The sequence below is a fragment of the Fusarium pseudograminearum genome, chromosome 1, assembly GCF_000303195.2.
Source record: "Fusarium pseudograminearum CS3096 chromosome 1, whole genome shotgun sequence".
NCBI classification, from domain to species: Eukaryota; Fungi; Ascomycota; class Sordariomycetes; order Hypocreales; family Nectriaceae; genus Fusarium; species Fusarium pseudograminearum.
In genome coordinates, this window is record NC_031951.1 from 6,169,112 (window position 1) to 6,440,634 (window position 271,523).

Genomic DNA, 271,523 nt, shown 5'->3' on the forward strand with positions numbered 1-271,523 from the left:
TTCGAGCAAATCGGCGCTACTCCGACGATGCCGTTTGGAACAAATTCGCATACCGCTTGTGAATGGTACTCTGGATAATCTGCCCAACGAAGATGAGCTGCTTCGCCAAGACCCAGATGCCATGGATATCGACGAAGATGACGAGGAGATGATGGATATGGCTCTCAATGATCACGGTATTGCGATAGATTTCGATGGCCTTGACGATGATCTCAAAGCCGTAAGTTCTACCATTATTCACAAAGAGAAGTTGCTAACAAGAATGTAGTCTGATGACCCGAGTGTCGAAGATGGTCTGTCAGAGAAGATCACGAGCCTAACATCCGAGTTGGAAAAGCTCAACCCCAACATGCGAGCAATGGAGAGGCTGGAGAGTGTTGAAACCAGACTGAGAGTCACGGATCAAGAATACGAAGACTCAAAGACTGCAGCACAAGAGGCCAAAGAGGCTTTCAGCGAGGTCAAGCAAAAGCGATATGACCTTTTTAACAAAGCTTTCAGCCATATCCAGGAGCAAATTTCACATGTATACAAGGATCTCACTCGATCAGAAGCGTACCCCCTTGGTGGTCAAGCCTATCTGGATATCGAGGAGGATACAGACATGCCTTACCTGTCTGGTATCAAGTACCACGCCATGCCTCCGCTCAAACGCTTCAGAGATATGGAGCATTTGTCAGGTGGTGAAAAGACTATGGCAGCGCTTGCCCTTTTGTTCGCCATCCACAGCTATCAGCCTAGCCCTTTCTTTGTTCTTGACGAGGTGGATGCAGCCTTGGACAACGCCAACGTCGACAAGATCAAGAAGTATATCAAGGATCACCGAGGTCCGGGCATGCAATTCATCGTTATCAGTCTCAAGGCAGGCCTGTTCCAGGACAGTGATAGCTTGGTAGGCGTCTACCGAGACCAGGAAGTTAACAGTTCAAGAACCCTTACTCTAGATGTAAGTCTCCATACACGCGCTCCGACATGTTTCGGTCACTAACATCAAACAGTTGCGCCAATACGCGTGAGAAGGTATATAAACTAGTCAACCCTTTTGTTCTGTTTCTTTTTGCAGCGTATAGGAAGATGCATGTTTGGCCCAAGCCAACATGGAGGAGGCATGGATGGTTTTATGTGATTTAACATAATTAATCGCGTTAGTCAGTAAGAAACATTGCAGTGAACGTGTAAACGTTGCAGACCGTCACGAACTGGTATCGGACCACAACTGAAGTACACACTTGGAGGTGAACATATCCAATTTAGGAGTAAGGCTTTTATTTTTGTTCTTCATTTATTATAAAGGCTATTGTGCTACTGCATCATATAACACATCTGTCTCTGTCTTCTCGCCCTGTTGATACCATAGCGTACATTGTATTGAAGAAGTAGGAACTTGTAGTCGTGCGATTGTCTTACTGTTGTCCGCTGGCAGGTCGATTGGGATTCGCCCCCAAGAGCCAGCCCACACCAGATACCAGTGTACCAGTTGCAGCTTCTCTAAGCTGATCCCTCTTCCTTGTTCTGTTTTGCTCATTCAACTCAGATTCAGAGGGTTCCGATTCCGGATTCGTTTTGTCGGATGTGAAGGAACTTTGTAGCGAACCCTGCAAGCTGGACAAGACGGTCAGGTTTTTTGATGCAACGCGAGCTGTGGCCCTTGAAAGGTCGAACAGAGACATTGGTGCTTCCTCAGTTTGGCGAGCGGTTGCACTAGCAGTAATGTTGCGTGGTGGATATGCCTTGTCGGCATTTGGTGCGTCGAACGAGCCAGGGAGACCAGAGAGATCTCCAGCAGCATCCCAAGCGGCCTCCCGGGCAGCTTCCTCCTTAATTGCAGCATCCAATTGTTCTTCGCAGCGACGGAAAGTCTTCAATACTTCCTGAAGTTGAGAGGGTGGCGCAATGCGTAGAGAAGTTGCTAAGCACTCGATACGCTGTTCGAGATGACGAATCTCTGGGTTTCCACTCGCTGTTCCAAGATGTGTTGGTTTCTGAGACCTCTCTGTGCGCACGTATTTTCCGGCGTCCAGCGCTGCCTTCCATGACCATTCGTCGCAAATTTTGGTTTGTTGTTTCCTACGCTCAGTCTCGTCAACACCCAGACGACTGACTACGAAGGAGTACGCTGTTTCAAAGTCGTCTTCACGTAAGGCCGCTCCAACACAAATTGAAACAATGCGCTTCTCAACCATTGATCGGACAGAGTTCACGTCGGTTGTTGTTGGCTGACGACTGCCCGGCCTTGCTTGAGTTGGTAGATCTGCATCTACCATGCTGCTCCCCAATTCGATGAACTCCTGCAGACGAGTGTAAGCTTTTGGATTCTGTTCCAAAACCTTCTCAATGATGGATACAGGGTCAGAGTGCACTCTAAGGACCACTGGACTAAAGGGTTCGCCCTGTTTAAGAACAAGACGATAGTCGCTTAGGGCATGGGTAGCCTTTAATAACGCCTCAACACGTCGTCTGATGGGGTGGGTGCTGTTCATTATTGTGGGAAATGCTTTGATACTGGTGTCCTGTTAGCAAACATACACTTAGAAGGACATCAGAAGTCAGCTTACATCTCGTCACATTTCTTCAAGCCTCCCCTAGTTCGGTTGGGGTTCGAGGCATTATCGAACGCACTCAAAGCCGAGTTTTGAACTGTGTTGAGTACAGCCTGCGCAGAGAGGGGGGCGTCAGATCCTTCTTGGTCGTAGAGAGACCTCGCCAGAGAATAACCTGAAAATTGTCAGATGTTGATTATAAAAAGGTATGCTAATCAAACTTACGTGATCGCGACAGCATGGACTTTAAGAGCTCTGTCTCAACGAACTCGAGTGTCACATTGCCTAGAACGCCTTGAAACGTTCCATCCTGAGCAGGACCCGGCTTGTTTCCCCAACTATGTAGCCATAGAATTTCTTGTCGTGCCCGAACCCAGAAATCATCGTTATCGGATGCGCGGGTGGGAAGATTTCGTATAAATCGACCAAGCTGGGACTTTTGCTCTTGTTGATCTTGAATAAAGGCTAAATCTCCCGCTTTGCGGACTGTACAGGGGACGCCTGAGCAAGTAAGGAGGTAGGCACTTTGTATTAGAGTGGGCAGCAAATCAAGGGATTGTTCCTTTGGGGTCGTAAGAGGATTTGTGCTTTGTAGCAGGTCGTTGCGCAAATATGTTGTAGCTTTTGCACCACCAGAGGCGTCCATATCAAAGGGGGGCACAGGTGCAAGTAACGCAACTGCTGATTGGAGTGTTGTACCGGCATCATCGTCTAAGAGGGATCGAATATTGTTGCACATTCTAAACGCAGCCTCTAGTGCCTCTGCTTCGGCATCGGGAATGAGGTAGGCTGCTGCCAGCACAGCCCTGGTATAGGACCTGTCTAAATACTGCTGCTGGTTCTCCTGAAGCCAGGAGCTAGTATCACCTCCTAGGTCAATATCGCCGTCCCAGGACTCAATAGCGTTCAAGGCAACTCGCCAGGAGGTTGACGCTTTGGATGCGAGCCACTCCATGGCCTGCTCCCATCCGGGACATGAAAGATCAGGCTCTGTGCCGGAATCACTTGACACCTCTTCATTGAAAGCATCGCGCTTCCACCTCGAGTCGTTATGCAGCCAAGGTCCTACCATTCCACTCAGATCGCGACCAGCCAGGTTATACTCGTCCTCAATAACGCCAGTCTCGGCGAGTAGATAGTCAATGGCCATTCTGTCGGGCAGATTCTGAAACTCGAGTAGTGACAAACGTGCAGTTCTTTGAGGATAGTACTCATGATTTCTACGGATCAGAGGAAGTACTGTCGAGATTGCCCACGTGTGGAGCTCTTTTGAGTGGTGAAGGAAGGGGGAGAGCAGGTCGGGAACCTGGGCTAACATGCCGGCCTCCTCGTCCATCCTGTAGGCCCTCAGAAGCAGGAAACAGGTGAGTGAGTCGGCTTCATGAGTAAAGTGAACATCGTCATTTCTGAGCGGGATTAGGTGAAGCTTCTTGACTTTTCTTGAAGCCTGTTGGTCTGTAATATTGTGAACATGAGAAGTGTCAAGTTGGTGGTCCGAAGTTGGTTGCGACAGGGACTCGTTGGCGATTATGGCCTGCAAAAGAGGGACGTAAGTTGACGGGCTGAGGGTTTCGGGTAGATATGTGAGAATGATTCGAAGCGCCAGCTCTGGGCGCAAGATTGTAGCATGTTGGGATATAAGATAGGCCAAGCTGTCAATGTCGGCGACAGTCGCAAAGTGCACAGCTAGGAGCACCACTTTGGCAGGGCCAAGGGGCGTATGAGACGCCATAGTGAGTGAGATTGCCGATCTGTATGCCTGTTGATAGATCGAGTAGGTAGATGATGTTGAGTAAGATGGCCTTGAAATGAATACAATCTTGTTGCTGCCGATGCCGTCGTCATATGCACTGGATATAGACAGTACAAGTCAACTAACAAAGTGGCCAGTGAGGTAAGTAGACCCAAGGCAGGTACTGGTTGGTAGCAGCTGTCCTTGGAAGCTGTCCTACTAAGCCACAGCCACTCTTGTCTTGCCTGCGCCACATGTTGGGCCAGCGGTATTTTCCACTGTCAAGACAAAAGGCCCACCCCGTCAACGTTAACCAATCCACTTGCTCTGGTTAGACTTACTAAGGTAATTCCATTCGGCCAAGGTACGGGTGAACTCATCGGCTCGACTTGACGACTGATTGTTTAACGACCAACGAAGCGCAATTCAACTACAACTCCTCGTCCGACCCGCGCAAAGCCCCGACACATACCCAATTGGCTCAAGATGGCGTCGGGATATGGCATGAACGGCGGTAAGTCTGCTGCCATAGCTCTAATACCAACTTACGACAACTGACGACACCAACCTGGACTCTAGGCGTCGGCCGCTGCTTTCCCTTCTGGCAAGAGGTTATGGGATGCTATGTTGTCAACACCTCTGCCGCTGACGATTCCGGCAAGAAGAAGTGTGGTCTCGTTCTCGAGGATTACTACGAGTGCCTTCACCACAAGAAGGAGGTACGCCAACATATCTATTCCCTATATCGTGGAATACCCGGCAGACTGACAAAACCTGGCAGCACGCTCGAGCTCTTGCCATGCAAGCCGCCTATGCTCGCTCCGAGTCCGCTACAGCACGCGACGATGCGCCCAGTGTGAAGCAAATAAGGAGTTTGGGACTTATCGACAAGGAGGAAGACACAAAGAAGGTCTTGGGACGAAGCTAGATGGTGGAATATTCGATGAATGTTATTCGAGCGACCTTAGTATGCTCGCCGGATTCCTTGTATCGATCGACTGTATACAAAGGAACGGAATTGATTTGCTCAACTGCTCTCGATTACGTTTTGTGATTAGCCGGGCAATATTGTGTCTATGGAATTCTCGGCAACTTATTTGTGAGCTTGCTTGCACTGCATTGGTGTGCATACGATGCATCGGTTTGCATTGTGCGGATATTTGGGTAATTTTGACGACATTCCCTCAAGTATGCGACCTCTGGCCTTTATGGGCGCAGCAGTAATGGGGGTGCTTTGGTGCAAATAACAAAAGATAGCCTACGTGAAAATCTAACCTGAAATTAACAGAGAGTCCAGTGCAGATGCTGTAGTCGTTGAAATTCTGGCGCGACCCATACTGATCAGCCCACAGCAGCTGGCTGCCAGATCCTCCTTTCAGCACATATTCAGCTTCTAGTGCCCTGTAAATCGCACGCATTTATTCGGATACTCCCTTTCCATAGCATCATCCTTATCATTACCTACAGCAACGACTTGTGCAATCTGACTGGCGCGTCATGCCTTCTTTTCAGGGCATCGAAGTTGCTATTGTGACTGAGCCCGGATCCAAAACCCTTCCCGAATTTCCCCTATCGAATTCGCAGCAGATTCAGAATTCTAGCCCTCGGATCTCTGTCTATATTCCTTCTGAGCCAGGTACCTCGTCAGCAAAATAAATATACCACGCACCGATGTCTAACACTCAGACTTAGGTACTCATTTCGGTGTTCATTACACACTCACTAAAGTGGTGAAGCCGCCGCCTTACTTTTATTTCAAAATATTCATGAATGGCAGAAACGTCGCGAACTGTGGCGCGAATTCCCTTACTCATGCTTCGGGCTCTATCGTGCGTTCACTCTGTGCACCGAGTGACCGCTGGAAGTACAAGGAAGACGGCGTATTGTACATCAGGGAGGGCATAGAAGCACGTTGCTTCGGCTTTCTGCCCACTGGGCACAAATCAATCGCAGAGGAGGGTGGGTTTATCGAAGTCCAAGTCTTTCGTGCCAAAGGGAGAATTCGAAGACTCCCCGTCTTGGAGAAGCATCGTGGTCAGGAGACTTATGGCATCGGGTTAGTCAATCTCTGTCTATCCCAGGATGACAAATTGTTTAACTGAAAGCAGGTCACCTTCGGGTGGGTTGCTGGATTCACCGGACGAAGCCCGTTACTATGACTGGATTCTCATCGACCCCAAGGAAAACCCCTTTGTCACTTTCCGCTTTCACTACCGCACTTGGTCGAATCTGTATCAGCTGAGTCTAGCACCTCGCCCAGACAAACTGGAAGAAGAGTCGACACGCACCGAAAGGGGCTCTGTGGGGAGCGCAAAAGCCGGAGAGTCGAGCGGTAGATCATCCTACTACAAAACGGGCAGCACATCACTTCCGAAATTGAGCTCAGACACAGACCGCGTCAAATCAAATCAGGGTCTCCCATCCGAATCCTCAGATTTATCTACACGACTTCGCGGGATAATCAAGAATGCTCCTGTGATACTGCCACCGAGCCATACTACTCGCCCTCTACCAGAAATCCCAATCAAGAAACCGATTGCTCACAACGACGTTGATCGTCCTGTGCTGGCTTACACACCTTCTTCATTGTCCGATATTTCGGAGAAGACAGAAGGCTCTGACGAGAGCACCACGGTCATCTTACCGGTGCGATCAGATTTTCGCAGCACCGAGCACAGAATATCAGGGTCCCACACAACCGACAACCTCCCCGACTCATCACTTCTCGGTGACCCTACCAACTCTAGGGCTGAGGAATCATCTAGCGAGGCGGCGGAGGATCATCATGTGACAGAGCTGAAGGACACAAGTGCGAAACCAGAAATTGAGGGTACTGAACCCATTTCTGATACGACTTCCAAGGTTAGCAAAGCGGAAGATTAAATCAAGGATGGATGTGCGAGAAGGGATAGATTATTACCCAAGCCAGAAAATTTGTAACGATTCCAGAGCATGTTATCCAGACAATGCATGACAAATTGTTCCATATGGAAGGATGTACACGCGGGTTGAGCGTGCCAACATCAGGGGGGTCAGGGGGGCTATCTGGAACGTCGATACCTTGGCATTCGGGCATAGAAAGAGGTGATCTAAGAACTAGTCTAAATGGCATAAATCAGTTTAATTTCATGCCCTTGGCAGTCAAGTCTTTGGGCGTCCATAATTTGTTGTAACAACAACGCAGACACAGAAAGCCCACGAAGTGAACAACCCGTCATCAAGCAAAGCCGACCGCAACCAAGGGTTCAAATATAGTATTAACTCACCATAGTTATATTATCCTAGTAATTGGGCATGAATATGGCTTGATAGTAGACGTATGTCGATGAAGCCGCTCCGTCGTCTTCAACAATTGACTCGATTCATGTAACGACCACCTTGACGTGCCTGATCAAAAGTAACTATTTAATTGCCGTGATAACTACTGCGGCAGTATTTCAGTATCTAAAGCAATAGGCATCACTGCACAGACATCTCTCCTGTCGGAAGGCTTTATGGACGTCATCTTGACTCAATGATGGGAGAAGGCCAGTGCCAGTATTTCGTGACAAACAGAATATTCTATAAACACAGAGTGTCAGGCATCTTAATGTTGTAGAAAGCCAGAGGCTGTGAATCACTGACAATGCCTGCCTATTTTGAACTTCCTCGACGCATAGTCACTGCCAACTGTTCGCCAGTGCCAGAGCAGCTGGCAAGCAAACGCGTTACCCTTATATCAAACATCACCAAAAAAACCCGTTTTTACAAACCCCCTACACAAACGTGGTAAACACCAAAACAAACATCACAATGGCCGACGCAGGCTGGTTGCGTTTTTTCGGTGCCAACAGAGCACGCCAACATGGCCTGAGGTACCGTGCCTCCGAAGCTGCCCTTCATGATATCCTCAAGGATGCACCCGGAAACCAAGAAACGCAAATTCAACACAAGAGAGAAACCATGCCACGACTTCCAAGCTGGCAAGGCGTATCTTGGGCCGACCGAGGTGCCGCCCCGTTAACTGGCGCAGACGCAGCTCTCGACCAAGCAGACAAGCTGTTTATCAACGCAAGCCAAAAAGTTTGGCACAGCCCGTCGGTTGACCAACTGGCAGAATCTCTACGTGCTGCGTTGATGACAACCGAAGGAAACCAGCCACTTTCTGCCGAGTATCGTCCGCATGTTTTGCTTCTATGCGAGTTTTATGGCACTCGGCACCACAAAATCGCCAAACTCGAATCGCAACTGGCGGAAGCAAAAGACCAGTTGGAGAAGGAGAGAGAGCGGTACAGATCCATAGAAGAACATTGGATGGTTCAGGATGCACGGTACAAAGCTGAAGTCAAACGTCTCGAAATGTTTATTCATGAGACATCCGACAAAGGCATGGAAGCTGTGATACTGGCTAGAGCAGGAAGCTTGATCAGAAACAGGCCAGGTGATACTACAAATGGGCGAACATCTACAGAGGCAAGCCCCAACAATGCTTCCATGGGTACGTGACATACATAGATAGCAATGCTCAACAAACAACCTAACAAGTGATGCAAATAGCCTCTGGTGCTACTCCCCAGAAAGTCAATACAGAAGCAGCACCCAACTCGGCTTTGCCAACACGACAGAACACAGTGTGTATGTATTGGATTCAAGCAAACGTGAACCACAATCTCATGCTGACTTGGCAACAGTATCGCGTACACGAACCTTTGACACTAGCAACGAGGTCAGGCTGAGCAACGCCTTTCGAAAGATGGAGAAAACGAAAAACGCCAACAGCGGCGGCGGTCGCCGAACTGAGGCTCAACATATCGGCCACGGAAAGGCACACCCTGAACACCACCGAGAAAGTCAGCGTTCCCAGAGTGATTCTGTGCCTCAGATTGGTCAGACTCCCCGTGACGCAGTCGATGAACCGCCACACGAAGGCAGTCCCGAGAGGAAGCGCAATTCGACCGAGAAGGCAGCGGTATTGCAAGAGGCTGGTGTTGTCGGCCAACTCTGCACTGCGACAGAAAGCGCACATGGGCATGAGAAAGTGAAGCAGGATAGAGTTTCGGAGAGCAAGCCCAGTCAAAGCACTCCGCATCGTCGCCAGTTCTCGTTTGTACCTGGAGACGATACAACAGGCCATGCCAAGGCGCCCGGAAACCAGCCGGTAGCTCAAAACGAGAACAGTCAGGAACAGTCAACTGGTCGGCAAACGGTTCGACTCCGTCAAGAAGCCAGGAGGTCGAGATCATCAGAGTGGATATAGATGGTGAAGCCTTCACGTCCAGATGCAAGCGATATTCCCGGAGCAGCAAAGCTAAAAAGGACCCTATTGGCACGTATCGTCTGGTTCAGTGATTAGATAGGCACTTTTGTATGTAGAGTAGCAGCAACAAGCAAGGAAGCAAGCGAGCGAGGTCTGGTTGAGTCTGGCCACTGAGCAGTTAAAGTTTTCTATTATATCAACGGCTAAAGTTTATAAGAGTGTAAGTTTGACGTGAGTACTTCCGAACACAGCACGGGGGGTGTTGCCGGGAGACATATCAAATCCGCTCGGGGTTTCAGTGATAGGCTCGGGTTGGATGATAGCTGTGATGACCGAGAGGCTTTCCATAGGTGAGGCTCGAAGCTCGACGGAAGGAGAATAGTATAGAATGGGGTACGGGTGAGGCTGCCTCGACGGCAGGACGGGATCTAGCTACAGAGGACAAAGTCCGACTGCTGGTCTGGTCTGGTCTGGTCTGGTCAAACCTGGAGAGGACTACATGTAGCCAAGCTGTCAGTGTCAGTGTCAGTGGCCTGTCAATTCGGACAAAAGCGCCGGTGCAGAACCTTAAAGTACTTAAAGTTCGGGCAATACACGAATTAAGGTTGAAGTATTGAGACGGCGCACGAGTAGCGTCTATGACTGGAATGCTGCTCCATTGAGTGCTGGATCGAGCAACACTTCTGCGTCGGCAGCGGGTAGGGAGGAATGTGATTGTCGTTAGTCTAGGAACCATCAACGGGACGGGTAAGGCAGCAAAGTGTGTCTATCACCTCTCCTCATCAACGACGGCATGGCATGGCATGGCGCGGCATGGCAACTAGATTAGGCACAGACAGTACTGTCTGTAGGTAGACTAGGCCAGGGCATACCGTTTGTCGACCGATAGCCCAACAAAGTCTACGGTTGTGCCTGGACTGGAGAGGAATGCGTGGTTCGCTCTCGATGTTGTCCGTTGTATTTGTCAAGGCTTCGTTTTGGGCAGTGGTGATTGGAGTCTTGGTTTTTGTGTGCTGGCAGGCTGGTGATAGCCATTGAGACATTGCCATAGCTGAGCATTGGACGCAGCCCCGATGATCTTGAACTGGACGGTTGGAGAATGCGTGAGATGACAACTTGTGCATACGTCAGTCAGAACGAATGAATGTGTAACTGAACCGTTGGTGATGACTTTACTTTGTCCGTTCTCAGAGGGATCATCGGCCAACGTTGATAGGAAATGGATAAGGTTTCTTGATGCATATCCTGCCCAGTATTAGCTGGGCGTGAAGTGTGATTGAAGTGTGTGATGGATGTGATGTGATGTGACGAGATGGCCCAAAGTGTTAGGGGGTGCCTCTGTAGGCCGTAGAGACAGTGAGATGACTAAGACAGGACTAGCGGTGGCGGATCGAGAGTCGCCCTGCACTTTCGGGCACCTTTCTGAACCCTCCACCCCCGATCCCCCGAGACGATAAGCGAGAGCGCTGAAACCAGATCTCTGGGTCCGCCCGATCTCCCTAAGGTCGAGCTATGGCTGGTGACTGGCTGATGAGGTTGCCTTCGTTGAGTCTTGCGCCAGCCCGTCCCTCCAGTTCAACCCGTTTCGGGCACCCCTCTCTCTTCTTGGTTAGAGAGTCGGGTAGACAGAGAGAGAAAGAAACACTTCAATTCAACCGTCGAGACTCCCAAATCCATTTGTGTAGGTTTCTCTCTTTGTTTGCTCGCCCTCATTCAATTGGATGCCTTCTCCCTGCCGTCCTCATTTCGGCGTCGAGGCGCCTACCTCTGCACGACTTCCCGACTGCATAGTTGGTTCCCGTCTGTCCTTTGGGATAGCCCGCGATACATACCCGACACAGAGGGCCGGTTTTGCAGCGTGGCACATAGATAGTCTATCCGTGCTGGTTAATCGCTAATTACTGCAGACTATACTATACCTATCCTGTAGCAACGGCAAAAGACCAACAAGAAAATTCGTCATGGTGAGTGCAGGGCTTCGAGTGGAAAACCTACAGCGCGCCGTCGACCGGCTATCTCTGAATGGAGGCAGGTAAGCTCATCTGGACGGTTCTAGTCGTAAAAGCCAATTGAAGGATTTGTCACATATGCAAAAAGCAGGCAGGTTCTCACTTTCCGTAGCATTTATTAGCATCGCGAATTCAGGTTAGAAATACCAACAGAATCTACTGTCTTGGGAATAAACCGCAGTAGTAGTTCTTGAGATGACACATGTGCTGACCGAGTAGTGAAAAACGATCCCCTACTGCGGTAGTCTATTTCCACGTCTGTTGGGGACAAATACCTACCTGAGAATATCGTTGTTGATCCAGGGCGTTGCATCTCGTAGTCTGTCAGATAGAGTTTACCCTTTGCTTAATCGTCCGTCGTATGATAATTAATATTGATCCACCATCCTGTCATCATCACTACCAAAACAGGAATGATGCAAGGAGAACAAAGAAACATGGAATGAGAGTCGAATACTATGTGTAAGGATTTTTGAACACGTAGATGCTGTGCGATGGGGATTTTCGTATGCAGCTTAATGCAAGGCTCTAGCTTGCCAGCACACCTTAGGTCTGTAATGTGTACGATCGTTCTCCGTTGATGGGCGACGGAGAGATCGTAGACGGTCGACCTATCTATCATACGGAAATGATCGCCATGACGCACCCAGAGAGCCACAGTATTAAGGTTACGATGCCGCAATTACAGCAACGGCCGATGGCAACGATGAATCGCCGCAACTTGGGGGCAAAATGTGCGAGAGATCGTACATTACTCGGAAGGATCTGTGTATGCATGCATCATGCAGTAGGTTCCTTTTTTCGTCGTACCAGGGAGATGAGATGGGATGAGATGAGGTGCGGTGCAATGGAACCTACCCACCATCCGGGTTGAGACCATCGCAACGGCCCTTGTTGATTACAATCAGTACAGTTCAGTTCAGTACGGCGGCGGCAGCGGCAGTGGTAGGGAGTGTTGGTTGTAGGGCGGGTAGAGCAGAGAGCCTAAATTGGGGCAGCCGGGGTAGGAACGGACAAGGAGCACGACACAGACAAGTCTTGGAGAGGGCCCAGTTCTGACTCTTGACTCTTGAGTGAGGGCTACAGTGAGCCTGTGAGGGCCAACGCCAGCGCCAGCGCCAGCGCCAGCGCCAGGTCAGGCTCAAGCTCAGGATCAAGGGTCAAGGGTCAGGGTCAGGGACCTCTCAGCAAGAGTCATCTCTGATCCGCTAAAACAAAGCAAGTTAGGGGGGAAACCAGACCTAAGGGAGGGGAGTCGATATAGCCAACGGTGAGCGGGAGCGGTAGTGGAACCTCTTAAGCCGGATTCATGACCCTTGCGCCTTGGTCCAAATCGAGCCAAGATATTTGGCATCATGGGTCATTGTCATTGTCATTGATGAGCATCCATCTGTGGCTGACTCGATGTCAGTCAAATAGTGGCACGCCCTAAGCCGCAAGCAGTGGTCGATGTGTCGATAGAACGACGATAGCCTCAACCGTTTTATGATGAAGCCCGAAGCGTCAAGGGGAAGAAAAGCCAATTTCCAAGGTTGTTGCGAGAGTCTGAGTCGCGCAAACGGCCAAGTGAAGGGGTGCTAATGATGAACTTGGCCGACCAAAGGAATGGTTCTGGCTCCAGGTACAGGCAACCGACGGTACGGTATAGGATAGGACCAACGGATCAGGACAGGACAGATCGTATAGACTACTCTGTGATGATTAGTGTTTTTGCCAGAAATGAACCCTTGCTTTGTTTTGACACCTGACTGGATAATATGGAAACAATGGGCCCGATCGGCAACGGTCTGATCGTCCATCTACAGCAAAGCCACTCCGCTACGAACAGCAGAGTGCCAAAGCGTGCATGTCTCAGTGACAGGAGACCAGAACGGTGGAAGCACCAGGGAAGGGGAAGGAAAGGCATCAGCTTGACAGGGGATACGGACGTGGACATGAACGACAACGACATGGACATGGGCAGGGCTACAAGGGCAAGGACAGGGACCCAGATGGTAATCAAGGAAGATCATTCTCTCTACAAGGTACTGGGGTGCAGTATGATTGGCGACGGTCCACTTGATGGCAGATCAGAGTCAGACAAGCCAATGACCCTCCAACCCTCCCCAGGACCGAAGCGCAACGGGCGCCCGAAATTCTTCGGGAGAAGGCCCAAGCTTCTTCCGAGCACAAGAAACATTCACGAACGAAGACACTGAGACTGAGACTGAGACTTCTGTGACGTGACACGCACTGGTAGACCTCCCCCAGGGCTACAGGCTACAGGCTACAGGCAGGCAAGTCGCCCAAGACCCCTGGCGATCACTAATCGCAAAGAAAGAAACCGTTGAGACTGTCGTTTTGCTGTAGTTAAAAATGTAAATCCCGGGCAGTACGTACCTTTACCACCGATATATATGGATCATCTAGCCCTGTCTCAGATACCCAGACCATGATGGGCGATGGGTATTATTGATTGTTCTATCCTGTTCCGAAAATTGAACTGAATTCAATTGAACCGAGTTACATCGCTCCACAGGCAGGAGTTATGAATCATGAGAGAATCTTTGTTTAGTAGGGGTGTGCAGTGCAGTGCAGTGCAGTGCCAATGTGATCTGCCCGACCAAGGATATCAAGTCATCTTTTTAATTAGGCGGTTGAAGATCGCAATCCATCTAGGTAGGTAGGTTCAGCCAGGATGAGGGTATTTTGAAAAGTCCATGTTGCTGAGGCATGCAATTTTCAAAAGAGGGCCAGACCTAGAGACGACCATCATTGATTGACCTGCTAGTTACAGCACATACCTGCTAATAACCAACTAACTAACCACGGGGCTAGCTACGGGCCCCCTACCTTAGTACCTCCATACTTCAGTCGGGATACAACGGCGGTTAATAGACATGACCAAGCAAGCAAGTAAAGCATAATAATTACTGTTGCACGACCTACCTACGCAAGGTAGGTGGTATTGCTGCGCGTTACACATTCACAAGCTGCTGGGTCGTTTCGTATTCAACCTAGATTGCGAGATACTGCAGGGTGAGGTAACATTCTACTATCCGGCAATACAGTTAGAGTTATCGTCAGGCATGTAGGTACTCACTCTGATGGCATGAATGTGTGTCTTTTTACTTTTTGCTTTTGCTTTCGTAAACCCATGGATGGATCTTCATTTATTCTAGCTTGACCTGAATTTTGGGTTTGGAGTATTCTATTCTTTATGCGTTTCGTAATCGTCATTGACAGAATGTAACGTCCTGGTTTCATGTGAGCCACCCCGAATGTCATCGGCGGTCCGCCAAGAACCCTGCCTCCAGCTCTCAGCTGGCTGGGTTCGAAATGTATGGAAACGGCCAGCCCGCCTCATCGGTGACACTACTACCCTGTAACAGTAGCATCGTATTTGCTGTACACCCACCCGAATATCGGGGACAGGGTCCCCTGAGACGGTACGTTGGTACGCTGTAGGGTCCATAGTTTATTTGCTTCCTTGGGTAAATGTGCTGCATGCAGAACCCTGTGGCATGGATTGAGGTTGCTTTTTTGCCTGGGGCTTGGTTTCGTCTTTCGTTCTTTTCTTTTGCTTCTGATTTTCGGTAATGGCGAGTCCGATGGTGAGGCTGAAAATATTGACCCAAATATCACGTACAGAAGCATCCATGGTAATTAATTTGAATGATGGCGGCGACCTTGTCCATGTGTGTTGTGTGCATGTGCATGTATGGGCGGTAATTACTAGGATATGTCAGCTTGTTCTCATACCCAATCAGTCAATGGTGTTTATATATCCCGAGCAAGGGTATGCAGTTCAGCCAGCTGGGTACAGTATGTGCGACCAGCACCACCACCTTCTTCATGTGTGCCTAGTAAGTTCGGTTTTGCACCTCCCGGTGGCCGTTGGGGCTACTGTACGGCAGCGACGTTGGTTGACAGACAACTGCGTTGCGTTACCCGTAGATGAACGAGGGTTTCACACATACTGTACCATGGTCATGGAACCAGCCAGTGCCCTGGAATAGTTCAGATCAGATCAGAAAATAGAAACATTGGTTACACCGAGATTACACGGGCCCCAAGATGCGGCAAATAAATAAATAAACAGCACTCGGGGGGATGCAACACCAGATAATTGTGTGACGTGATACCCAGGATACTGACATGACTGCTCAGGCTCATGCTCATGCTCATGCTCAGTGCCGACACAGATCTTCCTCCCCCGAAGCCATTCGGACTGTTGGTCGGCGGGGCACGTCATACTGGAGTCGGAGGGAGATTGAGATTGGGGATTGGGAGATCTTTCCCATGGCAATCGCATCAAACCCCTATCCGCCGTGTTCTATGAGATGCGCATATATGACAAAGACATGGATTGCTGCATTGTCGGGTCCAAGTTCCCTCCCAAGTGATTGGTCCAAGGGTCCGGAAAATTTGCTACGGAACTTGCATGTCGGCCGCTGCCACGACCCTTGCCTGCTCTGCCCTGCTCGCCTGCGTGCGGGATCGACACCAAGGCGATGGACAAGCAGGCAAAGGTGCAAGGGCAGCGAGCAAGACCAAGATTGGCTCCCGTCCTTGTGGACACTTGCAATTCGAGTGCCGACCCTGACATCAGCTGGCCCCAGGATTCTCAAACTAACCCTAACATAACGGTAACGTACAGAGTATCCGTAAAGAACACCGTGATGGAAACTGTCCGACCCGGCCTTTTTTTTAGATTGCGATGTACCTACCCAGACATACGGGTATTCTTTAGTGAATTATTCTCTTCAATTGATTGTATTCGTTCTTTTCCCCTCTACTAGCATCAATCAGTCCACAATAATCCCATCCACCCTGTGTCAAGTGAGACTCAAGACCCCATCCCATCCCAGCCCAGCCCAACCCGACCGCGTGGGTAATCAAAGTGATGTGCAGTACCATCCTTTTAGGGTCGATGTGACGTGACAGGTGACGGACTCCAGCACAAGATGCAATGTGCGACTGGATGATGAACGAAAATACGGTTAAGATTGCGAACAAGGCTTAACTCACGGTTGCTATTGTCGCGTGGACCAGGGCCCAAGCCTGCCCCTGGCCTGCCTGGTCGTTTTGTTGTCTGCTGTTGACCTGATCTGATCTGACCCGACCTGACCTGACCAGGCCAGGTCTTGGCTTGCCTCGAACTTGAGTCAGGCAGGCAAGACGAGGGGGGGGTTTGAGCGCGTCTACATGGAAAGAAGACCAAACCAAACCCATGTCTGAGTCGAAACAAAAATGGACATTAGGCTAATGATAGAAAAAAAATAAAGTCCGAAGACCAGTAACAGGGCGAGCGAGTGCGGGAATAACAAACTAGGTAGGCCTCATCACCATGACTCTTATGCATCACTACGTAAGGGCCGGCAATAAGAAACAGCACAAAATAACGGCACGGGGACTAGAAAAAGGGCGAAAAAAGACGGGACAAGTCAAACTCGAGACAAGACAAGGCAAGACAGGTCAGATCAATAATACGTATTTCTTCACTACAGCACACGGCCCGGGGCTGCTGGCGGCTCCCCGATCTCTCCACCAATACCCATGACCAATGCCCCTCCATCTTTTCTGTCCAGATACCCGTGTCCTTGGAGAGGAGAGGAGGAGAAAGCGTTGCGCGTTGACAGAAAACAATCACACCCACGGCACACGATGCAACCCTGTCTTGGGTCAAACTTCCCGGTTGGGCCATGCTGTGTTGCCAACTCTGGACTAGTCCTCTCGCAAGCTCCATGGTCCCTTGATTCGGGACACCGTCGAGCCGGTTCTCTAGTCTGCCTGCAATCAGATGCCTCCATCAATCATCGATCAGCATTGGTCGACCTGACGATTCGAATCAGGTAAAGTACCACCCATGCATGGCAGGCTAATCTGGATATGTATGGGTAGCTGGCTAGTGGATCGACGGATCGATACCAGTATTCCAGGAATAAGAAACAGAATCAAAGCGCCATCCCCGAAGGAAGGGTTCCCTATTGGGCCTGAGCCGCCCGGGCGCCAGCCAAACGGTGGTGGTATTGCGCTATGCTAATGGCATGTTTAGGTTTCTTGGTCTGTTACCTCGTTTCCGATTCCTGCAACAGCTAAAACAGAAACAAGCTCAACAACGGGCTCAGTGAACGGGCAATGGGGGGGGATGAAGCATCCAACTTGATGTCCGGAGCTGAATTGGAGCTGAATTGGAGCTGAGCTGTGTCATGCTGCGCTGCGTTGCGTTGCGTCGCGCCGAGTTTAGCTTGGCTTGGCCCAGGCCAGACCAGGCAGGCTTCAAAAGATGCGTTCAGCCATTTGTTGACAGTGGACCAGGGGGGCCAAATCGAGATTTTGCATTTGGATCTTGCTACCTGTAGGGAGCAAGTAAAAAAGAACTCACGACAATGCAGTCACTCCCCCCCACAGAATTGATCACCGTAGATCCCCTGTGCCGTCTCTCTTGTTCTAGCGCAGTCGCTCTCCCTCTACGGTTTTCAATGCATGCTACCAAAATAGAGAGAGAGAGAGACAGACGTAAGTGACTGCGTGGACCGCTGATACAGATTTCAGTCCGGATATGATAACAAACATGAACAATGTTCTGTCGCCCAGTCATGTTGCTGGGGCTCTTGTTGGACAATGCTTGCCAACCTAACCAACTCTATTTCAAATGTTTCAGTACAAACTCTGTTATCATCTGCCTTGTATCCGTAAATTTGTGTCCAAGCGTTGCTACATTCCAGCGTCACTTCCTGCCAGTCATTTCAGTTGGATTGTGCGTTTGTCAAGGCTTTTGGACAATGCGCCCATTGCACGGTCGTATCCGAACGGGTAACCAGTTCGGTGCTTAGATAAACGTCGTACGTTCGTGGTACCTTGTACTGTGAACTTCATAAACGGAAAGGTCGATTATTCGACGACGCATCTCAGTCACAGGTCACAGTGATAGCCAAGCAGCAAATGGATCAAATTTGAGTTCATTAGATAATATTGATTCTGGAAAAAAGCGCTAAAAGCATAAACTCATGGCTCGGCCCTTTGCCATATTGTGATGCATACGATACACAATATACAGCCATGTTTGCACCTGACTCCGTACCCGTACCTGGAAACGCCTGGTATCTTTCCTTGATCAAATTCAAAAACCTTGTTTGCCTGCCAATGCTTCCGCCGTGTACAGCTCAGTACGTAGTGTAGCTGTCATGCCCGTTTGAGTCAAACACCTAGTCCAACAGAGAATGCAATCGCATGCGTGAGTCCTGTTGTGAGCGAGGTTGTGTTTGAGACTGCGGCTGGGACTGATGCTGCACCGGCGAGTTCGGGGCAGTGGGCAACTGTCTTTGTCCTGGGATGCCGTATGGTGAAGGCAGTGCCGGCTTGTACTCGCTTCGTTCCGTAGGCTGTCTATCCTCGTAGGAGGAGAGAGTGGTGGTGCTGATGCTTGGGAGTCTGGAATCAGCCCTTGGAAGTCTGGGATCAACACGGCTGGAGAAGTGACCGCGGAGAGGCGGCAACTCAACAGGCCTGTAGAGATTGACAGAGTGGTGAGCTGGTGATGTAGTGTAGTTGGATCCAGTTTCGGACTCGGCGGACTCGGATGAACAAGGCGAAGGAAGAGGAGCTTCAACCCATGATCCAACAGGGTGGCGCGTGATAGGGCCCGAGATGGGCGACAGGTGTGGTCCTGGGATCTGGTGGCATGGTGTTGTCGAGATAGTAAGTCCATGTCGGTTTGCAGAATAGAAGTCATCATGGCCCTGGGTGGCACGGCGACGGTCGGATCGCAGGCGTCTGTTTTGGCTTCCATTCCACCAATTCTTGACAGCATTGTCACTTCGTCCATGGAGGCGGCGGGCAATCTCGGCCCAACGCTTTCCAATCTGTGCTACAAGTTGTTCGATGAGGGCACCCTCCTCAGCTGAGATGGGTTCGTGGTTGAGGCTTGGCTTCAAGTTTTGGTGGTAACGCTCGCGGCATTGCTTTGGTGTTCTGGAAGACAGGTTCTGGGCGATGCGAACCCAGTTAAGAGGGCCATGGTCTTGAACGAGGGCCATTAGGTAATGATCCTCTTGCTGGGACCAAGGGCCTCTTCGGTGAGGGGGAGAATTCGTGTTCATGTTGGCTGTGTGTGATGAAGACGAAGTGGTTGTGTTGTGAGAGTCTTTGGGGGTGGGGATCTTGTCCAATATATAGGACAAGCAAAGGTAAAAAAAAAAAAAAAATATAAGTTTGCACGCTGGTTGGTTTGTGTTTTGTTGATTAAGATTAGAGTTAAGTCTTGCTTGATAAGGGCAAGATGAAGAGCAAAGGTTTGAATATAGAGTTGTGAAGTTGAGTTAAGTTGTGTTGAGATGAGATGAGATGAGGCTCAGGGGAAGAGATCTTGATTCAGAAGGAGGGAGGTAGGGTGATAAAATATCCGTGAGAAGAGGAAGGATGATGGATCGATGGATCGATTGGGATAGGATAAGATGGGGCGGAAGGAAAGTATGAAGCGTGTGCAATGTATGGGGAAAAGGAACGTCGTGACACCCGGTGTGAGGAAGAGAAAGAGAAAGGGAAGGGGTGTACGATGTGAGATGCGAAGGGGGTGGCCGACCGAGCTTCTGGCTAGTTTCCATGGCTTCTGGTAGCTTTGGCTTTCTGGCACCTCGGTCAACAAAGTTTCTTGATCTGCCACCAGGATGCCTCTGCCTCTGCCTCTGTCCGCTGTCGAGTTTACTGCATTGCATTGCACTGAAGTGACCTGAAATGAACTGAACCTGAACTGGTTTGCGCTAGGCACGCTGCATAGTGGCGCTCTTGACCAGGGGGGGCGTGAATCTGGGTTATGTCAAATCAATCGGGGTGTGTGGAAGATGGTGTGTGGGTGAGGGCATGCTAAAGTCTGTAGATCCCCACAGGGCGTGAAGCTAAAAAGCAATCGACCTGAACTGCCCGAACCCGGTCCTTACGTATCCATCGCTGAAGCCAGTGGATACTTTAACCTTCAGTGGAGGGGTGAACCCTACCATCACTCAACGACAAGGTCTCATCTCGTGACGGGATTGGTTAAGCGCCTCGACCCGCTGTTGTCAAAGCGATATGGAAGGTAATGAATGAATGAGTGAGTGGTTGATTAACTGGTATAGATAGAGTAGGTAGAAAAGATGATGATGATGACGTTGTTGTTGTTATTGCTGGATGTCACTCTAATTACCACTCTTACTGGTACTGTTGCTGTTACTGTCAACTGTCGCCATTAATCTCGTTGTGGCTATCGCCATTGCTGTTGGTTGGTTGGTTCAAAGCGTTGGCCGGATGCGATGAATACCCTCCTTCCTTCGTCCGTACTCTCCATTGCGGATACCCGTCTCGACTCGATTCGACTCGACTCGACTCGGCTCGACTATCTATAGACCCTGCCACTATCGCTATCACTATCGCAACCAATGTCATGGAAGAAAACCTGGTCTCTCTACGGGTCCATCGCGTCGCAATACCTTGCGTGGAATGCCAACAAACTCCAGAGTCTCGTCCAAAGGCAAACGCAAACGCAGTACACACTGTACTGTACACTTACAAACATCTGTGAACGGCCCTTACCCGGCAATATCGACTCACATGACCATCAGTCGGCATAACAATACACTTGACTTTGGCCTCGTCAAGGGAGGCTTTGCCAATGAACCAACAATCACTCATAAAACAAACTCAATACCTGGGCAGGTGAACAACAGTGCATGCTAACGTAACCGGATCCTGTTGAGCGTGCACGTTGAGCTTCATGGGTTGCAATGCTGTTGGCTCTCCTGCCCTCCTGTTTTCTCCTCATCGTCCAACGCACCCGGTACCAGACAAGCCCTCTCCTTCCTATTGATGGAGAGATCATGTAGACGGGTATAGCGTTGCCCGGTAGTAACTGGTCAACCTACTTGATGGCCAAAGTGACAGTTCACATAACCATAGCCATGGCTGTCAGTCATCGGCCCAACTCTCTCGGACTTTGCCGTCAAGCCAAGCCACCGAAACCACTCTTCCAATTCCTGCCTCTGCTTTCCTGGTTGCCTAGAATCATCTGTCGCATTAGGAAAGTATCTTGTCCACCAAACAGAGTCGATTGCAGGTTTCACCTTTTCATCTTGTAGGTTCTGGCCCTCTAGGTTTGCTCTGACTCCTTCTGCCTTAATAGGACTTTCACCATCATACCCTCACTCTTTTCACTTTGCAATGGCCAGGAAACAACGACAAGGCCCATTTCTTTCTTGATACGTCCATGTACGTAAGTTTTCCTGCCTACATTCGCACCACTGCTTGGCCTAGACGGATGCACTCAGGTGCTTGTTTCACACGACACATCACAAACCTCTTCTGCGATCTTCACGCTGGATAGAGCCGGTGAGAACTTTTGTCGCTCTAGCTGTGCTTATAGTGCTTTATACAGACTTGGCGTGCAAGACTCGGCATGACATGGCATTCCTCATACCGGGTACAGATACATTGGACCTGTTTCCAACCACCACCGGCGCACAAACAAATGCTTCCGATCGTAAGTAGTGTTATATAATCCAGTATATGGATTGCACGGAGCACATAGCAATTAAAGTGACTGTTAGTTAGCTGATCAAACTGAGTCGTTTCGTTTCAACGCCAATGACCCATGCTACCACGGTTCCAGGCCTCACCGTCGCCATCGCTGCCAGCGCGTGTGCTGTGGACCTTTTCAGTCTGCGCATAGGCACTCTAGCGGAGAGAATGGAACGGTTAGGACCAGGGTCAAAGGTAGGGCGATCATCGACAACGGGTGGCTGCTGTCTTGAGCCACCAGCTTGGGATCTTCGGGCTTCAAGGACGCTACGGCATTCGCTGCGCTGTTCTGTTCTGTTCTCCTCTGGTCTGCTCCCACAAGCATGGGTTGCCGTACAGTCAATACGTTCAACTTGGGCTTGCGGCAACTTGGGCGTCCCGGCAGATCGGTGGAGTTCATTGCAACGCTTCTGTCATTTACTAATACTACATACCACGTCAGAACTCTTGACAGTAAACCTCCGAAGCTGTTCGGCTTGAGCTTGGCTTGGCTCAGGGAGTTTACGATGAGGGTGATGGTGATGGTGATATTTATGGTGCGCCCGTGCTTTTGTGTCCCAGTTGAGGCAGATGCATTCATTCATATGCAAATCGGGAACAGGTGAGTACATCGACAACGACTAACTGGCTGGCTGGCTGATTGCCATAGTCGGTCGACCCTCACCTTACTTTGATTGAGAAATAGGACAGCACATGAGCTACCTGCTACCAAGCATAAATATATCTAAGGGTATCCCTACTTGTGCTAATCCCTGGTAACGGTGACCTTCCAACACCTGACTCGTCTGATCACCCACCGTTGCCCTGTCACGGCAAAATAAGATTGCTGTCATCCCCCATCTAGAAGATCTGAGGGCAAATGTCGTATTCCGTCTAATTGTAAATCTCAACAGCGAGAACCCTGAGACCCTATCGCTTCCTACCCTTTCTTTTCCCCCCTAGAGTACATGCTAACGTTGGCTATTATAGCCCGCCCCCGTCAAGGTCTCTCCAAGATGCGGAGAATAACAACATGGCCATGGCCAGGATCAGGATCAAGAGCGAGCAAGGGTCATGGTTTAGTAGGGAACCACTACCAAAGAACGAAACGAAACAAAACAAAAACGGGCGCGGCTAGGCTCGAACTGGGAAGGCCCTGCAAGTCGACAAGGCAAGATTGACAATTGGCGTCCGTTGAGCTCGGATCAGCCCACGCATTCGGGATCACAGCGCAGAACGCTCAGGCATAAGGGAGGACCACCCAATTCATCATCTCAACCAACTGAATCCCTCCATCTGCCTTGAGTGACGACATCTGACTCGCTCCCCTGGTCGTGGATGCACTGCTGTGAATAGGGGAGGGAGAGAGAGAGAGAGAGAGAGAGAGAGAGAGAGAGAGAAGGCTGTGTTCCCAGACGATCTTCCATCATTCCCCAATTGCCGGGTAGTTCCTCTCCTCTCTCGGGTGTTGGCCGTTTCAGCGGGTTTCTGTCGTCATAAGGGCTCTCTGTCTATCCTCTCTCCATACCTCCTATATACGACTCTAGAAAATACTGCTCAGATCAGGGGATAGATTACTGGTGGGCAGGGCAGATGACGATATTGCCAATAGTCCCTCCCCGCTCAGACCGTTGATGGAGCCCCTAATCCAACCTGGCACTCTACCGACTCCAGGTGAACCTCGGCCACTAAACACCAAACACAAGAGGGAAAAGACGTTGTGGCGTCCGGCCTCCCTTGGAAGTACCAAGCCTTTTTGGGATTGCGCCAAGAGAAACGGACAACGGCTTTCAGCTCAGCTCAGCTGCTTTCTCAGTTGACATCTCGCTTGTCCAATAGCACGTCGTCTTCCCCTGTCGTGTTGCACAGTTTCCTCGCTAGATACCCTGATTCAGCTCAGATGTGGTCACATCATTTTCCTTTTACAGTTTCTCCTCTTCTCTGACCCAGCTGTTTCTGTAACCTCTACCGAATGTGTGTGTGTCGTGCTTTATCAATAGGAGGCCACTCACCCACCCTATACCTTTGTACGTACCTGAAACTTCACCACCAGATTTGATGGTTGATTCTGACCCCCTTTCGTTACACTGCCGAGTCCATTTCTTGATCATCGACCCTCCTTGCGTACAAGCGTGATTACTACAAACACTTACGTCTTACCTGGCTGCTTTAGTTAGTAGTTTGATAGCATGGATGGGTACACGGAGCTGCAATTGACACAAAAACGCCAACATATGCAGGCATTATCGGTTGCAAGTGGCAGGGTAGTTATGCTTTTGTCCACCCAGACTTCTGGGTCGTCCCAAATAAAGTGGATTAGTCGGCATCGGCCTTGATGGTTGTTCGCTTCCATAACCGGGCAACGCAGCGGGTGGCGATGAACTGGGACTTTCAGATACACACACAAGAACCCATCCCTCAGCTTGCCACGAGCGACAATGCCCAACCATACCTTGGAATCTTGAAATATGAAAATATGCTCCAAACGCCAGTCCTAGCCAGACCCATCGTGACATGCCGTGGCTGACCCATGCATCCCCTTGCTTGTTCAAAACGCCAGACCGGCTTCTCGCCATGTCCCCTGATCTGACGACCATTCGTTACATGCCATTATCAAGTAAAATCACGCCCGTCGACCTTGTTCATAGATGGATATCACCACCTTCGCCAGCGACCCATCGCCGCCATGCTTCCTCATACGCCGTCTCGACATCGTCAACCCATCTTCTGGTGTTGAATAGTCCGCAGTGCCACTTGCTCTCCCACAACAACTTGCGAATCTCGGCCAGACGACCCTCCCCCTGACCATAGCCGCTCGCTGATATGGTGTAACTGAGCTGGTTGGCAAGCTTGACTGCACGCTGCTCGTATTCTTTTTCATCGCCGGCAATCAGTTCGGCTGCGGCCTGTCGACCTTCGTCCGATTTTGGCAGGGCACCTTTGAGGATTGATGCTGCCATTCGAGAGCACATCTTGTATGGATAACGAGGAAGCGTGAGTAAAGGCGTACTTGACCAGAGAACATCCGCCGCTGTTGTATGAGCATTGCACTCTGGGGTGTCGAGAAACAAATCGCACACTCGAGCCCTTGAGATGTGCTGACTTTTTGGCGCAACGTCAGTAAACAACAAGCGGCTGGCAACTTCCTCCCCGGCCCATTCCTTTGCTGTCCGCCGCAGGTTCGCTTCTCCTAATTCGGGAAATCGAAGAAGCCATATCACCGCCTTCGGAACCTGCGCCAGTATTCGTAACCATGTTCTGAATGTAGTAGGTTCGATCTTGACGAGTTAGTAACAAATTCAAGGAATACGTTGGGTTTTGGTAACCTACCTTGTACAACTGGTTGAAGTTGCCCATGATTATAGTGTCATCGGCCAACGCAGGGAATATTTCCTTTCGCATCTTCCAGCGACGTTGCTGTTCTTGTTCCCAGGTGATCGACCGTTCACCTGCGTCGCAAGATTGGGCATGATCACAGCAGAAAAACGTATCTCGGCAGAATATGATGTTCTCCGAGTACATCCAATCCTCTCCTTCACCCTCCGTCTCATCCTGGAACACGTCGGTAACCTTTGAGTTTCCACGCCAGTGTCGCAGGGTCTCGGGAGGAATGGCTGTGCTATCTGCTAATATGTAATCGCACCATTCAGCACCTAATGTACCGGCAAAGCCCATGAATGACATTTGGACTGGCGCAGGTCGTGCGGCAAAGACCTCGTTACGAGCTCCTCGTGTATAACCGTTGAGATTTACAAGAACGTGAATCTTATCACTAACGATCTGTTCGACTAGTCTGTCTGCAGGCCAACTGCTGGCGTCGCGAAAGACAGGAGCCTCGCGTTCAATCTGCTGTCGATGGACAGACCGATCACTTGCCGTTGTAGCATAGCAAAATGCACGCACACGTTGGGGATCATGAAATCCAAATACCGATTGCATTCTGGAAAGATCCAAAGGCGATTAGTATTTCTGTATACATGCGCATGATATTGAGAAGACTTACAGGTGAGCGAGAGGGTGATTGTTAAAGTCTGATGATACATATCCAATGTTTAGATGAGGGTTTGGGGGAGGAGGCGGAGGATAAACTGTCGAAGGTAGCCATGGCAATCGCAGCGTGGAGCAGGATATTCGGATTCCATTGCGCTGGGAAATGAGTCGTATGTCTTTTGCAGATAGGGGACACGTGAATGTGTGGAAGGGCAGGACCGTAGGCGCTGAAGGTACTGCGAGTCCGTTGGGCAAACGAAGCCGAGTATACCGAGCGGGTGCTTGGCTACCAGATATGTAACGATCACGATACCACTTCCATTGAGTTGCACGAGTCGCACGCTCTATCAAGCGAACCACGCGCGCACCCTCCCATCGCTGGTTTTTCCACTTCCTCAGGCCTTGCTGAACCTCATGTGATGTGCCCAAGCCAAGATCTTGAATCTGTTGCGCCAAAGCAGCGATACGGTTATCATCGAGAATACCACGCCCCCAATGCGATCCCTCGCTTAGCTGACGATTAATGGTGCGAATAACACGGCTGACGAGACCATCATCATGCCCAGTAGCTCGAGCATCGATAAGCTGACCATCGTCATCAACATGCCATCGATCGTACTTCCCACCTTTGAGTATGACCCCACCTCGGCCCCTCCAGTCGCAAACCGAATTGAGAGCGGTAGAGAGACCGCAAACAGCCTCGGCGAAGTCGGGATTTGAGTTGACTGCCCGTTTATAGTACGAGATTGCATCGTTGATGCGCCCCCTGTCCTTGACAGCGTTGGCGAGGTTAGTCAGGGCAATATCGAAGGTCCCGTCACATGACACCGCCTGTTCGTACATTTGGATAGCCAGATCCAGTTGTCCGATGTCTTTGAGTAAGCTTCCCAGATTGGTATGTAAATGTACGTGTTTGGGATCAAGACGCAGGCCGTAGTGGTAATATGCCAGAGCCAACGCCAGGCCGCTTCCTGGCACAATTCCAGGGATGCCTGGATGAGAGAGAGCATCCACACTTGGCCTTGGGGGGTTGGATGCAGCTTGTTGCACGCCAGCAAGGAGGATACCGACATTGTTGGCTGTAGAAGGACTTTCCTGGAGGGACAAAGATAGATAGTAGAGAGCTAGAATATCTTCAACCCCCGAAGGGCGTCGCAGGATATTTGGTGCCCCTTGCCCAGTCGATAAGGAGTCCTGAAATATCTTTGCCAGTGACAATAGCGAGTTGCTTGTGGTCTGTACGGCCGCTCTCTTAGTTGAGCCTTCAGGCACATGCTGTAGTCCTGGTAGAGCTCCAGTGCCACCGAAAACTAGTTGTGCAGTGTGACGAGCACGCTCAGGGGGAAGTAACAAGGGCCGCGTGTTGTACCCGACTTGCCCGTTCGATGCGAAACCCTCATTTGGCGACAATGCTGTCTGAATTTGACGAACAAGATCCTGTATGCCAGTCATTCGACGACCAACACTGATCAACACGGCCTCCTCGAATGCTTCTGACGCCCTGTTGATTTCTTTAAGACTGTAGAGCATGGTTCCCTTTGCATGTATCAGAGCCAGTATACGCCCATTTTCTTTTGCGGGCAGTGCGTAACCACTTGATGCAAAGCCAGGAGTCTTTGCTACTTGGTCCTGAGGCCCATGTCGTTGATCTTGTACCTGTGTTGTATTAGTTATTTGGTGACCGCAAACCGGAACAGTCTGCATGGGGTCATTTCTGGAAGCTGGCCGGTCGATACCGGCTTTGTGTTGCGAGCTACATACCGAGGAGATTCTTAGAGCGCGCTGGACATGGTCGATAATATCAACGGCTTCCTTACTGCGTTTCTTGTATAGCAAACCAACCAGGTGCTCAACAGCTTCTAAATAACTGGGTTGCACCTCGACAGCTCGAATCCAATGTTTTTCGGCCTCATCTTGACGATTAAGGCAATAAAGAGTGGCGGCTTTGTTCGTAATTGCCTCGACATCGCTGCGAAAGAGTTAGACTAATGAACAGCCACTTGACAGTTCACGTAGGAGAAGAGGTTTACCTCGAGTCAAGAGCAAGAATTCTCGAGAACCATTCCAGTGCCTCTTGATATTGTTCCAGACCATAGTGCAGACATCCTCCCAACATCATTCCATCAATCCAACCCCAGCTGCTCTGTTCGCAGAGATTACTGAGCACTTCCAACGTGGACTTGGCTGCAGTGAATGGAGTCGTATTTCCCATGGGTAAGTAGCTGTTGGAGGACCCATAGAAGTTATGTGCTGAGTGTCTCCTGCTGCTGTATCCCTGGTAGTGTTCATTTTCTTGAGACGGCCTGAAAGGTGCAAAATCGTATCCAAGAGCTGCCTCTGAGATCCTCAAAGATGGCTTCGGAGGCTTGGGGTAAACGAGAAGCCTTGGCGATGTATTATTTCCTGCTGCACTTTTGGTCGGATTTGGTTTTCGGATGGCCTGAGTGCATGCTAGGAGGTCAATATAAACCTTGTGGGCCTGCAAGACCACCTTCTCTCTGAACCCTTGCGGGTTACTCATATGAGTAGTTCCGGTATATGATTGAATGGGCATCCCCAAGTCATTGCCGGCGTGGCCATGGGGTTCCGCTTCAACAACATGAGAAAACGAAGATGGACGTGCGATCCCGTGAACGGCATGATGCTGGAAATGGCGAGGACCTTGCTGTTGGACATGTCTGGGAAGAGCGCCGGACTGGGCGTGGAAATTCCAGGGCATATGAATGGCTGGTTGACCAAAAGGCAACGATTCGTTCATGACAACTGGGGGCGGACAGAATGCCCTGACGTTATATTCGTGAGCTCTTATGACTGGCTGGTAAAGGTTTGGGAACCCAGACGCCTCGGGTTGACCATATGGATTAAACTGCGCTTCAGGTTGAGGAAAGGCATAATAGTTGCCAGGAAATGCGCCGTGGTGCGGTGCGGCATCACCCGCGTAAGCCCAAGTAGAGGACCTGGAACGGGCTTGTAGATGGTCGTCAAACCCTTTGTTACCGGCTGAGGGTGAATGGTGATGGTCTAGATCAGTGGTGAATCGAGGGTGGTGTATTGACGGGCTGGCAAGAGGGAACGCTGTAGAAATTGCCGAACGAGGCTGAAATAGATGTTTTGGAGGTGGAGGACCATGAGAGAAGGGCGATGGTGATCCGTCATAACCGGCATCGATGGTCCCGTTGGGAGTCTTTCGCCTAAGGTGATATTCTTGGCGTTGCGGGTAAAAAGCAGAGCCAAATGAGTTGTTGAGCCATTGGGGTCGAGACGTGCGAATCGCAAATGACTGCTGATACGGCGATGCGACATTATGGAGATGGTGGTCACTGAATGAGGAGGCGTCGTGATTCGGAAATATGGTGGCATCGAAGTTGGACTGCGGCGGCGTCATCGCAGGAGGGGGATTTTGAAGGAGAGGCAACATGACAACGGGGTATATTGGCGAAGAAACAAAACTGACTGAAAATGCAGGACGAAGGGCACTGGTAAATGGCGGCTGAGCATGGCCTGTTGGTCAAATGGCATGGCTGGCGGCTACGCTGGGTATCAAAGTATTGAGTTGATTTGATTGCTGACAAGCATCTGAGCAAGTTAGAAAGGCGAGAGGGCTGCGCCAGCGCAAGACTGGTGGTTTCAAGAATCCGTGAGGAAAGCCTTATTCCGCCTTTTGAGAGCTCTGGTAGGTCGCGCCCGTTGCTCTGGAGAAGGCCTATTGAGTCTATCGCAAATGAAACCGAGATCAAGTCGCACAGTAAGGAACAGTCGCGTTCATGGCCGCAATGATGGGTTTCGAGTCGCAGTGACAGGGCATGAGAGCTTGCTAGTAGGCCCAAAGCGTCAAAGCTGAATCAAGTGGAAATTATGCACCCGTGAATGAAAGGTCGAAGTACGATATTCACAGAAAATACAAGCAAACAAGCTCTTGTATAGGTAATATCGGCAAGTTCGTTTGCCCGACAGGTAGAGGTAGCGCCAGATTGAATCAAGTAAAGTGAGGTACGAGGTACTCGATGTGACTGACCTACGGCCAGGCCAGGTGCCTGCGCCTGCGTCTGCCCGCTGCGGTCCACTTCGAAGCGGGAGAAACGGAGACCCAGAGCTGAGCTTGAAGAGGGGTACCACCATAACTAGCTACTAAGCCAGCCAACAGACTTGGCCTAGCAGGCTTCTGCCACACAGCCCTTGCTTTGTGCTGCCCACCTTTTTCGCCAGACCCACGGCAATCCTAACCGACGATAAGCCAAAAGTCCATTTCGACTCCTCCATGTTTCATGGGATGCGAATCCTGGCAGGAATAAATAGCTGGTTGTCTTTCAAGAGGATTATACTTTGTTTTTATTCGGTGACTCCAAGTCACACGGATATTGATTTGCAGGAATCCTCGACATCTGAACCGCTAGAGCATGCTTGCCAAAGTTATTAGACATGAGCAATCCAATCATGGGGAATGGGTCGGTCAATCATGAAATGTCACATAATGTACCCCGGTCTAGACAAATAAAAGAGAAATTACACCGGGGAACAACCAACAGCTTAAAAGACGGATGGGTTTAGAGCCAATTAAACATGATCATCTTGGATTTAAATCAATGTTCGCTTACTTTGTACCTAGTAGTTTGTCACATGTATAGATGGCTGTTGCAAGGTCTCTAATTTGACTTTGGTAAGTAGGCACTTCACATGACCTCTCGAGACACACATATGATACCCGTCGAGAATGTACATATTGGCGCTTTATGTCTGTACTGGCATATATAATATAGTCGCTCTTGAAGTCATTGCAAGGCATTATAGTGTTCTCTCTACCGTTACTTTTCTGGGGAAATACCACTGAGGTCAGTGCTCTCTTCTCTGCCAAGACTGATAGTGTGTCCCGAGATGTATATATAGCATTCTCTCGGCGTACACATGTGTTATACATATAGATAACAAGGTATGTAAATGTATATCCATGAGGCGGTCATGTAAAAACCTTAAAAGACACAATGCAAGCAAAGTTCGGAATAATGATTGGTTGAACAGTGATTTATTGAACAATTGACTCCTAACACTACTTTCATGCATTGTTGAGTGGAACTGGGTGATCAATTAATGTGGCTTACACGGTCAACACAAGATGCCACGAAAACAGTTTAACGAACATCAAAAACTACACATGGCAAGTCGTCAGACTTCCACATGTTATGTGGCCATGATGATGGACCGCTGCATCCACAAGAGCTTGATAGCTAGTATGCCGCGGTGAGTATTGGGCTTCCATTCCTCTTCCTTGAACAAAAATAGAAATAAACCACAGAGCGTCATGGTAGATTTCAGAGTGAGTCAAGGGTCTGTCACGCATTCACAGAGCATTACTTTCACGATGATTGGAAGACAAATGTGGTTGATGAGGAGACCATCAGACAATGGATCTATTGTTCTTGTTTTGTGGTATTTGGATTCGTGAGAGATCAAATTTACTCCTCGGGGACTGCAAAACATGTTAGTATAAATTATCAAACAAGTGCTTTCTTTTCAGACTTACTGTCGATGTCGCCGCTGTCAATGGCCTCAATGACAGACTGGGGAGGCTTGCCATCAACCTGGCAGCCAACACTGTAGGCGGTTCCGAGAATCTCCTTGACGGTACCAGCGAGGTCCTTGGCGAAAGACTTGTATCGCATGGTGCGGGCGATATCGATGATCTCGTCGAGGGCGACAGACTTGTTGTGCTTGATGTTCTTCTCCTTCTTTCGGTCTCTTGGGGGCTCCTTGAGGGCCTTGATGATGAGAGAAGAAGCAGTAGGGACAACAGAGACGGCAGCCTGACGGTTCTGGATGGTGAGCTTGACAGTTACGCGCAGGCCTTTCTGTAAAAAATTGTAAGCATCTTCCTAGCACGTCGCAACACGTTGGGAAATCATACCCAGTCGCCAGTAGCCTTGGCAATGTCTTCTCCGACCTTCTTGGGAGAGAGACCCAGAGGACCAATCTTGGGAGCAAGAGCAGAGGAGGCACCGACCTCACCACCAGTGGCGCGGAGGTGGCTACAATATGTCAGTTTCAAGTCGACCAAATATTCCATTCACAGAATCAACCTACATCACCTTAACCTCATTGGGGTCGAACTTGGGAGCTGTTCCTCGCGTTAGCAAATAGCCCGTCGAAAAATCGTCCGGCAAGAAAACGTACGCATCTTGGCTGTATTGGTCGTTGAAGTCGGCAGAGGCTCGTGGTTTGCGTGCCGGATGTGAAGGCGAATGAAGGTTGCTCGAAAAAAAGAGAAAAGTTGCAATCATCAGAATCACTAAATGTGTGCCCCACCAAACGAACTTGCCCTAACGATTTGGAAGCGAGTGGGGCCATGTGTACTTAGTCATCACGATCTGGACAGATGTACGCCCTCTGGGATGTAGGTATCGATTATAGAGCTCACAATGTCAAATGCATACTAATCTATTGCTCTTTCCATTGGGATTATGGCCTCGTCGTGGCTCACTATTATCTTTACTAATTCCTACAAAGGTTAAATATCTTCGCGACGTCCATCTGCAAATGCATCCGTGACTTTCACGAAGCTGCCTATTCAGGAGCCACTTTAATTGGCACCACTCACGGCAAGCCTAGATAAATGGTTAGATATATGTAATTTTGATCCATGGCTGGGTGTTGGAATAAAACTTACTTCATCAAATGGTCCATGAAGGTCTGGAGGGACACGTCGTCTGTGAAGATTGTCTGAGCAGTCGTGGCTCCTACACCACCGTACGGGCCAGTCGTATGCGTGGTAGATGGGTTAAGCTTGGACAGAAGGAATCGAGCTTGAGAGCCACCTGCATCACAAACGATGAATCGAGGGAGAGGGAATCGATCAGTGATGAGATCCTAAAAGTTGTGAGTTGAACAGCAGCGAAGAAAAAGGAGCAGGGATTAGACTTACGCGAGCGTCTTCCTTTGGTTGCTCGAGCAAACCAGCAAAGTTCTCATATCCTTCCTGCTCTTGGTATCCAGCCTTCCTCCATTCGGCAATTGTCTCGCCGTGGAAAATCAAGATGTGGAAGAAGGTATCGAGAAGAAGAATATGTGTGGGCTGGATGGAAGCAGAGTCGAGCAAAACAGGCTGGCCGCCGTCCTGGTCAAAGGTGTAGGAGTCCAGAGTGGGCTGAATCATAACAAGTGAATTGCTAACATCCTCATGGTTGAGCACATGTCGGTAAAATGCTGTCTCGTCAGGAGAATTGTTGAACACCTGGAGGAACTGACTTCGTCGGAGGTGGAACATGAACTGCGGGTATAGAGTGAAGTTCTTTTCCAACCGGAAGGATGAAGGGTCGTCCTTTCGGTAATCCGCGAAGCGAGAGCACAACCGAATCAACATCCTGTCGACCCATCGCAAGACATCAGGCCCATCATCGACCTCGGCCTTGAAAACAGCGATGCGCGACATAAGGACAGCTGCAGCCTCTTGGTCGAATGATTGCGCAATTGCTGGGTCTCCGGCAGGGCTGCTGAGGTTCCTGGCAACCGTCGTAACACGGAGATGGAACTGGCCAGAAGAGTGCTGGTAGTATGTCAGGAACTGCATCATACCCTTCTGCGGTGCTTGCTGATGCGTGGCTGGTCCCTGGCCGGCAATTTCGAAGTAAATTCCGTAGCTGGACTTGGGATCAATACCGCACATCTTCCAGGAGCATGTGTTGCCGATACCGCATTCGGATTCGCCAACAGAAATGGATTTTTTGTTAAGGGAGACTGCATGGCCAATGAGGCCTGTAACCTTGAGCTCCTTTGTGGTTAAAACCTCCAGCACGGCGTTGAAACCCATGAGGAGGTTATCGTCTCCATCCTTTTCAAAGATTCTCACAAACGACTGCTTGAACATGGAGGATGTGAAGCTGTCGGTGAGAATCATGTGGCCACCAGTCGAGTTGCATAGCCCCTTCATTTCGAGTAAACCAACTTGGTCTAGACAACCGGCGAAGATGTCGATGATGTGACCATTGTGAGCAGTGCGTTTAGCAAGGTTCTCGTAAAACTGTGTCCCGCATTAGTGATGCATCGAAAGAGCGAACCCAATATGCAGACATACTTTCAGGGCCTTCTTGTAGTACTTGACGTTATCTCGGTCAATGTCATGATGAGATCGAATAGGCTCCCTCAGCTCAGGTCCAACAACCATTCCAGGTCCCTCTGTAGCAGGGCCACCAGCAAACAACATAATGCGACCACCGGCATTCTGGAAAGATGATTCAAGAAGGCCAACAGCAACACTGAGCGCAACTCCAGTGCAGCGGAGGTTACGTCTGTCGTTGGCAACGGGCCAGGGGTCTTTCTGAAGAGACTCGAGGGCCTTGGTCAACTGGAATTCGGCCTGCTGGACAGGCAGAAGGAAGCGAGATGCTGGGCCTGCGGGGAATGGCCGACCAGGCTGGGGTTGCATGCCGGGTCGCACACCAGAGGTAGACAAACCAAGCATCTCCTGGACCTGCTTAGCAGCGTACTCCTTGCTACCTCGGAAGACGTAGGACTTGGCGCATTCCTCGTAGCCGATCTCGTGGACGTGTGCCTATTGAATTGTGAGCGAAACGAGCATGCATGCAGTGGTGCAAGTGAGCCATACCATTGTGCCATATGTGATGAGACCAACAAGAGCATTCTCTGGGAGCAGGCTCAGACTCATGACGAGCGACTCCTTCAAGGAGGCAAGGCTGTCTGCCTCCTGACACATATCAACAACATATAGAAAGATTGGTGGTGCAGGAGCCGGTCGCGACAGGCGGTATTCTATCGTAGTGTTGGCTGGGTGAAGCTCGGGGGGGATAGCGTTGGCGGTGATGTCTTTGTAGTGAGGAGGCAGTTGGTTCCTGGACAGACAGAAGGGGCAGATCCAGACTCTTGCGCGAACATCGACTTGGCTTGGGAGTCAAGTTAGCAAAGAGAGAATCAATCTACCAGACAACCAAGACGGGGTCATACCAGAATGGGTTCAACACTGAACGACAAGGTTGTTTACAAGTGACGGGCTCGAAGTGTAGCAAAGGAGTATCGGGCTTCTCCTTCAAGGGTGTGTAGAGTGCTCCAATGGGCACAACGAGTCTTGAAGCTTCCTGAACAATGTAAGTCTAGGGAAATAAATCAATGAGCAGCCTACGCACCATGCGGGAGCTGGGAAAAACATTCCAACTCAAACGGACACCATCGCGATCCTCAACCTCACTCCATTGCTCCTTTATCGCTTCGTAGTCCATGATGGCGGCAGCGGCAGATAATGTGCGCCAGCAAGCAAGTATACGTTTATGTTGTTTCGAAGAGCGCCTGGCTATGTATCGGGTGTAGAAGCTGGACGGTTGAAGGGATGTCGAAATATTATGGATTGGTCTCAAGAGCGATGGTAGCTACCCAAGGCCAAGGTATGAAGCTATGTGTTCACAAGGAAACTGAGCAGGAGGTAATTGGCTAGTAGCGTTAAAGTGGGGTTAACCTACTGATAGTGTAGATAACTGTGCTACTGCTACTGCTACTGCTGGTTCAGCCCATGGAGGGGTCAAAAACTACCCTGGACTCTGACTCCAAGGCAAGCAAGGACCGTGCAAGAGGCAAAGTAGGCCTATGGATCTACTCGTATAGATGGATATGTTATAGTATTGCTTGAGTCATACCGTAGAATTATTTAACGAAAGCAGCTAGCAATCTTGAGCATAGCCTTGCTGTATGCATTGTGCAAATAATATAGCTGCATTTATGAGTCAACATATGACAACTACCGTAACATCAAGTTTCAGCTTTGCAGGGGAATAAACCATAAAAGACTGGAGTGCTGGACCTCAAGAAACTGTCAGCTCATAAACGATTGTGTTCAACATCTATCTCAACGTACAAAAAGCTGTTGGCCGTTTAATTTTAGGCATTCTCAGCGTGCTTGTTTTTATCCAACGATACCCGTTTCCCCGATTAACAACGATTGTCTTGTTAAAATGGAGAATACTGAACCTACTTCCCTCTTTACCTTCGAGTCTCATGACACTGCATTATGCGCCATCCCACCGCGAGAACTATGGTCATCAGTAGACCGTCTGAGATGCCTTTACGACAAGGCTTATACTGCCTGGCCTCCTCATGTAAACATCATATATCCATTTGTGCGACCTGAAGTTTTGGAGCATGCATCTCAGGTCCTTCGAGGGAATGCGATAGAACATCAGCCTCAAGTGGCCCTCGACAACGCCGACTTCTTCAAACACAAGCATCACAACACTATATACTTGGGCCAAAGCTCAAAAGACAATGTCAATCAGCTTGTAAAGCTCAAGAATTACATTTCAAATGTCCTCGGCCAGCCTCATGATTCAACGGACGAAAACTTCACCCCTCATATGACAATTGGTCAGAGCGAAGATTCTGAAGCTGCGCCGCATTGTTTTCTTCTGGAAAAGGCTCGCCGTTTGGCACCTATATCATGGCAAGTGAGAGAGGTTGCTATTCTTGTTCGTGAAACTCTCACACAGAGCGGCAGCCCTCGGCCTATGAAGCTCTGGGGGACACTGAACCTCGAATCAGGCACGCTCACTCAGACAACACAAACCCAAGATTTCACTGATCGCCTGGAAGAGACATCACGAATTGCCTTCCAACCATCCCACTGCTTTTCAGAGTCCCCAAAACTTCTGGAAAAGGATGCCTCCCCTGCCTATGCTACTGAAATTGTGCTGGATCGATTAGTTGTTGCTTCTTACAATGTTTTGGCCGAGTTTGAATGGCCCCCTCAGTCACATCGACATACGCCTTTGGTGCAAAACCTACTCTCCGCTCAAGCTGCCGCCGACGTAGTTGTTCTTCAAGAGGTTACAGACCACTTTCTCCCTGATCTTCTTGGTAGCGAAGAACTGCGGGGTCGCTATCCCTACGTCTCTCATGGGCCCCCTGACATCAAAGGTACTGAGCCACTCCCCAGTCTTTTAAACATCATTGTCCTGAGTAAGTTTCCGTTCGAGTGGCATCATCTACCATTCCAAAAAAAACACAAAGGATGTACTGTCGTCCGCTTCTCTACTATCGGCACAAGTGATGCTCCAGACGGGAAGTTCAACCCTTGGATTCTTGTGGCATGTCACCTCAGTCAAGGCCTCACTGATGGAGCTATTGCTACTAAGAAGAACGAGATTCAAAAGATGCTCGATTATCTATCGGGAACATTCCCACAGAACCCATGGATCCTGGCAGGCGACTTCAATATTGTGACTTCTTCTCATACTGTCGAAGCTGCTCGAAAAAAGCAGGATATATCACTGCAGACAGTCCATCGGCTGCAAGATATTGACCGGGCATTACTGGACGCTGGCTTTCTCGACACCTGGCTGGCCACCCGACTCGAGTCAGGCGAGTCTTCAGACATGAACAACGAAAGAAGAAGTGTGCTTGATTCTTTCCAGGGAGAGCAAGGAGCTACCTTTGACCCGTTGACCAACACCCTGACCGCTGAACTTGTCGGAAGTGGACTCAACAACCGGCCACAGAGGTACGACAAGATACTCATCAGGACAGGACACTACCACCCGCATGGTTTTAACATGTTTGGACAAACACCGTTTCAGTCAACTCAAGGAGGCCACTCCACATACGCTAGTGATCACTGGGGCATAAGATGCCTTCTGTTGAAATCATCGACGAGGGAGATGTCCAAGGCAGCTGTTCCGGAAATGAATATCAAACTACAGCGTCCCGTGCCAAGCTTGGTTGAAGGTGAGGGCTTGGAGCACTTCTTGGAAAACTATGGTTGTCTGCCAACAGAGCAAGAGAGAGCGAATCGGGCCCAAGCGGTTAGAGCTCTAGAGGTTGCTCTGAAGGATGTCGACTTGTCAGCATCAGAGGACGATGCACGATCTGGGCCTCCTTTTGTCGTGGTTCCAGTTGGTTCATACGGCTTGGGCGTCTGGACCAGCTCGTCTGACATTGACTGTCTTTGTATCGGCCCATTTAGCTCCAAGACATTCTTTGCTTTGGCAGTCCAGAGATTGAAGCGAGCGGCGGATATCAGGATCATACGACGGGTCAAAGCCAACTCTGGTTACATGCTCGAACTAGAAGTACATGGCATCAAGGTAGATCTCCAGTACTGTGCAGCGGCGTCAATCGCTGAAAGGTATGCATCACTCCTATATCTTGCCTGGCTCGCACCATAGAGTGGCATTGCTAATAGACTATTCCAGGTGGCCTGAAGTTATGAAGCGCCCAGCTAATGACTCGGCATTTGCTTTGCCTTTCCAGACCCTTGCGAAGCTCAAGCCTGTTCGCGATCTCTTTTACCTGCGTCGATCGCTTCCAGACATGGTCCAATACCGGATGGCACATTTGTTCATCAAGTCCTGGGCCCAGGCACGAGGTATCTATTCGGCAAAATTCGGGTTCCTTGGTGGCATCCATATCAGTGTCCTTCTTGTTCCTATCTGCAAAGCATTGGCTTCCGGGAGTGAAATAGTATCTCCAACAGATATTGTGGTTACATTCTTCAGACATTACTCCAATTTTGACTGGAAAACCTCGATGGTGTTCGATCCGTTCTTTCACAAAGACTTGAGGTACAACCGTACATTCAGAGAGCCTCTCTGTCTGATCGGCTGGCATGCCCCAGCGCTCAACACCGCTCCGATAGCATCCAACCCAACTGTGATGGCTATTGCAGCTGAGATAGAGCGTGCCAATAGATTGCTTTCTGAGGATGGATGTACATGGAATAGTGTACTAGGTCTTCAGTCCGCCCAGGAAGCAGGAAAAAGCAGAGGAGCTACGGAATTCTTGAAAGAGTTCAAAACTTACGTCAAGATCGATGCGCATTATTGGGGACCGTCACAGGAAAAAAGTGGCCGGTTCATTGGCTGGCTCGAATCTCGTTGTGTCATGTTGTTAGTTGGTAAGACTCTTCTTCGATCCTGAAACATCCGTTATACTAACAAAGATAAAAGATGTAAACAGAAAGCTTCAGCACTTGGTCGCGCGAATCTGGCCGTCTCGGTTCATAGATGTATTTTCTGGAGGAGCGGGGGGCCCAGGTGAGGAGTACCATGGTTGCTACCTTATCGGGCTTGCCTGGGACGGCAACATGAGCAAAGACGATGTCAAGGAGATGCGCACGAGCATTCAAACTGTCCTACAAGATTTTGAGACAAGGATCCGCCGCGACGAGAAGTATTACGATGCTCAATCCTGTTGGATGAGTGCAACACTTGCTCGTGGCTCTGATCTTGGTGACATGGAAGTTGATCAAAGTTTATGGGGAGAATTTGCTGGAGACACAGACGACGAGGATTCAGATGAAGAGCTTGAAGAGGAAGAAGAACTTGACAATGACGAGGAAGAATCGAAAGGCAAGGGCAGCACCCACGGGTCTCGAGCTGCAGTGGTGGGCAAGGCGCCCGGTCTGGGCAAGTTTCGCACGGCTGCCGATGTACTCAACCGGCTACGATGGGACACCAATTTTGACCCAAGCGACTACATTGTTGGGTATGAGGACCGTTTCCTAGGCGCCCGCGAAAGAGCAGTGGAGCACTGGAAGAGCGAGCAGACCGATGAGGAGTTTATCCCACAACACCGCATACTGTACTTCAAGCGCAGGGCTGACAATGTCATTGTATGGGAGCGCCGGACGCGGACTGACGATATCTTTGGTAGCGGCATCAAGAAGCAGACAACCGATGTCTGAGGCCAGATAGTTTGAAAATACAAGGGTATTGCAATTTACAAACCTTGACTGCCGCCCATTGATAAGCCAGGGACCGATCTGATGGATAAGCACAGGACCTAATTTGTTTCAAATATAGTCGGTGTGCTGTCAACCAAATGAGATAATTCTTGTGACGATACCGAGGCTATGCGCCGTTTATATGCCGATGAGGAGGATGAAAATAGCATTTTAGCTTCTGAAAAGACAGCTGGCTGCATTCTACCGAGGAGCCTCAATGTGCTGTCTCCCTGCTGGGCAAAACGACAAGGTCTATAGGACCTCATAAAAGGATTATACGACGTCGTCCTGTCCAATACACCTGGCTACAGATATTATTTTCGTGGGCGCGAGGCCATACAGCTCCGTAAGATCAAGCCATTCCGAGGCTCAAATGGAAACACATCGCACATCATGCGACATTGCAGGAACGGGATTCCATGCAATTTCCAACCAATACATTGTACAACGAGTCAATGACAGCTGCCACCTACCTGGTCCCAGGGGGGTCAGAAACGTTGGTTGGTGGAAGCATGAGAGACGCAATTATCGAGTCAATTTGAGTTATTTTTAAGTAGATCGTAGATCATTTATTTTGGCATCTTGTAACTCATGTGTCAGCTTTTCTGTCACCTCGTAACAGACTGGGATCTGGGATCTACAGTGTTCTACAGTAGCTTCCGTTTTGCCATGCGCGAAATTCCAGAAGCTTGGGCTGGGCTTACATGCACGATGACGATGTCCGCTGTGGTTGGCTTAGACAATGCTGCCATTCTTAGTACGAGACATGGCAATTCCGTAGGAAGACGTTAAATCTGTACATCATAACGAGCTACGTGGCGTGCGAGATTGTTTCACGTTTCGCCCATCCCGTAGGAGGAAGGCCGCAAAGCCCTTGTCCAGGAAGCGCGGATCCTACCATCAATCACTGTTACTCTCAAACTGGCATCCTGTTTGACTTTTCAGGCCCGGAGGATAAGGAGATTGTGGCACATCTGGTTGCGCCCCTTCATAGGACCAAGTATAAAGCATCCAAGATCCCCTCCGACTGCTCATGAGAAGTACAAACACTTTCTCACCAGTCCGATACCACCATTCCTGCCCTTCAAAAGCCAAGCGGTTGACACAGCGCTTCATTGAAATTTCTCTCTCACATTATTCACCATGGCCAACTCCGAGATTCAGATCCCTACCAATAGCTGCTGCACAGCATGCTGCAAAGCCAACGATCTTGGGACGCATGACTACTGCGGTACCTGCCCTAGATGTCCTTCCTGATTATTGCGCACTTCGCCGAATCAAGAAGTGTAGAACCGACAAAAGAACAAACCGGACAGGACGCCCAAATGAAGCATCCGACGATTTCAGGTGTTTATTAATTATTGCGATCAGGTTTCGGCTGATTGACACATCATATACTCCCTGTGCTCATTCGCGAGGATGTGACGGGAGGGGCCCGCGGTTCCGAAGACTGGAAGCTGAGCAGACATTTGTAGTCTGCAGGTCGGACCATCACATGTCGCGAGTTCTGTGGAAAATCGGGAAAGTCGTTGAAACGTCTTGGAATGAGATCAGGAAACTTGTGGCCAGTGCGACCATTAGCCCAAGAAAAGGAATAACGTTTGTTTGCCATCTTGATCTTCCTAATGTGAATGAAATTCTGTTGCAAGATCTTTCGATGATAATTAATAGTTGGGGTATACGCAATATCTGTTATTAAAACCGCCCTCATGATGCCAGGCTAGCAAAAACTGCAGCAATGGATGTCTTATCATATTTGACATACTTGCCTTTGCCCTTGTCGATCTCGTGGTATCGGTCCCAAAATCGTTCGTAGAGAGGCTGTAGTTTCTGACGAATATCCTCTCCAAATATTCGCCGGACCTCACGCTCCATACTGTAAGATTTGTGGCGGGACACCATATCATCAAACGCGCCATTGAACTGCGTGAACTTCTCCTTGATCTTGTCCTTGTCTTTGCTGCCCAGCCCCTTGACGATGGATGTCGAGTCGACAGGCCCGGACGTAGGTCGATTGGTTCGATTAGTATGAACAGTATCGAAAAGGTGTACAGAAAGGTCCTTGCAAATATCCGTGTAGGATGCCGTTGCCTTTTTACGCCACTGCTCAAGAAGATCAAGTTTGTTTTCTAGGAGGTCATTTAGTTCTGACGTTTGAACCATTCGCCCGATAATGACAACGCTGTTGGCCATGAATACTCCGGCAACAGCTCTGCTCTTCATGAGCACTCGCGATTTCTGGTCCAGCCCGGACAGAAGCGTCTCGATGGTGTCAAGACAATAATGCGAGAATATCTCTTTGCCATCTGCTCCAATATCAAATGATGCTAGGCTGGGAATAGCATCTGTAGAGCGCCCATTCGTTGCTGCGTTTGCCTTCCAACCACCATCCCCAATGGATATCATGATGCTCGAGATTGGGCGCAGGAAATGCACCATGGTCTGAAGGCGTTGCATGGTCTCCGATACCAAGGGTATTGGTGCACCGTCAGAAGGCAGTATTTGTAACATTCCAACCTTGCGCCTTGTTTCTTCGAGGAGTTCTGCCAGAGACGATTTTGCAGTCTCTCTAACAGGTTTCAAAGCAGCGGCAAGTGCTCCCTTTAATTCGCCGGTTCGTGTTTCGAGCTTTCCAGAAAGTGCAGAGATTATTTCGGTGATCTCGTAAGCCAAATAGCAATCTGTGTTGAGGTGACTCTTGATGTGAGCATTAAGCTCGCGCAGGCATCGTGCCTGTTCTGCTAAAGCTGTTTGGCAAGTCGATAGGAAGATAACACCCCAATCCTCGCGAGAGAAAACGCTACAGACGTTGTCGTACTCTGATATGAACAAGCCTTCCATCGCTTGTGCATAAGTCCCCATGCCGTTGGTGCCCGCCCGGTAAACAGCATCCGGGCTTTTCTTCTTAGCAGTATTGACACTTGCTGCGGCAAGGTTGGCTAGAGATGCTGAGAGGTACGGACCGCGTACTTCTGCGTATATGTGAGCAAGCTCTGAGGCGCCATTGTGGTGGCTCTCGACAACATAGGAATAGATAAGACCAAGACGGGCGATCTTGTCTTGAGGAAGTGTTGGAAAGGGCTTGTCTTTCGTGATGTAGTGCAGTGGCTCGACAGATCGGGGCGTCTCGCCGCGAAGCACAGTTTCGAAGTGATGTTCAAGCTGACTGTTACCCGATTTGATGAGACGTGACAAGTCGGCCATAGTTTGCTGGTTCGCACGCAGATTCGATGCCTGCATCTCAGTCAAGGCTTTGCCTAGACGCTTTATAGAGGCCAAGTAGGTAGATAGGCCAGCCTTCTCAGGACCGACCCGGATTATTTGCTCCTCGTCATTCTTGCTATCTGCAGGTTGGCGCAAGCGATCGATCGCAGCAAGGACAGAGTCGACGTCTGATGCGCGGTTAGCCGTAGCCATTGACCACAGACAGATTGATTCACTTACTGTTTCCCAGTATTTGCAGTCGCCTAGTCTCTCCATTCAGAGGCCCTGCAACATCCTGGACACTCTTTCCTGTTGTCTCGAGTCGATTAAGACAGGATTGAATCTTCTTGGTCAATTGCGTTGTCTTCTCCAGTCGCGAGTTGAGGACATCAACCTCGGCCCTTGCCTCTTCGTCCAAGGCAGTATGCGCGCCCCCAGCGAGTCCGACTGACATCGTTTAGGAAAGCTGTCTGTTTCTATCATGTACTAGGTAGGTAATTGAAGATAACGAAGTGGGAGGGGAAGAGAGACAGGTTATTAGGTTTGGTTGAATGGTCGAAACGGGGGGTCCTTGTCTAGGGATGAGTACCAATGCGGGTGGTATGCAACTTCCATGGTCCCTTGCTGCTAACCTGACGTTGATAGGCCATTACTGCAATAGGCATGGGCGGATTTACAGGCCGGGGAGACATCTTATAGCGGTCCTTCATAGCCACACTTGAGCCACTGTCGCACTGTAATCGATAGAGCACTTTACGCGAAAGGCCAGCGGAGGTTGGACGCGTTAATGCAGGGGCGCGACAGGGATTTCGAGCAGCCCCAGCAACGCCCCGCCTGGGTTTACTTCACCCCTCGATTCTCATATTCGTAAATATCGTCTTTGACCAACCCGATTGTTGGTAAAGACATCACAAATTAGATCGCCGTCATGGATTCTTTTATGCTTCAGGATGAAGGCGTGCGTGATCGCATTCGCCAAGCCGAAGAGTTTCTCGATCCTAGTATGTACACCGCTTCCTCTACCGAATATTGTTGTCGTTACCATCTGCTACTAACACTTGATATCAAGATGACCCCCAAGTTCGGAGCTATCGATCAGACATCATTCTCATGCTCCAGAAGAACCAGCGCCGCCTGGTAGTCAACCTCGATCATGTACGCAATCATAACCAAGAGCTCGCACAGGGCCTGCTGCAGCAACCTTTCGACTTCACCCTGGCATTTGATCAGGCCTTAAAGAACATCGTCCAAACGATCCCGCAAGCACGACCGGACCAGACTGCGAAAGATACAATCTATTACTGTGCGTGGGCAGGCAGTTTTGGCTTGAATTCTTGCAATCCGCGTACACTGTCGTCCCATCTTCTCAACTACATGGTATCCATCGAGGGAATCGTGACACGTACCTCCCTGATCCGACCCAAGGTTGTGAAGAGTGTGCACTACAACGAAAAGAAAGACATGTTCCATTTCCGCGAGTACCAAGATCAAACAATGACGAACGGAGTCACCACTTCGAGTGTGTACCCTCGCGAGGACGACGACGGCAACCCCCTTATTACCGAGTACGGCTTTTGTACGTACCGCGATCATCAGACAATTTCCATCCAGGAAATGCCGGAGCGCGCACCTGCAGGCCAGCTTCCTCGTGGAGTGGACGCTATTCTTGATGACGATCTTGTAGACAGCGTGAAACCTGGTGATCGAGTTCAACTAGTAGGCATTTATCGAACCCTGGGTAACCGAAATACCAATCACAACAGTGCTTTGTTCAAAACAATGATTCTGACCAACAACGTTGTCTTGTTGTCATCAAAGTCTGGTGGTGGTGTTGCGACTGCTACCATCACAGATACCGATATCCGTAACATCAACAAGGTTTCCAAGAAAAAGAACCTGCTCGAGTTGTTGTCACAGTCTCTTGCACCTAGTATTTACGGCCATGACTATGTCAAGAAGGCCATCTTACTCATGCTTTTGGGAGGTATCGAGAAAAACCTCGAGAACGGAACACATTTGCGTGGAGATATCAATATTTTGATGGTCGGTGATCCGTCTACCGCCAAATCTCAGCTATTGCGCTTCGTTCTGAACACAGCGCCACTGGCCATTGCAACAACAGGTCGCGGTTCTTCAGGTGTCGGTCTGACTGCGGCTGTGACATCGGACAAAGAGACGGGCGAACGCCGACTTGAAGCTGGTGCAATGGTTATGGCTGATCGTGGTGTTGTTTGTATCGATGAATTTGACAAAATGTCCGACGTGGACAGAGTTGCGATTCACGAAGTCATGGAACAGCAGACTGTCACTATCGCAAAGGCAGGAATTCACACATCCTTGAATGCTCGTTGCAGTGTAGTCGCCGCTGCTAATCCTGTCTTTGGCCAATACGACCCTCACAAGGACCCGCACAAGAACATCGCGCTTCCAGATTCTCTTCTCTCACGTTTTGATTTGCTCTTCGTTGTTACAGATGACATCGAAGACACGCGCGATCGACACGTCTCGGAGCATGTCCTTCGTATGCATAGATACCGTCAGCCAGGAACGGAAGAGGGCGCCCCTGTACGAGAGCAGGGAACACAGTCTTTAGGTGTATCAGCTTCCAATCAGAATGAATCTCAGGGGCCAACTGAGGTATACCAGAAATTCGATGCAATGCTTCATTCCGGTGTTACCATTACATCTGGTCGAGGTGCAAACAAGAAGCCAGAAATTCTGAGCATCCCTTTCATGAAGAAGTACATACAATACGCCAAGACAAGAATCAAGCCTGTACTCACCCAGGAAGTCTCTGACCGCATCACCGATATCTACGTTGGCTTGCGAAACGACGAGATGGAGGGTAACCAGCGAAGAACAAGTCCCTTGACTGTGCGTACTCTTGAGACCATCATTCGTCTTGCTACGGCGCATGCCAAGTCTCGTTTGTCGAGCAGAGTTGAGGAGCGCGATGCGATTGCTGCAGAGGGAATTCTGAGATTCGCTTTATTCAAAGAAGTTGTGGAGGAATCACGGAAGAAACGGAGAAAGACTCAAACAGTTGACTTCGCATCGTCGAGCGATGAGAGCTCGAGTGACGACGAGGATGGAGATCAAGCGAATGGCACACAGGCGAGCAGGTCTGCTTCTAGGGCGACTCGCAACAGCAACCGTAATCAAACGAGAGGAACCAGCGATAGTAGAGAACCTGAAGCGCCTGAAAACGATTCCCAGGCCACACCGCGTCGCTCTGGTAGGAGGGTGCAAGACTCGTCGCAAACTTCCTTTGCCTCATCGATGCCTTCTTCACAACTACCATCTGAGAGTCAACTTGAGTCTCAAGAAGGTGAGGACGATCTTGCCAGCGGAACTGCGGCGCTCGCTATCGACGACACTCCTATTTCCACTCAGCGCCTGACAACTTTCCGTACGACCCTTGGCCAACTGCTCAACACTGATCTCTTCGACGATGACACAGCCGAGGTAGACGCAGTCATTGACGCCGTCAACAGCAAGGTTGGAAGACGCAACGCGTTCGACAAGGGAGAGGCGGTCAAGGCGCTACAGAAGATGAATGAAGCGAACCAGATCATGTAAGTTTTTTTCTCTCCGACATCCGTTTTTGGGTATGCGCGTTGACTAACATTAACTCCAGGCTCACGAATGATGATCAGCAAGTTATCAAGATCTAGCGATAGCGACCAGGAGAAATACCAAGAGCTCAGCAGGAGATAGAGTTGGGTTAACATATGTTAGTTTATGTAATTGTACCTCTTTTGGGCCTGCCAGAGAGAGAGTTTATGATGTTAGTAATAGAGCTTGAGCGACTTGCATGACTGATGAATGATGGAAGCTCCGTATAGCAAAGACTTCTATATGCTTGCTATTCTAGTACTGCATTACGTATTGTAAGAAGACAAAAATTGTTCATAGACGCTCGCGAAATTCCTTCAGACGAGCCTCCACATTCTGCCCATTCCAAGTTTCGCAGCCCTCTGCATCTCTACCAAGAGTCGGAACACCAACCTGTTCGATCGCGAAGCTTGCAGCGACAGCACCCCAGGCTACAGCTTCTTCAATGCTTTCGCCTCGTGCCAATGCAACTCCAAGACCGCCTAAGAAAGTGTTTCCACCTCCAGTAGGGTCAACAACCTTGGACGGCTCTGTGTGATATGCTGGGACCCATTTCTCAATGCCTGGATCGACTTCGATCTCTTCACGTGCGACAAACCCATCGGCGTCCTGGAGTAGACCAGCAAACAGAGCTTCCATATCCGTATCATGCTGTAGACCGCCTCTCACGTAGTCCTTCTTTCGTCGCTTGGTGGTCTTTTGATCACGCCCTCGTTTCCTTCCTCCGTTCTTTGCGATGTAACACCCCTTTTCACCAGCACGAACGACAAGGGAAAAGGACTGCAAAGGCATACTGGCAAGGAGCTGCTCGCAGGCACGCTCCACGGCAACTGTTGAAATTTCACCTGTCTCCGGGTCGAGTCCGCTGTCGCCCATGAAACCAGCTAGCTCGGCATGGTTTGGACTGCAAATGTCCACAAGGGGCAAGCAGTTGGTGCAGTTGAGTAGCTCGTCGGGGGTACACAAATCAGGTACCGGTTCCCAGATAAAGATAGGCTTGGTGTACGACTCGGCGGGCATAACCTTCTTACGAAGTGAGGTGATCTCAGCAACAAGATCTCTGCATCGGTTCGGGGAGCATATCATGTGGAATGAGCGTGATTGCAATAAGGTCGGGGTAAGATCCTCGGCAGTCAGACGTTTCTTGGGAGTCAGATACTTGAAAGCGCGCTTCTCGGTAGTACCCTCGTAGCCGTTCCAGCCTCGTGTGGTTAGCCTCAGCCCATCGTGACGAAACAGAGCCGAGGTGGACCAGCTATCGATGAGTGTTGAGAGAGAAGGGGGGAAGTCGGAGCCTTGGTCAACAATCCAGCCAACAGAAGTAGATTTGGGTGGAGGAGAGAGAAGACGAGCTCCTAGAGCCGAGTAGGTGCCAGCGCCACCAAGGATGTCTTTGACAGGCTCAGTCGGTGGGATAAAGTCGATGTCGTCTTGAAATGAAGTTAGTCATATGCTATAAGCAAGGTGATGATATGATAAAAGGTCTCAGATATGATAACGCTTGAAGTGTCAGAAATATACTGACCGATAATAAACATGCCCATGGTGACGAAATCGATAGGGACATTTTGTTGAGTTTCTTCCTCGCCCGTGGTGTTTTCAGCTACAGCTGGGTCTAGCTGTCCTGGAGCATCATCTTGTTTTGATTCTCCTTCTGGTTCAGCCTCTGTTTTTGGCTTTGGCTCTGGTTCAGCATCAGCACTAGCGTCAGCATCATTGCCCTGAACGAGGTCTTCGGTTTTGTCTAAAGCTATGTTGTCCTCATTCGGCAGAACAGATTTTTCATTATCGACTTGCAGCTCAGGCACATGTTGCTCGGCGAGATCGGCCATGGTGTCAAGGGGGTCGATTTCTCACTCAGTGACTGTGTATGGCGAGATGTACAAAATACGTAGCAAGTGTCCAGAAGCCGGGCGGTTGTAAGTAAGAACCGAAACTGAAAAGATGTCTCTGCAAACTAAACAGCCGTTTGTTTATCTGTCGTTGCACAGGAGATTGGGAAATCTTTAATGGCCGGTGGAGTCTGTGTTTTGGCGAGACGGGGAAAGAAGGGTCCAAATGATTAAAGTTGACAAAGAAAGTATAGATAGGTGAAGAAATGGTTATTTGTAAGTTCAGCTCACAATTCGATGGTTACAGCAAGCATGAACTGAGCTTTAAAGTGTGTAAAGTATATAAAGAAATATTGCAAGAAATCGGGAAGATAAAAGTATAAGAAGCTAAAAAAGAGTGCACTCAACGCATGAATGAATGATTGTTGTTGTAGGCGGTGTCTGCGCTGGTGTTGAGTTTGTGTTTTGTGACAGGCTAAATAAGGGACCTAACTTTAGTCAGGCACCTACCTAGACTGCTTGTCCTTGTAGCAAAACAACTCGTCTTTCTCGGTCCAACCAGTCGAGAAAAGATTTAAACGGATGCCAGTAATAGACACCGTATCCAGATAAATGGTCTGATATTGAGAATATCAAACAGACTGGAATATGCACCTTGCCTCTCTCATCAACTAACTAGGTATCTGCCCCCTACTAATGTATGTCACCATTGTCTTATCGCTTAAAACCTTCTCGAAAACCTGAATGCTTCGATTGATAAACGACCACGTGGCTCTGATCCATACAGTTAATGCAAAAATTCTGACCTATCTTGAAATCCTTACGAAAACAGCCCTATTTCTTTTTTAAGAAACACTTGGAAAATCATTTTTATTACCATTTTAGGTAATTTATAAGTTACTGAGATACCTAGCTTGTGCTTTACGAGCTTGATAGGCTTTCATAAAGTAAACGTAAACACGGTCGTGCTGCCTCCAGTCTACATTCATCAATATGTAAGCCAATACTGTTGCATGCTTCGTAGGCCTCAGAAGCTTGATGACAGGCTTGTACCACCCTCTGGTAGTGTCAGATAGTAGTGACGTGCAGCCATATTTGCCCCAGGAGTTGACCTCAGCTTGATGAATTTTTTACTATTCCTGCCGAAGTTCTCAAAGCTCGGTTGGCAACTTTGTCGCAAGTCTTTATACTATTACTTTTGGTTCGTAGCAGCTTCTCATAAGAAGACTGGGCCACTTAGACATTGCGATGACGGATGTTGTGATCCAGACATTAGTCTTAGAATCTGGCCATGCAGTAGAAGCTAAAAGAAGTTCGTTCGGAATACGCAGCATCTTTCGCAAAAAGACGTCGTGTGACCAGCCTCCTGGACCATGGTTCTACAAGCACGAGCAACCAAAAGCCTCGACCTATACCGATTGAGTAGGACCCTTAGTCACACAGAAGATCATCGAGTACAATCAGACGTAACATCTAGCTTACCAGTAACCCCAAAGCTGATGCCGGCTTGCATGTGGTTCTCTCATTCAGACGCGTTCCACCCGTCCCGGAAACTCTTGCTTTCAAGGCTACCATCGAGGGCGCTCATCTCATCCTCGAGCTCCAAAGGCGAACAGTTTTTTTTCGCCGTTTCGAAGTCTACGAGAACCACATCATGCCCATCCCGCATAAGAAAATTATATTTGTTGATATCACCAAGCTTTATACCGAGCTCATGCAACCGACCCAAAGCCTTCTTGCAGTCGTCGATATCCATTGACTTGGCTGCTCTCGCGCCTTCCACCCATTCAGTGACGAAGCCAACCACGCGTCCATCGTTGCCCTCAGTGAGATGACCCAAAAACTTGGGACCGATTCCACTGTCACTGATCCATTGATAGGCGGCTGTCTCAGTCTCAATGGAGGAGATTTCCCAGGGCCAGACCGCGAGTTTGATTAGCACAGGTTTGCCGCCTTGAACTTTGGGATGCGTTGAGACGTGGACTCGTTGCCTCAATCGCTCTTTACGAGTGAATTCCAACTCATTGAGTTTTACGGGATGCCAGCAGTTCTTGACTCCGGCAAGCTGCACTGTCTCGGTCCTGGAGAAGACAGCCTTCTCCGTTTCAGGGTCCCTAACTGCGTAGCCGTTGTTCCAATCTCCAGTTGGGAATGATGGAAGGAGCTCGCCAAGTAGGATGGGCTCGAAAGTACGGTCGTCCTCGGCCCCGCGAAACGTGCCTGGAGCTGTGGATACGTACTTCACATGTTGCCCGTCGACGAGGAAGCGGTAATCGCTATCGTCCGTGTCGTCTGGGTCGACGAGACATGCGAGAAGTTTGACGTTGGTGTTCCTTTCTTGAGGGGCAGTCATTGCGGAGATGTGGTGTTCAGGCGACAGGAGATGGCTGTAGACCAGTAAGAATGTGCTCTGGGTGCAGATGGTGACTGTACAGTACGACTGCTTGAGAAGGCATGATATGATAGGAGCTGTTGAAAGGTGAATGGTGCGCCGAGCTGGAAAATCAGAGCCTGGAAGGAGATAATAGAACTGCCCAAGGGCCTTGGTGATGCCGTGCTCTGGCAGAATAATATGTAAACTTTGGGATAGTAAACTGTGAGTATGAGCGTTGTTGAAGTTGGTCGTTAATAACGAGCCAAAATCACAAAGGAATTATAGCCAATCAACTTATCATATATGCCAGTGCTGAGACGATTCAACGCTTTGGTTCTACTGCCCGGTTCCGGCGTAACTTACAAGACTGGAATGCCTCAAAACGCCATGGCAAGAGCCCGAATAAGTCGTAATAGTTCAAGTAAGAACCCAGCATGAGTTAATAGCAAAATCGACATCATACAGGTTGGCAAGGTAGGGCCACTAACACAGCAGTCTCAACACAGTTTCTCTTGCTTGGGTACCAGCTCCAAAGTGCAGGATACAGGTACACAAGAAATCCATCTTTCGAACAAAGCTTAATAAGAGTCATCATTAAAAACTTAGACACGGATCAAACGTCTTTTTTGTCCTCCATCATGGCCAGTTCTAGCCGTACGCAACCTTACCCACTTGGGCAGTTACAGCTGGACAGGTACCTTGCTAGTACCTGTGCCCACACCCCTAAAGCAATGACCACAGGGTACTCCTCCAGTATCGTCCAGCTTCCCCTGTCTGCTGTCAGGTCCTCTTTATTTGGATCTTGAACCTCCTCAACCAAGCTCCAATCACTTCACCCATCTTCATTCCCCGTTCTTTGCTTCTTTAGCCTTATCCTAGTATTGGGGTAATATTCAAAGTATAACAAAGGTATGAGCTTCGCCCGTCTCTATATCAATCTTTTTAATTGACACCAAACCAAGGCAACTCTTCGTCACCCCATTTTGCGCAACTGCCTACCTACTCTAGGTAGAAACCGAAACAATCGTCCGTTGCCTAAACGCGTCGTTGCCCATCGACCAACTCTCGTTTATATAGAGTCAAGGATCATCGCTAGTTTTGCGCGCACGTTCGACGAGACAACCCAGTTCCAACTTCCCCAAACTACAGCACATACACCCACCCTCGACCAAAGCAATTCGCAATCGGCACCATGGCGGTTAATAGTCAGATGCACAACTTGACTACGCTGATCAAGCGGTAAGCTCACTGCGCCCGACCTCTTGGTCTCGCAAGCTGCGCAGGAACTGATTTGACTTAGACTCGAGGCTGCAACTTCTCGCCTTGAAGACATCGCTTCCGCAACCGATCCGCCCGCCGATACCAATGTTCTGAACCAGGCCATCCCCTCTCCTCTCAACCCCTCCTCGGCCGCTCCCCCTCCGGCTCCCACGTCTAATGCCGCAAAGCCCGAACCTGAAGCTGAAGCTGAGCCGCTTCCTGAATCTATTGAGGAATTCGATGCTTTCCTAAACACCTCCGTCGAGAACTATGTTAAGCTCAGTCACCAGATCGGCGGGCTCGTTGCTGAACAGGTATATATGGCTACTCCACGTCAATGGTGGTTGCGATAATCATGTCATGACCAATGCTAATTTTCTCCCCTATTTTAGGCCTCCCTTGTCAAGACTGGTTTCCAGGAACAGCGCAAGTTTCTTTTGATATCTACCAAGGCAAAGAAGCCTGATCTATCTGGTGCCGGTATGCCCGTCTTCCAGGATCTTATTAAGCCAATCAACGAGGCACTTATGGCTGTCACCGAGCTCAAGGATAGCAACCGCCCCAGCCCCTTGATCACACAACTGAGCACTGTTTCTGAGGGTATCATGGTTCTCGCTTGGGTCACTGTTGACGCTCGTCCCTTTAAGCATGTGGACGAGTGCCTAGGCGCGGCTCAGTTCTTCGGTAACAGGGTCCTCAAGGAGTACAAGGAGAAGTAAGTCATGTCCATGGGAAAACGCCAACGTATCTAACCAGGTTTTCAGAGACCCTAAGCAGATCGAGTGGGTCCAGAGCTTCTACCAGGTGTTCCGTGATCTCTCCGATTATGTTAAGCAATATTTCTCAACGGGTATCCCATGGAACCCTCAGGGACAATCTGTCCAGGAAGTCTTACAGTCGCTGTCTGGCGACTCCGCGCCTTCTCCTGCTCCTGCTCCTCCTGCTGGGGGAGCACCCCCACCCCCACCTCCCCCTGGACCTCCTCCTGTTTTGGATATCAAGACACAGGAAGCCCCCGCGGCTGCGCCGTCTGGCGGTCTGGGTGCCGTCTTCTCCGAACTCAACAAGGGCGACGCTGTTACCAAGGGCTTGCGCAAGGTGGACAAGTCTGAAATGACTCACAAGAACCCATCCCTTCGAAGTGGTTCCACGGTTTCTACTGGCCAGAGGGGCAAGAGCCCTGCTCCTGGCAAGAAGCCCAAGCCCGAGAGCATGCGTATCAAGAAGCCTTCAAAGAAGGAGCTTGAGGGCAACAAGTGGACTATTGTATGTGGTGTCTCATATAACGTAAAGCGACTACAGCTAACTCGATCTAGGAAAACTTTGAGAAGGAAGCCGAGCCTATCGAAATCGAAGCTTCCTTGACACAGTCGGTTCTCATCAGTCGTTGCAACAACACCACTGTCATCGTCAGGGGCAAGGCCAACCAGGTGACTGTCGAGAACTCCACTCGATTATCATTGATTGTTGACACCCTTGTGTCAACCGTCGACGTTGTCAAGGCTCAGAACTTCGCTCTTCAGGTCATGGGCACCATCCCTACCGTTATGCTGGACCAGATCGACAGCGCACAAATCTACTTCAGCAAGGAGAGCATAGGAACCAAGGTCTTTACAAGCAAGTCGGCGGGCATCAACCTCAACGTCATCTCTGGCGAGGACGAAGACTACAAGGAGGTGCCTCTACCCTCGCAAATCTGCTCTTACTACGACGAGACCAAGGGAGACTTGGTCAACGAAATTGTGGCTCACGCCGGTTAATGTAGAAGGCACTTTGGATCTGACAATGTATGATTGGGATACTACCACAACCTTTCTGCCCAGGCTCTGGAGATGTACTTAGACATGCAATGGCAACACAAGTAAATAGTGACCCTTTGGATTTGATAACCTTTTATTTATTTTTTTGGTTCTCATTTGTTATGCATGTCTAATCTATGTTTAATTTGCCAAAACGAAATTTCGCTGAATATCCAATGTGACCTATATGCATTCCGTGTCTCTCTATCCTCTTATTGAAAGGTAGAAACACAATTACAGCTTGGCCTTGGGAGGCTCGAGAGTAGGTGTGAGCAACTCGCGCATATCGTTGGCAGCTTCGTTCAAGTAGTAACTCATACGGTCACTGCCGAGACCCTTGGATACAATGTTGAAGTTGAGGCTGTAACAGTTGTTAGCAAAGTCAGTTTACGTTGGAATTGCTGTATTTACCTGTTCTCGTTAATCATGTATGCGATGCCGAAACCAGCGTCGATGACCTGGCTCCAGCCGTAACCGTTAAAGAACTCGGAGCTGAGTTGCGAAGTGGACAAGTGCCAGGAGCTGGAGTATGCGAAGGCAGGGTCCTTGTAGATGGCGGGGACTTCTTGGCCAGCTTCAAGGAGCTTCTTGAGTCCAAAGAGATGTCTGTCAACACCCTTGCCATCAGATGCAGCGGTGATGTACTCGATATGGGCGTTGATCGCCTTGCGGAAAAGCTCTACACGTGTCTTGTCATCGACGGAGGAATCAGCCATGGCCTTAACCCAAGCAGTAGAATCGTCAGAAACAGTACGGCATGTCTCGGTGCGACCAAGCTGGAAACGACGTGTAGCAGCAGACTCGTAAGTAGGACGGCTCTTGCCGTACATCTTGAAGTAGGCAAGCTGGATGATCATCTGAACATAAGCGTCTGGCGAGCACTTGAACTTCTTGATGAGACCCTTTCCGTAGCCTTGGTAGGCCTGTACGGCAAGCTGGTGCTTGCTAATGACATCGTTAAAGTCCTTTGTAGCACGATCAATTTCGCTCTGGACTTCCTGAGTGATCTCAAACTTGACGAGCTGAGGGTCGGGCAGGTTTGAGCGGATGCTGGGGTCAGAGAAGTCAAGCTTGTTTCCAAAGATGAGATCGTTAACGTAGTCATTGAGGCGATGAGTGGGGGTGCCGTCCATCATGGAGTGCTCGCCCATAAATCCAGAAGTGCCGTTGTCGTTGATGATGAACTGCAGAGGCTTGTCATACCAGCGGTTGGCACCGTCGCCGTGCCAGTACTGATGAGCACGCTCCTCAAGAGTGACAGGCGCTGCGTCGTCAAGGCAAACCACGAAAGAGGCTGACTCGATAGCCTGAAGAGCATCCTTGTTTTTCGGGCTGGCCTTGAGCAGGATATCACGAGCGTCCGTCCAGATGTCTCGGTTCTCTGAGGTGAGTGCACCAACAGCAGGGACACGCTGTGCGACCTCATAGATGTGCTTGAACTGTTTCTCAAGCTCTGATGTGTTGAGCTGCTTTCCGTCGATCTCATGCTGAATCTTGAAGAACTGGTTCTTGCGAATAACAATAATGTGCTTATTCTCCTCGGCTGAGAACTTGACAGGGTGATCGGCGGGCTTGGCTGCGACTCGGGAGGTATTGAACATCCACTGGTAGCTGTCCATACAAATGGGCAGCTTCTTCATGTACTCTGGCTCAAGAGTGCCGGCGTCGACCTGCTTCTTGAACTCGAGGACTGATGTTGTAATCGCAGCGGCGCGCTTGGCTGGGTCTCGTCTTCGGCGATCGTCTCGGTGGGAATAGAAGTAGCTAACGTAAGGAACAACTGGATCGCGGTAGGAGAGGTAGGCGGCATCATTCCACCACTCATAGATCCAGTTCTTCGTCTTCGGGTCCTCACGCTTGGCCACGAGCTTTTCTTGCAGCTTAGATCCGACGCCGCCGGGGCGCACAAACTCGTCGACAGCTTTCTTGCTGGCCTCATACTCGCTAGCAGAGAGGAGAGGGTGAAGCGTCTTTAGATAACGGCTGGCTGTCTCCTCGAGTGTCGGCACGGGCAATCGTGGAAGAGAGTCTTGCCATCGCAGCATTGGTCCCTTTGAGTGGTTCTCAACATAGCCTGTTCGCGATCGCGTTAGTATGCCAAATCGACTGCCAAGAATCGCATAGATGCTGCTCTTACTTGAAGAGGATGAGGAGCTGTTGGCTCGCTTGGGGGGAGCCATGCTGAGAGTCTGCGCCTAAATTCGATGTGTTAGAAATTTGATGGGCTAGAAGAAAAGTCTCGTTGATATATGGAATAGACCGAGGTAAAGTAGCGATCCAGATTTTAAGTAAACGACCCATGCTCGTCTGGGAAACAAGACGGAGAAGTCGATCACAAGCGAATAATGGACCCCAGTCCCTGTCGCCCGCAAACCACTCACTCATGACTCGTCATCTGTCCCTCATGACAAGACAGGACAGGACATCCAGCCAAGTGTGCTTGATTTCAACCAAGGCCCATGGACATGTGAAGATGACTGTAACAAGGACAAAGGCGCAATGCAAAGGAAAAGACGGTGCTCACTTACGGCGCGTATCTTGGTAAACTGACGGAAGCTGTTCCTGAAGGCGGGCGAGCGAGCTGAAGCTAACATGACGAGAAAAGAGATGCGAAGGCGACAGCCGGAAGGGTTGCGGTAGATATGTAGTATCAAGATATGACGATACCGTCGGCTTTCTATATGAGAAGAGCAAGGGGGCCGGTTTCGCGCTTATTACTCTGGCCTCGGCTGAAGACGCGGCAATCTTTAGTTATAAAATGGAGACAATATTTACCAGACCAGTTAGTCTTAGTAGTATTGTACCTTGGAGTTGGTTGTAGTACGATGCCAATCAAGGGTCTGGATGCGTGTTAGTTAGTAGGCTATCAAGTCGGAGATTTGCTTGTGACTGGGCGTGGAGACGTCATGGTCATGAGTTCCCCTCAAAAGCCTTGGGCCGAGGTACGAATATCTCCAGGGCCGACGGGACGGATGACAGGGGGAAGGAGGGTCCAGGGGGGCCTGCGACAAGGTTGGTATCCAATCATATGCTGTAGATGCTCTCCAACGCCCACTATCACCGAGGCAATCGTCAAGTTGAGCCTCGTCTAGGCTGGGCTGGGGTTTGGGGAAGGCACTAGGAAACTCGTACTTTCTACGGAGTACAACGCCATATATATATGAAGACAAGATTATACAACAATAGACTTCTCCTTGTTTAATATCATGTCTACCTAGTACTGCACAATATAGACAAGTCCTGCTAATGAGGTAATAGCTTAGATGCTTAACTAACAAGTACTTGTAGTCTTGGCTTTTCAGGTTACTCATACCCCAGCTTCTGGCATAGCTTGCTCGTGGGGAAGTGGAGAGCTTCACTTTGCCTCTGTTCTTGGTTCTCCTTTAAACCACATGAGTCTATTTTGGTTATCCTATCTAAAATTAGGTATATGCTAGTTGCTTTAACAGTTTGTACTATACTAGTCTCAGAGCTCGAGAGTATCTCCCTGTGACATAGCATCTTGCCGGGCTAGAGCACCGACACTTCACTGCAACAACACCTAGAACTAGGAGACATGGCCATATATAACTCTACAGACCACTCGAGGTAGGGTATGACATTATTCCTTCAAATGTCCATAATAGGCGTGTCCAAAATCTCCTGATTACGTATAGGTGAATGGGTGATAAATACCCGAGCTTATAGCTACTTGTTCCGATAACCGCTGGCCCGAGACGGTTGTCCGAACTCTAATCAGAACACCAACAAACGGTGTTATATTCTACCGGGTGGCATATGCAACAAACTTCCCATTGTAATCACATCTGCTAGATAAGATCAAGATGTCAAATAAGTGGTGTGAACTAATGTAAATATTCCAATTCGCCAATATCACAAACCATTGACTAATAAGTAAGATACAGCCAAGCAACAAGAACAAAACCAAGGCATCTATACCACGTAATAGTACACCCTTCCACAGCCGATTACATCGAATAGCATGTCTGTGTCGATGGCCAATTAACCACCTAAATGACCTTCATAGTCCCCAGCTCCAGCCACATTGGCGACCGAGACTGCTGCTATCGCTTCCTTATTCATATCATTTGTGCCAATCACTAGTATGAGGCGCAAACCGTTGGAGAAGCATCAAGTCGTAGGGTGGTACCACTCGAAAGATGTCTATTCCTCGCACCCACCAGGCGCCGTAACTTTGAACCCAGATATTCCCCATGCTTCATTATCCTCAAGACAATCTTATTTTGTTGACCCTCAGTTTAAACGTTTATGCTTCGTAGCTCTTGATCTGACCATCACTGCTGGGTGGGGGGACTGCTGATGCACCAGGAGCAGCCTGGAAGCTTAATCGATCACCGTCATTCATGGCATCCTGAGCAAGTCGCATGCCCTGTTCGCCCCCAACAGCTGCCGCGTTTTTTAGACCCTCCTGGACCTCTCGGACTCTTCGTCGGAACGTCAATCGATCCAAGAAGAGTTCCTGTCTGGCCCGTTCAAGCTCTCGTCGCTCTGCACGGAGAACCTCCTCCATCTCGTCAAAGTACTTGAGCTTGAGTTCTAGCTTTTGCAGTGTTACGTTCGAGGCTGCAGAGACCAAGCGTGTCATTTCACGCTCCTCATGTGATGCAAATCCTGCCGCCCGAGCGCCTATCGAAGCCAGGGGAATGGAAGCCAGTGCATTGGTCTTCGTCGTTGTGGTTGTCGTGGTGGTTGTCGTGGTGGTTTCTTGTCGAAGGTCGATGTCCATGGAGTCGCTCTTGGCCTTGCTGTCGCCGTTGGACTGAGACTCATCATCAGCCTTGTCACCATCCAGCTGCTTACGAAGCTTGCGCTTGAGCTCATCGGCGGACTTGTTGGCGGCGGCCGCCGTGCTGGCAGGGTCTGCTAGGCTAGCAAGGAAACCAACAACAGACATAACCGGGTTATCGACTTGGCTGAAGGGAAGCTGTCCTTGTTGTGGGCCGAGCATGGACAAGCCAGTAGGTGCGTTGATAGGAGCTTCGGAATCCAGATACTTCTCTTCAATATCCAGTTGCAGGAATTGAAGCACGCACTCTTCTCGAGTACGCGTACCAACGTGCTCAGCAATCTCACCCCAGTCATCATCAAATCGTTCGAGACCCTCAAGAAGTCGAAGAATCTCGGCATCTGTCCAGGGCGCGTCGCGATCAAGAGTTGATGTGTAAGTCGGGTTTTCCATCTTTACATACATGCTGCTGTTGTGGTTTGCAGGCAGACGGCCTTCGGTGAAGCAGTTGGGACAGAGATCGTACTTGGCCTTTGGGTTGGCATCGGTGTGGTTACTGTGGTAGTATATACGAGTGCAGTCATTGCCGCACTGGTGACAATGCACCTTGGCAATAGGGGCCTTGATGGCATCCTCGGCACCAGGAACGCCGTTGGTGGTTGGGGTTTCGCCGTTTGTCTTGCCCTCGGTTTTGCTGATGAGAGAGCTTTTGGCATTGGCCTCGTAGATGTTTCGTCCAATTTCGAGATTCTGCTCTGCTTTGGCCGGAGTGGCCGCAGCAGCCTTTTGGTCAGTGTCTTGGCTCTTCTTGCCCTCCAGAACTACAGGGTCAGCTGAAGGCTGCCACGCCTGGAGACCTCGAGGGGTGTCGCAAATGATCTTGAAGTGGCCAGTAAAAGGCGGCCCAACATGCGAGGGGCGCTGGTCGGCGTCGACCTGTACAGTGTTAATAAGTGCAAACAATGTTAAAACAAGCAACTTACCTGATAGTTGATCAAGCCCCATTGTTCCAAAAAGGCGTGAACACGCATGATGGCACAGACATCACCAGCCAAGTTTCTTCGGCAGGCTGTGACTGTCAAGTACTCAACGGGGTTGAGACGATATGTGTTGATCATGAAGTCACGGTAGTCCTTGTAGACAGCTGGCGTTTTGCTTCGGTTTCGGTTGTTGAAGAATTCAGCCATGGCCTTGCGTTCGATTTCGTGAATGGCGTTCATATCGAACCAGGTGCTGTAGCTCGGTAGGACAATCGCGTGGGTTTGCGTCATGAGATGTTCACGAGCAGCGGACTCGACCACCTCCTTCGTCTTGGTTTCTTGACCGTCGGTACCAGCAGCGCCATCTTCCTTGGGCTTGGTTTCATCAGACGGCGCATCGTTCATTTCTTCATCGCCGCGAGCTAAAGGTATCAGCAAAGCGAGCACAAATTCTCAAAAAAGGTTCAATTACCAGGCGCAGGAGTTGTGCTGTCCTGCTTAATGGTTGCATCAAGACCTAGCCCCTCGGACATCTGGATATCTATATCCCATGAGCATTTTGTTTAAATCAAAAGATAATTCACATTCCGCACATACCTTCATTATCACCAGCGCCCGAGTCGGCTTGCAGAGGAGGCTGGGCGAGAATTGGGTTACTGTTGGGCGATGCGCCGTTGCCTGGCGATCCATAGGTCGCACTGTCATCCATCTTGATGATGGCCGCGGGCGATGGTTTACAGAAAGCGACAAGTCAATCAGAGGCGCGCGACGGAGACAATGCGCGACTGAGTGGAAGGAGTTATCGCGGTTTCAACGGATGATTGTTCGGATGTCGTCGTAGATTCAATGCCGCTAGCGTCGTGATGTTGATGGAGTCTGGCGATGAAATGGGTCGCGTCTTGGAGAAATTTTGGCGCGAACTGACTGGCTTCAGCTTCGTGACCATCTCGACGCGCAGGTCCAGGGGGAAGGTGTAGCATCACGTGATGTAGTATTAGCTAATCAAATTGGCTGGTCCTGGTGTGCATACAAAGCTCAGATATCACATTCGTTGATTGGGAGCTATTAAAAGACTGATAGTAACTACTTTGATACAGAAACCAATTCGAATAAGATCTATCAGTCTTCAGGTTTCATTCACCATTGCTAAAAAGTAAATATAAGAACAAAAACCGACGGCGCATCACAATCACTAGCCAAGGAATACATGCAGGCCCAAACATGGAGACATGCAATATGGGAGAGAGAATAAGAAGATCCAAGATTGGAACATTAATTTATTGCAAACATTTGCAGGAAAATAAACGATGCTCCCCTTGCTCAGGTAGCAGTCGAAGCAATAGAGTACAAGTCTAAGCCGTCATGTGATGCAACTTGAGCCGGTTCGGCACTCGAATCCACATGCCGCCAGTTCCCGGTCAATGACCGATGGCGGCGTTGAATTACTCGGCCACGACCTCGGCCCGCTAACAACCGTCGCCGACTTCACCTGGGCTACATCATCCTCCTACTCCTCGAGCGGACTGTTGGTTCGTCAACCTACAAATCAATCACGACTCCACGATGCTCCCGAACGCGAAGCGAGTTTTGGCAAAGCAGGCCACTGGCCTCATGGCGCGCGCGCACGCCTACAGCTTGGGCGCACAACGGCAGCGTTTGGTATCAACCTTGGCAGTTCTTGAGCAAAAGGATGGTGTGCTCAACCACAGCTCTCTAAGCGCCTTTGCGGCTGCGAAGAAGCTGGGTGGAACAGTACACGGCTTCATCGCAGGTACTGGTGTCAAGTCTGTCGCTCAAGAAATTGCCAAGGCTGAGGGCGTTGAAAAGATTATCGCTGTCGAAAATGCTGCATACGAAAAGGTCCGTTCTGGATTGATTGGCCTCGATAACATCAACTCAATACTAACTTCCAACAAAGGGTTTGCCCGAGACTTTTGCCCCTCTTTTGGTTGAGAACATCAAGAAGGGCGGTTATACACATGTTATTGCCGGTCACACTGCGTTCGGCAAGAATGTCATGCCTCGAGTTGCTGCACTCCTCGATTCCCAGCAGATCTCCGATATCACAGCTATTGAGAGCGAGAATGTTTTCGTCCGACCGATCTATGCTGGAAACGCAATCGCCACAGTTGAGTCATCAGACTCTGTTAAGATTGTTACAATTCGAGGAACTGCCTTTGCTTCTGTTCCACTTGAAGGAGGCTCTGCTGCCGTTGAGGATGGCGTTGATTCTAAGCCAGAGTCACCTACCGAGTGGGTGTCAGAGGACCTAGCCAAGTCCGACCGCCCTGATCTCTCCACGGCTTCCCGAGTTGTGTCGGGTGGCCGTGGTCTCAAGTCCAAGGAGGACTTTGACAAGATCATGCTGCCTCTTGCTGACGCCCTCGGTGCCGCCGTTGGTGCGTCGCGCGCTGCCGTTGACAGTGGATATGCCGACAACAGTCTACAGGTGGGTCAAACAGGCAAGGTGATTGCTCCTGAGCTATACATGGCCGTAGGTATTTCGGGCGCTATCCAACATCTTGCGGGTATGAAGGACAGCAAGGTCATCGCCGCCATTAACAAGGACGCCGATGCCCCCATTTTCCAAGTTGCCGATGTCGGTCTGGTTGGTGATTTGTTTGAAAAGGTGCCAGAGCTCACTGAGAAGGTCAAGAGCTCATAGGTGTCTATAATGTACATAGTATAGAGTACAAAACGATGTAATATACAAACAGTTAAAGATTCCTCTATGCGTTAGTCAAGGACCGCTAGCATGTCCTCTGTTCTTGTGAACTTTTCTCTCTCTTTCCCGATCTTTTGCCCACGCTCTCGCTCTGCGCGGTCAATCTTTCGCCAATCATCCCACCCAACAGCTCGACATGTCGTTGGCCCGGCGTCCTGTCGTAAGCCCTCCCATCCAGTCACGTTACCATTGCCCGAGGTGTTGAGGAATTGACCTCCTGAGAGCCAGTCATGAACGATCGCATCACCTGTCGTAAATGCATCTTGCATCGTGGATGCAATAACTCCAGTGGGACCATTCTTAACCCAGCCGGCGCAGTAGACTCCGGGGACCTTTTCGTTGTGAGCGCCGCCTGCATGCGCATCTGAAACCATCCTTGTCACTCTACCAAGGCCATCGTTGTCGACAATTCCTCGCCGGTCATCAAATTGGATACCAATCTCAGAAAATCCAGGCAGGGCGATTGACTTGTATCCCACGGAGCGGAAAACAACATCAGATGGCAATAGTGCAGTCTCCCCTGTGGCTTTGACTGATGACTTCGGGTCAAAGGGCGATGCGAGTTCTGTAATGTCGAACTCGGTACTTGCAACTTTGGACGGATCGTTCTGGTTCCCGAGGAAATGTTTCGGTGAAAGGCAGCTATCAAGAGACCATGTTTTAGAAGCAGCGTCATGAGGGGTTGGTGAACCCTTGACCAGCACTTCCATCAGTCTCTTTGAGGCACGTGGTAAAGTCTTGATATTCTCGGGAATCAAAGACCGATTCAGGGGCAAGAACGCAACTTCTTTGAGATTCATCAGTTCTCGCACTTCCTTGATGGTGAATGAAGCCTAAGTAATTATTATCAATATCGTACACGGGCCTATTGGCGATGAAAGACCATACCTGCATTGGCCCCCTTCTCCCAACGACATGAACTCTCTTGATCCGGCTTTTAGACAGGGCTTCCAGTGCCTTTTCCGTAATGTCCGTTTTCTTCAGCACATCAACGTCTTCTAAGAGCATTCTTGCGACGTCGAGCGCAACATTTCCTTGGCCGATAACAACGGCTTCTTCAGCTTGCGTTAAATCGATATTAAGACCAGAACATCCAGGTAGACCATTGTACCAGCCCACGACCTCTCGTGCTGAGTGAATATTGCTGAGGGTTGACTCGCCAGGGATTCCCAGCTTTTTGTCCTCAGAAGCGCCATATGCGAAAAGAACAGCATCATAGTGTCTCATCAAGTTTTGAAGCTCTATCGTGCAGTGCTCGGAAGAATGGCCAGGAAGACCAATAGATACATTTCCGACAAACGAGAAGTTGGGCTGTGATGCAATCTCATCGAACTTGTCCTGACAATTCTGCGTGGTGGTGTAAGTCACTTGGAGGCGTATGGTATATCATTTTCTATAGGGTAACCACCAACCTTGACCTCAGGATGATCGGGAGCAACACCGTGACGAACTAAACCGAATGGCACTGGAAGACTCTCATACATGTCTACTTTCACTCCCGGCACTTTCCCCATCACTCGATAGGCGGTATAGAATCCGGCCGGACCAGAGCCTACTACAGCCATCCGAAATGGTGCATCCGGAGATCTCGGATTGAATCGAGCCGTTGACGAGGAGAATTGTCGCCGGGAAGAGACCAGCCGGAATGAGTAGCGGAGCGCTTCAAGGCGACCCGAGCGTCGCACTATTGAGGGAACCATTTCCAATGAGGATGTGACGAGATAGAGGCAGAGATACCATGTAAGAGACAAACCAATGAGTGACTGAGAAGTGACTCTTAAACTCGGAGTTGGTAAGTTAGTACTAAACAGACACTAAAACACTGAGAAGACTGGGTCTGCCTATCGCAGCTGAACAGACATTGGCCGTTACAGGGCTTGGCCTCTGAAGCGCCAGGATGCAGTGGCCCTGTTGCTGTGTCAACACGGCCCGCCCCCAGCATTCCTGAATGTACACATTTCGTCAGAGACACTGGACCCGATAAAGGTGCCCAGGCCTGGATGCAAGCGACGATATTGGGTGATTACTCTCGTTCTAGTTCTCAGACATAGACTAGACCCTCCCTCCTTCTCAGCTGTAAATATCTCGGGTAACAATCGCATTCTTTTTTTGACGACTCGTCTATCGCAGTCCACTCTGCGAAACCCTGCCTTTCCTTCATTCCAACAACCAAACGAGCAATTGGATCGTCATTCTCATTCATTTCACTTCAATTTGCTTTTGCTTTTGCTTTCGCGCAACCCTCAGCGCAACGCGCTGCGACAATTCGCACAAATGCCTCCGTCGCAAGCGCCTTTTCTTTACAGCGCAGTCCACAGCGACTCGCGCTTCCCAGAGCCCAAGTTTGATCCCAAAGCTGTTACGAGAGCAAGCTGGACACCTCCCTCGCCGCGAAAGAAGCAGAATGGACCTCTTGTCTCATTCAACACGCATCCTGAGTAAGTGCAGGCGCAATGCCGAAGAAATGGCGACCAATGCTGACCTTTTATCTCTCAGTATGCATGAGGTTCTCACCTACAGAACCAATGAATATGCTTCTATGAGTCCACGCAGCAAGAGCTTCATCAAGTGGCTTCGACATGGACAGCTCGGACTGCGTGTCCTGCAACTTGTTGCAGCTCTTGGTCTGCTCGCTTTGATGATTCTCATCGACAAGGTGCCTACGTTGGAGGGCTGGGTCATGAGGATTACGGTAAGACCTTTCCATCTGTCGCTTGGCATAACTAACATGTACAAACAGCCCGGTGTTGTGGCGGCGCACTGCATCTATGGCATCTACCATCTTTCTCGCGATGCTGCAGGACGCTCCCCTGCCTCTTCTGCGTCTTATCAACTCTTTAGCGGTGTCACTGACATTGGTGTTGCGCCTCTCTACGCCTTTGGAGCCATGACAGTGCGTACCAAGAGTGAAGTATGGATTACTCGACTCTCGGACCAAGCTCTGATGGACACCTTCAAGCCTGTCCTCTTCTACACTTTTGTCTCGGCAGGTGGCCTTCATCTCATCAGCTTGGCCATTGCAGGCTGGCTGGGCTTTATGTTCCGCAAGATCAGCCTGATGCCTCCGGACATGAATCCTCTTGAGAGTCATTTGACCGCTCGACCCAAGCACAAGAGAAACAAGTCGTCCGTCATGACCGCCAGCACTTTTGACAGTGACCACCGTCTTTCATCGCCTCGCAGCGCACGCCGAGAATCTCTTGTTCCACAAGAAGGCATTCACGAGGGCATTGAAGCACCACGTGTAATTCCATTCAGCCACACCCGCAATGGATCTAGTACAACAGTCGGTACCAGAGACTCTCGAAGCAGATACCCACCGAGCCCCCAGCAGCAAAGACCTCCCACGACTCCTCGCCGTGAGCGTCGCGATTCTGCCACATCAAGGACCACGCGCACTTCAGCTACCCGTTCGGTCTACTACGATGCGTACAGTGAGATCCCACTTGATGAGCAGTCCACATCTCGTCCATCAAGCAGCTACAACAAATACAACCAGCCTCGCCCAGCCAAGTTCACGGAGACTTGGAAGCCTACTGACTCGCTCATCTCCCGAACAAACCAGCGTAATCGAGAAATGGAAGCAGCCAAGACGAGTGCAGCTAACCGCCAGAACAAGTCGTATGAAGCCTTGACTCAACGGTACATTCACGATGACTCTGATTCCGAATATGGTGACGAGAACAACCCGCATTATGACCTGGGTGTTGATGGAGAAGACCTTCGACCTCATCCTCTTCGTCTGAACCCCCCATCCGAGAAACGAGAACGTGCCTCCCCTCCTCGAAGCAAGACGCCCTACTTCCCTTTCAAGGATTCCTTGACGGACATCAGCTCCAACGCAAGACGCGTGAGCGCGAGCAGGGATATTGCCGATGAGAAGCCAGCTTTCACCCCCCAAAACCGACAAAGCTCCATTCAACCCGAGTCTGCCTTCTATGCCAGGTCATACGGTGAACTCACGACAGGAAACTCTCCTGTCATGGTTGGTTCCGACAGCCGCAAGGTTTCGACAGGCAATGATTACAACCAACACGCTTCGCCAGCATACGGGCGTCGTAATGTCAGTGGAAAGATGGCGGAGGAGGGAAGGGCGGCGGGAAACAAGTTCTCATTTCTTGATGGACGCAATCCGCTCGCAGAGAGAAGATGAGAGTTTTTGAGTTTTCATGTTTTCATGTTTGGGAATGCATTGTTGAATGTGTAATTGTTGAACGATCTTGATGGGATAGGGTATACCAATTGGGAGGAACGGCGTGATTAAGGATCTTATGTAGTTTAGGTAATTCCGATGTTTTGATAATACAAAAGTCTCTAATTGTACGCAACCAGTCTATCTTGTGCTATTATTTACCGTCCATGTATGCCTTCCAGGAGACCGAAGAGCTCTGCAGGCCGTCGTCCCCCCATCCCTTCGAATCCCACGAGTCTAGTCGACACAAATGTCTCATTGTAGGACGGCCGTGAGGGCAATTCCAAGGCTTGTCCAACTCTGCCATGTGTCGTACCAACGTCTCCATCTGTCCGTGTGTTAAAGCCTTACCAATCATTACACTACTCCGGCATGCTCTTGACGCAAACATCTTCCTGACCTTGGATGGGCGAGGGATGTGTTTCGACTCTGACGATTCTTCACCAAGCAATGCTATGAGCTCCTCAAAGTCTGCGAGCGAGAAGGTGACCTCGCGGCTCATGGGAAGTGCCAGCACTTCGCAACGTGAGCCCACGGGTTCATCTCCACTCATGTCAACATGTACTTTGAACCCGTTGGCTTCGATTGCCGGTATGTTTTGTAGAATGATCTCTTCCTCGAGAGCTGTCAACTCGAGCCTCTTCGGGTGAACTAGTCGCTGAGACTGTACTGTTTGAACCTCCTGTAATCTCTCAAAGTTGTACTTCTCGTCCGTTGCATGCTGGTCAATGATAAACAGCTCATCGTTGTCAGCGGCCTCGAGCTCTTCGCCCGATCTCATACTCGCTGGACGGCTTGCAATGATAAAGCCCATATTAAACTGGCCCGCTATTCTCATTCTCAAAAAGTCTTTGCGAGCTATGGCGAGAGACAGCTTATCTTCCGCATTGGCAGCAGCAAGATCTGTTACCTCATCCTCACCAGCCTGGATGTCTCTATCCGAGGGAAGACCATCTGCCCATAAGCTCAACTCTGATTTTATGAGGCTCTCGCTCGTCTGCAAGGTCTGGAGGAGCTGAGCGGTAGATTCCTTCTTTCGTACACTAGACTTGGAAGCCCGAACCCTGTTCTCCATCAGGGTAGTCTCGCCTGGTGTTGGGGAAGGAGAACTGTCCGATGAAACATCTTGTGTCATTGGTTCTTCCGTTGCCTGATCGTCAGGTCGTGGCACAGTTACTTCGGAGTCAATGTTTTTATCCTTTTCTGCATCGCTGACAGAAATGTCACTGCCTGATTCTTCGCCATCGGATTCAGAGGCTATCGGGTCATCAGGCACCTCGGCGCCCGGTTCCTTGAAGGGTGACTTCTCCGTGTTTGCCGTTCTACGCCCAGCGGCAAATCTTTGCGTCAAGCTACTCGCGAAAGAAGGCTTTGGATCGTCAACCTCCATATCGTCGTCAGTGGCGAGACCTGATTGTCCGTCTTCGTCGTCAGTAGAATTTGCAACCTTTTCTACTATTTCATCTCCTATGATGACAGTCGTCTCTGGTATAGTCGTGGCTCGAGACGTTTTACTCGGACTAGTATGTGTAATCTCGGGTTGCCCTCGTCTCAAAGGTGTCGTGGCAGGAATCTGGGGTTCTCTCTCAGCCAAAATAGAAGGAATAATTGGTACAGCAGAAGAACTATCTTTAATGACAGAATTCGCTTTGAGTTGTTTGTTGAAATCTCGGACAGGTAGTGACTTTTTAACATTATTTTCATCGGGTTCCGATGATGGCGAGGGACTCCTGACAAATAGGCTCGGCTCCCCTCGTACAGCAGAAGGGGTTGCATCTTCTGCATCCGACACTTTGTAGCCTCGGTTTTCTGTTCGCTTGGTTGACCCCCTCTCAACCCAGCCACTTATCAGATTTTGACTGCTGGCGTTTATTTCCAACGATCTTGAACTGCCAACTCTTCTTGCAGCACCAGAAATTATCCTTGACGGCGGCGTGTCTTCATTGCTGGCCTCGCCATCCGATCCTCGATTGGAATGGGAATTATCAGGGGCCTTTTTAGGAGTGACATGTAGGGGTTTGAAAGGTGTATTGGCACTTGGTGTCGTCTCAGTGCGACTCTTAAATGGCATTAGTTGAGATGTAGGGACTTGGTAGTCTTGCGAATCGAATAGATCCGTGAGTGCAGTACGCAGATTATCGAGCAGTTGGTTTTGGTCATGTAACAATATACTTCTTTTGTCAGGACTGACATTGACATCGTACATGTGTGTATCGAGCTGAATATCAGCTAGAATGAAAGGAGTTTGTGTATTGTTGTAAGATTTATACACTTCGTTGAAAGCTTTTGCAAACTGGGGTAAGCCACAAGGCCTGCCGTTCACGAAGAACATTTGGCGATCTGGGGTTTGGCGCCCATCTCCATGAGAAGGTCGGGAAACATGACCCACAACACGGACTTCTTTGGATGTAGAATCTTTGTCAGATTCAACTCGTAGAGCTGGACTGACAGTAGAAGGTTGCATCTCGAGACATAATTCGAGCGGTACCAGGACCGTCATGGTTTTTGCCCCAAAGATATTGATGATGTTTTCCCTCGTTGTAGGGTTACCCTTGGTTGAGAACATCTGTATTCTCTTTCCCTTTGAGGGTTGCTGAGAAACAGAGAACTTCATTTTGGTTTGAATGCAAGCATACTGGCCAAGGAGAGCGATTACCTTGTTCCATTCTCGTTTGATGTTACGTTCAAGCTCACGACGTCGTACAGGTAAGTTGTGAAACAGGCGTTCAACAGAGACGGTGGTGCCTTTTGAGGCTGCAACAATAGCTGTCCCGCTTAGCTTCCCAGATGGCTCGAAGCTGAGCTTGCTCCCCTTAGGAGCCTCGCCTTGCTGACAAGTCGTGATGCTAACAGTGGACAGAGCACATAAAGAAGCAAGAGCTTCACCGCGGAATCCAAACGTCTCCAATGTGGCTATATCGGAGTATGATGAGAGCTTTGACGTGTGGTGCTTGAGAGCCACAGAAGGGTAGTTGTCAGGGGCAATACCAGATCCATTGTCAGCGACCTCGATGAGATCAAGTCCTTGATTCTTGAAGCGAACATCTGAATAAGAAATATTTAGTATAGTTCGATAGTAGTTTCCGGTGGTTGATCGAGTCAAGTCTTTGCATGCCTACCTATGCTCGTCGCGCCAGAATCAACGCTATTCTCAACCAGTTCTTTAACAACAGAGCAAAGATCAACGATGACTTGCCCGGACTGTATTTGATGAACCTGTCCAAGTTAGTTGTGGGATGCGATCAGGGTTTGATGGGAAGACTTACTGTGCGTCCATCAATCTGCTTTATAGTAGCCATACTTGTCGATTCACTTTTGGGACCGTGAATCAGTTACAGCACTGTGATTGAGAGCATCGAGACGTTGAAGACGTAGTAATCCCAATATCATCTGAAAGTCGACGGGCGATAAGAGACGGATGCCTGCATTAGTTCCTGTAGGTTCGTAGTCGATTCATAAATAGGTAGCGATCTGCCATATGCAGTGTGTACTTTTATTTGCTGTTCAATGTAAGTTGCTATCCATGCTGCGCTGCACGCTGGGAAGCTACTGCCGTAATACAAGGGTTGGGGGTGGACCAGAGCTACTAAGGTACTAGGTAGATATGCACCTACAAAAGCTGGAAGGTTAGAATTTACAAACTGAGGTGATGCAGTTATTGAATATGCGTTTAGCGGTTTTAGAAGGAACTCTCATGCTGGACATGGAATCAACTGCCTGCACCTACCAGGTACCTAGGTGAGTGAGTACCTTGAACATGGAAATAAATTAGTAGTACTCTCTAAACTATAATTGTTAATATCACTGAAATTGTCATGAGATTCATGGGCCTCAATAACGAGTTTCATATATATTACTTGGCAGAATATAAGTACCTAGGTATCCATGAATGCCGTCTTTATCTCGTCATTTCTAGAGGTTGAAGGGAAAGGGCTGTCAGATAGAATTCGACCAACAAATGAGATGAAAGTAAAGCCGACCTATGAAAGCTGTTGCTTGTACAGCGTGCGTGCATCGGAACGAACTTCATGGGCGGATCGCTGTTCAGCCCGAGCCTGCAGATCAAGGTCGACACAGTGGACCAAAGCCCGATACTTCTACTTCTGCGATCTGCTGAGCAATCGTCTGAAACTCTCTTGACCATGCATATGCATGCCTTGACCATCAAAGTCCGAGAGTCAACCGTTGATGGATCAATGTCTCACGAAAACATCGGACGTTATGTGGACTTGACCACTAATACTGCTGCACCTACTTTAACTACCTCCATAATAGCACACACTGACTTCACCAAGAGATCAGCGTCGATTGTTGGTCATATATCCGATACACAAAGCATATCAAGAGTTTTAGCTTTCGTTTCCAAGCTGTCGTCAGGCCAAGACGGAAGACACGCTTGAGGAGGCGCTACTCGTGCCCTAACAGGGAGCTAAGAAGGGAGAGGCGTGCGTTGACAACACAAGGCTGCTACGGTATTGTAAGCCAGAACGCGTGAGCTGTCATGTATCTCAGTAAGGTGACGCGGCTGGGTCTTGGATATGGCTAAACGCAGATCAATAAATTGGTGGCTGCTAAAATCTGCAGCACATGGCGTTGCACTAGAGACACCGTATGTATTATCGATGAGGTTGTTTGTTGTAGGAGGTACTTTTCTGCACATAGCAGTTCAGCCACTTGCTAATGCCCTTTGCATCTATAGGTTACCAGTAGCCAAGATGCTGCCCGGCAGCCCAGCCCGAGAACATGGATTGCAAACGAACGTTGGTCCATCCAAAACGTTTTTCGTCTTTCTGCAATGAAATTAGTCTATGATATGGCTGCATGACATCCCTGCAACAATGGACGAAAAAGAGGATGCGCGATGGTGTAATCCCTGACAGTTTGGTTCTCTAGTCCAATTGTTGGGGATGTCCTGTTGTAAAAGCCTGGATAAAATCAAGTTTAATCGCTGAATTGGGTGCCAGCAAATGGAGTCGAGATTTCTCCAATTCCATGGTAGCCCAGTAAAGAGATGCAGCATGTGGCGCTTATCTGAAGCCAAGCCAGCCAGCCGCCCGCCTGCTTTTACAAGTTTAACAGCCTACCAGCCTCATGGAAGGCCTAGCAAAAAAAAGGGGAGTCACTACCAACGCTAAAAGTGGCTCCGACTCGGCTGACAACCTAATGGGAGAAGCCATCGACATCCAATTTCCCACCCACATTCGTTGAATTCAAGTCAAGCGACCGACGTGACTGGGGAGTCGATTCGACATGCTGCATACATAGATTGTTGTTGTTGCGAATATCCATCGTTGGTCTAGTCACCCTCGCTCACTTTCGTTACTTATCGGTGCCGTTCGTTCGCTGAGGAGCGCCTCCGACGTATCCCAGCTGTTAAAACTACGGACAGTTACAACCCCCGGTTGCATCCGTCCCCATATTGTCTGTCGCAAACGGGTCTGTTCCTGCTACCGCCCGAGAGCCTCTTAATTACGTTGCGTTGCGTTGCGTTGTGTCGAGTCGTTGTCGCCGCGTTGCGCTGCGTCTTCGCAAACCCTGGCCAAATCAAATCCCTGCTGGCATTTTCGTCTTGGTGGTCTCCAGAAGTCGTCCCAGTCCAGGCTAGTAGTATCGCACGCAGACAACGTCTGTTCTTGACCTCAATCTTAGCTTCAACCTCTTTCTCCGCCGTGATCTGACCTCGCTCTCTCGATTCTGTCGCCCAGCTCGAAAATCGCCCTGATTCCAACTCGAGCTTGTCACCATTCCCATCTCCCTTGGCGTAGGCTCGCGGCGAGTCTGAACGTGCCTTCTCCATGAAGAGGCGCTCCTCCGGATCAGCCGATGATGGTGACGAATCCTCCCTCGAGTCTGATATTCCCGACCCCGATCCTAGATTGACGACGCGCACATCTCCCATACGAATTCGACGACCCAGCAGCCTCAATTGGAAACCCTCGAATGATCGCAATGGTAGAAACGGCCAAGCCAGAGATGACATTCAAACAGCGGCCGGCTTGAAACCAACTTCCCTTGCTGCGCCTTCAACCCCCGACATGGCCCTCGCCAGAACACCAACGCAGTCTCCTTCTCCGAACCGGCACACGCGTCGTCCACGATTCTCAATTGTCGTCTTGCTCGTTTCTGCGTTAGGGATTGCGCTCCTACTCGGCATTCTTCGGTCACTCGTGACCAGTCAACTGGATCCAAAGGGGTGCCGGATGTCCTATATGCGCCCATCGTACGTGCGCTTCACAGAATTCGATACCGAGCATACTCGCTTTGCAACCAAATATTCCTTATACCTTTACCGCGAACAAGGTATCGAGCCGGCAGACAAGGTTTGTGTCACCATTTCCCAGGCTGTAACGTGGATGTTAAATGCTGAACTCCTATGGTGATAGCTCCTCGGAATTCCTGTACTCTTCATCCCTGGAAACGCGGGAAGCTACAAGCAGGTCCGCCCCATAGCTGCAGAAGCAGCCAATTACTTCCACAACAGTCTTCGGGACGACCATGGCGCTCTCGATGCCGGCATCCGGAGCCTCGACTTCTTTACTGTGGATTTCAACGAAGACATTACGGCGTTTCACGGCCAGACCCTACTCGACCAAGCCGAATACCTGAACGAAGCTGTTCGCTACATCCTTTCGCTCTACTCCGATCCTCAGCGCGCCACGAGAGAAGATAATCTACCTGATCCTACATCTGTTATTGTTCTGGGGCACTCAATGGGTGGTGTCGTTGCGAGAGCTATGCTTGTGCAGCCCAACTACCAGACAAACTCGATCAACACCATCATCACCATGTCAGCACCGCATGCTCGCCCTCCCGTCACTTTTGATGGGCAGATAGTCCAAATCTACGACGAGATAAACGATTATTGGCGCCAGGCATACTCACAAAAATGGGCTAACAATAACCCTTTGTGGCACGTTACCTTGGTCTCAATTGCAGGTGGTAACCTGGACACGATTGTTCCATCAGATTATGCAAGTCTGGAGTCTCTGGTTCCGCCAACACATGGGTTTACCGTCTTCTCAACTGGTATACCAACTGTTTGGACGAGCATGGATCACCAGGCTATTCTTTGGTGTGACCAGTTCCGAAAAGTAATCACAAAAACACTCTACGACATTGTCGACGTTCATCGCGGATCACAGACCAAACCACGGGCCGAACGAATGAAGACTTTTAAGAAACGCTTTTTGACAGGAATGGAACCAACGATGGAGAAGGACTTGCCTCTGAAAGAAGCAACAACTTTACTTACACTTAGCGACGATTCTGACTCCATTCTTCCGGCTGGACAGAGACTTGTCCTGAGTCAAACCGGCAAGCAGTCAAAACCTCAAGCTCATCTACTTCCCATTCCACCACAAGTTTCACCCGAGGCCAGGCGTTTCACCGTTCTTACGGATGCACCTCTGGACGACGCTGGTGAAAATGGCAAATTGGAGGTCCTTTTCTGCAGTGTGTACCCCTTTCAATCTGGACAGGCCACTGCGCTTTACCCTTTCCAAATCGACCTCTCAGGAGATGGCAGTGGTTCGACAAGGCTTGCCTGTAAGAATGCAGCATCGGACCGTATTTTGCTTCCTGCGTCCACGTCATCGTCCAAATATCCATTTTATCTCGACCGCGAACGGGAAATCATTCCATTTTCTTACCTCCAATATGATCTGGGGCAACTCTCTGACCATCAATTCGTGGCCATTGTGGAAAAGTCTGCCCCAAACTCTCCGAGCTTCCTGATTGCAGAGTTCAGTGATAAGTCTGCATATTCAAAACAGGAGAATCCTGGTCTCATGAAGCTGCTCGTTTCTGGAATTTCAATGGAACTTCCTCCTGGTCGCCCGATGTCTGTGGAAGTCAACATTCCTTCATTACAGTCAGCTCTTCTCGCTTACAAGCTCGACATTGCGTACCCTCAGTGCGAAGCAGACAAGGCTCTCTTCAGCCCTTTGGTTCGACAATACCTTGATCAACCGTATGAGTCCAAATACTTCGTCAATGCTCAATCTGCCGATATCAGTCTTCATGGTGTTGCCCCTTACTTGCCGCCTGTCTTGGGGTCTGGGGCCGAGAAGGGCCTCACCTTTCAATTCTGGACTGATCCTTCCTGCGACTCTAACCTCATTATCAACATCAAGCCTGACTTCTGGGGTAGCCTTGGAAAATTGTACATGAGGTATCGAACTGTCTTCGCCGCCTTTCCTATGTTAACTGTGGCGCTTGTGTTGCGCAAGCAGTTCCGTGTCTATGATAATTCAGGGGTTTTCATTTCATTCTCACAGAGCTTAGACCTATGCTTGCGGCAATCGATACCTTTGCTTCTACTGTCGTTGACACTCCTCTCAATGTCATTAGAAGGCGTGCCAGTAACCTGGCTTGGCAGATTCTTCAACCAGGCCCACACGGATCCTTTGAGTGTTGACTTCCACCGCCATGATATACTCATTGGAACGGATGATCCCTTCTTCTGGTTTCTCGTACCCCTCATTGGAATTGTTTGCATTGGAGTTTGTGCTGTGGTTCACTACATGACAAAGGCACTTACGCATGTTCTCGGCTTCATCTATTGGGCAGTTACCTCATTTTCTCTGCTGGGGTCAACAGATGATGAAAGGTTGATCAGCTCATCTGCACTTGTACCATGGACCAACAAGAGACGCATGATCACCATAGCCGTCCTCTTATTTCTTGTGTGGACGTTTATTCCTTACCAGTTTGCGTATCTGGTGGCATGCTTGGTACAGCTCTTCACCGTGGTCCGGGCCCTGCGCATCAACGCCACAGCCCCTTCGGACACTAATTCGAACTACTACCATTACGCGCACTCTGTTTTGCTGCTAATGCTTTGGATCCTTCCCATTAATTTACCTATTCTGGCGGTTTGGATCCGAAACTTGGCAGTGCATTGGCTCACGCCATTCTCCTCACATCACAATGTTCTGTCAATAACGCCGTTCATTCTACTCGTGGGGAACCTGACAACTGGCAAGATGGTACCTCGTGTCGGCCGGGTCTTGGGCTATGTCACCAGCCTGCTTCTGTTTGCCACTGCTCTTTATGCCGCCATGTATGGCATTTCTCATGCGTATATGCTTCACCATTTGGTGAACATCATCGCTGCTTGGCTGGTTGTGTTGCATTCAACCGACGACCACTTCTTGAGTGGACTGAGTGCGATGTTACACGACAGTAGCACAAGTGACGATGCAACAAAGACGAAGGCTTCAATGTGAGGGGCCCCAAAATCAAAGTGTTGTCATGGATACTCCTTTTTATTGTTTACTGGCTTTTGTGCCTATGGCAACGCAGTCATACACGATTGGCACGACAGTGCGCATTCATCTGGCGAACAAAGACTTTGTTACGAACTTGGGAGTGGTTATTTTTCTAGACTTTCAGCGCGGGCTTGCCCAGTAATACCTATTTATTTTTGCATGGCTCTGGAACCAACGTATTTTAGCATCTGAAACCGGATCACGTTGCTCGCCTCTTGAAGGCGCCAGTCCACGACTTTAGCATTTCTCGGCGTTTTATGGGCAGATGGCATGATGAGGGGATCCTGTAGAAGCCTGGCTTATCTGTATAGAGTTCAAATGTTTGTGTTTTACATTGAACTTGGCCGTTCTAGCAATGGTATACTATACGGCTGGATGGATATTCTCATGTCGCACTTTGTTATTTGGCGATTATGCCATCCGGGTTTGGTTATGAAACGAGAGACGGGACAGCAATTAATTGGCATATAATAACAAATTAGACCTTCTTTATGATAATTACTTAACCATACTGAGTGCCCATTGTAAAATACTAGTTCGTATTTGTCTTGTCTATGACCCCAATTCTAAGTTGAACACCAAAATATCTATACAAAACGCCATCAATGGAGGTCAATGCCGTGCCCGGCTCGTCTTCAAACATATTCTAAGTTTCTAGTTTTATGGCTTCAGTGCCAGTGTGCTCTTAGTCCTCCTCATGTCCCTTGTTCATTGCCCTTTGGTGCTTCGCATGTCGGTGGCGAATCGCCCAGAGGGTGATGCCTGTTCCAGCGCAGCATGACAATAATGTGACCCAATAGGCGGAGCGGTAGCATTGAAGACCGTCCAAGCAGGAGAGCTCGCCGTCTTTACCAACGACACTATGTGCGTCGTAGATTTTACCATAAAATATGTTGAAGATGTTGGACGAGAAAACTGGAGCCATGGTGATGAAGCCCCAATTCTGGCTCAGTCCCCCAACACCAAAGGTCTCGGCGACAAGAGAGGGAGAGACGCCAAAGAGGAAACCATAGGCCAAGCCGGATGGGCCTGAGACCAGCCCAAGCCAATGTGGGTTTTCGACGTTCAACGCGCACACTTGGGCAAAGATGAAGATGATGCAGGCGGCAACAAGACACCAGAGCCTGCTGGCGTGAAGTTTGTTGACCAAAAAATCGGAGCCAACACCTAAAAGGACTGTAAGACACTTGTGTAGTAAGCAGATACCATGATTCGACTCACCACTTGACAGTCGGCCGAGGAAACTACAAATAGACAATGCTGAAACATGCATTTGCTGACGATGGACAAGAGTATCGTCGGTCACATTCTTGTCGTAATGCTTCCAAAGAGCCTTGGCGTCGTTTCCAATATTGCTTGAGACATCGTCAGCTGAGTGTTCTCCAAAGGCTAGATAGGTTAGAGGCCAATCATACTTGATGGTCATGAGACCCACGCCAGCCAAAATACCCATGATGATAAAGAGGTGCCAAAAGCTGGCGCTGCGCAAGAGGGCGAGACCTCGAATGTCTAGAGGACGAGATCCATCGCTATTAATATAATTATTTCCAAGAAGGGGTTGATCGGTTCGTGATGAGGGACGAGAAATCAGGGGTGACCTCTCGCCAACCTCTAGGTCTTCAGGATTCTCGGGGGCGACCACAAGGCCGAATTCAGGCGCAAGTGGAGTTCCAAGAGAGCCCGTCGAATCCGGGGCGGCGGCAGATGAGGATGCTACAGCAGGAGTGTACGAGTTCCTACTGGCGCAGGTGCTATCACTACTGGAATTAGTTAACATACCGGGTTCATTGTCCACTCGAGAGGAGCGGAAGGGCTTCGGCTCCTCTGAAGATCCAGGTCGGAATTGCTGAGATGACGATGATGATGGGTCGCTCTGTGTGTCGTCCGATGCTGGTACGGCCTCATAGTCGGGCTGGTCGTGGTATACTTTTAGGAAGAAGAAGCTGCCAAAGGTAAGGCCAGATGTGCCCCAGGCGAGAAGCTCAAGGAAGGCGCTGGGATTGCCGGGGAAGAAGACAGCACCGACGAAAGAGAAGAAGAAGGCACTTAAGCCAAATGCAGCCAAAGGGAAAGCTGTGGCCGTTCCACGGGTCTTGGGCCAGTTGAGGGCAGACGTCTTGACCGAAGCAGCGAATGCCATACAACTGCCCAGGCCAGTCATGTAGGAGAAGACACACATCAGAATCACGGATCCAGAGCCACGATGGTAGGCTTGGTGCAGCGGAAAGTAACCAAGGAGCATGAGGACAGCGCCGGCAAGGACGGCAGGCCGCGGGCCTCGAGAGTCGATGAAGGCACCTATGGGCATACCCAGGGTGTACATGCCCAGGTTACCACATAGACCGATCAAGTTGCTCTCTGTGGAGGATAACTTTAGTCGTTCCGCGAACTGCGGAGCCCAAGCCGAGTAGACATACTTGTTGGTGTTAGAACAGTTGTGACGCATGTATATGAAGCTCAAGGAAGACCAACATTGGTACCGCAAGCCAGGGACATCACAGTTGCAGCGATACTAGCGACGATTCGCGCCTGAAAAAGGCGATTTTGCTGGTCTTGATGCATGGTGATTGTTGCATGCAAAGCAATAAGGAGGAGTTTGAGAAAAGCTGAACAAGTATCAACGGGAGGGGATACGCTTCTGTAAAGTCAAAGTCAACATTTAACTAGTGAGGGCAATGCTAACGCAATAGGACAAGATTGACAAGAGTCAAGGGAGATAGATAAGTAAGTTGATAGGGACGAGATAGGAGAGGTCTGGGGCGAGCTATAAGATAAAGAATAGTTGGAACAAGTGTGGCAGGCGGTAGGCGATACAAAAGTACAGACAAAGGGGACAGGAGACTGGGTTCCAATTAGCTATCGGATACGAAATGACTGATACTGATGAGAAGGGGATCTCGTGGAGGTTGATAGTGATACATTCTCCAAGGGAATGCATAAGCCGAACGCGGAGAATGTCCCGAGACTGGGGGACTAGGCCTTGTGATTAGTGCACTGTCCAGGTCATCCTTCAGGGCCTAGCATGCTGAGACGGACGGACAGACAGCCACATACCTACCTATCTCGTCGGCTCCGCTCTTCGGGCCTAGGCGGTTCCTGTTGGCGACGTAATCTCACGTGGCCAGGCCTGATCGTCAGTAGCCTCATTCTTCCATCTTCAAACAACGCCCCCCAGGATAATTATCCATTTATCATTCAAGGCAACTGCATTGTCAGTCGGTCTTCGACTCAACCTGCGCTGGAATACGCAGAGAAACTCCTCATAACACCACAACCCCCATCCGATAAAAACACAACGCGAACGATCTTCGTAACGCGCCGTCGCAATGGGCGCTCTTTTGTCTCTACCGCTTCTTGCGGTACCAAGCGTCGGTACTGTACGTCAGCAAGTCTCTTTTAACTTCGATTAACGAAGCTGACCCTGGTCTTGTTTAGATTGTATCCTTCGCTGCTAGCTGCTGCGGTGCTGCGACCTGTTCCATGGTCTGCAGTGCCTGTGGCAAATGCGGCAATAGTGTCGCAACCCGTATCGCATATGCGCTCCTTCTCCTCGTGAACTCGATCATAGCATGGATAATGCTCACGCCATGGGCAATCAAAAAGCTTCAGAAACTCACCCTCGACTACGTTACGATCAATTGTCCAACTGGACAATGTCACGGCTGGTTCGCAGTCCACCGAATCAACTTCGCCCTCGGTCTCTTCCATCTCGTCCTAGCTGGTCTGCTTTTCGGTGTCGCGACCTCCAAGAATCCTCGTGCGTCTATTCAGAATGGCTACTGGGGTCCCAAGATTATCGCCTGGCTCGCCTTTGTTGTTCTTTCGTTTCTGATTCCCGACGAGTTCTTTTTATTCTGGGGCAACTATATCGCATTTGCTGCAGCTATGCTGTTCCTCTTCCTCGGCCTTATACTTCTTGTCGATCTTGCTCATAACTGGGCCGAATACTGCCTCGCCCAAATCGAGGATACCGACTCGAGAGTTTGGCGATTCATCTTGATTGGCTCCACTTTGGGCATGTACATCGGTTCTCTTGCCATGACCATTGTGCAGTATATCTTTTTTGCGCGCCATTCGTGCTCGATGAATCAGGCCGTAATCACCATCAACCTCATCCTCTGGCTTGGTATCTCTGTCATCTCTGTCAATCCCACCGTTCAGGAGTTCAACCCCAAGGCAGGACTTGCTCAGGCCGCCATGGTGGCGGTTTACTGCACATATTTAACCATGTCCGCTGTGTCCATGGAGCCTGATAGCAAGTGCAACCCTCTTATCATGGGCCAAGGAACGCGAACGACATCCATCGTTATCGGTGCTATTGTTACTCTCCTCACGATTGCTTACACTACCACTCGAGCTGCCACCCAGAGTCTTGGCCTCGGTAACTCTAACGGTATTCAGTTGCCCGATGATGATGAACATGGTCTTGTAACCCAACAGCCCAGTGCTCGTCGTGAAATGCGAGCCGAGGCTCTGCGCCGAGCTGTTGAGGAGGGAAGTCTGCCTGCCGATGCTCTGCTGTCCGACGATGAGAGTGAAGCTGGCGACACTCCCGTTGGCGATGACGAGCGAAACAGGACCCAGTACAGTTACACTGTCTTCCATATCATCTTCTTTCTGGCAACTGCCTGGGTAGCTACCCTTCTTACCATGAACTTCGACGAGTCTACTAAGGATGGTGACTTTGCGACTGTCGGACGTACCTACGCAGCAAGTTGGGTCAAAATTGTTAGTGCTTGGGTCTGCTACGGCATGTACACATGGACACTGGTGGCCCCCGTTGTCCTTCCTGACCGTTTCGACTTTTCTTAAGCTTGCATATGCATCTGGGCGGGAGTTTGTGTGGAAGCGTTGAATATTATCGTTAGCTAGACTGTGAATAGTTTGTAGTTACTTATGTTTGCTATGTGAATAGGTACCACTGTTTTCAGATTTCAAATTCCATCGACACCATGTTCCAAAACTTAACAACGGGCTTGACATTTGCTCAGCTGATCAAGGGTGAACCACATTTTCCATTACTGCACACATATTTCTGCGTCTTCAAGCAACGAGACAAGACGAGTGCCATTTTAGCACTGATAAGCTATTGCGAGTGAGGCATGTATCTTTGAATCTTTTATTTTCCGTATATTTGACGTGTCTCAAACCTATCCCGGCTGCACTAAGTAAACAACTCCAACTCCATAATTCCCACCTGCCAACTCCAGCGTAAGCTCATGATAAGGGGCCGTCTTTTTTGCTCTTTCTGCCGTCTTCTGAATAGCATCGCCTGTATGGCGGTATATGTTTGTGAGGCATCTTCTTTTCACCACTCCGTCTATGGTTAGAGAACCATGGCATGCCCGATATTGAAATGGTATTCTGCAGAAGTATCGAATTCGCTCATAAAATAAAAACATCCCCATTTGATCCACTGGTATGGATCATGTCTTGTTGTGTTCCAATCTTGCTGTGTCGTCACAAGTTATTGGAAAACGAGGGGGGTCTCTCCAAGCTCCTTGGCAGCTCCAGTTGCGTGGAAGCCATCCATAGTGACAGTGACAGCACCGGCTTGAACCAACTGCAAACAATGTTAGCTTCGTCTCATAATATCAGCGCATTGAGACTTACGGCGCGGGAAAGATCCTCAATCAAGTCAGTCGGGTCTTCGATACCAACACACAGTCGAATAATGTCCTCGGGCATTTGTCGTTCTGCTCGTGTCTTGGCGTCAATACTGGCATGGCTCATTTGACAAGGCATGCTGATCAAACTGTTCACGCAGCCAAAGCTGACGCTGATAGCCCATAGCCGGGCGGCCTCAACGATACGCTCAGAAACAGAGGGGTCGCCGGTCTCGAAAGAGAGAACAGCACCAGCACCACGAGCCATAGACCAATGCAGATCGTATTGAGGATGAGACTTGAGGCCTGGGTAACGGACACGGAAGCCACGAGACTCAAGGAACTCTGCAATGGCTTGGGCGTTGGCTTGTTGCTTCTCCATTCGGATGGCGAGGGTCTTGACACCACGCATGAGGAGGAATGAGTCGTTGGGAGACAGTCCACATCCCGTGGAGTTGATAACAAAGAAGAGCTTGTCTCCAATCTGAGAGTCGTTTACGGCAATAACACCAGCCATGATGTCGTGGTGACCGGACAAGTACTTGGTTCCTGACTCGTACACAATGTCACAGCCCACATCCAGAGGGTTGAACAGCATGGGCGAGAGCATTGTGTTGTCAACGACGACCAGAGCCTTGGGGTTGACGTCGTGAGCCAGGCGAGCAATGGAAGGAATATCAACGACCTTAATCAAAGGATTGGTAGGAGTCTCAAGCAGAACCATGGCGGTCTTTTCCGAAAGGCGTGCCCGTACGCTATCAACAGTCGTGGTATCGACGTGGTGGACGACAATACCTTGGTTTGCGGCCAAGTAAGTAAGCAGACGATGGCTGCCGCCGTAAAGATCATCGCCGGTGATGACTTCGTCGCCAGGTCGAAGCAATCTAGTAATGACATCGAGAGCACCCATTCCAGAGCTGATGGCCAATGCTCGCTGAGCGTTCATAATCTTGGCAATGTGTCGTTCAAGATGGGTTCGGGTAGGGTTTCCTGAGCGTGTGTAATCGTATTCTTGCTGGCCACCGCTGGCCGATGTCTGCTTAAAGGTGGCAGACTGGTAGATAGGAACGCTGGAGGCGCCATATTGATCTTTGCTGTCTGTGTATACAAGTTCGGTGGCGAGGGCATAACGCTTGCGACCAGTGCGCGGGCTCGATGGAGCAGGAGACGGAGGAAGGTCGTGTCCCTCGCTGTCGAGTCGTGTCAATGGGTTGGCAGACTTGCCAGACTCGGTGGGTGAAGGGGAGGCCATTTTCAGTTCAGTAGAAAATTGGGTGTTGCGAAGGTTTGAAGTGGTAGAGAAAGGTGTAGCGGCGATGGCGGCAGATATATTGGATGCAGGATGGAGTAGCGCCAGGCAGGAATTCGACGCACTAGGGTGTACAGGACGAAACTCAAACTCGAATTAAAACGAAGATGTTTGAGGGAAGAATAATTGATATTCAAGGTATAAGAAAAAGGAGGACGGTCGCATTAGCTACGTAGGTAGAGATAGAGATAGCTTGAAGGACGACGGTCGTTCGGGAGTCGGGGAGTCATTCCCGCTGTCGGCGGTCTGTTCTAAGGATTTTTTCCATACCTACCTCTACTACCCTACGCCATCACCCCGCAAAAAAGAGTAATTTAATGGGTTGCCCATGTTCGATGGAGTAGCTTTGGAACGTAAAGCGCTGTGCACTTGTTGCCTACAGGGCATTTGTTCAATGTAGATGAGGTGCCTGACCCATCGCTTTCCAGCGCTTTGAGCCTCCAAAGCACTGCAGCAACAGTGCTGGATAACGGCAGTTTCATGGGCCTTGTCCACCGCTTCTGAATCATCCGACCGATAAACGGAGGACAGCTGATATTGAAATACTTGTTTAACCCCCGACAGCGCACTCATCTCAAGGTAGCCCGCTATTAGGACCCAGACACTTTGGTGGGGTTGCTAAATGACGTGATCCAACACTATCATGGCCCATCGAGTGCTGTGCGTTCCGTGTGGGGACGCACGCGGGGCGACACTGTATGTGGGAAACCCGGAGGGCGGTACCGGGCCCCGGCCTCAGGGTATTAGAAAACTTCCATGGCTGTTGGCAGCTTGAGAGACGAAATCAGCAAGTCAGTTTGTGTTATTTTATAGCAGATTCTCAGCTTGTTGATTGTTGCGCTCTCAAGCTTAGAGGTCAACTTTTCTGTTACCCAATCACTAGCCTGGGTCGCATGTCGCAGATTGTCAATTTGCCATATACCATACTGGCAAACAGATTACCTCTGCGGAAACATATTACAGTGCGAGTGCTACGGTATAGAATTGACAGCCAGAAAGAGATACTACGATGCTGCTGATTGGGCACTGACAGGTAGTGGGATGAGATCCAAAGATGGTTGTTTCTATTCAAAAACACTGGCTGCTCTGACAGCCTATACATGTCTACTATTAACTAATCCTGATCCTCTGCAATCAATTCTTCAACGCCGCTTGTTTGCCGTGTTGACTGCATCTTGATCTGTCCACCCTCACGGCCGAGGAAGTCGTCAGACCTGATACCACGGAACTGCTTAGGGTCCACGGTCGACATGGCCTTTCCGCTTTCGCGGTGCTGTCGCATGTATTCTCGCACAGGCACCATGGCCGCATCTCGGCACGCTTCCTTGATGTCGCTACCTGAAAGTCCAGCAGTGATTCTCGAAACGTAGTCCAGGTTGAAGTGTTCAGGGTCTGTCTTGGTGTCTTGCAACACAAGCTGCAAGATTCTGCGGCGCTGCTCAGTTCCTGGCAATGTGACGGGGAACTTCTTGGGCATTCTTCGGAGAATAGCCTCGTCGATATCGTTAATGCGGTTGGTTGCGCCTAGTACCATAATGCGAGCAGGCATTCCTGACGAGTTTGAAGATGTCAGACCATCCCAGAGAGTCATAAACCTGCGATATGTTAGACCCAAACTGAACAACTAGCTACCAAAAGTAAGGACTTACTCGGCTTTAACCATGCCACTGGCCTCATGCTCGCCACTCCTTCGAGTACCGAGTACAGCATCAATCTCGTCGATAAAGATAATTGCGGGTTGCATCTTTCGAGCCAACGAAAAGACGGCCCGAACAATTTTGTTCGAATCGCCGTACCACTTCTCAGTCAAGGTTGAAATATGTAGGTTGATGAAAGAAGCACCGCTTTCGTGGGCAACAGCTTTTGCGAGCATCGTCTTTCCACAGCCTGGGGGACCGTACAAGAGGACTCCAGAGGGAGCAGACAGTAGTGGTGCGGCGTGAGAGTAGAGATGTGGCATCGTTAGAGGGTAAATGATGGACTCCTTTAGTTCTTCGATGATCGTGTCGAGGCCGCCAATATCTATATTTGTTAGTAACTGTTACAGCACGATAGAAGATGCCTGGACGTGCACAGTTTACTCACCGTCGAATCCAACAGAAATGTCTTCAGGGGGTACCATCTCAAGCGCAACCAGGTTTTCATATTCGTTCAGAACCAACTCTTCAGGCCGAGGTCCTCTCCTAGAGTCGCTGCTATCGTCGCCATAGTCAAGTCCATCTCTTTTGTTCCGATTCATTCGCTCGAGGTGTGCTTTCGCCTGGCGCCTGGCTTGCTCATGCTTCTCTTTATCGGGGTCGGCTATGTTGCTTAGGATAGGATTCAAGAAATTTCGAGCGACGTAGAGGCCAGCAGTCATCTACTCATAAATATCAGTGCCTTGTCCATCAACGTACTTTGATCTTCACCAAGTGGGTACTCACCATGCCCGCGAAGAGCAAAATGTCCATGGCGACATCGCCGAGCTTACGTCGTTCCCCCATGCCGAGGACCCAGCGCAGCCAAGGGGTTGACTCGGATGGCATGAGATAGTAAAAAGAGAGAGGGGACGAATGTGACAATTGTCGACCGATGATCGAGCTATGTGCGTTGCTTGTGTCCTGCGATCATGACATTTCCAGTTGCCGATTGCGAAGCAGAAAACAAAAGGGTCGAGGACGATTAAGGTTGGAAAGGTGGTATGAAGAATAAAAGATTGATATGCGCGATTCGGCAAGAATCTAATGGCACACAGGCACAGGCACATGCCCGACATCTCAGTGGCAGCCCGGGCGGTAAGTGGCGGGCGGTTAGCGCTAGACAAGCACGGGCCCTACCCGGGTGCCCACCCAATCTGTTTACTTAGATGAACATCTCGGCGGGATTCTAAACATTGAAGATCCCCTCCAACTTACTACTATATCCACGACAATTGTCATCCACGCGTGCGCTACGCATGCGATTGAAACACCACTTCTGCCGTTCTGTTGCGACTTTACAACTTAGAATACTGTACTCTGTGCGCTTTATATACCTCTCGAACGACTATTATCCACGATAAAAGATACGATGCCACCACGCGCACGCGCAAAGCCTGTCGCAGAGCCTGCAGCATCCGATTCAGAGCCCGACCTCGATATGTTCGACAAATCCGATCTTCAAGCAGCTGCGCGCACAATGAGTACGACCAAGAAACCCCGCGGACGACCACCCGGTACTGCTAGTAAGATTACTAAACCTGCACAACGAGCGACGCGTCGAGCTGGGAAGGAGAAGCTTCCAGCAGTACCCGAAGCGGTTGCGCAACCAGATACTGCGGGTAAAGCAACCGGTAGTGGCACGAATGCGATGCGCAAGGCCCAACAGATGGCCCCAGACGAAACAGTTACATTTGAGGACATCGATGGTCCTTCAAGTGCTCCGGCTACTGATGTAAAAAAGGGGACGCGCGGGCGTCCAAAGAAGAGCAATGGCGATACTTCTGTTCTTGTGCCTGAAAGTGCTGTGAAGCGACGTGGCCGACCTCCGCGACAGCCCGCAACACCGATCGCAGAAGTTCCGGAAACACAGCAAGAAGACCCAATGGAGCTGGATCCTGTGTTGGAAGAGAGCGAAGACGATAATGCTAGCGCAGAACCTGATGTTGAAACTATTGTGCCATGGTCAAGTTATGACACAACCGACGACTCCACACGCCGGCGACTAGAAGATCTCACCAAGAAATATGCAGCGCTCGAATCTAGTCACCGAGACTTGCGGGAAGTAGGGGTGCGAGAAGCTGAGCGGAACTTTGAGCGACTGAAAAAGCAGGCCGAAGAGCGTACTGCCGGTAAGTGCTGTTTTAGGAGCTGTCAATGGCCATCGTATACTGATCTCAAAAGCCGCTACTAAACTGATAGCTGAGCTCAAGGCCGAACTTGCTGCTCAAACTACGCTTGCAAATGAAAGTGAAGAGCTCCGAAAACAACTTCAAGCAAACAAAACTGAGAAGGAAAGTTTGGGAAATACTATCAAGACCTTGAATGGTTCTTTGTCTGAGGCCAAGTCCGAAATCAAGTCGCTTTCTACCAAACTAGCTGCTGCGAGGTCAAATGAAACCAACTCCCGAGTGCCAGGAAGTGCTATCAAAACCACTGGGCTGATGAACCGCACTGCTCAGGCAGGAGCTGCTCACGCTCACGCTGCGCAGGTTACTGCACAGGCTAAAGAAAGACTCTATGCGGATTTGACCGATTTGATTCTACGCGGCGTGAAGCAAGACGAGGCCGAAGATATCTTTGACTGCATCCAAACTGGGCGCAATGGTAGTAAGTTTGATCAATGGCTTCCAGCCTTTTGCTGCCGTATACTAACACAGTGGTCAGCTCTTCATTTCAAACTTGCTGTTGAGAACGATGCTTCAGATAATTACGAGGATGTGTCATTTACCTACCAGCCGCAACTGAATCCTGGGCGTGACCAGGAGTTGATAGATGTGCTCCCAGGATATCTCACCGAGGAGATCACATTCCCACGATCTCAAGCGCCCAAGTTTTACTCCAGAGTTAACAAATCCTTGACAGAAGATTTGACAAGGCAGTGAAATGCGCTGATTGCCGTCGAATATGTTTTTTGTTAATGATACCCAATTTCTTTTTACCCTGCGTGTATAGACCACTGAAAAACATTGGCGTGATGAGACTAGAGAGTAATGAATGGCTGACTTATAATGAGAACCTTGTTGGTAATTAAAAGTCTACTTCAAACCCGTTTATCAAGGTTGTAGAACTCTCCGTTAGGGTGTTTGGTGAAGAATGATGGACCATCTCACATGGATAGCAAGCAAACGCCAATTGTAATAAAAGGCTAAATTGAAAGATTGTATTTCCGTCTATGAGATGATGTGAGTGCCTTTAACATGCATTGAACATCAGGTCTCAAATAAATAAGAATATGTATATGGATGTTGACAGGTAGCTTGACACCAATGAGACTTTGACTCAGCCAACCACGTGTGACTGGCGTCAACGGGAATCGGGACGTGGATATAAGGGTTGTAGCAATGCCACTAGCGAGTCTCCCCCTGCAGATTAGGTCCATCCAACGCGTCCCTCATTCAGCGTCATTCTAATTCTGGCCACGGTTTATGTCTTGGCCTCTTGCAACTCACCTAGACTACTATACAGGAGGTTGTCTTTCGTTTGTCTTTTTACCTGACAAAACAAGGCTCAAAATTACTGAGTTTTCTCTCCTTATTCTGAATTATTTCAATTGTTCCTGTTTCATCATTCATGGAATCCTTGTTTTTTGTCTGGTGTGGTTAGATCTTGAGCATTTCCTTCCCCTGACTTACACTAAGATCATCGCCAAATATTCGAACCATTTACATCGACGATCAAGTGTTTAGAACTTGCCATTGCTTCGCCATGGCTGGCTCTAGTCGCATTGGCTTCATGGCCATTGCGGTCGCTTTCCATTTGGTATATATCCTGTCAATTTTCGACATTTACTTCGTCAGCCCAATTGTCACGGGCATGAAGCTCTTTGGTGTCGAGCGCCCACATGAGTCTCCCAAAGCCCCCGCGGATAGGCTTGTGCTCTTCGTTGGTAAGTGATCATGACCCCAATGTCCCAGAAGCTCCTGGCTAACATACCTTTTTTCTAGGTGACGGGCTTCGTGCAGACAAAGCCTTCCAAGCCCACCCCGAACCTTACCCTGAATCCGATCAAGACCTTGTTCCACGACATCTAGCTCCGTACCTTCGTTCTCGAGTCCTGGAGCATGGAACCTTTGGTGTTTCCCATACACGTGTCCCAACAGAATCTCGACCAGGCCATGTGGCCCTCATTGCTGGGTTGTACGAAGATGTATCAGCCGTTGCGACAGGATGGAAGATGAACCCAGTCAACTTTGACAGTGTTTTCAACCGCAGCCGACACACATGGAGTTGGGGAAGCCCTGATATTCTGCCCATGTTCCAACATGGTGCTGTTCCAGGCAGAGTCGATGCATTTGCGTACGGAGCCGAGCTTGAGGATTTCTCCAAGGACGCAACCGAGCTTGATTACTGGGTTTTCGATCACGTTAAAGACTTCTTCGCTGCGGCTGCTACGAATGAGACCCTCAACACGGCGCTTCGTGAAGACAAAGTGGTCTTCTTCCTCCATCTTCTGGGTCTTGACACTACTGGACATTCGTACCGACCGTATTCTAAAGAATACCTCCACAATATCAAGGTGGTAGATCAAGGTGTCAAGGAAATCGTCGAGCTTATCGAAAGCTTTTATGGGGACGACCGAACTGCCTTCGTGTTTACGGCTGATCATGGTATGTCGGACTGGGGCAGCCACGGTGATGGGCACCCTAACAACACTAGAACCCCTCTCATTTCCTGGGGATCTGGAGTTGCCGCTCCCGAATTGCACCCCAATAGTATCGCGCCTGGTCATGATGAACTTTCTTCAGACTGGAATCTTGACCATGTGCGCAGACACGATGTTGCCCAAGCTGACGTGGCTGCCCTGATGTCGTATCTCATCGGTACTGAGTTTCCTGCAAACGGCGTTGGCCAACTTCCCCTTAACTTTCTGTCCGCGAGTATCAAGGAAAAAGCAGAAGCTTCTCTGGCCAACGCTCAGGTCATCCTCGAGCAGTACCGGGTGAAAGAAGAGAACAAGAGAAACGTAGAGCTCCGCTACCAGCCATACGGACAGCTGAGTGACGACAACCTTGACCCAGAGTCACGCATAGCTTACATTCGCTCATTGGTCGAAGCTGGCTCGTTTGAGGAGGCCATCGAAGAATCCGATGCTCTGATGGCTATTGGACTCCAAGGCTTGCGTTACCTTCAGACCTACGACTGGCTATTCCTTCGTGCTTTGATCACTATCGGCTATCTGGGCTGGATGGCTTATGCTACCACAACTGTCCTGTCTCTGTACGTGGTGAAGGAGAGTATGTCTCCTCAGCGCACACTATTGGGATCTGCCTTTTTCTTGTCAGTCCTGGTTGCACTCTATTCATCCTTCATCATCTCCAAGTCTCCTCCTGCATACTACCTTTATGCGTTTTTCCCTGTCCTGTTTTGGGAAGAGGTGTATGCGCGCAGAGCCAACGTCGCCAAAGGTTTCCAGGCTCTGTTTGGCCATGTCAAGTCTGGCGGGGCTGTAGTTGCACTTGTTTTCAATGTTGTTCTTTATCTTGGTGTTATCCAATCTTTAGTATGTTCTCTGACCCCTTCATGTTCTATGACTTACAACTCCCAGGCTTTGGCATATATTCACCGCGAAATTCTCACTGGGCTCTTTGTTTTGGGCTCTTTCTGGCCCATGACACAGGGCATCTCATTCTTGCGGTCCCATCTATTCTTGAGCATGTTGTGGTTCTTTTCCTGCTTGGCTATGAGCACCTTTACCCTGCTCCCTGCCATGAAGGTTGAAGATATCCCACTTATGTAAGTCACACTCCATGTTCGTTGAAAAATGTCAGCTGCTGATACAAATCGAAACAAAAGTATGGCCGGTGGTGGATTGATGACTTTCGTCGGTTTGGCTTACCTGGTCCTCGAGGATTTCATCCTATCGGACGTCACGTCTTCGAAGACTAAATCGAAACGTCTTCACACAAGCCGAACGCTTCTTGGCATCCAGGTAAATAACCCAGAATTTCAACGAGAATTGGGCAACTTACATTCCAATACAGATTGGGCTCATCATTCTCGCAATGCTTGTCACACACTCGAGCGCGACTTCACTGCAGGCCAAACTTGGCCTTCCCAAGGGGAATCAAATCGTGGGTTGGTTTGTTCTAGGTAAGTTAAACACCTGGAATTCCAATATGCTTTGCTAATAGAAGAAGTTACGTCGCTCCTCATGCCATTGGCATATCGATTACAACCCAACAGCCATTATATGCATCGCCTCGCCATCATCTTTCTTACGTGTGCCCCCACGTTTGTCATTTTGACAATATCATACGAGGGTCTCTTCTATGTGGCTTTCAGCATCACTCTCTTGGCTTGGGTGCGCCTTGAGTATGCTGTCGATGCCTTTACACAAGAGAAGGCCAAGAAGCAGACGACTGTCGCAGGTAGCCAGCAACATACACCTGGTACTTTCCGACCTTTGAGTCTGTCAGATGCACGGATTGCACTGTTTTTCATGGTCCTGCTCCAGTCTGCCTTTTTTAGCACAGGCAATATTGCCTCTATCTCATCATTCAGCCTGGAAAGTGTATCCCGGCTGATCCCTGTTTTCGACCCCTTTTCACAAGGAGCGCTACTGATCCTGAAGATCATTATTCCGTTCTTTCTTATATCAGCTAACCTAGGAGTGCTTAACAAGCGGCTGGGTGTAGCGCCATCCGCCATTTTCATGGTTGTCCTTACCGCGAGCGATGTCCTGACACTCTACTTCTTTTGGGTTGTCAAGGACGAAGGATCATGGCTAGAGATTGGCTCGACTATCACCCACTTCGCCATTGCAAGTTTCTTGTGTGTCTTTGTTGCAGCACTCGAATTCGTGAGTGCAGCTTTCATTGCTGGCATTGAGGTTGAGGATACGAAGTCAGCTGCATTGACCAGTGCAAGCACCAAGCCAGATGAGAAAGTGCCGTTAGTGGCGGGGGCAGAGTAACATCCGCAATACCTACTATAGAAGAAATCAAAACGTGCACTACATGATGGTCTCTCAGCCAAGATTTTCCAAATGTACATAGGCCAATCAACTAACCCAATAACACGGATACGAACCATGTGACCGACCATAGGGGAGGTACCACAGCATCGAGCTGGATAGGGCTGAAAGCAAGCTCTAACGGAAGATGACCGCAGGTCACAGCGCCTCGATTTGAAGAGGGTGCGCGTTGCGACCTTGTTCATGTCTTGGCAAGATGCACACATCCTACCTTGCCGCGCATCATTCGAGTCACTAACAAGGGCAGCCATGCAATTAGGATCCGGGGGATAGATTCGGAAGCCCGGAGGTATGGGTATTGTTTTATGGAGCCATTCTCCATTACATGTAAGACTAACATTTGCAGACTTGCATGTGAAAGGCTCAGGCCAAGGGCAGTAGGCCTCATCAAATAAAGCAGTCATAGACATGTGTGCAAAGAGGCTCAGACGAAGTCATGCCATCAACTTGACAGGCCTGACCAGAGCTCTCACTCATATCAATAGGATGCTCTCATGGACGGGTAGGTTATGAATGTCAGTTTCAGTTGTAGACAAATTAAGCAAAGAGGTTCTTCAAGTTTCATTTCCCCAGCTTTTTACATACGACATGTTTTGACTAAAGTATTGAACCAAACTCAATCTGGAACTTGGGCCGCCGCCATCACGCCTCGAAGCATTCACATGTCACGAGCTAGGGAGGTAATACGTACACACACAATAATGTCGATCAGTTCGACAGGATTTCCTCTCATGCACAAGCTCATTTTAGGCACGAAAAAATTAGCAAACGGGCCTCCATAATCTTCAAGACAGTCACATGGTTATGTCGTCGTGTCACGCGCCTGCGCCGCAGTTCTTCACGATGTAAGCCTTCAGGGGCCAAGTCATGATGGCTTTCGCCAACGACCCTTCATACTCTGAGTGCTGTGCCCTTTGTGTGTGTGACAACTCCGAGCCTTGGGCAGACGTCGACACACGCCCAAGTCTCACAGTGCCTCATGTAAGTGACAGAACCTTTGGAAACTTGACAAATATCGTCAAGCTGTGCTTAGTCAAACGATTTCATCATGCCTCTCGGGGATGGAACTTGATGCGGCATCAATCAGCAATTGACGCGGTCCGCGGAGCAAATTCCATACGTCTTGTGGAGCCTGCTCAACTGAAGTGAGCGCCGAATGCCTTTTTGTGTTCCTTACATATTTGCCTGGATGATACGACGGGATTACAGTGGAGGTCTGTCGTCCACCATCTCCGACGTCGACAGGGTCACCCATGAGCCACATTGTGACTGAGAATCCGGAGTCCACAGGGTACTGTACACACTCCTAATGATCCCCTTATTCTGTGTAGTTCACATCTGTGTCTTTGGTCAGTTGATTGCTTGTGATTCGTTCACATATGTAGTAACAGAGTCTGTCCGACTAGAACCTCCAACCATCTTTATTTAAACATGACCAATTACTGGTCTATAATTGTGAATGCAAATACAGGTACGGAGTAATACCGAGCTGTCCTCGAGACCTGGCAGATCTTTAATGTATGTAGGTATGGTTCTCCGCTCCCGCCGCTAGCTAGAACCATCTCGGCCGGTTCCATCTGGGTAGCGCAAAGTCAGAATCAGTTAATACGTCCCTTGCTAGGTAGTGGAGGTTCGCTGTAGCTTGATTTGCCTTATGCAGCAGAACCGCCTACCGACCTATCCGCTTACTTACAATTGTCTTCGTTTGGTGTTCTCCCCGCCACTATTTGTCTTTAACTGACGCGAAACAAAGCCAAGACTCAAGTTGTCTTTCGAGGTATCAAGGGGTCTCAAAAGGCACTTTGTTCATACAAGTACTGTCTTAGTAAACTTTCTATACAAAGCTGCTGCACAACCTGTTGGAGGGTTTTGTTTCCTTCTCTCAGATCGAAGGATCTTCAGACCTGCCGTTTTGGTGGCTCGCTCCTACTGTACCTGTACCTACTACCTAGTGGTGTCAGTGCTTCCTTTTACTTGCCCTGGCCACACTGGGGACACAGACAAGCCTCCGGGCCATCGCAACCTGGGCACCTACCTAATACCTACCTACCTGCCAATCTACGTTACCTTTTTTCCTACCTTGCTCGCTTTCAACTCCTGTCGTCCTCCCCCTCCTCGATACTACCGACCTCGCCGTTTCTCGATCGCTCTCGCTTCCGTATCGATATATTGCCGACTTCCCGGTGCCATGGACGTGGATATGTCGTCGGGCAGCGGCACGCCGCAGGTGCAACCTCAAGCTCAGCAGCAGCAAGGAGAGTCGCAGATCTCGTCGACGCCAGGTCCGCCCGGTTCTATTACTTCGACCTCGACATCCGCTGGCGGAGTGAGTTTTAGGAGGTTGGTTCTCCTTGGGTTGTGAGAATCTGGGTTTCAAATGCTAAAATTGTTATTTTGCAAGACAACGAGCATCGCGTGCATGCGAGGTAAGCACTTCTTAAGTTTCGTTGTCTTTTGCCGAACCTAGATCATGAGCACCCCGTTCCCCTCAACATGAGCCGAGGCATCGGCGGGCACCAACCCACTTCATCATGATATTTATCACGACATACATCTGTATTTGCGGCTTCTGATTCGGTTTCTCAATCAACCCATTTGGACTGCGCCTTAACTAACGCATTAATAGACTTGTCATGCAAGAAAGGTAATTCTTCTTCCTTGCACACAGCGATGTGCTACCCAATCGGGATCTCTACCTCATCGCCGACAGCAATATTAACCCTCAATCTCTACAGGTTCGATGCGACGCCGCAAGCCTTGGTGTGCCCTGCACCAACTGCGTTGCCTTCCAAATTGAGTGTCGTATTCCAAATCCAAAGCGCAAAAAGACCCAGGGTTCTGGCAGTCAAACCAACAAAGACTCCGATAGGTATGGGAATGCGCCTACGTGCGCGCGTGGATTTTGATTGCTAACTACACGTTCCTCCCATATAGTGATCGAGGCGATGGCACTGAAGATCCCTCGCCGCGACCTGTGGCTCCTCCAAGTACAACATCGCTCACCCCGCGAGCTCCTTCGGTATACCACTCCAACAGTGGCACTCCTCCTACCGCGTGGACAGAAGCCCAAGCACGCAAAGAGGAAGTCGACAATGGAACCTATCTAGATATCGTCATGAAGCCCAAGTTCACGCGCGCTCCTATCACCGAAGCTGGGCGGGTCGCATACCTCGGCGAGTCTTCTAATCTCACTCTGCTTGTTCACGACCGCCAAGGCTCGGCGGATGTTGTACATTACCCGCTGCCTGAAAATGTACGCGGTTCCCGAGCTCGACTTACGGAACTTGACAACATTGAGATCGATATTCTGCATCAAAGAGGAGCCTTCTTACTCCCCCCACGAACTCTTTGCGACGAACTCATCGATGCGTATTTCAAATGGGTCCACCCTATTGTCCCAGTCATTAACCGTACCCGGTTTATGAGACAGTATCGGGATCCCAAGAACCCCCCATCGCTGCTGCTCCTGCAGTCCGTCCTTCTGGCGGGTACCCGCGCTTGTAACAACCACCAACTGATGGATGCCAATGGGTCGACCACTCCTGCTGCCCTCACTTTCTACAAGCGCGCCAAGGCCTTATACGACGCCAACTACGAAGATGACCGCGTCACGATTGTACAGTCCTTACTTCTCATGGGCTGGTATTGGGAAGGTCCCGAAGATGTCACCAAAAATGTCTTTTATTGGAGCCGTGTAGCAACCATTGTTGCGCAGGGTTCGGGCATGCATCGGTCTGTCGAACAATCGCAACTAAGCCGAGCAGATAAGAGGCTATGGAAACGCATCTGGTGGTCTCTTTTCACTCGCGATCGTTCAGTAGCGGTTGCGTTGGGGCGGCCCGTTCATATAAATCTGGATGACGCAGACGTGGAGATGCTAACGGAAGACGATTTTATCGAGGACGAAGCAGACCGAGCGAGCGAATATCCGCCGGATCCTATACATGTTCAATTTTTTCTTGAATACGTTAAATTGTGCGAGATTATGGGATTGGTGTTGTCTCAGCAATATTCGGTCGCATCAAAAGGACTTAAACGAAATGCCATTGATCTCACGCATAGTGACATGGCTCTGGCCGACTGGCTACAGAATTGCCCAAAAATTGTTTATTGGGAAATGCCGCGCCATCATTTCTGGTCCGCGTTACTGCACTCGAACTATTATACAACATTATGTCTTCTTCATCGAGCGCATATGCCACCGGGTGGTTCATCACGCTTGCCTGACCCCTCGCCATACCCTTCCCGCAATATCGCCTTTCAAGCAGCGGCTATGATAACCTCCATCGTTGAGAATCTGGCTGCCCATGATCAGCTACGATATTGCCCCGCCTTTGTTGTATACAGTCTATTCTCAGCCCTCATTATGCATGTCTATCAAATGAAGTCACCGGTGCCTTCAATTCAGCAGGTAACCCAAGACAGGTTGCGAAGCTGTATGTCAGCCATGAAGGAAATCTCGCGAGTTTGGCTCGTTGGGAAAATGGTTTATGCCCTGTTTGAATCCATTATGGGGAACAAAACACTGGAAGAGCGACTTCAAAGGGCTGAAGGCAAGCGACACCGAAATCTGCGCCACAGTCTTACTCAATTGGAGCAACAGCAAAACCGGCAGGCCGAGGCAACCAAGCGGAAGTATGACGACATGGCCATCGACTTTGGTACCAATACACCTCAGCCTCAGGAGTCTTATGAGAGATCACGGCCTCAAACGCCGAGTGCTGTCAAGACGGAGCCGACAAGCTCGATGCAGCCTCCGCCCGTGACATCTCCAAACACAAGACAGAGTACAGCCGACACTTTCATGGGAGGCACAAACTCACGCCCACAAACTCGACCAGCAACCCCTTTCAATCCATCCTTTTCTGTGCCGCCAACACCTCCTGATTTGTATCTGGTGACAAGGAATTCTCCGAACCTCTCACAATCCCTGTGGGAAAACTTTCAGCCAGATCAATTATTTCCTGATAGTGCCTCCATGCCAGCCTTCCCGAATATGTCGTCGCCGACACAAACACACTCCAATCTTGACCACAACAACATCGGTTCAATGCCGCCGGGCAACGGACAGAGCGGGATACATAACCCGCAGGCAGGACAGTATCAAAACCGTGGGAATGGGATGATGCCTCAAGGCTTTCAAGGACACGCCAATATGTGGCAACCTAACCTTGATCCCAGCCTACCAGAGGGGCAAAGTCCAGATAGCTGGAGCACTGCATCGGGACCTGGCCAAGCTGTTCCGACAACACTCAATGTAGAAGACTGGTGGGTATCCTAACATTCCATGTTAACAAGTTGCTAACCAATCCCTTAGGTTCCAATTCTTCGGCATCAACGGTACGGATCCCAATTTTAATTTTGACGTGCCCCTGGGCTGAGTAAAATGGCTGAGTATAAGACGCAGAGAGCGTCGCCCTCGGTCAGTAGCATTGGGCTATTGACTCAAACATTGAGCCATGAACCGGGCCTAGCCAGCTGTGACTCGGTAGCAGACCCGGGTGGCTGAACAATTGTGCATGGTCAGAAATGTCTCTGTCAGTCCATTGGAAGAAGATCGAGGCCTGATACCCCGTAATAGCTTTCCTTATCCTTGCGATAAGACGACGGAGCACATCAGACGGGACCTTTGAAGACAACGAGTAAGACATGGCAATATTGGCGTTGGTTATAAATACCCAAAGTCATCTGCAGCAGTGCATAGTTAAAACAATATATACTATAATAATCAAAGCCTCCACAATTCATTGCTAGCTGATTTGGCAAGCTCATCGTTCGTAGAATCCCTATATATCGCACTTTGTGCTACGATAAGCTATAAAGACCCGTAGCCTCAAAGTTGGAGGGGCCCATCTGTGTGGGACAGCATTGACGCCTTCTGGAAGCTCGGGTAGGGTTTTCAGGGGTTTTCAGATTCAGGGGTTTGCGGCTACTAAGTTTGGTTAGGTAGCTATGCCAGCAATGCTTTAGTTGTGGAGTTGTCTCTTGTTTTCCGTAACACTAGATTTAGTGTTGCGGCCAATCTGAAGCATTTGAAGATGAACATGGGTCATTTCCTCCACGCGGCCTACTCCATTGCCCCAGGTATTGAGTGAAAAGATATGGAGCGAGTAATTACTGGCTTAATAGAGAATAACATCAGCACCAAGAGCACCACGAGATTACAGGATGATTGAATGACCCTATTTTAATCCTGAATTATTCCAAGCTTGCACACAGCCAGTATTAAGTGCTCCTCATAGGTTGCATAATTTAGTACTCTATTAGATACTACAAGTGAGTTATACGTAACTGTAAGTGCGTTTGTGAATAGTGCCTGTTTTTCTTAAACAAAAGTCTGTGTTGGTGTTCTCAGTTCTGGAATGAATTAACAAACTACACTTCGGATTAATCGAGTCTCGACCGCTTGCATCATTATTAGCGTGCCAACCAAGTCTACCTAGAGAGAGTTCTTGAATAAGGTATTGCCTCTGGAGATAAGCACTATTTGTACTTTAGGTTTTGCTTGGGGCACAGCTGAGTTTCCCCTGCTGCACATAGACGACACTTCCTCCTCTGGTTTATGTACTAGGTATTTTGGTGGACCCAGACCAGCCGAAGCAACCTTGTCCCAAGAACGACCACCTCAATCACATCCCACGACAGGACGTAGTGCATATCACAACGGCAAATTCCTGTCCTATTCAAATCAACGCAGGCCAGGAGGAACTCCAAGAATCCAACAAACACCCACGAGCATTCACTCTGGCTCATCTTACGCAACGCCTGCGCTAGCGATTGGGGATCCTTGACAGGACCCTCCTACCTAACCCTCCATCTCCGCCTGGCTATCTCGCCTCTCGAACCCTTACCGTCTCCTTGATGCATACTGAATGACTTCGACCACGACCTTATTCGCTGTGCCGTAAGTGCCACGCACTTGTGTAAAGCCGCACCAACACAGCTCGAGAGAACCTCGGCAACGACTATCATGACCGACCGCTCTGCGCGACCGTCGCCGCATCGGTCGTCATCGGCACTAGCACCTGCCAACTATTCCTCAGACACTGCCTCTGTTCGCCCACGGAATCGACGTCTTGCTAGCACGCTTGGCGATGACAGTGATACCGCTACCTCCCGCGAAGCCAGCCGCTCCCGGCGTGGCCGCAACCTCGAAGTCCACGACACCACAGCTTCTCCCTCGCCTGCGCGAAGTTACGGCCTCTTGTCAGCTTTGAGCCCTACCAACAGCCGTTCGACGAGCCCTCTTCCCTCAGATCGGGGAGGCGCCACTCCTCAGCGTACCAACAGCGCAGCCAACCTTAGCAACTTCTTCAACGACTCATTAACGCAGAGCTGGGCTTCTATCCAAGGGTTTACCTCTTCTCTTATATCAGGTGATGATGGGGCAGCAAGGAGGAGCCAATCCCACAATCGAGCCGGCTCTCGACCTGGGACATGGGGCAGGGAATTTTCTGGCAACGGTAGCTCGAAGAAGACAGGTGGTGCTTGGGGCCCCGCGCCTCCTAGGGAACCGAATCTGAATGATGTGGGAGCTGGATCCCGAGAAGAGCGCGAAACAGCCCTGAAAGCTGCGAAAAGGGCCATGGTACTGGAAAGTCACGATGGTGTCAACGGGGGACTAGATGTCAGTGGGAAGCACAAACGCCGAAACTCTGATGAATCTGTACAAGAGCAGCCTCAGCCCGAGGAGTACATGGTCTACATTCACAAAGTTGAGCCCAATGACACGTATGCAGGCTTGATCTTGAAATACCAATGCCGCGAGGATGCCTTCAGAAAGGCCAATGGGCTCTGGACACGAGACAGCGTCCAGGTGCGCAAACGGCTCATGATTCCAGTCGATGCTTGCGATATTCGTGGACGGCCTTGCGATCCACCGTCATGGCATAACGCACACGGTGTTGATCTACTTGCTCCAACACCTTCTGCTGAGGATAATGCATCAACAGTCTACGATGACTTCTTCAGTCGACCAACTAATGGAACGCCATCAGCCACTCAGCCAACCGAAGAAGAGAACCCATGGACGCATGTGCGCTGGGTCAAGATTGACTCGTTTCCACAACCTATAGAGATTGCACGAGTTGCGCAGAATGCCATGGGTTACTTTCCACCTCGACGAAAGAAGAGTATTAGGACTATTTCAACTCTCTCGACGCCCCGGCAAAGTCTGGACCTATATAGCAACCCGCCTGGATCTGCAGGTAACTCGTCTCGTCGCCGAAGCTCTCTCGGTCATCGGCCACAACTATCTAATACTGTCATGTCAAGCCCAGTACGAGGCGGAGGTACAATCAGTGAAGCTGGTGAATCTCTGCCCGCTTGGATGCGCCGGCCTGGAGGTGTCGGTTCCATGGGCATGAGTACACGAGCCCCTGGGCCAGACAAAGATTATCTTACTACATGGACTAAGAAGCATCTCCCCGGGCTTACGCTCGAGGGTATTCCCTCCATGTCTATCATGGGCTCAGAAACTGCCCATTTTGGTTTCAAGTCGGGAGAATCTTCAAGCATCGTGGAGAACCCCACAGGCGAGGGGCAAGACGCTAGCTCAACACAACAGGGCAATGGGCTAGACAAGGCCGCTGCGGCTGTAGAAACTTGGCTCAGGGGCGCTCTTGCACGCAAGCCAAGCTCGCAACTAGATAGGATACGTGGACTACCCGAGGGAAGGCCTGAACGGAACGGAGACCTGATAGAGTTGACTGATACCGGTAGTGATGATGGGGGACCTTCAACAGCAGCCCCGTCCGGCCTGATGGAGTCCCTGCAGATTACGAGTAGTGGCCGAAGCGAACCCGAAGGAGGCGTCCGAGGAAGGTTTGCAGTCAAAGGTGGCAAGGATGATTAAGTCCCAGGGCTACAGAACTTCAAACAAGGGAGTCATTGCGAGAGATCACGTAGAAATCTTTGGAGCCAGGCTGAGGACAGAGAGGCGTTAGTCGTGGAGAAATTGCATATTGCAGCTGATTTAAGCTGTAGGGCGTTTGGGGGCATTCGCGATACTTCAGGATATATGCATAAATCACAGCAAAATTTGAGGAGCGTTTAAGAGTTTCTGGGTCAGTTGGGCTTGCTCTCTGCGTTTATGTACCAAGTCTTGGTATGTTTTCAAAACATATCAGAGAGCATCAGAACAAGTCAGATATTGGACAAAAAGAAGATGCTCTATCGATAGCTGCAGATGAAAAGAAAAATACAATTACACAATCATAGTTAATTGACTTGCTTAAACTCAGTATCGAAAAAGCATTATGATTAACTACTGCAAGATGTCTAAGTCGAAGTTCAAGACACTTGAGTTAGTGTGAGCTGGGCTTCTTGTTATTTCCACCTCATTCCCGGCTTCGTTTAAACTGCGTGGCTCCTTTCAACAACCATACATATCACTGGCCATGATACTGGTCAACCTGCGTCAACCGCGAATACCACCTGTAGCAAGTCAAGTTTTTTTTTCTAAAGCTTACACACTAGCTACCCTAGGCTCAAGATGCCTATCTGCATCGAATGCAGGCACCCCGTCAAGACGCTATGGACAGCATATTCCGGCGCAGGGGATAAAGCAAGTGGACATAATATTCGACTAACTGTCTGTCGCAACTGTGGCTGCTTCTGCGACAAGTATGTCGAGCATGACTTTGTCGTCTTATTCATCGATCTGGTTCTCATAAAACCCCAAGTATACTTTGTCTTGTGCCCTCAAACAAATGCAAACTTCTAACGAGATTACAGGTGTATCGGCATTTACTGTATAACACGCTCATGCGCGACGATGATCGGCTAGATGTAGGTCATGATGAACAACCATGAGCCGTTTCCAGGTCCAGCTGACAGCTTCTTAGCCTTCTATCATCCGCCTGGGCATCCTGCTGCTTCTCTTTGATGTGTATCTCACATGGGCACGATTGGAGAAGCAGACAGTGCCTGACGCTCTTCCAGGCGCAAGCAATCTGGGTAAACTAGCACAACAGCCAATTGTTCTTCAATACCTTTTCTTCCGTAAGATGATATTTTCCAGATTCAATTTTGTATTCTATGAGCTAACCCTGTTACAGTAATATTCTGCGCCCTCTCAACTGCAGCATTTCATGTGAGCATACGCTTCCTCACATCCTCTGCATTTTCACCTCTCAATCTTCTGGGAATCTTGCCTCAGTATACGAGACCAAATTCGGTATCCACGGCTCTTCTGGTCTCATCGTCAACCAAACTGTTCCCTATCCTCTTGGTGATCTGGGACTATGATGTCCCCGCCTCAGCTCGTTCACTTGGTTGGGCTGTCGTGGCCAACAACGTCGAGGCTCTGCGGATTCTTCTCGATTGCGGATATATAACAGCATGTTTCCTCGCAATCGCAGGGGCGGCCTCACGCTGGATAGTCGGCCGGGGAGTTTTGCTCGCCGCGGGTCTCGCAGACGTTGACTCTATAGGCGAAAGCGGCGTGGCGGCAGACGGCAAAGCACTCTGGGCATTGTTGATGTATGCGGGAGAATGGGCGGGTCGGCTCGCGGTCGGTTGAGCCTAAACACTGTAGATAGATGGCCAAGCAATCACGCTGGAACTCGAAGAAAGGTGTATGTGCAGAGCGCATCTTTGGCTTGGTATAACAGACATTCCAACTCCGTAAAGAAAACAGCAACAACAGTATGAGTGTCAAAAAGACCAACATTTAAAATTACAAACGCATCCCATCCTCATAACAGTCTCTCCCTTCTATCCGCCTCTTTCCCCCAATGCATATTATAGGTAAACGTCTACTGATCGAGGTACTCTTCGCGGATGCCGCCTTTTCTGGGCGCAATAAGGGGATGGAGCTGGGCGAGGAACGTGATAGCCCACATGAGATAGCAGCTCACGATGGCCAGGATGGCAGACGATCGCCAGAGTCTATAACAACACAAGTCAGCATCGCGACCAGGCAATGGGGAGTCGCTTCAGCAAAAAAGAGTATACTAACACTTGGTTTTCTCCCTTGGGGGCAAAGAACCACGAGGCCACGCAAAGAACTGCGATGACAGCGAGGCCAATGAAGACGGCGTATCTGCGATGTTGTTAATTGAGCCGTCCACGCGTCGTTGATGGAGGGAGTCGTTGCACACCCTTGAGCCATGATTGCGGTTGAAATTTGAGTGTTATCCTGCCGGCAGGAGCTTTGTCTGATTGATTTCGGGAAGTAAGTGAGGTTATTTTGCGGATAATGAGCTTTCTGGAGGGTTGATGTCGTCGATGATTATGAGCTTGTTGCTAGATTGGTTGCATCACTGGACTGCGACAGGAGGCTTCAAAGCTGAGTCAGCCACATTAGCCAAGTCCTTACCCTGGACCAGCAGAGGATAATTACACTAACAGCCATCTTCCACATCTACTATATCCAATTTCTGTCGTAAACAAGTTACTAGGTATTTATTATTTCGGCACTCACACGCAATCGACTACTCTTGACTTATACGCAACATTTGTCTCATGGATATGCGCCATTGTCCCCTTTTCTTCTCGTACAACTTCATATTTCACGAGCAGGGTTAAGGTCTCGCCAGTCATGTTTCACTCTGTAATATGAATGATATATTGTCTAAGCATTGTTTTCATACTCAAGACCAGATTCCTTACGAACAGCCCCGTAGATACCAGCCATGTCTGCAGATGGACCAACGTGGTCAAAGGCCATTGCCAGATGCGCATCTGCGGCCTCGACATTTCGAAGTTGAACACCAGCAGACTTGGCCAAACTCATAGCATGTCGAGCATCCTTTCTTGCTAGCTCGACTGCAAAAAGTGGCTCATCATGCTTGTAGTAATCTCCACTCAACATACGCTTGCTATAAGCGGCGTATGGTCCTCCGAAAACCGACTGGACGAATTGGTGAATGGCTTCAGTGCCTAGTCCGGTCTTTTCCGCTGCAACATGAGCCTCGGCGAGCTGCTCGGCCATGTTCAAGATGAAGGTGTTTCCGAGGACTTTAAGGGTCAAAGCCTTACTATACGGCTTATCGGAAAGGTCAATGACGCCCTTGGAGGTGACACCCTGGAACCACGCCTTTGCCTTTGTGACACTGGCAGCAGGTCCAGCGAGCACACCGACAAGCTGGCCAGCTTCGGCCATCTCAGGGGCACCAAACACAGGTGCGGCAACGAACTCGGCATCCTTGGCGATGACATCTTTCGCAATGGCTTCGGTTGTCTCTGGGTGGATAGTTGAACTCTCGATAAAGAGCTTGCCTTTGACATCGCTCTCGAGTATTGTTTTATAAGTCTCTTGGACAGCTTCGTCATTGGCGATACAAGAGAAGATGATATCTGCCCTCGCTACGCCATCGGCAAGGGACTCAATAACTTCAGTCTTGCCGTTGGGAAGTGTAGCACTAAAGTCAGTCGTCCTCTTGGTGGAGCGGTTGTACAGGAGTAGTGGTCCGTCTAGATTGCCCTTTTCAACGATGTTTTTGCTCATGCCCTGCTCTCATAAGCCTTCTTGTTCAGGGAACTTGTTGAAGGAATTAATAAACTTACTCTCCCCATATTCCCGAGGCCAATCCATAATAGTGTAGGAGCCATGGTGATCGAGTTGGTTATGAAAGCTAGGACTCGTGGAAGTTGATGTTTGATCAGAAAAAGAAAGTATTGTAGATTGATAAGTACTAAGGTAGACTCCTCAATCTCACTGCAACATGCATGTACTTTGCAAGATGAAGATACAAAGTTCACTCCCCGTTGAGATCACAGCTAGGTAGGTGGGGTTTGAAGGGATTGAGCGGGTGTAGTCCGGGATTGCTCAAGAACAAGAGAAGTTATCATTTGTGTTAGAATATTTTCTTCAGCATACTGTACTGGGTAGGTAAGTAGTATGCATTCAGCTCTAAACCTAGTAATCTATGTATTCCACAAGGTTCACTCAAAGAGCTCATACAGATGTCGCGAATATTCAACCACTGTTGCAAAGAATACCAGTACTAGTCTAGGTAGTAGATAGGTAGGTAGTTAGATATGCAGCAAACTTGAGTGATATAGCTATATGACGCAACTGCCACCTAACGCTGTTGGTTTGCATTTGAGCTGCCTCTCTACATTAGGACACTAGGGTCTTGAGCTACTAAGGTATAGTTTGGAGGGGAGACTGAATGCTCTTGATCGAGAGACATAATGGCATATTTGTTTACTAGATACATACGACAAGTTGGATGTTCAGACCACAAAGTAATTAACACCCTTTCAGTTTAGTTCTCTTGGTGCCCACCGAGATATAAGTTGCTAGACATTTGCCGATAGTATCCATCGTCATCACTAACATGGATATGTATCTTCTAGCGACATCGGCATTGAATCTGGGGCTTATCAGCTTATCGCCCACATGTCAGTGTCCCAAAAAAACCTAAGTTGTTTAACCTCCACTACCCGGGGGTATTCGATCTGATAAGTAAAGTCACAGGCCCAGTTCTCCCCTGCTGAATTTTGACTCACAGGTGTTACTCTCACATTTACATCTGCACCGATATTCTCCTCTCATTGAGGAGTCACCCAGCGATGCTCTGCAGTTAACATTGATCTTTCTCCCCCTACGGCCGCTCTCAATCCACCATATTACAGGTCATCCGGGGGAGGTTCTCCCAGCCAAAGCACCCCTACTTATCAACTTATACCCACTACGGCCAGCAACAAAAGTTTTGTGGCAGGCATCATGAGTTGGCCTCGTATACTGAAGCAAGCGCCTCGATGCAGTCGTTGTGCGCCAGCTACGGAACCACATTTAGCATCATCTTTACATGATATCACCAATCCCTTCCGATCTCGGTTTCGTGGTTTCGCTTCACAACACGGCAGTAAAAGCTCATCAGCCGCATGTCTCGGCAAAGGCGCCACCCGCCGCTTGTCGGCAGCTTCTACAGCGCTTGCTAAGAAAAAGGCAATTGACAGAGTATGTCGAACCAGCTGGCCCTTACTATCGTAACGCTTGTTCGTCCATCTAACTCATGTTCAGGACTTCATCGTCTCCGTCTTGGAAGTGTCGGCGACAAAGCGTGATGCCAAAGGCTACCTGCAGAAATATACCAGCAAGAACCCAAAGTCCCTCGCAGATGCGCCTTTGTTCGTCCAAGGTGAGCTTCAACAGGAAGCTGTACCCGAAGCGCCGAAACCTCCACATGTTGCCATCATGAAGCTTCGCGCTCCCCAGGAGATTGATGCCGAGACTCTTGATGGAGTAGCGAACACGCTATCCCAATTGCGCAAACTGGGCCTCTTGAGCGTGGTTGTAATCGATTGTGGCATGGATGAGTCTCGGACGACTTTCCGAGACCAGACTTTCCGACTCTGTGAGGCTATTGATCGATTCGGAGAACATGGAGCTCGTGCTGTCGACAATGCCTTTGTGTACTCAGAGCCCTCTGCGCAAGAGGGTGTGTCGCAAGAATCATCACACATTGATGTTCGGGTTGAAGATCCTGGCTTTCTTGACCGCATTCTGCACCACAGAATGATGCCGGTTATTCCTTCAGTTGTCACTCGTGATGTTACCCGGCCACCTCAACCTGTTGACTCGAATCAAATTGTGTTGGCACTGACCCGATATTTTGCTGGCCTGCAGTTTAATACTGTTGGTGACCATAGCGAGATCGATACTGCCCCTTCCAAGCCAATTGCTTTGGTCGAGAGAATCATCCTTCTCGATCCGCTTGGAGCAACACCAATGACCGGACGACCCGGAGCAGCCCACCGGTTCATCAACCTAGAGCAGGAATACGATCCAATCCTCAAAGAACTTATGGGACCGGATGGATCCCCTCTTGGGGATGACAAGGACCTTTGCGCCTCAATTACTGCCCACGCTGCGAACTTGGCTCTGGCCAAAGACGCATTAGCGATGCTGCCACATACATCATCAGCCCTCATTACTACGCCAGATGCTGCAGCCAACCTTACAGACATCCCACTGAAGTCTTCCGAGCTGACAGGATCTGACTCTGGTTTTGAGATGGGCGGCATGGTTACAACTCGGCGCAAGAAGAACCCACTGTTGCACAACCTTCTTACAGACAAACCTGTGTTCTCGTCATCTCTGCCTATGGCGCGTGCTCCAACCAACTCTGGTAAGGGGCAGACTGTGGGCGCATCTTCGGGCTCAACTCTGCTGAAAAAGGGCATGCCTCTTCGACTGTTTCCACATCCTCGAGTGACTCCATGGCGTCCGCCTCAGCCTGGGGCACCTCGCCTGCGCTTGACTGACAAGTGTATTGACCTTCCTCGACTGGTCCATCTGATTGAAGACTCGTTTGGTAGAAAACTGGACGTGGACGACTATCTCAACAGAGTAAACGAAAATCTTGCTGGTGTCATTATTGCTGGAGACTATGAAGGTGGAGCTATTCTGACATGGGAGAAGCCTCAGCACTTGGATGATCAGACTGCTTACGAACAAGGTCGCTATGTGCCTTATTTGGACAAGTTTGCTGTGCTGAGGAAGAGTCAAGGCAGCGGTGGCTGTGCCGATATTGTCTTCAACGCAATGGTACGGGGATGTCTTCCTGAAGGTGTATCTTGGCGGAGCCGAAAGGACAACCCTGTTAACAAGTGGTACTTTGAGCGATCTTTAGGAACCAAAAAGCTGTCAGATTGCAACTGGACGATGTTTTGGACAACACCCAAGTTACATATCGAAAGTCCTGTACTACAGGATTACGAGTCTGTGTGCAGGGGTGTAGAGCCTTCCTGGGCAGATAACAAACACATCTTGGATTGAATGGGTAGAGCGGATATTTAAGTAAAATATAATGATATAAAAATACATTTTCAGAGCCCGCAAGGATATAATAAAGATATCTACAAATACAAGATTCATCTGCCATAGTTTGGAGTATGACAAGAAATACCCAACAGCAAGTACATGCCAATGTCACATGTGAAACGAATGGAACCCCTTGCCTTGTACCATTAAATGTCTTGGAGATATTCATGCGCAAGAACTCTCTGAGAATGTCGCCTGGGGACTCGTAACCAGGGCGGCTTATCTACCTCCAAGGACACTTGAAGAGAAGCTTTAATAGGTACTTAAGTGGCTGATATTACAGAAGCTATATCTACCTAGATACCGTTGCGACCGGGGCTAGTCAGGACTCGGGAGTTTTGTATCGTGCCCGTTAGAGGTAGTAAGTTAGTACCTTGCTGTAAATTACTGTCAGTTAGCAGAAGAGCTAGGGCCACCTTGCGGATCTGCACTCGCCTACCAAGGTGGACAAGCTAGACCCGTTTTTGACTGAATTGAACTGGAGTGAAGCAGGTTCAAGGAGGGGAACACCGTTTCCCAGGGACCTATGCCTATGGACAAGAAGGGAGGGGCGCAAGCCCCTGGATAAGGGAATCTTCCAAGGCTCCAACCAGCTACAGGACAGGACTATCCAGTGGAAGATTTCATTTCTTAGTGGAGCGTTCCCATATCTTGAGTCAAATCCCGTACTTGTTTAACTTGACTCCTGCCTCTACCTAAGCTGACGCAAAGAGCCTCCTGTTACTTTTGCCCCTAACAAAATCTCCAATACATATCCTACCTCGAAACCACCAAAACTACCCAATCGACCCGAAGAAACCGACAAGATGGATTTCGGAAACCTCGGATTTGGAAATGTTGGAAAGCAGCTTTCGTATGTGCTCCCTAGCACTTGCAAGATACACAAGCTTGCAGCATCTCATCCCCCAAAGCTGTCGTCATGATGCAATCTCAATATAATGCTCACCGCTATGAAACAGTAACTTCAGCGCCTCTGTTACCCCCTTTGCGTCGCGCACCTTCCAGTACACCAAGGAGCAGTTCGGCCAGACTGAGGACAAGGTGGGTTGAAGCTTTTCGCACTCTTATCGCACAGTCATCGTCCTGACATGTGGCCCTACAGACCCAGCTCCCTCCCGACTACATCGATCTCGAGAAGCGTGTCGATGCCCTCAAGCAAGCTCACCAAAAGATGCTTGCTGTGACGTAAGTCTACACGATACCGACCTGCGCTACATGCCCGGGAGTTGGTATTCTGACATGGCTTTATAGCTCGCAATACTCCAACGAGGCCTACGACTACCCCCCTAATATCAAGGAGACCTTCCAGGATCTTGGCCGCACCGTCAGCGAAAAGGTCACCCTCCTTTCTTCCGCCACCTCTCCTGCTGAGGCTCAGGCAGCCCTCGTTGCTCCTCCCGCTGCCAAGCCTCAGCCAAAGACTTTCAGCCATGCTGTCGCCCGCGCCAGTCTGTCCAGCAGCCAGCTCCTCCACCAGCACCACACCGGTGCTGGCGAGGACCCTCTTGCGACGGCCCTGGAGAAGTATGCGCTTGCCAGCGAGCGTGTTGGTGAGGCCCGACTTGCCCAGGATGCCCAGATCCAGAGCCGCTTCCTTGCTGGCTGGAACACCACTCTCAACACCAACCTGACTTTCGCCACCCGCGCCCGCAAGAACGTTGAGAACTCTCGTCTCTCTCTGGATGCCGTCAAGGCTCACGCCAAGGGTACCACTTTCCGCATTGGTGGTGCTCAAAACGACCAGGCTCATGAGGAGCCAGAGTTGAGCCCCGAGGCCCAGGAAGAAGTTGAGAAGGCCGAGGACGAGTTCGTTACCCAGACTGAGGAGGCCGTTGGCGTTATGAAGAACGTAAGTTTAGAGTTTAAATGTAGTATTAAGCGTTAGGATGCTAACCGTGCTAGGTTCTTGATACACCCGAGCCTCTGCGCAACCTTGCCGAGCTTGTCTCTGCTCAAATTGAGTACCACAAGAAGGCATACGAGATTCTCACCGAGCTCGCCCCTGTCATTGAGGGTCTCCAGTCTGAGCAAGAAGTGCGTCGTGCCGCTGCCTTTTGATTCGTTATAGAAAGGGGCTGACATATTGTGCTTTAGGCCGCGTACCGAAAGAGCCGAGAGGAAGATTCTTAAGTTGGCAGCAATCAGAGGGATGATGGCATGAGATTCGTTGGAGATCACGATATGGCTATGCTGAGTCGGGCCTCAGGAGGTCTATGATCCGAGCGAACATGAGCCTGTGTGTTTTCTTTTTTAGTTTTCCTGCGTCAAGGTTACATGTTATATGTCGGACGGTACAAGATATTGTCTTGATCGAGGTATTGAGATATCAAGCAACCCAGGATTTGAGGGTCTTTTTTATACTCGTAGAAAGCCTTTGGCTAGGTCCGCAGGATAAGAATCCTCACAGTGATGTATGTTTATAGCTCGAGTTGACCCGATATCATCTACGGAGTGACTTGGGATCATTTGGAGCCACGTTGACTCTGGTCATACTGAATCTGAAACGAAATAACGAACTCAATTATTATTATTATTTTCATTCTTTTTGAAGTACAACTTACTCCCTTAGTACCTACTTGATGAACAATTGTTTCGACATGAAAGTGATGATGCTGTTATCGCCATGAGCGCATCACGTGATAACACACGTGCAGGCCGGATCGGCAATGGTGGGTTGGAGTCCAATGAGGTCAATTCAATTTCCTCTGACCATTCCATCTACCTCTAAGTCACGACGAAGTAACTCCAATTGACCTCGCCAGCATGAGGCCAACAGCTCGTGTGTTTGCGCGCTACCTGGAGGCCGGTACTCCTACCGGTCTCACCGGTCTCTGGACACATGCCACCCCCAGATCGACCCTCCTCTACCTCTACGGAACGACCCTCAACAGGCTCCAGAAAGTCCCCGAGAACTCCATGTACCGCCAATCCGTCGAGGCCGTGACAAAGCACCGCATGTCACTTGTCGAGCAGATGGTTCCTCCCGGATACAACGAATGGGCGGCCCGCGCCAAGGAGCTCGTCAGCAAGAACTCGTCACAGTTCCGCGTTTCTAGCGGCCGCGTTGACGGCAGCGAAGCTCACACCGTCAAGCTCGGCGACAAGGTCTTTGTGGTGGGCCGAAAGCACGAGGCAGGCGATGTCCGAATCGAGGAGTGGGATGGCGAGGAGGATGAGGGTTCTGAGTACGAGGGTATCCGAACACTCAAGGAGCGAGAGGACCAGGCTACTTGGGCGGAGCGCAAGCCCCTCGAGGACCACGAGAAGGTTGAGTGGGAGGATGAGCCTCAAATGACCGCTGAACAGTATGTTTCCATCTTTACGGTTGGGAAGGGAACGTTTTAGCTAATACGTATGATAGAGTCCACGATCTCGAGCAGAAGATCGGAGCTGGTCTTATTGAGGAGGTTATCCAGGTTGCCGAGGGCGAGCTCAAGCTGGTTGAGACTATGGAGAAGACCAAGGTGTAAGTTGCGATATTCTACGACGACACATTGCAACTATACTAACAACAAACACAGCTGGGAGGACCTTGACGAGAAGCCGGTCCCTGGCCAGTGGACTTACTTTGACCGAACCTAAACAAAGCAGCTGACGAACGGGGCAATTGTAAAAGTAGAGGAGGTTATGTATATAGGATGCGTATGCTGGGCTTTGCGACTGGGTCAAAGAAATGAAACAGAGCTTGATTGATCATTTGCTTGTTTACGATGAACCTTGATGATAACGAGATCAGATTTCATCAAGTGACGGTAGCCTGTTGCCGCGGTACCTATTTAAAAGCAGCTCGATTCCGCGGCATTGAATTTGGTGCTTTCCGTAAACGTTTGGCTCAGTTCCATGTCAACGGATTCACCTCAAATCATAATATAGAGCTCGCTGTACTAGTGGGGCCAAGCTGTTGAAGACTTTCAACCTCACATGAATATCGTCTAAACACACATTGACATCCTCACCACAACAATGGCGTCCCTTTTAGATCCGCCATTTTTCTCACAGCAAAGTCAATCTAACAAGCGCAAAAGGCCAGAAACCACAGATGAAGAGTTCCCGAGCTCCTTGCCCACAGGCTCCATCAACCCTTTGAGCCATTCACCTGGTGTGGTCGCACAGTTCGCCATCGCAGGTCTTTCAGAAACGGACGAGGATCCCTCGCAACGGATTCGTGACTTTCCACACCGTGGTCTTGCTGAAAATGGCGCCTCCGCCGTTGAAGTCGAGAGCGATGAGGACCCAGAGACAGAAGGCGATGAAGCAGCACGCCCAAAGTCGAAAAAGAATACGAGTCGCAAGCGCGGCGGACACTTTGACGTTCTCCTGCAGTCTACCCACCATTTTATCGACCAGGGAGAGATAGAAAAGGCCGCTCGCACCTACGGTCTGCTTCTGCAATTGCGGCCGTCTGGGCTCCCTGTCGACGTTCGACATCATGACATCTGGGCCATCGGCGCTGAAATTCTCATGCGTGAGGGCGAAGGCTCTGCCCGGGAACGTGAAGAGCACGAGACAGCACCAAGGCCTACGAAGAGATGGGGCCGAGCAGCAAATATGAGTAAAGTCAGAGCTTATTTCGATACACTTATCCAACAGCATCCTTACGACTACAAGACACCCAATATTGTTTCGGCGTTCGATTTCTGGATTGCCTTGTTCAGCTGTGAAATTTACAATACACATTCAGAGCACACCTTGGCGCTGGAACGACTAAATTCTGGCGAAGAGGACCATCGCCGCGAGTCGTTTGGCCATGACGATAGCTTTGGCAGTGATGACACAGAAAGCTCTGAATCAAGGTTGGTGCAGAAAAAGGAGGAGCTGCGGCTTCAAGCACTATCTGCCATGCAAGATATCACGAAGAGGATGGACGTATTAATTCAGGACATGCCATACTCGAGAAATCAGCAATATCTTCGCTTACGCGCAATGGCCTCTCTCTACATTGCAGACCTTGTTGTACCCGTTGGTTCGGTCTCAATGCTCCAGACCCAACAAGGGCAGCAAGCAAGATTGATGGAGCAAGATAGGGCTAGAAAGTCTCTGATGAGGATTGTGACATATGGAGGGGAACTTGACAATGCTGCATTAAGAGTTTTGAATCCCTCTGATGATTCTGAAGGAGATACTTCACTATCACTATACGCTAGCCTTCCAATACGAGAGCTTTAGCCTTGAACACGGCTTCAAACCGCGCTATTCTGTGCCGATACAGAAGGAGGCACGGAAGCAGAAGCAGAAGCAGAGGCAGATGCTCTAGAGGTTGAGCCCTTGTTAGCCCATCGCTGGAGGATAAGTGCTTGATTTGAACTGCCCACCACGACACACCACTCTCCGCCAGGACTCCAGGCTGTCTGCCGACCCACAAAGTTGGCCGATGATGACTCTGTCTTATGCGCCTTCAGAGGCTCATGAGGATCGTCTTGACTGTACCTAGATGCCCAGGTCTCGAGGGTTTCTACGTTATAGTCCCCAATTTCTTCGCTTAGCCTGATGGCATCTGCCCGGAAAGTACTCGGAACGTCTTTATCGCCGCCTCCCTGCCGACCTTTGGAATCCGTCTTGGGACGAGTCTTTACTAGTCTCATCCAGCTGGGGTGAGGAAGCTGTTTGCTCTTATCCCTGCCAGGGTCTTTAAGTGCCTCCATAAACTCGCGATATGCCACCAAGCGTTCAAAGTCCCAGAAAAACACGTTTCCGGCTGCATTACAGAAGGCCAAAACGGGATGTTGGTCTGGTACAAAGTGCAATTTGAAACGCATAAAAAACTGCGGGCCACAGTTGGGGGTATAGAACTGAAGCAACATGGTGTACTGGGATGGGCACTGCGGGGAGATTGTGGGAACAAAAGCCGAACGCGTGAGACGACTCGCTTCCTCGTAATTAGTTGGAACGGTGGTCTGAGCTGTCGGTGCCTCGCTTTCCGCAGGAGGCGGATTTGCGGACGAAAACCCTTCTATTCTCCATAGAGAAATGACGTTGTCGTGGCATGCTCTGGAGAGGATGCAGTCGCCGTAGAATGCCACACTTTCTTTGTTAGCCGTGTGGCCATGGTATGCATATGCATATGCAGAACCTACCAGTCTATGATGCCGCTATGGACAGCCGATGTCGAAAAGTGCGGATAGTGGACTCGAGCAGGAGTTTGGATTGCCTCGGTAGGCAGGTCAGGAAGCGTCCACTTTGTCCAGTCAGAAGAGTTTCAACTTGGATAGTCCGCAACATTTACCAGGTTAATAATTTGGTCGTGGGCTGCCGAGAGAAGGTAGCGTCCTGTGTCATGGAATGCCTAATGTAAATTGTTAACTGTCGTGATCAGACAATCCAAGGAGGAACGGAGACTTGCCACACTGAGAAGATCCCACGAGTGACCTTCGCCAGCGAGTATAACCAGGCACGGACGGTTAGCATGTACCGGATCAAGACTCCAGATACGAATACTTGTGTCACCAGAGGCGGAGGCAATGATAGAAGAGTTTGCAGGTGAAGTCGCTAAGTCATTGACATCCTGTTTTGCATAAGTTTCTGAGTCAAGGATTTACGAGTTGGGGTGGATGGACGAACACCTCCGTGACCAGTAAGGCACTTGGGTCAAATAACAGTTAGCAACAATTTTCGTACAACGTTCTCATTGAAAAAACATTACCCTGTATAATTTCCCGTTCACAACATCATAGATCTTGACTTTGGCATCAACTCCACCAATGCAAAGATAGGGCGCTCCTGTTTCCGGATCTTTTGTCCAAGTACAACAGCAAGCGGAAGCCTCGTCCTAGGCAGAGTTAGTGACCTTGGTAGGGCAGGGATGGTGCATTGCGCAACGCCTACATCATCATCTCTTATCACAGAGAGCACTTCGCATGGATTGGAGTCAGTTGTTTGAGAGAGTGTGCATATGACGACCTAGATGAGCGTGAGAGATTGTCTTGAAAGAGTAAGCTGGATCCAGGGAAACTAACATGCTTTTTGCTGATGGCTGCAAAGACGGGTGGTGCGTCTAAAGGTTGATAGGGGCAAAACTTGACATCAAAGAACTCTGTGGTTAAGAATCAAGGTTTCCTGCGTTAGACAACGAGGCACTGATAGCCAAAAAGGAGGAGCAAGGGGGTCATACCAGCACAGTTATCGTTTTCCAGAAACTCTGTATCGTTCTAGTATATATTGTTAGATTGTGGAATACAAACGGCATAAGTAGAAATTTACTTCTAGAGTGAATGAAGAACGTAGCCTTGGTAGCTCAAAGGCGTTATCATCGGTGATGGCCATATTGCCAAAGGCTTGCAGTTTTGCTTTGCTACTTGTAAAACGGTCCGCAAGTACCAAACGTATGAATGCAGAGAGCGAGGAAAGTACGTAAGTTTCTTTGCCACTTGGGGCGTGCAGACAAAACAGCACTCAATGTTGGTCTTGGGTGGTTGGCAACTCGATAAATACTGTTTAAACAGAACTAGAAGCTGCGTCACCTGGAACAAGCAGGTAGAACCAGTTGTTTGGCGGTCTGATTGGCGATATGAACCGATATTGGAATGACACCCCTGTATCAGCTGTACGCAGCTCTAGTTACCGCCGGGGAAGAGAAGCAAAAAACAATAAGAAGAATAAGCAAAAAAGTTGGACGCGATGCGCGTCAAGCTGAGAGATGCTAATTAGACGTTGTGTTGTGTGTGTGTTGTTGAAAGAAACAGTGGCATCCCTCTGGCTAGCAGTGAAGTGGAGTCGAGAGCTGCTCAATTCTTCCCTCTGGTTGGGCAGGTGGGACCAGTTAGCGCAGCATAGCACCTACCTCATAAGAACTGAGCTTTGTTGAAGGTGGAAGGAACCAGGTGATACGGTCAACCTCGCTGCTGCCATTTTTATTGAAATTCACTACTGTGAAAGTGATATCAGCGAGAACAACACAGCGAGTTCTCGGGGCGGCGCAGATGTGCTTCACATGGACTTAGAATCGTGATAGGTTGGTTAGTAGTTGTCTGATGCAAGAGCCTTGGTTCTAGGTATGGATAGACTCTCAGCATGGTGTCAAGGTGCATTGCATCTATGCTACCTAGGTAGGTACCTACCTTATTTACATATAGATACGTATTTCTAGTACATTTACTCCCATCTGCAGATTGTGCTTCATTGAGACATCACCACTGCTCGTTTTGATTCGAACTGCATTTGAAGAAAAGCAGTGAGGATCCACCACATGATAGCTACCAGTCTACGTACCTACATAAGCATCAAGGTGATCATGTTTCCGTCGATAGCCCTGATAACAATGTTAACGAATTGAAGTCTTGTAGAGACTGAATGGATATCAAACCGAAGCCCCTGTATTGCCTGTTTATACCAACATGCGCAGTCTAGGGGGTAGCAGAAAAGTTGGCCTCTCAAGTCTAAGGGTATAAAAATAAGTAGTCTAAGAAGCTTGATCTAAGCAGCATAAGCTGCCCTGATAATTTTGTCTCTTATGCTCCCAGCGGTCAACTTTTCTAATACCCTGAGGCCAGTCTACCAGTATATATTGTATGCATAGGTTTGAGACCTGCATGTTTCAAAAGACCGGCTCCGCGCATCACGGATGGTTTCGTATTCGCTCTCCTTCTTAGGGCTGGATCTACAAGATAGTTATCGAGATCTCGTCCATCTTCACGCTCGCATCATCTTGTCTTTTCTCCCGTCATGTAGACCTCCGATTATGTGCGTTACGTTGGTGCATAGGTAACAGAACAACAACCAACGTAACCAGATAAATGCGGTGTAAGAACCGGCTCGGTTTCCCACAATTCCTGTATGTGTATGCAAGTGAGGTGATGTGCAGATCAGCTGATCTATCAAAGTACTACAACACTACGGTTCACCGCTGTGGCTCGATGTTTTGTCAGGAAGTACGGTTATCCATGGGGGATGACTCGGCGATGAAAGCTGGAGTTACTTTGGGGGCGAAAAGAGAAAAGAATGATATAATACCAACCGACCCTTTGGCTGCAGAACGGCGCAGTGCAGCACCCTCTACTAGCCCCCCTCACAGCACTAGCTGTCGATCATAACTGTCAGGACTATCGTTTTGCTGTAAGTGAGCGAGCCATGTGGTCCAGTCACCAATGCAGGCGTTAACGTTTAGTGTCATTGAACTAATGTAGGTAGGGTTGCTCATTATCCAGGGTCCTCGCAACGACTTCCCAATGAATGCTGCTAGAACAGGTCAGGCACATGAAGCCAAGGTTCAGTCGCCTTGATTGCGGGCTTGCAGAGGCGATGGAGTGGGCCGGTATCGTAAACATCCGTCCGTTGGTCCCTTGTGGCTTGCGGAAGGGCGAGACGCCATAGAAATTATGCCGTACAACGATCAAGGTGAGATTCCGTTAGTCGAGGCCTGAGAAGCCGAGGACATTCAGATCCCGCGCTCATGGAAAGGAATTTGGTCCCTACTACGGCAAAGTACATAGTGTGATACAACAGCATCATGGCGTTACTGTCTGAGTGACACTCTACCTCTGAAACAAGAGTCTTGCGGGACCGCAACTTGCTTGTTTCCAGGGATGAGCCATGTACTGGTGTAAGCTGCCGAGGTGTATCCACAAACCAACGGCTAGGTGCAATTGGCGTTTGTGTTTTTGGAGTTGACAATGCACGAAATTGAGCCGGATATTGGCATTGTATCATGGCATGCCCAGTCCTGTGCTACGATTCACAAGGCGAGAATCCCATAGGTCTTTGATTTGCAGGCAGAAGTTGTGCCATCTGTAGGTAGGTATGTATCCAATCATCAACAGGGACAATGCGGTGCAAGATAAAGATGCACCTTGTCCTTGATCTAGGGTAACAACGCTTACGAGACCTTGAGCAGGTAGATGAAGCAACAATGAATTGTGTTACTCCAACGGTTCAAGGATCTAATTGTGCTGAATTCAGACGTGTAAATTTTTATGGTTGGGATTCGAAAAGAGGTGATATCTGCTTGCTCGATACTAGGCTCCTAGAGAGCCTCGATTGATACCTCTCAACATGCTCGATCCGGGTGTAAGTTGTCCTGCCGTTGCATCGGGGCGGTTTCTATTTTAACGTTGGAATGCCCCACCTCAGCCTCTATCAGCCATTCCTCTTCCGTAAATCAACGTTGATGTCCCTTGTCGTCACCCTGTGGAACGTCATCCTATTCACTCGGATGGCAGGGGTGTCTCTTTGAATGCCTGGGGTAGGTAGGTATGTATCTATATGCCCATGGGTACTACATATGTATTGTGTATTGTATCACTTTCCTATCATTTTGCCGTGTCAGCTAGGTAATCAACACTTCGAGTTGCAAAGACAATTTGAACTAAAACACTTTGGGTGATTGTTCATGGGGTGTGGCCATGAAATGTCATTTTCTCTCACTTGTTTCCTCCATTGACCTATGTGCTAGTCTAGCCTGCACCATTAATGAGAAAAACAAGAGTTTTGCATTTCTATTTTCTCTTGTTTCCTCTCTTCTCATTCGAAAACTGGCCATTGAAACGAAGGATCAAGAATGGGGCTCAGTTTCGCTGCTTTTTACTGGGCGACGTAACCATAACCTAGTGAGACATCGTGATCGCCTTCCAGTCCAGCTCCTCCTGCAGCTTCATTCCGAGTCCACACCCTGGGCTTGCAGTAGTACTTTCTTTTTAGACCTGCAACAACTAGTGGGCGCACCCGAAGAAACGTAGGGGTTTCGTTATCATTGCTGCAAGTGGCAGTTTGTCTTTTCTTATTCAGCCATTCGTGTTGTGTAATGGGTTGGGTATGCCTTGCACCTACGCAACCTTGTCTCGTGTGCAAAAAGGTGACGGTATTTTGTCGACAATGTCTGCGCTTTCCAGGCAATTCGTCGAGTATCGTTGACGATAACACTTTTGCTCTAGGGAGGTTTAAGTACAGCGGCAGGACCAGTCAAAAAGACGACAGACAGATGATAAACTGCCTGGGAAACATCCTTACCCAGTGACTTCGAGTCAGGACAAACGGTTTCCAGCAAGCAAGCAGGCAAGCAAGCCACATTTTTCTCGAACCGGCCTTCGAGCTAGACCCTGGTCAAGCTGTTGTAGAATCTCATTTCTCACTTCATTTCAGTTCTCACTTCCTGGTTTTCGAGCCTCGCACTACTCTTCTCTCACTTCCATATTGCCGAGGACTTCCTTTCCCGGATACTGATTGCTCCGAGTCCCTGTCACCTCGACTCAATTCCCCCACCACAATAGGTAACCTTGAAGTCTGCAACATCCATTTGCATTGTACGGATACTTCGTGGTTGTATTGTCAAAAAGTTAGTTATATATAACACGCTGCCCCCTCGTGTTTGAAAGCAGCTTCAACTCAACATAACACAACTCAGCACACCTCCATCTGTCTTCCTCTCCCCTTATCAGTGCTCTTAGGCACCTCAGAGAGGATATCTTTAAGATCCGGGTATTTCAGTACCGCAACTTCTCTTTGCTTAACCCCAATTGGTATTCCGTTTGTTTATCCACACTCAAGCCAACCTCTCAGAAGTGCTGCTCTCTGTCTGTCTGCATAATCAACTCGTGCTTTGAAAAGCCCAGACACTCAGACCCCTACTGGTCCTCTATTGCCGCGTCCGTGCCCCCTGTCATCCATTATTGTCCGTCGGATCCACTGTGGCAGTTGACGCCAGAGGAAGCTATCTCGAGTTAGCGAACTAGACTTGTTCGTGGTGGGAGTGTTCCAATATCCACTTCCATCACCCTTTGCTCTATTCGCGCCGAGGTCCCTTCGTGCACCTGCTGAAACTCTATTTTCTGAATATTCAAGATTTGCCTCTCCAGTGATCATTTAGTTGGTATTAGCCAGCAGTCACTGGACAAACTCTGCACATCTCTCATATAGAATCTTGTTATCTCGAACCAAAATCATTTTCGTTGCGGAGCTCGCTGCTCTTGCGTCACCGTCTTCATGGAGCATACCTTTTTGACTATACATAGTAAGTCATCTCTATCGCGCGCGTCCTTGACATGTCTTGTCTCAAGCCCGGTTTGATCTGACACAACACTCAACCGCAGATTTACATCCGGATGCCAACATCCTTTACGCCTCTGATTCCATCTTTGAAATTCTTGGTTACTCCCCACAGGAGGTACTTGGCCGGTCTGCCTTTGAATACTTTCACCCGGAGGAAATTCCCTATGCGCGATCCGTCCATAGTCGCGGCGTCTTGCTGGACAAGGCTGCCGTTCTGCACTATGCACGTCTTCGCTCTCGTGACGGTCGCTGGGTGAGCAGCGAATGCGTCTTCTCTATTGTTCATGATATTCTTTTTGCCTGTATTAGTATCTACCGATGCGATGCCAAAAGCGAGAGTAAGTTTATGCCCAAGGTGCTCCTCTAGGGTTACCTTCCCCTGATATGCCACGTTCCAACAGCTAACTTGATGCAGGACGTGCCTTGGCTGCACCCCAGGTCCGAAGACTCTTCTCGCGTTCTCCTCGAGATCCACGATACCACATGTTGGAACATTTGTCTCCTAAGTTCAGGCTGCCACCTGTGGAGCGCGAGCCTCGTGCCGCCCTCATCTTGAACCGATTCACCAGAACATTGACGGTGATGTTTGCAACAGACGCTATTGCATCTATTCTCGGGATCCCTGCCAGTCAAGTCCAGCACAAGAGCTTCTACGAGTGCATTCGAGAAAGCTGCCTCGATGACGCTGTCAGATGTCTCGAGAGTGCAAAGGCGAATGACTCCATTGCTTACTTGCGGTTCTGGTCCAGAGATCCACGACGACCAGAAGACTTCGAAGACGAAGAAAGTGTCGCCGACGGAGAGTCGACAATTGATGCAGAGAATGGTGACGTGGCCGCCGGGAGTGAGGAACCGTCTCATTACTCCAGGAACAACCACACCAGCAGCCTAAACCCTGACCAGACCAGATCTGGTGAAGGCTTGATGGCCCCCAATCGCCAACAACGCGCTGACAGCCGCCGATCTAGTGATTCCGAGGGAGGTGGTGTCAAGCTGGATGGTGCTATGGACCTTGACTCTCGTTCTAACTCGACTTCCAATCAACGTTCTGGCCCTTCTACCAAGGTAGAGCCGGATATGGAAATGCAGGACGGGGTTTTCTCTGCAGGGGAAACATCGGGAGAATCGCGTACTACAAGCTCCAATGCCTTGGGGTCTACTTCCCGTAGCTCACAGGCTGGGGGATATCAAACCCCTCCTACTCCCCCATCTCCACAGCCAGTCGGTGGTAACACCCCACGAGCGAGCAGGGAACGCAGTCGCCCAGCGCCACAGCTGGCACCTTCTGTTGAATTGGAGGCCGTCGTGTCTTGCACTTCTGACGGCCTTGTCGTTATCCTTCGTCGAGCACGACCTCAGATTCCCGATGCCCACAATCCTCAAGTCCCTTCTACCAACGATCGTGGCGTTTTCGCTGCCCCCTGGGCGCAACAGCCCTTCCATGCACAGTATTCGCACGAGACCTTCCACAATTTCCAGGCCCCATTGGCTCCGCAGCATATGCCACTGCGCAGCGGAATTCAGGCTACTGGAGGCCCTCCCATGGACCAGCTCATGCAGTCCATTAGAGACGTTGCTGTCTTTGCCTGGGCTCTTTGTGGTATCAATGGAAACATAGCTTCATACAGCCACGGCCAGCCATCGGGAGAAGCTCAGCCTCCAGACGGTCTTCCCATTTGGGATCCCACTGGAGAAGAAAGTTCATACGAGGGGCCGTATAACCAAGCCGCTCAGCGATGGGCTCGAGAGGCTCAACGACAGCAACCCTCGCTGCACCCACAGGATTCGGTCTCTACCGACTTTTCCATGGAAGACACAGCAGATTACAGCTCGTACGGGGCGGGCTACCAGAATCACACAAGCAATGGTTATGGAAATCCATGGCTTTCACAGCCATCCGCCTACCAACAAAACCAGAATGCGTTTGCGCACAACGGCCGTCAAGACCATGGGGGCCAAACCGGCTACAACAACGATCCCTCGTATCAGCACCAAGATGGACAGCATTGGTCTGGAAATTCTCGGCAGCCTGCTACTTCAGCTGAAGAAACTCGCGACCATACCTATAGATGGTATTGATCTCATTCGGCGTGGGAACAGAATTTGAACAAGAGTTTGAAAATGAAAGGCTGATGAGAGATAGCTGACACTGAGATACTTGAAAGAGGTATCGTCTTAATTACCTTACTATTTGAGTTTTCTTTGGCAATTGTGTGATGTATGAATGTATTACTCATTCGATCTTTTCAGAGATATGAGTTTAACAGTAATTGTGTGATGTATTCTTGACCGGCAATCAAGTACCTACCTAAACCAGTCATGAAATTTTACCAAGATCAGTAAAAGTAAAATAAAAAGTATTTCAGGGAGTGATGTGTGTTAGTGACTGAGTGTACTCTGTATCAAGCAAGGGATTGATATCAAACACCCCTGTAAATGTGTTCCTGGAGTCTTGTTCTAGTTCAATGCATGTGATTGGCTGCGATCAGTAAGAAGCTTGGGCCACCTCTCGTCAAGGGGTTGTTTCTAGAGAGGCGACCGTGGAAGTTTCGCAGTTATTAGAGATACGTACGTCAGCTTTATACTCAGCAACTCTCGCTTCTTTGAGGACACGATCCCACCCTAACGTCGGGCATTCTATCTACAGCATCACGACGACCTCACGCACAATACCCAGTCACTTTCTTCCATAGACGAACTCTCAGTGATCACCTTACACCATGTCTGCTTCCAGCGCCCGAGGGCACTATGCCAACCCACCTCTGGAGGATGAGGACGACCTGATCGACCCTGATGATGGTAAGTTATCACATGCTACAATCAATGAGTTCCATATCTGCGTGGTGTTCTAGCATTAGCTTCATCCAACTTACACCTTGTCCAGCCGATCTCAACGACTTTGACGACCCCCTTGCGACCAACAACCCTCGCCAGCCCTTGACTGGCAACATCGGCTCCAGTTCATCATCGCGACCGCTGAACGAAGGCTATTTAACATCACGGATCCCTGGAGAAGACCGAGCAGCCCCTCTGAACACAATTGACGAGTCTGTCTGGGATACGTTGCGACGCGACCTGCTCGCCGTCTGGGCCAAGCTTAGAGAGGTGCTGTACCCTCGGTACCTTTTGGGTGGTACCATGTTCGATAGCGAGGGAGGTATTCGCGGCGCTTACTCAAGCATCCGCGGTGCTGGTCTGTCGGGAACAAGAGAGGAGCTTACTGGACTGGCCAGCCGCATGGTCGATGCTGAAGCTCTGCTTCAGAGCAACATGACACCCGGCCTTCGTGATTGGGATCTTTGGGGTCCCCTTATCTTCTGCCTTCTTCTCAGTGTTCTTCTGAGCTTCACTGCTCGCTCTGAACAGAGAGATGCTGTTTTCAGCGGCGTTTTTGCTATGATCTGGCTTGGAGAGGCTGTAGTGACTCTGCAAATCAAGCTGCTGGGTGGAAATATGTAAGTTCTTTTTCGATATGCTTTCGCATGCGTCACAGTCACTAACCAATTGCACAGCTCATTCGCCCAGAGCGTCTGTATTATAGGGTACACCCTTTTCCCTCTAGTCCTCGCTGCCATGATGTCTGCTCTGGGTCTCCACTGGATTGCCCGTATCCCCATCTACATTGTCTTGATCGGCTGGTCTCTGGCTGCTGGTGTTAGTATTCTGGGTGGTAGTGGCGTGGTCAAGAACCGAGTTTTCCTTGCAGTATATCCTCTACTGGTCTTCTATCTTGGTCTGGGCTGCCTGTGCTTTATCAGCTAAGCCCAAGCCAAATCTGTGGCAATGGAAAGATGCGCTGAAACGCGGCTGCAAAATGAGAAGGAAGGGCAGACTAAAATGATTGATTTAGAGTTGATGTAATTTTACCTGTAACGAATGGAACTTGACTAGAATTACGGTGCAGTTGGTATGCGGCAATTCAGTGAGGGAACGGTACTTGGGTCATTATGCTACTTAGTGGAAAACATTGATCAAATTTGTCTTCTGATAGTTCTTCTTAACATACGGATGAAATATGCGACATGCCTCTTGGAAATAAACCGTATTAGATACTGGCGTGTCTGGTATGATACAGCGTGCTATCGTTAACCGAATTGGGTCTTGTCCTTATGCATGCGAGAAAATACACGAGGATGCATTCGCGACCATGCTGGGGGAACCCAGGCGCCAGGTCTCCACGAGACATGTATGTACTTTCCAAGCCAAGCCAATGCGAGAGTCAGTCTCAGAGTTGCATATGCCACTCTGGATCATGTTCCCGTCCCCCTGATGATGAGTACCAAGGATTCGGAGAGTCAAACAAGGCCATGACCCCTGCTGTGATGAACAGGCGGGAATCGGACTCCGTTAAGGCACTGATCTTGGGAGTCATGGTAGGTCCCATGATTTCGGTACCCTGGTGGAACGAGAGGTCTTGTTATGGAAGTAGAGTTTGGATAAGTGCATTCCATAGTCCACCTCTGACCATTTCCATGCTGCCCTTTTCGAATAATTTGAAAAACAGCCTCTTTTATTGACCATAATTATGACGTTTAAGCTCTGTATCGATTTATTACCCCTCCCTACAGCTGGTGTGAACGTGGGCGCCGGGTGGGCGGTGAATGAATACCTACGACCTACCTAAGCTCATACTTTTTAGCAGTTATCCATTTCAACGTTGGCGACTCTGCATATCTTTGATTGGTTCCACTTACTGAGCCGCCAGCTTCTAGCATCGACAAAGACCCAACTCAGACATCCTGCGCCCAGCCTGATCCTGAGTCCAGCGCATAGATTTGCTGGACAACACCTGCGACCGATAAGATCTCGTTTCTTGTTTAGTTACCCAAGAGATATCAGGTCGATACTCGAAACTATTTCCTCGTCAAACTCATACCAAACTATATTCTAACTTCATCCTGCCGCCGTCATCACACCGAACCGCCGCACGCCATGGCCGACGACGCTCCCGATGCCAGCCCCAAGAACGAACCCCTCAACGTTGAGACAAAAGAAGACGCAGAGACACGCGCCGCTCGTCGCGAATTAAAGCAATCTTCCATCTCCGATCCCCCAACATCTGGCCCTGAAGATGCTGCCAACACCTCGGATGCGCCCGATAAGGATATGAAGGAGCAAATCACTTCACCTAAGAAGAAGCGAGCACACGACCAACTAGATGGGAGCAAGGAGGAGGAAGAGAATGACACTAACAGTGTTGCGTCGTCTGATTCAGCCAAGGATAGGTCCCTACGACTAGAACCCGAGAAGAAGCGACATCGCGACGAGGATACAGATTTGGTTTGTCAACTTGATCTTTCATGATGGAGATACAAGGATTTGACTAATTCTTCAATAGCAATCCAGAGCTGCTTCCAGTGAAGAAGCGACCAAGACTTCACAGACGGGTAACTCCTCTACGAAAAAGTCTCAACCACAAACATCTGCCAGCGCTTTTGCAGCATCTGGATTTGGCAAGCTCTCCTCTGGGTCGTCGCCTTTTGCTTCCCTCGGTGCCTCTCAGGGATCCAGCCCTTTTGCATCAGCCGCCACTGGCAAGCCCTCGATTAGCTCATTTGCTTCCCCGCCCGCGTCCACGGCTGCGCAGCCAGCAGCAGCTCCCAAACTGACCTTTGGCAGCTCTGGCGGAGCATCACCTTTTGCTGGACTTTCCACCGGGAGTAACGGAAGCCCATTTGGCGGAAGTACATTTGGCTCTGCTTTCGGGGCCGGTAAGCCCCTCTCGAGCTTTGCTGCACCCGGAGCAGAGGCGCCCAAGAGTGAGAAGCCTTCGAAACCTTTTGGAGCTCCTGATAGTGATGTCGAGGAGGAGGACGACGAGGACAATGAGGCGGAAGAGACCGAACAGCCTGCTGAGACCGAGCGTGCCGCTTCTCCTGAGAAGGAATCTGACGAGAAAAAGAAGCTCAAGTTACAAAAGAGTAAGCAACCAATGGCTCAACTTCTCAAACGAATGCTAACGCTTTACAGTTGAGGTGAACGATGGAGAAGCTGGAGAAGCAACAGTCGTATCTGTTAGAGCCAAGATGTTTTACCACGATAAGGAAGCTGGCTGGAAGGAACGAGGTGCGGGCATGTTGAAGATCAACGTGCCTCAAGCCTGTGTCGAGTACGACGATAGCGGTGCTGTTATTCCCGGATCATTTGATGCCTCCGCTCTCGAAGTAGATGAGGAGGCAGCAGGAGGTTCTCAGGGGCACAAGGTGGCTCGACTCATCATGCGCCAGGACCAGACGCACCGAGTTATCTTGAACACAGCACTTGTTGCTGCTATGAAGTTCCAAGAAAAGGCTTCATTGAAGTCTGTTGGTATTCTATTCACTGCATTCGAGGGCGAGCAGTCCAAGCCTGTGAGCATCACAATGCGGGTAAGTGGTGATCTTTGGCTTCACTGCTATTTTAAGCTAATAGTTCTCCTCCAGATGTCAGCCGCTAATGCTAAGATCTTCATGAATGAAATCGGCAGCATCCAAAAGGAGCTCCAGAGCAGTTAGAATATGCCGAATGGAGCGCTCGCAAAGCTACGAAACCCCATATATAGACGACACCCAACACCGAGACCTGGTGTGCTTGTAAGAAGGGATGCAGAATCGATGCATATATACGCTAGTCAGGCTAGGTACTGATTCCGGAGATTGGCAGCAAGCGACGAGATGGATACAATGCCGTGCCCATGGTGGTATGGGGCATTTGTGTGAGCCCGGTGGTTTTATGGCTCGGATGGTGTCATGAACAGAATTCTGTCTGCATACATATCTCCCTTTGGGAATTATCACCTTAGGAAAGGTATCTGGGGAGCCTTTTGTACGAAAGCTGGACACTCTTGGTGGCGGAAGTAGATGAATCACAGCCGTGTGCTGGCCATGCAGCCGCATTCATGCCAATAAACGTACTTCAGTTAGATATCGCTTATAGGTACTTGGTCGTATCCAACATTCGTTGGTTTCTGCATACTCAATGGAAAATAAGTACTAATGCACTGGTGATTGCACGCACGTGATTTGGCATCAATTTCGCGACTCCAATGGTGAATGACGTCGACACTTTCACGCTTTCAGCTTCCACGGTACATATCAAGTCCGGTCAAGTCTTGCGGAATTCTTCAACGGCAGCAATGAAATGACGATACATCCAGAGCCTTCACGCCCGGGCTCGAATGAGTCTGGCACTGCCACTAAACAGCTCTTGTCATCGCAACAGGGGAAACGCAAGCGTGATATTCAAGATGATCCTGTGGTTGGGAGTCCAACTTCTAGCCAGTCGAGCAATTCGAAAACCAGAAAGGGTGGAAAGCAAGGCAAAGGGCGACCGAGTCTCAACAAGGAAGCTAGCAGCGTCGTGATACCCTGCGTTGTAGAATGGCCCGAGGAGTTCAAGCAAATTGAACGAACGCATCGAGCTCTGAACCTTGTTTATACCTTCTGCACCACCCGAAAACATCTTGCTACAACCTTCGATACGATAAAATCTTCCGTTGAAGGCCATATCAAGAGGGAGTTACGAATAGATGAGATTGCTTCCATGGTAGCACTCCGTCCCGAAGGTCTTTACTTTGCATATGTTGACGAGACTATGCTGCAACTGGACGTCAAGGGCACCGAAAAAGACGAACTATTCCGAACTGGAAAGTCATATCGGTCTCAAGCTCCAGCACATGATGCTTCAGTAGGTGGGTATACTGGCCTGGAGAGTCTTGACAAGAGTCACAATCGAGATCTTGAACCTATGGGACAGGAGGTGCTCTTTCTAGAGTTCATCGATGGAGACCTCAGGAGACAGGTTCAAGGGAAGGGGGGCGAGCCTGTGAAACCGAACCGAAAGCTTCGAGACGAACAGTTGAAGATGCCTGTGTTTAGTCAAAAGCAGATGACAAACCTGATTGAGAGACGCAATCAGAAGTTCACCAACGCTGTCAACATCTTCCTCAACAAATGTATAGAAGATGGGCTCGACCCCCTTGAAACCCTCAAAGAGCAGACGAAATCATGCATCCCAGTTCCATCTGCCAAGGAAGAGTTTGCCCCAGAGAAGGCGGCTGAAACCATTCCGGAAAGTATCCCAAAAGAACGAAAGACGATACCAGAGATTGTGCAAGAGCTCAAAGAGAGCCCTTGGTACACCAGTCAAATTGTCCCAGACGGACACCGAGTGTTTGAACAACAAGATCCCGTGTATGGGGACCTCAATTTTCTGCTGAGCCAAAATCTGGTCAATGCTCTGTACAATGCTAAAGGGATCACTCAGTTCTTCGCGCATCAGTCAGAAGCTCTCAATAGTCTGCAAGATGGCAAACATGTCGTTGTGTCAACATCAACGAGCTCTGGTAAGAGTCTGATCTACCAGCTTCCTGTCATTCGTGCTCTTGAAGAAGACTTTAATTCGAGAGCCATATACATATTCCCTACGAAGGCGCTGGCGCAGGATCAGAAAAGGAGTTTGAAAGACATGGTGCGTTATATGCCTGGTCTTGAGGAAACGATGATTGAAACTTTTGACGGCGACACCCCAATGACTGAGCGTAATGATATTCGCGAGCAAGCAAGGGTCATCTTTACTAATCCAGATATGCTTCACATCACCATACTACCCCAAGAAGAGCGATGGAGGTCATTTTTGAAGAACCTGAAATATGTTGTTGGTATGTATCCTGACAGACCATTCACCCGGTTGAATGCTGATCCTCAACAGTTGATGAATTGCACTACTACAATGGACAAATGGGTTCTCATATGTCTTTTATCATGCGGAGACTGAGAAGAATATGCACCGCTGTTGGAAATCGGCGTGTCAAGTTTATCTCATGCTCTGCTACAGTTGCCAACCCCGAACAACACTTCAGAACCATATTTGGCATCGAGAACGTTCAACTGATAGATTATGACGGATCCCCATCAGGACGCAAGGAATTCCTCTGCTGGAACACTCCGTACAAGGACCCTGGCGACCCTGCATCTGGTCGAGGCAGTACAAAGTTCGAGTGTGCACGTTTATTCTGCGCACTTATGCTGAGAGGCGTCAGAATTATTGCATTCTGTAGAGTTAGAGCTCAATGCGAGCTGCTTGTGGCCACTATCAGGCAGGAGCTTGAGAACCTCGGACGGCCAGAGTGCACTAACCTTGTCATGGGATATCGTGGTGGCTACACAGCACAGGACCGACGCAGAATCGAGACTGAAATGTTTCAGGGGCGACTTCTTGGGATTGTTGCGACGACTGCATTGGAGCTCGGCATTGATATCGGCTCGCTTGACTGTGTCATGACCTGGGGGTTCCCTTACACGATCGCCAACTTGCGCCAACAGAGTGGTCGCGCTGGTCGCCGCAACAAGGATTCCCTTTCAATACTTGTTGGTGACGGATTTGCTACAGACCAGCATTACATGCAGAACCCAGACGACTTATTCACAAAGCCAAATTGCGAGCTGCAAGTGGACCTGGAGAACATGCTGGTGCGCGAAGGACACATCCAATGCGCAGCATATGAAATGCCAATACGACCTAGGGAGGACGCAAAATACTTTGGTAAAGACTTGCCGAAAATCTGCGTGGAGCGTTTAATAAGGGATGACATGGGGTTCTTTCACTGCCACGATCGATTCCGGCCTATCCCTGCAAAGTATGTTGCTATCCGAGACACAGAAGATGACCACTTTGCCATTGTTGATATCACCAACGGCCGTAACATTGTATTGGAGGAGCTGGAGGCCTCAAGAGCAACATTCACCCTTTACGACGGAGCCATATTCCTCCATCAGGGAAATCCATACCTTGTACGAGATTTTCAACCTGACAAGGGGATGGCCAGGGTGGAAAGAGTCAAGGTGGAATGGACGACTGTTCAGCGTGACTATACCGACATCGATCCTACTGAGACAGAAGCTATCCGCACGATTTCCGATTCCCGGTCGCACGCTTATTATGGGACAATCAAGATACAACAAAATGTCTTTGGCTTTTGGAAGGTTGACAAGAAGAACAGGGTACTGGATGCAGTGCAAGTAGACAACCCGCCCGTGATTCGATTCAGCAAGGGGATGTGGCTCGATGTGCCCAAGAAGGCAATGTCTATCCTTCAAGAGCGACGACTTCACATTGCGGCCGCGATACATGCGGCCGAGCATGCCATTATGAGCTTACTGCCAGCATTTGTTATTAGCATGCCTGGTGATGTACGGACCGAGTGTAAGACGGCAGTGAAAGAGTTTGCGAAACAAGAGTCACAACGTAAGCGTCCAGCGCGGTTGACGTTCTACGATGCCAAAGGTGGTGCAGGCGGCTCAGGCATCAGCACCAAAGCGTTTGACCACGTAGACCAATTACTGAGGGATGCTCTGAAACGAGTTGAAAACTGTCGTTGCGAGCGAGGCTGTGTGGAATGCGTGGCATCAGAGCAATGCAAGCAGGCCAATGAGGTGATGAGCAAAGCAGGAAGCCAAGTGATCCTCAAGACTCTATTGAACGTCGAGGTGGACATGGACTCACTGCCAATGGGACCAGAATTGAACATCCCTATGGGTACTGAAACAGTCGTGCTCGCGGAGCCAGTCCCTTACCGAGCCAAAGAAGCAGTCTTTGAAAACGGGATCAACAATAGGGCGGCTGTGTTTGAGGAATCTAAGGAGGGCGCCAAGCCTGGGGATTCTGGAACAACAGATGGCGGCGGAGGATTTGAGCAGTGGCTTGCAGATTCGATATGAAGTCAGTGAGGGCGAGGGCGTCAATGGGTGTGTAGGTAGACGGGAAACCGGCACAGGGGGCCACAAAGCAAGCTGCCCCTGTACGGCTGATGGGTTAAGCTTCAACGCTGTACAGAGTGTAAGGTGTCATTTGGTTAGACGGATTGGGTCTAGAACGAGGAATGAATGCATTATAGTAGGGTTTTAAAATAAGCGTAAAATAGGAATGATTTATTGAAGTCATCGGTGGGACTGGAGACTGGAGATGGATGAAGATGAAGACCAGGGTACACCATAGAGTGATTGATGGAGAATTGCAATCATGTATAATATGATGCACCGTAATGTATGTATGTTGGCTGCTGGACCAGGTATCTACTGTGTACTAAGATATACGTGGTACAGCGTCAGTGACGTACCTACCTGCTAAACAAGGTGAAGAATAGGGCGAGGATCAAGGAACCGCCAAGCAATCTCCGCCGAAAATTAACGGTTGGGCCCGGCTTGGCCATGCTAACCGTAAAATCGAGACTGGGACTGAAACTTGGCAGGGCCCAGGTTTATTGAGTGACCGCATCTTCTTCATGCTGGAGCTGTCTTATTGGCTGATACGCGCAAGGGGTCTTTGTGTTTACTCCTCTGAGTCCATGAGATAGGAGTGACCCTCTAGCTTGATTAGCCAGTGAACGAAGCTATTCATCTCACGCAGGGAAGCTGATGAGACTAAGCTGCTAAGGATGCAGAAAAAGAATAACCCAACAACGAGTTAAGCGTGGCATGAATGACTGCATTATTTTGTCTCTAGGGCGCGTAGCTTGTAGGTTTTAGTAGTAGCACTGAATGAAGATTGCTTGATCGTCCTGGTTTGCCAAGTGTTACCGACTGAGTGGTTTCCTTTCTCTCATGCAATATTTCTCTCCTGTAGCAGGTATTTACTGGACCCAGAACCAGCGTTACCCAGAAGGTTAGAGTAGAGTACCTAGGTAGTATATCAAAGCTCCTCCTCCCCCAGGTTGGCTCCCTCCGCGCTTTGGTCTCTCCCCTTCGAATTGACCACGACCAGTCAACAACACAAACACAACCGCAACTAAAACTTCGGCATTTGTGGCGGTCTAACCAAGCCCACGGTCTAGACCTGGACCTTGACTCAAATAATTCAATTCTCCGGACGTTTGCACTCTTTGCAACTACAAAAAGGTCGCCAACATGTCGCCTCGAGATCGTCACGAACGCTCTTCCTCACGCTCCCACCGCCCTCGCCATCGCTCACACAATTCACCCGACATGCGTCAAGCTTCGTCCGACGACCGCACTCTTCCCGTCCCAAACACATACAGCGAACATAAGAGAGGAGAAAAGGGAGGGAGGGGGAAAATGTCGAAATACATCAAGCCTGCAGGCGAGAGTGGCCGAAGTGGCTTTCATCCCATTCACTTTTCCAAGATCTCGTTCAGATCCACGAGTCGAGCCAGTTTGCTGTGCAATTTTCTGTGGCCTTTCGTCCCTGCTGCCATTGCTGTTCGCTGTACGTCGCGGAAGATGACATCAAATCTTGAGCCAAGTTTTGCTGACATGTGTTAGATGCTATGCCCGATAATCATGTCACCATCTTTGCATTGGCCTATATCGCCATGATTCCTTGTGCCAACCTAATTGGCTTCGCTGGTCAGGAGCTTTCACGAAAGCTACCTCATGTTTGGGGTGTTCTCATTGAGATCACGTATGTCTTGACCCAGAGCAATGAGAATCCTCATACCATCACCCATAAACTCATCTAACATGTCTATTTAGAATTGGCTCTATCGTCGAAATCATTCTTTTCATGGTCCTTCTATCCAAGAATATGTTTTACGTTATCAAGGCTGCTATTCTTGGTTCCATCCTCGCTACTATGCTTTTATGCCTGGGCTTTTGCTTCTTTGTCGGTGGCATGCTCGAAGACGAACAGGTTTTCAGTGAGGCTATCAGCGAGGCCGGTAGCGGTTTGCTCCTGACTGCGTAAGTTCTCGCCAACTTCTTAGATGATCCAGCAGCTAACCCGTGTCAGTGGTGTTGTCCTGGCTCTCCCTACGGTTTTCGAATACGGCGTAGGCAACGGCGAGACGCTCACCAACCAGGATCTCGAACACAAGACTCTTCAGATTTCACGTATCGTCTCGATTCTGCTCATCATTGCCTACCTGGTCTATGTCTTTTTCCAGGCCCGTACCCACCATGGTATCTACGACGCTGTCTTTGAGCAGGACGAGCACAATGACCGAGACAAGCACAAGGACCAGGCCAAGGCCAAGCTAACTTTAACCGAATGTATTATTGCTCTGGTGGTCGCCGTCGGCCTCGTTGCTTGGACTGCTGTTATTCTCGTCATGCAAATCGAGTTTGTCATCGAACGGGGACATGTCAGCGATGCGTTCATGGGTCTCATTCTTGTTCCCTTGGTCGAAAAGCTTGCCGAGCATCTGACTGCCATCGACGAAGCCTGGGATAACCAGATCAATCTGGCCATGTCCCACGTCCTTGGTGCTACACTTCAAACCGCCCTCTTCAACGCCCCTCTCACTGTCATTGTCAGCTGGGGTCTCCACAAGACCCTTGATCTCAACTTTGCCGTCTTCGATCTTGTCATGCTCATTCTCGCTATCCTCACCGTCGGACGATTCCTTCAGGATCAGAAGAGCAACTATCTCGAAGGATTCCTGCTTATCATTCTCTACGTCGCCATTGCTATTGCGGCATGGTACTACCCTGACCCTGCTAACCATGGAGCCGGCGGGGGTAGTGCTGAAGGCAGCTCTGAGGGAGGACATTAATTGACACGGACGGTCTCGCCTGTGTACGACAGGAGCAGAATGTTTTACCATTATTTATGAACTTACGATTCAGGTGGCACAAAAGAATGAGTGCATGCATATACGGGGTTTGGGTTGATGTAGGGATGATACGCCTCAGGGCGAAACCCGGCTGCTAAAAGTATAAGAGTTGATATTAGCCAGCCAGGTTGTGTTTTTAGAGCAGACTTTCAAGTTGTTCATTGTTGTATTCTAATGCCCAGACGTTAAACTGTTTTATTGAAAGTCTCGGGCTCGGACAGATGGTTTAAAGAAATACCAAATCAATTATTCTCTCAACGCCTCTTCTTACGCCTTCATGTTTCTCATTACCATTCTAATATTTTATTTCCTTCGCTTATTTACGATCGTTCAATTAGAAAAACACTAGATCGTCCGATTTGAAGCCCAAACCCATAAATGTTGCCTCTGTGGCTTTAACCATCGGGGGAGGTCCACACACGAGCACCAACTCATCGCCTTCACCACTTGGCTTGGGCAATGCCATCTGCTCAGGGACCAGTGCTTGGTTAACAAAGCCCTTGATACCGTTCCAGTTCGGCGGCGGGTCTGTGAGGGCATTGATGATGCGACACTTTGAAGGGTTGGCCGCTTCAAGATTGTCGAGCTCTTCCTTACAGAGAATATCTTGCAAACTGCGGTTTCCGTTAAAGACAACACAGGGCGTTTTGTCGTTAGGGTCTTGCATTACGGCGCGAAGGACCTGACGAATGGGAGTAATGCCAGAGCCTCCGCAGACCATAATGAAGCGACGAACACGGCGCTCTCTGTCGCTGATGATGCAACGACCGTTGCCGTGGTAGACAAACTTGCCCACAGGCCCCTTGAAGTCAACCCAATGGCCGATAGGCAGTGAGTCCAGCGCCTGTGTCATGGCACCACCCTTGCGCTGAGGAGTATCATAATAGATCTTGATAAGTATGTCCAACTGGCCACAATCTGATCCATCTGAGTAGGGTGTGTACGAGCGGATTATAGCCTCTCGTGTAGCAGGATCTCGTAGACGCATCATAAGATGTTGGCCGGTAGGAAGACCAATCTTCTGACCTTCATGGTTCAGCTTGAAGGAAAAGATCTTAGTGTCAGGTGAAATAGATGTTTTCTTGCAGAGAAGAGCTTTGCTCCAGGTCTTAGATTGTAGAAATATTTCTCGATTTGAGTCGTCGCTTGTTGCAGTTGCATCGCCACTGAGTATGGCACGAGACTCCTTATTAAGGGTACCGATGTGATAGGCTGGTAGCATTGCCTTTGCGTTTTCACTGTCTGGAGATAAAATGTTAATAAAAAGGAACAATGAGAACTTGGACTGGGTGTGTAGTAACTCACGAATAGCCATAAACTCTTCAGTCGCATCTTGACCAGCTGCACCGAAGATAGATGCCGCACCACCAGGATGACCTGAGAGATAAGGGGTACCGTTGTATACTTCGCCATTAATGACAAACCAAGGCTCATCTTCGCCTTCATGAGCTTTTAGCTCTTCAATGGTGATCTCTCGGTTAACATGAGGATTTGTCAAACAGATCTGTTTCTCAGGCTCCTTGACGACAACTTCCTTTATTTCACCAGGAGCTTTCTCGCCCCAGTAACCGTTGGTAAGATTTCCGCCATCCTCCTTGACACGCTCCATCCAACCTTTATTTTTGAGAGTAGGATGTGTAGGATGCTCGAAACGGAGTGCGTTGTCGTCTTTGTGAATCACAATACGGAACCAGGGGTTGTTCATCATTCCTAGAACGCTCCAATACATATCTCTCGGCTGGATGTTCATAGACTCATCCATTGCGCGCATCATGATATCGTCTGCGTTTCTTAGTTCATCCAAGGGAATTTCGAGGTCCCAGAGGCACCAGCAGAAAGATGTTTCGCGCCACCACATGTCGACTCGTCCTCCGTAGAGGGTATCGCCTTCAGGCGCGTTGCGATAATCATCCTCGTGGTAACGGATGTTTGCAAGTCTCCATGATTTACCCTTGTCAAGAGTAATCTCGGCTCTGGTGATGCGTCTTCCGCCACCACCATAGGCATATCCCCGTACCTTGTAACTTTCCGAAACGTTCGTGAGAGTGACACTCTCCTGGTGAGCAGGGTAGCATATGGCGCTATTGGTGCTGAGGTCATAGATGGCGTATTTCTCGTCCTTCCAGACTTCAGGCAGGTCTGCACTCTCTTCGGGCGAAACCATAGTCGGTAGCACGCGGTTATCATAGATGTGGTACCAATTGTCACTAGGCTCTTGGGTGACAGTGATCTTTTTAAGCCACTTGACACTTCGACCACCGATCTGCCCAGGGATAACGAGACGGACAGGCTTTCCATGGTCTGGGTGTAACGTCTTTCCATTCATCCTGTGTGCAACCATGACACCTCTGTTAGGATCCATGCACCAATTGAGTTTGATAGATGTTCCATAGTAGCCATTTGGTAGCTTATCTGCTCCCTCAAAGCAAACATATCGGGCTCCACGCTTTGGTTTGGCAGCAGCAAGCAAGTCGCCAATAGCAACGCCGGTCCAAAGAGCAGTCGATAGTCCTGCGGCACCCCAAGAGAAGCCCTTTGTCTTTCGTACGATGTTTTGCTCTTTTCGGCGGTTTCCAGCACATACGAATGTAACCGGATATGTCAACTGCTGGTATTCGTTTATAAGATCCCTTACGGTCATCTTTATCGGAGTTTCGACAAGGCCATCAATCTCGAATTCCCAATCGAGAATCTCATCGTCTTCACATCTGGGGACGTGTCCATGGTTCCGTACATAATGGAGGTTTTCGCTAGTTAGGAAGCCTTCGTCGTACAAGTCGCTCAGAGGTGCCTCGACATTGAATGGATGGACTCCGGTGAGACGGATCAGACGAGAGTCTCTTTCGACAAAACTGTCTGGGGTCTTGAAATCTTCCTTTAGAACAGATTTTGGTGAGCATCTGGGAGGAAGGGGATATGGGTTGATATTATCAAGACAAGACTGGTCAACTGATGGGATGTCTTGTAGATCGTGGAAACTGCCTATCCGAGATGGCTTTGCTGTGCTTGGCGGTGAGGGAGGGAGGCTATGAGCCTGTTGTGGTATGATAGTTGCAGTAGTTGTTGAAGCCTCCATGGTGAGTGAAGGTCTGTGATTGTTGTGAATAACTTGGAATGAATATCACACAACTAAGAGGATTGATAACATTGTTTCGGTCAGATTTCAGACGTCCAGTAAGCGGCGAGAGTGCTGTATAAGAAGTCTTATCGTGGGTGATCGACGTGGTGTGGCGGCCGTTCACCCGTCCCTTGGCTCCCGAGAGTCTCCATTGGATCTGCTGAGGTTCTGCTCATGATATCGTGTTTCTCTTGTTTGAAGCGAGGAGATGCAAATTACAACCAGGTGGATGCCTCTGGTCTGGTCTGATCCGCGGAGGTTGAAGGTTTATCGTTATCAGGAGATGAAGACAAAGGGCGAATCATGTTTGTTGCTTTGTGATTGTCGCCGGAGATGTATCAACCACAGAACCCTGGGCCCACCTCGGAACTGACCTGATAAGGGGATAAAGATAGCAAGACCCGGCTTCAATACCTCGTGCCTCGAATTGAACAGGATTTGGTCCGGAGATTCTTGTATGATTACTATATCTTCTGATGAAATCTGGTCATGGTCGTACTGTTCGTTGCGTGTACATGTTGACAAACTGGAGAAGCGTTGAACCATGAGAGTGTAGGGTACCCATACTATCACATCATGACTTGACCTCCTTGACAAGCAACTATTTATTTTCCGAATAGCCATTTGTGCGATTTCTATTATCTTGATACGCATACAAAGGTAACCCCTGAGGGATCTAGATAGCTACCCATGCATCCATAGATACTTGAATGAACCTGGGTTGAGTGATTTCGGTTTTCTTACAAGAGCCCTACAGGGTAGGATTTCGTCCTGTCAATAAGACAATGTCTTTTGTCAATAACAGATGCTGAACTTATATAGCGCGATAAAAAAAACTAATTGTCTTTGAGATAGGTAGCAACACATATCGATGTATTTGTCATGTCGTGTTCTCGTTGACTCGCATGACTGGTGGAAACTATAAACAAAAGTATTTTTTCTGACTGTGAGAACCTACGGCTAAACCAAGGTGCTTTCTTCGCAATAACAATTTCTTTGTTGAATAATGTGTGCCTCTGATCTAAGGTCCTGATTGTGTAAATAGAAGAACTACCTACCTAGGTACCTATCTATAGGTAATTACAGCACTCAGATCATCGCCTTGTCAGACAGGGCTACAACAAAGGCGGCAGGTGCAGAAACCCCACTCAGCGGGCAACCTCCACTTCTAATAAGGTGCAGTAAGGCACGGCAGGTGTGACTCTCTCTGGCTGTCGGTACCTTAACGTCCCGTCAGTTCCATTTACTGTCAAACCTCAAAATCAGGAAACCGACGGCAAAACTTCGACACAGACATCGACAACCCGGCTCTGCTCACTCGCATTCCCTCCGTCCTGGCTTGACGGAATCACCCATGTCGGCTCTTTTGCCTTTTATACAGCATCCATTCTTAGGGAAGCACATCCCTTAGCAGGTCGCCTGCGCTCAACGCAGCGCCGCCTCCACCCGCCTCATATCCCAGATCTAGAACTTGGCCCAAGTCGCGAATCGCCTCCAATCACGTCGTGTCCCGCCATGGATCGCGCAAGGAAGCGTATGACCTCCCTAATATCTGTATTCTGTTCTATACACAGGCGCTTACTATCTCCACAGGCGAATTGCGCACGCTGAATGAAAAGGCATGGGATGGCGAATCTGGTATGAATCATCTCATCTATCCCTACCCCACCACTTCCCCCCGCCCTCGTCAGTTAACACAAACTATCACAGACGTATTCCCCGTCGGAAAGACTCTCGATTCGTCCCTCAAGAAGAATACCGCTTTCATCAAACGATTACGAACTGCTGTCACTGCTGCAACTCTCAGCACCTTTCTCCAGGAAATACGAACTCTGAGCCTGCACAAGTACCTTTCCGAAATCATATCCGCCTGCTATGAAGGCCTTTGTAGACTCAAGTCACCCGGCGAAATCGAGGCCGGTGTCGAGATCGTTAGTGCGCTTCATCAGCGATTCGGACCCAGCGAGTTTACGGAATATCTAGCGTGGCTGCTTGGTAAGGGTATGGCAACTCCTGATAAGGGTATCCTCAAATCTCTGGCACCCGAGGTTCGCGAGAAGGAGGAGAAGGAACGTATCACTAGACAACGCGCATTGCTTCGGGTGGTAACAGAACTCTGGCTTGTTGGGGTTATCAGGACACTCGACGATGTCAGCAAGCCTGACGACGCGACTAAGGGAGCTGCCGGCAAAACAACTGAATTGAAGACTCGGACCAGCAAGGCTTCAGGTGCGGAACCTTTCCCTCTCGAAGTACTAAAGGATCTACTCGGATACGACCGCGAACACGCAAACCTCCCGCTTCTCGTCATTTTTGTCAAGTCATTCAGCTGGGATATTCTTGGAGTAAAGCCAACAGGAGCCGATGGCCGCAAGACAGTGGAGGAAGATGGCTCAACAGAAGGACACGAAGCTGAGCGGGGCGATGACGGCGAGAATGGGACATCCTCCGACGAAGATCAGCCCTTTGCGGAACCCGAAATGCGAGATCGATTTAGGAGTATCCTGAAAAAGTACTTCGACGACGTTAAAGGGCATATCATTCGGGACCAGAAATCGATACAATCGCAAGCTCGGCGAAATGCTGAAGCCTATGTGAAATCTGGGGAGGTTTTCGAAGACCGTCAGGCGAATTATGAGAAACAGGTCAAGGCCCAAGAACGTCTCGTATCCAACGCCCAAGTGGTCGCAGATGCCATTGGCGTTGAAATGCCCGATTTGAAGGATTCGGATGATTCACTCGCTGCGTCCAACGGATCCATTGGTCTTGTCAAGACGGGCGATTACCTGCGTTCCATGGGAGACGGCGCAGGAATCTGGGAGGACGACGACGAGCGCCGCTTCTATGAAAACCTAGTTGACCTCAAAGGAAAAGTACCAGCTATTCTGCTGGAGGATGGTAAAAAGAAGAAGACGGACACAGATGAACAAGTGGGCAAGAAATTAGACCCGGCCGAAGTGATCGAAACCACAAAGACTGCCGAAACCGCCGACGATCAGTCTACATCTATTGCAAACCGAACAATTGGTGCGCAAGTCGACGCTCTGCTTGCTCGCCTACCTGAGTTGACAAATAAGGACATTGTTGACCAGACGGCTATCGACTTCTGTTTCCTCAACTCCAAGGCTTCGCGCAACCGTCTCGTCAAGGCCTTGACTGAAGTTCCAAAAGGCCGAAGCGATTTGCTGCCATCCTGGTCTCGACTCGTTGCTACCCTGGGACGATACATGCCTGATGTTCCGAAAGGTCTTGTCGATTACCTGGATGCTGAGTTCCGAAGCTTGCAAAGGCGAAAAGAGAAGGACTTTTTGGGTCAGGTCCGTCTGAGTAATATCCGCTATCTTGCTGAATTAACAAAATTTGGCATTGTTCCTGAGCATGTCGTCTTTCATTGCTTGAAGGTCAGTCTCGACGACTTTTCGCGCATGAATATCGAGATTCTTTGCAACCTTATCGAGAATTGTGGTCGGTACCTGCTTCGAAATCCGGAAACAGCCCCGCGTATGATGAGTTTTCTTGAAACTCTTCAGCGCAAGAAGTCTGTTCAGCATATTGGCCAGCCGGAGCGCATGCTTATCGACAATGCCGTCTATTACGTTGATCCACCAGAGCGATCAGCTATCGAGCAAAAGGAACGCACTCCCATGGAACTCTTCGTTCGCAAATTGATCTATGTTGATATGACCAAGAGAAATTATAGCAAGATCTTGAAGCAGATTCGAAGACTTCACTGGGAGGAAGCAGAGGTATGGACTGATCATTCATGTTTTGTGACATCTGACTTACAATCTTCTAGGTGGTTGCTATCCTAGAAAAGGTGTTTTCCAAGCCTGGAAAGGTCAAGTACGGAAGTGTTCACCTCCTTGGAATCCTCCTCAGCGCGCTCTATCGTTATCATCCTGCCTTTGTAGTGAGGGTCATCGATAACGTGATCGAGTCAATGACGTTTGGTCTTGAGCAGAACGACTACAGATTCTATCAACGACGCATTGCTGAAGTAAAGTATCTTGGAGAGCTCTATAACTACCGTATGCTTGAACACCCTGTCATCTTTGACACTATGTACAAGATCATGACGTTCGGATACGGTGAGAATTTCAAACGCTCGTTGCGAATGTCCAATAATTAACTTTCTATAGGTGGACCACCCGTTCCTGGCAAATATAGCCCACTCGACCCCCCCGACGACTTCTTCCGAATTCGTCTTGTTTCCACAATGTTAGAGACATGCGGCATGTTCTTTAACCGTGGGGCTGCGGGTAAGAAGCTGGACTACTTCCTCTCCTTCTTCCAGGTATGTCTATGCTACCGTCGTGATGAGACATCCATGGCTAAAACTTTAAAGTACTACATCTTCACTAAGGCGTCTTTGCCTATGGATATCGAGTTCCTGGTACATGATACATTTGCTCTTACGCGCCCACAGTGGAAGATTGCCTCAGGATTGGAGGAGGCGATCAAAGCCTTTCAACTTGCTGTTGCCCAGGACCAGAAGTCAGCAGGTGTCGATAAGGGAGTTGATGTGGACGACGCAACAAGTGACGCCTTATCTGACGATGACAATGATGAGGATGGCGACGACAACGATGATAGTGCTTCGGAGGAGGATGAAGCAGAAGTGAGTCTATCGTATGCTAATTACTTGGTAGTTGCTGACAAAATTGACCTAGGATATGGAGGAGGACTCTGACAGCGATAGCGCCTTTGACGAAGAGGCCATTGTTGTGACCCGACAAGAAGAGGAGGTTGACCCCGAAGACGAAGCTGATTTTGAGCGCGAATATGCCAAAATGATGGCCGAAAGTCTCGAATCGCGCAAATTCGAGCGCAAGCAGCTCTTCGACGTGCCGCTTCCAGTTCGGTCCAAGACTCGTGAGGCGACTTCAACAGAAGGGGGTGAAGGGGAGCCCCCTCCCAGCCATACCATGGCATTCTCCCTGTTGACCAAAAGAGGCAACCGGCAACAGGTACGGATTTTGGACTTGGTACCGTGGCCACTGCTAACATGCACCCAGACGCGAACTGTTGAGCTGCCTTCTAATTCGACATTTGCCGTTGCCATGAAAAACCAGCAACAGGCTGAGCGGGAAGAACAGCAACGCATCAAGAACTTGGTTCTCAATTATGATCTTCAGCAAAATGAAGATCCAGATGGTGGTACAGACCCTCAACTTCCACAACTCTATCGAAACATCAATATTCACAACAGAAATCAGGCAACGAACGACCGGCGACGTATTATCACAACCGTTTAGACAGGTCGAACAAAGACCGAGGACAGAGGTCTCGCAAACTCCAACTTAGTGATGTCGATTGGTAAACATGCACGCAATGGGTAAGGCTTCTAACTAGGTAAATCAGCCTCGGCTGAATCAGTCAGTGGACGGGCGACAAAATACGCCAAGTCCCTGATTTACGACGACGTCCTGAAGGTGTCTCTTCGGTTCCTGCCCGAGCACATTTGCGCACACGGCAATAGTGCGTCGACCTGCGCCACATACCACAGGGCTAAATGTCTTCTGTGGCAGCATGGTAGATCATCTGAATCTGCCGCGTCTGCCTCGTCGCTAGCTCCGTTCCTGTTATTGTCGAGAGACAACCATTAAAATTGTTGCGTGCGATGCAGGGGCCGTGCCAGTTGCTTCATTCGTTGAAGAACTCGCACGTTAGACGACGCCTCCCTAACCGGCGCTGGTTGAGAGGACTAGTTGACAACAAGGATGCAAGACCACAGCAATGCTGATATTTCAAACCTTGTTGCAAATTGTACGGGTTCTGAGCAACTCACCGGAAGCATATAAACCACCTAAGATCGCTGGATGTCCAGCACATTTTAGCTTAAGACTGAATTACTGAAGTTCGCACTGAAAACGATGGAATTACTGTCTTGTGTCTCTACTGCTAATCATTTGTAACGCGATATATGACTGAGAAGATGTTTTGGTTCCTTTGTGTGCCCCCGTGTCAACAGTGCTTCGAATAAATATCAATACATAACAGCCTGTGCCCCAATTATGTTGAACATCAATGATGAAATGATCAAACTATCCATTGAAGAATACACGACCTCGTGACCCGATAGGTTGCCATCACCCTCTTGTGGTGACCACCGTGGCTGACTGAATAAGGGGCGGTAGTTTGTGACATTTGATATTGAAAACGCCGCCATGTTTACGAACTGGAAGCTCTACTGGTCACGCCAAGCTTCTTTTAGGCTCCGGGAAAGTATTGACTTGCTTGTACGGGAGCTCTGGCCGTCTTGCACGTAAAATTGCCGTTTGCCTCGCCGTTTAAGGATTCCGCTTTGTGAGGAGGCGGCATCATTGTGTAACCGTGATTCACTTGCAAGACCAAGCAATTGCTTCCTACTGTTTGGAAAGAAGGTAAACAACAAAATGTAGTTTTTCTTTATTGCATTCCAACTCAATGCAACTTGCTCTTGACAAGTCTTCGCAGGTTCATAAAAGAAGATACGTGAATCTTGAATTGATGGTTCCTTCCTTCTCAAATTCTCATCCATCTTAGTTGTGCCACCTCCCTAACCTTCATCTTCCCGTCATTTTCTTCTTGTAGGACTCGTCATATTTCACGGGTGCCCGCTGGACATCCCCGTCAAGGTGCCGCCTTAGGAGACAGCTCCTTTCTGAGCACTGTTTACCTTGACTTTTGGTTTCTATGTTTTCTCGCATGTTAAAGTACATGCTGTTCAGATTCGTGTCTTGAACTCCTTTACTTTGGAGGATAAGAAGACCTTTAGTGTCCAAGTCTGCCGAGGAGTTTCATTTCGCAATCATGGCCGTACTAGACGACTGGCCTCCAGAGAATGTGAGTCTTTATAGGTACTGACAGCGATTTGCATGCACAAATACTCATTGCCTGGACAGATCATCTACACCAGCATAATGAGTGCAGTTCTCCTGATGGCGTGCCTCGAGTGGTTCTTATGGCTCGCAGCTTTTCTATACTGTCTTGTAAAGGTCTTTCAAAAGTCGGAACACTGGTCCATCAATGTCTTATGCATCATTGTCGGCACCGCCTTTGTTCTCCTGCGGTAAGCTATTCTTCTTTGTTCTAAGTGACACTAGCTAAACTAGATCGTAGAGTGATATTTCTTCCCATCATGGTGGTCACGTTGCCCCTTCCCGATGCTATTGCGAAACTGTGGCCAGCAGAAATGGTATCATTCCTGCAGTGGTTCGCCTTCTGGGCCTTTGCCATTCTGTTGACAGTGCCATGGCTGTTTTGCATCTATCAAGTAGTGACAAATCAGCTTGGGCGAACGAAACGGATGAAACAGGTCCTGGACGATGTCACTGCGCCCAAGGTCGTCATCGTCATGCCTTGCTATCGTGAGGAGCCCGAAGTCCTCATAAAAGCTATCAACTCGGTTGTCGACTGCGATTATCCACCATCATGCATTCATGTTTTCCTATCATTCGACGGAGAAGAAGAAGACGACCTATATCTCAACACGATCAGTCAATTGGGTGTGTTGTTGAAAACGGAGTCACATCCCAGAAGTATCGACGTCAAGTACCGATCCGCACGAGTGACCATCTCGCGTTTCCCACACGGAGGAAAGAGACACTGTCAAAAGGTGACCTTCAAGCTCATTGACCGGGTATACGAGGAATATCTCAAGAGAAACGACAATCTGTTCATCCTATTTATCGACTCTGACTGCATACTAGACAAAGTGTGTCTGCAAAACTTCGTCTATGACATGGAGCTCAGTCCCGGCAATACAGGAGAGATGCTGGCTATGACAGGCGTCATCACCTCGACGACAAAGAAACACAGTATCATCACTCTACTACAGGACATGGAGTACATACACGGACAGTTATTTGAGCGAACAGTTGAGTCTGGCTGTGGCTCCGTAACATGTCTGCCAGGGGCTTTGACCATGCTGCGCTTCTCGGCTTTCCGAAGAATGGCCAAATACTACTTCGTGGACAAGGCAGAGCAGTGTGAAGACCTCTTTGACTTTGCCAAGTGTCATCTTGGAGAAGACCGCTGGTTGACGCATCTATTCATGATTGGTGCCAAGAAACGGCACCAGATCCAGATGTGCACGTCGGCATTCTGCAAGACGGAGGCTGTACAGTCAACTCGGTCTCTGGTTAAGCAGCGGCGCCGATGGTTTCTCGGCTTCATAACGAACGAAGTTTGTATGCTAACTGATTGGCGCTTATGGAAACGATATCCTATACTTATCCTGGTTCGGTTCATGCAAAACACCATACGTACAACAGCCCTCCTATTTTTCGTCATGGTCTTGGCCATCATGACCACGGTCAAGAAAGTAGATGACCTTCCTGTGGGATTTATCGCTATATCTCTTGGGCTCAACTGGATGTTGATGCTCTATTTTGGGGCAAAGCTGCGGCGATTCAAGATCTGGCTGTACCCGCTCATGTTCATTCTCAACCCGTTTTACAACTGGTACTATATGGTGTACGGGATTTTCACGGCAGGGCAGCGAACATGGGGCGGACCGCGAGCCGATGCTGCGGCAGCAGACAGTCATACAACAGCAAGAGAAGCGGCAGAACAAGCCGAGGAACAAGGAGACGAACTGAACGTGGTCCCTGAGACTTTCAAAGCGGCACATGAAGCGCGCAGGGCTGCATCGAATCGCGAATCAACTACAACAAGCGAGCTTGGCCGCACTAAAAGCGTGATACGCCCGCCTGGCAAGATCGATGGAAAGTTCTCGGCACGTCAAAAGACTGCATCGGGAACGTACGCTCATCCAGACGAGATAGACATAAGCGCCAACGATGTTGAAAAGGGAAGGAGGGCAACTAGAGGTTTCTTCGCGGATCGAGATTCGTTGGATAGTATCCCGTCAGTTCAGAATATCGACCTGGGAGTAAGTACACCACGAAGAATGAAGCTTCTCATGAATGAGGAAGATCTTCGAAAGTATCAACTTGGGCAACAAATTCAGAACCGAAATTCTGGAATTGACGATGCAGAGGGCATCCACCGTCAGCCAATCCGAAATCCCCCAACATTCCCTCATGCACATTCAGCAAGCGCAAATGACATCCCTTTGCGTGATTTGGGAGCCAATGATACTGCCGCACAAGGCAGTCGCAGCGAGGATATCCAACGATTATCAGAAGGTAGAGGTATTGGCACAAGAGCAGACAATGGACGATCGAGAAACGCAGGGAGTTCGTCATTTACCAGTCGTATGGCTAAAAGGACACCAAAGACGAGTCGCTAAGGTGAGGCGAACTGCGTAGGGCTGCTTACTGCTGGTTGCGAAAGTAGGCAATGTTGATTATTCTTCAAAAATGGACAATGGGAGGAATGTGGTGTATCAAAAAGCTGAATATATAATAGCATAATAGGTATAAACTGACTGATTATGGTTGCTTAGTTTATATCGGCGACCTAGACTCGCGAGTTGTGCTTTTGATACTGTGTCTATAGCCCTTGAGAATGAAGCTATCTCGAACAACAAGCACGCAGCCCGTGCTTGTCGATCCCACATCATCAAGCCCACAGTGACAAAAATTCTACCCCGCAATTCTGGAGCCGCATGGGCCATGACAACACACAATGCTTGCCAGTTGGGAGATGAAGATGGACGAAGGTGATTGATGACCAGGGTCCAGTCCAGTTGTGTCACAGTCTCTTCCCAAGGGCTTTGGGGCTGTTATACATTGGTTCCATACCAAAACATACCTTGAAGGCAGGCATCATGCATAGTATGATGTCTTTGTTTTATGTAGACACTTTGGTACTATATGATACATAAATTATCCAGTTACTGAGTAGACCGGTGAGGAAACGTGGACTTTGTCGGTGAGCGTTTCAGTCACCTGGAAGAGACTTTCAGGGCAAGAATCCGGCGGAGTTTGAAAATGCATGATATTAGTTTTCGACAGCTTGGCACGGTTTGTTTGGCTGTGTCATGATCATGCAAATCCAAAAGGTTGGGCTGCTCTTAGTCATGCACGGAGGATTGGGCCCAGATCAGAAATGGTTTGGTCATGTTGAATTTTTTCAGTTTTTATGAATAGAAATGGAAAGAGAAATAATAATAAATGTAACGCAGTTGCAGCAGTATCGCCAAGTGAAATGTGATACAGATGTAGATGTAGATGTATGTATGCAACAGTAATGTCCCCTTGTGGCGTGGCAAGGTTCTTTATCACTACCTATATCAAAAGGCGCAACAAGTTGCCCCTCCATTCAGGCCTCTCTTTCTCAGCGGAATAGTGGGGGAGGGGCAATTCTTCTCTTATTTATTATTTATTGATTCTATGCAGTTTGATGCACCCAGTGTGTAACATGAGTTTGCCATGTAACTACCTCCTGCCCAGGTAGTAGGTATTTGCTATGCCTTATTTACCTTCACCTGACATGTTTAGAGGCAAAAAGTCAAGGGTATCAACGTTTCGAGGTTGGTTGGTGCCTTGCACCCAGTTGGTGGGGGAGAATCCCTGACATCCACTGTAAGGCAATTGATTGCGTACAGCAATACCAAGCCACTATGGAATAAGGTACCCATTAGTTGCCTAGTACATTGACTCGAAAAGGTACTTGTGCTTTGGTGACAGAATCGCACAGAAATCTATCGTCGTTTCTAGGGTCGACCAAAGCTCATCGTTGACTGTTCAACGTGACCACAACATCCCTGGTGCGCTGCTGTGTTGTACTTGCACTAGGAACTATCATGAATATATAAATCGCCATTTAAATATCCAAGTTTGTCTCTATTTATCTACCAAGTTCTCTGTTTAAAAAAAAGGAACATCACCTCGCATCTTCTAGAAGCAGCCTTGTGAAAACACACGAATCGAATCGCAAGCAAACAAGCAAAAGGTAGCATATACTTCACTTACATCATCGCTCCACGCTATCGTTTGGTGTGTAGCGCATAGACCCGCAGGTACCGAGGACTCGCGCGCCGTGAGATGTGAGGGAAAACCCACTGAAAACCGAAAAGAAAGGGTGCCATTTGAAAATTTCAGTTCTGTACTTTCAGTAGGAAAGCGGCATCCCCCATTCGCTGCCCCTCCACCATAAAAAAAAATTGACCCAGCGGACCAAGGACGGTCCATAAACAAACCAACCGCCGCCCAACCTTACCTATCACTCTTCCCCTCCATACACTATTCTCACGATCCTCTCCTCCATCTTCCGCTTTTCTTGCGATCGCTTTCATTTTCCTCTTCTGAGCTTTCCTGCGCATCGCTCAACTATATCCCCCCCTCTTCTCTTTTTACCTTAATATCGTGTCTCGGGGCAAACCCCACCAGCCGCAATCATGTCTGTCGTTGGTAAGTTGCCCTTTCTTCTTCCCAGCCAGTTGCATACGCCGTTACAAGAACTATAACCTAACTCTTGGCTCACAGGAATCGATTTCGGAACCCTCAAGACCGTCATTGCCATTGCCCGAAACCGCGGTGTCGACGTTGTGCGTATACCCTCGTTGTCTTTCACGCTATCTAATCTATCTCGACCGACCGCTTCGCTTTACCCCTCCATACCCAGTCGTCGCTCGCCCTCATATATCAGCATCGAGATAGATGGATAACATTAGTGATGCTCTTAGCTGACTCTGTTTGTCTTGATATAGGTCACCAATGAAGTCTCAAACCGAGCAACCCCGTATGTCATCTCCCTCTTACTCAACCTGCCGCTTGTCGCGCAAACCCAAGCAACCCCACCATGTTTGTTGAATATCTCATACTAACAAGTCCATAGTTCTCTGGTAGGATTCGGACCCAAGTCTCGCTACCTCGGTGAGGCCGCCAAGACCCAGGAGATCTCCAACCTTAAGAACACCGTCAGCTCCCTCAAGCGACTCGCTGGCCGATCATTCAACGACCCCGATATTCAGGTTGAGCAGCAATATGTTACCGCTCCTCTCGTCGATGTCAACGGCCAGGTCGGTGCCGAGGTCAACTACCTGGGCAAGAAGGAGCACTTCACAGCTACCCAGTTGGTTGGCATGTACCTGAGCAAGATCAAGCAGACCGCCGGTGCCGAGCTGAAGCTACCTGTTCAAGATGTCTGCATGAGTGTGCCTCCTTGGTTCACTGATGTCCAGCGCCGTGCTCTTATCGACGCTGCCGAGATTGCCGGCCTCCGCGTCCTCCGCCTCATCAATGACGGCACTGCTGCCGCTCTTGGCTGGGGTATCACAAAGCTCGACCTGCCCGCTCCCGAGGAGCCAGCTCGCCGAGTTTGCTTTATCGACATTGGACACAGCAGCTACACTGTTTCCATTGTTGAGTTCAAGAAGGGCGAGCTTGCCGTCAAGGCCACTACTTGGGACAAGGACTTTGGTGGCCGAGACTTCGACCGCGCTCTTGTCGAGCACCTTGCCAAGGAGTTCAAGGGCAAATACAAGGTCGACATCATGACCCACGGCCGTGCCCTCGCCCGTACCATCGCTGCCGCCGAGAAGACCAAGAAGATCCTGTCTGCCAACCAGCAGGCCCCCGTCAACATCGAGTCGCTCATGAACGATATCGATGCCTCCGCCATGATCACCCGCCAGGAGTTTGAGGCCATGATTGAGCCCCTCCTCCAGCGAACCCACCACCCCCTTGAGGAGGCTCTGGCTCAGGCCAAGCTCACCAAGGAGGATATTGATATTATCGAGGTTGTTGGTGGTGGTTCTCGTGTTCCTGCTCTCAAGGAGCGCATCCAGTCTTTCTTCGGCAAGACTCTTTCTTTCACTCTCAACGCCGACGAGGCTCTTGCCCGTGGTTCCGCCTTCAGCTGTGCCATTCTTTCTCCCGTCTTCCGTGTCCGAGACTTCGCTGTCCAGGACATCATCAGCTACCCCATTGAGTTTGGCTGGGAGAAGGCCCCCGATATTCCTGATGAGGACACCAGCTTGACTGTCTTCAACAAGGGCAACGTTATGCCATCAACCAAGATCCTCACTTTCTACCGAAAACAGCCCTTCGACCTCGAGGCTCGATATACCCAGCCCGAGCTTCTCCCTGGCAAGACTAACCCTTGGATCGGCCGCTTCTCTGTCAAGAACGTCAAGGCCGATGGCAAGGACGACTTCATGATCTGCAAGCTCAAGGCGCGTGTCAACATCCACGGTGTTCTCAACGTCGAGACCGGCTACTATGTTGAGGAGGAAGAGGTCGAGGAGGAGGTCAACGAGGACCCCGATGTGAGTTTGCCTGCGCCGCCTATGGCTGCTAGTTCCCCCCCTGACTCGGTTTCTACTTCATCGTCCGCAACCGTCGGAGACGACAGTTGTGCCTATCCCGTTAAGCGGCAACGTCTCAATAATGACGAAGATGACAAACTGTTCTGTTCTGCTGCTGTCGTCGATGAAGATTTAGAAACTTCAATTTACGAGAACCGATCGCTAACATATACTTCTCACAAGGCCATGGAAACCGATAAGGATGCCCCCAAGAAGACCCGCAAGGTCAAGAAGCAGGTCCGAAAGGGTGACCTGCCCATCTCCACTGGCAGTGCTTCATTGGACGACTCCACCAAGGCCAGCCTTCTCGAGAAGGAGTCTGCTATGGTGATGGAAGACAAGCTTGTCGCCGACACCGAGGAGAAGAAGAACGAGCTCGAGGCTTACATCTACGACCTCCGTGCCAAGCTTGACGAGCAGTACTCTGAGTTTGCTAGCGACGAGGAGAAGGAGACCATCAAGGCCAAGCTTGAGGCTACTGAGGTACGTTCATGATAACACCATAGCGAGACGTTTTATGCTTACTTTAATCGCAGGATTGGCTGTACGAGGATGGCGAGGACACCACTAAGGGTGTGTACGTTGCCAAGATCGACGAGATCCGTGCCATGGCTGGTCCAATTGTCCAGCGCCACTTTGAGAAAGTCGAGGCCGAGCGACAAGCCGCTCTGGAGAAAGCCGAGGCCGAACGGGCTGCGAAGAAGGCTGAGGAGGATGCTCGCAAGGCTCAGGACGCCGAGAAGGCCACCGCCGACCAGGAGATGAAAGATGCCGACGTTCAGGACGCTGAAGGCACAGCCGACCCCCAGTAAATTATGAAACAAAGGGAAGAAATGCATTATATGAGATGAATGACGTTTAAAAAAGATTACGCACGGATGTTGAAAAAGGAATTCCGCCAGGATCGGACGGGGAAGAGATAGAACATGCGATATTGTTGCAACGACTCTGTTTTGTTTGGGGAAGGAGCTCGGAATCATGACGGATATGTTACCCGAACGTTAGACCACTTTTTACACCTTTAGTAGTTAGGATCCATACACTCGAGTTTGGTTCAAGTTTTGATCGCTTGGTCTTTGCTATCTTGAAGTGACGTGGGTGAGGGACCCGTGATATTTAGCAATGCTTGCAATTCATACCAAACCATGATGGCTACGCGACAAGGTCTTGATATTAATAACGATACAATAGGAGATCCGTATGCATCAAGCGATTATGGTATATCATCCAAAACATTGAGGCAGCATTCATTGTCGCATCTAGATAGGTCCTTTAAAACAGGTGTGCCTAGTGAGAGCACAAGTAGTGATAAACATTAGCCAACATGTCACTTCAAAGGCCAACACTTTAAATAATTTCAACTTTGATTTGGATATCAAGCAACCTTCTATATGGTCACGCCGGCTAAGGAATTCTTCTTCCCCTTGACCTCGCGAGCCCCCCGCCTTTTTTGTTGCCCTGGAAATGCGAACCACACTACCATACACTATTACCTTCAAACAAGATGGATGCAATTTCTTTTCCGATCTCTTCGCCTCAAAATGCAATGTAGGACTCGTACTGTTCTCCCCGCGCAGGGAGCTGGCTCTCCCTGCCTCCACGTTGTTTGACTGTGTAGATATAGCTATGAGTACAGAGAGAGTCCGAGCTCCCGGCGCCGACAATGGCGAGAACCTTTACAAACCACCAGGCTCTTAACTGTTTTGGTAAGTCTGGTCGCTTATCAGATATCGAACAAGGGCTTGAGCTTGATGATTAGCTGCCACTCCTCGTTGGTGACTTCCTTTCGGTAGAACTCCTTGAGAGTATCGATGCTGGCTCTTGAGATCAAACTGTACAGAGTCTCCTCTTCTTCGAGGTGGCGACCGTACATGGGCTGGTTACCACCCATCTCGATCTTGATAGCGACTGAAGGCTCCTTGCGCTTGCACACAGGGATCTGCTTGTGTTCTCGCTCGATAGAAGTACTGCAAAAGTTAGTGAAGAGTCACGCGATATAAAAATGATCAAACTTACACTCTGCCCAGCTTAACAACTTCCTTGACACCAGTTGTGGGGTTGTTCCTGACGGCAGCGACAGGGCAGTTGATTCGGAGCTGACCCTCGGTAACATCCACACCAATGACGATGGGATCGTTCTTGTTGAAAACCTTGACAGGCTTGAGGACACAAGGGAAGACAGCAAGCATCTTAGATTCCTCCTTCTTCTTCTCGATCTGCGCGTCCATGTGTTTGGTGAAGGAATCAAACAGATGGTAAATAATATCGGCTGTGAAGATCTTGATACCCTGGTCCTCGGCGTACTGCTGAGCTTCCTTGTCGACCTTGACATCGAAACACAGCATGATGGCATAGTCTGGCGCCTTCTCCAACATGACACCACATTGCATGACATCACGCTTGTAGACGGGTCCAATACCAACGTTGGCAACGGGAATCTTGCAGTCCTTGAGGAAATCAAGCAGAGCCTCAAGTGAACCCAGAGTCGAGGCCTGGACACTGACACCACGACCGGACTTCTCGACACGGTTGAAGAGAACAGCAAGATCGGACTCGACCTCATCCTCGATGTCATCTTCATCGTCATCAGGGCCAACAACCATCAGGCGGGAACCAGCAATGGCACCCTCAAGGCCAGGGGCACTGATCTTGACACCTAGAGCGGCCTTGACCTCCTTGTTGTGGACGTATGCTGACTTGAGACGCAGCTCCTTCATGGGCGCTGGTGTGAGAAGTGCTCTGATATTTGTCTTAATGGCTCCTTCTGTACCACACAGAACAATGCGATCACCCTCTCGCAGAATACCGTTAGAGAGGACGACATCGATGGTCATACCGAAACCTTCAATGGCCTTGACTTCAAGGACGGTAGCTTGAACCTCAGAAAGGTACATGAGAGAACCGACCATACGCTCTTGGGTGAGCTCGCAAATGAGCTTCAACATGTCGGGAACACCCTCGCCAGTGTGGGCTGAAGTGGGCACAAGCGAGACGTACTTGGACATGGACTTGTTCTCGTAGAAAAGCTCAGAGTTGAAACCCTGCTCAGCGAAGGCAACCTTTGTCTTTTCAAGACGAGTCTCAAACTCGTTACGGACAGCCTTGCTCTGCAGGGCCAGACTGTCCTGGAAACCATTGTTGGCAACTTGCTTCCAGCCGTAAAGACGATCGATTTTGTTGAGGGCAACAATGAAAGGAGTCTTGCGATCTCTCAGCATGCGCATGGACTCGAGGGTCTGGGGCTCGAGACCGTGCATGATATCGACGACCAGAATGGCAATGTTACAAAGCGATGAACCGCGAGATCGGAGGTTAGAGAAAGACTCGTGACCAGGGGTATCGATGACAAGAAGACCGGGAACCTTGAGCTCAAACTTGCCGTCTTGGTTGACGACAGCTGTCTTCTGCTTAATGGCTTCAGAGGGGAAGTATGTAGCACCAATCTGCTGAGTAATACCACCAGCTTCGCCCTCCTGGACGTTGGTCTGTCGGATCTTGTCGAGGAGCTTGGTCTTTCCGGTATCGACGTGACCGAGAATACAGCAAATGGGCGATCGCAGGTTGTCCTTGGATCGGGCAGCCAGGGCGGCCTGGTGAGCCTTCTCGCGGCGCTCGGCAGCTTCTCGCTTTCGCTGTGCCTCTGCGGCCTTTGCGGCTGTGACAGCTTCGTCGTCAGAGGATTCCTCCTCGGACTCGTCTTCGGCAGAGTCTTGTGTCTTTCCGTTCTCCTTCTCCTTTCCGGCACCATCTTCATCAGAGTCGGCATCCCAGCTGTCCTTAACATCGCCATCAGATGCAGCTGCGGCTTCCCAGTCATCATCAATGTCACTCTCCTCAGCCTTCTTCTCAGCGGCAGCCTTGGCTTCGGCTTCGGCCTTCTCACGGGCAGCCTTCTCTTCGGCTTCTTTCAGGGCCTTTTCAGCTTCCTTTTGTGCTCGCTCGGCAGCTTCTGCAAGGGCCTTCTCCTCATCAATCTGTGGAAGGTTAGCATGTACCGTATACCGATATACTAGCAGCGTTTATCCATACCTTTTGTTGGCCACGACCCTTCTTTCTTCTTGTGTCTGCGGGCTTGCCCTTCTTCTCACCACCTTCAGCAGGGCCAACTTGGATACCAGCAGCCAACATCTGCTGAAGCTTCAGCTCATTTCGGGCCTTCTCCTCCTTTTGAGCCTTGGTCAGGTATTTGCCCTCCTTCTTGAGCTGCTCAATACGCTCCTTCTCCTTCTGCTTCTTCAAGGCCCTGGCCTCCTCGCGCTTCTTTTCTTCCTCGGCAGCAAGACGATCCTCCTCTTCGGCCTGCGCCTTGGCCTCAGCTGAAGCTTTCTCGGCTTCTTCTCGTTGACGCTTAAGGTCCTCTTGTTGCTTCTGAAGCTTGGCAAGATGGGCGGGAAGCTTCTTCTTCTTGCCTCCAGCAGCTTCGGGCTCAGGGGCAGCCTCAGCAGGGGCAGCCTCCTCCTTCTTCTCGGCGACGGCAGGCTTGGCGGGCTCGTCCTTGGGGGCAGCACCACCCTTCTTCTTGGCGGCGGCCTAGTAGATAGTTGTTAGCAATTTGTATATATATATATATATATATACAAATGATTTATGCTAGAGAGCATCCGTAGTAAGACATACCTGCTCCTTCTTTCGCTGCTTCTCACGCTCCTTTTTGAGCTTCTCCTTCTCGGCCTTGGTCAAGATTCGGCCACCTTCGGCATCATCGGCGGCGGCGGGCTCAGCCTTCTTAGCAGGCTGCTTGTTCTGCTTGCCGCCCTTACCCTTCTTTTCAGGCAGAGCGAACTCATCGTCGATGTTGGCCTCGACAGGGGCTTGGGCGGGAGGCTCTTCGACAGCAGGCTCCTCGGGGGTGGGCTCGGGTTCGACGATGCCCTTCTTCTTGCGCTTCTCTTTGTTCTTGCGCAGGGTGGCCATCAGACCACCAGCGCCGCCCTCATCGTCCTCGTCGTTGGCGTCACCATCGGCACCGTTGGCAGCGGCGGGCGGGGCAATAGTCTCGCCCAGCTCGGCTTCCCAGTCATCCTGCTGGTTCTTCTTGTTTCCCTTCTTCTTGGGCGGCATCTCGGCGTTTGGCTCGTGGGCTGGCTGAAAGTCGAGATACGGTCGTCGAAGCAGGCGAGGGAGCCAGATGTATTTCTGGAAATTTTGGGGTGGAGGCGAAGTACCGGAACCCAAAAAGTAAAATACAAAAAGTTGTCAAACGAACAAGGCAACCAAATGCTCGCTCTTGGTCACTCACACAAGCAGAAGAACGCCTGGGTGGTCGGATTGGAGGGTGGCAGTGGGAGCGAGTGGGTGCACTGGCTGCAACAGGTTTAAGGCGGGGCAGTTTAGCACTTGGAGTATCATACAATTCCAGGGCTTCTTGCGTGGCGAATCTAACTTTGTTGGGAGGGTTTTCATGTCCATGTGTTATGATGATGCAGAGAGGTACTATTTATCTCGTCGACATTCCTTTTAGCCCATCATTAAGTTCATCATTCAAATAAATCACAAAACGCAAACACTGTTAGCAACATTTTTAAGCCTCCTCGGCTTCTGATGTAGTGCGGGGCAATTGGGGGGGGACCAGGAATCATGATTATTTTGTGAATTTGCTATATTATGTAAGCCAATGATATGAGTCAAACCTATTACTGCTACCTAGCCTTAGGTAGTACCATGTCTAGGTAGGCAGATACCTACTGCAACGATACATTTCAAAGTCGTCAAGGGTTATACTTTGTTAATGTCTTGGCCCTCCAATCCCAAGTGACATGTTAAATTCTTGTTGTATTGCATCAGATCGGTGGAGCCAAAACATACTCCAGTATCTTGTAGCCCAGCTCAATATACTTCTCCTGTCCGTCAACGCCATTATCCCGAAATCCTTCTGTATGTATGCCGTCTTCGATTCCGTCCAAGTATTCGCAAAACAAATCGATACCATCGCCAATTGACACGAGACTTTTTAATGCGTTCAAATCGAAACAGCGTTTGAGCAGATCGCCATCAATATGCATCATGTCGGGATAAGATTGAGGTTCCAGTTCCAAATCCAGATCGAGTTCCATGTCGTCGTCGTCTATCATAGACTGGCTTCCGCGCGCAAAGGGGCACACATCTATGTTGTGGTATGCCAAATTCTGTATGAGTCGAAGGAAGCGCCAGAGGTCCATACCTATCAGGGAGAAATGTTGGAGAGATCCATCAAGCGAAACCCCAAGAACTTCGGCCTGGTCCGTCGTGCTGAACAAAGTATCGTACTGCCGCTGGCGGTCAACTGCCAACCAGAAGGGGCGTGTTTGCCCCTTGCGGAATCTCCTGATTGACGTGGGTAACACCCCCTCGAAAACAACTTCAAACTCTTTATTGCGCTGGCCCCAAGGGATCCAAACTCCAGCAAGGCCAGCTTGCGAAGTTGATATCACACTCACGGGCCACTTGCCCGGCTGTTCTTCAGAATCCCCCATTTCCATCACATGTCCTGTGTACCGTGTTATACGGTCGCTGTGTATAATGGACGCCTGGGTCTCTTCTGATCCCACTTCAAGGTCAATGACTTGTAAGGAGTGCTGCGCGGTCAATGCGCAGACTGTATGGCCTTCAACACGGAGAGATGTAGCTGGAGAATCCAACTTGATCTCCTTCATCGGTTTGAGTCTCTTTTCTGAGAGATCGAGAACTTCCCAGTGGAGAACCTTTCCAACACAAAACAGGAGGCCCACGGCATCTCCAACGACCGTGTAAATCGGTTCTGTAAAGCCTTTCTTCTTGTATCGTGTCCAGTATTGCAATTGTCTTGTCGGTCCATTAGGACCCTCGACTTTCTCTGCTTTGACCGAGACTATCATCAGCCGACCTTGTTGAGTGGTCACGATAATGAACGGAAATGTCTTTCCGTCTTTAACATAGAACCACTCGCATAAGCCAAATATTCTGTCTCCTGGGTGCCCAAGACCAGAGATGTAATCAGACGGTTGCCTGTCCTTGTTGGCCGCTGCTGAGATGTTTTCCCCCGTATCAGGGTCAATGAAAGATAGTGTTGGTCGATTGTCTTTCAAATGCGCGACCACCAAAGCCTTCCATTGTTTGGAGTAGATAAGACGCATTGGCGTCCCATCAAGTGGAATACTGCGAGGGACTGGGCCAACATGAGGCCATATATCCACGAGCAGAATTCGTGTCCCAGCTAGTAACATCAAAGACATGTGACGATTGTAGCCAGCAAGGCTGTCTTCGAGGCAAAAGGCCGAATGGATCGGCGGTGATGGCATGGATTGTTCATTAGAGTCAGTTGCCCAAATTCGGCTTTTGGTATGAAATTTGGTGGTCCTTGTCGAAAAGTCGGTCACTATCGATAGATTGTTGTCACAGCAAACCAAGGCAGCATGACTTCCATCAAACCGACCGGAGGTCGCAAATACGTTGGCAGGTGAAAGACCGAGCTGCTCGATTGCGAATGAACTGTGCTCTAGGCCGTCTTCAAGCTCGACAGTCACAACGTGGCCGGTCCTCGTGCCGAACACCAAGATAACCTTTTCGGCGGTATCAGATATTGCGTCAACACTTGTGTATGCTTCTATCTGGAAGAGAGGCTCTTGGTCGGCAGCGTCTTCTAAATTGTCAGTTTACCCGTCTTGTTGCGGCTGTGTAAACACCTGACTCACCAATATTTGGCTGGGGGGCCTTGCTGCTGATTTCGCGGCCCTCGAGCGAATATATCGTCATGCACGGCACGCTGTCTTTGACAGACCCTGCCACAATGTAGGTCTCCAGGGATTTCTTGAAGAGGCCCAAGCACGTTATCTCGCCCTTGGCATCAAACGAGGTCGAGTGTAACAGATTCATTTCATCAACTCGCAAGACATCTATTCGCGATCCATAGGCGCCATGTGAAGACAGAACAATAATATCGTCAAAGCACGATGCGTGGTCTGCTACCAGCGAGGTCTTCCCACAAGCTTCATCGTGGCTGTGTCGTGAACTGGAGTCATGTTAGTCATACGTGAAGACCAGAGTCCGGTTTCCCTACCTCTGAAAGGGCGCAATAAAGCTTGTGGATGTTTCAGTGACTTGCACAATTGTTCCTTGGTCGTTTTTGATCGCTGAGATTGTTCGTGATGAGGTATCGAATGGGCAGGCATCTGAGGACAAAGCGCTGGCATTGCTCAGATCGGCAGGGAAATGAAGCACGTCTGAAGAATGCGGCAACGATAGCACAGCATAGAACCCTTTTTCGCCTTGAATTTCGATAGGGAACATCCACGATTGGCGAACAGGTTGGTCATAATCGAATTCCAGTCCAATCCTTGCCTGGATTCCCCATCTTAGTTCTGTCAAACTTGACCGAGGTCCACGACCGGAAGTGCAAAAGATGCGATCTGGTTTTTGTTTCAGGTTTGTAGCATTTTTGCGCCTGGTTGATATTTCCTTGTGTGTGTTGCCTCTCGCCCAAGAGAGATGTGTATCTGTGGTGGCAAGGTCTACAACGGGTGACCAATTCGGTATAACACTGACTTGCTGAGGGTCGGCGCGGGCATCGATCTGTAACACATTAACGTCATTCAAGTTCAATTCATAAGCAGGGAGTCAAATACCTTCCAAATACCCCCTGGACCCGACTCGCCTCCAATCACGAGCACATCCGAAAAGACATCATAGGCGGCGGTGAACGCAGTCGTAATATTAGTGTTGATCGTTCCGACGTTGAGCACCGAAGGAACTAGAGCCGTTGCGTCAATCTCGATCTGGGTAATAACACCATCTTCACGAGCTAAGTAAATAGTGTCCATTTTGTCCTGCCATGGTTTAAGCCTGAACGGTCTCGCCCAGGCCGTCCAGAGGGGTTCAGAGGCTCCATGATGCAGGTCGGTTTGCCCAGGAGAATGAGTCTCAATAGTATCAAAAAGGGTTTGTCCGGTGAATGCATTCTTTACAATACCAATGCAATGTTCCGAGACCGCGAAGAAGGCAGTGTTGAGTTTGAGGGGGATGATCATGAGGGGCATCCTATGTTCTCTTGGGAGAAGAGTCCCCTTCTCTGACCGGAGAACAGTGCTAAGTTCATCACCGAGCTCCCAGTCGTAGACAACCATGCGGGAGACGTGAGCCTGCTTACGGACTTCGCGTTGAATGACGATGAGAAGGAGGATGATATGGTAGTCATCCTCGGGTCGTGGGTGTAAGAATTCCATCTTGTGTATAACTCCATGCGTTGTCCGGACTCTAATTGTCTTGACAGGTTTGAAAGAGCCATGATGGCGGAATTGTGAGTTCATAGTGGTCAATGACTCTAACTCGTAGATAATAAACGCCCCTTGGGCGGACCCGGCAGCCAGGTATCGAAACGAGGGGTCAATAGCAAGATGATAGCCTAAAAATTGTAGATTTCTAGGGCTCTCGTGCTTTGTTGTCACAAATTCAAGCGTTCCGTCCAAGCGTTGTCGGATGAACAGGAAAACAGCATCGCCGGTCTCGAGCATCAGCACCAGGAGTTGCGGCGGTAACGTATGGTGTCCGTCCGCTTCATACATTATAGAATCGTCTTGCATAGCAACGTCAGTGTCTTCAGTCTTAATCGAGCCGGGACGTGCCCCCTTTGTCCCGGCACCTGGGACTGCTCCGAGGACGGCGGCATTGCGAATTCGTGTACCAAAATCGGCTTTTCTTATAACCTCATGAACTTGCCCATCCTCACGGAGTTCACTTATTTGAACGAAGCGATCCTGTATCAATCAGTAACAACTCTCGTCGTAGGTTTAGACTGTAGCGAACGACTGTCCAGGTGATTTCAATGGTTTGGCAAGAACTCCCAGGTAGTATAAAAAACACCATGTCAACAGATACAAGACAAGCTTTGTTCTTTCAACGAATTGATTCTTCAATGCATGAACAACTTGACATGTTCGTGCCGGATACGTATCGAAAGAAAAAATAACTTACCCCAATAAACGCAAGATCATTGTTGGAGTGTGACCGCAACAACACTGGGAGAACCCAATGAACAACGGGACTCTCTATAATAGTCCTCGAAAGGATACCACAGGCAGGTTTTTCGGTATGCTGATCAGATGCGGTTTTGGGCACAGAAGAGGAGGCCTTCAAAGCATCTTGGAAGCTGACGGTCTGCGTCACCCACTCGCCATCTCTAAGAACACTGCTCTGGAAAGCCATGCTGAACTCTTCATGGCATCGAAAAACGGCCAAAGTAATGTTCAGAGCGACTCCCAGAATCAGGAGAAAGATGCTGAAATGCCAATGGTGAAGGCTTTGAACATGGGGAGTTGTTTTCGGGACGAACAAGTAACGGCTTACGTACGGGGCGTTGGTAACGTTTCCGTAAAATCAATATACCGAGATATTAGATAGAAAAGCCAAGAAAGAGTCGGTCTGGTGAACTTGGAAAAGTGCTGGGTGCTTCATCCATGCAGGTCCCCTCCTGTACAGCACTGGTGTGGTATGGTGCGTGTTTGGGGGTGGTCCGACGGGTGGTTGTCTGCGCCAGTCCAACGCCAACCAAGTTTGACGCCGCTAGAATCTCGCCCAGTAACGGTTTGTCGATCAGGTCGATGCGAGCCACTTGGGTAGCCTTGTAGTGGAGATTTGAAAGCTACGCTGGAAACTTCTTGGCCAAGCTCGAGAGGTCGGCTCGATTGATACACGGGCACAAGTAGCAATGGGCAGTCAGCGATAGAAAGGATTTGATTCCACTAGCTGCAATGTTGTGTAGAAGGATGGGTACTGGTGAACGAGCTGGCCTGGATAGAAATGCTTCGGTATCAGGCTTTGCTGTTTAAAATGGATTGTCTGAAGCTCAAGCACAAATCGTAGACAGCCAAGATTAGGTTGGTCGATTGAATGGGGTTCAGCACCGAGCTAATAAGTGGCCGATACCTGTGTTTGTGGTGCAGGTACTTTTTGTAATGCCAGGAGCTCTGTATCCCAAGGCAAGTGGTCGATTTTTGAAGTGAAGTGCAACAAGACTGTAGTATATGGAAGTAGGAGAGTCGGTTATTGATCAGGGCAAAGTGATATTAGACAAAAGCCCCGTTCGTATTGAGATTGGCATTTATGACCAGCAGGGGAGTTGAGGAACAACAAATCTGTCTCGGGGAGTAAAAATCAGAGTAAGCCACAGAGAGATGAGCCGGATGGTCCTGAGACTGGCCAAGGCTTGATCTGTGTTGGTTGAAAACAACTCGAGAGGCGTACGTGAGGCTCCGAAGCTGAAGAGAAGCCTGAGGGGAGTGGAGGTCCACTTCTTTTGTGCGTTTCCAGGTAGTAGGAGGCAGGTCCCAGCGGCCCAAAAGAGGTAGGTACCTAGTAGAGAGTACCTCTAACCTAGGCTAATGAGTTCGGGCCATGGAAGTCAGGTCAGGGCGGAAGCGGCCAGGTCAGGCCGGGCAGGTTCATGTGAATTGTGATCGATCCTCAAGCCCGGGCGGATAGATTTTAGCGCCCCGTCAGACCCTGGCCCACACTTTTAGGCGTACTGCAACTGAAGCTGTGTGATCAGTTCTCGGTCTGTCATCAAGCCAGGATAATGAATGGTCCTCCAATATGATGCGTTGCACTTGAGCTGAATTCTGGAATTGATCCCTGTCCTGTTCTGCAAGTTGCCTTTGTTGTCGTTACTCGACAACCCGGTTTCACCCTAGGTACATTGCCTGTACCAACGGGGTCTTCCACATAAACACACTGCTTAACCCTTGGGAGTAGGTAGTTTTGAAGTAATCCTCATGAACTAGACTCGCAGACTCATGCCCCACTGAGCTCTTTGTCCGAGCCCAAGTCAAGACAAACCCCACTGAGGCTTAACAGGGCTTCCAATCTCGACTACAGCTGGGTAAGACAGCAGATTTATCACAGGTTGGCGTAAACGCTCAACCCCGGATCCCTACACTGCATCACACTTCATTAGCAATTATAGCACGATACGATAATGGCTCAAGCAGGACATGAACGAACTATACTGTATGGGGTGAGTAGAGAGACCTGGTGTGATTCAACAATCTCCGTTATTCAGGTCTCCTGTACCTACATCACATAATACGAATACAATCATTTTATATACGCACTATAAATTACAGTGTCTGCTAGACTAGTCTAGTTTCTACCAGCTATCAAGCCAGCGATCGTTAGGTGACGTCCAAGAACCAGGGCATCGGTAGAGCGGAGCGACTCTTGAGTTTTACTACTCTTTATGCGGTCGAATTAGGTGTTGATCGACGCTGATGAGGCCAAACACGGCATTACTACAGAGTATTATGAGCTGTGACTGAATCTGTTATGCCGAACAAGCCAGCAAATAGACGTCCATTTATACAATGTAAGACAAGATAAACTTAGGATAGCAATCCGCTAAACTTTTAGCTCGGATGTATGTCAGGCCCCACGTTCAACCAACGCTGGGTTAAAAGTACGCCGTGTTCTTGTTTGGTATACTTGGCAGATAAGATGTTATATGTAAACCATACGATATCACTTATGTAATTTCTAGTCATTCAGCCCTTGAACAGAATCAATGCAATGGAGGGCTGAGGACACATCACTGCATTCGACCAGTCTAGTCCGGGTGTCAGTCGAGGGCTGTTTCACCCTACTGCCTTACTGAGGGAGTTGTTTGCTTACCAACCGTGGTGTAACACGAGCTATCATTTATGCCAAGCCTTATCGGGGGTTTTTGTCGTCGTAGGGCTAACTAACATAGGACGATCATTGTTAAAGGCTACCTGTAACACAAAAGGGATTTCTCCGTTCAACGTGCCACCGGCAGACAACACGGCAGGGAAATTGCAGCTAGAATTGCACGGGTAGCAATGCAAAGAATTCCAGCTGTCGACACGATGCCCTTGCAAAGATCGAGACGCTTGCTTTGACAATAATGCGATACATCTGTATTCTACGTTGGATAGATCCTTACAACTAATTGTCTTGAACAAACTCGAGTCATATAACACATGCATAAAGGTTGATGATCACAAGATTACAAACGAACGGAAGGATTGGTTAATGCACATATGCAGAGCTGAAGTTGAGAGATAGCCGCATGTCTTGAAAAATATGCATGTTCCAACCTGTTCACCACAGTAGTGTGAAATTCTTTCTTTTTCTTTTTTTGTCGTGTTCTTGATCCAATCAGTGACGGAGGTGATGTCTAATAACCAGCCATCATGGAATAAGGCGGCAATATATGCCAAGTCAGTCACCCTAGAGTTGCAGTTGTGTTGGTTTTGTGTTTGCATTTGCATTTACCTTGGTACACCAATGCGACGGCAAACAGTCCATCCCGAATGAAAAGTTTTATATAATAGCAAACTACCTACTAATAAACGTACTTGGAGAATAGGAATATGTACAAATAGACTATCGTCAGGAATGGTCGGACGTGGGGGATTATCGGGCCCGTCCCGTCCGGGCGGTCAAAGTGGGTACGTGCCCCCTACAGACACCTAGCAGGAGTTTGAATCAACCTAACCTCCCATCGACCAAACAGGGAGCAGACAAGCTACATCAATTCTCCTGCCTAAGACTTCTCATTCATCAAGTGACTCGAAAAAAACGAAAACCCCTTGTTGCTACGCAGTCATCACAAGAAAAGAAAAGAAAGGGTTCCAAGATTGTCCAATAACATATCTGTCATCCACCAAGGGAACAGCCACGGCTTGTTCTGTCTCTCAGCTGTCTCTTGCTTGGCCTTGGTTATGGTGTGAATCTCTATCTGATATCCATCCCTTCCCATCCATCCATCATTTGCCTCGCACCCCTATTCTGCCTTGTTTGACACTCTTGTCTCCGGGCTTGTGCTGGTCCCCGCCATGGATAGTTCTCAAGAATTCGATCGCCAAACGCCTTTGTATGCTAGCCAGACTAGTAGCAGCACCAACGTCAATACTAGCGATGATGTTTCTCAGGAACCCGATATCATGTCCAACCCTAAGGCTTCTGAAATCGTCGAAGCATGCAAATGGAAAGACATTAGCCGCCTCAGATCTCTAGCTGAAGGACACGGTGGATTCTTGTCCGACACCCTGCGGAGGCGAGCATGTACGTGCCCATCCCTCTCAACACAAATCTATCCCGACTAACAACGTCTTGCAGGGCCCATATTGCTAGGCCTCGATGCTCCATCAGATGATCAAGAGGATCCGTCATCACCGCATGATGTTTCGGGGGACTGGAAGGGATTACCCCGCCACCGGGATGAAGACCAGGTTCAGCTTGACGTCAACCGTTCCTTCGTCTACTACCCTAACAGTATGACCTTCCTTTTTCCAATTTCCGCCGTATGTTCACAAAGCTAATGCAGAGATAGATCAGTCTGATGCGGAGCTAAGTCTCCGCAAATCAGAGCTTTCATCTCTCATCACTGAGGTTCTCCGTCGCCATCCTTACCTGTGTTACTTCCAGGGTTACCATGACATTTCCCAGGTCTTACTGCTAGTGCTGGCCCCAGCATGGAGAGCTCGCGTGCTTACGCGACTGTCAGTACTGAGAATAAGGGATTTCATGTTGCCTAGTTTTGGGCCAACGACCGCTCAGCTCCGTCTTCTCCCTGATATCATCAATGCTGCTGATCCGAAACTTCGGCGGCACCTCGCTGGTGTTGAGCCCTTCTACGCGTTGGCCGGCACCCTGACGATGTATGCTCACAACATCGAAGCCTATCAAGACATTGCCCGCCTGTTTGATGTCTTCCTCGCCCGGGAGCCCGTATTTTCTGTCTACGTATTTGCACAGATCATCCTCGACCGTCGAAATGAGATATTCGAGATTGACGAGCCCGACATGCTACACGTTATTCTTGGCAAAGTACCTACGAGGATGGACTTAGATGATCTGATCATCAAGTCCGCTGCTCTTTTTGAGGCCCATCCCCCAGACACTTTGAGTTATTGGCGTCAAATATCAAAATACAGTGCACTCAAGACGGCCCGTGATATTGAAGCATGTGCAAAACAAAGCCTGGATGAGGGCTCTGTACTTTTTGACAAACAGGTTGATGAAGTCCACTGGCAGGAGATTCGTGACCGCGTAAAGCTGGCTCTTTGGCGTTACCGTCGACCAGCAAGAACGGTCGGGATGGCCCTCGCTGTTGGAGCTTTGGCCTTCTACCTACGACGCAACCCAAGCCTGGTCAGCCGCATCGCGTCCCTTTTCGCACGATAAATACAGGGTCCGCGTTTGCAGGGAATTGTTTCTGACAGAATAATCAAGACAAGCATATGTAGTATAGCGATTGGCAACTGGAGTAATTTCTTGGTACCTAGACGACATAGATTGCGTCTGTCTTTGTTAAATGGGGGAAAAGGGAGTAAGCTCTATTTAACTATCAAGACCGATATATCCTTAACCTAAACGCCGTGCCAAAACATGTGCAATCGTAACACCCAAGCTTAGAACTCGAGTATGCAGTACTCTCTCATCATTAAACCTCGAACCTGCCAATCTTTTCATACCAAACAGGCTTTCTACGATGATTCCTGGTGCTGAATCTTCAATTCTTCAAAGTGTTCCTGCTGCTCATCAGCCAGCTTGCCGTTCGCGTCGCTGATGATAGTAAGGATAAGTGAGTAGTTATTGTATAGAAAGCGCCCGCTCTTGCGCTTATCACCAAACAGTTCAGCATGACGAGTAAGAAAGGTCTCGACGTCAGAGCGTAATCGGCGCACACTAGACACGACAGGCTCATCATCGCCAGCATCAGTGCTAAGGGCCAGAAACCCGTGCAATAGCTGCCCAAACCGCTGAGTCACAACGTGAGGTGCCGCAGACAGCTTTGCAGCTTCCGCTCGGCTTGGCTTGGATGGTATAGCATTGATCAATTGTCGGACCGACTCGCAATGGCGGTCCATAATAACCTGGAGACGTGGCCAGAGGAGCATAGTCGTAGCATTGATGTAACCATCCACGGCTGGGACTTTGCGGCGCTGAAGCTCAAAGGCGAAATGCTGGTTCAATCGAATGCAGAGAAGTAGACCCAGTGCATCGTATGTATCTCCCACGAGCGTCTTGGACAGTGTCCGGCCAAGCTCAAAGGTAGGCTCAAAGATATAGTTGAAGTTCTTCGAGATCTGTTTAAAAGACAGGGCAGGCGAGAAAAAGGTGGCCATGAAAGTGTATTCAGCCGTTGCGTTGTCGATGAGCGCGAGATTAAAATTACGGAAGGGAACTTCCAGATAGTGGGTTGTTTGGTCCTCTTCGGCCAGGTAGGATGAGAGGGCGGCCTGGTTATTAGTTTTCAGAAGATCAATACGCCTTCCAAGGTTAAAGGCATCATGAGGAGGTCCTGGTGCTCGGTTACTTGAAAGAACAGTGGCTTTGCGAGTTGTATCCTCATGACCGAGAGCATCATTCTTGTCAAGTATATGCAATTTGATCCTGGCCAGAGCCCTCTCATAGCGGGAGAATTGGTTCAAGTAGTACCATCGCATAGTATTCATATAAGCCAAGGCGATTTCATTAGCGAGAGTTGCATGGTGTTTGTGTAAGAAAATAAACAGTTCCTTGAAGCGAAGGAAATTCTGTTGTTGAATAATTTGCGCGTTGATATGTGGCGATCGCAGCGCTTTGATTTGCGCCACGATGAAGTCGCGGATGCGTTCGATCGCCTGGTCAAGTTAGATGGATGTTTTCGAAAGTCGCATTGCCTCATACCTTGAGAGTAAGCTTCTCCAAAATTGGTTCGAGATCTTTTGCTGCATTACTCATTTCAGTTTCAGACTTCTTTTTGAACATGTTCGACCTGCGATCAAGTTCGGCAAGCATCTTGGCCCATGATTCGTCGATGTGACCCTCAGAGATCTTGGAAATGACTTCAGGAGGCAAGCTCAGTTCCTCTACCAACGGCCCCAATGCCTTTTCCACTTGCTTTCGGTTTTCCAATCGCTTGTTCAGTGCTGCCGATCGGGTTTGTAGAGACTCGATGTCTGCGGAGACCATGGCGAGATCATTGCGAAAGTTGGCAAGGTTGAGCTCAACCGATTCGAGAACGTCGTCGCATGCTTCTATCGATCGGTGAAGGTCTTCGAGGTTGGCTCTATCTTTTTCGCCTTCTATGAGTTAGTCAGATATTCCACTTCCCCTATGTCGCAGCACGTACTCTCTTCTGTCGTTTTTGGCTTGCGATTGTAGGGTGTAGTTGTATCAGGGGGTTGAGATGCAGCCAGCTCCTTCAATGACAAGCCTCCAAAATTGGCCTCCAAGCTCAGATCATCCTTATTTATGGTGGCATTTTTCTCGGTCTGGGCATGATTGCTGGAAAACCCTGCCAACAGCGTTTCCAGTACCTCGAGAGAGTCAGGTCCCGTTTCAATAGTTGAGGCCTGCCTCAAGCCAGACCCATTCGGCCTTCGCGTTGAAGATAGGAATGATGAAGAGGATTCGTTGGAGACCAATGATAGCGAGGATCCACGGGGAGATAATCCTGGACGCTGAGACGTGATATATGGACTCAAAGTACTCGAGGTTCTCTTAGGATACGGCCTGCCGCCGGGTTGAGGTGTTGAGGGTCCGGGGCTGGTGGCAGGGCCTCCGGCCAGTCGATCGAGCCACATGTCGTTGGAAGAACGAAGGCGCGGTAATTCGATAAAGGGTGGTTAATTAGCGTATGCGGGATTCGAGTCCGATATCATGGCGTTATTCGCTGTTGTCGAACGTATTGGCGATAAATCAATATTGAGTCAATGCAAGAGGAGGGTCAGCTTGGCCAGCTTGCAACGCGAGGCTGTGAATAGTCATTGACTTGAAGGTGTCAGGTATAAAGTGATTGGTCGCGTCAAGCTAGCGCATGCACTAGCCCAGCCTCGTGTGGCTAAACTGAATTTGATTCTATATTTGGAAATTGGTGGGGTGTCGGAAAACCGACACCCGAGGTACGAGGTACGGAGTACCAACAACAAGAGTTCAGGTCAGTCGGCGCGGAGAATGTGATGGGTAAAACCTGCAGCTTGTATGGTTTGCGGGGTCTTCAAACCTGTAAGTAGCGACCTCTCATGCGAAACAGTACTACCTACTATAGTAGGTAGTAGGTATATAGTAGTCATAGCATGACGGTGTACGACGGTAGCAGAAATTGAGGTCGAGAGCTTGGGATACAAAAAATAAGAGACCGAAAGGCTAGTCTACTGTGGCATAAAGCGACTAAATTATTTTGTGTCCTCGTCAAGTAGCATCTAACTCTCTGTCGCTCAGAGCTAGTTGTGCTACTGTAGCAGGGTTAGTATTAGCAGGTGTGTAGTTCGAATGCACTGTGCTGCATGCAAGCAAGAGCTTGGAGTGCATTCACCATGAAACCCTGACCAATCCGGAAGTTTGTGTGTTAACCATGACCTCGTGTTAGAAGTGGGAGTACAGGATCACTTTGTATGAGAGCTGCATTTGATCGCATTGCGCATTTGAAGCTGGTAGCTATGCTTATGTAGTTCTAGATGTCTTACAACCATCCGTATAGGGTGGCTCATGGACATAAACAGCCAGCCCAAAGACACCTATTCTGCGCCTCGTGATCATTTCTAGTCACTGGCGAAATCGAAAACAGCATCAAGGTTCTTGCTAAAAATGCGTAGTAGTTACAATTCAGACGTTGACGTTGAACTTGAGTAAACCGCGGTGGTGCAAGCTTCTGTCACACATGTATCCGTGTCTGCTGGATTGATCGGCAAGGCGACAACCTAGGTCAATTTATCAATCCATCAAAATCTGAAGCTGCCAGTTCCGCTCCACCCCGCTCGATCTTTGTGCGCAGCGGATAAGTGCCCTGTAAGCAGACTACCCCTCCACTGTAGGTAGTCCGAGGAGGGGTCGAATACCTGGCTGGTTAAAGGCGAGGGGCAAAAGGTAGCAATAGCAATAAATGGAGCTTCATCAAGGCTCTAGACCGAGCCCCTCCTTCAAACAAAGGGCCTGAATGGACCTCAATCCACCTGATGTTTGGATCAAAGTCAATCAATTCACAAAACAAGAGCTACCTATGCTACTGTAACCCAATCTAAGCTGGCTGGGCTGCTAATTTCTTGTCCGTCGGTAGCGTCCGTCCATCCAATCCACAGACAGGCAGCCTGAAAAAACAGTGCCCACTCCACTGCTGCACCCAGTAACGCCCAATCACAACCTTGAGGAAAAAATTCCGTCGAGGGCCTCTCGCCTTTTCTTGCCCCCCTCTACCTCTTTTTCGACTTGGGCCCTTTCCTCCTTCTTCCCTTCTCCATCCCACTATTAAGCACCACTTTCAGCTTTTTTTTCTTCTCCTCTTCAACCTCACTCCTTTCTCCTCAAGACCCTCGATTTCTTGTCAATACCGCCAAAATGTCCGCCCCCAACGACAACGAGGTGAGTTCATGTCTGCCCGCATAGCATTGTCTCGAGACCTAAGCGCACGCGCCCACGAAGTCTGCCCTGCGCCCATTTTTCGCCTGGGGATTTTCACCCCGCATTGCGATTTGTGCCCCACGATACAATGCTGCATCGTGGTTTTTGTCCTCATTTTGAGCTTCAATAACCACCACAACAACACGATTATATTGTTTTACCAAAAATGAATAATTTTGCTGATTCTTCCGTGCCTGCTGTAGCATGAGATGACCTTCGACTCCGCCGATGCCGGCGCGTCTCTCACCTACCCTATGCAGTGCTCTGCTCTGCGTAAGAACGGTTTCGTCGTCATCAAGAACCGCCCTTGCAAGATCGTCGACATGTCCACCTCCAAGACTGGAAAGCACGGTCACGCCAAGGTCCATCTTGTCGCTACCGACATTTTCACTGGCAAGAAGTACGAGGATCTCTCTCCCTCTACTCACAACATGGACGTCCCCAACGTCAGCCGCCGAGAGTACCAGCTTGTGTGTGAACCCTTGCCCCGCTCCACAAAGGAAGAACCCCTCCTTTGAGAGCCTAGCCCCTGTTGTTTCCTCTATTGGGTCGACTAACAAGTTCCCAAGCTCGACATCTCCGACGATGGTTTCCTCTCTCTCATGACCGACGACGGTGACACCAAGGACGATGTTCCCCTTCCCGACAACGAGGTTGGCCAGAAGATCACCAAGCTCTTCAAGGAGGAGGAGAAGGACACCAGTGAGTAGCTTGCTGATTTTGATATGAACGACAGACTGACCATGATTTCCAGACGTCATTGTCCTCACCTCTATGGGCGAGGAGTGCGCTATGGAGGCCAAGGAGGCTCCTAACCAGGGCTAAATCATTTAACCCTTGATACACGCCCTACCTTAATGGCACTTGGCCCCTGGGGATCTACATCAAAAGATGATCTGGATCAGGGGATCTTTTTTGTTTTGATGGACATTTGGCGCATCAATATTCATGGGCCATGGGTAGGCGTCGTGCAGAAGGACCCTACCTGGACAGGGTTGCCTATTGTTATGATATACGGCAACCCTTCGCAACCGAGCCTCAGGCTCGAAAATGTTTTCCTTTGTTCCTGGCTCACAAGCTGCGAATACCATCATGTCACGATACGTAGCAGCAATTAAATGACGAAAAATGGGAGAGCTTTGGAGTTGATCGATTACATCTGTCTTTTTGGTGACGTGAATTCATTCTGTGATGAATCTATCATGATGACATTTACCTGAAATCTGTCGATGTATCAATGCAGGACGAAGGACAAAATGCCCATGGTTGCTGTATTTAATGTAGACAAACCGTCGCTATTAACAAACGTCTAAACTGGGAGTCAGATTTGGGGTATGAACAGACAATAGATTAAAGCATGATTTCGTTGTCTTACTTACACGCTATGTTACTAGCAAATTCTCGGTTGCGACAAACCGACAAATAATATGCTACACTGGCTTTGCTATGTTTTAGCTTCGCTTTGACCACTTTTTTTTGTCTGTGCAAAACATCACAACTCAGATCACTTTGCCTTGTACTGACTGGTCGGATTTAAGAAGAGCGACCCTCGTTTAGCAGTGAAATGATATAATCTATCCGAAACATGGACGAAAGGCGAGATCTTCGCAAGTTTCCTCGTGGTGAAAGATGTCCAGAATGTGGTGCCCGGCGATGGTATCTGGAGAATGGTCTGCGTTTCTGCTCCAACGGTCACCAAGTTGAGGTACGTGGCACGATATTGTCAGCATCTAAGATTCATCAACTGATACAACCAAACAGGGATTTATTCAATTCGACATAGGTGACGAGGTAGATGCCGGGAACCTCGGAAGGGTGGCCAGAAAGGAAAAGGAAGTCAAAGAAAAAGAGCTACGACATCTCACTGGTCAAGCAGGAAGGAATCTTTTTCTCGAAAGCCTGCAGCTAATCTTGAGAAATCAACTTCTATGGCTCATAAAGAGCAAAGGCCATCGAGAGGAACTTGAGACTGTGGTCCGAGACCTTTGGGATCTTCGCACCCGCGGCGGTGGTGCGCTTCCCGTGGAAGAGGAGACGCAGCAAGAGGCAGAACAAGATGAGGGTCTAGCGATGTTCAGTTCGCAACCTGCAGTTGACGATAAGAGCAAAGACGACACGCTCAAGAAACAGCGAACAAGAGCCAGGAGCTGGAATCCAGAGGAGAATCCAGATTGGCCAATGCCCAGGATGATCGATACTCTGGCTTTGTGCTATCTTGGGTGCTTACTGCTCAGAATACCCACAGCCATCGGTGAGCTGTGTCTTTGGGCCAATGCCGGACGGATACCGTACAAACGATCGGTAAGTCGCATTATATAAACGTTGTTCATGTGCTAATGACTCTCAGTATTATGATCTACCGCAAGAAATGCAGGATCGACTACCTTCCCCTTATACAAGAGCGCTCAAGCTACCCCTTCGCTCATCTCTCAAGGGCATTGACTTGCACAATGCAGTGCTAGATCTTGCGCTATCGTATAATTACAACTATGGCATGATATTCCCTGCTGTCAACGAAACGCCGACTTTGGTTCATTTTGTCAGACAGCTCAGCTTGCCAGGTGCGTTCTTCTTCTAGGAACCTGGTCTCCATGTGCTAACTGCGTTGTAGTTGAAGCACTTGTCACTGCAAAAAGTATATTATCAGTGATGCGCTTCTCCTTCCAGTTGCCAATCGAACAGTCGCGACGCTTTCACATTGATTATCCTGAGATTCTCCTCATCTCGGTTGTTCTTGTTGCCGCAAAGCTGTGCTTTCCACTGGGGCGCCACGCTCCCTTACTCCAAGTCGCCGGCGCCGAGCCCAATATCAGATTTGACTGGACAAAGTGGCAAAAAAGCATTCATGAGCTGCTGGATCCATCGCAAGCATCTGGGAAGGATCCAATCTTCGAAAAGATCACAGTGGATCAAGTCATCTCCATGACAGCAGAGGAGCTCAACGAATACTTCGCTCATATTGCCAGTACAATTGACAAGAAGAGTAGGTTATCCGAGTACGTCAAGAGATACACACTGACAACTAGCAGATGACTCGGTAGTCACAAGATTCTTTCCTTCAGAGAGTGCTCCGCCCCCGGAAACACTTTCAGCAGAAAACACCGAGAAGGACAACGATCATAAGATGAGACAGATCTTGGGGAGAGCTATCATGATCGCTGGAGAAGAAGGATCTGAACAAGAAGACGGAACCATGTTGGAGCCGCAATATGAAGCATTCCGTTCAGTAGATGATTTAAGCGAGACAGCGCAGGCGTTGTATAAAGCTGCTAGTAAGTATCACACATTTCAGAAGTCCTCAAAGCTAACAAGTTGTCAAAGGTCACATATCAGGCTTGTCGCTAGACGAAGCAGTGCAGGCAGTTTACATGTTGGAACAGAAAATACTCGGTTGGCAGATGGCTCAACGTAAAGAAGACGAGGAGATGTTATAGCAATATCAAAAATAATACCATTATCCAGCCACCTGCTTATTTTGACTTACACCTCGAGGGGCCTAAGCTTTGAGGGAAAGAAGTAACTGGCAGGCAGGGCATGATATCATGAGTGCTAAATGATGGATCCACCCCCCCTCAATTATCGACCATAGATTTTAGGCAAGTGCGAGCACGCACGTGATCCAAGGGCTTTCCTTCCTCCTCGTTTCCTTTTCGCCCCACCAATATTGCACGCAGAAAGGAAGCCGGCTTTCCAATCCTCACATCGTCACCGTCACAGAAATCAGTCAAGAGTGAGTATGCCCCCTACTTGTGGCCGCAAATAAACGGGTGAAGACGTGAATACTGACTTTCAATGTAGTGCAGATGTAAGCCCGAACCCGCCGATTCCGAAATATCGACAAAATTCGCCTCTTTCCGTTCGTGTACTAACAGCGCCATCCAGTTTCGTGAAGACCCTGACGGGCAAGACCATCACCCTCGAGGTCGAGTCTTCGGACACCATCGACAATGTCAAGTCCAAGATCCAGGACAAGGAGGGCATCCCCCCGGATCAGCAGCGATTGATCTTCGCCGGCAAGCAGCTCGAGGATGGCCGAACCCTCTCCGACTACAACATCCAGAAGGTGCGTGGGATCCGAAATGCGATTGCGACCCCAGGAACATGAATGGGGAAATGATGGGAAGATATACTTACAACCTATACAGGAGTCTACCCTCCACTTGGTCCTCCGTCTCCGTGGTGGTATCATTGAGCCTTCGCTCAAGGCTCTTGCCTCCAAGTTCAACTGCGACAAGATGATCTGCCGCAAGTGCTACGTATGTCGAACCTCTATTCGCGCAGGGCGCACCGGATTCTAACAGTCTTTACCAGGCCCGTCTCCCTCCCCGTGCCACCAACTGCCGCAAGCGCAAGTGTGGTCACACCAACCAGCTCCGACCTAAGAAGAAGCTCAAATAAACGATTACTTCATGGATGTGGCGTCTGGGATTTGGCATTTGGGGGTCGATGGCGAGGACAGAGGAGAGCTTTCTTTTGTTCACACGAGGCTGGTTTTTTATTAAAATAGCATGTGCAGCTCCGGCAATACATTCTAGATGATGCCCATATGACGATGTGCCGTGCCGCAAGGTGTCCCGGCCAGACCCCTCAAAAGAAATAAACAGCATTCAAGCTTGGAACAATGCTTGTGCATCGAAATGACCGTGGTTGTGGGCAAGGAGCTCGGCTTTGCGCCTCTTGACTCTGTAGAAATAAATGCCACCAAATTGGAGGGCTATAAAGGAGCACGCTTTGCGATCATCGCATCGTGCATGCCTCAGTAGACAACTTCTCCTGCAACACATAAGATGCATCAATTGGAGCAGTTCATTCACCCTATCCCTCGCGCTGCAGGGTGTTTCATGTTCTTGAGCCCCACTGATAATCATGCCCAGGATTGTGATAAGACAAAGGCCGTAAATCATGAGGCGCCGCTTAAACCTCGGTAGCCGAGCTTGACACGCTGCGCGCGCTCCTGAATTACGACAACTGCCAAACTGTCCCAATTGGAGCTGACGGTGACCTGTGACAAGTAACTGCAACTTGACCCTCCCTTGCCATAGCGCAGTTCGTTTTTAACCACGTACACATTTCCAAACACGAACCAGTCGCTCGCTATATCAACTCAAAACAATCCAACGATCGATTACCAGTTTCCGCAATGTCTGGCTCAGGATACGACGCTGTCGTCGACGTTGACGATGAGGTACACAGACCCTTCTAGCTACATCAAGCTCCTGCGACGATGTCCAGCAATATGGCATTGCGTACGCCCATACAGCTAAACTAACATGATACCTAGGGTGATCTCGGCCACACCGATCTTCAAGAAGACCTCGAATTCCATACGTCCAACTTCAATGACACAAATCCCAACACCCGCAAGCCTCCCTCTGGCGGCAGCGGTCTTCCCGCGCCGGCCACAGCTTCGAGCGGCTCAGGATCATCCAAGCGCTTCCTCTGGAGCATGAACTTTTATGCGCAGTTCTTCGATGTCGATACTTCTGCTGTCCTGTCCCGCTGCTGGGCTGCTCTCTTCCCTCGGGCCAACTTCCTCGATGTTCTTGAGGGTAACCCTGATTTATACGGACCATTTTGGATCGCCACAACGGTTGTCCTGATTCTCTTCCTGGGAGGTACCATTAGCCAGTATATGTCTGATACAGGCAAGGGGCCATTCCTCTACGATTTCAAGCTGTTGAGTGGTATGTATACGTATAACACTATTCTTCGAGAGTTGCTCACTAACATGGAACCAGGCGCCGCTGGCCTCATCTATGGCTACACCCTTTTTATCCCCATGGGTCTTTTCCTTGCCCTCCGATACTTCGGCAGCGAATCCGCCAACCTTCTCGAGTGCTGGGCTCTGTACGGCTACTCCAACCTGATCTGGATCCCTGTGGCCCTTATCAGCTCATCGCCTATTTCGATTCTCAATTGGGTTTTTGTCGGTGTTGGCTTTGGCATCTCGGTCGCATTCTTGCTGCGCAACTTGTATCCCGTTCTCAGCGCCACAGATCGCCAGGTCAGCAAGATTCTGCTGGTCGTTGTTGTGCTGCTGCACGCTGGACTGTCGCTTGCTATCAAGATCCTCTTCTTTGCTCATGGCAGTCCCGTGTCTAGCACACCAGACAAGAGCAAGGGTGATTGAGGGACTGGTTCAGAGAATTTGATTAAAAGATATGATGGGATGGATATAAGGGTTTGAATGACACGTTAGAGAATATATCCTTGGCCCCAACTGTAGCCACGGTGTAACCAAAACGGAGTTTTGGGGAAACATATCGGTTTGGTATTGTTTGTACAATAAGTTAGAAGACGCTTTTATCTGATCACTATTTTGCCTCTATCTTGTGTTCCTCCCTTTTCATGACTTGCAATCAATCCCTAAGGCCGCTTGACACCCTCGACCGGCCCGTTCTGCGCCGCCCAGTCCAACCAGCTCCCGGGATAATCGCTCACCTTCGTCCAGCCAGCATGCTGAGCTAAGTGCGCGGCCGACTTTGCGCGAACGCCAGCTTTGCAGTAGAACAGCAGCTCCTTGTTCTTTGGAGGTCTCTCGAAGCCGTACATCTCCTCAAAGTCCTCCTCGGGGATATGGAAACTCTGCACTGCCGTTGTGATAGGAATGTTGATCGCGCCGGGGATCTTGCCCGTCTCGAAGAGCTCGTATGGTTCTCGGACATCTGTAGCGCAATGTCAGTCTGTGTATCGTATACGTACAAATGGAAGGGACAAGCATACCAACAATAACTATATTGTCATGAGCGCCATCTTCCACGAGCTTTTTCAATTCGTCAAACTCCCACTTCTTGATTTCTTTTTCGGGGTTATTCTTTTCGCTACTATAGCTTCGCAACGACTTGGCAAAGGGCGCAAATGCTCGTGGTGCTAGCGAGGGTCTTGCTGTACGGGCAGCAATTGTGAAGATAGGCCGCGCGGGATGGACGGCAGCTGAGGCGCGCAAAGCTGAGGAGAAGAGGGAGCGACGAGAGGCCATGTTGATTTGTTATGTGTTGGCTTGAGGGTGAGGTTGTATTGGGGTTCAAAATGATGAATCTTGGATTATACCAAGTTAACTAAGCTACGTTGCCTGACTAAGGACTGTCACTTCGGCAGCTCGAGTGGGGGTGATGTACCGATTGATAAAAATGCCATGACGAGACCGGCACTATATCTATGTACGGAGGGCAACCAATAGTTTCAATCTGAATGCCAGAATCTACGTTCATCTGAGTTCATACCTTAGTAGATAACATAGTAGGAATCGCTATGTTTGGTACATCATTTGTGGCTATGCTCGCAGAGCAGTAGCGTGATCGCGAATCCTTTGGGCTGACGTTGAAACGGAACACCAGTCATTCTGTCATCTTGTATCTTGATCTTGTATTATTCTTCATTTCGCTGTCCAAATGCCATGTTGTAATTAATCATGGCAATCATCTCTATGGCCCATTCATCTCAAAAGCCCTCGGGCTGCCAATATATACACCGAGAATAGGTATTAAAACTGATATCCATCATGTCTCTTCTTTTCGTTCACAGAGCTGCATTGCTCTTCAAACTGCATCTCTGGGATCTCTTCCAATTATTGCTGGAAGTCCCGAGTCCAGTTTGCTTTTATTCCCCAGAAACTGGCCTTTCACAGCCATGTCCCTCAGCCGATTCTCTTCAACAAGTTCCTCATCAGATGCCTTTGACTGGTGAAACCGGCCGTGAGGGCATCAGGAACGTCGAAAGTGTGACCAAGAGCGGTATCTATTCCTGATTCAAGAATACATCGCGTGGTACCGCTTACCACTTTCTCTCCTCAAAGGTAAGAGGGCAATCATCCTATTACAAGTTAGTTGCTGTTATGGGATCTAGAAGATGATTGTATACATACCATGGGGAAGATGGTGGCAAAGACCTTGATCTCCTCAGACTTGGGGGTGGCGTGGTGCTTCCAGTCAAGCATGACAGAGGCCTTTCCGATCATGAGAGCCAAGTTCAGCTGAGCGTAGACTTGGCCGAGGCAGTAGTGAGGTCCAGTACCGAATACCAAGTAGTTCTTGGAGCCCTTCTCCTCAGCGTCGCCGCTGTAGTATCGCTCAGGGTCGAAGTGGCTAGGGTTGTCGTATACCTCGGGGTCGTGGAGAGCCATGAAAGTGGTAGGAATCAACATGGAGCCTATGAGATTCAAAAGTCAGTATTGGATCAGTGGTACAAAAGCGAAGTATTCATGAACTTACCCTTGGGAACGGTGTAGTCATCAGTCAGGGGGAAAGCCTTCTTGGTGACATAGGGAACCATGATGACGGGAGGGCGCCATCGGAGAAGCTCACGAACAACAGCGCGGGTGTAAGTAAGAGATTCGAGCTGGTCCATGGTGAGGGGGGCGTTGGGGTCACCGTTGCGGATCTTGATGTTCTCCTCTCGGACACGATCAAGGACATCGGGTCGCTGGGCGGTAACCTGGAAGAGCCATGTGGCAGCGCTGCTGGTGGCGTCCTGGGAAGCGAAGAGGAAGGTGAAGATGGTCTGGGAGATCTCGTAGTCGTTGAACATGCGGAGGAGAGGAGATGGCTTCTCGACATTGTGGGGCTCGCCCTTCTCTTCGGCCTCGCGCCAGCGGTCAGACTGGATCATGGACAGAATCCAAGCGTCCATAATGCAGGTAACCTCACCACCAGCGGCCATGCGAACCTTGCTCTTGGCAGCACACTTGGAGAACTCGGCCAGGACCATATCAGCAGCCTTCTTGCCGTACCAAGACTTGGTGTAAGGGAGGATAACGGGGAGGTTGACAAGCTCAAGAGCAGCGGTGATGAGGTAGTAGTCCTCGGCGATCTTGGTAACGGCCTCGTCGGAAATGTAGTGACCAACGAAAGTGCGGCAAGAAACAGCACACATGACCTCGCGGAACTCGTGCATGAAAGGAACGGGCTTGCCGCCAGCGTCCTTGGTCATCTTGAGGAAGTGCTTGAAGTAAGTGTTGTAAGCCTCCTCCTGACCGGGCAGGTAAAGCTCGAGGGCCTTGCGGGTGAAGAGGCCATTGAGACCCTTGCGGAAATCAACATGGGCCTTTCCGTCGAGGAAAACCCAGTTGTCGTGTCCAAGAAGCTTAGGGGCAACGTCGACGACTGTGGGCTTGACATAAGCGGGCGAGTTGAAGACCTTGCGAGCCATGTCACGGGTGGAAGCGATAACGACAAACCTAAGAAGCTACATGTCAGTATGACCGTTTGATCGTTTTTTTGCCAACGGTGAACTTACTTGTGGAAGATGGAAACGCAGCTGAGAGGACCGCTGCTCCATTTGGCATGGTAACCGTCGAATCGGGGGTCCATGGAATCGAGGAATGGGCCGATGAAGGGAATCTTCATGGCGGGACCGACAATAGGGCCCTTCCTGACAATATAGGCAACTATACCGACGATGTGGTTAGTGTTGTAACACCCAATACCCGTGGAGACAACATACTCTGATCATAAGCGATGCACAGGGCGACAAGAGTAAACACCCAAGTCCAGACACCGGCATTGGAGACGGCCTCGATAACATAGTCGATTTGGGGAGGGATGTTGACATTGGCGTATTTTGTGCCGGCCAAGACGGACGAGAAGCCGCTGGCGGTGGAATTGACTGCGTCCATTGTGTTTGCGCGGCGAAGGGACAAGTCTGATTAGAGTCGCTGGAGTGAGTCGCGTCGCAATCGAATTCAAAGTCGCAACCAAGTGTGTTGCTAGTTGTTGAGTCTTTCACAACAACCTAATACTCCTTGCGACTGAGGAGGAGGAGTTGGGTGAAAGGTAAAGGAGGGAGGGAGGGTAAGGAGAGTGAGAGGGAGGGAAGGAAGGGAAGGGACGGGGAGAAGAGGACCTATGTAAAAGCAGGGGAAGTGGATGTTGTATTTCTTTCCAAGTCGGGGAGGTCCAATGTCAGGTTCCTTAGTAATTGGTCGTCCATTCAATGACTGTCTTTGCATCTAGGCTGTTTGTTTTTTTGCAGTGACCGACCCGCAGACTGGACGCCTCTCGTCTGCATAGCAGCTCTGTCCGCGCAACTACCACTTAATCACTTCAGCGCCCTTCCTTGCCCATCAATTACAGGGGAAGGGACGTGACAAGACAGAACCCGGCCAGAAAAAAAATAAAAAGAGGGCCCCGGGATCAAGGGTCAGGGTGTGGGCGATTAACGGGAACGAGTTCGCTAATGAGCGGAGATTTACCATGACGACAGAGTCATTGATGAATCTCTGATTAATTAAGTACGTGTATCCGTAGGTATGGAGCCAATGGAAGAAGTGGATGTTTCTATGTGGTTTCTAATTACTCTTCACTATTCATTGTCTGTCCTGCAGGCTTTGTCGAGGCTCCCTGTCGCAAAAGGTGATGCCCTTGAACAGGGTGTGAGAGGAGCGACAGATTAGATGTGATGTGCGCCTGTAGCGTGATTGATTGATTAGAGATGGAGGGGGGTATAATAAGCTTTAAAAGGTTGCACCAAACTGCAAACTCTTTCTCCAAGACTATAATCGATGGATACTCTGCAGAGTACGGATACTGACTCTTTATTCAGGCATTGATAGATCTACATTGTACAAGATGATGAGAGACAGGTGCACGTCTACACGTCAATTTCCCATCTCTTTTTTTTTCTGCTGGGTCTCTCATATTAGAGTCCCCTTTGGCTGGTGCTAATCTTGGCGTTGAAAATACTCAGCTGGCACCACTTGACTTCCCAGAGTAGTTTAGTCTCCGAATGTCAAGCTCTATCTGGTGTGAGACTGGTTGGTAGCTAACATTCACATTTTTTGAAGCTGGAAAGCAAACGGGCCATTTCTTGGCTTTTGTTACTGGTAATACTTGGGTATTATCACTTTTACTTTCACCGCTATCATCATTGAACCCTTCCATTCGTCTTGTCGATGTGTGTTCAGATATGGAATGTCACGCGTGACCGTGATTCACTTACAGAGAGCAAGCGCTACTAGAGAAAACACCAAAACATTAGTGGTAGTTAATGCCGTGTCTTGTGTGTTGGGAGACTCCACCATCCATGATCGTATCCGTACAATGTAGGGAATAGCCAGCCCTGCTAGCAATTAACTAAAACTCGCATATTCTCTTGCAAAGTCCACCGCCTCGCCTTGTTCCGCGCCTTCCGTCACAGATCTAAGCGCGCCCTAGCTTGATACTCTGGACAAGGCTGGCTGATTATTGGTATTACCAATCTACCTGATCGTATGTTTCCCCTTGAGCCTTGAGCCTCACAGCATCGTTACTGTGCCATTGAGGTGCTTGATAGTCTGATGCATGGCTCTCAACAAAGGCAAGTCATCGGCTGTGTCCGGTCTGGCCTTATGTATGCGCCATTGGAGCAATCTATCGGACGGACTGATGGACCAATGCGCATCGTATCTGGGGATGAGATCTGGACAGCAAACCGCTTAGACCCTGCCCTGGCTGTTTCTGATCTGGTCGCTTAGAGCCATGGATCATGTCGGCCGATACGCATATACATATATTAATGAATCGGCCATTGGATACAGAGTACATGCCTCCCAAGTACTAATCTATCGCATTGTATCAAAAAGCCATGAGAGTTTCCACAACTGATCGCAATAAAATTCTGACAGGGCTCGAAAGTTAGCTGTACACCCCCATCCACCTCGTTGTATGCTGCATCAACCGCCATTGGTCTCTCTGCACTTATAAGGTCAGGGACGCAACCAGTTAAAATACCGCTGACAAAGGCTCATCTCCAGGGTCCGCCTCTAGTCCGCGCGATCATCCGGGGGTTCCACACCTCACCGAGGAACGGTTTTACGTGGATACGGCGTATTCGTTTAGATCTGGGAATATTCGGATATATCATTCAAACTTTGACTCTGACAAACCTTTCAACTCAAAACGCGGGTAGGCGTTGTACTAGAGTCAATTGATACAGTCATGTGAGGGTGATGCTGAGATTCAGCCAGTTCAGCTGTTGATTCATCCCAGCACTGCTGTATATCTAGGTAGGTAGGTAGGTGACTGTCATTATGCAAACAATGGCTCACGTGCGTTGACGAATATGCTCTCGGAATCCATTTCTGACCCGGTAATAAAAAGAGACCGACTTATTTATCCGTAATGCCGACTTCATCTCCTTTAAGCTTTAATGCTTGTTCTGGTCCCCGGGCCCGAATACGAATGCGACGTTTTCTGTTTCTCCATAACAACAGTCGCTATGTCATCTGACTGGCTGAATACAAACAACAACGCTCCAACAGTTTCGCCAATTTGGTACAAGCAAACTGTCAAAGTGTACTTCTCTCTCTGGTGTGAATTGACGTTTTGGGTTCCTTGTCACTCATCGTGTCTGCTCTGAGAGTTCGCCAGGATAACTATAATGCCAAGCTACTTTGGTCACTAGAGCTGCAGCAGATGAGTTAAGGTTATCATGAGGGTTATCTCTTATCTCTTATCTGTTATCGTCTACGTCACCCATCTCTCAAACTTCAAACTTCTGGTCCGTCAACAAGTGCTGCTCGGCTACATAATAAGTGGGGGATCGTCGAGATCATGAGGGGCATCATGGAGAGTTCACTTACCCTGTATTACCATCATATCCTCTGTGTCTCTTTAGTTGAGTCTTTATATACTTGACGTCTTCCCCAATACTAGAGACGGTTAACTAAACTTTGTTTTCTGATAATTCACAAGGTTTATGGACTGCGTGGTATTTATCTAGCCATAGCTTGGAACCTTCCAACTGACAAGACATTATCTATCAAGGTGTAGAGAAACACAGTCACTACAGCATCCCACTTCGCCTTGCTTCAACTCAATTTCTACTTGGCTACATACAGTGTTAGTAAACACACCAAACCATAGTCCAGATCTCATCAAAACACAAGTTGCATCTTGTAATCTAGAAACCGCGTCATTACTGTCAGAGAGAAATATGCCGACGTCACACACTGGACTCAGAGATTGCGTCATATTCACAAGCTGTAAGACGCGAGTTTACCCTATAACAGTCAAGCACAGTCTCTCCACCAAGAAAGTTACTGGAACGGGCAGTTGTAAAAGGAGGGGAAGTGTGATTCATTGGTATCTAGCAAACCAGCAGAGCGAAGTGGATGCTAATCACCACCTACCTATCGCACGAGAGCTACGTAGACCTGCCCGCGCCTGGCCTGCCCGCTGGCGAAACAGGTTGGAAGGTCACGCTTCAGCCCAACCACTGACGGTTATAACTCGCAGCATCCGCAGCCAGAGCAACTTGAAAGCTTCATATACAACAATCCTATCAAGAAATCAACACTTTCATCAAACAGCTATATCCAACATGCCTGCCTACATTGTAAAGACCGCTTCCAACGTGATTAATCTACGAGCCATCAGCTGACACCCTCTTTCTAGATTACTTGCAAGGAAGACGCGACCGACGAGCAGGTCCAGTCGTACGTACCAGACTGCACTTGACAGGAGAGTTCTCAGATGCTAACATCCCATAGTGCCAAGCAGCACGCCAAGGACCAGGGCGGCGAGATCACACACGAGTACACTCTCATCAAGGGCTTTGCGTATGTTGCTACAGGACACCTCTGCCATGATGGACGGAAGACTGACTATTGATAACAGTGTCAAGTTCCCCGAAGACAGTGTCTCGACCCTCGAGAGCCACCCTCATATTCACACTGTCGAGAACGACGGCGAGATGAAGACTCAGTAGATTTCAGGAATGCGTTAGAAGAGACGGGCGACATCCTATAGATTATCTCGAGCTCTGTTGCACTGGCGTTCTGGAATATAATAATTATTAAACTGCCCATTACCCAAAGCCTCGTCTTTTTATCATGACAACAAATATCTAGGCACAAATACTATTTTCACAGTAGTACTGAACCTACTCATATTCTCTCCCCTATTGTAACTAATGCCGTGAGCTGATGAAGCGGGGTGAGCTCTAGGAGAGCTTGCTCGTCATGACCCCGCAACCCCGCCAGATCGAGGCCTGAGGTCGACTACAACCCTACGAAAGATACCTATGTGGGTAGGTACCTAGGTAGGTACTTAGTGTCAGAGCCGCTATGACAAGTCAAATATGCTTGAATTTTCAAGAGTATCTGGAATTGAAGGTGTTGATCCTGAGATACACGACTAAACTTAAACTTCTGGCCCTGGCTTTTCCATACGAGCAAGTCTACGAAGGAGATGGTAACGATTATCAAATGACAATGTTGCAGCAAACTTGTGTCACCAGGAGTATAAAAGCAAAACGGATAAACATAAACATATGCATTCAATAAATTTGAGCTTGACGCTCCTAGATAATATTCACCTTACCCATCTCCCCGACTATCACCTCCCAGGTCTATTTCTCTCTGCTGTCCTGTAGCAGCCCCACGGCTGTACTCCTATTGTTTCACGACCAAATCTCTCAGTATGTCATCCAGGTGGCTGACGTTACATCCTGAATCCTCAATAATTTCCAACAAAACTGCTTGGAATCCGTTAGATAATGTTCTTGCCAACTGCTCAGAAATGCGATCCGAAGCATATGCCATGCCCAACGACAGAGAACCATCCTCCTGTTCGACAGACTCGATGGCAAAGTCAACAGATGCGTAAGAATTGCTCAGATCCACAGTCACTCGCTCGTAAACTGTAGAGCCCAGTGACATAGTCTGTTTCTGCGCCTTTGTGTGGTTCACCATGCTGACTCTCATGTCTGGTGCATCCGATTCCACTTCCTCCGACCAGCCCATGAATCGTTGAGCAATTTGCTGGAGCTCGAGACCTTCATGTGCCATGCTGTCGACCTGTTGCTGTTTGATTTGTTCGAGCAGTGTCTTTGCGGTCCACTCCGGTTCACAAGTAACCCGGCACGGCACAGCTCTTGCGCAACATGCGACAACATCTGCGACGGATGGATGTACGACAGTTCGTCCTGTCAGGACATCTGCGAAGACAACATCGTTGCTCGTGACGTGGTGGCTCAGCACTATGGCCCAAGCGGCTTTGACAGCCACGGCAAGAGTGAAGTCAAATTGTCTGCTTCTTGGTAACATGATCGGTTTGCTAGAAAAGATACCGAGTCGTGATACCCGAGGCTCCGCACCTGCACTGACTGATGAAATGGCGGCTCCTTGGACAAGTTCGCCCCAATACTCTTCAGTTTCGTTTGTGGTTTGGGCTCGAAGACTCTGGAAATACGGGCCAACAGGAGCAAAATTGCCTATGGTCTGCCCTGCCATGATTGCTTCCAAGGCTGCCCATACTTGATGCAGAGTGGCGCCATCATACAGCGCATGTGACATACGGAATACAATGCGAACCTGCTGAGTAGTTCTGGTAATGATGATGGCGACATCAAACATTGGTCGCGCAAGATTTGGTTCAATGAACATGTCTCGCTCTAGAGTCTCTTCATAAAAGGCACCAGGACTTTTGTCGGTCTTGAACACACGTACTGCTGGTTCCCACTTGGCGTAAACAACTTGTAACAACTTCTGCTTGTGTGTTTGGGCAAATCCAGTGCGAAGTGACTCAATCTTGGTGACAAGCTGAATGATTGCTGACGTCAAATGAGACGTGTCACAAGGTCCGGTCGCGTCGAAAGCAAAGTGATTTAATTGCCTGCGTGCGGGTGACATGTTTTCTTTGACTATCTGGGCCTGGAAGGCGGTTGTTGGCAAGATGTCAGTCACGTCTGATCCCACTTCGATACAACCATCGGCAAGCACGGATTCAATAACTCTTACTCGCTCTTCTGATGAAACAAGCGAGAAGCGTTCATATTCCCCATTCTCGTCAATGTCGGCAGTGACCCGTGCTGCCATTGCACACAGCACAGGGTCCTTGAAAATTTCGGAAACGTGGATTCTCAACCCGAGCTTAGCAAGGCGTTGAACCAGGGACATGGCTGTGATAGAGTCGCCTCCAAGCTCGAAGAAATTGTCCATGCGTGAGACAGATTTCTTCTCAAGATTAATGCAGGCTGCCCATAGTTCGCTCAATATTTCTTCGTTCCTACCAACAGGCGCGTAGTATATCTGGGACCTGGCCGTGTATTCAAGCCACTTGTCTGATGGTATGGCGTCCAGCAAGTTAACGACTCGTCGACGGTCAAGCTTCCCGCTGTCAGTGAGCGGGAATGAATTGATGACCAAGAAAGTGGATGGTATCATGTAACTGGGCAGTCTCTCCCGAAGAGAGGCTTCAATGTACTCGAAACTCTTCTGTTGCTCCATGTTAGGCGTGATGATGGAATGCGAACCGACAACAGCAGCACGGCTCGACGAGGTAGCTTCGATGACGCCAATGAGAGAAGACCCTTGTTTGCAGACGTAGGCGTATTTTGCGTTTGGTAGCAAGAGTAGAATCTGACTCTCGATTTCACCAATTTCTAACCGCTGGCCATTGATCTTGACCTGAGTGCCAATACGGTCGAGATATTGTAATGTACCGTCTGAATTCTGTTGCACAAGATCACCAGTACGATAGAATCGCCGACCTGGACTGAGACCTAGCTCTTTGACGAAGGCAGGATCCACCAAAAATGAACCGGCCGTCTTTTCAGGATCATTCAAGTAACCCCTAGACAGTAACGGACCTTCGATAAGGAGTTCACCTGGTGTAGAAATTGGGACCAATTGTCCGTTGCTGAATGGATTGATGACCCATGTTCTGGCAGCGACTGCCATTCCGATATTCCGAACCTGTGAGCTGTCCAGGAGGTCATTGCATGTCGAGAAGATAGAACACTCCGTAGGTCCATACGCCTCCTTGACGTCGGCATGTTGTATCCATTGATCAATTGTCTTTGATGTAAAGATCTCACCACCTACAATGAGGGTCTTGATAGATGGGACATCCTTGGGCTGCAGCAAAGAAACCACAGCAGGCGTCATGAAGGCAAAACTGACATTTGCTTCTGAGATGAAAGGTCCAAGTCGGTTCATGCGATCATTTTCGGAAGGGATACAGGTGCAACCACCAAAGGAAAGGGGTGCCATGATATCGTAAATGGTAGCGTCAAAAGTGAACGCGGCAAACTGCAACAAACGCTCGCCAGGCCGCAAACCAAATCTCTGACTGTGGGAGTAGATGCTTGTCGCGAGGGCTCCGTGTTCAAGGATAACGCCCTTCGGTGTTCCAGTCGATCCACTTGTAAACTGACACCAGGCAATGTTGTTAGGTTGTACCGATGTGCAAGGCTCGCTGACTGGCAACCCTTCCACTGCTGATGGAACCGCGTTGACGAACGAGTTGATGTTGATGAGTTTTATGTCTGCTTCAAGTGCCCCTAGTCGACACTCTTGTGCTTCATCGACGATAGCTAAAGGAGCGGCCGTGTCTTTGAGAATGGCCTCAACACGAGCCAGGGGATTCGACACACCCAGCGGAAGGACCGCTCCGCCGGCCCGAAGTATGCCTAGAATAGCAACAACTGACCACTTCGATTTGTCCATACATAAACCAATCATCACCTCAGGTCCTACACCTTGGTTGACCAAATAGCAAGCCAGCTGACGGCTGAACTTATCTAGATCTCCGTAAGTCAACTCACCATCGTGGGCGTAGACTGCTTGAGCTGTCGGATGTGCTGCCATTTGTTGTATCACAAGGTCGTGGAGACAGGCCTCACGAGGTTCTGCCATATCTGAGTTCCATTTGCAAATTTGATTCGCATCACCGGCAGGCAGCAGATTCAGCTGTCCAAGTTGACGACTTGCGTTTTCGGATATAGCACGAACAGCTTGTATCAGGCAATCTGCAAGTCTAGAGGCTGCTGACTCAGATAGCAATGTATTTGAGTACAGGATGTCGAACTCAAGATCGGTAGGTGACGCAACAACATGGATGTTGATGTCGTACTCTGTTGGATCCTCCGAATCCAAGCCCTCAAAAATGATCTCAGCAGTACTGGAACTGGTTGGAACTTGTCTCTTGTAAGAGAGAATACTGTTGAATAATGGTTGGCCTCTTGAGAGACCAAGTTCGTGCTGAATAGCGGCAAGTGATACTCCCTGGTGCTCAAAGGCCTCGGCAGACTGGCTTTGTAGCTTGCGAGCAACATCTGACACGTTTGCGTTCCAATCCACCTGCAAGTGACATACTAGCATATTTATCATCGGCCCAACAAGTTCTTGGACGTCTGGGATTGGTGCATCACGGCCGCTCGAGAGGTTGCCGAAGCTGATGTTCTGCGAATTCGTCCAGTTGGCTAGTACCACAGCCCAAGCTAGCTGACAGACGCTTGCAATAGACACGCCATGCGTATCCCTGAAGATGTTCAGCATGGTAAGATCTTCGATTCGTTTGGAGACGGAGAGAATTTTGCCATGTGCATCACTTTGCGTTGGATCTTGCGGCGATAGAAGACATGGCTCGGCATTATGGAGTGCTGACTTCCAATATTGAAGGTCATCCTGTTGATGCTTGCCCTGGAGAAACTGGATGTAGGAACTGTAGTTGGATCCACCAGTTGTGAATCCATTCCCGTAGGCGTCGATGAGGTCGCGGATAATAAGTGTCATTGATGAGGCATCCACGAGCGCGTGATTGATGTCAAAGCGGCAGTAAATCTCGCCCGAAGTTGTGGCCAACGTTGTGAGACGATGGGGAGGGCGACGTCGGTCTGATGGATCAAGTTGAGACTGTGCTTCAAACCACTGGGTGGCATCCTCGTCTAAGACGTCGTCTACACAGACAACATCGATTTCAGGATCGGCGAGAACAATTTGAACGAACTTCTCCTGATTGGGAAGTGGCTCCATCAATATAGTCCTTAACACAGAATGGCGAGCAACGACCTGCTTCCATGCTTTGATAAGTCGATCTGCAGCGACTGGACGGTTGTGGTTTGATGATGTGATCCGACACGTTTGGTAGATGAGATAAGCTCGAGGTAGTTGCATTTGCGTAAGGAGGATACCCTGTTGAATTGGCGAACATGGAAGAATGTCCTGAACCTGGCTGGACGAGACGCCCATGGTGGTAAGATATTGGTTCTCAATCAGGGACATATCGTTATCGGAGAGGCGTGCAAGTGGGAAATCAGTTGCTGTTGCTCCTGGTGTGACTGTGGCCAACTCCCCAACAAGGCTCTCAATAGCACAGCTATACGATTGAGCCCATCGCTGCAAGGTCTTCTGATGCTTTGTCTTCGGACTGAAGCGAATGTTTATACAGAGTTCCCCTTCATGCACAGTGGCGGAAATGTCGAGCACAGCAGAAATGTTTACGAGATTCCCAACAGGGGCCACGCTGATCGCATCATCACCATTGTCGATGCGGAATAGAGCATCTTCTCGCTCAAGTTGTTGAAATCTTCCAAGATAGTTGAAGACAATTTCAGCTGGACCGTGATCGGCATATCTTTCTCGACCCTCGGGAGTGAGGAATCGACTGGCAAAGTAGGGCATTCCGCGACTAGGGATACGTCGGCGCTGGTCTTTCAATTGTCGAAGGACATCGATGGCTTTGTTGTTGTTCTCACTTGGCGGGATGTAAATTGGGGAGAGCGTTGTAAACCAACCGACAGTTTCAGTCAAGTTCGTCTCGCCGTCCATAGCCTCTCGACCATGTCCTTCAGTAAAGATAGGTGGTACAGGCCGGTCACTAAAGTGCTCCCTGAAAGAGTGATAGAACGCCGCTAGGAGGATCTCCACTGGCTCTGTTTTGAGGGCGGAATTGGCAGCGTCGGAGAGAAGGATCGAAGTTGTGGCAGAATCGCACTTTGTCTGAATGTTGACAAGATCAACAGATCTTTCCTGGCGAGGAACCAGTCCCCAGTACTCCCAATCGGCCTTGGGTATAGTTACTGGCAAGGGGTCAATATTGTTGTCCAAGGACTTGCTCAGCGACTGGCGCTGGCGTTCCAACCAGGTAGGGAAGGACAAGATATCCATTTTCAATGGCTGGTCGTACACCAAAAGGGTTTCCAGATCCTGTAGCAGAATACGCCAAGACATGAGATCAATGACAAGGTGATGGGCAACAAAATGCAGAACCTGCCCATCTTGCCCATCTTCCTTTTGCATGTCCGGACGATGAATCAAGTCGGCTGCAAAAACTGGGCCATGCTCGAGATCTAACGAGACCTGTGAATGTTCGATAATATCTTGCATAGACCGTGAGTCACTGGCTGTGTGTTTGCAAAGACGGTAAGAAGCAGGAACATGCTTCTCCACCCATTGGTGCCAGCCATTCTGACTGTGACTGAAACGAGCTCTAAGCATGGCATGCTTTGATACAATCGCATCGAGGGCCTGGGCAAGGTCTTCCCAGTCTATCTGACGTGTAACATGGAGTGTCACTCCTTGATTGAAACGATATTCTCCGTCAGCACGGATTCCGTCGGCCGCAATATCCGCGAAATACATTTGTTGGATCGGCGAAAGTTGAAAGTTGCCTTCCGGTATCTTTGTTATCGAACTTGAATTCTCAGTCGTTTGTGTCTGGGTTGCGAGCTCTCGGATGGTCTGGTAGTCTAGAGCCTTACGCACAGTGACTAGAATGCCTCGAGCTCGACAAGCAGAAACTACCTGCATTGCAGTGATGGAGTCTCCACCAAGACTGAAGAACTTGGTCGTTGTGTATGTAATTTTGTGGAGTGGAACGTCAAGTACTTCACTCCAGATCTGCCGTAGCTGCCTCTCGATCGTTGTTGTTAACTCCTCATCAATATACTCAGTCTCCTCTGATGTGAGGGTTGAAACCTCGTCCTCTGTCAAGGACTGGACCCATCGCGAGATGGCAAGCCGATCGGTCTTCCCTGACGTATTCACCGGCACAGCTGCCAATGGGACCCAAACGCTCGGTATCATGTAGTAGACGAGATTCTCCGATAGGATACGCTGGAGCTCATGAAACTGCGTGTTGGCATAGCCCTGGTACTCTTGAGAGATTTGTTGGATGGCCGTGCTTTGAGAATCTGTAGAGGTTTCACCCAGTACAACAGTCGCGACAAGACGATTTGCGAGAGGTCCTTGGCGTGGATAAAGGACAACTGCATCTCGAACAGTGGGATGCTTCTCGATTTGGCTCTCAATCTCTCCAATTTCTACACGCTGGCCACGGATTTTAATCTGTGTATCGATGCGGCCAAGGTAGGTAAGAGAGCCGTCCCGGTTCTGCTGTACTAGATCGCCGGTACGATAGAGGCGACGACCCGAAAGACCCAAATCTTTGAGGAAAACAGTATCCGTAATAAAGGAGGCTGCCGTTTTGGTAGGGTCATTCAAGTATCCGCGTGCCAGCAGAGGCCCGTCGATAAGCAATTCACCCGGACTGCCAAAAGCAGCGAGTTCCGTACTGGAAGGCTTCACAACCCAGAGACCACCCGCAATGGCAGTTCCAATGTTCAAGGCTGACGAACTATTCTGGATCTCCCTGCATGTTGAGGCGATTGAGCATTCAGATGGTCCATACCCATTGATAACCTTGGCCTGTTGTAACCACTGGTCCACAACGTTTGCCTGAACAGCTTCACCAACCAGTATTATTGTTCTTACTGTTGGGGTCTCCCGAGGTCGGACGAGCGCAGCTACTGTTGACGTCAAAGTTGCCATAGTAATTCGATTCTCCGCGACGTATGATGTGAGCCGCTCGACACGATCCTGTTCAGATGGGATACAAATGCAAGCTCCGAATGCAAGCGTGGTCATTATCTCTTGGATAGCGGCATCGAAGGTGTAGGCCGCGAACTGAAGTATGCGGTCGTCAGACTGTAAGCCATACGCCTTTCCGTGACCAAGGATGCTTGTTGCTAGAGCACCATGTTCAAGAACAACTCCCTTCGGCGTCCCAGTTGAGCCTGATGTGTAGATAATCCAAGCCGCGTTATCAGATCTTGCGAACACTTGGAGCCCAGTGTTTTGCGCTGGTTTTGCTGTTTTTTCAAAGAAGGACTCGACGACGAGAAGCTGCGTAGGTGCCTGAAGACCTTTCAGCTGTTGCTCCTGAGGACGGTCGGCCAGTATAAGGGGCGCGGCTGTATCAGTGATGATAGTTTCAATACGTCCAAGCGGCTGGCGTGTTCCAAGAGGAACGACAACACCACCTGCTCTTAGTACCGCCAGCATTGCCACTACTGCCCACTTCGACTTGCTCATGCACACGCCAACAATGACTTCTGGGCCGATGCCTGTTTCAATCAAGTGGAGGGCTAGTTGGAAACTAAGATCATCTAACTGTCTGTAAGTTAAGTCACCATCACAGGCAGTAACGGCTGTAGCCGCTGGTCGAGTAGTCATTTGATCCATCACTAACTCGTGGATACAACGGTCGACTCGCGATGGAATAGAAGAATTCCATCTGCATATCTGGGCCATTTGACCTGGAGAAAGAAGTTGAAGGCGATCAAGTGGCAGCTTCTTGTCTGCATTTTCCGCGAGTTGTTGAACGAGATGGTTGAACTGATCAAGTAACTGCTCTACATCATCGGCGGCAATGACTGCGTCGTCAAAGCGCAATTCGACTTCAACATCTCTTGTGTCGTGTCCCACAGTACACTCAATTGTTAGTGCTTGAGCGTGGAAGGCATCCATAGAACTAGCTTCGCGCTCGATTTGCAGGTGGGAATTCGTAACTGTCGACTCCATCTCTGCAGCCGGTTGGACTACAAAGATATGACCGGGGTCAAAATCAGGTCCCAGACTAGAAACCATACGCCTAATATTCTGGAGACCGGTATGCTCATGCGGAATCATATCGGTGGCTTGACCCTGTATGTTGGCAAGGAAATCTCGTATTGATTGGCTTGTTGAGGTAGAAACGTGGAAAGGAACAGTGGTAATTGTAGGCGCCACGAGATGTAGGAGGTTCTTCACGGGGGCCGCACGGCCTGAGAGCACGACGTTAATGACTGCTTCATCAGCACCTGTCTTGGAGGCAACCAGGAGTGCCCAAGCAGCACGCAGCACAATGAATGTTGTCGATCCAGCTATCTTGGGGATTCGAAGACGCCTGTGCGATGTAACTCGAGGATTAATGATGTGTTGTTGAGATGGCAACTCGGGGTAACGGGTCCAGTTCGCTCCCTCAAGGTGCTTCTGCCAGAACATTGCGGTCTGGTCCTTGTCTTTCTGGGTCAGGTAACCAATAAAGCGGGAGACAGGAACTGACACTGGATGCGAGAGTGTGCTGCCGCTCAATAGCCCTTCAAGCATCTCCATAGTCTTAGCCATGCTCCAGCCATCGTAGATGCTATGATGGACTGTCCATATGAAGTGACGATGGCTTCCATCCTCAAGAATTGCTGTACGGCTTAGAGCACCACCGTATATCATAGGAATAGCTCGATCGGCAGTGAGATAATCCTCTAGCGAAATCCCGGCTTGCCAAATAGGCGTTTCCCGTAAAACAACTTGCAACGCCGTTGCTTGCACAGATGGGATGATACGAGTTCGCAAGATGGGAAGATCTGTGATGAGTTGTGTCCAAGCGGCCTTCAACGTCTGTGTAGAGATACCTCCTTGCAGCTTGAAGACGCGTTGAACAACGTAAGCTTCAGGACGCTGGGCCGTGATGGTCATTAAGCCAGCTTGTAATGGACTGCAAGGATATACATCTTCGATCTTATCAATTGACACGCCGCATTGTACTGCAACATCTGCCAAAAGTCGCGACTTTTCCGTAGCACCTGTCTGAAGCTCTGGCCAAAGACTGAACGGCTCCGGATCTTTTTGGCCTGCAGAGCTAGATCCGTAACCACCCTTCTCTTCCATGGCTTCTGCTAGATCCGCAAGTCGAGGCCATTGGAATATATCAGCAACAGTAAGGGGGATACCCTGGGCATGAGCCGCAGCCGTCAACTTCATAGCTGCAACTGAGTCTCCGCCAAGTCGGAAGAACGAGTCACTGATGCCAACTGCCTCGGGCTTCAGCGCAAGTACTGACGTGTACAGAGTCTGCAGCTTTTGCTCCATAGGAGTAGTCGGCATCTGTTTGCTGTTGGCCAGGCCAGAGAAGCTGCTCAACACATGACGAGGAAGCAACATAAGTTGATCCCTGACTGCGCGTCGGTCGAGTTTTCCAGATGCGTTAAGAGGAAGCTTCGATGCGAGTAGATATACAGTAGGGACCATATAAGCTGGTAAAACCAAGCCAAGATCGGTATCAAGTCCGTCCAGTCCTTCGCGCATCTTCTGGGTGATCTGCGACGGACTATAAAGCTCCATTTGTGTGTCAGAAGCAAGAACTTCAGTGTCGGAAACATCAGTCTCAATGACCGCCACTAGCATCGGTGACACGTCCTGGTCCTCAGCTGCTGCCTGTATTACATCAACGATGGCCTCGCGTGCGTTCGGTAACAGATCCAAGATGTGGCTTTCGATCTCACCAACCTCCACGCGTTGACCACGGATCTTGACTTGCGTATCTCTGCGACCCAGGTAAACCAGTGAGCCGTCCATGTTTTGTTGCACCAAGTCGCCTGTGCGGTACATGCGGCGATTCGGACTGAAGCCGAGCTGTTGAACAAATGCGGGATCTGTTATAAAAGAATTTGCCGTCATCAAGGGGTCGTTGAGATAGCCCCTAGCTAGTAATGGTCCTTCGATAATCAACTCCCCGATAGCCCCAATCGGAACGAGTTGGTCAGAATTGGAAGAATCAATAACCCAGGTTTTGGCGGTAATTCCCCGTCCTATGATCGAGGCTTCTGAACTATGCTGTACCTTGTGGCATGTAGAATGGATAGAGCATTCTGAAGGGCCGTAGCCATTGATGATGTTGGCGTGACCTATCCATTGATCGACAACCTATGGCGGAGATTAGAAGATGCATTGAAAATCGAGAAATTAGATCACTAACCTTTGCTGGGAGAGCCTCGCCTCCTAAGATCAATGTTCGGATTGAAGGGACATCTTGTGGTTGGATCAATGCAGCTACAGTCGGCGTCAAGATAGCGAAAGTGACCTTCGCTTCGGAGATATACGGCACCAGCCGGTTCATTCGATCATGTTCAGACGGTATACAGAGGCACGCGCCAAAAGACAACGTTGCGATAATATCTTGAATGGCAACATCGAAGGTATACGCTGCGAACTGCAATACTCGGTCACAATTCTTAATGTCCATGCCAAACTCGGTTCCATGGGCGATGATGCTTGTTGCAAGGGCACCGTGCTCAAGGATGATGCCCTTAGGAACGCCAGTTGAACCTGATGTGAATATGACATAAGCACTGTGATCTGGTTTCACAGATGGAAGTGCTTTAGTGGACAAGTTATGGCTCTTTGCTAATGGAGTTGGGACCGCATCAAAGAAAGAGCTGACGGAGAAGAGAGATGCGCGGTCAGACAGTGAAGCTAGCCGATGTTCTTGACTTCGGTCAACCAAAATAAGTGGACAGGATGTATCCTGTATGATTCCTTCAATTCGTAAAAGGGGTTGTTGGATTCCCAGCGGAACGACGACGCCGCCTGCGCGAAGAATAGCAAGTATAGCCACCACGGCCCATCTGGACTTATCCATACAGAGGCCGACCATCACTTCTGGGCCTATTCCTTGATCAACAAGATGGTAGGCTAAGTATTGGCTGGCGTCGTTCAGCTCGCTGTATGTCATTTCACCATCCCATGAAGAAATAGCTGGAGCCGTGGGATAGCTAGTCATCGTCTCAAGTATCAAGTCGTGAAGACAGCGCTCGAGACGTGGCGGCACAACGGAGTTCCACTCACGGAGCTGGTCACAATCCTCATCTGTGAGTAATTGAAGCTCTGAAAGTGGCTTGTCCGTCGCTGCGTTTTGCGCCAACTGCTGAACTATATGCGCCAACTGGACAATCAGGTGTTGCACTGTGTCAACTGCAAGAACAGCACGATCGTAACGTACTTCGATCGTCACATCGCCTGGGTTCTGTCCGCCTACCGTGCATTCAACCGTCAATGCGTAGGCGTCGAATGCGTCGAATGAAGTAGCGTCGCGTTCGACGTCCATTTTGAACATAGGTAAGTCTGCGGACTCACTCTCTCCGGCAGGCTGGACAACAAATGTATGGCCCGGATCAAACTCTGATCCTAGACCAGGGACGAGTGCCCTGATATTCTGTAGACCGGTGTGTTCGTACGGGATCATTTCTGTAGCGCGGCGGTGAATTGTCTCGAGGAAGACACGCACAGACTGCTGTTTGGAGGCAGATACGTAAAATGGAACAGTAGTGACAAGTGGACTGATAACATCCATCACTGCATCTATAGGTGCCATGCGGCCCGAGAGGACAACATTGATAGCTGCATCGTTGGCACCTGTATTTGTAGCAACCAACAAGGCCCAAGCAGCCCGTAGAAGTGTGGACATTGTTGCAGGGCCGCCTGTTTCCAAGTTGACGTGCATTTGACTCTGCAGTGTATCGCGCGGCTTGGCCCGGTATTGTGGTGATGCTATGGCTGGATAGCGAACCCAGTTTGCACCTTCGAAATGTCCGTTCCAGAAATTTGCGATTTGGTCCTTGTCTTGTTGGACCAAATAGTTGATGAAACGGGAAACCGGTGCTGGGGAGAACGTCGACTGTCCACTCAACAGCTGTGTGAGCATTTCCATCGTCCTTGCAACACTCCAACCATCGTATATACTGTGATGTACCGTCCATATAAAATAACGACCAGCAGGATCGTCAACAACCGCGGTGCGACTAAGCGCTCGACCATATGTAATGGGAGTGGCCCGGTCCGTAGCCAAGTAGACCTCTAGTGATCTGCAATCTTGCCATACTGGGGCTTCTTGTATCACAACCTGCAGTGCGTCGGCCTGTGCCGAAGCCGAAGGTATGATTCGAGTACGCAAGACAGAGAGCTTGCCAGTCAGACGTGTCCATGCATCTTTGAGCTGCTGAGTGGACAGGTCATCATGTAGCTTGAACACCCGTTGGATAACGTAGGCCTCGGGGCGTTGTGCGGTAATCGCCATCAGGCCGGCTTGCATTGGGCTGCATGGATAAACATCCTCAATTTGATCAGCTGATGTATTACATCGAGTAGCTATATTTTCTAAAAGTCTTGCTTGTCTTGTCTTGTCGTTGTGGTCGTCGGTCTGAATTTCAGTCCGAGTCTCTGTCAGTTCTGGCCACAGGCTGAAAGGGGCTGGATCTTTGTCCAGTGGTCCAATGTCACGACTGCACTTCTCTTCCACAACTCTTGACAGATCTGCCAGACGGGGCCAGCGGAAGATATCGGCTACCGAGACGGAAACGTTCTGAGCACGAGCGACAGCGGTCAGCTTCATGGCTGCGACCGAGTCTCCGCCGAGTTTGAAGAAAGAGTCATCAAGGCCCACAGCTTCTGGAACAAGTCTCAATGCAGTGGAATAAAGTATCTGTAGTTTCCGTTCCAAATCAGTAGTGGGTGCCGCTTTGATCGAATCTCTGGAGCCCGAGAACCTGACGATCGTGTCGCGGGATGTTGACTGCAGTTTTTGCCGAACGACACGACGATCAAGTTTGCCAGAAGCGTTTATCGGAAGCTTAGACACTAGCAGGAATGCTGCAGGTACCATGTAAGGAGGCAGGACGCTACCGAGGTCGTTGTCTAGCTTTCCAAGCGCCTGGAGTGCGTTGTCTGGAATTTGCGTAATGCCATCAAGGCTGAACACTTCGCCATCGAGGGAAGGGCTAGCATCAGAATGCTCAATGACAGCTACCAGAATAAGTGGTCCGTCGTGAACTTCACCTTCTGGGCGTACCAAGTCGACGACAGCCTCACGCGCTCCTGGAAGTAATCGGACAATTTGACTCTCAATCTCAGCGACCTCTACTCTCTGGCCTCGAATCTTGATCTGGCTGTCAATGCGGCCCAAATAAGTAAGTGTAGCATCTTCGTTCTGTTGTACCAAGTCACCAGTGCGATATAAACGCCGACCTGGGATTAGTCCGAGCTCTTGCATAAACTTAGGATCTGACACAAAGGCTGTCGAGGTCTTTTCAGGATCATTCAAATACTCCCTTGCCAGCAAGGGGCCTTCGATGAGCAATTCTCCTGGTGCTCCACGAACCACCAACTGCCCGACATTGTCCGGGTTGGCAACCCAGAATGCACCGGCGAGGGGTTTGCCAATGTTCAGGGCATCTGTACCACTTTTCACTATGTTGCAAGATGCCCAGATAGAGCTTTCAGAGGGACCGTAGGCGTTTATAACAGTTGCCTGTTGTACCCACCGATCGACCACCTTTGATTGAACAGCTTCACCAGTCAGGACCATCGTGCGTATTGTAGGAATGTCCTCCTGAATGAGTGCTGCCACTGTCGATGTTAAGGTTGCTATGGTAATATTCGCATCCTTCAAGAAAGATGGAAGTCGTTCCATACGGTCCTGCTCTGAAGGGACGCAGACACAAGCGCCGAAAGATAGCGCAGTCATGATCTCTGCAATAGAAACATCAAAAGTGTAAGCTGCAAATTGTGATAGCCGGTCGAATGGCTTGACGCCAATGACTGGCCCATGGGCAAGTATACTTGTTGCGAGGGCGTCATGTTGGAGGACGACGCCCTTGGGAACTCCTGAGCTTCCGGAAGTGTAAATGATCCAAGCTGGATCTTCAAATCGTACAGTCGACTTTCCAGATTGCAGAGACACTGGTTGAGATGCTCGGAAAAAGGATTCAACGGAAAGCAGCTGCGTATGAGCTGTCATGGTTGCTAGTCTCTTCTCGTGGATGTCATCGACAAGAATGATTGGGGCATTCGTGTCCTCGACGATGCTTCTGATCCGGCTGACCGGGTGTTGAACGCCAAGAGGAACAACGGCACCGCCAGCGAACAGTACTGCAAGCATACCGACAATTGCCCATTTTGACTTGTCCAAACATAAGCCGACCATTGTCTTAGGACCTACTCCTTGCTCAACCAGATAGGACGCCAGTCTGCGGCTGGTATCACCTAATTGATCATATGTCATATCTCCATCCCAAGAGCTAATAGCCAATGCTTCAGGTAGAGTGTAAATCCGATCTGAGACCAATTCGTGCACACATCGTTGGACAGGTAGGGCCACAGCCGAGTTCCATTCTTGTAGCTGCAATTTATCTCCAACGGGCAGTAGACTACTTGTAAGCTCCCGCAGTGGTCGATCAACGTTCTGGGCCACAATACGGACAGCTTGCACTAGACTCTCAGCGAGCCTTGTGGCCGCTGCTTTGGAGAGAACTGCAGTCGAGTATTGAAGATTGAACTCGAGACTTGTTGAAGAGGCATCGATGTTGACATGTACATCATACTCTGTTGGATCCACAGAGATGACGGCTTCCAGTCTGATTGCTGCTGGCTTAGAATCAGACGAGGGTGAGACTTGGCGTCTGTAAGAAACCGTGCTGTTAAATAGCGGCTGGTCTTTTGAAAAGCCTAGTTCGTGTTGGATGGATGCTAGAGATGCTCTCTGGTGCTCGAAAGATTCAGTAGATTGGCTTTGTAGCTTACGAGCCAAGCCGCCAATTGTTGTCGATGCATCCCAGTCTAAGAACAAGTTACACACTAGCATATTAATCATCGGCCCAACAAGTTCTTGGACGCCAGGAATAGGAACGTCGCGACCACTCGAGAGGTTGCCGAAGCTGATGTTACGTGATCCCGTCCAGTTTGCCAGTACTAAAGCCCAAGAAAGTTGACAGATACTAGCAATAGAGACATTGTGTCTATCACGGAATTGGTGCACCATCGTTATGTCATCAAGCTGATCAATGACATGGCCAAGATGCGCCTGGCTAGCTTCATGTACTGGTTGCTGTAGGGGTAAGAGGCAGGGCTCGGCATCAGCAAGCAACGACTTCCAATATTGGAGATCGTTGTGTTGCTGTCTGTTCTCAAGGAAGGCCACATAGTCACTGTAGTTGGAGCCGCCACTGGATCCCAGTTCACCCTCATATCCGGCAATGAGATCACGCAAAATCAGTGCCACTGAAGAAGCGTCTACTAGAGCGTGGCTGACATCGAAACGACAGTAAACATTGTCTGTGTTCGTCTTCAGGATTATCAAGCGATGAGGAGGGCGGCTCAATTTCGTAATGTCAAGCGTTGATTGCGAAGCGAGCCACTCGACCGCTTCCTCATCCCTGATATCCTCTCCATCCGTAATCTGGACGTCAATCTGTGGTTCCCGTAGGACGATCTGGAGAAAACTTTCCTGAGCAGGTAACGGTTCTACCAGAACGGACCTGAGAATTGAGTGTCGCGCTACAACTTGGTGCCAAGCTACAACGAGACGCTGTATGCTGACGGGGCGCGTATGGTCGGTTGGCAGGATGCGGCAAGTTTGATGGATACAGTAGGTCGAAGGGGATTGAAGTTGTGTAAGTAGGATACCTTGCTGTATCGCTGAACACGGGAGGATATCTTCCACTTCCTTGGTAGATGAGAGCCCCATCTCTGTCTTCAAATATTGTCCTTCGATCAGTTCCCAGTCACTGTCGGATAGTCGGGCAAGCGGAAAGTCAGTCGCTGTGAGTGTAAGAGGTACCATTGTGAGTTCCTCAACTAGCGTCTTGACCGTGTCTCCATACAATTTCACCCATTGCTTAATGGCGGACTGGTGTAGTGATTCCCGGCTGAAGCGGACCTTGATCGATAGTTGTCCTGCCTCAACTCCAGCAGAAACGTCGAGTACAGAAAAGAGCTTGACCAGAGGTCCAAACTGCGAGGACGCGCTCGTGTCATCCTCCTCGATATGGAAAAGCGCGTCATCTCGTTCAAGTTGTTGAAAACGTCCCAGGTAGTTGAAGATAATCTCGGCCGGACCGTGACTTGCGAACTTCTCCCGTCCGTGACTTGTCAGGTACCGGCTACTAAAGTAGGGCAGGCCCTTTCCAGGAAGACGACGGCGCTGGTCCTTTACCTTTCTGAGTACTTCTATAGCGTTTTTGGCAGCTCCTTGTGGGACGTGGACTGGAACCATCGTGGTAAACCAACTGACTGTGTCAGAAAGGTCAATTTCCTCCTCCTCGGTTTCACGACCGTGGCCTTCAGTAAAAACTGCAGGCATAGAACGATCTGCAAAGACATCTTGGAACGAACTAATCAGGGCAGCAAGCAGGATGTCAACAGGTTCGGTCTTAAGGGCATTGTTGGCATTGCCTGACAATAGCGAGGTGGTAGCAGAGCCACACTGGACCTCAATGGTAGAGAGGCTGGCGTAGATGTCGTTGCCGGGGACAAGACCCCAGTAGCCCCAGTTCGCATTTGGAACTACTACTGGCAAAGTTTCTTCCAGTGATTTATCTGCTCCCTCTTCTGTCTCGGTCACAAGCCTATTCAAAGAGTCTTGTTGACGCTCAAGCCACACTGGGAAGGAGAGACTCGTTGGGTTGGGGAGCTTGTGATGGACCAAGAGTTCTTCCAGATCTCGTATTAAAATGCGCCATGAAACCAGATCAATAACAAGATGATGAGCAACTAGGTGCAAGACCTGTCTGCCCTGCCTGTCTTGTCTTTCAATGAAGTCGATTGCAAAGACAGGGCCATGCTCCAGATCGAGAGTGGCCTGTGACTTCTCGATGAGATTCTGCATTAACTCGACATCCGCCACCGTATGATCCTGGAAGCGGTAGCTCCCAGTGATATCCTTCTCTATCCACTGCTGCCAAGCATTGTCCTGAGTGTAGCGGAAACGGGCTCGAAGCATGGCGTGCTTAGAGACGAGAGCATTTATAGCCCAGATCAAGTCTGTTTTCTCGATCCGTTGTGTGGTATACAATGAAACCGCCTGATTGAAGCGGTAGTCCATATCGGCACGAAGACCATCTCCTGCAATTTCGTCAAAGAACATCTGCTGTATGGGTGATAGTCCGAAGACGCCCTCCGGAATTCTTGCCAGATGGGCGGCATCCTCTCGGCCCGTTTGGGAGTTGGCTGCTAACTCAGGAATTGTTTGGCAGTCTAGGACCTTCCGGACTGTCACGAGGATGCCGCGAGCCCGACAAGCGGACACCACCTGCATAGCCGTAATCGAGTCACCTCCAAGGCTGAAGAAGTTGGTTGAGTATGTCACACGAGAGATCGGTACGTCGAGAACCTCACTCCATATCTGTCGCAATTCTCGCTCAATCGGTGTGGCAGATGATTCATCAATATCCTCCCCTTCAATCGCTCCCGCGTCAGTCAACGCTGCAGTGTCCTCTGCAGACAAAGACTCAACCCACCGAAACAGTCCAAGACGATCAGTCTTGCCTGATGCGTTGATAGGGATAGCTAATAGGCGAATCCAGACACTCGGCATCATATAATGCATTACCAGCTGCGAGAGATTTTGTTGTACATCTTTCAACCAGATATCAGCGGTTTCATTTTGCTCTTCATGGACGCGCTGGATGCTGGCACTGGATTGCGGCTTGCTCTGATCATGACTGGCAGCCAACGTATCAGACGAGACGATAAAGGCAATGAGCCTCCCAGCTAGAGCACCCTGGTTCATGTATAGAACAACTGCGTCTTGCATCCCTGTTTGCTGACGTAAGTGATACTCTATCTCCCCGATCTCGACGCGTTGACCGCGAATCTTAACCTGGGTATCTCGACGACCGAGGTAAGTGATTGTCCCATCTTGGTTCTGCCGGACGAGATCGCCAGTACGGTACATGCGCCTAGAGCCAATGCCGAGGCCAAGATTCTTCAAGAGCTCTAGGTTTGTGATAAATGATGCCGCGGTCTTCACTGGGTCGTTCAAGTACCCGCGGGCTAGTAAAGGCGATTCGATGAGGAGTTCGCCGATGTGAACCAATTGTCCAACACTATCCGGGTTCACAACCCAGAAGGCCCCGGCAAGTGGTGTTCCTATGTTAGTAGCATCCAGAGCGTTCTCGATTACCTTACCCGTGGTCCAAATAGAGCTTTCAGCAGGGCCGTACGCATTAATGACTGTAGCGCGATGCATCCATTGATCAACAACCTTAGGCTGAACAGCTTCGCCTGTCAAGACTAACGTCCGGATCTTTGGCGTTTTGTCCGGTTGAACGAGTGCCGCTACAGTCGACGTCAACGTAGCGATAGACACCTCTGATTCTGATAGGAATTGAGTGAGACGATTTGTGCGATCGTCTTCAGAGGGTACACAAACGCATGCGCCAAAGGTAAGCGTCGTCATGATCTCTGCGATAGACACGTCAAAGGTATAGGCTGCAAATTGCGACACTCTGTCTTGGATCTGTATACCGATTGCAGGACCGTGAGCAAGTATGCTTGTTGCCACAGATCCATGCTCAAGTACAACACCCTTGGGCCTGCCGGTCGAGCCAGATGTGAAAATGACCCAAGCTGCATGGTCAGGCCGGGTGGCAGATAGCTCAGCGAAGGGTGGCAGCATCGAAATAGGAGAGACGGCATCAAAGAAATAGTCAACTGTGAACAGTTGTGTGTCTAGCCCCGCCACCCGTTGCTCGTGGTGGCGGTCAACCAAGACAAGAGGTGTGCCCGTTTCTCCTGTGATCATTTCGATTCGGGAGAAAGGCTCTTGGACGCCGAGGGGTACCAGAGTACCGCCAGCGCGTAGCACAGCGATCATGGCCACTATTGCCCATTTCGATTTATCCATACACAGACCGACCATCACTTCAGGGCCTATGCCTCGCTCAGCAACAAGGTGGTGGGCCAACTGATAGCTACTGTGGTTCAGCTCGGCATATGTAAGATCACCATCCCATGCACTGACGGCCAATGCCTCTGGCTGACTGACCATCCTGTCAAGCACAAGTTCGTGGACACAACGTTCGACGCGTGGCGGGATGACAGAATTCCACTCACACAACTTCGCCTCTTCAGCGGGCAACAGCAGTCTCAGCTGGCCAAGAGCTCTGTCTCCACCACCACATACAGCAAATACAGCATGTACTAGACTGTCAACAAGTTTCTTTGTTGTCGTCTCAGAGAATGCTGCTGTGGAATATTGCATGTTAATATCAATGCTGGTTGAAGATGCTTCAATATTGATGTGGACATCGTATTCCGTCGGGTCCTCCCAGGTCAGGCCTTCGAGTGTGATGGACGATGCTCTCCCGGAGCTTGTCGACGCTTGTCGTTTGTATGACAAGGTGCTGTTGAAGAGTGGTTGGTTTCTTGAGAGACCAAGCCCGTGCTGAATTGCTGCCAAAGATGTCCTCTGATGTTCGAATGCCTCGGTGGATTGACTCTGAAGCTTTCGAGCTGCCTCAGAGACCCCCTCACCCCAGTTCAGGTCTAGATGGCAAACAAGCATGTTGATCATTGGTCCTACCAGCTCTTGTACGCCTGAGATTGGTACGTCGCGGCCACTAGACAGGTTACCAAAGCTGACATTTCGGGAACAAGTTTGCATTGCGAGGACCAAGGCCCATGACAATTGAAATATGCTGGCTACAGAAACACCATACTTATCTCGGAATTGGTGAAGTTTGCCAATGTCATCAATCCGGGTGGATACCTTCTTGATTGTTGGTTGATCTCCAGCATCATGGGTTGGGTCATTCGGGGGTAAAAGACACGGCTCAGCATCTTGCAACAGTGATGTCCAGTACTGGAGATCATCCTGTGAGTCTCTTCCTTGAAGGAAGGCAACATAGGTGCTGTATTTAGAGCCACTGACAGCCGACTGCGACTTTTCTTCGTCATATGCGTCCATGAGATCCCGCATAATTAATGTAACCGAGGAGGCGTCGACCAGAGCATGGCTGATGTCAAATCGGCAATAGACTTCTCCAGACACTGTTGTCAGCACGGTGAGAAGGTGAGGAGGGCGGCCAAGAATTGAGACGTCCAAGGACGGTCGTGAAGCAAGCCACTCAGCAGCAGTTACTCCATCTGTAATACCGTCTTTCTTGATGATTCCAATTTCAGGGTGTCTCAACACGACCTGGATGAAGTTTTCCTGGCCCTGCAGTGGTTCCAAGAGCACGGTCCGAAGGATAGAATGCCGAGACACAACCTCTCTCCAAGCTGCAATGAGCCGGTCCGCGCTGACAGGCGCATCACCAGATGGTACGATGCGACATGTCTGGTAAATACAATAGGTTGACGGCGACTGCAGTTGGGTCAACAGAATACCCTGCTGGATTGGCGAGCAGGGCAGTATATCTTCAATCTCGGCAGAAGAAGTGAGACCTATCATAGGCAGGTACTGCCCTTCAATGGTTTCCATGTCACTGTCAGAAAGACGCGCAAGTGGAAAATCCGTTGCTGTTGCCATTGGTTCCACTGTATTCAGCGCATTGACTAAGCTCTTGACGGTTTGGCCATATACTTCAACCCATCTTCGGATACCTTCTTGACATCGCGATTGATTGCTGTAATGAACAGTGATGCATAATTTGCCTGCTTCTATCGTGATGGCAACATCAAGCGCGGCAAAAAGCTTCACTAAATCACCGGCTCGCGCCATGGTGCTTGAATTGTTGTCTCGGTCGAAATGAAACAAGGCATCATCCCTTTCGAGTTGTTGGAAACGTCCTGTGTAGTTGAACATGATCTCTGCCGGGCCATGTCCTGCGAATTGCTCCTTGCCTTGAGCAGTCAAGAAGCGACTACCGAAATAAGGAACTCCGCGGCCAGGAATGCGACGACGCTGGTCCTTGACCTGCCTGAGAACGTCAATCGCGCCGTTACTGCTAGCTTCAGTGAATGAAACATAGATCGGGCTCATTGTCGTGAACCAGCCTATGGTCTCTGACAAGTCTGTCCCATCATCTGGAGCCTCACGGCCATGCCCTTCAGTAAAGACTGTTGGCACAGGCCGATCGGCAAAGACTTGTTGAAAAGACAGAAGTAGACCAGCTAACAGTATTTCAACCGGCTCGGTTTTGAGGGGAGAATTCGCGCCACCGGTAAGTAACGAGGTGGTTTCGATATCGCACCTTGCCTGAGTACTAGAACGGCTACCGAAAGTCTCCTGGCCGGGAGTAAGCCCCCAATAGGTCCAATTCGTCTTTGGCACAATCATCGGCAATGTATCAAGCACATTCGAGACCTTGCTCAGGGATTCTTTTTGTCTTCCTAACCATGTTGGGAATGACAAACTGCTTGGATTCGGTAGTTTTTGATTGACGATCACCTCCTCCAGGTCTCGCAACAGAATACGCCAGGACACAAGGTCGATAACAAGATGGTGGGCGACCAAGTGAAGGACTTGCCTATCCTCTCTTTCGATAAGATCGGCTGCAAACACGGGGCCATTCTCTATGTCAAGAGTCGACTGGGACTGGGCAACAATCCCCGACATTTCTGTGTCGCCGGCTGTATGCGCACATAAACGATAGGAACCGGTTACCTCCCTCTCTATCCGCTGCTGCCAGCCCTGTTCTTGACTGTATTGAAATCGGGCTCGAAGCATAGCATGTTTGGCAACAGCCATGTCCAAAGCTCGGGTCAACTCTGCCAAAGTGATTTGGCGTGTAACATGAAGCAAGACTCCTTGGTTGAAGCAATGCTCATTGTCAGCACGAAGTCCATCAGCCGCTATACTCTCAAAGTACATCTGTTGGATGGGCGACAGCGCAATTGCACCTTCTGGTACAGCTGCGTAATCTGAATTCTGGGTCGCCTGCACTTCGGCTGCCAGTTCGGGGATTGTCTGACAGTCGAGAACTTTGCGTACGGTTATGAGAATCCCACGCGATCGGCTAGCCGAGACTACTTGCATCGCTGTAATCGAGTCACCGCCGAGACTAAAGAAACTGCTTGAATATGTTACGCTGCCCAACGGAACAGCCAAGACTTCGCTCCAAATTTGTCGTAGCTCTCGTTCAACAGCTGTCGCCGATATGTCGTCCACATCATCGGCATCGCCACCGTTACTCAGAGCTGCGATATCATCAGATGATAATGATTTTATCCAATCAGTCAAGGCGCGTCGGTCTGTTTTACCTGACTGATTCATTGGCATCGCTGATAAAGGGAGCCATATACTGGGCACCATGTAGTGCATTACCTGCCGCGACAAGCCGTGTTGCACTTCACGCAGGCGGAGTCTTGCATTTGCCATATGATCCTCCGAAACAACTTGAACGGTCGAGGTCTGAGGGCGATCGACTGATGAGGACTCGCCCAAGTTGACGGCAGCAACCAGACGGTCAGCAAGGGGACCTTGTCGCATATAGAGAACGACTGCATCGTGGACGCCTCCTTGCTTTCCTATGTGGTACTCAATCTCTCCAATCTCCACGCGCTGACCACGGATCTTGATTTGTGAGTCAATGCGGCCCAGATATGTCAATGTTCCATCCGTGTTTTGCTGCACCAGGTCTCCCGTCCGGTACATCCTATGCTGATTACTGCCAAGTTCAAGTTCCCGAACAAAAGCAGGGTCGGTCACGAAGGCCTGGGCCGTCTTCACAGAATCATTGAGATAACCTCTTGCAAGTAGAGGACCTTCGAGAAGAAGCTCTCCTTGACCTCCCAACGGCACAAGTTGGTTGATGTTGGTCGGGTTGACAACCCAAGTCGCACCAGCAATAGCGGTCCCGATATTCAAAGATGCAGAACTATCCGTGACTGGTCTGCAGGTTGAGTGAATACAACACTCCGATGGCCCGTAAGCGTTGATGACGGTAGCATAATCTATCCATTGATCAACGACCTTGGCTTGCACCGCTTCGCCCATCAGTATTATCGTCCGCACTGTCGGAGTCTCCTGCGGCCGAACTAATGCAGCCACTGTTGATGTTAAGGTTGCGATAGTGACCTTGGACTCAGCGAGATAGTTTGACAACCGGTCCATACGATCACTTTCGGAAGGAATACAGGTCGTTGCGCCAAAAGCAAGAGCCGTTATAATTTCTTGTATGGCAGCGTCGAAAGTGAAGGCTGCGAACTGAAGAAGACGATCATGAGGTTGGATATCAAGCCTGCGGCCATGGTAGAGAATACTGGTAGCAAGGGAGCCGTGCTCGAGGACAACACCCTTGGGCTTTCCTGTACTACCCGAAGTGAATATCATCCAAGCCACGTTATCCGGCCCTACGGAGGTGAAGGGACCGGAAGACGGTATGGCGGTCGAAGACGCGTTGTCGAAGAAAGAGTCAACGGCAACTAACTCTGTATAGGAGCCCAGCTCAGCTAATCTCTCCTCATGAACACGATCAACGAGTATGAGTGGCGAAGCCGCGTCCTTGACGATACCTTCAATGCGTGCCAGGGGATGGGACACTCCAAGAGGCACCAAGCCACCACCTGCAAGAAGAGTCGCTACCATAGCGACAACGCCCAGCTTTGACTTCTCCATGCACATGCCAACCATTACCTCAGGGCCCACGCCTTTCTCGACCAAGTGATAGGCCAGTCGACGACTCGCGCGTTCCAACTCGCCATAAGTTAACTCACCGTCCCACGAGCTCACTGCCAGTGCTTCCGGCTGTTCAGCCATCTTTTCCACAACCAATTCGTGAACGCAGCTTTCAAGACGTGCAGGTTTGGTCGAGTTCCACCTGATAAACGCAGCTCGGTCTTGTGGGCTATGACTTGGAAAGTCGCGGACCGACAAGTCCACTCCTTCTAACAAAAATGACACTGCGTCTTCGAATGCCGCCATCTGGGCCTTCGCAACTGGCCCGGCTATCCTAGAAGCCCAGTATTCGACACTCAAATTGATTCGTTGTTCATTGAATCTGATGTTGGCAATAAGATCAAACTGTTGTCATGTTAGCGTGGTGGTCAATTGACAACTCGAAATTTCTTACGTCTGCTGCGCTTGTCCTTGCGTCCAAGCTCATATAGGTTCCTTCTGTAAATGGATGCGTGTTTGATCCCTCGCGCTCAATGGAGAGCAATGTGTTTCCAAGTCTCTTCAATGATCGCGTTTTTGCTGCGGCTAGATCGGCAATCGGTATGTTCTGAAATTGCAAGCCATTCTGCCAATCTTGCTTTGCAGACCCAAGTACATCAGCAATGCTGTTCTCTGGGTTCAGTGCGAGAGCGAATGGCAAAGTATTGACGAAAGGCCCAACTGTCGCCTCGACGCCATCTGCATCACTGTTACGTCCAGAGACAATATATGAAAAGGTAATTCTGTCAGAGAGAATAATGCGTCGAAGGGCTAGCGCCCATGCGACATGGAACAGGTTTGCTGGAGTGATCGAGAGTTCACCACAGACTGCACGCAGCTTTCCATCAGGTACCGACACAGAGCAACGAGTTGTTTCCAGATCTTTCAGCTGCGGATTGGTAGTGATGAGAGGCAAATGGGATTCACTAGCTTCATTCAGGTAAGACGTCCAATACGTAATTCCCGCGGACGCTTCTCCCTCGCTCAAGGTGGCCTGCTGACGGGATGCAAAAACCGTGTATGGAAGCGGCGCGCTTTGCGAGAAGTAGGCAGATTGCAGATAACTGGCGCGGATGTCGTGTAACAAAATCTTAGCAGAGTGACCATCCACTAGAGCGTGAGAGATTTCCAGTTCGAGTCGAAGCTCTTCAGCGTTAATCTCGTAGATGCAAAGCCGCAGCGGACTTTCAAACCTCCCCGCGGTGAAGGGGGAAACAATGCTGGTTTCGGCTGAGGAGGAGATGACAATCACGCGTGGTGGCAAAGCCGTAGGCTTGAAAACGAGTTGATCAAACTTACCAGGCCGGTCATTACTCTCTGCGAATGCAGTTCTCAGCATCGCATGTCTCTCAACAATATCGCTCCATGCCCTCACAACCTTCTCTGTTTCGACCCGGCGCGGAACATTGGCAGAGGTTGGCAGCAACCTGAGGGTGGCATGGCTAACGTAGGAACCTGGATTAATAGCTTGGCTAACAAAGAAACTTTCTTGCACCGAAGTAGACGGTCCAATTGATTCAATGTCGCCAAAGTCTAAGCCATGTGTCTGCAAGTCCCTCGCCAGTCCATCCAGCGCGGAGTATGACCAACGAACGAGAGGAAAGTCGTGGAGGGTTCCCATCCGTGGAGCTTTTGCAAGCTCATCCACTATCTCATCGAGACATGATCTGAGTCTATCAGCAATGAGTTTGTCGTCAGGCCTAGCAATGCCGAAGTGCAATGAAACATGTACTTGTCCGGCTATCATTGCCAGAGATACGTAGGGAGAGTGGTCAGGAGTGGGATCCGAGAGCCATGGAGAATAATCTCCTTCTTCGAAATGACACAGACGCGTACAGTCAACGTAGATCGCAGTAGAAGACCTGGAATCTGCAGAAAATCCAGCACGAGCATCACGCATTTGGCGAACCAGATGCACCAAAGTCTCGCCCGGCACTGGAGCTGTCGCAGCCAATTCCGTCTCCACCTCATAGCATCCTATCGAGTCTAAGGGGATATCTTTCTCCTCCCGGATACTGTAGGCAGATATTATTGTAAGGACATTCTCCGTGTCTCGATAGCGTGGCCCAAGAGATTGCGAAACAGCAGCGTTCACAATGTCGACGGGGCTAGTTCTCAAGGCAGCATGTGTCTGCGCTGCGAAGAGTCTTTCCGTTGCCAATCGAGATAGCTGAAAATCAATATTGTCACGAGTATTTCCATTGAGTTTGAGAGCGCCAGTATCGGTAATGGAGTTGGACTTTGTTGTATTGGCTCTCTCAACCTGCGCTTCCAATCCCTGACATCCACGAGCAATCCAATCGCTAAATTGGAAGTCGGAGCTGAGCTCGAGCTGGGTCCCGTTGATAGTCTCGCGCAATTCTCGCAGTACAAGCCCCATAGAAAGGGCGTCGACAACGTTTGCATCTGCAGCAAGAACAATAGTGTGACTGCACCCCGGCGCATCACTAGGAATTACCAAACATCCTGATGGAAAGAGCTCATCAGAAAGCAGAGCCTTCCTCAGCCATTCAAATGCATCTGTCACTTCCGTCGCCTCTGCGAACTCTCCGTAAAAGAATTGGCGCGACTTGAGACCTGACCCAGAGGCTGTTGTAATAATCCATTTACCAGTTGATGAAATAGACCAATTTGAACGTAGGGCTGAGTGTCGATCAACGATGCGCTCCATCGCGGTCGAGATGATAGAGGCATCCGTGTTTTCGGGTATCTCCATGGTAGCGAAGCGCAATCGACGACCAGCCGCAGCCGCGCTCGTAGTCAAGTCATCTGAACCATTTCGAATGGTAGCTTCGTTATGAAGTCCATTCCCGTTCATTCCGTTTCCATTTGCGTGACCATTTACTCCGTTGCCTGCTCCAGTGTTTTGCTGGGCTATGCTTTCAGCAAGTTGAGCCAAGGTACCAGCCGTCAAGAGATCTCTCATGTCGACCAAAATGCCTGCATCACGACATCTGACGATGAAGTCGATTGCTAGAATGGAATCACCACCTAACATGATAAAGGACTTGCCCCAATCGAGTGAATCGACATCAGTGTCGAATAGGTCAGCTGCAACCCTACCAAGCACAAGCTTGGACGGCTCAAAATGTGCCTGGCCGTTATTGGGGTTCTCCATGATTGATGAGTGCGGTTATGTTGATATTGTTGATTTTATTATTGTTGAGAAGGAAATAAGGTAAAAAATAATGATAGCTTGATGTCCACAAGCAGCAATGTCTCGAATCAAACAGAAAGACGTTGGTGAGACTTCCAACCTCAAAGACTAATAGCTAATCATCCAAGGTGTCGCAAAGTCGGTATCACGGCGTAGGCAGTTGTGTTGAACTTGGCTGAATGAGCGAGATTCGGAAGTATACCCACGTAAGCAACAGATATCTCTGTATAACACTGAGATCGCAATTTGTCTGTTCCTTTGATGGCGAGACTAACACGAGAGAAGCACTTGCAGTGCATGCGCGCATCCTTCAGGGTATCATGCACCCTGTCCGCTCAATCGGATCAGCCTGCCCTACGCGTTACACGTCAATAACACAACGCATGAGGATTCTTGATGATACCCCTCATAGCATTGTCACCTACCCCGGCATCCCAAATGGGGCTGTACAGAATAGCACATCCCAGCCATAAAAGTTGGATATACGGATATCAGTTTGAAGATACATGGTGTACTCTGTATGGTGAAGTCAAACAAGGGTAGCGTGGATATTGACAGGAAGAAAGTGAAAAATAGACCGAAACGGGAGTCAATATGAAGGTGGAGTATTTGACTCTGACTCAGCACGGCCCGAACGGCAGCTACTCCACTTTAGGCGCCATGCATGCAGTCCTACCACTAGTGGTACTGTACAGGACAACTCGGAAGGTGCCCCCCTGAACGAAGTCAGAAGGTGCCCCTGTAAGCGAAATATGTGGGTCATTCAAAGCCAATCCGTAATGTGCTAAGGCGTAAAGCATCACGTGTTATTATGGGGCACCTTCTGACTACGCTAAGAGGGCACCTCTCGGGTCTACCGCTAAGGGTACCTGTAATTTGATGGACACACCCCTTTCAGCAGTAAATATCAGCTTTGGTGAGATGGAATACTGATAGTTGTAATTGAAAGTAGTATTGAGGGATGGAACGAGGCCATGTTGTCAGAGTCTAGCTTCTTCTTGTAGTAGCTACTGTTTATTTATTTTATTTATTTTTTGGCAGACCAGTTATACAGTCCATCACTTCAGCTTTGCTGCTATTAAATTTGGCGTAGGGTAGCTACGCCGAAAGTAAGTGAACGCAGTGTAGTAGGTTTACTGCTCAATATTCAATTTAATGCTCGATTTATTCCCACTGGGATGAATTACAACTGGAGAATTAATTGATGCTAATAAATCAACTGAAGTCGCATTCATTATAATGCTTGGTTATTCATGAGTTACAGAGCATAAAAGATGACTGTTAAAAGGGTTCCATTGAGCTATGGGATCGTTTTTGCTCCGTAACCTTTAAGAAGTATATACTACATAGACATTGTACAAACATATCCTCTATCTACTTCTGTGGAGGACTCCACGTAGCAACTTGCTTCCTCAGCTCCCGTTTGAGAATCTTGCCGCTTGCGCTCTTGGGGAGTTCATCAACGAATATGATGCGATCCTGTAGACGACAAACCTCGGGTAGCTCCAGGTCGTTGTGCTCCTGTATTATCTTTCGAAGATCTGCCTCGCTCATTTCGCGTGCATGTGAAGACTCTCGAACGATGAAAGCCAAAGCTCTTTCGCCCGCTACCTCATCAGCGATACCGATGACGGCAGTTTCGGCGACAGCAGCATGTTTGGTCAAGTGGTCCTCGATCTGGCCTGGAGCGACCTGATTGCCCTGTATAACAAGCGTCAGTAATTGCAATGGATTCATGAGAAAGAATACCTCTACAACTTACCTTGACTTTGATCATATCACGTATGCGATCTACGATAAACAAATGCTGCTCGCCATTAGGAGAAATACGGAAGAGACCGACATCTCCAGTTGGCCACCAGAATTCCTCTTCTTTAGGGGGAGACAGGAGTGCCTCATCAGCATAGTCGACGTAGCCAAAAAGACCACTGGGAGATTCAATCTCGATCTCACCCATTTCCTCAAGGCCTTGAACTATGCGACCATCATCATCCCTCAGTCGGATGCGGACGCCAGGAAGCAAAACTCCACTCGAACCTGGGAAGATATCTTTCGGAGAGGAGAGCGATCCAATACCACAGCCCTCAGTTTGACCTAGATAGAGTTAGTCATTTTTCACTCAAGAAATGATACTCAAAAGTAGCGACATACCCCATCCCGGAATAATTTGCCAATCCGGTCGCGCAGCTTTCATCTTTAAGAAAGCCTCCTTTGGGAGAGGTCCGCCACCATTAACAATATATCGAACCGAGCTCATGTCAAACCTATCCAAAATGGACGCATTGCGCGATAGTGCGTTGATGATGGGTGGAACCTGTATCAATGTAATTAGCCCCTAGCTGGATCTCAAATACTGCTTCAGACTAACCAGGTAAAGCGTGTTGATGCGATGTTTGCCAATGGAAATGAGGATTTCCATCATGTTGAAACCGCTATGAACCACAGTACTGTCACCACGCCATGTAAAGGTATGCGTGATCAACAGACCATAGATGTGGTTGAACGGCAAGAAGGCCAAAGTAACCTCGGAGGCGGGCCCCTTTGTGGCCTCTATGAATAACCCAGCTTGAAGAATGCTGGCAATGATGTTTTCATGTGTAATTGCAACGACACGCTAAAATATCACAAGACAAAACGATCAGTAAAATACACTACAGTGCAATGAAGATGAGTGGTGTTACCTGAAAACCAGACGTGCCACTGGTGGTACAGTAGTATGCCACACGTCGACTCGCTTCGCCTTCTGAAAAGGAGGTCTTTTCAAGGAGAGGTAGTTCCTTTCCCGTTGCCATCAAATCATCAAGAGTAGATATATTGGGTGCGTCTTGCGATGCCACAGGCACTGCTGTCTGCTGCGGTTTAGGGGCCTCGGCTCCCGAGAAGCTGTAGAATGGCACATTTGAAGACAAAGAGCTCTTTTGAAAGGCTTCTTGTCCTAGCGTAAGAAGATCCTGTGATAAAAACATGGCGAATGGTGGCACACGATCCATGTGAGCGGCCATCTCATCAGCTGAGCTTGTGGGCTGTAACATGAGACACCCACCACCAATGCGATGGACAGCCCATGAGAGGATCAGCGTGTCAACCTAGAGATCAATTAGTTTAGCTGTATTCAAATGTCAGACTTGGAGAGTACCAACACAGTTGGAAGCCAAGATAGCAACTGTTTTGTGCCACTTTTGGCCGGGGGTAATGTTCCATGCTGAGCTCAATGCTGCCGCCATTCGGCCGAGGCGAGCTTCAATATCGTCGATAGTCCATTTTCGATCGATGGCTGCCTCAATGAAGAGGGAGTCGGATGCACCTTGTCTTTCACGCCGTTTTGCTAAACAAAAGTCCCCAATTGTCTGTTGAAGCGGTAGAGGAGATGGCAACGCCGGAGCGTAAGCTGGTGCAGTAAAGATCATGGTGATTGATGATTGAACAACAATGAAGGAGGCATAGTTTAACTTGAAGTAGGCGCTTTAGAGATACTTTATTTAGTCTCGTGCCTCCTGTACAGGTAACTCTAGATTGCTATGGTTTACCTCTAGCTCTAGCTCACTGTCCGACATCCGGCGCATTACATGAATCCATCCATGTACATCCTTGAGTACATATGTAAGCCCCCTGGCACCAATCATAGTTATTACCAAGTGCACTTACCAGATTCAATTGTGTCGTAAGAAGCCCATTGGTGCATTATACTCTATATGTAGCCCTCAGGTACCACGGGGAATAAGATGACAGGGTTATATGCAAGTCTTACTGCCCCACTCGTTACCATATGTTGGTGTAAATAACACTGCAGCTTCCTACGGAATACCGCCATTTCTCATTGCGAGTGACAGATTGACTACCTTTGACTCCTTCTCTCTAGCATGCCACCCTTGTACCACCCCGTGAACCTTTCAGAGATGACCCAACTCCACAATGCTCGATATCCCTGGCGTGCTGGCCTGACCATTGATCCAGAGCACCAGCTTCCTGTGTCTAATTTTATTCTCCTGACCCGTTAACTAATTCCTCACTTAACGTTAAATCCCACGCATCTCCTGTACTGTTCAGGAAAGCACCAAATGGCTGATCATCAGGCTCGCCAGAGTGGAAGCAGCCAACGAACAGTGATACCAGACCCTCAACTAGCCAAGGAAAAATCGAATCTCACCAACTACCTAAGAGTCTTTGCTTATGCGACAAGATGGGACTTTTGCGTGTATGTCGTTGGCGCACTGGCGTCCATCGGAGTTGGCGTGACGATGCCCTTGATGAACGTCGTCCTGGGACAACTCGTCGGCGATTTTAGCGATACGGTCCAAGATCCGTATAACATGGATTTGAACAATTTCAAGTCAATGCTGCAAAAACAGTCTCTGTACATCGTTGGACTCTTCTTGGGCCGTTGGCTCTTAAACTCGATCAACAAATTCTGCTTCAGGATGATTGGAATTCGTCTATCATCAGCCATTCGCCACCACTATCTACGGTCTCTATTTGCTCAGTCTATTCATGTAATCGACTCGATGCCGCCGGGTGCTGCTGCAACTGCTATCACTGCAACATCTAATACTCTTCAGATCGGAGTTTCAGAACGTCTGGGAACTTTCGTGACATACGTGTCCACCATCATTGCTGCCATAGCTGTCGCGTTTACTAGGAGCTGGAGCTTGACGATTGTTTCCGCATCATTGCTTGTGTATATCGCCATCATCATCGCCATCGTGGTGCCCATATATCTCAAGGCAAATGCTGCTACACTCAAAGCAGATGCACAAGGAACGGCCGTCGCAAGTGAAGCTCTGCAAGGGATTCGGCTAGTCAATGCGTGTGGTGCTCACGAGCGCATCATTTCTAAGTACAGTAAATGGGTTACCAAGGCTATGGAGCGATCGCAAAGGGTTGCCCCTATCATCGGTGCTCAGACAGGCTTAGTAGTATGTTCCAACCCTCTTTCTGTCGTTGTAAATCAAGTGTATCGAGCTGATAGCGTATATAGTTCTTTGGCATATTCGGTGTCTTCGGTCTTGCTTTCTGGTATGGTACACAACAGTTCATCCATGGCGTTATAAAGAACGTGGGAGTAGTCATTATTGTGTTGACTTCGGTCATGTTGATACTATTTGCGTTCTCATACCTCGAACAGCCAATTATGGCCATAAGCCAAGCTATGGTTGCTGCTACTGAGCTATTCAAAGTAATCGACGCGCCTTTGCCGCCGATGGGCTCTTTCACACCTGACATCAATTCGAAAGATCTGATATTCAAGGATGTAACATTTGAATATCCAAGTCGGCCCGGGGCTCGAGTCCTGGACGGCCTTTCATTCCGCATTCAAGCGGGTCAGAATACCGCACTTGTTGGTCCATCTGGGTCTGGAAAGAGTACGATTGTTGGCTTGCTGGAGAGATGGTACTCTTTGAAGCATTCCCCAGTCCTTCCTGAAGCGGCCACACCACGTTCCTCCAAGGAAGGTGAACGTGACAATCACGACGAGAGGAAATACGAGCGAAGCACATATGAAGTACCCATAATGGTGCCGACTAACTTGACTGGTGCTTTGTCTGGATCTATCAGTATTGGTGCTCACGACTTGGATGACCTCGAAGGAAAATGGTGGAGGGCACAGATCGGTTTAGTTCAACAAGAACCTTTTCTATTTAACAGCTCTATCTTTGAGAATGTGGCGAATGGTCTTCTAGGTACTGTATGGGAAAATGAGTCAGAGGCTAAGAAAAGGAAAATGGTTCAAGATGCGTGCCAAGAAGCATATGCTCATGAGTTCATCTGCCGCCTACCAGATGTAAGTTTGCCACCATTCATCCATATTTACGCTGCCTACGAATAGCCCTTCTAACCTCGAAATTGTCTGCCTAGGCATACGACACACGTGTAGGGGACGGCGGTGCAAAACTATCTGGTGGTCAGAAACAGCGAATCGCTATTGCGCGCAGCATCGTCAAAAGGCCTCAGATTATGATTCTCGATGAAGCCACCTCTGCAATTGATGCAAAAAGCGAGAAAATCGTTCAAGCTGCCCTTGATCGAGCTATCAAAACCCGTACAACTATTACTATTGCCCATCGACTTTCCACCATACAAAAAGCGGACCATATTGTTGTGCTCAGCAAGGGACGCGTCGTCGAGGAGGGCACACACAAGAGTCTCATGGAGCACGAAAATGGAGTGTACTACAGTTTGGTCGAGGCCCAATCACTTCGACTGTCAACCACAGATGACACGGATTCTGACCTCCCAGCCACGACATATGTCGCAGAGCTGAAGAGTGCTGCCGTCGACATCGAACAACCATTGGAGGTTCAAAATGACGAGGATAATGGCCCCGTTGTTGAACCTGAGGTGCTACGGACACTAACTCAGTCTTTTGTAAAGCTGCTTGAGGGTCTGCGCGACCAGTCGTCCTCTTTTCTACTCATAACGATCGCATCCATGGGTGTCGGTGCAGCCACCCCTCTCCAAGCTTGGCTGTTCGCCAAGGCCGTTATTGTCTTCATCTCGCCAAGTGATGATTTGAAGAAAGAGGGCGACTTCTGGGGATTTATGTGGCTCGCGTTAGCAGGAGGTGTTGGCGTTGCCTACTTCTTCCAATGTTGGATTAGCCTGCGTCTTCAATATCATGTTGGCGCGACAACAAAGCAAAGCTATCTCCGCGACATGTTATATCAAGAACTAAGCTTCTTCGACGATGACAGTCGATCTTCAGGCACTTTGATCGGGCGCATCGCGGGTGATCCCAAACAAGTGGAAGGGGTCTTTGGGTTGAACTTGGCCTCCGCAACCAGCAGCGTTTTCACCATCGTCGGCTGTCTCATCATCTCGCTCACATTTGGCTGGAAGCTTGGTCTTGTAGGACTGTGTGTTACAGTCCCTATAATGATGGTATCAGGGTTTTGGAAGTTCCGTCATGAGCTCCAATTCGATCAGATGAATGCGGCTGTATTCGCAGAGAGTTCGCAATTTGCTTCAGAGGCCATCGGTGCAATGCGAACGGTATCATCACTGACAATGGAATCTGCTATCAACAACCGGTACAAGCAATTATTAGACGGTCATGTCGAAGCAGCGCGGCGAAAAGCCCAATGGACTGCTGTCATCTTCGGTTTTGCTGAGAGCGCCACGCTTGGATGTCAAGCACTTATCCTCTGGTATGGAGGTAGACTCATCTCCAGTGGCGAATACAGCCTTGAGGCTTTCATGGTCTCTTACATGGCCATCATCAACGGCGTGGAATACGCTGGCCAAATTCTAGGCGTAGCCCCGAGCGCCGCACAAGCCGCTGCTGCTGCAAACCGCATCCTTGATGTTCAAGACTCTAATCGGTCCTCGCAAGAAGCAGAAAAGAGTGGCCCCACGGTAGAGGATACGGATGGTGGAGTGGAAATTGAACTCTGCAATGTTTCCTTCAAGTATCCTACTCGAAATGTCTCTATATACAAAAACCTAGACCTCACTATCAAGAAGGGTCAGTACGCAGCTCTTGTCGGCCCGTCCGGGTGTGGCAAGACAACAATAATCTCTTTGCTGGAACGTTTCTACGACTTGGAGCCTAATCACGGCGAGATCCTCTGGAATGGGACGAATATTAACGATTTCGGCGTATATCAATATCGAGAGCATTTGTCCCTTGTTTCACAAGAGCCGATCCTCTTTCGAGGGACTATAAGAGACAACATCCTGTTTGGAGTGGCTGACCCGAGTTCTGTCCCAGAGGAGAGAATTCATGAGGTTTGCCGTGACGTCTTCATTCACGACGTTATCGTCTCGCTACCAGACGGGTACAACACCGAGGTCGGTGCCATGTCCCTATCTGGTGGTCAGAAGCAGCGTATTGCCATCGCTCGCGCCTTGATCCGTAACCCCAAACTTCTCCTGCTTGACGAAGCCACCTCAGCATTAGATTCTGAGTCAGAGAAGATTGTGCAAGCGGCGTTTGAGAAAGCGCGAAAGAGAAGAACCATGATTGCTGTGGCACATCGACTTGCGACAATACAAGATGCCGATATCATTTTTGTGTTTGATCAAGGTATGGTTGTTGAGAAAGGCACCCACGGTGAACTTCTCCAAAAGCGTGGTATTTACTGGGATATGGTAAGTGTAACTCCCTGTTGTCACTCGTACTTGCTGGCTAACAATAAACCTTTTAGTGCCAAACTCAAGCTCTGGATCAATAATTTGGGATTCGGGGATATGGAAGGAGTTTTTGTCTAAATACTCGAATAGTAGCGGTCCAAGTCTATAAGTCTGTAACCCGTTGCCTCGCTCGTGGAAGCAGGCAAGACCTTTACGCCGCTTGAAATGAAAGAGTCGATGGACTTAAGTATGATAACATAAAATGCCTTGTTCAATTATACCATGAACTACCATATTGTGTTTACGTAATTGTTCTTTAATGAGCGTTTCCTAGTCGCTTTTCACTTTCGGTCAAGCACAAGTTCAAACCCTTTCCTGTGTTATACAATGTTCAAAATTCACATTAATCCCAAGTACCCTCAAACCTGTACTCCTTGCAACAGAGGTAAAAAAGAGAAAGAAAAAAGCCCGTTCAAGTCACACTTAATAATCCTCATCGTCCTCTGGAGCCATCATCTCCATGGCTGCTGTGACAGTCACAATTGTCTTTGTGACAGAATCAATCTAAGGGAACATTAGTAGCTATTTCCATCTGGAAGAACAAATGATTCTTACGTTTCTTGGATCAAAGATACTGAAGTGGTGACCTTGGATCGGGTAGCTCTCATTCACAACTGAAGGGCCAGCTCGCTCATTCCAGCCCAAGGTCGGACTGTCTCTGAACTGGTCAACCAAGGACAAAGCTACGTGGTCACTATCCACGTCGTTGCCAGCACACAGCATTACAGTATGTGGCTGCGGCTCTCGTCGCCACACAGGAATCTTCCATTTATGCAACATTGTTACAGTCTGCAACATGGCTTTCTCAATGTCGCTTCGAGTCGAGGCTGGGCCATCTTCCGAGGGAGGGGATTCAAGAGCGAGAGAGAGTGCGTGACGATAATCAGGGAAGGGACTATCGATCATAAGAACACCCGCGACGTTGACTTTGGGATCTCGAGAAAAGATCCATGCGACCTGAAGTGCAGTCATGCCTCCGAGAGACCAGCCTAGATCTTTCGTTAGTCATGTGCTGGTTAAGATAGATGTCTAGGTGTATATACCGCCAAGCAGAATAGTGCCTTCTGCGACAGTGGACTTTATGAGAGCATAGTACCGGCGACTCATATCTTGGAGACTTTCATCACCCTTGGCTTTGATACGCGAGTCTGCAATGGCGTATACATCACGTCCTAGAAGACCAAGAGCAAGATAGTTTGAGATGGTGCCGCTAGCATCGTGAAACAGAAAGAGCGGGTTGGCATTAGACCCAGCAGGTCGCTTCTGGATTTGGCGAATCATGATTTATCGCAATTATCGTGACAAAAGATGGTATCATTCGAAGTTGAAGCAATAAGGAAGATCTTCCTGGCTGGCGGACGATCTCGTGGGGCTAGTTGGTGAGAACGATTCTTTGCCAGTGGCAGGACGGGGACAGACTCCATCGACTGAGTGAATCCTCCGTCGTAAGCCATGGGTATTCATGTCGGCTGGGCATATGTGGACTGAGTAAACCATGATCTGCGTGCTCAGCCAAGTATACCGAATAGGTAACTATGCTAAGCCGTCAATAACGACTGGAGATGACGATAAAAGAGACGATATCCTTCCTTCCGAGACACAGTTATTCATGTAACAAGTGGGGCGATGGAACATGCAGGGTGTAACAGACTAGACAAGGATCTTGCATTTCGATCGAGGCTCTGTGGAGCTACCATATTAGAAACTCTTGACATGGGTGTGAGTTTAGTTACGTTACTAAACAGACGGCCCAAATACAGAGTACACGCAGATGAGTTGCTACACAGTCCTTGGCGGAGTCCGACTTCCATGACCACCGTCCTGCTGTCAAAATGTAGTGTCACATTTGAGGATATCTAGTCTGGCTAACCTACGAGTGTTTCTTGGGTGTAGTAAATGTTTCTTGATTAACTACTTCAGACTCGTTTTGAGGAGAACCCGTTGTGACAACTATCTATAAAACTTGATTAGGGCTCACATGCGCTTCCTAACTACTAACTGATACTAAGACTGCAGTTGAAGAACATATCTCGCGAGAACCCCTCTTCTTTCAGTAAGCTTGTAAGACCATAAGTATCTAGATGTCTGACAATGGCGTGTTCAACGTTGCATTAGGTCCTTCGAATAAGATCCTTTGCCTCGGTTCCAGTCGGGGAGTCCGTGACCATGGACATGGGAAAATATGTACATCCACTATCACTGCCTGTTCGAATGCAGACATACACTGGTAATGGGAGCTCAATATCCGTAATAGGAACGGTGGAGGTCATTATCATAGATGGGGGCCGGACGTAGCCTGTTCTAGTTACAGCCAAGCATTATGGTATACTCTACCTGCTTTTTCTGATAGGTAGGTGAACGCTTGATCACCTCAGCCTTACAGCCCGTCGTATACTATAATACATCGTCCCGATTGTTTCTGTATACTCCGTGTTATCTCTGTAAACTACAATCATAACTAATCGCGAACAAAATGGCTCCAAACATGACAGCTCCAGAGCCGATTGCCATCATTGGCATGAGTTGCCGCTTTCCAGGTGGTGCTTCGGAACCATCCCGTCTGTGGGACACCCTCTCTGAAGGGAAGTCGGCGTGGAGTGAAGTTCCTGAAGACAGATTTAATATGAAAGCTTTTTACCAACGCGGAGATCCTCATGCAAGCACGACTAATACCGCTGGTGGTCACTTCTTGGATGAAGACCTGTCCAAATTCGACAGCAACTTCTTTGGAGTCAAACCCTTGGAGGCTCGGGCCTGGGATCCTCAACAACGTCTCACCCTCGAGCTTGCCTATGAAGCATTTGAGAATGCTGGCTTGACCATCCCACAGCTTTGGGGATCCAACACTGGCGTGTATGTTGGCCAGTGGAGTTCGGACTACAGCGAGATTCTGGCGAGAGATCCAGAATACCAGGAACTCTACCATACTCTCGGCGCTGGCCCGGCAATCACGTCCAACAGAGTCTCATTCTTCTTCAATCTGAGAGGCCCAAGTTTCACAGTCGATACAGGCTGCTCATCAAGTCTCGTCGCATTGCACAATGCCGTACAGAGTCTGCGCAATGGTGAGAGCACGATGAGTCTTGTCGGCGGTGTCAACGTCTTGCTAGATCCTCAACGGTTTACCTACCAGAGCAAACTTAAGATGTTCTCACCCGATGGTCGCTCATTCTCATTTGATCATCGCGCCAATGGATACGGAAGAGGAGAAGGCTGTGGATGTGTCGTCTTAAAACCACTTTCACTCGCCGTTAAGGATGGCGACCGAATCCGAGCCGTGATTCGAAACTCGGCACTGAACCAAGACGGCAGGACACCTCAGGGCATCAGTGTCCCAAGTATGGTCGCGCAGGAGGAATTGATCCGGCGGGCGTATGCTGAGGTTGGGCTGGTTCCCACCGAGACAGACTATGTCGAGGCCCATGGAACAGGTACTGCAGTTGGTGATCCAATCGAGGCTCAAGCCATTGCTGCTGTACTTGCTCAAACCAGGAAGCCAGGACAAGAGCCATTGTCTCTAGCTTCTGTCAAAGGAAATATCGGTCACACAGAAAGTGCGGCTGGCATTGCAGGACTGATCAAGTCCGTCTTGATGCTTGAGAACCAGGCTATTCCTCCTCAAGTTAATTATGAGAAGCCAAATCCCAAGATTCCGCTGGATAAATGGAATCTCCAGGTACAGTTGTCAGACATGATTTAGCAAAGAGCGTACCGGCTAACTCTTGTCAAAGATTCCGATTCGATTCGAGGAGAAACAACTTCGCCGCATCTCTGTGAACAGGTAACGTAAACAGTCCAATTTGATCAATTTCATACATTGCTAATTTGTTTGATAGCTTTGGATATGGCGGCACTAATGCTCATGTGATTGTCGATCGCGTGGATGAGCATAATCACAGCAACGGTACAAACGGTACCAATGGTACTCATCATCATAATGGCACCAACGGCTCAAATGGCAATGGCACCAATGGTACCAATGGCACTAATGGCACTGATGGCTTCCATGATACTGAGAGTATATCCGACAGTATCTCAGACAGGCCTCGTGTTTTCGTGTTGAGTGGTGCCGAAGAGCAGAGCTGCCATCAAAATGCAGAGCGCCTCGCACAATATCTCACGAAACTTCCGGCATCTCTGCTGGAGGACTCAGATGGTTTTCTTGACAAGCTGGCTGTGTCGGTCAATAAGCGCACTGTTCATGACTACAGTGCTTCTGTCATTGCTTATGACGGAGAGGACCTGCTTGCACAGCTTGATGTCCTGCAGCAGACTCCTGTCGCAATCAGAGCACCTGTCAAGGGAGGAGCTCGTGTTGGTTATGTATTTGGAGGTCAGGGAGCCCAATACTATAGCATGGGTCGGGAAATGATCAAGTCTTGGACACCTTTTCGTCAATCTCTGGACAGAGCCAATGCTCACCTCAAGACCATGGGATGTCAGTGGGATCTTCTCACCGAGTTGAGCCATGAGAAGGCTCAGGACTCTCATGTGGATGAGCCAGAATATGGACAGACCCTCTCAACTGCCGTTCAACTGGCTTTAGTCGACACGCTCGTCGCTACGAAGATGCGGCCGACATCTGTCGTCGGTCACTCGAGTGGAGAGATTGCTGCAGCTTACGCTGCCGGTGCCCTCTCATTTGAAGACGCACTAACAGTGGCGTATCACCGTGGCCGTCTCACATCTCAGTTGATCAGTACTGGCATTTCCGGCGGTATGCTTGCCGTCGGCTCATCACCTGATGCAGTTCAAGACTACATTGAGCAGGTCAAGGCAACTACCAAAGCCAATGTCAAGATCGCTTGCTACAATAGTCCTACGAGCGTCACACTTTCTGGCGATAGCGAAGCTATTAATGCTATCTCCGAGCTGCTCCAGGACGATGATGTTTTCAACCGCAAGTTGAAGACACAGGGAGCTGCGTATCACTCACAGATGATGCAGGCGATGGAGGAAGAATATCGATCGGCCATTGCGTACATCCAACCACGCCCCGTGGATGCACCAGTTACCATGATGTCTTCACTACTAGGAAAGAAACTGCCAGCTGGTTTCTTGCTGGATGGAGATTACTGGGCTCGAAACCTTGTGTCGCCGGTTCTCTTCGCTGGAGCTCTCAGGGGCATCATGGTAGGCGATGAGCATGACGGATCATCACAACATAGTCCCCAGGTCGATCTCCTTCTTGAAATAGGCCCTCATGCTACAATGCAAGGTGCAGTCAAGGAAACATTAAAGGGACTGGGATCTTCGGTTCGCATCCAATACCTGTCTTGTCTCAAGAGAAAGACAAGCGCAGCCGAAAACATGCTACGCACCCTGGCCGACCTGTTTGCTCTGGGTGCCTCTGTTGATCTCCATTATGCAAACGCCGGGTTTCGCACAAAGCTGCCACCTATCCTAAAGGACTTGCCGCCATATGCCTTCAACCATGATCAACGTCTCTGGCATGATGGTCGCATATCCCATGAGTTCACTCATCGCCAGTTCCTCCCTCATGAGCTTCTGGGTAACCTTTCCGCTGATGTCAATCATACTGAGCCTAGGTGGCGTCGTTTCTTGAGACTCAAGGAGCTCCCTTGGCTGCAACATCACATTGTGCAAGGTCAAGTCATCTTCCCAGCAGCTGGTTATCTGGCAATGGCCATGGAAGCGATGCGTCGCTTCACGGCATTTGAGACTGAGAATCAGTCCAAAGCGACTGCCGGCTATTCATTCCGCAACACTAGCTTTTCGAAAGCACTGGTGCTCAGGGAGGACGATGCAGACACTGAGATCTGTCTATCGCTGCGACCCGAGGCAAGAAGCGCAAGGAACTCATGGCAAGACTGGAAAGAGTTCCGAGTCTTTTCCATATCACCCGGTAAAGGCTGGAGCGAACATTGCCGAGGCCGCATCCGCGCTGTCGTCGATCAAGGTATTCTCGCAGAGGCTCTCAAGGACACAACTGGAGTCAAGGACCGCATCGCCGCCTCGGTTCCTCACCACATCACTTCCAATCGATTGTACGCCACTGCACGTCAAGTTGGCATGGAATGGTACGGTCCATTCGACAATGTCGTGAATCTTCAAGCAAGAACCGATTTGAGTGTGGCGACAAACAGAATGCCAACGTTGTTGAGCTCGGCTCATCCATTTGGGCTATCGACATATGTTGTGCATCCCGGCATGCTTGACTCAACTCTTTTCCATGGATTGGTCGCCAGTGTCCTAGTTGAGCAGGAGGTTAAGGCGCCTGTGGTACCTACTTTCCTTGAACAACTTACTATCTCGACTGCTATCCAAGTTCCTGAAGGGGAAGAGTTACGCACCTACTCCGTGTCTAGGGAGGAGGGTTCTTGCTGGAGCGCCCAGGTTGAGTTGAACGGAGAGTCCGTCATAAGCTTCCATGGACTAAGAACCGCTCAACTTCCCAGTGATGTAGTAAACACTCGGCCTCATCAGTTGGCACACAGCCCAGAGTGGGTATGCCATTATCCAAGTATGACACGAGAACAGCTCATCGATACTTGCATCAACTCAGTCCCTGCTGGATCTGCTAGACAACGCAATATCGTCCTCTACGCTGATGTTCGAGCTCACGTGGAGCGGGCTCTCAGCCATGTCCAGCCAGACCAAGTTGCCTCTGGTCACGAGCAGTCTTGGTACAACTGGATGAAATCGTTTTTGGCCACAGAGCCTGATTCTTCTGATGTCGTATCCGAGGCTAGAGAGGCAACAAAGTCGGAAAAGTTTGTTGGGTTTGACGCAGTAAAGATCATCGGAGAGAATCTTGAGCAGCTCCTAACAGGCGAGGTCACCTCTCTTTCCCTCTTGTCCACCAATGATATGCTCGAAAGACTGTACTCAGAGGAGCGCAACCAACGCTGTTATACACAGATTAGTGCATATTGCAAGGCTGTTGGCTTGTATAATCCAGCTTTGAAAGTGCTCGAGGTTGGAGGTGGTACAGCTTCCGCTACCCTACCCTTTCTACAAGCATTGTCTCATCAAGGCCATCCGTTGGTTGCGCAGTACGACTTTACGGATCTTTCGACAGCTTTCTTTGCTGCCGCCCGCGAGCGTCTGGGCCAGTATGGTCACAATGTCAATTACGAGGCCTTTGATCTCGCCCAGGATCCTGAAACTCAAGGTTTTGAACCTGGCAGCTACGATATCATCGTTGCGTGCAATGTCGTTCACGCTACTCCCAGCATCGCATCATCTCTGGAGCATATTCGCCAACTCCTTCGTCCGGGTGGAACGCTGGTACTTATGGAGATTACCAACGGTGATCCCTTCTACCAACTCATCTTTGGTTCCCTTTCCGGATGGTGGTCTGGCGTCAGCGAAGGACGAGAATCCACGGCTATTCTATCAGAATATGACTGGAAGAACGTGCTGGCAGAACAAGGTTATCAGTCAGATCCAATCATGGTAGGCGACTATGCCACATCTGAAGGAGGCACGATTAGTGTCATTTTTGCCAAGACTCCGCTCGAATCTCGACGTGATCATCTCAGCGAGACTTCACTACATTTCGCGACTGATCTATTTGCCGATTCGTCAGCAGGCTATCTTGACAATGTCGCTGAGCACCTCGGACAGAAATCCGAGCTTAGCCTGCGACAAATCACGACCGGCAACTTGGAAAGCATAAAAGACATCGATAGCACTGTGGTGGTAATAGATCCTGAGACAATCGAGGCTCTTGCGGGTCGCATGGACGCATCTCTATGGGAGAAGTTCCAAAAGTGCGCCTTGTCCTGCAAGGGTCTGCTCTTGGTTTCGCGAGGCGCAACTGGTAGCTCGGTCGTTCCTGAAGGAGCTTTGGCCGTTGGCTTCGCCCGATCTATGAGGTTGGAACAGCATGGCATTCGATACATCACGCTCGATCTTGACCCAAGTGTTGATCGCGATGCCAATGAGTTGAGCCGGGTTCTGGCTCAACTTCTGACCTCGGAGACATTTGACTTTGATCGCACTATCTCTGATGCCGACTATGAGTTTGCTGAGCGTAAGGGACAATTGCACGTGAATCGACTATTCCCCAATGTCAAGCTCGAGGAGAGTGTAGCACACTCAACTAGGAGAAGCAAGCCTGAGCAGACCGAGTTCCTGGATACTTCGCGTCCACTGAAGGTCGAGCTCGGTGTGGATGGACTGCTGGAGACCTTCCGATGGGTCGACGACCATCAACATGCGCGCAGCTTGGCACCAGACGAAGTTCGCATTGAATGTCGTGCTGCCAGTATCAACTTCCGTGACGTTCTTATTGCTACCGGTGGACTCGGCGGTGCTGGAACCATGATGAACGACTGTGCCGGTACAGTGGTCGAGGTCGGCAGCAACATGGCTTCGCGCTATTCAGTTGGCGATCGAGTCTGCAGCTACTATGCTCAGTCTTACAACAACTACCCTATCGTTGATGGACAGCATTGTGCAAAGATCCCAGACAATGTCTCGTTTGCTTTGGGTGCCTCTTTACCCATCGTGTGGGCAACAACGTATCACTCACTTGTCAACGTGGCCAAGCTCAAAGCGGGAGAGTCCATTTTGATTCATGCTGCTGCTGGAGCAGTCGGTCAAGCCGCTGTCATCCTGGCTCAGCACCTGGGAGCCGTGGTGTATGCCACTTGCGGTTCGCAGGAGAAGCGCGAGCGTCTTGAAAGCATGGGCGTCAACCCGAGTCATATCTTTACAAGCCGCTCTCCCGCCTTTGGACCTGCTCTTCGTGCTGCGACTAACAACAAGGGCGTCAATGTCATCTTGAACTCTTTGGCCGGTGAGCTATTCCGAGAGTCTTTGGAGTGCCTCACGTCTTTTGGTCGCTTCATCGAGATTGGAAAGAAGGACTTTCTCGATGATGCGCTGATGCCAACCAAGTTCTTACTTCAAAACATCACCTTTGCATGTGTTGATCTGGTCCAAATGATCAACGAGGACAAGCCACTTGTCCACGGTTTGCTCAATGATGTCGTCGAATTGGTGGCAAGCGGACAATTGAAGGATGAAGTAAATCTGCAACTTTACAAGCTTGGAGAAATCGAGTCGGCCTTCCGCCTCATTTCGGCTGGAAAACATATGGGCAAAGTCATCTTGACAGTCGATCAAGGCGAGACTGTTTTGGTACGTGAAATGTCTACTCAACTTTAAGAAATTCATACTAATACGACGAAATGAACAGGCTCTTCCAGCAACCCCCAACATTCCAAAGCTCCTGCCTGATGCCACCTATCTTTTGGTTGGTGGTTTTGGTGGCCTTGGAGTTCGTCTCATCAGATGGCTTGCTTCGAGAGGGGCAAAGACTATTGTAACTATGTCTCGATCAGGAGCCAAGTCCCCTGCTGCAAAGACATGTATCGAGGAGATGGACAGCCTCGGCGTGAGAATCATTGCCAAATCATGCGATATTTCTTCCAAGGAGGCTTTACAAGTTGTGGTAAAAGAACTTGAGGATGTCGACGGGTTGGCCCCAGTCCGCGGTGTCATCAATGCCGCCATGGCTCTCGAGGTGAGTAGTCCAATGTGCCATTTGATTCTCTACAGTAACTAACTTATACGATAATAGGATGCCATGTTTGATCAGATGACCCATCAGCAATGGGTATCGTCGCTAGCACCCAAGGTTGCAGGCACCCGTAACCTAGATGAGGTTCTGCCAAACTACATGGACTTTTTCGTTGTTTTGTCTTCGATTGCTGGAATCATCGGCCATCAAGCTCAGGCAAACTACGCAGCAGCCTGTACTTTCCAGGATGCTTTCATGCACTATCGCCGAAGCCAAGGTCGAGCCTCCTTCGCAATCGATGTTGGAGTCGTTAGCGATGCTGGCTTTGTCAGTGAGGCTCCGGCTGTCTTTTCCAACATGAAACGTCAGGGCTTCTCTTTCATCTCAGTCGCTGAGCTCCTTGCGACGCTCGACTATGCTCTTAGCAACGACGGGCCAGATTGTCAAGCTAGCATTGGTGTGATGGCTGAGGCCAGCCCAAACAACGCTGAATGGTTGGAGCAGAGGCGCATCTCGCATCTGGTCAAAGATTCTGCTAATGGTGCGGCGGGTTTGAACGAGGGCAGCGGTAGTGACGCAGATCACATTGGTCACATCAGGAGTGCAAAGACAGCCGAGGAGGCTCTCGACGCTGTGGGACAAGCGGTTCTAGCTGAGTTGAGCAAGTTGACCGTCACTCCAGTGGATCGCATCCTTCCTCACCGGACGCTTGATTCCTATGGCGTTGACTCACTGGTGGCGGTGGAGTTGCGAAACTGGGTTGTGGCAATCGTAGCAGCGGATCTCTCTCTTCTCTTGATTCGTGAGTCCAGGAGCATCGAGGAACTCATCCACTTGGTTGCAGGGAAATCAAGATTGGTCCCAGCCAAGCTTCAGGATGCTGTTTCGAAGCTGGCTTGAAATTTAGTTGGGTTATGATAGATTTGAGTGCATAAATGTTTCCACGATTTTCCTGACATGCTAATCATTGTCTTGATTTGTATCTCCTGCCGCACACTGAAAACACAAATAGACCGTTTTTCAAGATAGGGCAACGGTGTTGGAATACAAATAACATCATGAGATTAACAATCACTTGCACAGTAAAGCAGTAAACTCACGGATATACAAAGCAAAATCCGTAGGACCCATGTAGCTGTGCAAATTCACACCCCATAGGGTAGGCGAGATGATAGTAGGGGTCATCTCAGCCTAGAGGATGCTCTGACGGGTATAATCAAGCCCTGGCCCGGGATTAAGGGTCTCAATGTACTTGCTTGGCCAATAAGGCTCACGCCTAAACGGCGTTTAGACGCCAATCAGAGCATCTACGATGGCCAGATGTGCAAGAGCTATCCCAAAGTACCTATGTTAGTCTAGTGACTTCTGTAGCGTCTCAATGATAATAATGGGGGCATGTCAAGTATGTGTCTACGAGACTAAGTCTGGGCTGCATTGATTCAGTGTGAGTTTCTGGTTCTTGGGTTCAGGCATGATTGGTTAGAATGAAAGTGAGACAATGTTCCCAACCAGACGGCCAACCTGGCACAACCCTTCCCCAGATAAACAAGAGCAATACTACAGTAAATTTATCCAGGCTGTCGGAAGACTTTCCTTTCCAATGGAACTAGAATTATGCTCCAATTGAAAATTCTGTGTCACCACTCCACTGATATGTAAATGCACTACGACTTGCGACATACGAAGGATCCAATGTAAACTTTCTCGCTATACACGGTCCTATCGCTTGTTCATTTCGAGGACATGGGTCATTGTTAAAGCGGGACGGGCCAGGATACAATTTGTAACGTTGTGTTCAGAAAGGCAGTCATATTCACATGCATTGGCCCCTTGTCTTCCTCTGCACGTCGCCGGAATTATCCATAGAGCCTGAGAATATGTAGGAATACTCCGTACAGGCGGAGTACATACTGAAGCTGCATTAGATGGTATGAGATCTAGGCCCAAATATCCACGCTCCATAGGTACTGTGGGAGCTTTATGACCAGGAGCAACGACCAACTTGAAGGGCTCTATCCTATCTAGTTAACTATGTATCGAGATTTTTTTACTATATGGATACACCATGTGTAGAGCAAACTCTTAAAAGTCCCTCCGACTTACTACCACACTACCAGGGCAGGTTCTCGTATTGGGAAAGCATCTCTTACATGCCTACTTGCATGCCCACCCACAGTAAGAGGTGTCAAGCTTTGTGCTTGTGGAGTCCTACCACATCCACACACACACACACACCTAGGTTTCGGGTCTAAGACTTCAGCATCACTTTGTTCAGCTAATAGCTGTAGCTGAACTCAAGGTTACTGTTCTGTGTCTATTGGAAATAGACGATACAGACGTACATATGCCACTATACTGTTATTAGTTGGTTTGGAATCGTAAACTTAAAGCTCCACAAGCTGCGGACGTAGTAAGCAGATAGTAGTATGTGTTAATTCCCTCAGCTCCCCCGTCCTTCCCATAAATGCCTGCCTACTCATATCAGACTCTTACAAGGTTTCATACATCAGAGAGAGCCCTCTCGAGCAACAAGATGTCTTGTTTTTCCTGCCTATAGAAAGAATTTGCGCACCGTTTTGGTGACTAATAGGTTACCTAGTTTAGTAGTTATTTTGGATTACAAATGGTGAACGTGCATACAATGGATGTCTGACATCTCCTGATATGCAATGCAGAGCCACTGAAGCTTGCATGTGTGCAACGTGTATCTAGGAGATGTATTACAAGGTCCGTCGGCGCAGGATCGACAACCTTGAGGTTTGAGGATATTCAGACTGCCGGCTTACTATTGCACGTTCGGGACCGGATGAGATTGGCCTGGTCAGGCTTGCCAGGGTCATGATCGGGAAGTGGATTGGAATGAAGCCATTTAGGTCCCTGATGAGGAAAGGCGGGGTTTGAGACCTCCCTGAAGCGGCAATAGAGGCGGCTTCGACTGCGGCACAGCAACGCTAAGGCGGAGCTGCCGAAGCGGCTCATCGAAGCCGGCTCCTGCACCCGTCGTCAACGAGTTTATGGAAGCTGTGACATTATACTGAAGATTGAAGGATGCCTAATTGTAGATGCTAGGTATGCCTGGCCTGGTTCGAGCGGATGCGTGACATCGCTTACACCCTTGTAGAGAATCCTTCTACTTCGGAGTACACTTCTAAGAATGAAAGAGGCAGACACGTGTCGGATGATGGAATTTTTTATTGAATTGCACTGAACAGTTCAGATGACATATATGTATTGAAGAGTAATCCTATAGTAGGTGCTAGCCTAGACATTGTCTTAACATACAGTGTCCAACTGACATAATCATCCTGGGACTAGACAACAACACTGTCAACAGATCGTCAAAACAACCCTGCCCGGAGCAAAAGCATGGAGCTCGTAAGTTTAACATCAATGCGTTTTCGCCAGGGTACCTATGCTAATGGGGTTCATTGTGCAGCCAACATATGCCGTTTCACAATCTCTATTGGCATCACGATCTGTCTCGTCCCCACGTGGAGACCAGCCGGTACGAGCAGCAACAAACGGAACCCAAGGTCAAGGTCAAGGTCAAGATGGTCAAAATTTGACAGGCAAAAGAAAAAGGACAAACCCTGGATATCCCTCAAGAGAATCTCCAAAGGGGTCCAGCTCAAGGTGCAATGGACTTGTAAGTCTTCAAGTCCACAAACATTTGTACTACAACTCAACTCACATCGTATTCTGCAGACACAATACGCAGTTCCAGCATCTTTTCAGTCACCGCAGATAGTCCAATATTCCCCTCCAAACCAAATATTACGAACCCCGCCATCCAACGACGTTGATGACCAGTTGTCTGTGAACTCTCGATCAGAACCAGTGTATCCAACACTCGGAGTCCCTGGGGCTGTCAGACAAACACAAGAGCAATTGCAATTGCACGCTGCCAGAATACCGGCGTCTCATTTCCTAAATAATGTTCCCAACTTTGGATATCACTCAACTGACAAAGATGTTGCCATGAAGCAAAACTACTTCTCGGGTGAGTATACCCCTGCTTACACGAGTGCCTCCCCATTGACATCGCAACCTTCGCAGACTCGACTTTCTTTCCAAGCCCGGCCATTACAGATACATGGGGAGAACTGCCTGCTCCGGATCTATCTTGGGAAACTACTACTAGGCCACACAGTCCTGGAAACAGAGCTACACCTACGGTCGACAAACATGTGTCGGTGTCGGCTTTTGAAGCGGCACTAGAAACAGGCGAGCTCGCATCGGATAGGAGTATTCAAAACGCATACAATGCTCCCAGCACCACGGGAGATAACCATCTCGAAACTCTGGTTTCTATTCAGGATGGCTTATCACAAGTTTTAAAGGCTGTTGAAGCAGCTGGCTTTGATAGCCTGGACAGTGCCGTCATCGCATACTACCAAAGATCATCCAAAGGCAACGAATGGCTCCGACAGGAACAGAGACTGAATCGTATGCGACGGTTACCTGTTCTCTTGAAGGAGCTCCATCTTGCAGCACAAGGCTGGGGTCAGTGGGAGCGGAGGAACTTCCAGGAGCAAATCATCAAGAGCACAGAGGACATTCTCTTTGCTGAGCTACAAGACCATCTTGCGACGAGGCGGAATTCTCCCCATGCCTCACCATGCAGTATTGAGCAGAGAAGCCAAGCCCGTCAGCACATGATGGAACATGACGCAGATCCAGAAGCTGAGGTAAGCCAACAAGAAGCATCAAACGCACCATGCAGAACGTCGATCATGCTGACTACAAGTACAGCTTCCCAACACATGGACCTTGCTTACATCTCTTTCGACAAGATACAGCACCATAGCTTCTCAAGACTTGCAGTCTGATATGCCAAGATTGGTCAGCAAATTTCTTGCAGCCGGTTCTGAATTGAATAGTTGAAGCGTTAGGTTCTAGAATTATTAAATATTTACGTGAATATACGCACTGGTAGATTGCATGTACCAATGTATAGTTTTATGATACATCACATGGGACCGAGGGCATTCCTGTACGGCCGCCAATTTCGTATGCAAAAGTGATTACAGTGCTTAGAATATGTACATCCTGGTATAATAGAGCTAGATAAAGACAGGGCCTGGACAAAATGGCATTGTACTAGGCTGATGAAATGCTACACGTCAACTTGCTCTGTATGTTGCAATGACCAGCCCGCGTCCACCCATACTAATACTACCTATGTAGTATATTGAAAAGACTAGGGCTCCGGCTTACAGTTCAAAAAAAATAAAAAGTAGTAAAACATTCAAGCACTAGTACAATTGAACAATTGGTAATTTTGATGATTTGGCAAGACTCATTCCAATTGAGTAGAAGTCTGCACATTATATTCATCTTCAATCTCGACAGAGTTACCCGTCGAACGATTTCTATTCATCGCCTTATTTTCTCTACCACCATCACGACTGCTATCTTCATGGCCTGTCCGTATACCTGTAGTTTGAGGGAAAACTTGTGCCCACAACCAAACAGCCTGATTGAAAACACGTTCGCATGCCGACGTGTCTGCCCGTCCATTGCCTGTCATTTGATCCATGGCAAGCTCATCGACGATTGACTTACAAACGTCCACAAACTGGCTAAAGTTTTCCGACTTCCAGTTTTTGATGAATGCTTCCCTGAGGGCGGTTGTGTGTCTATCTTTACGTATTGTTTGGCCGCTATATGCACCTGGCGATGCACTCGATGGCAAGCTGTAGGATGGAAGTGAAAATGAGCTCCGTTCCTGTGTTGGCATCGGTTGGGCAACAAATGAGCCAGCGTATGAGAAGGAATTGTAGAAGAGCTAAACGCGTGTCAGGTCAGCCTGCAGTCAAGTCAAAAGCATCAATCATGAATCAGCTTACAATCTCGACAGCCCATAGCAATACCATGCCCTCGAGTAATGTGGCAGACGCACAGGATGCGCTGTTGAACAAATCGATGAAGCTCTTGGTAGCTGGCCTCGGTTCATCCAAGCCCACTTCGAGTCCATACTCGCGCTTGGTAGCTTCAAGGAATTCCAGCTCTTTTTTCATGTTAGTGACTGCAGAGCAAAGCAGGTCCAGACACCGGAACGTTGAGTCGTGTTCCAGATTCCCGGTTTCTGGTATACGGATCTTGCCTATTAGCGCTCCAGTAAAAGGCACAAGTGATCGTGAGATGTATCCAATCTGGGCCAGCCATTGATTGAAATCATTCTCACTCAGCGATCCGGAGCCTGCATGTGCCAGGAAGCTATGTTGAACAGCATTGGTCAATAAATCATCAGACTGGTCCAGTAAGTGCTGGGCCAACGAGGGCGGTTCTGGGCGTTGAGATGCACGAGATGGCTCAGGCCGTGAACAGGGACCGACTGGCACCGTTCCGCTTGGAGGATGATTTGAAAGATGACGGACCATGAGGTCAGGATGTGGTCGGGCACCATTCCAAATCGCGGGAGGTTGGTGTTGCTGCACGTTGTGAACCAGGCTTCCGCTTGCCATCAGCTCTTCCCCCTCATCTGTCGCAAGAAAATCCTTGCATTGCGTCAAATGATCTGCTTGCCGAGTTGCATTTTTCGCTCGAACGAAGCCGCAGCTTCTGCATCGGACTCTTGCACACTGCTTTCAGTCAGACAATTGTTCAAAGGTTCCTTGTCGGTATGCATGTTGGTCACACCTTGTGATCAAGACTATCATCAAAGAACTCATCAAAGTACTTGCTCATGTCAAGCGTTGATCTTATCCGTTGCATGGTAGGGACTTCTTGATCTGGCCTCAAATCGAGATTCGAGTTGTCAAAGCCGTAAGAGTCAGCAAAGGCTCTCCTACCAGTGGCGTTGTATGGGTTTGTTGGAGCCAATTCTTGACCATTCCCTGCCACCCTCCACGCCACGTATTCCGGGCAATTCTGGAGGTGCCCCTGAAAGTCTTGTCAGTCTGGCTTGAGCGATCAGAATTGGGGTCCAAAAGATCCTGACCTTTTTGCGGCTTAGCACTTTTGCACTTCCTTTCCAGCGTTTGCAGTGTAAGCATTGAACGGTGTCTCCTAGATTGGGACTATCGACGGGTCCAAACTGGGACATCTCTTAACGACTGTTCTTCCGAGACTCCATGGGCTTGCATGGTACATACCTGATCGTGTGTGTAGGTGTCTGCTGGGCGGGGCATGGTATCCTAGAGACGATCTAACGGCTTAATCGATGAGGGGATGGATTTATATCGTGTCAATTACAAGATTATAGACCTTGGCTGTAAGTGTAAATGTAAATGTACGTGCACTTATAAAAGGGCCGTTCCGTTGCCACAACTAGAGCAGAAGGAAGGGGTGGGTCGATTGAGGAAGACTAGGTATGCAGTATGTAGGCTAGGTAGGTAGCTTTCAATATTTGATGCAGGTGAACCTAGCTAGCTATCTAGCTGCCGTCATGGCCGATGTAATAGTAACGGCTGGTTGTGTTATTTACCTGTTATTACAAATGATCCTCGTACATTAGCGGATACTGCCGTTACGGGTATCAAGTGCCGTTGTCAAGCATTAATTAATCCTAGGGCTGCTAGTGTGAGGATTGTCATCCTTGTCCGTTCGGTTGAGGTTCGGTCAACCATGTGTAACTGGTGAACTGACCGTCTATTCTCTTCTCTCTTCCGGGCCTCCACCTCGCACTCCTCATCACGAATCAGAGTCCTGCAGGCTCGAGCGTTGTATCAGCTAGGATGGCAACATCAGGTTAGGCTCATATTGACCGGGTACACATATCTCAACGGATAACAAACGGTTCAACTTTTCCAAACCATGACAACTATAATCGTGGGCGTCACATTTGGATAATTTAACAGTATTGGTATTTTTGGTCTGTCTTTAAATGCGAGAATGGACTGCTGTACAATACGAGTTGAGTTGAGTTTTGTTTTCATCTTCCACTTCAACTCTAAGGGGCAAGAGGCTCGCCGTCCTTGATCTTCCTGGCGCCGTACTTCTCGAGGCGGATACCCTGGATGGCGATAAATCCAGTGGTGTCCTGAGGAGTCCAGTTCATGTCGAGGGTGTCCATGCTGCTCTCGTCCTCGGAGTAGAGGTTGGAGGTCTCGCTGGATCGTCCGACGACGTAGGCGTTGCCCTTGTAGGCGACAAGGCTCACCTTACCCTCAACCTGGCGCTGAGAGAACTTGATGGCGTGCTCGACAAGCTCACGCTCGGGGCTGAAGTACATGCCTGTTGTGGAGTTAGAACATCAAGACTGGGTGCTATATGTGAGTTTGGCTTAAGATAACTGACCGTTGTAGATGCAGGCAGACCAGTCCTGAGTAAGACGGTCACGGATGGCTCGCACCTTGGAGTCAAGGACAAGTCCCTCAAGGTCGATGTGGGCCTGTCGGAGGATGGTGAGACCGGGGGTGTCTATGGAACTGGTGTTAGTGGTGTCTCTAAGTGACTGAGCCAAATCTCGTCACATACCGTAGCAGCCTCGGCTCTTGAGACCTAAACATTGTTAGCAAATGATACAGTTGCCGTTCAAATCATTCATATTCAAGGTGCACTCACCAATGAATCGGGACTCGACGATGTCGACACGTCCAATACCGTTGATTCGGCCGATCTCGTTAGCCTCCTTGAAGATCTCGAGAGATCCAGTGATGGTCTTGCCGCCAACCTCGAGCTTAACGGGAACACCCTGCTCGAAGTGGATAACGAAGGGGGTAGGCTCATCGGGGGCCTTCATGGGGTCTAAAGATGGATGTCAGTATCTACTGGTCCTGGTGGCATACAAGCCCGACTTACCAACAGTGCGCTTCCACATGTCCTTGGGGGGCTCAAGCTCGGTTTGCTCGAGAATCTGACATGGTCAATACGGTACACGGAACATCTAGGAATTACAGGGAAGCTTACACCAGCCTCGTAAGAGCAGTGGATGATGTTGTCGTCCATAGACCAGGGGGCCTTGGGGGTAGAGCTGACGGGGATGTTCTGCTCGGAGGCGAACTTGAGCAGATCGGCACGTCCACTATACGGTCGTCAGCTTGGTCGCGAGCGAGCAATTGGGGAGAGTAACGAACGCGAATCGGTTGTAGAACTCGGGCATGCGCCAGGGGGCGAGAACCTTGAGGGTAGGGTCGCAAGCCTTCCATGCGAGCTCGAATCGAACTTGACTAGAGAGATGTAAGTACTATGTCAGAGCTATGTTGAAAAGAGAGTCGTACTCGTTCTGTAAACGTTAGTTAGCATAAGAAACTTGACTAGTGGAATTGATCAACTTACACCCTTGCCAGTGCCTAAAGAGATAGGAAACTCATATTAGCAAGTTCTCCATGTAGAAAGCTAGCTCTCAAATTGAGCAAAAGGTCGCTTACATCCGTGGCTGAGAATTGTGCAGTTGTGCTCCTTGGCGACCTTGACCATAGCCCTGGCGATGACGGGGCGAGCAAGACTGGTTCCGAGGAGGTCTTCTCCATGTTAGTTGGTTTAGGATATATGAGTCGGATATCGCATCTTACATCGGTCCTCGTAGATGGCATTGCCTGTAGGGTTCGAGTGTCAGTGAGCTGTTGAGCAGCCAGAACGAAAGGGGTCGGACGTACACTGGACAGCAGGCCAGACAAGCTCGTCGATAAGCTCCTGCTGAACATCGAGGATGATCATGCGCTCAGCGCCGAGCTTCTCAGCCTTGACCTTGACGGCGTCAAAGTCCTCCTCCTGACCACAGTCGGCAAGGAAGCAGACAACCTGGTAGCCCTGGAGGACCAACCATCGGAGGATGGTGCTGGTGTCAAGACCTGTTATATCGTGAGCATCGAAGCTATGGCCTCATGTTGAAGCTTGCTCAACTTACCACCAGAGTAGGCACTGAATTGGGTTAGCTACCTATCTACCAATTGACTGTCACAGCAGCTGGGGGACTTACAGGCAAACACGTTCGGGAGCCATTGTGATGATTTCTTGGTATCAAAATGCGACCTGAATAGGCAAGTACGAGAGATGGACCCAAAAGTTGATATTGGGCAGAATGGAAGTCGGCAAGGTGCGGGCAGAGCAGAACCTTAGAATAGTATCTCCAGCTCCGATGACGGCCCCCTCCACTCGAGTCATGTTTCTTTTTTGTGGGGGCTCCTCGACATTATCAGGGCCTTCCAACCCTACCCATGTCTCAGGCTCGAAGGTTTACTGGGTTTACTGGAGGTATTGATTGCCTATGGAGGTTGTTGGGTGGTGAATGAATCGTGTAAAGATATCTTTACATCATTGCAAGTCGTGCACGTCCTTACCTTGTGTTCCCAGTCAGTACTCGGATTGAGTCTGGATATCATCATTAAGCTACTCGTCTTGGGCGGAAACAAGACAGTTTCAATTCTACAAATGAGGATCTATCATCTCAGCATTTCTCTTCCATGACACGACCATACCCATATCATCTAAGCCCAACGCCACTGCTATATAACGTCCCCTTCCCATGAGCAAGAAAAAAAAAAAGACCCCTCAAAAGGCGGGAGCTTAAAAGATTAGTAGCAGTAGCAGTAGCACCAGTGGTGGGGGATTATCAGTGACGTATAAGCAGATAAGCCCAGCACCCCGCAGTTAAAGGGCCCGCGTGATAAGCGATAAGCCGGCCTCAAGCGATAAGCCGCTGAACTTCCGCGACCTTCTCCACATATTTCCCCGGACACACGGCGAGTCATCCAAGCTTGGTATTCATACATCAACAGATCAGCATAGACTGCATCTTCTGTTTCAAGGGCGCATATCAAAAGGAACAAGATTTCTTAGCGCCCAGCCCGGCTGGTTCAGTATGCTACCATGATTACTTCTTCCGCAAGGTCAATTCGGCATCGCATGCCTACCGCTTCTGTAATTCTCCGGTCATATTCTCATCCCAGCTCACAACGATGTATATCTCAATGGAGAGGACCAAGACAGTCGCAATGGGTCTACAGAAACATAGGCACTGTCGCAGTGTCAAGACGGAGTATACATTCTCAAAAGGTAACAGACGATGAAATTGCGACTCTTGCCCGTCTACACCAACATCCATTGTGCCTAGCAGACCTGGTGAGGTATGTTTCAACACAACCACTTTCATCTGCATGAACTAATCAAATCTAACCCCATATAGACACGGCCGTCCACCTCTTTCATCCGAATCTCTTCTCTCTTCCGCCAACTTCGCACTCTCCCTCCTCCCAGTGCGCCTCGCCCACCGCATCCAAGCTCTACGCAACCTCCCATACATCGTCGTCGCGAATCCAAACATCTCCCGCATATACAACAACTACCTCCACTCTCTGTCCATCCTCCTCCCATACTGGCACGCGACTCGCGAAGGACGACCAATCTCAACACAAGAGGATGAAGTACACTTCACCAATGTCCTTGCCGAGCTCGTGGCGACGCATACGGATACGATCCCCATTCTCGCAAAGGGCTTTCTAGAATGTCGACGATACATATCTCCCGATGAGGTAACTCGATTCCTCGATCAGCACCTCCGCGCTCGAATTGGTACACGACTTATTGCAGAACAACACATTGCGCTGCACTTTAGCTCCCAGCCGCATTTCGACCCGAGTGCCAGTCCGACGCCGTGCCCTGAACATCCTTCATACATCGGAGTTATTGACACAGCTCTTCGTCCAGCGCAGATAGTGGAATCATGCGCTGGTTTTGTTGCCGATATTTGCGAGCTCCGTTATGGAGTACGACCCCTCCTCTACATCCGCGGCGAACCAGACACGACTTTTGCATTCGTGCCTATGCATCTCGAATACATCGTCACTGAGCTTCTCAAGAACGCTTTCCGCGCTACTATCGAGAACAGATCCAACGAACCCGTTATCGTCACCATCGCTCCGGAGCCAGCTCTACCTAAAGAGTCTTCGACGTCCAATTCAAGCCCATCTGCGGAGAACAAACAAAGTGACACGAACAGTGACGCCATTCGTCCTCTCGATGACAACGCTCCGGGTGTAACAATCCGTATCCGCGACCGCGGTGGCGGCATCCCGCCAGAGGTCACCCCAAATATTTGGTCATACTCGTTTACAACTTTTTCCGACGACGTCGACGACTTCCCTGGAGACGCCAACGGCAATGACGGTGGGCTCAGCGCCATATCAACCGCTAGTACCGGTGGCAGCTCCATCGCCGGTCTTGGCTACGGATTGCCCCTAAGCAGGGCGTACGCGGAATATTTTGGTGGGGGAATTGCGGTACAGAGCCTGTATGGATGGGGAACAGATGTGTACTTGCGTTTGAAGGGCGTAGGAAACTTGGATAAGCAGCAGTAGATAATGATTCCAATTTGGATGTAAGCGAACGACTTAACAAGTTACTGTGGTACAGCGACATGAGAATCAGCCAAGAAATGCCAGAAGGTAGAATAATTCAATGATTGATCAATTATCAAGCTCAACTTGGGATCACCGTGAGCGAACCACAATGTCAATCAATATTGACACTCATAATACTTCAGTAGATCCGACAAGTCAAAGGCACAACAAATAAAGTCAATTTGGCAATAGATAGCATTAACGTATAAGTTATTTGAAAACCAATTGCGGTCCCAGCCAGCCATTGTACCATTAAGAGATAATAAGAGATGTAAACATTTTTACAGTAAACCAATAGTATAAAATTTCCAAGGAATGACTCCTATTTCTGCCCATTAATATCATCAAAACGCCTGCCAGTATTCTCACTTCCTCGTTTTTAAGAACACCTATGTTTCCATCATGCTCTAGCTTTTCGCCAGCAACTTTGCCCAAGAACAAGTACAAGACGTTGCTGCGACACGCTGTGTAAACCCACTACAAGGTATGTACCCAAGATTAGAGTATAAAAACAGTGACAAATTTCCAAATTTCTCTAATATTCAAATCACATGTTCTCGAGCTCATGGTCGATCTGTCGATCCATAAATGTGCGGCGCTCGCCAACAAGCTCGGTCTGAAGACGTTGTTCCACTAGGGCACGGACTTGCTTCTTGGTCACGGTATCGAGGTCAACCTCACAGAGGACAGAGCGGATTGACTCGACGATAGCCATGTCAGTGGGGCCACCTTGACCATGCTGGAAGTCGAATGACGACTGTGATCGCATAGCATCGGGCATAGGAGAGCGAGAGCCACTGCTGAAGCCAAGAGCAGTTCCTGATCTGCTGTGACCACCGCCAGCAGCAGGGGAAAGGTTGGCCTGGCCACGAAGGTTGGCAACACCAGGGTGCTGTCCAGGGTAATCTTGGTATGGTGACTGGCTGCGCATGTCATGGACACCCGTACCCATGGACATCATGGATTGGCGGTGCTGCATGGGTGATTCTTGGAAGCCCATGGTGGATGTGCGGCCGTTGTTGAAAGCAGGGGAAGGAGGCATGTAAGTGTTACGACCGGGCATGCCAGTCAGAACAGAGCCCTGGGGACCGGCAGAGTACACAGACTTGATCTCATCAAGCTCGTAGTTGTCACCGTAAGAGTAATCAGTCTTCTCCTGGTAACCGCCACGACGTCCAGGGAGGTTGTTGGCCATGGCGTAGTCGTCCCAGCGTTGCAGAGGAATAGAGCGAGGATCGAAGCCCTCATCGTCAACAGCAACGACCTGCTTGTCACCCTTCTCTCCAATGACGATACGAGTGTTACCCCACGAGAAGTTATCCTGGTTCCAGAAGGAGTAGAGGGGAAGAATGAAGGAGTAGATAGGGAAAGCAAGGATGTAGATAATCATCCATCCGATGTGTTGCCACTGTCTCTTGAGAATAAAGATGAGAGCCTGAAGACCGTAAACGGCACCAATCATAGCAAGAGAAATGTAGGGAATGGGTCCAGTGCCGGTAGCCAAGATGTAGATGAGGTAACCAATGTAGACGGTGGTTGAGGGGAGAATGATGGTACCGAAAAGATCAATAAACACAACGAAGCGCATACTGAAACAGCAGAAACCACAGAGCTCCTTGAGTTGCATAAGTTCAACCAGGTTGTGGATGGTCGAGTTGATCCATCGTCGACGTTGAGACAACAAAACACTCCAAGATTCAGGAGCAGCAGTCTTACACTGAGCATCAGGGATAAACTTGTAGGACATCTCGGGGAAGTACTTGGTCATCAGGGTAGTGAGATAACGATCCTCACCAAGAGACAGAAGATTCTTCTTGTGGAGGGTGTCGACATCGCAAACACTGTAATCCTTAATGACACCATCAGAGATAATCAGGGGCTTGCCCTTGTCAACACTTCGAAGACGGTACATGGTGAAACTGGGACGAGTTAGCTAAATCAAAAACATTAGGGTCAAGGGACTTACCATCCAGGCAAACAAGTAACACTGCCGAAGAGAGACTCAAAGGCCTTGGCAAGATGATGAGAAATGAAGTACTCGTAAACTTGGATCATTGTCCACCAAGTCTTTTCATCGTTCTCCAGGGCAGTTTCACCACAAATACCAGCAATCTTTGCGTCGTGGGCACAGGCGGCAACAAGACGGTTCAAGGCGTCTTCCTCAACGCAGGTATCGGCATCAATCATAAGAAGGTACTCGTACAATTCGGGGTCCACACCAATAATGTTGTTGACCTGATGGAACATCTCAAGCTCGAGAGGAGACATAGGAGCGCGATGATGGACACGATTGAGGAAGCTCATGAGGAGAATCTGCGAGTCACGCTTTCCACGGTTACCAGGCTTAGACTTGGTCTGTTCAGACTCCTTGCCAACCTTAACGACAACGATGTACGGAACAACGTTGCCCTCGAACTCGTACAGACCAGAGTAAACTTTACCGTAGTTGAGCTGCTCGGCACTATTTCCAACAGACTTGAATGGAAGCGCGGGAGGATCAACCTTGGGATCAACACCGAGAATGTCGAGAACAATCTTGGGTGTAGGACGATCGTTGCCTTCACCGACGACGACACCATCACAGATGACACAGATAAGTTTGCGCTTGTTGTCGTACTGAAGAGCCGTCAACGAGTCCAATGCCTTTCGAAGAGAATCTTCACCCTCAGTGTAGACGGGCACCTGGCAGATGACAAACTTATCCTGGGGCGAAGGACGTCGCTTGGAACCAAACTGTAGAGCAGCAAGGAACTTGACAGCGGTGACGATACAGATGATGATAGCGAAGGCCAAAAGGAGCCAGTTGTTGACACGACATCGGGGAGAGTCACGGAAATCGATGATACCCTTGTACGCAATGTTTTGAATGCACTGCCAACTGTTCTTAAGGTTGGCGGCCACAGTCTCGTTCTTTGCGTTGGAAATGAGAAGGTCGAGATCCTTCTTGATGTTGGTACCGGGGCTGTTCTTCCATAAGTTGACCATGTCCTCGTTCAAGAACTTGTAGGTATCGAAGTTGTCGTTGACGTCTAGGGTGTGCAGATAATCCGTAAGATCATAGATCTGGTTGCCGTACATGACCCATGGATGCTGTGAGCTGCCTGTGCCCTGGCTCTTAACGGTGCCTTCTCCCCAAACAAGATCACCATGGTAGTATTCCTTGATCTTGGGCTGGAATGTGGTCCAGAACCAGTCAGCGTTGTGAAGGGCACTGGTGCGGTCGCGAGTGTAGAACCCAGAAATATGCTGAGCAAGCGGGTTGTTCAGAGTCTCGTTGTAGGTGAGTTGAACAGTCTCCTTGATGCCGAGGCCTCTGCAAGCTCTGTTCAGGGGAGGCATGAAGTAGTTATCCATAACCATACCAGCAAGGGGCAACATGTTCTGCTTGGTGGTCTTAATGCTGGTATCACTGTGCTGCTGTCGCCAGAAGTCGGTGATATCATAAACCTTGCCAAAAATAGCAACCCAGAAAGCATCCTCATCTTCTGCATGACCAGCAACCTCCTTGACGTTCCATGCCTTGTTGGCGTTGGGACATAATAGCTTTCCGAAACCGATAATCCAGAAGATAATCATGCCGTTAAGGAGGAGGATAATGAAGAATAAAACGAGCTTTTCACGCCAAGCCATACGGACATCGGGTCGTCGCATGCGTCCAATAAACTTGAGAAGAGGTGAAGGAATCCAGAAAGTCAAGGCCCAAACAAAAGCAACCCAAGCTCGTCGGCCAAAGGTGAGAGGCTTGGTTTCGATCTTCTTGTCCTTGGCAAGATCTCCATCAAGCTTACCAGTAAACTCTCCATCATCGTTATAGAATACCTGTCCCTTGTAGGTGTCACCCTTGTTACCGAGGCCGTAGTCACCGGTCGCGCCCTGAGCATTACGCATGGCAGATGGGGCAATCGAGGGTGCTGATTGAGGGTTCAGGTGAGGGTGTTGGTTGAAAGTAGCCTGGCTCATGTTGCCCTGGCTGAAGTTGCGGGTATGCATGAGCTGATCATTGCTGCCATTCATGCTGTTGTCCATAGCGGGAGCAGGGAAGAAGCCGCTCCCATTGGGTGGGTTGGCTGAGTAGCTCGTGTCAAAACCGGATGTGAACGGATTTTGGCCTATGCTTTGAAGACTATGAGCGGGCTTGATATCGAGCATACTCTCTGCCTCCCACCAAGGGCCCTCGCGGACCCAGATTCGCTCCTTGCCAATAAAGACTTCACCGTTGCTCCAGCCTCTCTCGAGCATCCAAGTCTCGATACCGTCCTTGCCATCCTTACAGCCTAGTGCACCGTAACGACCAACGAACTCGTCAACATCGAAATCGGCTGTGTAGTCGAGACTTCGGTTACGACGGTTAGCCCATTCAGGAAGACGCCAAGAACGAAGCTGTCGGGAAATGGTACCGGCTGACCACGCGGAGGTGATAGCAGGAAGGGTAGCCAAGTTGGCAGGAGAATCGTCTGTGGGATGCAGAGCGAGGTGAAACCAGGCACGGCTAGAGCTCAGAAGACCTGGTAGATCGAAACGACCAGCTCGGCCTAAGTTGATGCCTTGACCCTCGACAGGGAACAACAGCTTCTTCAGGAAGCTGTCTTCCTCAGAAGCGTAGGCAGCCTTCTCCAGAATGACTTCTCGCTTCTCTATATCATGCTGGCGGTCTCGGCCCTGGGGGCCAGTCATGATGCCCAGATCGGGCGCGACGTCAGCAACAGCTTGCTGCATCTCACGAACAACAGAAGATGAAGCAGGGTGGATCTCGACACCATCTTCAATCATCTCAGCGTTGATGCCCAGAGTGTCGTCGAAAATGGTTCGCATAGCCAAGGCCCTGCCGAGAGCGGGTTCGGGGACTTCAACAACAGTGATGGAAACAGTGTCACCATCCTCATTTTCGTTTGGAGTACGGACACCACGACCATCGACAGACTCGTCACCATCTCGAATACGAAGCATCTGAGCAGCAATGGCAGCGTTGGCCTTGGAAATAACCCAGTCAACGAGAGCTTCATACAAGCCAGCAACAAGTGTTCGTCGATCCTCGGTGCTCAGCTGTTGCATGAGAACCTCGGGCTCCATACCAAGAAGACCGCTGACATCTTCGCAGATCTCCTCGAAATCGTCGGAATCGGCGTCGTAGTCGAGAGTGTTGCCAAGCTTGAGAAGTCCAGCCAAGGTGGAGATGAAGTTACGGTGGGCAGATCCCTTGATACCAATCTCCTTGAGTGCCTGTCGGAAGTCGTCGGCAGCGGCACCGTCGTCGGCGGTGATGAGATAAGAAGGAGGCTCGTAAGTACCTGAGCGGGCAAGGAGAGCATACGCTGAAGGCGCCTTGAGGCCTAGAAACTCTCGCTCCGCGGGTGTCGAGGCGGATGTGAGCAGATAGTAGAAAACATCAAAAGCACGGTATCCAGCCTCGGCAGGAACGTTGAGTAATCCATTCTCAGTGTCGATTCCACCTTGAGACAAGGCCAGAGAGGCTCCTGTGACACTTCCCCCCAAACTCAATGTCAGTGTAACGCCGAGTGCGATCTGTCGTGGGGCCGAAGCGTTGTAAGGAGTGACACATCGGAGAAACGGTTGTACAGCCTCCAATGACTTGTAGATGGATGCGGGAATGGCGAACGGGAAGGTGTTCAGGAACGGCACGAGAAGCGAGGGAGTTGCCTGGTGGAGTGAACTATAATGAATTAGCAACGGCGACAATCGGCAATGTCGGAAGAAACATACCCCAAAATAACACATCCATCTTCAGCACGACGCCTAGCATGCTCCCAGGCTCGAGCAGCGAGGGTAGCATCAACAGTAGCGCCAGCTTGAGCAGCTGTGAGCCATGTGTTGACAACCAGACTGGTACCGGCGTCGATCTGATAAGGTTGAGAAGACAGGTAGATGTTGTGGATGGCATTCAGGAGAGTCGTAGTTGACATCTGCTGGGGGGCTTGAGGGCCGCCCATAGCCTCGGAGGCCATCGAATACATGGACATTCGTCTCGCCATGGTCGATGTGAGTGATGCCCTCGATGGGGACAATCACAGAATATTGCACGTTGCGATGTAGATGTAGTACACGGGATTGGGTTTTGGTGTTGGTTTCAACGGCCGAGTCTAAGTGCAACAAGGTGTATGGTGCAAAAAGATATTACGTCGGAAAATCGAATGAGGAACGACAGACGACAACAATTAGATGTATGAGCGAATTGATATGATAGCGATCGACTCCCCAGCAATTGGACGCGGCTGAAAGGCGTGCAGGAAGATGGTCGAATGATGGGATCAAGGTTTCGGTCGCTAGGCAACGCCGCCCTCCTTTTTGCCTGATCGGATGAAGTATCACGGCCTAGGCGACTGTGAATACTGTGCAAAGGGAGGTTGGAGACGGTCAGTAATTAGGATAAAGTAGCGATTGATGAAAAAAGGACACAGCCAAAGCGAGTGAGGCCGGTCAGTGAAGCTGTAGCGAAAACAGAAAACGGCAAGACAAGACAAGACAAGACGAGAGGCTGTAGGCTTTCGTAGAGTTGAAGAAACGACTGGGTCTTGTTCTGTTCAGGGTGGTCTAGTCTGAAGGACTGGCGAGGCAGAGGTAGCAGTAGCGGGCGGCAGGAGGTCGAGCAGTATGGTCTAGTGCGCTTTGTAGCGTGCCCCAGCAAAAAAGGGCGACTCCGAAAATGGATACAGCTGATGATGCACTGTGTACGGGGAGGCACAAGACACAAGTGCGCTGTATTCCATGTCCAACGTCCCATGGTGATACTTTTAGCGATGGACTGGACGTGGCGCTTCAGGCGGTCTTTGCTCTGTAAAGGGGTCATATAACTGGTCAAGCACGATTTATCGAGATGGCATTTCTCTGCAAACACAGCGCAATCAATATTACCTAGCCTGCAAGAGACAACGGAGAATATCACAGCTCCATTGTATTCTCCAGAGGACTCATGACAGTCAAGCACACGACACTGTATAGCACTGTCTTGACTGTCACTCCTAAATGGATCTCGTCCATCGCATATCTAAACTTGGAACAACCCGACCGTACCATCACCAGTCGGGGTAAGGGGCCCGACCCGAGGGCAAGGCAAAGAACCTTGTGTTTAGTAAGGATTGGGTCCGGATTGGAGTTGAGTGGTGTGTGGGTCAAAGCCAAATACGAGGGTCGGGCCAATTCATTCAATCATTCACTTGCATTGACTACGCGTCCCTGAGAGAAAAGTCTCGCGATGCACGACGTGCAGGTGGTTATTCAGCTAGCCAGCTTTTGTGTGTGTGTGTACATAGGGATGCATATTGATATGGCAATACTCGAGTTTATGATCTGTGATAAGCATAGAGAGGCTGTGTCGTGGTCCAAACGCCTCCATGGTGGTACAGTAAGGCTTTGGTTGGTGATTTAAACACACTCGTACATGTAGCATACGTTACACATGTCACACAACCCAGGTTTTCGGCTTGCATGTGGTTACACCCAACTCTCTCTCAACTTCTCAGCACCAGCCTGGTCATGTCAATCGGGAAAACAAGGGCAGACGCGAACAAGATCGAGGATTCGCATCGCCCCGATAATCTTATCTCGTTGTGGCTCAAAATCAAGGAGAACCCATATCCCTTCATTGATCTACATGTAACAGTTCTTTTTCCAGGTTATTGCCTTTTAACTTTCCACCCTGCTCCGCGTTGACCACAACCCTCTTGCTGATAGAGTTCCATCACTGTGTAGCATTTTGATATACTATGTACCAACAGCCAGCCGAGCGCTCAGGGCGCGTGAGGCTTCAACGCCCGTCTGGAGTCAATAGATCTATTCATTCAACGGGAGCTGCGCATCAGGACTAATCAATCGCTAGGTAGCATTAGCATTAGCTGCAACGTTCAACGTTCGCTGACAGTTATGATCCGCAGCTGGGACGTGGGTACGTACAGTAATCTATCTCAACAAGATATATTGACAGTTTAACTACCCTAAACTTAGCAACCGACAGTATCGCATGAGATGCTACGTAAAAACCAGTAATCGTAAGACTGCTTTCGCTCAAAGCAAGCTTTGGCTCTTAGTAATTAATCCTACCTGGTCTATATTCTGACACAATCAAGACTTCACAATTCTTTACTGTTCCATTCATGTTGGGGCTCGCGTCAAACCGGCCTGATTTGAGATCAGCAGTAGTAAGGGTGTCTCGGATATTTCCACAAAATACGATTCTTCTCTCACTCACATAAGTCTCATACCACGTATCAAGGGACCTTGGTGGGCTATGTGAGGATAACAGGATGAATAGATATCACGAGAGTCAGATTCAGGAAATAAAAAGAAAAAGTCTCGTGGTGAACCGGAGTCATAAGAACAAAGACGGGAGGATGGATGGCATCCTTCCTTCATGTCATGACTGTGCCATCCATCTCCCGGTCCTAAAATAACAGTTGCAGGGGAGGGAGAATCGCGGGCTAGCATCGATTTTCACACTTCGGGCACACATTCCAGAAGACCGATGGGGAGGATCGATCACTGGAGCCGGAAGGCTGACCCCAGCAAGCCGAGAGACGGTACAACGTTCTCCTTGTCTTTTTTGAGGCGACTTTTGAAATTTTGACAGTGGGGATTCTAGACCAAGACCCCTGAGATATCACAGGAGAATGAATGCCCATACGCCCGTTTGTATTCTTGCCTCGCCGCTTCTTTGCGGTGTCATCGACAGTAAAGGGTGTTGGCCACATGTTGTCTTGTCTTGATCCCTTCAACATGTCTGGAACCCTCTATTTTGGCATGTAGAATTTACCGCCATCATAGCATCCGTCATTAGTCACCAGGTCATCGGCTTTCATGGAAGCCGAAGCAGAAACATGTCTCAACTCAAGGCCTGATACTCGCTCTCGCTGTATAGGGGATTGTGAATGCGCACAGTACGGAGCATAAAATGTAAACAAGCCTTTTGTATGACCCGCCGTCTTGTCCCTGTCTGTGCGGGTTGACACCCAAGATTTGCAGGAATATCATTCGAGGAGCGAGTGACTGGATGGTTACCGGGTCAGGGATTGCATGGGATTTTCTTTCTTAGGGGTCTGGGTCTCTGAAGAAAGAGTTCGCACCAGTCCATACTGTACCATCGGATGGGTCCAAAACAAAACGGACGTTAGTTGTCGATGATGCAGCTACCCACCCCATCATGAGCTTGTGCTGTCCCCTTTGGTTATAGCATCAACAAGTGAGGAATGCTTCATCTGAACCCAATGCTCAGCTTTCGTCATGGCTGGCCGTTGTGGCGTCCAAATTAAGTGAGATGGGCAATCTAGTCTTAGCGAGGGAGAGGCGCGATTGAGACTTATTTTAGAGGTGATACAGAGCCACCACCAGATCTTTTATTAAGTGGCATTCTGTACAGTGTATTGATCTCATCGCGATCAAGATTGAATTGAATTGCAGTAGTAAGCGGCTTGAGTACAAGCGCTGTTTCAGAAACCATTAATTATTGATCTGTGATGCACTGCGCGCACTGCGGCCGTCATATATTGATCAGCCATGCATGGGAAATAGGCATATTACATTCTGCCGCCCTTCCATCTCTTTCGATGTCGTCTAAGCATGAATGGAGAGCAGTAGACATGTTTCTCTATTGTTCACAGACCCAGACTACCAATATAGATGAGGCTCGTGACAAGTCTAGTGCCAAGTGCCAGACGAGCACGACAGAGACAAATTCAGGGGGCTCACAACTTGTGCTAGACGGAAGTGCCGTGTGGCTATGGGCAGGGAAAAAGCTCGTATGGGCGCCCATTTTTATGCCGTGGTCGTGGGACAAGCCAAACATAGAAATCAGTCCAAGGCCAAAGGGGGGGCTTTGCGCTATGTCCGAACTGCACAACCTGTTCTAAGAGACAACCGTACTCTTGAAAATCCCACCTCCACTCTCCCTGTCGTGTACGAGAAGACTTGCATGTGGCCAGTCGACCTCAAGAAAACAATCCCTTTTCCCAGACCAGACCAGCCCAGTCAAGTCAAGTCCAGTCCAGTCCAGGTTGTTTTTGTTGGTGCTGTGTTATTACATACTACCTATTACCTTTGGTTTGGCAAGTAGATTGATTTCTCACTACTACTGACCGTTCAATCGTCCTGGTGAAGGTTTTCTGATTCTGAATCCGGAGCCTCTTACCTTTTCCATCTTTATTATTGTTTTTGACACTCGTTTATTGTCTACTTGCACCCTTACCCTCGCTCAGAGTGCCTGTTGACTTGTTGTTATCCAACAACCGTCCCAACTACACTAATCAACGACGACCGATCGAGTCTATAATAAACAATTCATGACACGAACTGATACCATAACCCACCGAATCGCTATAATCATCGAGAGCCACTTGTTGGCTTGTCTGTTATGGCCATGAGCCTTCCACAGCTCGGCGGCGCAGGAGGCGCTCATACTCAACCCTCTCTGCCTTCGCTACCAGCACATCTCCAGTCCGACACGCACCTCACTGCTCACCTTGCCAGTCGTTTCCATGTCTCTCATCCTACCGCTCGACTCTCCTCTCACGCCCTCATCTCACTCAACACCTACACCAACTCGTCAAAGGGTCCCGATGGCGGCAAGGAGGGAAGCGCCATGGCTGGCGCTGAAGATATTGCAGACCGAGCCTTTCTACGATTAGGACACAGATCCGAGAACCAAGCCATTGTCTTTTTGTAAGTGATGCAAACACTCTTAGTTCGACATTGTACTAACAAATCTCAGGGGTGAATCTGGCGCTGGAAAGTCTACCATTCGAGCCCACCTCCTTACTGCTCTCCTTAACAAATCATCGACACCTCTCTCCACCAAGCTCTCTCTCGCCGCATATGTTTTTGATAGTCTCACAACTACAAAGACCGCCACAACACCGACTGCTTCAAAGTCTGGTTTGTTCTACGAGTTGCAGTATGATACTTCAGCTACCACCAACCCCATTTTGATCGGTGGTAAGCTTCTCGACCATCGTCTGGAGCGAAGCCGTATCGCCGATGTCCCAACAGGAGAGCGAAACTTCCACGTTCTGTACTATCTTCTTGCTGGTACAAGCGAGGCCGAGAAGTCTCATCTCGGTTTGGATGGTGGCTCTGGAGCTGCTGGCACCACTCAAAAGCGTTGGAAGTATCTTGGCCACCCTACTCAGCTCAAGGTTGGCATCAACGATGCTGAGGGTTTCCAAGTCTTCAAGAATGCTCTCCGAAAGCTCGAGTTCCCCCGTGCTGAGATCGCTGAGATTTGCCAGATTCTCGCCAGTATTCTTCACATTGGCCAGCTTGAGTTTGAGACAACTAGCCAGACCAGCGTTACTGGTGATGACAGCGGTGGTTTCTCTCACGAGGGCGGCACTACTGTCACAGCCGTCAAGAACAAGGATGTCCTCAGCATTGTTGCGGCCTTCCTTGGTGTCAGCTCTGCTGACCTTCAGACCACTCTGGGTTACAAGACCAAGATGATTCACCGAGAACGTGTTACTGTCATGCTTGATCCCAACGGTGCTCGCGCCCACGCTGGAGAGCTTGCACGAACGCTGTACTCCCTTCTTGTTGCCTGGATTCTTGAGACCATTAACCAGCGCCTCTGTGCCCCTGAGGAGTCTATTGCTAACACTGTCTCGATCGTCGATTTCCCCGGTTTCTGCCAGCAGACTCCCACTGGATCTGCCCTCGACCAGCTGCTCAACAATGCTGCCACTGAGAGCATCTACAACCTGACTCTTCAGAACTTTTTCGACCGCAAGGCTGATATGCTGGAGTCCGAGGAGGTCAGTGTCGCTGCTACCAGCTACTTCGATAACTCGGATGCTGTGCGAGGTATCCTGAAGCCCGGCAACGGTCTTCTCAGCATCCTCGACGACCAGACCCGACGCAACCGAACGGACATGCAGTTCCTCGAGGCCCTCCGAAGACGCTTCGATGGCAAGAATGCTGCTATCGAGGTCGGCTCTGCCCAGGCCAAGCTGCCTGGTAGCAACTTCATGACCGAGAACACTTCGGCTTGCTTCACCGTCAAGCACTTTGCTGGTGAGGTTGACTACCCTGTCAAGGGACTTATTGAGGAGAACAGCGAAGTCATCTCTGGTGATCTCCTCAACATGATCAACGGTACTAAGAGCGAGTTTGTTGCTCGTCTCTTCGGTCAGGACGCTCTTCAAACCGTCACTCATCCTACCGAACGCACAACCGTGATGCAGGCTACTGTCAGCTCAAAGCCCATGCGCGCACCCAGTGTCATGTCACGAAAGACTACCCGCGCTGGTCGACCTAGCACTGCCCACAGACGCCAACAGCAAGAGGCTCTGGAGGAGCTCGATCGGGAGAGCCAAGTGGGAGAGTCCACCAAGAAGAACGCCAACATGACTCCGGAGCAGGGAGCTTCAGGCCAGTTCCTTGCCTCTCTGGACAACCTTCAAAAGGCTGTTACCGACCCCGGTACAAACTCATACTTCATCTTCTGCTTGAAGCCCAACGATCGACGAATCGCCAATCAGTTCGATAGCAAATGTGTGCGCATGCAGGTGCAGACCTTTGGCATTGCAGAAATCAGCCAGCGCCTCCGATCTGCCGACTTCAGTCTGTTCTTGCCTTTCGGCGAGTTCCTTGGCTTGACCGATTCTGAGACAATTTTGGTGGGCAGTGAACGTGAACGTGCCGAGATGGTCATTGAGGAGAAGCAGTGGCCTCAAAATGAAGTCCGCGTGGGTGCTACTGGTGTCTTCCTCAGTGAGCGCTGCTGGATGGAGATAGCCCAGCTAGGCGAAGCCGTTTCTGTTGGTGGCCGATACGGCGGCCTGCACTCATCTGACGCTGGCGACGGCCTCACCCCTGCCGAGTCAATTCCCTATGGTGTTTCCAAGGAGAACTTGGTTTCTGGTGGCAACACCCCTCTCATGTACGGTGAGAAGTCCAAGGGCGGCTACTTTACTGATGACACCCGTTCCGAGGCTGGCGTCTCTGCTTTTGGTGGAGGCGACATGTTCAAGAACTTGGATACTCGTGAGCAGATGGCTGAGCGAGGTAATGAGAAGTCACTAGAAGAAGTCGAAGAGTACCGAGACAAGCCCAGCCGAAAGCGTTGGGTTGCTCTCGTTTACTTCCTCACTTGGTTCATTCCTGACTTCGCCATCAGAGTTATCGGACGCATGTCCCGTAAGGATGTCCGAATGGCCTGGCGAGAAAAGGTTGCTATCAACATGCTCATTTGGTTGATGTGTGCTGTTGCCGCCTTCTTCATGGTCGGATTCCCCATGCTCATTTGTCCCAAGCAATTCGTGTACAGCTCTGGTGAGCTGTCTTCTTACGACGGTGACAAGGGCAGCAAAGGTGCCTACGTTGCCATTCGTGGATTCGTCATTGATCTTGAGAACTTCATCCCCAACCATTATCCTGGTAGCGACCTTGTCAGCGAGACGACTCTCATGAAGTACGCCGGAAAGGACATTACCTCTCTCTTCCCCGTCCAGGTCTCTGCTCTTTGCCAGGGTAAGGATGGTGCCATTCCTCCCGAGGTTACCCTCGATAACCGAAACACCAACATGACTGGCCAGCCTCAGCTCCTTGCGCAAAGAGATGTCGACGTCAACTCGGTTTACCACGACTTCCGATATGGTACCAACGACAGCCGACCTGATTGGTACTTTGAGCAGATGTACACCTTTAAGCACGTCTACCTCAAGGGCAGAATGGGTTACACTCCCAAGTATGTCGAGAAGCTCGCCCGCGACAGCGCCTGGAACATTGTCACCATCCACGGAAAGGTCTATGATATGACCAAGTACATGCAGGGTGGTCTTCGCATGAAGACTAAGCCTGGTGAGGCGACACCCAACATCCCCGGTGCTACCGACTTTATGGAGGACAGTGTTGTCCAGCTTTTCCGAAGTGCCAAGGGTCAAGATGTTTCCAAGTACTGGGACAACATCAAGCTCAGCGCAGTCAAGAAGCAACGTATGGAGACCTGCTTGAACAACCTCTTCTACATCGGTGATTCTGATACCCGAAACTCTACTCGTTGTCAATTCGCCGAGTACTTCATTTTGGCCATTTCGGTTTTGCTTGCTTCTATCTTGGTCTTCAAGTTCCTTGCCGCGCTCCAATTCGGTGGCAAGAACGTCCCCGAGAACCTCGACAAGTTCGTCATGTGTATGATTCCCGCTTATACTGAAGACGAGGACTCTCTGCGCCGTGCTATCGATTCGCTTTCCCGCATGAAGTACGATGATAAGCGCAAGCTCCTTGTCGTTGTTTGCGACGGTATGATTATCGGTCAGGGTAACGACAGGCCCACGCCTCGCATTGTCCTTGATATTCTTGGTGTCTCTGAGACTGTCGACCCCGAACCCCTCAGCTTCGAGGCTCTTGGTGAGGGTATGAAGCAGCACAACATGGGTAAGATCTACTCTGGTCTCTACGAAGTCCAAGGTCACATTGTCCCCTTCATGGTCATTGTCAAGGTCGGCAAGCCTTCTGAGGTCGCTCGTCCCGGTAACCGTGGTAAGCGAGATTCTCAGATGGTTCTCATGCGCTTCCTCAACCGTGTTCACTACAACCTCGCTATGAGCCCCATGGAGCTCGAGATGTACCACCAGATCCGCAACATTATCGGCGTCAACCCAACCTTTTACGAATATCTCTTCCAAATTGATGCCGATACTGTCGTTGCTCCCGATTCAGCTACTCGCATGATCTCAGCCTTTATCGACGATACTCGCCTGATTGCCTGCTGTGGTGAAACCGCTCTGACCAACGCCAAGGGCTCATTCATTACCATGATTCAAGTCTACGAGTACTGGATTTCTCACAACTTGTCCAAGGCCTTTGAGAGTTTGTTCGGTTCCGTCACTTGTTTGCCTGGTTGTTTCTCCATGTACCGAATCCGCGCTGCCGAGACCGGTAAGCCTCTGTTCGTCAGCAAGGAAATTGTCGAAGATTACTCCACGATTCGTGTTGATACCCTTCACATGAAGAACCTGCTTCACCTTGGTGAGGATCGATACCTTACGACTCTGCTCCTCAAGTACCACGGCAAGTACAAGACAAAGTACCTCTACAGCGCGCAGGCTTGGACCATTGCTCCCGACTCTTGGGCTGTCTTCCTCTCTCAGCGACGTCGTTGGATTAACTCTACTGTGCACAACTTGGTCGAGCTTATCCCTCTTGCCGAACTTTGTGGTTTCTGTTGTTTCAGTATGAGATTCGTCGTTTTCGTCGATCTCTTGAGTACTATTGTCCAGCCTGTCATTGTCATGTACATCGTCTACCTGATTTACCAGGTCGCGTCCAACCCCTCCGTCGTGCCCATCACAGCCTTCTTGCTGCTTGGTGCTATCTACGGTCTGCAAGCGATTATCTTCATCTTGCGCCGCAAGTGGGAGATGGTTGGTTGGATGATTATGTACATTGCTGCCATTCCCGTCTTCTCCTTCGGTCTGCCTCTTTACTCTTTCTGGCATATGGATGACTTCAACTGGGGTAACACTCGTGTTATTGCTGGTGAGGCTGGCAAGAAGATCGTTGTTTCCGACGAAGGCAAGTTCGACCCCAACTCGATCCCTCGCAAGAAGTGGGAGGAGTATCAAGCCGAGCTCTGGGAGACCCAGACCCAGACTGCTCGCGACGATGTCCGATCCGAGATTTCCGGCTACAGCTATGCTACCAAGGCTCAAGGACCCTTCTCTGACTATCATGGTGGCTACCAACCCAGCCGCCCTGGCTCAACTGCCGGCTTCGGTCACCCGAACATGTCTCGCATGTCTCTGGCCCACTCTGAGATGCCTGGCAACCGCGCCAGCCAGTTCGGTGGCTCACAATTCTTCTCTCCTGAGGAGATGGTTGGCATGCCCAGTGATGATGCCCTCCTCGCCGAGATCCGCGACATCCTCAAGACGGCCGATTTGATGACTGTCACTAAGAAGGGCATCAAGCAAGAGTTGGAGAGACGCTTCAACGTTCCTCTAGACGCAAAGAGGGCCTATATCAACTCTGGTAAGTTTCCTCACTCCGATTTTTACTTCAAGAACCTAAGCTAACATTCCTTCCAGCAACTGAAGCCTTGCTTTCTGGCCAACTATAGACTGCATAAGTACCCATTGAAACGGCCTTTATAATGCCTATCTAAAGCCTGGCGATAATCTTGTTTATTTGAACTTGGAAATCTTTTATTTATTTGTTTTTACATATGGCGAACATGGAATGGGAATACTAAAACTTAACATTTTTGTTTAACGGCACAAATGACTTTGGCCGGTCTTATCCATAATACTGCGTGGGTGGTTAGCGAGGGGGGATTTATCTTGTGTGAATAGACACGCATTTCTGTGTTCATTGTACGGTGTCTGTTCGTTCATTCGTGTTTACTGTGGTAGATGGTTAAGAATATGTACATACAGATGTGTACAAACAAATTTGACCAAGTTTGACGTTGCCTATTGCTCTTAGTATTCTGCGTGACGCTGTCGTTGTTCATCTTGGGCATGTTTTAAGAATATGTCTGCGTCGTAGTTGTCACTCTTGAATGCCAACGTCTGAGATCTTGCCGACATCACTTTGACAACTTTAGGATTCTTCGTCGTATTGTAACGCTGGGTATATCAATTATCATATAGGTCTATATAGATTCAAACTGTCCATTTTTACAAAACATGCGCAGCAAGCAACTTTTCAACACCTCCCTTACTCCAAATCTTGACCTTTTCTTGGTCACAAGTCTCCCAGATCCTCTTCATAAGCGCAGCCATGACATCTGCCTCCTCTCCTCCTTCGAATGAAGTGCGCTGTGTATCAAGCCAGCTCAGAATGCCAAATCGAGTAATCAATGTGGTGCTGCCGCCTTCAATGCAAGTTGCGCGGTAGAGCAGACGCAGAAGACGAGTGCGCAGGTTAACACGAAGATAAGGGTTAACGCCCACAGCAAGAATCTTCTCGAACCATCGCTTGCGGTGGAAGATGCTCAGATCGGAGGGTGTGCGCAGGCTGTCTAGTAGATAGGTGAGAAGCCATGTGATTTCGGTGTAGTACTTGTCATCTTCTGAAGGCTCGCCGTGAAGGACATCGTGAGCGAGGGGAAGCTTGTCAGAAGACCAGAAAGGACTGCGGGTGAGGAAACTGTTGATTTTGGGGTAGAGAGGGTGCAGAGGATTCTTGAGAACGTCCAGCGCGTGGATAGCGAAGGCCGTGAATGCAGAGGGAACAGGACCCTTGTCGACTTGATCCCGCGAGGACTCCACAAGCTCGGAGAGAAGAAGCCAGACTTGTTCCTTTTCTTCGTATGAAGACTCCTTCAGCTTGGCAGCCATCTTGAGAAGACTGGTGAGAGCTTCTTTACGGATGTTGGTATGGGCAGAAGAGAGGAGACGGATTAAGCCTGATGCCCAGCCGTCTTCAACGAGATCCTCTGCGTTCTTACCTGCCCATTTAGTCAAGGTTGTGGTATCTTCGTCTTCAGCGATTGTCACATGCAGCATGGCTTCGAGTCTTGAAGAGTCAATCGTCGACCCATCCTTTGCAACAGCGACCTCAGTTGTATCGACATCCATCATGTCCTCGTCGACAACTGGATTGTCAGACTTTTCCTCCTTGAGCTTCTTCATTTTGACCTTGCTCGAAGAGAACTGATCTGAGACACGCTTGTATAAGGCTTTTGTGAGCTGTTTTCCGTGCTTCATGTTGTATGAGACAGAGAAGTAAGAGTATAAGAATTTGCCAAGCGCAGCTTGTTCATCGCTGTCAGCAGAGCCCATAGCAAAAGACAACTGCTCCGCCATTGTGACATTGACCAAAGCAGTATCATCACTAGGCGACTGCAAGCCGTCTTCCTGGACATATGTCTCCAAGAGGTCGAGGTATTTAATAGGTGATGAAGCACATCGGTTAATGCAGTTATCAACATAGGACCAGACCTTTTCCATATGCTTCGTCTTGACATCGGCCAACGTACTTTGGATAGCATCAAACAAAGGAGACATGAGTGATGCTTTTGTTACTAGCTGATTCTCAACGGCGACCTCACCAAGAACCTTCTTCAGTTGCTGGAACGGGAGGTCTCGCTTCTTGTCACAAAGAAGTCGTAACAGGGCAGTATACGGTGACGATCCTGCTCCGTCAATAAGATTGTCGATCTTTGAGAACCATCGCATACCGGGGGAGTAACTGGCAATTGAAACAAGGTTCTCAAGCTCCATAACTCTTAGAGACTCGTCCTCGTGCTGCTCGCTGCCCTTGTTAAGAGACTTGAGGACTTCGGTAAAGAAGGGTGAGACATCGAAGTTTGCAGCAAGTGCCACTTGTGGGATGACTTCATAGTAGAGGCGTAACAAACGACTGGCCATGGTCTTGTGAAGGATGTTCTTAGCTGGAATACTCTTGTATGATCGAACAATTTCCTTCATGTCAGGGATACGTTGGCAAAAGGCATCAGTCAAGCGACGGCCAGCCTCAGCCCAGACAGGATCTTTGCCCTTTGAGATTTCCTCATGCATCTTCAGAGCTTCGGCCAGCTTTTCGACCGCCACAATAAGAATGCGAGTAGCAAAGAAGGATGTGAGGTTCGATTTGGAGGAAAGACATCGGATGAGAACCTTTTGATTGATAGGGAGGGGAATGATGTTGTCAAGCAGAATGGATGTGGGCGGGGGAGCTTTAGCAGATCGTGAGCGATCACCGAAGCGAGGGAGCAGAGGAATCTGCATGGTGTTGAATAGGAAAGCAGCGTATCCAATCCAAGTCATGGACAGCTTTGGCTCGAAAGTGAAAGATTTGTTACCGAGGAAGTATTTGGCAGTAAGTTCGGGAGCAGCAGTGAAGATCTCAATTAACAGTTCGCTGTGCTTCAGACTAGACCAAGGGCGCAGCTTCTGTGCAAATTCAGCGAGAACAAAGTTGTACACAGGAATATCATTCTTGTACTTGTCTGTGAACAGAGCACCTTGTGTACTGGCCTTTTGCGCCCTGCTTGGTATAGGGTCGTCCTCGGATTCCTTGGGATAGAGACCGGTGGAAGGGTACAGTACGCCAGCGCTGGGAGTCGTACAGATGTAGATGAGAAGTTGATGGGCCTTGTAGCTCACTGTTGACTTCTCATCTACATCCTCACCATCGTTGGAATATGTGTATAAAGCCAAGAAACGCACCAACGACTTGGTGTTGAAGCTTCGGAATTTGATCTCTCTGGGGATTTTGTCATCTTTCAAAACATACGCTTTCAGAGAATCCAGAATATCCGTAACGACGTAAGGAGGATCGTTTCTGATGGTGTAAGTCAAATGTGAGAGGAGCTCCTTCTGGGAAAGCAGCTCCTTTCTGCCATCAGAACCCAAAAACTTGAGAAGGCTCAAGAAGAAGCGGACAGCATTCGTCCTGACAGAAGCCTTGTGTACTTCCTCCGGGGTGTCGCCGATATGTCCAATCTCGAGGTTTCTTCCGAGAGCAGTCAATGTGAAGTTTCGAGCACGGAAAATGCGCTTGGCATAAGCACCTCCATCCAAGCATGCCGCCTCTCTTAGAAGGCGCAGAGTAGGCGATATGATGAAACCCTTGCTTTTTTCAGAAGAAAGATTCTTCGCCAGTGACTTGAGTTGTCCCTCTTGTAGAAGGGTTTGGCAAATACCGAGACCGTGGCGAACAAGCTGCAGCGAGCCGGAAAGGATCTGGAGCAACAAAGCTAGAACAACGGCAACTGATGACATGACACTATCATTGTTGACTTGCACAGCAAAGGACCACATCTCCATGATATCGTTGAGGAAGACTGCATCTTCGGTTGTGTCTCTGGGCTTGACAGATTCGAGATACTGTTGTAAGATTTCGAGGTTTGCTCGCTGGTCGCCTTCTTCGTGAACGATCTGATCGAGGAGGTTCTTGAAAGATTGAAGACCTGAAGGGAATGTGTGAGCTTGTGTTTTGTGCAAGATCGCGATAGCATCACAACTTACCATGTCTGGCGTTGCGCAAATCTTGGTCGAAAGAGAGGAGATTGCGCAATTGATCGCTCGAAGTCACCTCCTCACTTGTGGGCGCCTCATGTGTGATCTTCTGGCGCTTGCGAAAAGCAGCAGCGCCATCTCCGCTGATGAAGTCACGTTTGCCCATTTTGACGACCTGGTAGCTTGCCGCAACCTCTAACTCTTGTCCATGAATTTACTTGAGATTTTGGAATTCTGCCACGTGCGACCGTAGTCTCCGCCTGCCTAATTTGGATTTCGAGATCCGGAGTTATGGGACATCGGCAAATCTATTTACCCGAGAAGCTGCCCGTTGAAGATTCCATGCATCTGCGGAGCATCCTTTGCCTCTGCCTCTTCCTCTAGCGTCCATTTCCAGTCCCTGAAATCCACTTGCAGTCAAAAAGATGGGATGAAAAGATTGAGATACACAGTTCTAAAGACCCATTCTTTTTTCTCTCTGTTTAATTCTTGGTCATCACCTGTTATCAATATCTTACATCATTCTACACCAAGAAGAAAGCGAAGCAACTCAGGCCGCAACCCTTGGGCCTTGGAAGTCAACCTTGGCTGAAGATCGGTGTTGCCTTGGACTTACTTCGACATGTTATCAGCAAAATCGAGTCATCTGGGTCAACTGACTGGTTTCCTCTCCTCTCCACTCACTAAAAAATTAAAGAGGACACTCTGATCCCACATCGCGAATTTCTCATTGCGCCACACCCGTTGCATCCGTTGTTGCAAGGCTCAAGACTCCAATGCACAAGAAACAAGGAAACAGGGTGCTCCATCCTTTTAAACAGCCATTCCCGTCCCGCAGACTGAGACAGGATGCCCTCCAAGCTGAATGCTGCGCTTCCTGCGGGATAAATATATAAAAAAACCCTCAGCCAGAATGACTGAAAGATCGCCACTGGAACATCCACAATCTTCCAAAAATTCTATTTTGAAAGAGGTCTTGGCATGTGAATGGTATCTTGCCTGTTTGCCTCGATCATGAGCTTTTGAACCCCTCTGATGAGGGTATGGTGGCATCCCTGCCAAAAAGTTAATTCCCAAGCGTGCGGAGCCATTCGCCGCCATTCTTGGGACGTCGCTATTTTAAGAACCAAGGAAAGGCAAAGTCAGGGGCACCACCCTGACAGCCTACCTGACAAGCAACCATCCTCTAACAATTAGTAGACTCAAGCGATTGAGCAGTGCAGAGTAGAGCAGATGGTGGCGACGACCATACAACAAAGCATTGGAAAACTGCACGGCGCAGCGTAACGTAGCTAATGAAACCGGGCTTGCAGCACAGGACAGACAGACAAACTACCTCGCTAAGCTCACTAACCATGTTTGCACTTTGCAGCAGCAGGGAGCGGTCCGGCTGTCGATCAGGCTTGACAGGCTTGACATCGACCCAGCTGCGTGGAATCAACCCCTAACACTGTTCGTCTGGCACACGCTCTTTAAACCCCACATGAAGCCATCACACATGCTCGTGTTAGTCATTTTCGTGACTCTCACTGAGACAAATGCCGGGCTGTGCAATATTCTACGGCTGAGAGGCAGAAAAAGGCGACAAGAATACGACACAAGGTATCATGGCCGCTTACCATCAGATGCTACCACAGAGGCCAAGACGTTTCTAGACTTTCCGTTCGTCAGCGGCAAACATTAAAATTTCGGGACCATCATCGTCTCGTCAATTGTCTCAAATTCTCATGGTAGGCGAATCGTATTGCCTCCGCTCACGCCAGAAGACGGGTCATCACAGCGGCCTCTTTCTCGTCACTATTCTAGGTGACATGAAACACCGTCACGGCTGTTTTGGGATGCAACGACCAGTTCGGCCAGCCAAGTTGCAACATGTTTTGCCCAAAGGAGCAACGGGATTTGACGAAAGCTAAATTGACAGGCGTTCCTGATGTTCCCACGTTTCAAGAGGCCCTTGTTGTAATCTCATACAATAAGGGACGCGGCTGTAAGCCGGTGAACAAACAAAACGTGCAGCCTACCGATTTGATGGAGGAGAGATGATGAAGAGACTAGGTCCCGGGGTGCATCTACCAATCAGCCCACCAAGACTAGGGTGTTGCCCAAACCGGCGGTGCAACCTCAAATAAGATGTACGAATGCGACGTCAGATGTCGATTCAAGGAACACAAAGGAAGTTGAGAAGGGCAAGATTGGCACTAGAAGCCAACAAGCGAGGCATGCCTTTACGATCTGCTGCTGGGAGTTTGTTCATGGGCACAGTTCAAAGCTATGACCTTTTTTTTTTGCTCTTTGCAATTGATTTGCATGGACGGCTTGTGCTCTTCACTGCGTGCTACGTGGTACCGGCAACGTCTTTTTGTCGATGCACTCAGCATCAGTGATATCAATCTCATGCCAATGGCTTCGCCAAGAAGAAAGTTCACACCAGTTTGACAAGAGAAAGTGAGAAATGTGCAGCGTGACGACACACAGCCTCGAACACAGGCAAAGGCCTCAAGGCTCAAACCCCCGTCATCTCTTGCAAGCGTCCAATGCGGAGGCAGCACGAGACCTTGTCTGGGGTCTTTTGTGGCAAGCAGAGAGTGGACCAAATGCACGACATCGAGTCGTAGGAGAGGAAACTAGACACCATCTCGGCCGCTACGTGTGGCCCAGTCAGTGAGTGTTTGTGGTGTTTTGATAAAGTTGGTGTGGAGCGCTAACATGGTACAGTCGCTCTTCTAAGCGCCGACTGGTCCGGCGTATCAACCGACCCCGGTCCATCACCTGCGCCGTGGGTTCGTCTTGGACAAACGTCAACCACTCGATAGCTCGTCTTGCATCTGCTTGGGCTGCCGCCCATTTTTATTGTTATTAAATTTTTTTCCTTTTACCCTCTACAACGAGATCGTAGTCTGATGGGGCCCTGAAACTTCCCAGATCCCATTACAGGGTCATGGTTGCCAATGCTGCCGTTTGTTGCCTCTGTGGGTGTGGCTTCAACGTCGCGGCCCAGCCGTAACCCACGAGATGGGCTGGGTTAGACTGCACGTTGCTTGCCGCTGCTTGCTTCTCTTGATTCTTTTATCTGCCGGGTCCCTGGTCCCTTTCCTGCAGCTTTCCCGTCCTGCTTCTACCTCTGTCCTATCCCTTTCATTCTCGGTCGTGTAGGTGTTGGCTTACATATACGAAGGCGTGTGCCGTACATACATATACACACACGCGCATTCATGCACACTTGCATACATACATACACACTCGATCCCACCTTGCCTTATCTATTATATGCGTTGAACCCTTCCTTTTTTAGCTGGGCTCCGACTTTTCTTTTGTTTTCGTTGAGTAACGAACCGTCTGTCTTTTTACTTATTCCGCCTTTTCTTCTCCCGTGCGTTCGATACGCATTCTCGGTATGACGTGAGAGTTTCGCTCGCAGCATGACACACGCCGGTACCCACGGTGCCCATGGCTCTGGCCCTCAAACATCTCCTTGGCCATCGTGGCTTTCTCTCTGCTGCGCACCGTTGGTCTCCTCGGAGGACAGGAGGCCGCGTCGTAGTAAGTCTCTGTCTACTTCTACTTCTGACTCTGCCCACGTTGGCTTTGCCTGGGCCTCGGATTCGTCTTCAACTTTGAACACTTCGTGGCCAGTGGGTAGGTTGAGCGACAAGCAGTTGCTGATAGGCCAAGTCGATGAGAAGCAAGCATACCCAGTAATATACGATCAACCAGTTCACCATCCTGAACCCGTAGCCATGCCTAAGCATCGCAACATGTCGGAAAATTCGACAAGAGACAGTGTTTCATCCAAGAGAAGGAGATTTTGGTCCTTCTCTTCAAACAACTCGCGCCGACCTCTTATCTCAGCACCTTCAGACTTTCGCCACATCGCGACATCGACCGATCCATTCTTTGACTATCCTGAACCTACACCATCACGGGCATCGAATCTTCGACCGGCCAAACAGCTACCTCATCGCCCCTACCGACCGCTCGAGTTGAGCATTTACCAGCCTGACAATAGCGTATCTCCCATCCTACCTCACTTTGAACCAAGACCTGCCAACCCGGCTCCTTCATCGGACTTTTCTGAGGAACCTGTCTCGGACATTTCAGATTCCCCATCAGAAAAAGTACGGCCTTCATTAGAACACCAGAAGAGTTTCTCAGACTCTCCTATGTCTTTTCACTTTCCACGCAAAAATATAACGAGCAGTGCTCCCAGCTCTTCCTTTGGAGACGATGAGATCCCTCCTCTGATTCCTCCCAAGTCGCGCGGTCGTTCCCGGGCCTATAGCTCACCAGACGTTGAAAAGGTCAAGGAACGAGTTGCGAGTGCCATGCTCGAGGTCGAGAAACTCCAGAAACAAATAGATGAGGTTATTGAAAGGCAGAGTCTCTACGTCCCAAGCCGGCCAGCAACTCCCCACTCTGTGGTCAGAAACATGCCGAGTATGAGTTCTAGTCCTGGTGACGAATCTCATCTGCTGACTCGCTCAGATTTGGAGCCTATGCCTTCAATTCCTGCTCTTCCACCAGCAGCCCCGTCTTTTGCTCAACGTCTTAACTCTGATATCATTGAGAGACCTCGAACAGCACCTATCAGATCACCTCGTACACCTATGAGGACTCCCATTACCCCTCCTCGTCGGGCCCGAACTCCTGGTGAGCCGCGGACCCCATCTTCCAACACTCCTCCTCCTCGTCCTAGACGAGATGATCTACCCCCGCCACCACCTCTACCTTTGGTGCTTCGACCTCCTCTGAGGAAGAAGAAATCCTTTTCTCGGGTATCGAGCTGGCTCTTCCCCGGATCTCAGCACAGCCGCAACATGAGTTTCGATTCTGTCACCAACGCTCCCCGCCCTATCAGGGGCAACCAAGGTTTCTATCAGGTCTCGCTGGGCGGGACATCACTTCGCCGGCGGAGCACGGACTCTGCCGATACTGTTAGTACTTGGGAGTCGGACGAAGAGTACCGCACTGTCCCAACAACGTGCTCACTTGGTAGCACAGCAGCAGTGCCACAAGACGAGGGGCCTTTGATATCGCGGTTCGCCACATCCACGTTTGGCCGCAACGAGATCCGACCGCAGAGGAGGAGCGTCGGCGTTGCAATGTGAAGGAATGATTGGAGTACATTGTTTGGCTTATACCCCACGTTTTTACTGCAACGTTTTTGATGACTTTATTTACATTCGATGATACCATTCTACCATATACGATAGCTACCACCTAGCTAGACTACGTGGTACTTCTTTGGATATTTGTTATTGCGGTAATGGGTAATGAAATGGCGGGGCTGGGTTCGGATAAAAGAACGGGACTCTGGGCGGCAGGCTTGCTCTAAAATTCATGTTATGTTACACGATAGACTTCTCGCAATAGGCGAGCTTTGGCACAATGGTGTTAATGGAGGCCTTGCATAAGATAGTTGCAATATAAATCGCCTAGAGCGATTTCTCACAAAGAACGATGCCTCGTTGACATTTCTTTCTTGAACAGAACTTTTGTTAGTGTTCTGAGCCGAGGTTCGCGCTGAAGGTTTAGGGTATGTGAGCTAACAATTCTAACTGGGGCAAGTTCTCATCTAAATCATCCTCTCTATAGTATCTGAAGCCATGAAAAACATCAGGAGCCCATAGTTTAAATGTTTGTATCTACATTCCGAAAGGTCTGAATTGGTCACAGTTGTAAATACGACGTCAAAGTGCGACGACATGTGGCTAAAGAGTACCTCACTGGTCAGCCTCATGACCATGCACGTGGCCCGCCTCAGGTGTCCCGTCTCGGAATGTCGAACAACATCAGGGATGCTCATTCACATTCAATCGATATCATCAAACCGCAATAACCTCATGGAATGAGGCATAACACTCTCTATTTGCTTAATTACTTGCGATAAGCTTGCTTTTCCGCTTTGTCATCAACACATTCGTTGGGAGCTAGACTGACTAGCTGGTTATCTTTCACGAACCCACCAGCAAACATCCCTGTCACCACAACAGACTCATTCGACATGGTGGGAATCTCGCAAGACGATGCGCCTTCAACGGCCGGGCGATCAAGCATCTCTGACGGCGATGCTGAGAGAGGGCGATTGCTTTCAGGTAATGATGATGATGAACCCAACGCCGCCGAGGGCTGCGAGGATGCTGAGCGACTTGAGAGCTGGCATCTGCAGCATAAGCGGCGTGAGACCCGACGCTGGAGTTATCTTGTTATGATAATCAGCACCATCGCGTTGATCACAGTTCTTGCTGTTTGGGTTCACAACTAGTAAGTCTTGTGTCAAATATCTATCATTTACCTGAACTAATATTTTCTAAAGCACTTTGACTTCTGGATGCGAGTATGATGGAAGTTGCAATGACATCTCCAAACTCTGGGGCCAGTACTCCTCATTCTTTTCTGTCCCATCAGAGATTGATTCATCAACACCTGATGGTTGCGATGTCACTGTCGCTATCGTCCTGTCTCGTCATGGAGCACGATATCCAACGACCACTAAATCTGAAGCCTACGACGCCACCATCACGCGGCTTCAAAAGTCTGTCACCAAGTACGGCAGTGGCTATGAATGGCTCAAGGAATACCAGTACAGTCTCGGGTCTGAAGATTTGACCGAATTTGGTCAGGATCAGATGATTCACTCCGGAAAGGCATTCTACGAGCGATACATTGGACTCGCCGAGAACTCGAACCCTTTTATTAGGGCATCAGGATCAGACAGAGTTGTGGTTTCATCCTACAACTTCACACAGGGTTTCTATGCTTCTCGTGGCGAATCTGGAGATGACTACACTGATGATATCCTGGTGATCCCTGAAGAATCTGGCATCAATAACACCATGTCGCATGGATTATGCACTTCGTTTGAGAAAGACGACGATCTTGGCGATAACGACGCACAAACCGCTTGGGGCAACAAGTTCCTGCCTCCCATTCGAGACAGACTCAACCGAGATTTGAAAAAGGCCAAGTTGTCGCTGAAGGAAACCGTCTATCTGATGGATCTGTGCCCTTTCAACACAGTCAACACCCCCGACGGCGCAGTGCAGTCCAAGTTTTGCGACCTCTTTTCTACAGAAGATTGGCGAAGCTACAACTACTGGCAGACTCTCAGCAAGTACTACAAGTACGGTAACGGTAATGACATGGGACCAACACAGGGTGTCGGATATGTCAATGAACTCATCTCCCGCCTGACACGAAAGCCCGTCAAGGATGAGACAACTACGAACAGCACATTGGATTCCAACCCAGAGACGTTCCCCCTCGACAGGGCTCTGTATGCTGATTTTAGCCACGACAACAGCATGGTTTCCATCTTTTCCGCTATGGGTCTGTACAACTACACAGGCAAGTTGCCGAAACACCACATTGTGCCAGCCGTCCGGGCGCACGGCTACTCATCTGCGTGGGTGGTCCCTTTTGCGGCGCGCATGTACGTCGAGAAGCTCGAGTGCGGCGCCACCAAGGAACAGAAGGGCGAGGAGTATGTGAGGGTGTTGGTCAATGACCGAGTGATGGAGCTCGACACCTGTGGAGGAGATGAGTATGGACGTTGCACTCTGGAAGACTTTGTAGAGAGTTTGTCGTTTGCTAGAGAAGGAGGACACTGGGATCGATGCGATGTATGATTTAATGTTAGGTTTAAAGTAGAGAGCGGTTAATTGCACGTTATTGCTATTTTGAAAGGCCAGTGTCCGCTGTAATGGACTGAAATAGACCTGAGGCGCAGGGATTGTAGATTGAGTTGGAAGAGGAATACGAGGTTTTCGGGGCTAGGAACATGCTAAAGCTCGATAGCGAGAGCGATTCATGAGCAAAGTCATGGTCAGCCTGTTAGGAGTAAAAACTAACATTGCAACCATCTGTATCGAAAGGTTCATGAGCTCACTGATCTGGAGAGTTTAGAGTTTGCTTGTGTATTAGGTTGGGCTCGTGTCCAAGGATCAAGGAACTCATCACTAAATACCTAGCGGTTCATCAACGCCAAATGCAGCACCCAGCATCAGCGCCAAGCTCACTGTAAGCAGCCCCTGTATGTTAGGCCCTGGCCCGCCCGTGCAGCCGTCCACTGAAGTGGGCAGCTGTCCATAGCTTCCCGTTCGACACGGGCCATTTATTTTGCTTATTCTTTTGCAATTGATGAGTGAGATCGGATCTCCCAGCAATCTGGAAAGCACCCGACCTTGGACCTGGAGCACAGCCACCTCACCCACAGACAAGCCCAAAGTCAAACAAAGGGCCTCGAATCTTACATACCAGTCGACCTACATACCCAAAACCTCCATCTTCAAACCTTCCCTTTCCACGGCAATTGTTCCGTCAGCATCGAGATACGTCTGCCCGCTAAAGCAATAATCTTGACTTGCGTCATTAGGACTTGCACGTTTTACCATCGCCATCACATGATTGAATCGCAACAAAACGAACTGCCTGGGATATACTAAAGCGGGATAACAGAAGATGGTGTCGACGGCTGGAGGCATCGTGATTGCCATTATTGTCCTGCTATTCGCAGGCGCCGCAGGATGGTTCATATTTACACAACTGCGCGCCCGCAGACTCGGGGTACGTTGATTGCCCTTGCTGCTCTAATCCTGAGCAACCAGAACTGACTCTCTATCTACAGCTCCCACCCCCAAGCTTCACATCATATCTACCATGGCATAAAGAAGACGACGGCTACGGACCCCCGCAACCTGCACCAGGAGGTATCGTCGGCTGGTTCAACGATCAGTTCCGAAAGCTGAAGAACCGCAACAACCGATCCGCCGCAGGCGCTTACGAGCAGTCCGGTGCAGCCCGCGGCCGTCGCGGCTTCGGTCCCCTCGACCCGGACGAGGCATGGGACTCGCGCGTTGGAAACGAAGCCGACCAGTATGGTTACTATGAGGAGGAAGTTGGTGGCCGTGGTCGAGATACCGCATACGGCGGAGGCGGTTACAACATGAACCTAGCAGCAACACCGGGACTGTCGGGTGGACGAGGATTTGGCGATGGAGAAGAGGACCGTGGCCGCAGGGCAAGCAGGAGTCCCACCTCAGGACCTGGTGGACGAAACCCCTTCGATGACGATGCTGCTGCTACGAGTTTGCGCGGCGTGAGCCCTCGACCTATCGAAACGGGATACGGAAAGTCCAAGCCCAGAAGTGGCAGCGCTGAAAGCAGCCCAACAGAACGACGGTCTGTGTTCAGAGAGAACATGTGAGAAGATATGAATAAGTTGTTTGATTTCAGGATGAGACGAGACAGGAGCTACGAGGACTACGGATCGTTTACCGTTTTGCGTTTTTCATTTATCGGCCTTTTGAACCTCTTGCTGTGGTTGTGGCCTGGGTATTCACTGGGTGGAGGAGCTCTGATATATCATGACTTTGTTTATATGCGTGTTTTCTCTTAAAATTGGCAGTTCATGTAACATTTGTATAACTTATGGCTAGGTGGTTTAACTTTTGAATTAATGGCGTTGTGATATGACATGTAGGCCCAGCCATTGACGGATTCCATCGTGACCAACGCATAGCAGTTTTGTTTCAGATAGAGCCATTCGGTAGCAATGTCTCTTCAGGTGGAAGCTCCGGATGGGGTCTTGTCCGACCGGCCCCGGTTTTCGGCCCCTCCTCGCAGACGTCAACTCGAGGCTAAGGATGTTTGGGAAGTAGGTAGCTCATGTAAGTAATGCCTGGAAAGTGTGGTCAGCTAGATAACATACGAACATGTGATGATATTCAATAGTTCTCTTGAACAGATATCTCAGGAACAAAGTGAGTCTTTCATGACTTCCAAGAACTCAGTTTCGCTGATCCCTTCTAATGGGGATCAGTTATCATCATTGTTCTAGTCATATTCCCCCCTGAAGACCCACGTTTGTCTTGCTTCGACAGCAAGGCAATGTTCGCTTTTCATGAATGACTAATGGGTGAAAAGGAAAGATTTCGATTTTGGCTCCTAGGGTTCTTCTCTTCCTTTTATACTGCTGACCGTTGCTGCTCTGAGTCACAGCGTACGTGTCCATTGTGGTGAGAGTTCAGTTGCTGTGTGAAAATAATATTATTTTGACCATTTGAGCTATGACAGGCCAAGCAATGGTCATTTGATTTGTTGATAAAAACTAAGTAAAACTGGAAGATTTGAGCATCTATAGTTACCAACTAGCTGTTTAGACAAGTGTTTAGGGTAACGTCAACAAAATTTGGTCTTATAGGCATAAAATGTCCTAAGTCCCTCCTAATAGTTTGGATAAAGATGAACAACTTCAAGTTGAATACTTGTAAATATAAATTTACTGCATGATGATATTCAACATTGCTTCCTATCCCTTCATGTGGGCTTCTGGTATGAGGACTAGGAATCGTATGCCGTGCTGAGCTACCCCGCCAAGATGACATGGGAGCCCCTCCATAAACCTGTTCCGCCCAATCTCATCATAACATCATTGAATTGAATTGCACATTTCAACTACGAGAATCAAGACAATGGCGGATCTCAACCTTCAAGCTGTTCACGATGAGCTCGTCTCAGTGGCCTACGAGGCTGGTGCCATGATTTTGGCTGCCAACCCTGCTGAGCTCGACACCGATACCAAGCTCAACTGTATGTCCTTCCTGTCCTTGACAATATAGCTGACCTGACGTTCTCCTGTAGCCGTCGACATCGTTACCGAAGCAGACAAGGGCGTTGAAAAGATGGTCTCGACCCGACTATCATCATCCTTCCCCAATGTCTCATTCATGGGCGAGGAAACATACAAGCCTGGCATGAAGCTCGGCCCCGAACCGACCTTTGTTGTAGACCCCATCGACGGTACCACCAACTTTGTCCATTCGTTCCCCAGCGCCTGCATCTCTCTGGGCCTCGCCATCGACCGCAAGCCAGTTGTTGGTGTTATCTACAACCCCTGGCTCGACACCCTTTACACCGCCATCAAGGGCCAAGGTGCCTTTCTCACACACGGTCGCGGAAAGGAGCCTCAGCGTCTTCCTCTTGCGCGCTCCCCCCGACCCATTGAGGGATTGGGATCCTCGCTTGTAGCTATCGAGTGGGGCGCGCAGCGGGACGGACCAAATTTTGATGTCAAGGTTGAGGCATTCAGAAAACTCACAGCTAGTCGTGAGACGGGCGGCTCAATGGTGCACTCCCTCCGCTCAATGGGTTCTGCCGCGCTGAACATTGCTGCTGTTGCGGCCGGCCAGTTGGATCTGTACTGGGAGGGTGGATGCTGGGCGTGGGATGTCTGTGCTGGATGGGCAATCCTCAATGAGGCCGGCGGCCGAATGGTGCATGGAAACCCAGGCAACTGGGATCCTGAAGTTGAGTCGCGCGTGTACCTTGCTGTGCGAGGTGCCCCAAGTGGCCAGAAGGAGCTTGTTGAAGAGTTCTGGGCAGTCCTTGGAGACAACAAGCTCGATTACTCCATTTAGAGAGCCTATGGGACGAACGATAATGAACACTTCGAAATAGCGAGATTATAGAGAAAATGGACACAATACTAGAAAGAGTCACTTGCGAACGACTTATACTATGATGATTTTTGTCAATTTTCACTAGCTACATGTTGAGCTGTGATAGACAGTAAAAAACACACCCATTGCTCCGTAAAAGTCCCCATGACACAGTTGTAATAAACGAACATTGTGTTCTTTTCTCAATGATGAATCTCCCAGTTTCCGAAACCTCTCCTTGTTTTTTTTGTTTAAATGCGTGGTATCAGCCAACATGAATTTGTTGTTTTGTATTCCTTTCTCTTCCTTGATTTAGATGGACGGTTCTGTTTTGACCTTGACCCACTCGGTCTTGATATCAGGTTCGGACTTGACTTGTGGTTCAGTCTTGACTCCAAATTCAGTCTTGATTCCGGGCTCATTCTTGATTCCAGGTTCTGCCTTGGTCTGAGGGATAAGGTCGCCCACAGGTGTGTCCTCTCGGTTGTCGATGGACTCTTCGGTTTCAGTCTTGACCTCGACCTACTCGGCCTTGACATCCACCTTCTTGGCAGCGGGCTCGCCGGCGGGAGCCTCATCGCGGCTTCGCTTCTTGTTATCGCTAGACTCATCGGCAGTAGACTGGATGCGAGGCATGGTGTCATTGCTGCTGTGCTTGGCACCGTCCTTGGCCTGATCCCGGTCACGACCACCATCGC

The 271,523-nt window shown here is 49.5% G+C and overlaps 74 protein-coding genes across 74 annotated transcripts in view, besides 27 other annotated features; 42 read left to right on the plus strand and 32 right to left on the minus strand.

The window, feature by feature from the left end:
• Positions 1-1,126, plus strand: part of FPSE_09127 (uncharacterized protein) — a gene marked incomplete at both ends in the record, with an annotated part of 3,831 nt that extends 2,705 nt beyond the window's left edge. Inside the window, 3 exons of the mRNA XM_009262244.1 lie at positions 1-220; positions 269-946; positions 1,064-1,126. The exon at positions 1-220 is cut by the window's left edge and continues 2,705 nt beyond it. Of these exons, the coding sequence (XP_009260519.1) occupies positions 1-220; positions 269-946; positions 1,064-1,126 (961 nt within the window). The remainder of the gene's footprint in view (positions 221-268; positions 947-1,063) is intronic.
• A 277-nt stretch (positions 1,127-1,403) lies between these two features.
• On the minus strand, positions 1,404-4,272 carry FPSE_09128 (uncharacterized protein; the record flags this gene model as incomplete). The annotated part of the gene is made up of 3 exons (XM_009262245.1): positions 1,404-2,502; positions 2,556-2,715; positions 2,766-4,272. The coding sequence occupies 3 exons, from the start codon at positions 4,270-4,272 to the stop codon at positions 1,404-1,406; spliced, it is 2,766 nt and encodes a 921-aa protein (XP_009260520.1).
• Positions 4,273-4,758: 486 nt separating this feature from the next.
• Positions 4,759-5,200, plus strand: FPSE_09129 (uncharacterized protein; the record flags this gene model as incomplete). The annotated part of the gene is made up of 3 exons (XM_009262246.1): positions 4,759-4,786; positions 4,852-4,991; positions 5,054-5,200. The coding sequence occupies 3 exons, from the start codon at positions 4,759-4,761 to the stop codon at positions 5,198-5,200; spliced, it is 315 nt and encodes a 104-aa protein (XP_009260521.1).
• A 569-nt stretch (positions 5,201-5,769) lies between these two features.
• FPSE_09130 (uncharacterized protein) lies at positions 5,770-7,155 on the plus strand (the record flags this gene model as incomplete). The annotated part of the gene is made up of 3 exons (XM_009262247.1): positions 5,770-5,908; positions 5,965-6,328; positions 6,381-7,155. The coding sequence occupies 3 exons, from the start codon at positions 5,770-5,772 to the stop codon at positions 7,153-7,155; spliced, it is 1,278 nt and encodes a 425-aa protein (XP_009260522.1).
• A 909-nt stretch (positions 7,156-8,064) lies between these two features.
• Positions 8,065-9,508, plus strand: FPSE_09131 (uncharacterized protein; the record flags this gene model as incomplete). Its single annotated transcript, XM_009262248.1, has 3 exons — positions 8,065-8,749; positions 8,809-8,886; positions 8,943-9,508. 3 exons carry the CDS (start codon positions 8,065-8,067, stop codon positions 9,506-9,508), a joined length of 1,329 nt encoding a protein of 442 aa, XP_009260523.1.
• A 455-nt stretch (positions 9,509-9,963) lies between these two features.
• Positions 9,964-9,989: a microsatellite.
• Positions 9,990-10,298: 309 nt separating this feature from the next.
• Positions 10,299-10,327: a microsatellite.
• Positions 10,328-10,779: 452 nt separating this feature from the next.
• Positions 10,780-10,823: a microsatellite.
• Positions 10,824-12,331: 1,508 nt separating this feature from the next.
• Positions 12,332-12,357: a microsatellite.
• A 1,721-nt stretch (positions 12,358-14,078) lies between these two features.
• Positions 14,079-14,102: a microsatellite.
• Positions 14,103-14,874: 772 nt separating this feature from the next.
• Positions 14,875-15,157, minus strand: FPSE_09132 (uncharacterized protein; the record flags this gene model as incomplete). The annotated part of the gene is made up of 2 exons (XM_009262249.1): positions 14,875-14,958; positions 15,146-15,157. 2 exons carry the CDS (start codon positions 15,155-15,157, stop codon positions 14,875-14,877), a joined length of 96 nt encoding a protein of 31 aa, XP_009260524.1.
• A 1,441-nt stretch (positions 15,158-16,598) lies between these two features.
• Positions 16,599-16,633: a microsatellite.
• Positions 16,634-16,920: 287 nt separating this feature from the next.
• Positions 16,921-16,977: a microsatellite.
• A 694-nt stretch (positions 16,978-17,671) lies between these two features.
• Positions 17,672-17,753: a microsatellite.
• A 954-nt stretch (positions 17,754-18,707) lies between these two features.
• Positions 18,708-19,601, minus strand: FPSE_09133 (uncharacterized protein; the record flags this gene model as incomplete). The annotated part of the gene is made up of 1 exon (XM_009262250.1): positions 18,708-19,601. One exon carries the CDS (start codon positions 19,599-19,601, stop codon positions 18,708-18,710), a length of 894 nt encoding a protein of 297 aa, XP_009260525.1.
• Positions 19,602-19,689: 88 nt separating this feature from the next.
• Positions 19,690-19,711: a repeat region.
• Positions 19,712-19,813: 102 nt separating this feature from the next.
• Positions 19,814-19,850: a microsatellite.
• Positions 19,851-20,204: 354 nt separating this feature from the next.
• Positions 20,205-20,254: a microsatellite.
• Positions 20,255-20,837: 583 nt separating this feature from the next.
• Positions 20,838-20,874: a microsatellite.
• Positions 20,875-22,329: 1,455 nt separating this feature from the next.
• Positions 22,330-22,365: a microsatellite.
• Positions 22,366-22,553: 188 nt separating this feature from the next.
• Positions 22,554-22,589: a microsatellite.
• Positions 22,590-23,387: 798 nt separating this feature from the next.
• Positions 23,388-23,429: a microsatellite.
• Positions 23,430-24,671: 1,242 nt separating this feature from the next.
• Positions 24,672-30,279, minus strand: FPSE_09134 (uncharacterized protein; the record flags this gene model as incomplete). Its single annotated transcript, XM_009262251.1, has 7 exons — positions 24,672-25,262; positions 25,360-25,969; positions 26,033-27,675; positions 27,781-27,988; positions 28,050-29,520; positions 30,035-30,140; positions 30,214-30,279. The coding sequence occupies 7 exons, from the start codon at positions 30,277-30,279 to the stop codon at positions 24,672-24,674; spliced, it is 4,695 nt and encodes a 1,564-aa protein (XP_009260526.1).
• Positions 30,280-31,469: 1,190 nt separating this feature from the next.
• Positions 31,470-35,240, minus strand: FPSE_09135 (uncharacterized protein; the record flags this gene model as incomplete). Its single annotated transcript, XM_009262252.1, has 10 exons — positions 31,470-31,483; positions 31,538-31,862; positions 31,919-32,039; positions 32,095-32,262; positions 32,678-32,877; positions 32,933-34,027; positions 34,082-34,558; positions 34,613-34,907; positions 34,969-35,099; positions 35,148-35,240. The coding sequence occupies 10 exons, from the start codon at positions 35,238-35,240 to the stop codon at positions 31,470-31,472; spliced, it is 2,919 nt and encodes a 972-aa protein (XP_009260527.1).
• A 726-nt stretch (positions 35,241-35,966) lies between these two features.
• Positions 35,967-39,688, plus strand: FPSE_09136 (uncharacterized protein; the record flags this gene model as incomplete). Its single annotated transcript, XM_009262253.1, has 3 exons — positions 35,967-38,131; positions 38,199-38,899; positions 38,952-39,688. The coding sequence occupies 3 exons, from the start codon at positions 35,967-35,969 to the stop codon at positions 39,686-39,688; spliced, it is 3,603 nt and encodes a 1,200-aa protein (XP_009260528.1).
• A 1,746-nt stretch (positions 39,689-41,434) lies between these two features.
• On the minus strand, positions 41,435-43,385 carry FPSE_09137 (uncharacterized protein; the record flags this gene model as incomplete). The annotated part of the gene is made up of 2 exons (XM_009262254.1): positions 41,435-43,119; positions 43,172-43,385. 2 exons carry the CDS (start codon positions 43,383-43,385, stop codon positions 41,435-41,437), a joined length of 1,899 nt encoding a protein of 632 aa, XP_009260529.1.
• Positions 43,386-43,859: 474 nt separating this feature from the next.
• On the plus strand, positions 43,860-46,605 carry FPSE_09138 (uncharacterized protein; the record flags this gene model as incomplete). The annotated part of the gene is made up of 3 exons (XM_009262255.1): positions 43,860-43,932; positions 44,001-46,506; positions 46,569-46,605. The coding sequence occupies 3 exons, from the start codon at positions 43,860-43,862 to the stop codon at positions 46,603-46,605; spliced, it is 2,616 nt and encodes an 871-aa protein (XP_009260530.1).
• Positions 46,606-46,840: 235 nt separating this feature from the next.
• On the minus strand, positions 46,841-48,378 carry FPSE_09139 (uncharacterized protein; the record flags this gene model as incomplete). Its single annotated transcript, XM_009262256.1, has 2 exons — positions 46,841-47,976; positions 48,072-48,378. The coding sequence occupies 2 exons, from the start codon at positions 48,376-48,378 to the stop codon at positions 46,841-46,843; spliced, it is 1,443 nt and encodes a 480-aa protein (XP_009260531.1).
• A 1,522-nt stretch (positions 48,379-49,900) lies between these two features.
• Positions 49,901-50,731, minus strand: FPSE_09140 (uncharacterized protein; the record flags this gene model as incomplete). The annotated part of the gene is made up of 1 exon (XM_009262257.1): positions 49,901-50,731. The coding sequence occupies one exon, from the start codon at positions 50,729-50,731 to the stop codon at positions 49,901-49,903; it is 831 nt and encodes a 276-aa protein (XP_009260532.1).
• A 1,213-nt stretch (positions 50,732-51,944) lies between these two features.
• Positions 51,945-53,772, plus strand: FPSE_09141 (uncharacterized protein; the record flags this gene model as incomplete). Its single annotated transcript, XM_009262258.1, has 5 exons — positions 51,945-51,991; positions 52,053-52,326; positions 52,405-52,727; positions 52,777-53,278; positions 53,329-53,772. 5 exons carry the CDS (start codon positions 51,945-51,947, stop codon positions 53,770-53,772), a joined length of 1,590 nt encoding a protein of 529 aa, XP_009260533.1.
• Positions 53,773-54,045: 273 nt separating this feature from the next.
• Positions 54,046-56,405, minus strand: FPSE_09142 (uncharacterized protein; the record flags this gene model as incomplete). Its single annotated transcript, XM_009262259.1, has 3 exons — positions 54,046-54,172; positions 54,223-56,006; positions 56,340-56,405. 3 exons carry the CDS (start codon positions 56,403-56,405, stop codon positions 54,046-54,048), a joined length of 1,977 nt encoding a protein of 658 aa, XP_009260534.1.
• A 1,673-nt stretch (positions 56,406-58,078) lies between these two features.
• On the minus strand, positions 58,079-60,247 carry FPSE_09143 (uncharacterized protein; the record flags this gene model as incomplete). The annotated part of the gene is made up of 4 exons (XM_009262260.1): positions 58,079-59,494; positions 59,542-59,960; positions 60,011-60,079; positions 60,136-60,247. 4 exons carry the CDS (start codon positions 60,245-60,247, stop codon positions 58,079-58,081), a joined length of 2,016 nt encoding a protein of 671 aa, XP_009260535.1.
• Positions 60,248-61,101: 854 nt separating this feature from the next.
• FPSE_09144 (uncharacterized protein) lies at positions 61,102-62,203 on the plus strand (the record flags this gene model as incomplete). Its single annotated transcript, XM_009262261.1, has 2 exons — positions 61,102-61,398; positions 61,457-62,203. The coding sequence occupies 2 exons, from the start codon at positions 61,102-61,104 to the stop codon at positions 62,201-62,203; spliced, it is 1,044 nt and encodes a 347-aa protein (XP_009260536.1).
• Positions 62,204-62,274: 71 nt separating this feature from the next.
• FPSE_09145 (uncharacterized protein) lies at positions 62,275-63,747 on the minus strand (the record flags this gene model as incomplete). Its single annotated transcript, XM_009262262.1, has 3 exons — positions 62,275-63,096; positions 63,152-63,610; positions 63,676-63,747. The coding sequence occupies 3 exons, from the start codon at positions 63,745-63,747 to the stop codon at positions 62,275-62,277; spliced, it is 1,353 nt and encodes a 450-aa protein (XP_009260537.1).
• A 790-nt stretch (positions 63,748-64,537) lies between these two features.
• FPSE_09146 (uncharacterized protein) lies at positions 64,538-66,416 on the plus strand (the record flags this gene model as incomplete). Its single annotated transcript, XM_009262263.1, has 3 exons — positions 64,538-64,701; positions 64,760-64,955; positions 65,004-66,416. 3 exons carry the CDS (start codon positions 64,538-64,540, stop codon positions 66,414-66,416), a joined length of 1,773 nt encoding a protein of 590 aa, XP_009260538.1.
• A 193-nt stretch (positions 66,417-66,609) lies between these two features.
• FPSE_09147 (uncharacterized protein) lies at positions 66,610-69,754 on the minus strand (the record flags this gene model as incomplete). The annotated part of the gene is made up of 3 exons (XM_009262264.1): positions 66,610-69,500; positions 69,575-69,671; positions 69,722-69,754. 3 exons carry the CDS (start codon positions 69,752-69,754, stop codon positions 66,610-66,612), a joined length of 3,021 nt encoding a protein of 1,006 aa, XP_009260539.1.
• A 2,170-nt stretch (positions 69,755-71,924) lies between these two features.
• Positions 71,925-71,979: a microsatellite.
• Positions 71,980-72,250: 271 nt separating this feature from the next.
• FPSE_09148 (uncharacterized protein) lies at positions 72,251-75,682 on the plus strand (the record flags this gene model as incomplete). The annotated part of the gene is made up of 2 exons (XM_009262265.1): positions 72,251-72,775; positions 72,839-75,682. The coding sequence occupies 2 exons, from the start codon at positions 72,251-72,253 to the stop codon at positions 75,680-75,682; spliced, it is 3,369 nt and encodes a 1,122-aa protein (XP_009260540.1).
• Positions 75,683-76,409: 727 nt separating this feature from the next.
• Positions 76,410-78,286, minus strand: FPSE_09149 (uncharacterized protein; the record flags this gene model as incomplete). Its single annotated transcript, XM_009262266.1, has 3 exons — positions 76,410-76,891; positions 76,946-78,140; positions 78,197-78,286. 3 exons carry the CDS (start codon positions 78,284-78,286, stop codon positions 76,410-76,412), a joined length of 1,767 nt encoding a protein of 588 aa, XP_009260541.1.
• A 764-nt stretch (positions 78,287-79,050) lies between these two features.
• On the plus strand, positions 79,051-80,536 carry FPSE_09150 (uncharacterized protein; the record flags this gene model as incomplete). Its single annotated transcript, XM_009262267.1, has 2 exons — positions 79,051-79,101; positions 79,160-80,536. The coding sequence occupies 2 exons, from the start codon at positions 79,051-79,053 to the stop codon at positions 80,534-80,536; spliced, it is 1,428 nt and encodes a 475-aa protein (XP_009260542.1).
• Positions 80,537-81,191: 655 nt separating this feature from the next.
• On the minus strand, positions 81,192-82,582 carry CBL1 (the record flags this gene model as incomplete). The annotated part of the gene is made up of 2 exons (XM_009262268.1): positions 81,192-81,287; positions 81,338-82,582. The coding sequence occupies 2 exons, from the start codon at positions 82,580-82,582 to the stop codon at positions 81,192-81,194; spliced, it is 1,341 nt and encodes a 446-aa protein (XP_009260543.1).
• A 1,171-nt stretch (positions 82,583-83,753) lies between these two features.
• On the minus strand, positions 83,754-85,164 carry FPSE_09152 (uncharacterized protein; the record flags this gene model as incomplete). Its single annotated transcript, XM_009262269.1, has 4 exons — positions 83,754-84,234; positions 84,289-84,661; positions 84,725-84,998; positions 85,063-85,164. The coding sequence occupies 4 exons, from the start codon at positions 85,162-85,164 to the stop codon at positions 83,754-83,756; spliced, it is 1,230 nt and encodes a 409-aa protein (XP_009260544.1).
• A 523-nt stretch (positions 85,165-85,687) lies between these two features.
• FPSE_09153 (uncharacterized protein) lies at positions 85,688-87,200 on the plus strand (the record flags this gene model as incomplete). Its single annotated transcript, XM_009262270.1, has 3 exons — positions 85,688-86,447; positions 86,500-86,925; positions 86,983-87,200. 3 exons carry the CDS (start codon positions 85,688-85,690, stop codon positions 87,198-87,200), a joined length of 1,404 nt encoding a protein of 467 aa, XP_009260545.1.
• Positions 87,201-88,023: 823 nt separating this feature from the next.
• On the plus strand, positions 88,024-91,231 carry FPSE_09154 (uncharacterized protein; the record flags this gene model as incomplete). The annotated part of the gene is made up of 6 exons (XM_009262271.1): positions 88,024-88,204; positions 88,263-89,818; positions 89,864-90,051; positions 90,112-90,247; positions 90,300-90,408; positions 90,456-91,231. The coding sequence occupies 6 exons, from the start codon at positions 88,024-88,026 to the stop codon at positions 91,229-91,231; spliced, it is 2,946 nt and encodes a 981-aa protein (XP_009260546.1).
• Positions 91,232-92,722: 1,491 nt separating this feature from the next.
• On the plus strand, positions 92,723-96,672 carry FPSE_09155 (uncharacterized protein; the record flags this gene model as incomplete). The annotated part of the gene is made up of 6 exons (XM_009262272.1): positions 92,723-92,762; positions 93,244-93,617; positions 93,918-93,935; positions 94,027-94,160; positions 94,226-96,559; positions 96,609-96,672. The coding sequence occupies 6 exons, from the start codon at positions 92,723-92,725 to the stop codon at positions 96,670-96,672; spliced, it is 2,964 nt and encodes a 987-aa protein (XP_009260547.1).
• Positions 93,321-93,372: a microsatellite.
• Positions 96,673-98,261: 1,589 nt separating the features above from the next.
• Positions 98,262-100,145, plus strand: FPSE_09156 (uncharacterized protein; the record flags this gene model as incomplete). The annotated part of the gene is made up of 1 exon (XM_009262273.1): positions 98,262-100,145. One exon carries the CDS (start codon positions 98,262-98,264, stop codon positions 100,143-100,145), a length of 1,884 nt encoding a protein of 627 aa, XP_009260548.1.
• A 421-nt stretch (positions 100,146-100,566) lies between these two features.
• FPSE_09157 (uncharacterized protein) lies at positions 100,567-101,813 on the plus strand (the record flags this gene model as incomplete). Its single annotated transcript, XM_009262274.1, has 5 exons — positions 100,567-100,601; positions 100,778-100,973; positions 101,027-101,080; positions 101,137-101,293; positions 101,350-101,813. 5 exons carry the CDS (start codon positions 100,567-100,569, stop codon positions 101,811-101,813), a joined length of 906 nt encoding a protein of 301 aa, XP_009260549.1.
• Positions 101,814-102,048: 235 nt separating this feature from the next.
• On the minus strand, positions 102,049-102,404 carry FPSE_09158 (uncharacterized protein; the record flags this gene model as incomplete). The annotated part of the gene is made up of 3 exons (XM_009262275.1): positions 102,049-102,181; positions 102,252-102,335; positions 102,394-102,404. 3 exons carry the CDS (start codon positions 102,402-102,404, stop codon positions 102,049-102,051), a joined length of 228 nt encoding a protein of 75 aa, XP_009260550.1.
• Positions 102,405-102,866: 462 nt separating this feature from the next.
• On the minus strand, positions 102,867-103,846 carry FPSE_09159 (uncharacterized protein; the record flags this gene model as incomplete). The annotated part of the gene is made up of 2 exons (XM_009262276.1): positions 102,867-103,745; positions 103,802-103,846. 2 exons carry the CDS (start codon positions 103,844-103,846, stop codon positions 102,867-102,869), a joined length of 924 nt encoding a protein of 307 aa, XP_009260551.1.
• A 1,120-nt stretch (positions 103,847-104,966) lies between these two features.
• FPSE_09160 (uncharacterized protein) lies at positions 104,967-107,024 on the plus strand (the record flags this gene model as incomplete). Its single annotated transcript, XM_009262277.1, has 2 exons — positions 104,967-105,203; positions 105,267-107,024. 2 exons carry the CDS (start codon positions 104,967-104,969, stop codon positions 107,022-107,024), a joined length of 1,995 nt encoding a protein of 664 aa, XP_009260552.1.
• Positions 107,025-109,832: 2,808 nt separating this feature from the next.
• On the plus strand, positions 109,833-110,651 carry FPSE_09161 (uncharacterized protein; the record flags this gene model as incomplete). Its single annotated transcript, XM_009262278.1, has 3 exons — positions 109,833-110,374; positions 110,431-110,535; positions 110,591-110,651. The coding sequence occupies 3 exons, from the start codon at positions 109,833-109,835 to the stop codon at positions 110,649-110,651; spliced, it is 708 nt and encodes a 235-aa protein (XP_009260553.1).
• Positions 110,652-111,032: 381 nt separating this feature from the next.
• Positions 111,033-112,235, plus strand: FPSE_09162 (uncharacterized protein; the record flags this gene model as incomplete). Its single annotated transcript, XM_009262279.1, has 1 exon — positions 111,033-112,235. One exon carries the CDS (start codon positions 111,033-111,035, stop codon positions 112,233-112,235), a length of 1,203 nt encoding a protein of 400 aa, XP_009260554.1.
• Positions 112,236-112,249: 14 nt separating this feature from the next.
• Positions 112,250-114,329, minus strand: FPSE_09163 (uncharacterized protein; the record flags this gene model as incomplete). The annotated part of the gene is made up of 10 exons (XM_009262280.1): positions 112,250-113,090; positions 113,144-113,244; positions 113,293-113,352; positions 113,413-113,571; positions 113,628-113,648; positions 113,710-113,835; positions 113,892-113,966; positions 114,023-114,099; positions 114,178-114,214; positions 114,267-114,329. 10 exons carry the CDS (start codon positions 114,327-114,329, stop codon positions 112,250-112,252), a joined length of 1,560 nt encoding a protein of 519 aa, XP_009260555.1.
• A 3,710-nt stretch (positions 114,330-118,039) lies between these two features.
• Positions 118,040-118,062: a microsatellite.
• A 917-nt stretch (positions 118,063-118,979) lies between these two features.
• FPSE_09164 (uncharacterized protein) lies at positions 118,980-121,124 on the plus strand (the record flags this gene model as incomplete). Its single annotated transcript, XM_009262281.1, has 3 exons — positions 118,980-119,007; positions 119,087-119,383; positions 119,461-121,124. 3 exons carry the CDS (start codon positions 118,980-118,982, stop codon positions 121,122-121,124), a joined length of 1,989 nt encoding a protein of 662 aa, XP_009260556.1.
• Positions 121,125-121,765: 641 nt separating this feature from the next.
• FPSE_09165 (uncharacterized protein) lies at positions 121,766-122,807 on the plus strand (the record flags this gene model as incomplete). Its single annotated transcript, XM_009262282.1, has 3 exons — positions 121,766-121,844; positions 121,930-122,500; positions 122,558-122,807. The coding sequence occupies 3 exons, from the start codon at positions 121,766-121,768 to the stop codon at positions 122,805-122,807; spliced, it is 900 nt and encodes a 299-aa protein (XP_009260557.1).
• Positions 122,808-123,977: 1,170 nt separating this feature from the next.
• On the plus strand, positions 123,978-125,539 carry FPSE_09166 (uncharacterized protein; the record flags this gene model as incomplete). Its single annotated transcript, XM_009262283.1, has 4 exons — positions 123,978-124,325; positions 124,384-124,966; positions 125,016-125,413; positions 125,468-125,539. 4 exons carry the CDS (start codon positions 123,978-123,980, stop codon positions 125,537-125,539), a joined length of 1,401 nt encoding a protein of 466 aa, XP_009260558.1.
• A 625-nt stretch (positions 125,540-126,164) lies between these two features.
• Positions 126,165-129,742, plus strand: FPSE_09167 (uncharacterized protein; the record flags this gene model as incomplete). Its single annotated transcript, XM_009262284.1, has 2 exons — positions 126,165-127,683; positions 127,734-129,742. The coding sequence occupies 2 exons, from the start codon at positions 126,165-126,167 to the stop codon at positions 129,740-129,742; spliced, it is 3,528 nt and encodes a 1,175-aa protein (XP_009260559.1).
• A 1,185-nt stretch (positions 129,743-130,927) lies between these two features.
• On the plus strand, positions 130,928-132,531 carry FPSE_09168 (uncharacterized protein; the record flags this gene model as incomplete). Its single annotated transcript, XM_009262285.1, has 4 exons — positions 130,928-131,246; positions 131,303-131,441; positions 131,513-131,719; positions 131,769-132,531. 4 exons carry the CDS (start codon positions 130,928-130,930, stop codon positions 132,529-132,531), a joined length of 1,428 nt encoding a protein of 475 aa, XP_009260560.1.
• A 394-nt stretch (positions 132,532-132,925) lies between these two features.
• FPSE_09169 (uncharacterized protein) lies at positions 132,926-135,667 on the minus strand (the record flags this gene model as incomplete). The annotated part of the gene is made up of 2 exons (XM_009262286.1): positions 132,926-133,833; positions 133,897-135,667. The coding sequence occupies 2 exons, from the start codon at positions 135,665-135,667 to the stop codon at positions 132,926-132,928; spliced, it is 2,679 nt and encodes an 892-aa protein (XP_009260561.1).
• Positions 135,668-137,224: 1,557 nt separating this feature from the next.
• On the plus strand, positions 137,225-140,964 carry FPSE_09170 (uncharacterized protein; the record flags this gene model as incomplete). Its single annotated transcript, XM_009262287.1, has 8 exons — positions 137,225-137,243; positions 137,303-137,347; positions 137,420-139,455; positions 139,506-139,797; positions 139,849-140,003; positions 140,055-140,327; positions 140,380-140,676; positions 140,725-140,964. 8 exons carry the CDS (start codon positions 137,225-137,227, stop codon positions 140,962-140,964), a joined length of 3,357 nt encoding a protein of 1,118 aa, XP_009260562.1.
• Positions 140,261-140,304: a microsatellite.
• Positions 140,965-142,501: 1,537 nt separating the features above from the next.
• Positions 142,502-144,944, plus strand: FPSE_09171 (uncharacterized protein; the record flags this gene model as incomplete). The annotated part of the gene is made up of 3 exons (XM_009262288.1): positions 142,502-142,534; positions 142,594-142,760; positions 142,811-144,944. 3 exons carry the CDS (start codon positions 142,502-142,504, stop codon positions 144,942-144,944), a joined length of 2,334 nt encoding a protein of 777 aa, XP_009260563.1.
• Positions 144,945-146,996: 2,052 nt separating this feature from the next.
• Positions 146,997-149,719, plus strand: FPSE_09172 (uncharacterized protein; the record flags this gene model as incomplete). The annotated part of the gene is made up of 5 exons (XM_009262289.1): positions 146,997-147,009; positions 147,085-147,146; positions 147,309-147,340; positions 147,437-149,390; positions 149,444-149,719. The coding sequence occupies 5 exons, from the start codon at positions 146,997-146,999 to the stop codon at positions 149,717-149,719; spliced, it is 2,337 nt and encodes a 778-aa protein (XP_009260564.1).
• A 911-nt stretch (positions 149,720-150,630) lies between these two features.
• On the minus strand, positions 150,631-153,968 carry FPSE_09173 (uncharacterized protein; the record flags this gene model as incomplete). Its single annotated transcript, XM_009262290.1, has 4 exons — positions 150,631-150,874; positions 150,924-152,881; positions 152,937-153,437; positions 153,525-153,968. 4 exons carry the CDS (start codon positions 153,966-153,968, stop codon positions 150,631-150,633), a joined length of 3,147 nt encoding a protein of 1,048 aa, XP_009260565.1.
• Positions 153,463-153,484: a microsatellite.
• Positions 153,969-154,687: 719 nt separating the features above from the next.
• On the minus strand, positions 154,688-159,062 carry FPSE_09174 (uncharacterized protein; the record flags this gene model as incomplete). The annotated part of the gene is made up of 5 exons (XM_009262291.1): positions 154,688-156,501; positions 156,557-156,873; positions 156,922-157,433; positions 157,487-158,614; positions 158,832-159,062. The coding sequence occupies 5 exons, from the start codon at positions 159,060-159,062 to the stop codon at positions 154,688-154,690; spliced, it is 4,002 nt and encodes a 1,333-aa protein (XP_009260566.1).
• A 3,644-nt stretch (positions 159,063-162,706) lies between these two features.
• FPSE_09175 (uncharacterized protein) lies at positions 162,707-164,057 on the plus strand (the record flags this gene model as incomplete). Its single annotated transcript, XM_009262292.1, has 3 exons — positions 162,707-162,935; positions 162,990-163,145; positions 163,204-164,057. 3 exons carry the CDS (start codon positions 162,707-162,709, stop codon positions 164,055-164,057), a joined length of 1,239 nt encoding a protein of 412 aa, XP_009260567.1.
• A 302-nt stretch (positions 164,058-164,359) lies between these two features.
• FPSE_09176 (uncharacterized protein) lies at positions 164,360-166,444 on the minus strand (the record flags this gene model as incomplete). Its single annotated transcript, XM_009262293.1, has 3 exons — positions 164,360-165,499; positions 165,546-165,940; positions 165,991-166,444. 3 exons carry the CDS (start codon positions 166,442-166,444, stop codon positions 164,360-164,362), a joined length of 1,989 nt encoding a protein of 662 aa, XP_009260568.1.
• Positions 166,445-168,194: 1,750 nt separating this feature from the next.
• Positions 168,195-169,082, plus strand: FPSE_09177 (uncharacterized protein; the record flags this gene model as incomplete). The annotated part of the gene is made up of 4 exons (XM_009262294.1): positions 168,195-168,218; positions 168,461-168,727; positions 168,827-168,959; positions 169,012-169,082. 4 exons carry the CDS (start codon positions 168,195-168,197, stop codon positions 169,080-169,082), a joined length of 495 nt encoding a protein of 164 aa, XP_009260569.1.
• Positions 169,083-169,842: 760 nt separating this feature from the next.
• FPSE_09178 (uncharacterized protein) lies at positions 169,843-172,655 on the plus strand (the record flags this gene model as incomplete). Its single annotated transcript, XM_009262295.1, has 10 exons — positions 169,843-169,962; positions 170,019-170,558; positions 170,605-170,818; positions 170,869-171,240; positions 171,287-171,529; positions 171,579-171,665; positions 172,056-172,062; positions 172,140-172,320; positions 172,403-172,513; positions 172,569-172,655. The coding sequence occupies 10 exons, from the start codon at positions 169,843-169,845 to the stop codon at positions 172,653-172,655; spliced, it is 1,962 nt and encodes a 653-aa protein (XP_009260570.1).
• A 742-nt stretch (positions 172,656-173,397) lies between these two features.
• On the plus strand, positions 173,398-174,387 carry FPSE_09179 (uncharacterized protein; the record flags this gene model as incomplete). The annotated part of the gene is made up of 3 exons (XM_009262296.1): positions 173,398-173,442; positions 173,539-173,941; positions 173,996-174,387. 3 exons carry the CDS (start codon positions 173,398-173,400, stop codon positions 174,385-174,387), a joined length of 840 nt encoding a protein of 279 aa, XP_009260571.1.
• Positions 174,388-174,623: 236 nt separating this feature from the next.
• On the minus strand, positions 174,624-175,236 carry FPSE_09180 (uncharacterized protein; the record flags this gene model as incomplete). The annotated part of the gene is made up of 2 exons (XM_009262297.1): positions 174,624-174,922; positions 174,981-175,236. The coding sequence occupies 2 exons, from the start codon at positions 175,234-175,236 to the stop codon at positions 174,624-174,626; spliced, it is 555 nt and encodes a 184-aa protein (XP_009260572.1).
• Positions 175,237-176,030: 794 nt separating this feature from the next.
• FPSE_09181 (uncharacterized protein) lies at positions 176,031-177,870 on the minus strand (the record flags this gene model as incomplete). The annotated part of the gene is made up of 5 exons (XM_009262298.1): positions 176,031-176,069; positions 176,122-176,405; positions 176,468-177,432; positions 177,492-177,642; positions 177,699-177,870. The coding sequence occupies 5 exons, from the start codon at positions 177,868-177,870 to the stop codon at positions 176,031-176,033; spliced, it is 1,611 nt and encodes a 536-aa protein (XP_009260573.1).
• Positions 177,871-178,032: 162 nt separating this feature from the next.
• Positions 178,033-178,075: a repeat region.
• A 3,478-nt stretch (positions 178,076-181,553) lies between these two features.
• Positions 181,554-181,940, plus strand: FPSE_09182 (uncharacterized protein; the record flags this gene model as incomplete). The annotated part of the gene is made up of 4 exons (XM_009262299.1): positions 181,554-181,568; positions 181,628-181,668; positions 181,723-181,791; positions 181,850-181,940. The coding sequence occupies 4 exons, from the start codon at positions 181,554-181,556 to the stop codon at positions 181,938-181,940; spliced, it is 216 nt and encodes a 71-aa protein (XP_009260574.1).
• Positions 181,941-182,625: 685 nt separating this feature from the next.
• FPSE_09183 (uncharacterized protein) lies at positions 182,626-209,543 on the minus strand (the record flags this gene model as incomplete). Its single annotated transcript, XM_009262300.1, has 5 exons — positions 182,626-183,885; positions 183,973-192,978; positions 193,031-200,640; positions 200,692-206,791; positions 206,841-209,543. The coding sequence occupies 5 exons, from the start codon at positions 209,541-209,543 to the stop codon at positions 182,626-182,628; spliced, it is 26,679 nt and encodes an 8,892-aa protein (XP_009260575.1).
• A 1,052-nt stretch (positions 209,544-210,595) lies between these two features.
• Positions 210,596-210,618: a repeat region.
• Positions 210,619-210,956: 338 nt separating this feature from the next.
• Positions 210,957-212,989, minus strand: FPSE_09184 (uncharacterized protein; the record flags this gene model as incomplete). Its single annotated transcript, XM_009262301.1, has 6 exons — positions 210,957-211,283; positions 211,345-211,676; positions 211,734-211,896; positions 211,951-212,196; positions 212,264-212,668; positions 212,723-212,989. The coding sequence occupies 6 exons, from the start codon at positions 212,987-212,989 to the stop codon at positions 210,957-210,959; spliced, it is 1,740 nt and encodes a 579-aa protein (XP_009260576.1).
• Positions 212,990-213,640: 651 nt separating this feature from the next.
• On the plus strand, positions 213,641-217,750 carry FPSE_09185 (uncharacterized protein; the record flags this gene model as incomplete). Its single annotated transcript, XM_009262302.1, has 4 exons — positions 213,641-214,495; positions 214,558-215,361; positions 215,436-217,667; positions 217,724-217,750. The coding sequence occupies 4 exons, from the start codon at positions 213,641-213,643 to the stop codon at positions 217,748-217,750; spliced, it is 3,918 nt and encodes a 1,305-aa protein (XP_009260577.1).
• A 382-nt stretch (positions 217,751-218,132) lies between these two features.
• On the minus strand, positions 218,133-218,990 carry FPSE_09186 (uncharacterized protein; the record flags this gene model as incomplete). The annotated part of the gene is made up of 3 exons (XM_009262303.1): positions 218,133-218,213; positions 218,265-218,698; positions 218,753-218,990. 3 exons carry the CDS (start codon positions 218,988-218,990, stop codon positions 218,133-218,135), a joined length of 753 nt encoding a protein of 250 aa, XP_009260578.1.
• Positions 218,991-219,476: 486 nt separating this feature from the next.
• Positions 219,477-219,567: a repeat region.
• Positions 219,568-220,182: 615 nt separating this feature from the next.
• Positions 220,183-228,102, plus strand: PKS6 (the record flags this gene model as incomplete). Its single annotated transcript, XM_009262304.1, has 5 exons — positions 220,183-221,385; positions 221,441-221,490; positions 221,546-226,820; positions 226,879-227,205; positions 227,263-228,102. 5 exons carry the CDS (start codon positions 220,183-220,185, stop codon positions 228,100-228,102), a joined length of 7,695 nt encoding a protein of 2,564 aa, XP_009260579.1.
• A 2,466-nt stretch (positions 228,103-230,568) lies between these two features.
• On the plus strand, positions 230,569-232,397 carry FPSE_09188 (uncharacterized protein; the record flags this gene model as incomplete). Its single annotated transcript, XM_009262305.1, has 7 exons — positions 230,569-230,577; positions 230,639-230,848; positions 230,908-231,202; positions 231,259-231,890; positions 232,160-232,195; positions 232,307-232,337; positions 232,390-232,397. The coding sequence occupies 7 exons, from the start codon at positions 230,569-230,571 to the stop codon at positions 232,395-232,397; spliced, it is 1,221 nt and encodes a 406-aa protein (XP_009260580.1).
• Positions 232,398-232,501: 104 nt separating this feature from the next.
• On the minus strand, positions 232,502-234,335 carry FPSE_09189 (uncharacterized protein; the record flags this gene model as incomplete). Its single annotated transcript, XM_009262306.1, has 4 exons — positions 232,502-232,990; positions 233,052-233,786; positions 233,845-234,087; positions 234,300-234,335. 4 exons carry the CDS (start codon positions 234,333-234,335, stop codon positions 232,502-232,504), a joined length of 1,503 nt encoding a protein of 500 aa, XP_009260581.1.
• Positions 234,336-235,096: 761 nt separating this feature from the next.
• Positions 235,097-237,090, minus strand: FPSE_09190 (uncharacterized protein; the record flags this gene model as incomplete). The annotated part of the gene is made up of 12 exons (XM_009262307.1): positions 235,097-235,380; positions 235,444-235,566; positions 235,624-235,647; positions 235,711-235,893; positions 235,948-236,002; positions 236,056-236,170; positions 236,223-236,310; positions 236,517-236,609; positions 236,661-236,684; positions 236,745-236,939; positions 236,996-237,009; positions 237,068-237,090. 12 exons carry the CDS (start codon positions 237,088-237,090, stop codon positions 235,097-235,099), a joined length of 1,221 nt encoding a protein of 406 aa, XP_009260582.1.
• Positions 237,091-237,957: 867 nt separating this feature from the next.
• On the plus strand, positions 237,958-239,444 carry FPSE_09191 (uncharacterized protein; the record flags this gene model as incomplete). The annotated part of the gene is made up of 2 exons (XM_009262308.1): positions 237,958-238,214; positions 238,274-239,444. The coding sequence occupies 2 exons, from the start codon at positions 237,958-237,960 to the stop codon at positions 239,442-239,444; spliced, it is 1,428 nt and encodes a 475-aa protein (XP_009260583.1).
• Positions 239,445-240,033: 589 nt separating this feature from the next.
• Positions 240,034-245,476, minus strand: FPSE_09192 (uncharacterized protein; the record flags this gene model as incomplete). The annotated part of the gene is made up of 3 exons (XM_009262309.1): positions 240,034-241,405; positions 241,453-245,157; positions 245,208-245,476. 3 exons carry the CDS (start codon positions 245,474-245,476, stop codon positions 240,034-240,036), a joined length of 5,346 nt encoding a protein of 1,781 aa, XP_009260584.1.
• Positions 245,477-245,952: 476 nt separating this feature from the next.
• Positions 245,953-245,977: a microsatellite.
• Positions 245,978-249,442: 3,465 nt separating this feature from the next.
• Positions 249,443-249,486: a microsatellite.
• Positions 249,487-249,849: 363 nt separating this feature from the next.
• Positions 249,850-255,543, plus strand: FPSE_09193 (uncharacterized protein; the record flags this gene model as incomplete). Its single annotated transcript, XM_009262310.1, has 3 exons — positions 249,850-250,151; positions 250,201-255,455; positions 255,512-255,543. The coding sequence occupies 3 exons, from the start codon at positions 249,850-249,852 to the stop codon at positions 255,541-255,543; spliced, it is 5,589 nt and encodes a 1,862-aa protein (XP_009260585.1).
• A 559-nt stretch (positions 255,544-256,102) lies between these two features.
• Positions 256,103-259,556, minus strand: FPSE_09194 (uncharacterized protein; the record flags this gene model as incomplete). The annotated part of the gene is made up of 2 exons (XM_009262311.1): positions 256,103-259,341; positions 259,400-259,556. The coding sequence occupies 2 exons, from the start codon at positions 259,554-259,556 to the stop codon at positions 256,103-256,105; spliced, it is 3,396 nt and encodes a 1,131-aa protein (XP_009260586.1).
• A 3,017-nt stretch (positions 259,557-262,573) lies between these two features.
• Positions 262,574-262,630: a microsatellite.
• A 179-nt stretch (positions 262,631-262,809) lies between these two features.
• FPSE_09195 (uncharacterized protein) lies at positions 262,810-264,495 on the plus strand (the record flags this gene model as incomplete). The annotated part of the gene is made up of 1 exon (XM_009262312.1): positions 262,810-264,495. The coding sequence occupies one exon, from the start codon at positions 262,810-262,812 to the stop codon at positions 264,493-264,495; it is 1,686 nt and encodes a 561-aa protein (XP_009260587.1).
• Positions 264,496-265,391: 896 nt separating this feature from the next.
• Positions 265,392-267,015, plus strand: FPSE_09196 (uncharacterized protein; the record flags this gene model as incomplete). The annotated part of the gene is made up of 2 exons (XM_009262313.1): positions 265,392-265,651; positions 265,704-267,015. The coding sequence occupies 2 exons, from the start codon at positions 265,392-265,394 to the stop codon at positions 267,013-267,015; spliced, it is 1,572 nt and encodes a 523-aa protein (XP_009260588.1).
• An 832-nt stretch (positions 267,016-267,847) lies between these two features.
• Positions 267,848-268,592, plus strand: FPSE_09197 (uncharacterized protein; the record flags this gene model as incomplete). Its single annotated transcript, XM_009262314.1, has 2 exons — positions 267,848-267,952; positions 268,014-268,592. The coding sequence occupies 2 exons, from the start codon at positions 267,848-267,850 to the stop codon at positions 268,590-268,592; spliced, it is 684 nt and encodes a 227-aa protein (XP_009260589.1).
• A 348-nt stretch (positions 268,593-268,940) lies between these two features.
• FPSE_09198 (uncharacterized protein) lies at positions 268,941-269,481 on the plus strand (the record flags this gene model as incomplete). Its single annotated transcript, XM_009262315.1, has 4 exons — positions 268,941-269,055; positions 269,120-269,148; position 269,387; positions 269,453-269,481. The coding sequence occupies 4 exons, from the start codon at positions 268,941-268,943 to the stop codon at positions 269,479-269,481; spliced, it is 174 nt and encodes a 57-aa protein (XP_009260590.1).
• Positions 269,482-269,859: 378 nt separating this feature from the next.
• Positions 269,860-270,804, plus strand: FPSE_09199 (uncharacterized protein; the record flags this gene model as incomplete). The annotated part of the gene is made up of 2 exons (XM_009262316.1): positions 269,860-269,977; positions 270,029-270,804. The coding sequence occupies 2 exons, from the start codon at positions 269,860-269,862 to the stop codon at positions 270,802-270,804; spliced, it is 894 nt and encodes a 297-aa protein (XP_009260591.1).
• Positions 270,805-271,137: 333 nt separating this feature from the next.
• FPSE_09200 (uncharacterized protein) overlaps positions 271,138-271,523 on the minus strand; it is a gene marked incomplete at both ends in the record, with an annotated part of 1,436 nt that continues 1,050 nt past the window's right edge. The window contains 2 exons of the mRNA XM_009262317.1: positions 271,138-271,320; positions 271,369-271,523. The exon at positions 271,369-271,523 is cut by the window's right edge and continues 754 nt beyond it. Coding sequence (XP_009260592.1) covers positions 271,138-271,320; positions 271,369-271,523 — 338 coding nt within the window. The remainder of the gene's footprint in view (positions 271,321-271,368) is intronic.
• Positions 271,509-271,523: part of a microsatellite that runs on past the window's edge.